Consider the following 223,713-nt stretch of genomic DNA (forward strand, 5'->3'; position numbering starts at 1 on the left):
GCAAATAAAAATAATTTTGGTAAAAAAGGAACTGTTTAGTCTGATTTAACAACAGAAATTAAAAGGGGGAAATTGTTTTGCATCTTTTTGAATGTAAATATCTGGTTTCAACTGTATATTGATTCCAGCTTGGCTGCATCTTGGAACCATCCCAGAACAAGTTGGGACATCAAAGCTGCAAACATTTGTCAGCTCGATCATGCCCTTCACCCACAGAGTGTATTTATAAACAGCAGCCAACCTCCTGAACCCCAATCACCACCCTGAGGATGACTCTCATCCCTGCAAAGGACTCACAGGATATCTGGCTTTCTCTACTGAACATTATGCGTGTGACCCACAAAAAATGTTCCACAAGGGACTTTCCTCAAGCCTGGAGCTTTCCTCTTCACACTCCCAAGTATTGCATTCCAGGGTATGTTCTTTGGCAGTATTTGTTCTTTTTTTGTTTTTCTGAGTAAACAAAGTGTGCATACCTCAACAAGTGCTACCCTTTCATCAGAGTTGTGACTTTTTTTGCAGGAACTTATATTAGTTTGTTTATGTGCTGTATAACTTGCTGCATTGATATTACTACAACAAATAGTCCAGGGACTTGAAATTCCGTCTGAGGCGTTTTCAGATTGTTCGATATCAGAAAAGCACTATTTTGGTTCTTTTGTTTGATATCATGTAATATCAGGAAAACATGCAACAATATGGTGAATGCTGCAATAATGATGTGATTTGCAATGAAAATACAACCATTTGAAATATTACCGTTTTTTGTTCACAACAGTACTAGACCCCCAAATAATGGGTCCATTCAGTCCAGTGGGTTAGGGTCTGATTCTGGGAAAGAAAAGAAAATCTATTTCAAGGTTTGGAAAGGTTTTGGTTTCCAGTGATTTCTGAGTTTTGGCATCAGAATGTATCATGAATTACCTTCCCAACTCATTACCTTTTAAATCATTTTCTGCTGCAACAAATGTCACAAAATACATTACTGGAGTAGGGAGTCTGAATGCATGGTTATTCAATAATTAGCTCAATTTCAAGCAGTTCCTGACAGTATGTGTATTATGTGATATATATTGTTCAGATCGACTAGGTAGGCATTAGGGATGGTATGTAAAAATGCTATGGTTCCATGGTATATACAAAAATGTAAAACAGAAGTATGTAATTTCAACCTTTTGACAAAATAAGCACTCTCTGGTTTTTATATTCTACTAAACTTACTTTCCTACAATACTGGTTAATTTCAGTTTTGGCTTTAATTTACCTCAAAATATGCTAAACTAACTTACTACAGTGAAGAATATGAATTGAAATCATTTTGGTGAGAGATGATGAGGAGACCAAACACACCTAGAAGTGTTCAGGTTGTGTCTGGTCTGATAAGTGAACAGCAACCTCAAAAGAAGGTTTTATTATTTACTTTACACAGCAATATCTTTGTTTATTATTTAGCCATATATTTACCCCATGATGATACAAATGCATGATTTGAATTTTTTGCTTTTATTAATTATTTGTGTCCTGCAAATCACATTAGTTCTCGCAGCTAGCTGTGTTCTTCATCGACGCACGAGCCAAGTGATCCACCGCTAAGATAAAGCCAGACTTACAGTGGGTATGGAAAGTATTCAGACCCCTTTAAATTTTTCACTCTTTCATTGTAGTCATTTTTCATATTATTTCTCATGAATGTGCAAGTAATTCATGAGAATAATTTTTTTTTCCATTTTGACAGAAAAAAACAACAAAAATTTAGAATTTTTTTTTACAAATGTATTAAAAAACAAACAAACTGACATATCACACAGTCATAAGTATTCAGACCCTTTGCTCTTAGACTTATTTAGTAGAAGCACCCTTTGAGCTAGTACAGTCTTGAGTCTCCTTGGGAACAATGCCACAAGCTTTTCACACCTGGATTTGGGAATCCTCTGCCATTCTTCCTTGCAGTTCCTCTCCAGCTCCCTCCGGTTGGATGGTGAACGTTGGTGGAGCCATTTTCAGGTCTCTCCGGAGATGTTTAGTTGGATTTAGGTCAGGGCTCTGGCTGGGCCAGTCAAAAATGGTCTCAGAGTTGTTCTGAAGCCACTCCTTTGTTATTTTGGCTGTATGCTTTGGGTCATTGTCTTGTTGGAAGGTGAACCTTCGGCCAAGTCTGAGGTCCTCAGCAATCTGGAAGAGGTTTTCTTTCAGGATATCTCTGTACTTGGTCGTATTCATCTTTCCTTTAATATTTCCTTCAGTTGCAACCAGTCGTCCTGTCCCTGCAGCGGAAAAGCATCCCATAGCATGATGCTGCCACCACCATGTTTCACTGTTGGGATTGTATTGGGCAGGTGATGAGCAGTGCCTTGTTTACTCCACACATACTGGTTAGAATTAACGCCAGAAAGTTCAATCTTCATCTCATCCAACCAGAGAGTCTTATTTCTCAAAGTCTGGGAGTCTTTCATGTGTTTTTTGGCAAACACTATAAGAGCTTTTGATGTGTCTTGCACTGAGGAGATTCTCCCATTGGGCCACTCTGCCATAAAGCCCTGACTGGTGGAGGGCTGCGGTGATAGTTGACTTTGTGGAACTTTCTCCCATCTCTCTACTGCATCTCTGGAGCTCAGCCACAGTGATCTTTGCCTTCTTCTTTGCCTCTCTCACTAAGGCTCTTTAGCTGGATGGTCAGATTTAGGAAGCGTTCTTCTCATCCCAAGCTTCTTCCATTGAAGGATAATGACAGCCACTGTGCTCTTAAGAATCTTAGGAACAAGGCATAGAATTGTGTCTTTCAGAGCTCACTGGGCAGTTCCTTCCACCTCATGATTCTCGTTTGCTCTGACCTGCACTGTGAGCTGTGAGGTCTTACATGTGCCTTTCCTAATCAAGTCCAATCAGTTTAATTAAACACATCTGGACTCCTTAGAAGGAGCAAAATCTCGAGGAGGATTGGAAGTAATGGACAGCATGCGAGTTAAATATGAGTGTATGAATACTTATGGCCATATGTTATGGCCATAATACCGTAACTGTAAAACAGTTTTTCTTTTTAGATAAATTTGAATTTTTTTTTATCTGTCAAAATGGGATTAGTGTACATTTATGAGAAATAATATCAACTTTTTGATTTTAGCAAATCGCTGCAAAGAAACAGAACATTTTAAAGGGGTCTGAATACTTTCCATAACCATTGTGTATAGCACTTTTCAACCCTCAAAGGGCTCTCAAAGAAGTTTTACAATGAAATCAGTCAATCCCATTCACACAAACATTCACACGCTGATGACAGAAAGCTACTGGATTGTAACCATAGCTGTGCTGAAGCAGTCTGAAGTCAGGGTGCTATTGTGCCATCGGCCCTTCTGATCAGCGCTAGCAGGCAAGGCATTCATTAGAATGGTACAGTTTTTTTATTCTCAACATATGAAGCTTATAATAGAAATTTGGTCACTAATTAGTGACCAGAGTTAGTGGGGTCCACAATTCTCATCTTCCTGTTTGAGTTTCCTGATGCAGGTCCTCAGACATCATAGTGTGTCTTATGAATCAGAAAACACATTGCTGGGCATTTTTACCATCAACACTTGTGAAAGATACTACTGGCTGACTGAGCAATAGATCAGTAAGACCCACCTTTTTGACTAACTGACTGCTGTAAAGGCATCAAGTGTTGAGAGATTTAAGAGATATAACATGGGGAGTAAATTTAAACCTTCACACATTTTGTCAGAAGCCACTTAAAATGTGTCTTAATATTTGTAAAAAAAGATACAGTACTTTAAACCTATTGAGTGGTTTTTGTCCCCAAAGTCATCACAAAGCTGATGTGTTGTAACCAGATTCTGATATGGTAAAAATAGTTAGCTATACATTTATATATTTGCATAGCCATATTATCTTTTGTGGTTAATTTCAGTTTTTGTTGTATTTTGTTTTAAATTATGCTGCTTGCCAGCTGAGCTAACTTATTGACCAGCAGTGAACTAAACTGTATTTTGTACTTGAATGCTCAGTGTTTGCATTTTTTTGTCCTTGCTGATTGTGCTATCTGAGTCCGATGTTCACCTGTACGCAGTTTACAGGAGGAATGTCATTTTGTCCAATACTGAGTGGTATGTTTGAGGTTTCAGGAGGATCGCATCACATTGTGACCTTGAGAACATTATTGAGTCTTTACTGAGACATTCTGCTACGTAGAAACATAAATTGTCTTTTGCAGATTGTGTATCATTTGATCTCAAGTTTTTCTCATGGTCATAATCTGGTATGACAAAAGGATAAAATAAAGGTAAAAATTAACTTATGCATACCATTTATTAAAACTGTGAACTTGCACCTCCAAATTGTTGGAGTTTCAAAACAAAAACTGAAATTAATGTTACATGTTTTATTGTTATTGTTGGTCATAGCTACTAATTACTAATAAACAGAAACATAAAGAGACTAATAGTAACTATCAAGCATTTAAACAGATAACATCTTTTGCTGTATGGCATATGTAGAAATTGTTGAAGAAATTAAATGTTACTGAACATTTTAAATGTCTATAAGATGCTTTGCCATGTTTGCAGTGCTGCCTGTTTATTTTTTAAGTTACTTTAGCACAGCTTCCATAATGAACTCTTCTTCAGTTTTTCCTGTTTATCTGCTGCTTATGCAAAATACAACCAAACAACAAGCTTTTTACCTTTGTACCAGAGAATGTCATAAAGGTTTTTGGACATACTTGCCCTATTACAGAGAGTTTTACATTTTTGACTCCAGCTCACTGTTACAAATGGCAGCCATTATTCTTAAAGTGACGGCTAAAGGGGATGGGCTGAGTCTGTCTGCAGCGTTATTGTGTGAAAGTGTGATGACTTGGGTTGCTTGCTAAGCAGCTTAGTTTATAGTATGATGTGAATAAATATCTTTAAAAAAATTATTTTTAAATATATAAAATGATTTAACAATCACTGAATATTGATTATTTGACAACCCTATGTGTATCTATACATATACAATAGAAGAAAAACAATAGAAGACAAAAGTCTTCTATTGTTTTTCAGCTTATTTCCTAAAAACTATTTATTTGTGTGACCTCAGACCTGCTTTCTTGTAAAAATCCAATATTATCTTTTTATTCTGCTTAAGTTGCGTATTAGTTTGTTTGTTGAAATTAATTTGGTTGTTTGGTAAAATACATCAATGTATGTGTTGTCTGAGAATGAGCTTTCTTGATAGAAAAACAAAATGGTAAACAGTTCTTCCTGGTTACTCCTATATTTAAAAACATAGAAAAAGGCTTGATCATTTTGACTTGATAACACCAAAGAACAATGGTTTGATATTATACTGCTGTTTTTTTAGTTTTCTTGTAGATTTTTTTGACCAACCTGCTTCAGAAAAAAAAACCATTTTAGGGTTAAAGCAAAAATTCCAGTATTTTTAATTTTTCCAGCTATTATGCTAACATTATGTCAGTACCTATAAATATTAGTGCCCTCTGTGTACTACTATCATAATTCTACCATTCTATCATTACTGTGCCATTCTTTCCTTTGTTCCTACATTGTTTTATCATCACAAACCATAATATAAACCATTATATTTGATATAAATATAAAAGTTTGCAGTGCTGCCTGTTTATTTTTCAGTTTCAGTTATATATTTTATTATATAACATATAATAAAATATAATGGTTTTATATTTATGTATTTGTGATTGTTTTTTTTAAGTGGGGGTGTGCTTGTGTGTGTGTGTGTTGTACACACATTCAAGTGTTTTCAGGTGTTGTGTTTACTTCAAATTCTTGCAGACCCTCCACACCATAACAATGACTTTTGGAATCTACTAAAATTTTACTACACTTAAATATCAACACATTCAAAAAAATTGCAATAAGATGACACATGAAGATTAAAAAAACAACAACGTGGTTTTATTTCAAATTCTTTAAAGTACGTTTAATGTACAATGCATACATTTGTATCCTCTGAAGTAGACTTGATCATTTTTTATTTATTCTTTCAAAAATGTTCTTTACAATGGGGATAAAAAAGTTGAGTTGTCTTTTTTAAGATGCATTCTGTGTTTGTATTTGAAGATTGGCTGAAGGTACATGGTTAGAATAGTTAGGTTTACTTTGAAGACATAATTATTTTTTCCTCTGTACAAAATAGAATAAATATTTAAGTTAAAGGAACTTAGGATGTTGTTTAATTTGTGCTGATCTTTGTATTTGTATTTTAACAGGTTTATAGTATTGAAGTTTTTTTTAAATTATAAAATGTAAAAATTCCATCTGAAATGATATATTTTTTCATACAAAATGATTACAAATTTAAGAACAAATTTAAGAGCAATTTGTTTCACTATCTCTCTTCCACAAACATTTTAACCTAAATATTCTCTAAGAACACGCAGACAACCCGTCAACAACAATGGCCTCCCTGAAGAACCAAGAAACATATCAAATAATAGATCAGATTTGTAGCAGGCAGACTATAGACAGATCGTAACTAATTTGAACAATGCAGCAGGACAAAACCCAGCTCCAGATTCTTCAAATGACATGTTGAAATATGTAATCGCTGTGGCAGCTTTTGGAACGTTGTTTCCAGCCCTTAAGAACTGTTGGATAAGATTTAATTTTTCTGGATGGTTTGTTTTGAACATTGGCAAGCTTGCATCTGGTATGACAATATTAGGAATCTTAGCAGGGTTAGTCAGAAGGTAAAATCTGAGAAAACCTACACTTGAAAGACTTAAGCCCAGTTCACACTACACAACAATTTTTCCTTGATTTTAACTCACTCACTCTTCTGGGAGGGAGGGAACCCCTGGCGGTCCGATCCTTGGTTGCAGAAGCTGGCTCTTGGAACATGGAATGTCACCTCTCTGGTGGGGAAGGAGCTAGTGTGTTAGGTTGAGAGGTTCCGGCTAGAAATAGTCGGTCTCACTTCGACGCATGGCTCTGGTTCTGGAACCAGTCTCCTTGAGAGGGCCTGGACATACTTCCACTCTGGAGTTGCCCACAGTGAGAGGCGTCGGGCAGGAGTGGGCATACTTGTTGCTCCCCATCTCAGCGCCTGTACGTTGGGGTTTACCCTGGTGAACGAGAGGGTAGCCTCGCTCCGCCTACGGGTGAAGGGACGGGTTCTGCTTGGCCACAGTTTGATGATAAACGTTGTCATTGTTTTGTCGGATCTGCGGCTGCATGTCTCGGACGATCGGGTGAAGAGAGGTGCGCAGCTGTCCACTGACCACTACCTGGTGGTGAGTTGGCTCCGGTGTTGGGGGAGAATTCTGCGATCCTTCTCCATTGTCGAGGCAGCTTATCGGAGCTGTGGCTGCAACGTTGTCAGTGCCTGTCGCGGCGGCAACCCTCAAACCCATTTATGGACACCTTCAGTGAGAGATTCTGTCAGGCTGTAGAAGGAGTGCTATCACGCCTTTTTGGCCTGTGAGACTCCAGAAGCAGCTGATGGGTACCGGAGAGGGAAGTGGCATGCAGCTTGGGTGGTTGCTGAATCAAAAACTCGGGCATGGGAGGAGTTTGGAGAGGCCATGGACAAAGACTTCCGTACGGCTTCAAGGCAATTCTGGTCCACCATCCGGCGTCTCAGGAGGGTGAAGCAGTGCAGCACCAACAATGTTTATAGTGGGGATGGTGTGCTGCTGACCTCTACTCGGGATGTGGGCAGAATATTTTGAAGACCTCCTCAATCCCATCAACATGCCTTTGCTCCAATTATAGGGGGGGTCACACTCTTAAACCTCCCTGGCAAGGTCTATTCAGGGGTTCTGGAGAGGAGAGTCCGTTGGATAGAAGAACCTCAGATTCAGGAAGAGTTCAAGTATCTTGGGATCTTGTTCACGAATGAGGGAAGAAGGGAGCGGGAGATTGACAGGCGGATTGGCGCAGCGTCTGCTGTCAAGCGGGCGCTGTACCGGTCCGTCGTGGTGAAGAGAGAGCTGAGCCAAAAAGCGAAGCTCTCGATTTACCGGTCGATCTACGTTCCCACCCTCATCTATGGTCATGAGCTTTGGGTCATGACCGAACGAACGAGATCGCGGATACAAGCGGCCGAAATGGGTTTTCTCCGTAGGGTGGCTGGGCTCTCCCTTAGAGATAGGGTGAGAAGCTCAGTCATCTGGGAGGGACTCAGAGTAGAGCCGCTGCTCCTTCACATCGAGAGGAGCCAGTTGAGGTGGCTCGGGCATCTGGTCAGGATGCCTCCTGGACGCCTCCCTGGTGAGGTGTTCCGGGCACGTCCCACCGGGAGGAGGCCCCGGGGAAGACCCAGGACACGCTGGAGGGACTATGTCTCTCGGCTGGCCTGGGAACGCCTCGGGATTCCCCCGGAAGAGCTAGAAGAAGTGGCTGGGGAGAGGGAAGTCTGGGCCTCCCTTCTGAAGCTGCTACCCCCGCGACCCGACCTCGGATAAGCGGAAGAAGATGGATGGATGGATTAAACTGTTTTATTAACCTTCAATATGTAAACACTAATAATAAAGATTTCATGTTTTAGTCTGCTCGATTATTCTATAAATATCTATTCATTCTCTTAAGCACTGTAAAGTTTTTTTTTCTTTTTTCCTAAACTTGCTGTGAAAGGGAAAGGGAGGGGTGATAATGTTGAGCGTTTATTGGAAACTAAAGGCGGAAACAAATCCAGCAGGTGGAAGGAACTAGGAGGTGTCAGTCTCAGATAGGTCATAGGTCAACTGTATGCAGTCCTACTTTCTCCTTACACTGTTAGAATTCACACTGAGCAAACTATAATTTTGGTTGTCAAAGTATCAAAAACTAAAAAGATCTCAAATCATCTCATGCAATATTCCTTTATAAACTTAAGTTTCTGAATCAATCAGTTACTAATTTTCAGTCTAGTAAACCACGCTTATTAAACACATAGACAAACAAACATTCACTCCAACATGAAACAGACACAAACAAACCTTGGGCACCATCAGAATTATGGAGTCAGTCAAAATTTCATCACAGTCAAAAATGTCCAGTCAGTCCTCTTTGTGTTTATTTTTCTTAAATTGCAATTACCAAATTTATTAAAATTGTCATTCTTTTAACAACATATTTTAATGTTTGAATTCAATGGCAATATAAATGATCATGTTTTAAGGGTTATCCATTCAAAAGAGATCTCAATATAATTTAGGTGCACAGCAACAAATTGATTATGTTCCTGCTGAAGCACTTCATTAATTTAAAAAAAACTGATTTTGTTAGTTCCAGGAAAACAAAAGGTCTTTTTAATCGCTCTAAAGTCAAATTTATCACAGCTGTAATTTATAAGAATTTTCTTCTGTTCAATTTAAATGCAACCAAATATATGGTATACCAAAATATTATAATCACTGCAGTATTAATGATCTTTAATTCTTAGTACTAAAAAATATTTTGTTTATTTTGTATTATTTATGTAACTACAGGGTAGATTTTCAAAAATGGAGAAAAACTTTTTTTACCCTCAAATGTTTTCAAAATGTTTAGAAGTCAAGGGACACTGTTATTTTATTTAGGACCACTTAATAATTCTCATCGGTAACATTGTATTCACTGTCTGTGTCTACAACGGTTCAGCTTTTAAATTATTTATTTATTTATTTTAAAGCATTTATTTCAAAACCATTTTTTCCTAGAATGTTCTCTACCTGTTTTACTTGTTATATTTCAATGGCATAATTTTGTTAGTTCATTGCAGAACTAAAGTTATTGCAATTTCCCTTCACAGTTTCTCAATCTATGGCTCATGGACCCTTAAAGGATCTTTAGTATTGGTCCTTCTGTCAGCGTTAACAGTCATTCTTCTTTTTCTCGCTAAAGAATTTCTAATTGTTAACAGGGTAAGTAGCAAGCAGTCTTTGTTGCAGTGGCAGTTGGGGTGTGTGTGTGTCACTGCTGTGTGTGTGTATAACTTACCTTAAACATCTCTTTTCGCTCCTCTCGCTGCCCTCTTGGTGTCGCTGCAGTGAAATCCTCCAAATCTCTCTCCTCTGGCTCCCAGTCAGTCCAACTGGTTCTGGCATTGGATCTTTGGGTTGTCCAGATTGTCCCTCAGTCAATGTCCATGTGGTCCACAGATGAAACAAGCGTCAAACAGTTCAGAGTCTTCTTCTCTCACAGCTCTGAAGCTTTGTTTAGCTTTTCTTACTGGACCTGATACCTGTCCAGTATCAGGTCTGCTGTCCTGATACTGGACAGCAGACCAGCGGAAGTTGTTAAAGCTCAGTCGCACACAGTATTCAGTCCAAATGTCCACCAGGAGACCGACAGTTGTCCCCTGAATGGAAATGTTTCATCAGTTCTCCAGTGGCAAAAAAATTAGGATCAACAGACACTAAAGTGCCCGGAGGTGATGTAGGTTTTCTTAATCTTCTTGATTCTCTGGATCCTCTCTGTCTCTTTCATCGGCTGGTTTTGTAGGAGGGACATCATCTGGTCCATGGGAGGACATGTTTGAGGAGTTGAGGTCAGAGGTCAGATGCACTGCAGTGAGGCTCAGACAGAGGGAAAGAGAAGAAGCAAGTAGAAATTGATTAGGCTTGTTTTATTGGGAGGCTGGGAGTTGCTTTGTTTTTTCTATACATATGTATTTATGACTCTTATTTTAATCTTTTGCAAGTTCATATAGTTTTAGTCATTTATCATCCATTCAGATTATGGCTCCCATTTGTGGAATGTTTTGTCAGAGAATCCTGATGTCATGATCTGTGTTTTTCTGTGTTTATCTCGAGTTTTCTGTGTCTCTGTGTTGTCCTGTTCTCCCCTTGATTACTGCCAGGTGTTTCTCGTTCCCTAATTACCTCCTGTGTATTTAGTGTCACCTGTGTGTCTGTGTCTTTGTTGGGTCCTCGGCTCATTCTGACTTCTAGTCTGTCGTCTTGTCCATTTGTGTAACGGTTGCTACTGGCGTCGAGCCCTGGCTTCCGCTCTGCCGTGCTGCCCGTTGGTTGGACTGTGTTTGCTGGACATTCATTATTAAAATCATTTATTATCGCATCCTGGGTCTACAGCGTCTGCCTCACCACCTCAACGCCACCATTTCTTGACACCTGAGGGCTAATTGTTTTTACAGGTCTTTGAGCTGCTTTTAGTAAGAAAAGGTTCCTTAATTGATTGATCCTTTTAGGGAATGAAATCATTTCTTTATGCAAATACACAAAAAGAACAAACAAATTTTTTTTTCAAACATATTAAGGCCTGTAATTTATCCACAAAAGATTTATGTTCAGTATTTTTATTCTTTATTCGTTTTCTCCTGCTTTTTTTTTTTTCAATATTTCATTATCATATAGTCAAACAATTCACCCTGAGGAGGAGATTGCATTCTGGAGCCATGTAGACCCATTCTTCCTGAATTGGGTGGGATTTCCTCTTTAGACTGCAAACGTCTTAGTAGAATCCAACAAATCAGCTTTTTGGTCACTCTGCCGCTTAATCCTCTAAGAGGGGCCTTTATTTCCGATATAGGTCTTTAGGATTCTCTAAAGGTTTAGTTCCCTCGATTTAGAAAACCAAAACTCAAGAAAATACTTGCCTTATTTACTGATAAGGTCTTTCACTAGGACTCTAACCTAGAAACCCGTGGTTCCTTTAACCCGGTTTAGGACTCGAACCCAAACAATTGGAGGGACTCTAACCCACCATCCTTTATATATATATATATATATATATTCTTTTTTTTTATTATTTTAAAAGATTCCTAGGACTTTAACGCAACTTTTCCTTTAAACACATTCAATCTCTATTCCCCAGGGTGAAAGGTTTATAGGATCCTTTACTATTTTAGATTTTATAATTTAGAATTTGCAAAGTTAATTTGTTAGCCTGAGTGAGTATCCCACCTGATAATTGTGGTTTTGAGTTTGTTGATCTCAACGCTGGAGCCGTGGATCCGACCAACAGCCCTTGTCTCTCTCAAATCCTAATCAAGGTTTGAGGCTGGAGTTTAGTCCAGGTCGGCTCCTTAACACTGTTCGTCAACGTCCTCGGATGTCCAGTCGAGGGATCCGGGTCACTGCACCAAATTGTTGTGGAAAAAACTATTGTAAGAAAGCACTGGTCAGGTGAAATCACTCAATCAAGTTTATTCATATATTATGCACAATACAGAGAGCTTGTAGGACAATCAATAATGAAGCAGGTCTGGATGAAAAGCTCGCCAGGCAGAGACAACACATGAGTTTTATACCAAGGATAAGAATTGAAAACAAGGGGCCAAACAGTCTGGTTCTGATGCAGCTGTAGAAGACAACTTCCAGCCTTGTACATGTAACTCAACTAATTCTTTTGGTGAGAGTTCACAAGCATTTCATATAACATGATCAGCAGATGTTAACTTGTAGTAATTTTCCACCACAACTTCCCTGCTTTTGATTAGAAGTAAATATGCAATATTTATTTCTAATCACCAGGTCAAATTTTATTCCATCCCACTGATTATGTAAAAGGAAATTTATACAATTTTTATGGTGAGAAGTGAAAAGTTATCCCATACATTTTAAGACATTACATATTCATTCAGTCATTGAAACATTATTCTGTACGATGAAACAAAAACATACAAGCAAGATACAAAAAACCTATCGGCATTCATCCCTTTATTATTGTCACTTTGGTTAGGTAGGAAAAGTTATACTGCAACCTCTCCTTGACAGGGAGACAATCCTCTATACGTTTTGTCATCTTTAAGGAAACTTATAAAGGAGAAATGTGAAATAATGTATTTGGAAGTAAAGCACCAGTGGAATACCAAACTGTTTTCTAAGTAATATTTCTAATTGCTTTAATAAATAATTATTTTAATCCCAAATTCTGACCTGCAAAATAAGTGCATGCATTTCAATCATTAGAACTCCCTAACACATGATATTTATGAATTATTTCATTTTATGTTGCTTATGTTAATGAAAATGTAGGTTTTACACAAATTTTAATCCCAAATTTAAATTTAAAGTTTATGTAATAGTAAGTCATCCTCTTATGAAAATCTAATTAAAATGTACAATATCTCATCCACTTTGATTTTAATATAACCCATGTTATAATCTACAAGTAAAATTTTTATGTTGCCCCATCTGATTCTAATGCAGACACTTCAAAATAAAACTAATTCAAATTTAACTTCATCCTCTTTGTTCCTAAATAAACCCAAGTTATAAACAACCAAGCAACATCTGATTTCAACCTCTTTGGTCAAAATTAAACAAAGGAAAAAAAACAAGTAATTTTTGAAGTTGATTTTCTCTTTGAGTGCATACTTAAGGATAAAAAGAAAGGAGAGGGATATATTTTGTGAAACTGTAATGGTAAAAGCAGAATCAGCCAGAACCCAAAACACAGCCACAAGAGGATGGTTAACCAAAAAGTTTTATTACAAAAGTAAATGGTGTAGAAGGGTGTGGTCACACTGGTGGGTCAGGGACGAAGAATCCACAGGGGTCAGGAGTCCAGCCGGGGGAGGGTACGGTGAATGGACAAGGGGAGATGTGTGGGGGTGTCAGAGGACAAACAGACGACAGGGACAAAATCCACCAACCAGAGGCTGAGTCGTGAAACAGTCCAGGGTCATGCACGGGAGGGTCTCAGGCAGTGAAAATCCAGAATCCAGAAGGCAGGAGGCAGGGTCAGAGACAGGCAGGGTTCAGCAACAGGACTTTCAACAGCAGAAGGAATAGGCAAAAATCTGTGGTCAAAAACAGGCAGGATCAGAAACCAGAAAACTCTTTGAAACATGAGACAAGGCTTGAAAGCTGTGACAGTGGCAACAGACGATCTCGCACTGAGCTTCTTCTTCTTCTTGGTATTTATTGGCGGTTGGCAACAAACTTACAGTAGCATTACCGCCACTTACCAGTATGGAGTGTGGTTCGAGATGGTCTATAAACTTTCACTTTCTACCTTTTCCCTCCACTAACTCCTGATTAAACATACCCCCACACATACACACCTGCTTATATTATCCAACTTGCTTATAGCTTTATACTGTATACCCCTCTTTGATATTCTTTACACATTCACACCCAACTTGCTCTACTCATATCCTATGAAATAGCTTTGTTTTTTTAAGATACCGAATAATTATTTGAATATGTCTACTCCCGAAATCTCTCCTCAAAAATTCTATTAAATTAAACCGTTCTTTAATACCTACACACTCTCTCATCATGCATCTTCTCTCTTCTTCATACTTACAACACTCTAAAATAACATGCTCTATTGTTTCAGACTTCTCACAATAATCACACTTTCCAGTTTTATGCTTTTGTATTTTAAAAAGTGAATAACTAAGCCCTGTATGACCGAACCTTAACCTTGTTATTATTCTTTCCTCCTTCCTATTCCTTCTTCCTATTCTTTTCTTTCCTACAGCCACCTGAATTTTATAAAACCACCTTCCTGTTAACCCTTTATCCCACCTTCTCTGCCATATTTTCATCAGCTCTTCTTTGAATTTACTTTTCCCTTCCGATTTACTCATCTTAACTGTAAAACTAATAGGATTATGTATTGCCTTCTTTGCCGTTATATCAGCCTTCTCGTTTCCTACTATCCCTATATGTGCTGGAACCCACACAAATGTAACCACTAATCCCAAATGTTGTATTCTAAATAGATTATGATATATTTCTAATAAAATGTCCATCCTACTGTCCGTATTATTATATTTTATGCTTAGCAAAGCTGAGCTTGAATCGGAGCAAATTATTGCTTGCAAAGGCTTTACTTCCTCAATCCATTGTAAAGCCAAAAGTATTGCTAACATTTCTCCTGTATAAATTGATAGCCCGTCTGTGATTCTCTTCCCAATATACACTTTGAAATCTGGAATTATACATGCTATTCCTATTTTTCCGTCGATTTTTGAAGCATCTGTATAAATTTGGACATGTCTATAGTAATTATTTAAATGTGATTGCACTGCATACCTTTCTACAACATTTGACTTACCTTGTTTTTTTTTACCAATATTGATAAATCAACTATAGCTTCTGGTAAAATCCACGGTGGTATAACTGATATTGGATCTGTTTGACTAATTTCCAGAGTGTCCACTTTAAGTTCCTTTACTTCCTTTTCAATTTTCCATCCATAACTCTTCATCTCTTTCTTTTCCTTTTCCCAAGATGATTTTAAAATTTCCCGAGTTGGATGTCCACATTTATTGCCCATCAAATTTAGCCAATAATTAATTCCTAATGTAGTTCTCCTTAGATCTAGTGGCATTTCTCCCATTTCTACTTCTAATGTTGCTGTTGGTGTTGTTTTGAATGCTCCAGTACATACTCTTAGTGCTTGATGTTGAATCCTGTCTAATCTATCTAAGTGAATTTTAGCTGCTGAACCGTACACTAAGCACCCATAATCAAGATCAGATCTAATTATCCCCGTATAAATCTGCTTTAAGGTTTTTCTCCCTGCTCCCCAATCACTACCCGCCAAACATCTTAATATATTCAATTTTCTCTTACATTTATCAACAATCTTTTGGATGTGAATATTCCACTTTAATTTCTCATCAAACCACAAACCTAAGAATTTTATACTCTTTACCTGTTCAATTTTCTGATTATATAATTTTAATTCTATAACCCTATTTGGTTTTTTTTGGAAAATATAATTACCTTCGTTTTGTCCACTGAGAATTTAAACCCCCATTTCAATGCCCACAACTCTATATCTATAATAACCTTTTGTATTTTTTTTAACTATAAACTCTATATTCTTCCCTCTTTTCCAAATAGCTCCATCATCTGCAAAGAGTGAACAGCCCATGTCCTTTCCAATATTTTCAAATATGTCATTTATCATAACAGAAAACAATAATGGACTAATAATACTACCCTGTGGCTTACCATTTTCCACTACAGATTTATCTGAAACAACCTCACCTATTCTTACCTGTAATTTTCTATTTGTTAAAAAGTCTTTAATCCATTCATATATCTTTCCTTTAATCCCCAATTTGTATAATTTAATTAATAAACCCTCTACCCACATCATATCATATGCTTTTTCAATATCGAAAAACACAGCCACTACACTTTCCTTGTTTACTTGAGCTCTTCTGATTTCATGCTCAAGACATAATGTTGCATCATTAGTGCTCCTCCCTTTCCGAAAACCACTTTGATAATTAGAAATAAATCCCTTTTTATTTAAATAATACACTAACCTATTATTAATCATTTTTTCCATTATTTTGCATAAGTTTGAAGTTAATGCTATTGGCCTGTAACTATCTGTTTTTGAATCATCTTATCCTGGTTTAGCTATTGGTACAATTATAGATTCCTCCCATAACTCTGGTAATTTCCCCTCCTCCCAGATTTTATTAAATAATTTCAATATTATCATTTTTGACTTATCACTTAGTTGATTTATCATTCTATACCAAATTTTATCTTTACCTGACGCTGTATTTTTGGTCTTTTTAAGCATTCAGTTTAATTCCACTTTGGTAAACTCCACATTCAAAAAATTATTTGTATCTTCCTCATTCTCCATTAAATTTTTATACTTAAGAACAATATTTTATCTTCCCTTTCTTCCCTCTTCGCTAATGTTATTTGTACTATGTATCTTACTAAAAACTCTTGCCAATACCTCAGCTTTTTCCTCATCCCTAATTAAATCTACATCCTCAATTTTTAATACAGGATAATCAAACTCTTTTTTAATTCCATTCATTTTTTTAATTACTTTCCAAATCTTCTCAATTTTTGTATCTCTTCCTATTGTACTACAAAAATTTCTCCAATAATCTCTCTTAGCTTTTTTAATAATCTTCCTTACTACTGCTTGCGTTTTAATACTTTTAAGGCTTTATTTCTTAATTTAATTGCTTCCTTACACTCACTTGTCCACCATGGCACCTTTTTCTTATCATTAATACTCCCTGACTTTTTAATAGAATTCTCTGCAGCTTCCATTATTATCTCTGTAATACTTGCATTTACTTCATTTATATGCATATTAAAATCTACCTTATCTAAATACATTTCACTCACATATCTAAACTTACTCCAATCAGCCTTATTAAAGTTAAATCTTTCCCCTCTATTTTTATATTTATTTCCAATTATTCCTACCCTTATAGTTATAGGATAATGATCACTACCTATTGTAGTTTCCTTGTCAACCGACCACTCACAGATACCCGCTATATCGTTCGATACAAATGTTAAATCTATATCTGATTCCTTCCCCGTTTTAACATTGATTCTTGTACCCCTTCTCTCATTAATACATACCAAATTTTTCATTTCTATTACTTCTTCTATAATTTGCCCATTTTTATCATTACTATTACCCCACAGTGTACTTTTTGCATTGAAATCCCCACACCAGATTACTCTCCCCTCTAAATACTCTAATAATTCTACCATTATTTCAGCCATTAACGATTTACATGGATTATAGAAATTTATTATTTTAAATTTACCTCCCTGCTCCCATGTTTCAATTATTATGAATTCTAGTTCTTTCCCTTTTCCTAAGACCCGATATTGTATCCCTCGTTTTATAAATATTCCGCAACCACCTCCTCCTCCCTCTTCTCGATCTCTTCTTATACTAACATATCCCCTAATCACAAAATCTAATGTTGGCTTTAACCAAGTTTCCTGCACACATATTATATCTGGTTGGACTTCAAGCTCGTCAATATAACCTTTAAATTCCTGTCCATTAGCTATCAGGCTCCTAGCGTTCCATTGAAGTATTAGCATAAACTACTTTCACCTGCTGCTCCCGACTTTTTCCCCACCTCTAACTTTTTATTTATTTCTTCCCATGTTCCTTCCTTAAACCCCAAGAATTTTTCGGCTCCTTTCACTATTATTTTAATCTTCTCGGTTTTGTTCTTAGCTTGATCAGTACAGTTGATAACATATGCTATGAATAAAACTAGATTTTCCACTGAGTAAGTGATCTTAACTTCAGGTATTTTAGTTTGCCGTTTTGTTTGGCTTCTCATTTGCTCAATCCCTCTTTTTTCCTGTTCCCTCACACTTTTTACAGCTTCTGCATAGCTAATATTTTTAGTTGTTTTTATCTGCACAACTTCTTTAGCCCTCTTCCTAACCTCGCATCCTCCGTACGTGACCCTATGATTTCCCCCACAATTACAACATTTCTCTTCTACATTTTCCTTACATTCTTCAAATTTATGGTCTTCCCCACATTTTGGACATCTCTGCTTTCCTTTACATGATGCCGCAATGTGCCCGTACCTTTGGCATTTATAGCACCGAAGTGGTGGTGGTGTATAATGTCTGACTTGGAAGCTTATATATCCTATTTTTATGTTCATTGGCAGCTCTTTTTCCTCAAACTCCACCAGAACTGACATACTCCCCACTCTCTCACCATCCACAGTTCTTGACAGCCTTTTCATATTGAACACCTTTGTTCCGACTACATTTTTCTTAAGTCTTTCTAGATCCTCATCTAGTGGGATCCCATATATCACTCCTCTAGTTTTTTTATTTTCTCCCAACATTTTTTTCTCCAGCACCGCTCTTTTACATATGTTTTCCACATTGAACGCCTTACTCTTTTGTTCTATATCTTTACATTCTATCAAAAGACTTCCGTCTCTCAAGATCTTCACCATTTCAACGTCTCCTATTTTCTTTTTAATTTCCCTTGACACCCCAATTGGGCTGAATTTTTCCTGACCTTCCTCACTCTTAAATTTCAGAATTACTTTAAATTTCTCATCCTCAACTTTTCTCCCAACTACCCTCTCTTCCTCCGAACTGCTTTCTTCAAAATCCCGTTTACTTCCTTGACCATCTCTAATTCCCTTACCGTCACCTACTTTGAATCCTCCTCGTCCTCTTCCTCTTTCCACTGGCGTCCACCCTTCGCATTCCCCTTCTTCTTCATTACCTATCTCCATTTCCATCCGAACCAGTCACACACCAGTTTATGCCATTTACCGCCTTTTCCACACTCCAAGTTTGGTGTGACTCTTCTCTTCCTGCAGACAGCAGCCGGCCTCCGCCGCAGCTAGCCTGCCTGTCACGATTTGCTTCCTATCCGCGCTCAACCGGTCCAACACGCTTCCGCCACTTTCGCTCAGCTCCACCTAACCGAGCTTCCTCCCAGCCAAAACCATTTACTGTGACCAACACCCTCGCACTGAGCTGGTGACGAGCAGCTGTTTAAATAGGGCCCAGCTCAGTGCAGGTGAGGGCAATGAGCAATCAGCACAGCTGAAGGGCTGGAATCATGACAGAAACAGGCATTTTTGTTTTAAGTAAAGCATAGTATTAGGAAAGTCATCCTAGTTACAATTCTAAAACAATGCATAAATTCATAAAGCATTCATTGGTCATTTAATTTCTTTAAGTTGGTAGTTCAGCATTAAAAGTTAGAAAATTGAGTTTTAATCTTTATGGAGTTAGTAAAGTTTTTGTCAAATCAGATTTTTATGTTACTTTAGTAAAAATCTCAACATGCATTACATGTTATTTATGTTAACCCCTCACTTTTGATTTTATGCACATTTTAATTTTGGTGTTACAGCCTGACGTTAGTATATTAAGGCATGTAGTTCATTTGTTTAATCTAAATCTTAAGTTCATATTTTAATGTGGTAACAGAGAACATAAATTTGTGTATTTCCTGTGCTTAACTTATAATTAACTAAGGCTAAACATCTAAACTTATCAGCTAAACTTTAATTTTACGCACATTTGAGTTATTTTAAGCTGATTTCTCCTATGCCTAGAATAATTAATTTCTAAATTATTAAACTCTTTTGAAGTGAAACAGCTAAGAATCATCATAATTAAGTTACTAAATTTCATGTGTTTCTAGGAAACCCCTCAAAAACAAAAAGATTACATTAGTGCAGTGATAGATAAGTGTCCGTTCAAAAACCAACAAGAAAACATAGATTTTCCCATCTGGAAAATGTTGTAGAAACAGGACTACTGATAGTCTATCTGCTCATGAGTATTTGTTGCCTCCTATCAGAAAAGTGTTGGTACAAATCTTCACTCTCCGATTCGACCACTCGCCAGTGGACCAGCAATAGTTCTTTGAGTGGAGAGCCTTTCAGAAACTTTTAAACTAGCTGTTGCTCTGGACGTTGTCCTCTTTGGTGTCAGAAGTTGTACTACTTGATATTTGGTAGAGTGAAGTTTTGCTACTCACTCTGTTGTTTCAGATTTAAAGTTGTGATCTAGATGGATATTACAGACAAGTAGTCCTTCACAGTGGTTGGTGTGAATTCAGGTTGTTCCTTCCAGGACTTTAGCAGGTGTGTTGGTCACCAGTTACACCTGGAATAGCCTCTGGAACGGCCTCTGCCAGCGGTTGGAGTTCCAGTCCTTCCTCTGAAAATCCTTCATCACGACCCGTCAGCTGGTCTGATGGCTGCAGCAGCACTTTGGCAGGAAATGGCAGGAAGGTTTTCACTGTCTGTGAGGCTTGACAAAGCATAGTGGACAGGTTTTAGCAATAAGACAGCATAACAAGAATCTTTTATTACTTTTTTCATTTTCAAAATTTTCATGATTTTTTTTAACTTTAGTTGGTGACAATTGAGCAAAATCCAATATTTAATGGTTAAAAGGTGTGTTAGGTTAGGGTTAAGCCAACGTCAGCAAGTGTGAAAGAAGGGGCAGGTTACTGCCAAAGGTGCATCAGCTCTTTCATTGTCATTAGCTACAAAGTCATCATAGGCATCAGAACCAAGCCATCTGCCAAGTAATATGCTTGGATTCAATGGAGATTCCAATTCTAAAGCCAGGTAAAGAGCAGTCAAATCCAGTAAGTTAAACACCTATTGCTTTAAATTCACATATATGTAAAATAATGGAGAGAATGATAAATGAAAAATTGAGCTACTTTGTTGAGAAGAGGGGATATTTACCAAAATTTCAAAGTGGATTTCGAAAAGGTAGAAACACTATGGACCTATTTTATGTTTAGAACATGAAATCAGAAAAGGGCAAGTTCATAAGGAGAGTGTGGTGACTGTTTTCTTTGATATAGAGAAAGCTTATGATATGGTGTGGAAAGAAGGTTTTTTAATTCCATTTTTTTAAAAGGGAATTAGTGGATCAATGTTTTACTGGATAAAAGATTTTTTACAAGATAGATCAATATAAGTAAGTATAGGACAACATTTGTCAGAAAAACCTTTTTGTTGAAAATGGTACACCTCAGGGAACTATAGTGAGTCCTTTGTTTTTTTTCATTATGATTAATGATATGTTTAACAATTTGGAGAGTGGAATGGGGTTTTCTTTATTTGCTGATGATGGAGCAATCTGGAAGAGGGGTAAAAATTTAAATTTTATTGTTAAAAAGATACAAGTAGCAATTAATAATATAGAAGACTGGTCTTTAAATGGGGATTTAAAATTTCTATAAACAAAAGCTTTATTTTCTATGGTTTAGGAAGAAAGTATCTGAAAATTTAATTCTGCAAATATATAATCATGAGTTAGAAAGGGTAAAAGAATTTAAGTTTTTGGGTTTATGGCTGGATGAAAAACTTACTTGGAAAATTTATATTCAAAAAATAATGGATAAATGTAAGAGTTCGAAATGTAATGAAGTATTTGGTGGGGAATGAGTGGGGTGCTGAGAGAAAAGCATTGAAAGCAATATATACTGGTTTAATAAGGTCTGTTGTTTGATTATGGCAGTATAGCTTTTGGATCAGCATCAGCAACACTACACAAAAAATTAGATAATATTCAGTATCAAGCTTTGAGGTTATGTACAGGAGCTGTCAGAACAACTTCATCGTCATCTTTACTAGTAGAAATGGGAGAGATGCCACTTCATCTCAGAAGATTACAGTTAAAGTCAATTTATTGGTGTCATTAAAAGGGCCATAATGGAAATCATCCATGTCAAGAAATTTTAAAACTTAGTTGGGAAAAGGAAAAAAAGAATTTAAATTATTTTGGCTGGGAGATAGAAAACATTATAAAAGACTTTGATTTATCTCATATAAATATCAAACAGTTCCTCTTTCACCAGTTCTTCCGTCTCTATTTCCTAGAAGTGTTGTTGATTTTACTTTGTTGAAGAAAAGGAAAAAAAGAAAACCTTTTAGATCCATATTCAGTACAATCATATTTAGACAATAAGTACTATGGATATGTCTAAGTTTATACAGATGCTTCAAAAAGCTCAAATAGCAATAATGGGGTGTCAGTCATTATTCCAGAATTCAGTATCAAAAATGTAAAAGAATTACTGATGGAGGATCAGTTTATACAAGAGAGATGATGGGAATCATTTTGACTTTAGGATGGATTGAGGAAGTTCGTCCACTAAGAAAAATATGTTCTGATTCAAGTTCATCATTATAGTCATAAAAAAATAATCATTCTATTAGCAGACCAGACCTTTTATTAGAGATTCAGTTATTAATTTATAGAATTCAGGCAATGGGTTTATTAGTTATTTTTACATGGATAAAATCACATGTAGGAATAAAAGGAAATGAGTTGTCAGATAAAAATGCAAAACAAACTACAAAAAAATAGTTATGTTGATATATTGGTACCATTTAGTAAAGAAGAAATTAAATCTATTATTAAACAAAAGGTTAAGGAAAGATGGCAGAAGCAGTGGGAAGAAGATAGAACTGGTAGGTGGCTTTACAGTATTTAAAGAAAAGTTAGTATAATGAGGAGAACAAGACGAATTAGAAAAGAGGAAACCATAATATCCAGATTACGTTTCGGTCATACAGGGTTAAATAGTACATTATTTAAAATGGGAAAGCATCCCACAGGAAATTGTGACTTTTGTTTTCAAGAAGAGACAGTAAAGCATGTTTTGTTCTTTTGTTCTAAATATTCTATTGAGAGACGGGAATTAATGTGTCAATTACAAGAAAATAAATTACAGTTAAATATGCAAGATATTTTGGACAAAAATCCTATTTCTGAATATTTTTGTTCTTTAATGAATTACCTTAAGAAAACTAAATTGATAGAAAGGATATAAGTTTTATTCATTTAATTATTTATTTATTTCATTTGCATTATTTTTTTGTGGGAAAAATATATGTAGCGTCCAGATCCACACTCCATTCCAGTAGATGGCGGTAATGCACATCAGTAAGCTGCTTGCCAACCGCCATAAAAAACGAAGAAGAAATGTTTTACTGCGTCGCGAGATAATTACGTCATACAGCACGCGACACTAATCCATGTTCATCACGCTGAGTGTGTGGAGTCTAGCGTCAGTGTGACATTGTGCTTACTTTGAACGATGAAAGAAAAAAACAAGAGTTCCAGTAGAAAGAAACCAAAAACCGCTCAGATAAGAAGGAGCGCCGATCCAGTAAAATGCTTCGAGAAGTGGAAGAACAAGTACATGAAGGGGAGAGACCGTGTGAAACAAAGGAGAATGCAGAGCAAAAAACCCGAGTGGCAACTAGAAAGGGAGTACATCAAAAGTCTGGTGAGCAGATATGGTGACATAAACACGACGGACGTTTGTAGGTTTTCGGACTTTCCGATCTCGAAGAAGACCTTGTTGGGTCTACAGGAGGCTCAGTATCGCCAGCCCACAGAAATCCAGAGACAGACGATTGGCTCCGCTCTGCGTGGCAGAGATGTCCTTGGTGCTGCGAAGACTGGTTCCGGAAAAACTTTAGCCTTCCTCGTTCCGGTGCTGGAATGTCTGTATCGTCAGCAGTGGAGCTCAATGGACGGCCTCGGTGTCCTCATCATATCACCAACCAGAGAACTCGCCTATCAAACCTTCGAAGTTCTCCGCAAAGTAGGCAAAAATCACGAGTTTTCCGCAGGGCTCGTCATCGGGGGTAAGGACCTTAAGAGCGAGTCAGAGCGGATATCCGGCACCAACATTGTGATATGCACCCCGGGGCGGCTGCTGCAACACATGGACGAGACAGCCTCCTTCCATGCTAGCAGCTTGCACATGCTTGTCCTCGACGAGGCAGACCGCATCCTCGACATGGGCTTTGCAGACACGCTCAATGCCATAGTGGATAACCTGCCCAAGTCACGACAGACCCTGCTGTTTTCCGCCACACAGACCAGGAGTGTGAAAGATCTGGCCCGTCTTAGTCTCAAGGATCCAGAGTTTGTGTGGGTTCACGAGAAAGCCAAGTTCAGCACGCCGGCCACCTTGGAGCAGAGCTACGTGGTGTGTGAGTTGCACCACAAAGTGAACATGCTGTATTCCTTTATTAGAAGCCACCTGAAGAAGAAGATTATTGTGTTCTTTGCCTGTTGCAAAGAGGTTCAGTATCTGTTTCGAGCCTTCTGTCGTCTAAGACCTGGGACTCCCATCCTGGCGCTGCATGGAAAGCAGCAGCAAATGAAGAGGGTGGAGGTCTACAACAATTTTGTCAAAAAGCAGAGTGCAGTCCTATTTGCCACTGATATTGCTGCTAGAGGCCTGGACTTCCCTGCTGTCAATTGGGTGCTGCAGTTTGACTGTCCAGAGGACGCAGACACCTACATCCACAGGGTAGGCCGCACAGCTAGGTACAAGGAGGGTGGAGAAGCTCTGCTGCTCTTGCTCCCCTCTGAAGAGAAAGCCATGCTGGCCCAGCTGCAGGAGAAGAAGGCTCCCATCAATCAGATCCAAGTGAGACACCCTGCATCCACACTCCAGACATAGTCTGGCTCACAGTTTACATTCAACATCAATATTTTGCTTGTATCAACATGAACTGGCTAAAAGGTTTCCATAAAAATGACTGCAGCCATACTGAGCATTTATGGCTGAAGTCCATGCTTAGAAATAAACCAAGTTGAATGAGACAATATCATTTCCAATAAGTTAAATGGTTACATATTCTCTAAGGAGCTTGTTAATAGCAACAATAAGTGTTTAGTTTCTCTGCAATGTGTTGGGGGTGTATGGGTATTTTTATTTAAAGGGTAAAACATTTATTTCAAAAGAGTAAAATTTTTTTATTGTTTTTTTAAAATTTAATTTAAACCTGGTAGCTTGGGAATAGTTTCATTTCAACATGATTTTCTGTCAAATTTATGTTGAGATGTATTTGACAAATTGACATTTTTAGAGTTCCTGTGTAAAAGAGCCCAAATATAAACAATTTTTTTTTTTTTTAATACCATTTGGCAAATTTATTTTGTCACCTATGTTTTCTTCACACTAGTGTACTAGGCTGTAACTGAGTCTGGTTTAAAAACTTTGACTTGGTTAAGTACCAAATACAACACTGACACTCTGAGGTTTTGAACATTTACAAGTGTAAGAAGCAGAGTTTGATATGAGGTGATTTTGTTCTAATTTGGCCATTCTAAATGTTCATAAGTTTTAAGTAGAGCTGTTTTAACCTGACAGAAAATATTGAATATTTTTATTTGGATCCATTAAACTGAAGGATCTGCCAACCTTAACAGTGTGTTTTCATAATTTATAAACTGTATTCTTCATAGTAGAATTACTTAAAATTAAAACAGCATTATTTTTCAAATTTTCTTGAAGCTGTGAATTAGAGTCCATACCCACAACTCAACTGAATCTGTGTGTTGATTTCAGGTGAATCCAGAAAAAGTGCACAGTGTGCAGCAGAAGCTGGAGGCCTTCCTGGCCCAGGAGATGGAGCAGAAAGAAAGAGCCCAGAGGTGTTTTGTTTCTTACCTGCGCTCAGTCTATCTCATGAAAAACAAACAAGTCTTTGACATCTTTCAGCTGCCGATTAGGCAGTATGCTCAGTCTCTGGGCCTTGCTGTTTGCCCTAGGGTGCGCTTCCTCAGTAAAGCCCATGCACAGAAAGCAGAGAATGAGGATGAGGAGCAGTCTGATGAAGAGGAAGAACTCCAGAGCTTTAAGGTTCAGCTGAGTAACAAGATGCCCTGTGAAGTTGTTGAACACGACACAGAAGAAAATGTGGACGAGTCCTCAAAAGCACTTCATGGTGACATTAGTGAAGATGAAGATGATCTTCGGGACTTAGAACTGCTGACTGTCAAAAGAAAGGATGTCTTTGAGCTGTCGGGGCACCCAGAGTGTGTGGAGGACACTTCCCAAGGCCCAAATAACACCAGAAAAGAAACAAAGTTTAAAAAGACCAAAAAGCTCTTAAAGAGAAAATTCCAAATCAATACCAAAATTACTTTTAATGAAGAAGGAGAAGCTGTGCAGCTTTGGCCCCCAGTGCAGCAAACGGTAACTGCTGAGGATGAGGAAGACAATGTTTTAGGCATCAATGTGGCAAAGGCCAGAGACAGGCTTAGACGTGAAGACCAGGAGTTTGACAAGCAAGAGTACAGACGCAAGGTTCAAGCTGAACACAGAAATAAGAGGCTCAAGGCCAAAGAGGCCAGGAGGGAGGCAAGTAAGCGGCAACGGAGGTCTGATGAGGAAAATGTAGCATACTTGGCCTGTCACAGCGGGGGCGAGTTTGACTCCAGCATCTTACCAGATCCCGATCAGTTGCACTCATCAGATGAAGAGGAGGAGGGTTATGCTAAACAAGAACACATCTGCAACGAGGAGCCTTTAGCGGTGACAAGAAAGAAAGGAAAGCAGCTGAATGATGAGCATACTGGCCTGGACACTGGCCTTTCACTGGCTGAAGATGAAGAGCTGGTTTTACATCTGCTGCGTGGACCAAAGTAGAGACTGACTACCAGGGAGTGAAATTCAAACTGATTGAAAACACACTGACTGAATTCAGTTCTGGTTTTAAATATTGTCTGAAAGTATCAAATAAAAGGGCCAGATTCAATGTTTGTTTCTATTTCTGTTAGTCAGACCTTTGGTTAAGCTGTTCAAACTACAGATCATCAGGCTTTCAAGTTTGGGTCACGAAAAGGTCACCTACAGATTAGGTTTATACATTTTTTCTCATATATATATGCCATATAATAAAATAACAAATCAGGTCCAATATTCCTAGTTTTTCCATTTATTCTTGATTGCTCACTTGTTTTTATCGCTGGTTGTTGTTGAGTGCTGGTTTTTGTTTAAAATCAATAAATCTAGATATGAGTCATAACTACTGAGTTTGTGACTAAATATATTCAGTGTAATTTTCCCACCTCTGCTGGTAGTTTCTGGACATTAGGCAAGAAACTACCAGAGTGTGCCTATTTTTAGATGAGAAGTTTTGAAGTTATAAAGTCACACCAACCTACCTTGTTGGCTATGTTACTCTGGCCTGTAGCATAGATGGCTTCATATGTTGATTGTTCAAGTTTAGTTTTACTTTTTCTCCAAGTAAATCTAGAACTTTAGGGTACAGAGCTCCAGTTTATGTCTTGATAACTACCATTGATCAAAAGAACAGCAGAGGTTAAATCTGCTTAAAAAATGGGAAATTAAAAATTCCAATTTGTGTGTTTATTTGCCTTATCTCAGATTAACTAAACTGTCAGATACTATCTACTTTTTTTGCATTGCATTTGTGGAATGTGCTCAGATATACAGTCTCCACTTTCTCTGAAAATAAATCTAAGCTAAATTTACAAAGCTCTTTTCACAGGCACAAAGTAAACCATAAAAACAAGACTATATCACACATCGTATAAAAACAAACATAGAAGACCCTGGGAGAACAAATCTGTTTTTCTAGCTAACAGCAATGGGCTTAAAATAAGCAGAAAAACTATGTCTTAAAAAAAAAACTTCAAGCACAGAAGATAGGTTTACCCTTGCTTTTAAAATACACATGGTGACAGTGTTGTAGCAAAGTCACAAGGTTGTAAAGATATTAGATTTGAATATGTCAAGAATACTTCAAGACAACAAGGTACATTTTATATGTATGTGCAGAGTGCATGTGCCAGCTCTTTGCAGCATGTTGCGGTTACTCCTGCTCATCTTTTTACATTTTATTTTTGTTAAAGACTTGTGGTAAGTAAGTCGTTATTTTTGTTTTGTAAATGACTCAATATTCAAAGAAAAAAAACCGTTATATTTTTAAGCATATTCTATCGTTTATTTTAACGGGCTGCGCTCTTCACTTGTAATGCGTCACTTTTAGTTTCCTCGTCTTGTTTTTCTTTTCATAATTGTTTCTACCGGAAAACAAAACCGGCCACACTTCCGGATCACATGTTATTCGGGTAGAGTGGTGAACGTTGCATTTCAAAACAAAAATACTAAACGCACAGACGATATGACATGTTACATTTCAGGGGTCCATTTTAGTTCGATTATAACAAAGTTATAGTGTAATGGGGTTATAGGCCAAAATCTGCATTTATATTACATTTAGAGGGCGTTAACTGAAGGTTATTGACTACCTTTAATGACCACGACGTTTTATTTTGAACCCCACAGCCGGAAGTCATGTTCGAGGACACGATGCCAGTTGTGAGTGAGCTCTGACACTGAGACGCAGCAGATACACAAGTGTTTGGACTAATTGATCTTAACTGGATTTGGGGACATCATTGATGTCTACATGTCCTACCAAACATGGCAGAGAGAAAGGACAATGAGGTAACATTCGTAACTGACTTCATTTGGAAAAACGAGGTCCATTTTCCCAGAACTTGAAGAACTTCTGTTCTTTTCTACATCATGAACGGAGTTAGAAAAAGCTAAAGTTTTTTTTTTCTATGACGTCCAGAGGAAGAAGTAGCTTTGGTACAAAGGCGAAGTAGTTAAAGGGAGTTGGATAAAAAGCACGGCAATGTTTTAGTACTGCTTCCATCAAGCGTCCACCATGCCCCGCCATATGAACAAAGATATTTCCTGCTCTATGTAAAAATTCTGATTTTAACCGCCAATAGCTGATCATTTTATATCAAACCTTCCTTTTATGAATCTGCATTGAGACCATTGTTTACCCGACTCATATGTGTATGTACCTCTGAAACTGACAGTTTTTTGTGTCGTACCATACTCCACCTATTTTGTGACATGTGACGACAGGGCTCCACTGAAAAAAACAAAACAAACAAACAAACCAAAAAACTCAAATTCAAGCAAATTTGTTGAAATGCTGTAGAAGCCTGAATGCATAAGTCTACGCTGTTCATATTTGCTATTATTCCTAGAGAACTGCAAATACAGATTTGAGATTGTAAGATTTTCTTAACATATGCTAATTTTACATCTTTTAGATAAAGCAATAGTTTGCTGACATGGTGCAAATGAACTAAACGTTCTAACTTTGCAAAGCTATAATTCTGGGGAAGAGCACCACCAAAGAAAAAATGGACTAATAGCATTGGGTCATTGTTGTTGGTAAGTTTTGCTGTTTTATAGCATAATCCAGTAACTATGTTACTTTCAGTAGTCATATATACTGTATTTATAAAACATGACTTATAAAAAATTAAAATAATAAAACCAAAGTGGAAATAAAAACTACATTCAACCAAAAGAGTATAGATTATGAAGTCTGTATACTATATTGTCCTTCAACAATGATTAGATTTAAATAGAGAAGATGGACGCTAAGGAAATGAGGAATGGAGGGTCAGTGGAGAGCACCGGAGTTGAGCCTTTTTTCATCCAGTGTCAATTATAGAAAGAGAAAAATGCAGGAAGAAAAGATGAAGCCGATAAATTAAAATGAGGTTGATAATTTTCATTTGTCATGCGATTAATTGATTTATTGCCTATCGCAACAGGCCTAAGTATAAGTTAGATTTAGAAAATTCAACATGGCTGCCCAGTCCCTAGAAAGCAGCACAGGCTGCCGTTATAAATCTTTCTTACCTGCAGACCTGTCTAGCCACTCTTTGTTCAAATGTGGCTGGATGATGGAAGTGCATGAGATTTGTAGTTGAAGGCCAATATCAGGATGTGTAGTTAATAGCGGTTTGACGGGACACTGACTGAACAAAACTTTTTAAGGGTGCTTTCACACCAGCCCTGTTTAGTACGCTTTAATCAAACTCTTGGTCATTTGTCTGGAAAGTCCTGTTCGTTTGGGGATGTGTGAATGTGCAGTTGAACTCTGATTCGAACCAAAAAAATGGACCCTGGTCTGCCTAAAAACTTAGGTCTTGGTTTGGATGAATGAACTCTGGTGCAGACGCAAGCAGACCAGAGCGGCTCCAAAATCAGGAAGCAAACTGTAGTGCTGGGCATTCTGGGTAATCACAACCTAAACAAATATAAGAGTCTATCACTAGAGGGGGAAATTTCTGTAGTCTTTTGACAAAAATGAAGGAGAAAGCCTACTACTGCTAAACTCTGAAGCTATACCATTTTTTTTTTACATTTTGTGAAGAAGGAAGTTACGCTTGTATCGTTTTCCAACGTTTTCATATTGTTTCCTTCAGTAGTTCTTGGTGCAGTGCCACGACAGGAAAGGTGAACAGATTTTTCAAATGTCTCGGTATAATTGTCATATAATCTTGAGGATTTATCTGGCGTCGAGGCGATCAACATAACTATCTATCTTGTGCTGCAGACCTCATATTGTATGACGAGCCAGATGACAGCTTCTGTAAACCCAAATTCATGCTAGAGTTTTTTGTTAATGTTGAGGCATACTGCATTTCTATAATGTTAGTCAACCATTTGCAGCAATCTCCAGAAACCCAATTGAAAACATGGTTCGTGGCCAGAGAGAGTGGAGAAATAGTCACAGCCCAGGTTAACGATAGAGACCCAGTCTTGGGAATCTACATCACCTGCTGCGCTTAGACAACCTAAAAAATTGTAAAGTAAGATGTAAAATGCAGATAGACTCCTATTACTGCAACCCAGAAAAGGAATTAGAACAAACTTAGAATCCAGAAAAAAATCTTCCAGAACAGGAACATTTAGTTTTTATTATTACTTAGAAACTGTGGAGTACTCATTACTGTTACAAATTTAGCGTATACTAAAAAAGTCCAGAGAATACTTATCTAGCAACCTAGAAGTCAAGCATACTTACAATATCTTTGTAAGTATCCTTGACTTACAAGGTTCTGGGTTGTTAGATAACCCAGAACAACCCAGAACAGGGATTAGAACACACTTAGAATCCAGAAAGCTACCTCAGCAACTACTTTTTTTTACCCCTCCAGGGGGTCTTTTGTGGGCTCTAGTGTCCCTTATATGATAGTAGGCTGACAGGAAACAGGAAAGGAGAGGGGGGAAGACATGTGGCAAATGTCATAGGGTCCGGGAGTCGAACCCGCGACGGCCGCGTCGAGGACTAAAGGCCTCCAAATACGGGTCGTGCTAACCGCTACGCCACCACGGCACGCCCCAGCACGCCCCAGCAACTACTTTTTAGACTCCTATTCTTCCAGCCCAGCAAAGGAATCAGACCAGAGGATATTTACTTGTACTTATCTAGCAACCCTGAACAGAAGCATCTAGTTTACATATGTTGGATCAACATTATTAGATTCTTTTTGGTCTTTTGCTCTTTTCTTTGGTTTATTTTGTTTGTAAGGAGATATTTTGTTTGTATTTCCTTTTAATTCATGTAAAGCACTTTGAATTTCCTTGTTGCTGAAAATGTGCTATATAAATAAAATTACCTTACCTTACCTTCTAAGTAACTGTCCAATAAAATATTAGAAAATACAATTTAAACGGTTTGAGCCTTACCTGTTAGAACGTGGGCGCTGCAAACTCTGGCATTGTTAGTTTCCACACCTCCTGTTTGTAGCTGTAGATTGTTGATCCACTTTTCTTGTCTTTGTTCAGTAAGATTTTTCAAAATTAACTGCCTTGTGACCAACTACCTTTGGAACACAAAAATAAAGTTTATCTTTCTGTCTGTTAGAACAGAAAGATAATAGACAGGCATTTTGTGTCATCAAAATGGCTGACAACACAATCAGGCATTTTGAAAACTGAAACTGAAAAGAATGAGAACATCGATTGTACCAGAGAGATATTCGTGTTAGTATACACCAACAAAAACACCATGTTAGCTTGGTGTTTTTATTGACTTGCAATAGGCTTAGATGCAACATCATGTATTTTGTGCTTCCCATTACAAGGTGGAGGAGGCAGACCAGATCTTCCTGCTCATGAAGGAGGACTATCGGATATCTAGGAATGTGCGTCTAGCATGGTTTCTCAGGAATTTGAATCAGATCATCTGGCCAGCCTCTACATCTGAATTGGTAAGTTAGTTCAGCTTCACAAATAGGTCATGTTTTGTGCCCGAGTTTCTCCCTCATCTGTTTTCACATGTTTTCTGTGCCTGTGTGATAAAATCGCACGCGGGATGGGTGCGATCCACTGGGCCAATCACACAGTAAAAAATTGTGGGGTATAAATGACTCTGTCACAAGGAAATACTTAATCTTTTAACATATCAGAATCAAGTGATCAACCACAGGACTTTGAAACAATGTTTTAAACAATTTTTTATTTTAAAGAAAGAACCAGACTTGCCAAGCTGGTCATGTTACATATCACTATCAAACCTTTTGAATTTAATTACTGTATTTTCCACACTATAAGGCGCACCTAAAAACCTTCAATTTTCTCAAAAGCCGAGAGTGCGCCTTATAATCCGGTGCGCCTTATATATGGACCAATATTGAGCCACAACAGGTCTCGCAACTACAGTAAGCAGCAGCCGACTTCATTTTCCCACGTAGAAGAAGAAGCGCGCAGTGCACACTGGGTTTTGTGTAAAGACCCCAAAATGGCTCCTATGAAGAGACACGCTTACGACACAGAGTTTAAGCTCAAGGCGATCAGTCACGCAGTAGAACACGGGAATAGAGCAGCAGCAAGAGAATTTAACATGAACGAATCGATGGTGCGGAAGTGGATATATATTGTAATTGCACTAACGTTTGATTTGCCGTAACGGTATCAGACTGTTTTTTATGTGTTTATTGAATCGCGGAAAAGTTCCCCTCCACTATATGTTATACCTTGCTGTTGTTAAAAGATAAACTGTCACGAAAATACCATGTCACTTACTTTACCTCGGGGAAAATAATAAAACAGCTGTTTATTCATTTTGGGAATGAACGGAGTTTTCAGAACGCTGGTTTGTAATCTATTAATAAAGTTTTACTGACCTATCTGACTATTTTGTTGACATTGCCTTTAGCGCAGCTCCATCTAATGGACTCATAACGTAACCCCAGCCTCTACTGTAGCGTCTATTCTATGCACCTTATAATGTGGTGCGCCTTATATATGAAAAAAGTTTTAAAATAGGCCATTCATTGAAGGTGCGCCTTATAATGTGGTGCGCCTTATAGTGTGGAAAATACAGTACTCTCTTCCAGCTATATTGCATCTTTATTCTGACACTAAAAAAACTATTCTATGGAGCCTGTAAGGGGACATTGAGAAAAACAAAGCAATCCCAACTCTCAATCTCGGGAAACCTTCTCGAGATCCCAAATTAATTTCTAGAAGTCCCGAGAAACTTTTTTGATGAAAGATACTGAAGGTAGTGGAAAAAATAGGTGGAATCACCCTTTATCCATTTTCTGAATTGGAAGCTTCAATCGGACACAAACTTCATCTTCATATCTCTTGGCATAATATTCTCATCTGAGACATCTCTAGACCGTAGCAAACATGGTGAATGGTCCATCTCAACATGGTGACCTTCTCCATCTCTCCTCTATGACAATAGATATATTTCAAAACATATCCTCCGCTCCGTTTGTTGTTTTTTTCCAAGCTCATTTTTACAACAGTGCTGTGTAGGCTACTTCTACTGGCTTGAACAGGCAGCCTGTTGATTAGTTCGAACACTGCTGCCACCTGGTGACCGGAGGCTGTTGATCAGTTAAGCATAAATACGGACAATTATAAAATACTGCTTCTTGCGCCTCACTATTTGAGAAGTATTGCTGTAGGGGAATGGATAAGAATTGATCCTAGTGAGTTTAGTCAAATTTGACTGAAATCTGTGGAATTTAGGGGCAAATTTATGGCAACAGCGTCACAGGTGACTTCACCCCACCACCAAGCCCACCTCCGCCACAGAAACTGCCAGTGTTGTAAACCAAGTTACACCAACAGAGGGTTCTGATTTCCCCCTGAAAATGTAGTAAGCCCGGTCCACTGTGTTTTTGTATTAAAAGATGTGAAGTTCACAAGAAATGTAGTGGAGAAAACATGGCACAACAGTCACATTACTAAGAACAGGACGTCTGTCCAAAATCGATGAGAAGACAAGAAGAAAACTGGTCAGGGAGGCTGCCGACAGCAACACTGAAGGAGCTGCAAGAATTTCTGACAAATACTGGCTGTGCAGTACATGTGACAACTATCTCCCGTCTTCTTCATATTTCTGGGCTTATGGAAAAAATAGGTGGAAGGCAAAGGTGTGGAATAGGTGTAGGCAAAGAAACACATCAAAGCTCGGCTTAATTTGGCAAAAACACATCTGAAATCTCCTGAACACATGTGGGAAAATGTGTTGTGGTCTGATGAAACCAAGGTTGAACTTTTTGGACATAATTCCAAAAGATATATTTGGCGCAAAAACAACACTGCTTATTACCAAAAGAACACCATATCTACAGTGAAGCATGGTGGTGGCAGCATCATGCTTTGGGGCTTGTTTTCTTCAGCTGAAACTGGGGCCTTAGTCAGGGTGGACGGAATTATGAACAGTACCAAATATCAGTCGGTGTTGGCACAAAACCTTCGGCATTCCGTTAGAAAGCTGAAGATGAAGAGGAACTTCATCTTTCAAGATGACAATGACCCAAAGCACACATCTAAATCAACAAAAGAATGGCTTCACCGGAATAAGATTAAGGCTTTGGAATGGCCCAGCCAGAATCCAGACCTGAATCCCATCGAACATCTGTGGGGTGATCTGAAGAGGGCTGTGTACAGGAGATCCCCTCGCAATCTATTGGATTTGGAGTGGTTTTGCAGAGAAGAGTGGACAAATATTGCCACATCAACATGCGCCACGCTGATAGACTCCTACCCAAAAAGACTGAGTGCTGTAATAAAAGCCAAAGGTGCGGCAACAAATTATTAGTTTAAGGGTGTGGTTAGTTATGCAACCAGGTTATTGTAAGTTTTTTATTTAGTGCTTTCCTCCCTGAAAGATTTCTGTTTGCTTTTCAATTGCATCGAACAGGTTATAGGTCACACACACACACACATATATATATATATATATATATATATATATATATATATATATATATATATATATATATATACAGTATATATACTGTATATAGAGGTTAACGAACCAGCGCTAATCTCATCATGCAGGTTCAGCCCAGTGAGGAGCTTTCGTGCTCGCCTCTTAGTCATGTGTCACGCAGGTTTTATATTTTATTAGTCAAATTTGAAGCACTGTGCATCTCTGAGCAATGCAGCAAATTTGACTCATCCAGGGCTGCTTCAAGGCTGTATGAGGCCTTGAGCAGAATTTGACTTAGGGGCCCCTCTTGTTGCTAAAACCATCAGCACCTCTAACAGCTTCGTAGATTTAGTGAAATCTGGAAGAGGGGGGGTAGTTGGTTTTGTGACTGCAGTGACAGCAAGCTAGACATACAGTAAATAAGTAAAGTACAGCGATATATTTGTTTTCTCCTCTTTTCCTTCAACATGGAAGACTACATTTCTACACTTAAACAGTTTTCTAAAGTGGATTTTCAATTGAAGCAGGAGATAATAACTGAAGGAAGATCAACACCGGAGCTGAAAGGTTTGCTTCGAGACACTTTGTTGATTCTCAAACGGAGTAGTAGTATGCAAGAAAAGACATGCCGAGGATAGACTTGGCTTTGGATGAACGGATATTTTTGTGCAGAATTGGGGGTGCATGGATTTTATTTATAAATAAAGATAAGATGGCAATAAGATGTTTTTGTTTAGCTTTTTAATGAAATGTGCGTTTTAATTTGTATGTCTAAAGAATTCAGTAAAGTAGAAGCCGTAGATAATCTACCACAGCAATCATTTATTAATAAAACATTAAGCCTAAAACATACTACTGCAGCAGACTGAATGTTCTGTTCTGTGTGCAAAATTCTTGAATGTTTTTTTTGGTGTTAAATCCTAAAACATAAAGCAGCATTGTTGTCAGTTGCTATGGCAACGAGTCTGTATGTAGCTTGGCCGATACAGAGTGAGAAAGTGGTTTCGGTTTTTCCCTTTGTTGTGGATAATAGCACGAAATTAATACCTACATTTCCAAGTTTCACTGAGTTAACTCAGCTATCTTTTCATGACAGTCTGAACAACACAGGTTGTATTCTATTCGAATGCGACCCAGGCCACTTGGATATCCGATTCGTATCAGATTCAAATGTGACCTAACGTACAGGTCGCATTCATCCGACCTGAATGTCACTGATACTCGACAAATGTCACTATTCTTGCTACGCGGAAGCGGGAGGAAAAACAACAAATATGACGGACTATAATGAGGATTAAGTTGTTAATATGCTGCTCCCGTCCGGCATCCATGTTTACTTCTGCAAACACTGAGCACTACTTCTTTTTATGGCAGTTGGCAGAACACTGAGAACACTCTCTATGTGTGACATTATTGTGCCCTCTTCTGCGGGACACTTTCAGGTTGTTTGCCTGTTCACATTTTAGAACACATACAGGTTGCTTATATATTTGGAAGTGTGAACCACCACAGCAAAAAAATCCAATCTGACAAAATTGGAATTGAGTCATTTCAGGCTGTAGTGTGAACGCAACCTAAGTGTGAGCGTGAGCGGAAATTTTGAGTACAAGCGCTGAGAAGAAAGACATGAAGTCCTGCTTTCAAAATAAAAATGTAAGCAAAAGGATTTTGCTTATGTCAGGACATAAAATCCTGACATTCCTGAGAAGCTTGTTAATCACTTGCAGAAATTGCAAGCGATTAACCAAACACAGAAGGTTAAGTTTCCTGTCTTCCCAGCACCAGGAAGTCACCTCCTCTGTGCAAAGTGCGACACTCAGTACTGAAGTATTACCTCCAGCTGCTGTTGTTGCACCACCTATTGGGAAGTCAGCTGAGAGCTCGCCGGACTGCCTGGACCGGGTCATCTCTCTGCTCGAACGTGTTCTGGAGCAGCAGCCACAACAGCACAAGTTTCAAAGTAGGTTCAAGGTACACACCCAGAGGGACCAGCCAATGAAAGTAAAACCTTGTCCTGTGAGCAGCAATGGTGGACACACTACTCAGTACCACTGTAGGTCCAATAATCTGTGCTTTAGCTGTTTTGCACCTGACCACAACCGAGCGGAGTGTCCAGGGGCTGTGGTGAGGAAGCCTAGGAGCGATAAGCAGGTGGTGCAGTCTCAGGAAAACTGACTGTCCCGCATGTGGTGGGGGAAAGTGTTGGGCCTAAAGGTGACCCCCTGTTCCAAATGTTGAAGATGACATGGAGTCTATATGTCAAAGTGCATATTTAGTGAGAGATATGGGATATACACCAATATTCCAAAACATTCAGAGACTCAAACAGCATGACAACTTATTTTATGAAGACGTGACACTGGGAGGAGTGGTTACGGTCAGAGCCTTTCTGGATAGTGGGTCGATGGCCTGCACACTGAGCTCTAAAGTAATACTGCAGCTGTTACATAGGGATGTTTTAAGGAGCTCCACCCTTGAGCCGACAGCCACTGTGTTGATTGGGTGTGGGGGGTCCAGGACCTTACCTTCTGGCATGTGCAACCTGGAGATGGGTCTTTATGACTGCAAAGTGATTGTTCCGACATTGATTGTTGAGAACCAGAATGAAGAACTGATTGTTGGCAGTAACCTGTTGAGATACATTATTAGCAGGTTTAAGCTGAGGCAAGATCTCCAGGACCAGGGCCCCACAGCACTCTGTGACAGTAGTGATGCAGAACAGAAAATGCTAGGCTTGTTGGCAAGGGTGGAAGCTGCCGATGAAGACGTCTATGATGCAGTTGTAACTGTCAAAATCAAGCGAGCTGTTACTCTTGAACCTATAACAAAGCATCTGATTTGGGGCAAGTTGCCACAGGTGAATGATCTGTTGGCTGGATGTACTGTTGTACATCCAGCAACAGTACATTTGGTGGAGCCAACAACAGCAAGATCTAAACCGAGAACAGTCTTAGTGGGGAGGTCGGTGTCAATTCCAAGAGGAGATGGGTGGCTCCCATTAAAGGTTATTAATCCATCAGACAGGTCAGTTACGTTGAGATGTAATGCTAAGTTGGCTGATATGTGTACTTGTTCAGTGGAGATGTTTGCTGGTTCCCGACTCGGCATTCATCAACAAATACAAGTGCCGTTAAATAGCAGTGCAAGACACAGCCTTGTCTCAGAGTACCCCACCTTGCCAGATCATCCTCACCTTGCACAGTTGATACCCCTCAGGCAATGGTAAGAGGACTGGGACTGTTGGGTGTAGACATTGAGTCATGTGACGTTGCCCCTGAATATAAGGCTAAACTGGCTGAGCTCATTGTTCAATACCAGTTGATCTTCTCAAGGGACAAAATGGATTGTGGTAAAGCCACTGATTTTCTACATGGCATCAGAGTCATGGATGAGAAACCATTCAGATTACCATGTAGAGGCATACCACCAACCCAGTATGAAAAATTGAGAGAGGCACTGGATGAGATGGAGCGTGAAATCATATGAAAGTCTAGCAGTGAGTTTGCATCTCCCTTAGTAATCGTGTGGAAGAAGTCTGGTGACTTATGGATCTGTAATGATTTCCGATGGCTCAATGCACGCACTGTCAAGGATGCACACCCACTCCCTCATCCAGTTGATGCTAGCAGCCTTGGGGGGCAATGCCTTTTTCTCAACCATGGATTTGACTTCCGGCTATTACAATGTGGAAGTGCATGAGGCTGACCGAAAGTACACTGCCTTTTCATTGCCGTTTGGATTGTATGAGTATAATCGGATGCCTCAGGGACTCTGTAATAGTCCAGCGACATTCATGAGAATGATGCTAGGCATCTTTGGTGACCAGAACTTCATAAGCTTGTTGTGCTATCTGAACGATGTCCTGGTGTTTGCTCTAACAGAAGACCTAGCGCTTGAGCGTCTGCACATGGTCTTTCAGAGACTCCAGAACCATAACCTCAAGCTCGCCCCAAAGTAATGTCACTTTCTGAGGAGGTCAGTGAAGTTCCTTGGTGATTTCATCAGCATAGATGGGATCCAGTCTGATCCTAATAAAGTGACTGCTATCACCACCATTACTGAGTCAGACCTTATGGAGGTTGGCACGAATATTCCCTCACAGAGGAAGATCCGCTCCTTCCTTGGCATGGTAGTCTACTACCAACAGTTTATTGAGGGGTGTTCTGCTACGGCCAAACCATTGTTTCAGCTGATCTCATTCTCTAAAGGTCTGCGTGGAGGTGGAAGAAACGAGCAAACAGCTCCGTGCTGAGGATTGGACTACAAATTGTCAGCAGGCTTTCCGTCAACTGAAGAAGGCTTTGCTAGATCATGTGGTGCTAGCCCACCCAAACTTCAGTGAGCCCTTTCTCCTGTCTGTGGATGCTTCTACCGACGGACTTGGTGCAGTCCTGTCACAAGTGCCTGCTGGTGGTTCAACAGCCAGACCGATTGCTTTTGCCAGTAAATCACTAAGTTGTGCCCAATCTAAATATCCTGCGCACCGACTGGAATTCTTCACCTTAAAATGGCCGGTGTGTGACAAATTCCATCACTGATTGAGAGGTCACCAATTCACCATGTGGACGGACAATAATCCACTAACCTACATCCTGTCCAAGGCTCGGCTGGATGCGTGTGAGCAGAGGTGGATCGCTTGGTTGGCGCCATTCCAGTTCGACATCAAGTACATCCCTGGATCAAAGAATGTGGTGGCTGACGCCCGTAGCAGAGAGCCCTTCGTACAGTCTAGTACGTCTCACTGTTTGACAAGAGTGCCTTATGACGAGCTGCTGGCAGAGGCTTCAGTGGTTGGCGCTAATGGGATCCAGGAGGTGTTTCGCTGGTCAGCCAACCCACCTGAAGTATTTGAGTGCGACCTACAGATATCTCAGGGTGTGGCACTTGTTAAGATGGGAGCAGTATCATCACTGGAGGTTGCTGCTGTACTCCAGGGATGCAGTGAAAGTGGTCCTGTGGTGTGCCCACATGCTCTTCTCCTGCCACAGTTCTCGCAGACTGTTCTGGACTGCTGAGGATTCTTCAAACAGTTCACTGGATGTGCTAGTGGCTACTGACCACTTCACAAAGTTGGCGCATGCTTTCTTGTGACCCAATCAGTCAGCTAAAGCAGTCACACACCAGCTGTGGAAAAACTACTTCATCTATGGGTTTCCCAAGCGACTACATTTCGATCAAGGGTCCAGTTTTGAGAGTTCGCTTATTGCAGAGTTACTGAATGTGGCAGGCGTGCAAATGTCCCACACTACGCCTTATCACCCTATGGGGCACTAAGTGATACAGGGGTGGGCACTCCTGGTCCTCGAGGGCCGGTGTCCTGCAACTTTTAGATGCATCTCTACTTCAACACACCTGAGTCAAATAATGAGGTCGTTAACAGGACTCTGGAGAACTTGACTGCACTTAGGAGGAGATTCAGCTGTTGGATTCAGGTGTGTTGGACCAGGGAGACATCTAAGAGTTGCAGGACACCGGCCCTCGAGGACCAGGAGTGCCCACCCCTGAAGTGATAAGTGATAAGTCCAGTTCATTCTCTCACACGAGTCATTGCTCGTGTGAGAGAATGAACTGGACTCTAGGCAACATGATTCGAGCACTACCACCAAGAGCTAAACATCGTTGGCCTGAGGCCCTGAAATCTCTTGACATACGCCGAGCCTTGTACAGTGCATGAGACGACAGGATATACACCGATCCTGCTCATGTTTAGGAGGGTGCCACATCTTCCGGTGGACGTCATCTTTGGTTCAGTGCTCAGTGATCCGGAGGTGGTGGACTATGATCGCTATGTTGAGTCCCTGCAAAAGGACATGAGAGAAGCTATGACCGAGGCCCAGTCAACAGCAGTAGCTCCAGCGTCACACTGAGCTATACAACCGGAGAGTACATGGTGTACCGGTGGAAGTGAACGACAGAGTGCTGCTGGCCAACAAAGGAGAACGTGGAAAAAGGAAGCTTGCTGACCGCTGGGACAGCACGATGTATGTGGTGGTTGGAAAGGATGATGAGAGCCACACCTTCAGGATCCAGAATCTACAGGTCAAGTAAAAGTGGTCCACCGCAATCTGATAATGTCAATAAACTTTCTGCCTTTACCTCAGGATGACCAGGAGGAGGTTGTTCTATCTCCAACATCAAGTTCACTTTACCTCAGTGTTGAGAGATCAGCAATCAGTGATGTTATTTCCAACTCAGCAGAGTTTAGAACGAGTGTGGATATCTGACCTACCTTTGGGAGCAGGCAACGAGACAGATGCAGATGATGCTGAGCAGGTGGAGGGCACTGTGCTGAAGGGAGCCACAGAACCTACTAATGCCCTATCAGAGGGCAGGGTGTTGCCTCTAGCCCACCCAGTCCTTGATCAGTTACAACCCTCTGATGGAGCTGCTTTGATGGACAGCAGTACAGCAGACTCTGGTTGCTCTGCAGTCCTAATGGCTTGCCCAGAGACCTTTCCGGCTCCTGTTACTGACATTCTCACTGATGTACCTGCTACTAGTACTGCTACAGTGACAGTAGTTGATGGTGCGACTTCCCGTAGATCTACTAGAGCTGGGCGATTGTTGAGACCAGTGACTAGACATATTGAAATGATGCACCAAAGAACAGCATTAATTTGATGAGTTCTTAATTATAAAACTATAATTTTATTTGTTTCAATTTTGACCTTGAAGTTTTGTAACAATTTTGATATTTCATGTTTGTTTTGCTATTTGGGAGGTGAGTTTGCAGTTGCATATTAACAAAATATGTAAATGGGCATTTTTCCCCCGTGTATGTAGGTGATGTAACGTTAACAGCAAAATCAGCCAGAACCCAAAACGCAGCCAAAACAAGAGGACGGTTCACCAAAGGTTTTATTACAAAAATAATGATGTAGAAGGGTGTGGTCACACTGGTGGGTCAGGGATGGGGAATTCACAGGGGTCAGGAGTCCACCCGGGGGAGGGTTGGGTGAGTGGACAATGGGAGGTCCATATTCTGATCAGGAATATGGATTCTGATATGGATCCTGGCCCTTATTCACACAACGCAGAACTGATTTGAACTGAGCTAGTACCCGATCATGATTATCGAGGTTACACTGATCATGCCCTGTTAAAAAAAATAAAAAGACATTTGTGGATTGAGACGTCAGGTTAGTCGCAAAATTCACACATAATCAAATAATGAATTAAATATTTCCAAATGTTGTCTGGTTAGTTTATCCAGCCAACAGGATCTCCTCCCACTGGAATTATGACCTTCAATCTTCCAACGTATTGCCTTCCCTGGCTGCCCACACTGGCTCACTACCTCAGACAGAACCTGCTTATCTTCCTGCATATACCGAAGTACACTGACAACATTTCTGTACACCATTTCAAGGTACACTGCACCATGTAAAATTGTGTGCCCTAACTCCTGTCCTATTTTCTGGACTGTCCATAACAGAAAGAACAAAGAGCATGAAGGTTAGAAAATTAGTAAGGACAGGCAATATGACTTTTCAATGCAAAAAAGTGAATCCTCAAGATGCATAAAGAGGTTATCTTGCAGCACTGCGGCTCTTTTTTAACAAGTCATATTTTTCAAAATATATAGAACTGGACAAAAAAAGGAAATTGTTGTAAAAATTTACAGTGTAAATGACAAATGCCTGTCTTAAAAAATAATTGAATCTACGGTCTCTGGCCACTTTATTAGGTATGCCTGTCCAACTGTCGAATCAGCCAATTACATGGCAGCATGCATTTAGGCATGTAGACATAGCCAAGATGATCTGATGCAGTCCAAACCGAGTATCAGAATGGAGACAAAAGCTGATTTAAGTGACTTTGAACGTGACATGGTTGTTGGTGCCAGACAGGCTGCTCTGAGTATGTCAGAAACCGCTGATCTACTGGGATTTTTACGCACAAACATTTCTAGGGTTTATAGAGAATGGGCCGAAAAAGAGAAAATATCCAGTGAGTGTCAGTTCTGTGGGCCAAATGCCTTGTTGATGCCAGAGGTCAGAGGAGAATGACCAGACTGATTTGAGCTGATAGAACGGCAAAAGTAACTCAAATAACCACAACTGAGGTATACAGAAGAGCTTCTCTGAACACACAACATGCCAAACCTTGAGGCAGATGGGCTACAGCAGCAGAAGACCACACCAGGTGCCACTCCGTTCAGCTAAGAACAGGAAACTGAGGCTACAATTCACACAGGCTCACCAAAATTGGATAATAGAAAATTGGAAAAACGTTGTCTGGTCTGATGAGTCTCAATTTCTGTTGTGACATTTGGATGGTAGAGTCAGAATTTGGTGTCAACAAGATGAAAGCATGGATCCATCCTGCCTTGTATCAACAGTTCAGGCTGCTGCTGGTGGTACAATGATGTGGGGGATATTTTCCTGGCATACTTTGCTGTTAGTACCAGTTGAACAGCTTGCCTTAACTATCACTAGTTACTATGGTTACCTGCTATAGACTTGCTGTTTTTGCATCAAGTCTGACAACGCAAAGCTGTTGCAGTTGCGCTGGGCGAAAAGAGTTGATCTGTGCTGGCTGCAAGTTGTAAATATTTTTATTAGCCTAATTGTAAATAGTTTAAATAGTTGGAGTAGCACATTGTTGTTTTCTTCCTGTAGGCAACATGTACAGTACACTGGGAGGTGATGCAGCGTAATGTCAACTGATAATCCCTCTATACTGCATAAGATTATAGAGATACTATGCTGTTATCAGAAGTAGAAAAATTTTACTCAAAACCTGGAAATAGGAGAAATAGAAAATGCCGGTTACTGAACACCATTCACAGAACATTCATATTTTGGAACACATGCATAACTTAAACCAGTTACATTAAAGTAACTGGATTATTTGAATTAAACCAGAATAAAAGATGAATAACCATCATATGCATAGATTTGTTTATCACTATTTGGAGGTGACTTATGTCCAGCTCCAACCCTTCACAGTTGGACACTTCCTCCCAGGAAATGTGGGATTCATTGTTGCTTTCTGAACAAATACATATTGTTGCAGTCCTTCATTGGAACCAGATCCCTCTTCTTCATCACTCCATCTAGCTATGGCCTCCAAAACTTCAGATAAATCCCTCAAATCTTTGCTGAAATTGCTCACAACTTCCTCTGCTTCCTCCGTTGACATAAACATCAACCTTCTTTATGTTTTGATTTACTCTCATTATGCAATAAGATGATGCTGATATTGACCAAATTACTACAGAGGAAAACTACAACACTCTCCAATGCCATGGAATTTTTAATCTTCTGTGAAAGAGGTTCCGCAGCATTCGGTGCAGGTCCACCAGGTTCCGAAACAGCTTTTTACCACTTGCCATCAGACTGCTGAACTCTTAACTGGACTGCACTCAAAATCTGGTCTCCACTTTATACCTTGCACATGTACAGAGCTAAATAACTTCTATTTTACTATCAGTCCTGCACTTTATATTTTATATTTAGATTTATATTCATATTTTATACTGTATTTTATTTTATTCTGGAGTAACCTCACAACATTGGAAGCTCAAAACACTGTCCTGAGCCGTATGCTACGAAATTTTGTTCTGTATACACCCTGTGCATGCAAAATGACAATAAAGTCAGTCTAAGTCTAAGTCTAAAAATATTTATTATTGAAAGCTTTTGTGTACACAGAATGAAAGCACAGTAGTTCATCTTTTTAAACCATGTAATTGATTTTATCATGTAGGTGTCACTTTAAAGTAGGTATGACCACTGCCTGAGAGTGGTTATTAATTGGCATGCTTGGATGCTCTGCGCAATGCGATTGGAGGACTAGATATAAATGTCGCTCTTGTTCCAAGGTTGACTCATGAAAGTTGACTGTATTGAATGTCATAAAACTTTTGTTGGTACATTACATTTCCTAGGTGAGACTGCTCACTGAGGTTCTATCTTTGCTGTGCCATTTCCTCATTGTTGTGAATTTTTTGTCCCATTTATGATCAAATCTCTTGTGATTCACTTGCACCAAGACTGATTTTAACAAATGTCTCTCATTATTCTCATAATATTTCGGATGGTATCTCATTGATGTTTGGTGGATTTTTGTTTAACAGCAAAACTTTGAAAATGAGTTGGACTTGGCTGCTGTCCACCCGAAGGGATGGCAGTCAGATTCCATCCCAACTACAGCCCCCTGTGTTTTGATGCCATCCACCCGGGCAACCTTTCTGGCCCGCAGGTATCGCTTCATCATTGAGCTGGACCTCAGCCCTTCCACAGGGATTGTGGTAAGAGTTGCAATCAGAAGTTAACAAACACACATCTATAAATGTTGTATATGTCAAATGTCAAAATTGATCTTTTCTAAGGTTGGAATGACTACATGATGGCTAGAGCTGGGTATTGTTTGTTTTCCTTGAGAACTTCACGATTCAATTTGATATTGCTTTAAATACTTTAATATTGAGTATAATTAAGTTTATTTAAATTGGACAGTGCATATTAATGAACATACAATAATGTCGTAAATACACCAAATTTAGCAAGATGCAAATTTCCATCCATTGTCCTATAAAAGAAACGTTTTACACATAAAAATAAGGAATACGGTAAAAAATAAATATGTTCTATATTGGTTGGGAAACCCTATTTTAAGATCCCTTAATATATGAATATATGTATCGCACCTTGAACAGCCATGGTGCTATACATTGCTTTAACAATGTGTACATTAACATTTAAATTAAATTTAATTCACCTTTTCCAATTGTTGTTTTTGTTGTGTCTTGGTGTTTTACTGTACAGTGACCTTGAGTGTCCCGAAATCCAATTTTTTATTATTATTTTTATTATTCAGTGGTGCCTCTGTACATCATAAGGTTATTCTCTGTTTAGACTTTTGTTGCACAAAAAGGTTCTAAAAGTATATAGAATAAAAAACATTTTAAGCATTTCATATTGCATACTGCCCCAACTCAATATCGAGACTTGTGGGGTGGATAATGTATTATTTGATTTGTCCTGGTTTGTACTCTGCAGGATGACAGCACAGGAGAGATGATCTTTGATGAAGTGTTTCATGCATTGTCTAAGTGCCTGGCTGGACTGGCTCAACCATTTAAAGTTCCTGGAACAGATCAGCTTTTCAAGCCCAAGATCTTCATCACCATTTTGGTTTATTCATCAATAATTGGTCTCTCTTCTCACCAGGTTATATGTTATCCTGTATTTCATCCACTTAACTAAAGCAAGTTTTCTTTCTAATGACATGAGAGAGATGGTGTGTTTGTATTTGTGTGCGTGAAAGTAAGTGAAAGTGTGGGAGTGAATATATAGGTAATCATATTCTAAAATCTATCTATTGTCTTAGTTGGCTTGAGTGGAACTGCAGTGAAATTCAACATGTAATGTTCAGTTTTGTATTTTTTGTACCCAGTATTGGTGTTAGGGCAGACTGTGCATACCATTCTAATTTGTAGCTTTTTACAACTGATGGAGCAATTCCTTGCTGAGTGTTGATTTCCCTTGCAGGTTTTGGTACAGGGATGCCAGCTTGATAAAGCAAACCTGAATGAGTTCCTACATCAGATCTATCAACAGCTCAGATCTCTGGAGAGCAACACAGCAGAAGTCCTGCATCAGCAGCAACAACAGGTATGCCTTATCACTAGAATGGCTAGAGTTAGTCCACTTTGACGTATACCTATATCGGCTTCGATAGTCCAACTGGCCTGAAGGATTTTCTCTAGCAGGTGCTTTTGTTCTGTAAATAGGGCCATTACCTTATCAGTACCCTGGTAATGGCCTCAACGCATCTCACAGTTGCACAATTGTTCCTTAGACTTCGACTTCGACTTCGACTGACTTTGTTGTCATTTTCAACAGTATAAAATATGAATATAAATCTAAATATAAAATATAAAGTGCAGGACTGACAGTAAAATAGAAGTTATTTAGCTCTGTACATGTGCAAGGTATAAAGTGGAGACCAGTTTTTGAGTGCAGTCCAGTTAAGAGTTGGTTAGTTTATTTCTAAACTGTCATGTTATACCCTCTTAGCTTTATTTCAAAGAGAAACATTACTAATTTCTTTTAGAAAAACCTTTGCATATTTTTTGAAACAGATTCTATGTTTTGCAAACTCTATGTACATTTGGCAAAATGACCTGGATAATGCAGCACAACATCATGGATCAGCTGCAAAAGGTCACATCTCTCCAAAAACACTTCATGTATGCTTCAAAACTAAACTGAAGAGCATTACCTACAGGAGACCTGATCTCCTGCAGGTATCATAGATACCCACCCCCAACATGGACTATTCACATTCCCACCTTCTGGCCCGACGGTCAACGACCACATTTACAATTGAAGAAGGGATGCTAATTTGAGCCATCAGAGTCGTCAGGGTGGACTCCGGCCTTTTGGCCCTGCTGAGCCGATATGGGAAGGACTCGAAAACTGTACCATCCTAAGCTGTATTGCACGTAGTTTTATTGATGTTATAAAAGTTTGACATTCCATCATTGCATACTGTGATAATCCAACATGTTCACCAAGTCAGGTGTATCAGTGATGGTCAAGAAACAGAGTACAGAGCTGGTTGGCCGCTTGGTGACATGGAGTGGAACTAATAATCCTGTCTTGAATATAAACATAACAAATAAAATGATTATAGATTTCAAGAGAAACTGGGTTAAATCAATCACTATTTCCATCATGGGAGAGGGTTTGAGCAACCTAAATACTTCAGAGTTCACCTGGATAACAGATTAAATTGGAGTTGCAACAGTAACGCTATGACATGACTGGACAGAGCAGGCTTTACTTCTTGAGGAAGCTTTGGTCCTTCATTGTTTGCAGCAAGATACTGCCTATATTCTACACAATATTTTATTGTGGAGAGAACAATCTCTCTCCTGCCATCACCTTGCAGCACCAGAATCAGAGACTTAAAAAGGATTGATGGTGCAAAGAAGGATTCTTCATAAAATGAAGAAAATTGCAAAGAACCCAAAGCACCCTCTTCATGAGATTGAAGAGGAGGATGTTCTTACATCTCATCCTCTTCATTGTTTCAACAACATTTAATTTCCCTATGGGATTAATAATGTGGTTTTGAATTGAATTGAAGCAAATAAGTGTTAACTTTCAAAATCTCAATCTCAACATGCATTAGATCAGTACTTCTTAAATAGTGGGGCTTGTCCCCCTGTGGGCGTGGTGAGGTGTCAGGGGGACCTCGAGAAGCAGGATTTTATAATTGTCTTTATTCATGCTTGCCTGATAAACGAGCCTGCGGTCACTAGGTGACCAGTAGAAATAGCCTACACATCACTGTTGTAAACAGAGCTGAGGATACAAGCAAGGATGTTTCGAAATATATCATAGAGGAGAGACGGAGAAGTTTGACAATGAAAAGAAAAACGGAGGCACTGGTCAGTAAAACAAGTATAACAGAGTTTTATGGTCAGGCTAAGAGATTTATTTATTATGTTTTAATAATATTACGAGAACCAAGTCATATTAGCAGAATAGTTATAGTATTGGCAGAATAAAGATGCAATACAGAAGAAAGTCTTTAAATTGAGTAAAAAGTCATTTTTAATGAGAGTGATCTGTGATGTGACCAGCTCAACATGCCTGGCTCTTTCTTTGAAATAAAAAGTTGTTTCAACAATCGTTTAAAGTCCTGGCGGCTTTCAAATATTTTGCACATTTATATTGAATGGAACCCCTTTGTCTTTGTTCTGGGAGTGCTCCCGAGTAATTTATTAAGTAAAGAAAAACGATACCTGTGAAAATGATTACAGCATGTTGGTATAAACCTTTACCTTCCACTATACATCAATGGAGAGAGAGAGAGTAGTCAGTGTTTATACAATGGAGGAAATAACAGCAAAACTAAACCTATCCATTGATTTATTTAAGAAAAGGTGGAACCCTTTGATATCATATTTGGAACTGATATTGTAGCACGTAAAATTAATGTAAATATACATGTTTGTTCTGTGTGTGTTTGTTTAATATGTGTCTCTGTCAATATGTAGTTTTAAAAAAGAGGATCATTTTAATGCTAGCTTTGGTCAAAACGTTTGGCTCCTTCTTCCTCTTTTAATTTTGCCCGGGATCGGCGAGTGACGTTCTCCGTGGGCGACGTGCAGCGACGGCGTGCTGCTAAAACGAAACAGCAACAAAGCGTGTTGACGTCACAGATCACAGAGTTTAATCTCAGACAAAGCAATCGACAACAAAGCTGCAGAGGAACAGAGATATGCATTTTCTCATAAAAATAAAAAACACACACAAGGGGAAACAGACACACACGAAACACATAAGACAGACAAAGGTGCCCACGTGGAGAAAAGATGGAAAAAACTCTTCGTCCGTTTGCTGACCTGTACTTTTAAATGAAAGAGGTGTTTCCCTATTTAATATATGCAGTCAAGGCGCTCCGTTGTTCGACCAATTAGAAACTCCCTCAGCACTCAGAAAAACTTGAAAGCTCCCCTCATTGTGGCAAAGGTGTCTGTTTTTTGTCCAAGCAAAAGGGCGGACCACCTCGTGTTCATCTCCGCCTGATACGGGCAGATCCCTGGCTCCAAAGAGTCTCTTGCCCCTTCGGACTGTAAATTTTATTGCTGTGTCTGTCAGCGGGGGAGGAAAAAAGGGCCCTGCTTTGTCTGCTTACCGCATCTCAGACGAAACCTGTTCCAAATAAGAGTATTGTATATAACTGTTACACATGTCGTCGATTAACTGTATTAAGCACCAAAAAAATAATCATTTTTCTTAACAGTAGACAAAAACGGCATGAGAAGGATTTTCCCTTTATTTTATGTTTTGTCATTTTTTTTATTTTTATATATACTCCACTGATCAGTAGAGGAAAGATGCATTGGAATTTCAGTTCACTGAGATGTTCAGATGTTCTTGTTCAACTGATTTGATTGTACTGGAAATTGATGCTTGTGAATTAATGTGCTAAATATTGAATTTGAATACAGAATGGTCGCTTGCAAATTTAATGAGTCGCGGATTGTGCTTTTTGGGCAGACATAAACCCCAGAATTTGTCTGACATCCAGTTAGTTTTACTCCATCGTTTCCCAGATGATCCGTCCTGCTGTCTCTTTGTTAATGTCAAGTTAATATATTACCTGTGAATTACGTCGAGCTTTGCGTTGGGCTCCAGAAAACTGCAAACATCAAGACTAATATGAACAGCGCAACAAATGTGAAAACAGTCACGAATGAACATGTCCATAAAGTTGTGCAACTAAACTAAAAGCTGAAGCCTCTCTTGGTCATGACTGAAGCTGCTTCATCGACGTTCTGTAGGTCCAAATAGAAGATTCACAGTCACAGAAGAGGCCCAGAAGATTCTTATGTTGGTGTATGGGATGTGGAATCTGACACCTTTCTGTTTCAATGCTGTCTTTAATGGGCCATATGCTTTACGTTTTTCTATGTCATCAGTAGCATAATTGTTGTTAAAATAAAGCCGTTTGCCTTCCATTTCCATTTTCTGTTCCCAGGCTTTCCTCAGAACCACTTCTTTCATACTACATTGCAAAACATTCACAATTATGGAGGTTCTCTGGGTGCCAGAGCTCAGTGTGCTCACTTCACTTGGAGTTCACTTCCATCTGGCAGCTTCAGTTACTTGGTTAGCAGATCGACAACAAAATCAGTAGCCGATCTACCTTATTTTCCCTCAGGAACTCCGTAAAAATCTTTGGATTGTTTCTCCAGCTCCGGCTCTCCAAATTCACAAGTTTGTCATTCATTGCTTTGTTCCTTTCTTAATGTCTCAAGCAGCGCATCCTTCATTTCCAAGCACGCAGCTTTGAGGTCAGCTATTTGGGTCTGCCTTGAAAAAATGTCTGATCCCTAGGGGGCTACGACAGAAAACAAATGAGAAACACTGCATTAGACAGTTAAAATATTTTTCATTATGTAAGACTTGATTGCAAGTAATATTATTGTTTATTGATAGTTTGTGGAACCAGGACAAAGCTTAAATCACCATAACAACAACTTGGAAGTACAGCCGCATAGGAAGCAGGGAATGTCCATGGTGTCTGCTGATATGGGTCTTGTCAGCATGGTACGCCAGGGAATCCTCGCGCTTCAGCTCCTGCCCTCAAATTCCAGTGCAGGTAGGTTTGAATTAAGAATGCAGAATCAGAAATCCTATCTTTTCTTTATTCTTCTCATACTGAGATGATGAGTTTTCTTAAAAAGAGCAAAACATCTCTTCTGTTCAACATTTAAAAACCCACTGTGAATAAATTATAGAATATCATCATAACTATGTACAGTAAAAAGAAATTAGTTAACCCAACTTAATTTAATTGCTTCAATTGGTAACAAGTAATTCAATTAAGTTTATACAACTTAATTTATTAAGTTTAACCAACTCAAGTTATGTCCATCCAGCTCAATTCATTAAGATCATCCAACTTGGGCGGCTGTCCCAGGTTAAATTCCAGCCTGATGACCTTTGCTAATGTCTTCCCCCTCTTATTTATTAAGTTAAATCAACTTAATAAATTAATTTGAATAAACCTATTTGAATTACTTGTTACCAATTGAAGCAATTCAATTGAGTTGGTCAACTCTTTTCTTTTTTCAGTGTACAAGATGTTTGAAAAACTAAAATAACGTTGAAACATACATTTAAAATAATTTAAATTCAATTTGCATGTTAAGAACGATGTAAGTTATAATATAATTTTAGATATTTTAGTTTTTTGGAACAGCTTAAAAGTTTGAGTTGACTTTCTGTAGAATTTAGTCAGAGATTTGAATTATTTATTTAAAAATAAATAATTTGAGTAAGAGTGGCTTAAATTTGTCATGTTAAACACACTTAATGAATTAAGTTACAAAATCTTGGTAAATTGAATTGGATAAACTTAATGAATTGAGTTAGATGATCATAATATATTGAGTTGGAGAAACAATAAATTGAGTTGGTCAGACATCGGATATGAAACTGGCATTAAACTCAATTGTTTCAAGTTAAGTCGAAGTAAAATGTTTAAGTTGATTTAAGTTAGTTACATTTGTAACTTTTAAGTTAATTGAACACAAAAAAATAAGTTGTCATCACTAAATCAAATGAATTAAGTGAGATTAATGTAAATATGTCCATAAAATCAATTATATCCAAGAACACTTTTTAGAGTGTGAAGTGCCCAGAGATTTTACCAGAACTGTTAAATTGATTTCAGATTGTTGATCTGAAATCAATTTCAGATTGACAAACAGAGATTTACTCTGCTCAAGAGCTACCTGATGAATAACATTATAACTAGGTGTGCACCGATTTATCAGCCAGTGGATTTATCGCTGATGATTTTCTTAATCATTGGGAGATTGGTGATTCGCCGATACTTGCACATGAAGCCGATCTTATCCACCAATCTTTTCTACCTCAGCAAACATCTAAAAATCAGCCACCGTCCTCTTCTGCTCTTCTGTAACAGGTTTGACTGATAGAACGGTCCACCAGGTCATGTCTGCATGTTTGCAGTTAATAATAGTCACCCCACTGCTGCTAATTCAGTGACTTTCTTGCTATATTTAGCAAAATTTCAGACAAAAAAAATTGCTATTGGTCAAAATCCGAAATGGCAGGCCAGGCTTTTTAACGACTGTGAATCAGCCAGAAAACTGCAATCGGTGCATCCCTAATTATAATAATAGTTTATGAATCCTACAAGGCATTCACACTGTTGCGTTCCTGTTTATCATTATTTTTTATTATGTAAATGCTGCACACGCATTTACACCCAATTTTATGAGGATTTTGCATGTGTCACTGGTTATTTCATAGACCATTATTTACAAATTAATTATAAACTGATTATTTGTTTACATCCCTATTTTGCATCAACCTCTCATATACAACACGATATGATAGAATTTGTCCTGTGTGTTTTAGGCATCATCATAATCACTGATGGGGTGACGAGTGTTCCTGATGTGGCTGTGTGTGAAACATTGCTGAACCAGCTCAGAAGTGGAACCATTGCTTGTTCCTTTGTACAGGTATCTTTATTTAAATGTTTTAAAATGTGCTTTCTGTATATTTAAGTTGTCATATAGATATATGTAGCACATATATTACTGTGCATGTATGGCATACACAGTAAATGCAAAATATTTATTTAATTGAAAAATAGTAAGTTGACTTTAATCAGTTTTCATCAAAATACTCACTTTCAGTAAGCTACTTGGAACTCGTGGTTGAAAAGTCTCTCCATGAACTTAATTTTTTTGTTGGTTGTACTACTTGAGTTAGAACTGCTTACTTAAAATAAGTTAGGTTTACTTACTAATCTTAAACTTACTTTTCTTAATTTTCTTGAGTCAATGAGTTTGCATATTTTTTGAAGTAAGGTGAACTAATTAGATTTTACTGCTTACCCACAGGACATACACTCTCAATCTACAGGAAATATAGTCTCCTGTTACAGGAGACTGTAACTAAAATAACAGTCTCCTGTAGGTTTTAGGTTTTGATTGGCTCAAGTGATTGAGTCAATTACTTGAGTCAAGTGATTGAATTACCTCTTCAGCATGCTATCAAGTTTGACTTTCATGCCTGTTCCGTTTCTATCAGAAACAAACCTAATGGTTGAATGAAGGTAATTTTTATTTCTACATCTGCCAGGAGTATGAATACTTTTGAGCTTAGCTGCAAATTAATAATACAGCTTTTGTTTCTACTTTTAAAAGTTATCCTGTAGCAACATTTTAATAATTCCTTTTAACTTGTGGTTGTACCTTTCTAGGTTGGCGGTTCATACTCATATGACTGCAGTTTTGGCTACATCCCAAACGTAGAACTGATGAAGTTCATATCCCTGGCCACCGTTGGGTCCTATTTACCCAATTGCCCTGAAGTTGACCAAAACAGCCAAGAGATGAATGCCTACCACAGGGCCTTCCTAACCTACACTTTCCTCAAGACCCCAGAGTCCATGAACTCTGAGTACTTCTGTGGTGAGATAATTAAACTTTTATGATGGCCACACTATATCTGAGGCCAGATATTTAGTATCTTTTGTTTGTGATGAAGCTGAAGGGAAGCAAGAACATTTTCTGCTTTTGCTATATCTATGTCCAAGGTATCCTCTCATGATTACAAATGTTGCAAAGATTGAACCTTTAAGTTTCTCTTACGTATGAGAACTAGATTAACCTTACAGTCAAAATAGATGTTTGATATCAGGAAGATTTTTCCACAGACACCTAATGACTGTCTTCTCAAGCTTATAAAGGAGTTGTAATGTCAGCAAGATAGCTTCCAGCACTAAGAATGCTGGAAAATGCAGTCTGATCAGCCTGCTTCAGAAAAAGGGATTAAGCATTCCCTCCTTAACTTTGAAGAGTGGGACACTAGTCAATAAATCAATCAAATTTTATTTGTATAGCACATTTCAGCAGCAAGGCATTTCAAAGTGCTTGACATCATATCGAACACAGAAACACAAAGTCATCAAGTGGGGGATTCTTGCATTTGCGTCCATAAAAGGTTTACCGGTTACACTCCTACTGTGTTATATGGAACGAAATACCTATTGGTATATTTATTCCCACTTACGCTCACAATCACGCAGTTTAAAATGACGTAAACAGCCTTTCAAAGGTCTTCCGGCACGAGGCTCCGTACACCTCTTTCACGGAATTTCGAGCTGGGACTCTGTCATCCCTCACGGATTTTTGTGCAATTGTATGCTATGTACCTGTTGGAATTTCTAGAAGACTAGTCACAGTCTTAGGAGCTCTAACTGGTTAGATTTGTCATAAGAACCTTAGGATATCTTTAGCCAATCTAACTATAAGCTTTACCAAAAAAACAAACTATATACAGTATATATTTATATGTATTTCTGCAGTTTGTTGTGGGGACTATCGTCATACCTTGAACTGGATGAAGGAGATTATTTGGATATTTGGAGAATAACTATTTCCAGAAGTAGAGGAAGTACATTGAATTCCAGAAATTGGTGTTAACTTACACACTGGGCTGGAGATGCAATTGTTAAGCTGGGCAAACTGGGCAAAGGTTTTGGAACAACCTTAGGAAGTTCAACAATAGATTATGGCAGGCTATGAGTAGCTATGTAATATCTGATCACAATTGTGAACTAACCTACTAATTCAGATCCAATTACCAAGTGATTTTCATAAAATAATACCCAAAAAGTTCTTATTTTTTGTTATTATTCATCAATACCTGTCTGATAAGGCTAAAGTATCAAAAAGACAATAAATAAGGAAAAATCCATCGCAGGTGTTTTTGAACAGCAAATACATAATAAGCACTTTGCTCCAATATGAATTTATTAGCAAAAAAGTTCAACTTTTCAGTTAAAAAACTTTAAACAAAGTAAAAGATGAAATAATAATGAAAACTAATACATTACCAGAAAGTTAGAGTAAAAATATACAAATAAGAATAGAACCAGTAATTTATAAAACAATGCAATGATATCCCTGTTCAGTATGAACAGTGAGTTATGAAAACCGGGTTTATTTAAGAAGAATTTAGAGATGGTCTGAAATAGTTTCAAATCAGATTGGGTTGCACGAAAATATGTTGTGGATTACTCACACAGCAACACCAAAATATTTAAGAATAAGACATGAAATAACTCCAAATGATAAATAGTAATATCACTGTTCACTCTGAATATGTACAGCCTTGCTCAAAATTATTGGCACCCCTTCATGTTTTGCATAACTGAGTGTTCAGAAATAAATGGAAATGTTCAAAATGTTTATCAGCAGGATCTATCAGTCAGAAGTCCAAAGCAATTCAAAGTAATTAATTTAATTTGCAACATAGATATTTTAATTCTAAAGGACAAAACAGAAAACCAGCATGTGGACTAATATTGATACCCCTCCTTAATATTTGGTTGCACACTCTTTGGCAGCAATGACAGCCTCCAGATGTTTCTTATATCCATCTATAAGCTTCTTCCAATTCTCAGGTGACATTTTCTCCCACACTTCCTTTGCCGTATGCTCAAGCTCTTGTACATTCTCAGGGTTCCTTTCTCCAATGGCAGATTTCAGCTCCACCCAAAGATTTCCAATTGGATTGAGATCAGGACTCATTGCTGGCCATTTTAAAACAGTCCATTTTTTCCCTTTCAAGCACCATGCCTGCATACTTTTGGAGGTGTCCTTTGGGTCGTTATCTTGCTGGAGGACCCAGGATCTTCACCTCCAACCAAGTTTCCTTACACTGGGCAAGACATTTCGCTCTAGAATTGCTTGATAATCTTCTGATTTCATGATGCCTGTAATATTGCCAAGGCCTCCAGTACTAGATGCCGCAAAGCAGCCCCACAGCATTATGGATCCTCCACCATGCTTGACTGTTGGTATGGTGTTCTTTACCTTAAAGACTTCATTGCACCATCTGTAAACATACTATTTGTGTGATTTACCAAAAAGCTCCATGTCCAGAGAGGTTCTTCACAGTCCCATGCCTGGAAAACTCCCCGCCCCCCCCCAGCTTTCTTTATTGAATTTCACAGATTGACATATCAATCATTCATACAATGAAAACACAGTAGTAATAGATAACAAAGAGAGACAGGAGTTCAAGTTGATTTAGCCTGAAACCCAACCCACCCCGAATTCACCCCCATCTAGGTCTTAGCACAAGACAAACAGCCAACAGAGATCCAATCCCTGCAACAACTTCTAGCAACACGACATACTGTACACACACACCCATCCACACAAATTCCAAAGGAGGCAGAGAAAGAAGCAAAGAAAGAACAATAGAAAAAAGAAAGAAAAAATAATAATGATAATAATTAAATGTAGTGTATATATATTTATATGCATATACTAATAAATTAAACAAATTCATAAATAAATAATAGGAAAAAATATAATACGTAGAATACATATTGGTTAAAAACAAAAGAACTGGATATAGATGAGAGGGCCTACAGATAATTTAATTTTCTTCTGAATCAGGTAGCAAAGTCATGGTACCCACTAAGGTCTCCAAGTCACCATAAATTTACTGGTGGAACCCTTAATGAAAATCTTGAGTTATTCCAGCTTCAGGTTGTAAAGAACTTCTCTAACCCAGTGGTCATGAGATGGGGGGACGCCTATTGCAAGAGTCGCTGACTGATGAGTAAATTTTTGCTAATTTTGCATTTGTGTAATGCACTTTATAGAATATTTTGCACTAAATTAAAACATGCCGAGCACAGACCGAGGATTTATGAATTAAATTCTTGGCAGCCTTCCACTACTCCCCCTCCACTTCAGCACCCAGCTTCCCCTCCTGTTAAAGACTGGCAGCTTTAACAAAAGCTGCAAATCTTGAGGTGTTATTATATAAGAATGAAAACATTATTTCCGTTGTGGGTCTAATTGCAGGAGAGTATCCAAAAGTGTTTCAGGGGGTCGATTAGGAAAGTGCAGAAACACCTTTTTAACGTAATCCCTGGCCTGAAAGAACTGAAAGAGATGAGAACTGGGCAGTTGGAATTTAGATGAAAGTTCAGCAAAGGCTGAAAAGGTATTGTTGCTATAAAGATCCTTTACACTCTTGATCCCCCTGTCATCCCACGAGTTAAAAAACTAAATCAATAACTGAAGACATAAAGTTAAAATTTTTGGCTAAAGGAGTTTGTATTGAGGGTCCATGAAGGCCAAACTGTTTCCTGAATTGGCTCCAGATCCTTAATGTGGCCCTGACTATGGGATTGTCCTCTACCAGGGAGAGGGAAAGGGGAGCTGAGAACAAAGCAGAGATGACAACGAATAACGGCTAGATGCCCTTTCAATCTGTACCCAGGCAGGTGACGCATCAGCATCACACCTCCAATATAATAGTTTCTGTACATTAGCTGCCCAGTAGTACTGCATGAAGTTGGGAAGATCAAGTCCACCCTCATAAGTTTTGGACTGTAGCACTGATTTAAAAAGTCTGGCAGGTTTTTTAAGCCATAAGAATTGATATATCTTCCTGTCCAATTTGTCAAAAAAGTCTTTGTAATTAGTATAGGAACATGCTGGAAAAGGTACCAAAATTTGGGGAAAATTACCATTTTAATCAGGTTCACCCATCCCATCAGAGATAATAGTAATTGGGACCACCGGTCAAAATCTTTCTCCGTGCTCTCTAATAACAGTGAAAAGTTCTTATTCAATCATGTTAGACATAGAAGAACAGATAAATATTCCTAAATAACGAAACCCTGCCTCTGCCCATTTAAAGGCTGAGATTGAACATGGAAGTTTCCTTACCAGAGAGTTCAAGGGAAATAATTGGCTTTTCCGGTAGTTGAGCTTGTAACCAGAAAGCTTGCTATATTGTTCTAGAATCTTAAAGAGCACTGGAAGAGATGTATAAGGGTCAGAAATGTATAAAAGCAAGTCATCTGCATAAAGAGACACTTTATGGGTTACACCAGATCTCAGAATACCCTTAAAACCTTCCTCGGCACTCAACCAGATGGCTAGAGGCTTTATTGCGATAGCAAATAACAAGGGAGACAGAGTGCCCCTTCCAAGAAGAAAGGGTGAAGACACCATGTCATTTGTTTTAATTGAGGCCATCAGTGATGAGTGCAACAGCTTAACCCAAAGGATAAAATCATTATCAAAACCAAATTTTTTCATTACTTCATATAAAAACCGACGAACCGATCAAATGCCTTCTCGGCGTCAAGAGATACAATTATTTTGTGTGATAAGGTGCCTGGCGTATTGATAATATTTAGAAGACGCCTGATGTTATGGAATGACTGTCGCCCAGTCATAAAGCCTGTCTCATCTAATGAAATAAGGAGAGGAAGTACTCATTGGAGACAGGCAAGAATTTTAGATAAAATCTTCAAATCTTCTTTTAGGAGGGAAATAGGTCTATAGCTACTACAAAATGAGAGATCTTTATCGTTCTTTGGAATCAGCGATATTGTAGTCTCTGTTAAGGTGCTAGGCAGGCGCCTGTTTGAAAAGGCCTCATTATACACATCTGTCAATACTGGCGCCAGAAGATCCACATTGGCCTTATAATAAGAGAAACCGTCAACACCAGGGGATTTGCCCGAACTTAAGGACTTGATAGATTCTTGCACCTCCATTATAGTGATAGGCCTGCCCAGACCTCTCCCCAATTCATTATCTATCCTTGGAAAGCTGATATCATTAAGTATATCATGTGATGAGGGCGGACCTAGGGAGGCATACAGTTCTGAATAGAATGACACAAATCTATCATTTATCTTTCTGGGATCAGAGAGAATTTCCCCTGTAGCTGATCTGATGAATGGGATTAATTTGGAGGTTGCCTGGGCTCGTGCTTGGAAAGCGAATCTGACTTTGTCGCCAGATTCAAAAAAGCGTTGCCTTTTCTTGGTCAGCTGAAGTAGAGCAGTTGTAGATGTAGTCAAATTGAAGTCGGTTTGGAGTTTTACATGCTCATTATAAAGGTCAGGATCCAGGTTGGCTGCATATCTAGAATCCACCTATATAATCTGATTCAGCAAGCCATTGGGGTGACGTAACCTCTTCCTTGTCAAATTAGAAGTAAAGCTAATGAACTGACCTCTTATATATGCTTTTGAGGCTTCCCAGAGGGTGCTTCTTGATTTATCAGGTGAATCATTAAGATCGAAGTAAAGTGAAAGCTGATTTTTTTAAAAACAGTTTATAGTCCTCTTCGGTAAGCAGTATAGAATTAAATCTCCAAAATTTAAAACAACGGGATTGACAGAGCAATTCGGAATCTAAGGAGACTGGCGAGTGGTCGGATATAGCTATAGTGTAATAATCACAGGCTTTTACTTTAGAGAGCAGTCTGATATCAATAAGCAAGAAATCTATGTGTGTATAGGTACGGTGGGCATGGGAAAAGAAGGAAAACTGCTTAAGTGCCGGGTTCCCATGTCTCCATGGATCCACCAGTCCCAACTCAGTTTTAAAAACCTTAAAACTTTTAGCAGCATTAGATAATGAGACTGGGTTTTTTTGAGGATCTGTCCAAAAGGGCATCCTGGATCATGTTAAAGTCCCCCTAAAATTAAATAATAGTTTTCAATATGAGGCATATATGAAAAGAGTCTAGACACAAAGGTACCATCATCCCAATTTGGACCGTAGATGCAAGCTAGCATCACCAGAGAGTTTTGCAATTTGCCGAACACAATTATGAAACGACCCTCCATGTCCACTATTATTTTGTGTTGTTCAAACATAATATTATTACGAATAAGTATGGGTTTTCCTCGAGCCTTGGCATTGAATCTAGAATGAAATACATGGCTAATCCAACTTCTTTTAAATCACATTATCTTCCTATTACGAAGGTGTGTCTCTTGTAAGAAGAATATGTCCCCTTTAAGTTGCTGCAAATGAGCCATGACCTTAGCAATCTTGGTGGCATTTCCCAAACCTCTCGCGTTCCACGAAACAACCCTCAAATTATTACCTGTGCTGGTCATACCTTACTATTCCCAAAGAGGTATATACATTGCAGTATGGCAGTCCGATTTTGTCTGAAAGGAGACTGGTAGCCTACTTGGCATATTGTTGGCCGGCAACTGTAGAGAGAGAAGAAGAAAGGAAAAAAAAAAGAGACACACTCACGACATACCACGACTAAAAACACACGCATCTGGACCCAGACCTCCTTTAAAGCAAAGACAAAAATTTAAGTGTCCATCGCAGAGCAGGGCATCTTCTATCCCCTGCGAGAATTCCTTCATTATAGACCAACATTTTCCTCCTCCCAAAATCAGAATGGTCACTTGTTGTGGCCGGACGCCACCCGGACGCCTTCATGGTCATCACAGGTGACTTTAACCATGCCTCATTGGACAAAGCGCTACATAACTTCCAGCAGTATGTTGACTTTCCCACCAGGGAAAACAAAATGCTGGATCTTCTGTAGATAGATAGCATTTATTGTCATTGAACAGAATTCAACGAAATTTCCATTGCAGCTCCCGTGCAAAAGGTCAAATATATACAGTAAAAATAAGCAAACACACAATAATAATAATAACAATATATACAACTAAATTAAATTAACTAAAGGCACTCAACCATCCAAAGAAGTAGTAGCAGGTCCAATTATGGCAAAGTACAGATAATGTGACAGTGCAAAATGCAGAACAATATGACTGTGTGGGGGTGGGGGATATATATGTATGACTGCGAGGTTATGATATGTGTGTGTGTGTGGGGGGGGGCGGGGCAGGGAGTAATGGCTCTGACGGCTGTGGGGAAGAAACTGTTTCTCAGTCTGTTTGTTGTAGTCCATATATTCCTGTACCGCTTGCCTGATGGCAGCGGCACAAACAGTCTATGGCCCGGGTGGCTGGGATCCATGGCTATGGATCCAGCTCTCTTCTTGACCCGGCCTGTGTAAATGGAGTCCAGGTCTTGGAGGGGGCATCCCACAATGCCTTGTGCTGTTCTCACCACCCGTGTCAGTTGTTTCCTCTCCAATGCTGTGCAGCTACCATACCACACAGTCATGTTGAGGCAGAGGATGCTCTCGATCATCGCCCTGTAAATGTTCACGAGCAGCCGTGAGGAAAGTCCAGCCCGTCTCAGTTTCCTGAGGAAGAAGAGCCTTTGTTGTGCTTTCTTCACCAAGTGGGAGGTGTTTGTGTTCCAGGAGAGGTCAGACGTGATGTGGAGGCCCAGGAACTTGATGATGTCTACACATTCCACCACTTCTCCATCTATGAGAAGGGGAGTGTGATCCGTCTTCCTGAACCTTCTGTAGTCCACAATGACCTCCTTGGTCTTCCCTGTGTTCAGCACCAAGTTGTTGGCTGAACACCACTGAGTGAGCTGCAGAATCTCCTCTCTGTAGTGGGTCTCGTTGTTGTCTGAAATGAGACCCACTACTGTTGTGTTGTCCGCATACTTCACGACTGTGTTGGTGGGGTGGATGGCCATGCAGTCGTGTGTAAACAGGGTGAAGAGAGCTAGGCTGAGCACACAGCCCTGCGGCATGCCTGTGTTGAGGACCAGTGGGGACGATGTTGAGCCACTTATTCTCACCACCTGAGGCCTGTTGGTGAGGAAGTCTCTGATCCAGTGGCACAGTGAAGCGGGCAGCCCCACCTCGAGTAGCTTCAGCACCAGCTTGTCTGGGATGACGGTGTTAAATGCTGAGCTGAAGTCTACAAATAGCATCCTGACGTAGGTGTTGGGATGCTCCAGATGGGTCAGGGCTGTGTGCAGAGTGATGGAGACAGCATCCTCTGTTGACCGGTTCGCTCTGTAGGCGAACTGAAGGCTGTCCAGGTTTGCGGGGATAAAGTCTCTGATGTACCTCAGAAGAATCCTCTCAAAGCACTTCATGATCACCGGGGTCAGAGCGACAGGCCGGTAATCGTTCAGGCTGGTGATGGACCTCTTCTTCCGTACAGGGATGATGGTGGAAGACTTGAGGCACTCAGGAACCGTGGCGAGCTGCAGGGACAGATTGAAAATGTCCAGAAACACTCCTGCCAGCTGGTCGGCGCAGGTTTTCAGTGTCTGGCCTGACACCTTGTCCGGTCCTGTAGCTTTGTGGGTGTTGATCCTCCTCAAGGTGGACGTCACCTGATGCTTCTGTAGGACGAGGGGCTGGTGCTGCTCTTCCAGTTGGGGTAAATGTACGGCTTCTCTGCTGCCCGCCGTGTCAAAGCGGGCAAAGAAACTGTTTAAGGTGTCAGGCAGGGTGGGTTCGTGGCTGGTCAGCTGAGTGCTGTGTTTGTAGTCCGTCATGGTTCTGATGCCTCTCCACATGCTTCGGGGGTTGTTGTTGATGAAATGTTCCTCAATCTGCTGTTTGTACTGGAGCTTGGCCTGCTTAATACCTTAATACCTGTATGCTAATGATAAAGATGCATACAGCGCCACAGCCCTGCCCCCCCTTGGCAGGTTGGACCACATCTTGGTAAGGATGACTCCCAAGTATGTCCCTTTAGTGAGTAGGCAGCCTGTGCGCAGCAGGACGGTGAGGAGGTGGACACAGGAGGCAGCTGAGGCACTGCAGGACTGCTTTGGGTCGACAGACTGGGATGTGCTCTGTGGGCCTCATGGGGAGGACATCGACAACATGTCTGACTGCATCACGGAATACATCAGATTCTGTGAGGACACTGTCATGCCAGCCCGGACCGTGCGCTGCTTCTCCAACAACAAACCCTGGATTACCAGTGACCTGAAGGCACTTTTAAACAAAAAGAAAATGGCTTTCAGGTCTGGAGATAAGGAGGAGCAGAGGATAGTTCAGCGTGAACTCAGAGAGACACTAAGGACATGCAAGGACAACTACAGGAGGAAGCTTGAGTCCAAACTCGAGCAGAACAGTGTGAAAGATGTGTGGAAAGGAATGAAGCACATCGCTGGGATGAAGGGGAAGGACATACAGACATCTGGGAGCCTGGAGAGAGCAAACCAGTTTAACCAGTTTTTCAACAGGTTTAGCTCACCTCCTGCTACTCCCCTACCACCACCATCTCCCCACACATCCACACTGCAGCATTTTATATTTTATTTTTATTTTTTATTTCATCTACAACTACTACTCAGTGGTAGTTGTTATTGTGTCTTCTCTCTATGCTGTAACTGCGAAGTAATTTCCCTGCTGGGATGAATAAAGTACTTCTATTCTATTCTATTCTATTGTCAGAGGGCAAACCAGACAACCACAAATTCTACCAATGTAGCTGTAGAAGAACTTCTGAAAAACTCCTTAACCGAGTAAAATCAACATAATAGCATAATACACATCAGGATAGATATGCTGGCCCTTTAGTCTATTGGTCATCAGGGCATTCTAGTTCAATCTCTATAAAAGTAATCAAGTCCAGGGCTAATTTTAATTGTACAGGTTAATCGGAAGAATAATAATAAAGTAAAGAAATTCTAGAGACAGCTTTGCATTAAACAAGCTATAAAGAACTGTCTGAGTTCTGCAAGTGGCTAGTATTATACCACAAGTAAACTGCTTGGATCCAACTAATAATTATTCCACTCGTGGGCTAGAGCTGGGCGGATGAAGAGAACCAACATAGCGCTTGACATCCTCAGGTGAAGCCAGGAACCTTCCACTCCCATTCTCGGTCATGATGAATAGTTTGGCTGGGTAGCGCAATGCAGGCTTGAGTCCTCAACCATACAGTTCTCTCATGATCCCGCAGTAAGCTGAGCGCTGCTGTAAGACCTCCGGGCAGTAATCTTCAAAAATGTGAAACGGGGTACCCTTGTACTTCAACTTGCCTCATAAGTTGAAGTATGAGGCAAAGCTCATTGGCTTTGCGTCTAATGAGCTCCCTGATTTGATAGTTGTGGAAACACACGATTACAGCTCTGGATTTCTCACCGGGGCCCGGTCTCGTCGTTAGCATCTGGTGTGCTCGATTCAGCTCCAAAGCCTTTTTCAACGTATCTTCCCTGAAGACCTCCAGAAGTAGTTGAGAGAAAAATGTTGTTGAATACGATCTTTCTATACCTTCAGGAAGTCCCACCAACCTAGTGTTGTTGCAGCGGCTCCTACTTTCCAAGTCAATTAGCTTAGCTTTCAGTCTGTTCTCTCCAGTCACCGTAGCTAGCTCAGCTTGAATTGCCTGTATGTCATCGTTCATGATAGCGGCCACATTCTCCAGTGATGAAATCCATTGGTGGTGGGTAGAAATGGTAGATTCAAAGCGCTCCAGTTTTGTTTCGAGTTTAGTGAACGCCGCAGAGGGATTTCTTGTGGTCAACTAACGTAGCCGTTAGCACAGCCATGATGTTCCCCTCGTCTTTTTTCTGCTCTTCTTTTTTTGTTCTGCTGGTCATCGTCTGACTAACTGGTCGTGGTTCCAGTGCAGCACTATAGTTACTATTGGATTAACAAACACGAAGTGAAATTTAATAGAGTAGTAATGTTCGAGGCGGAGCTTCAGAAAAAGCGTCTACTCCATCTTGCAGTCCACCGGAAGTCCCCCTGGAAAACATCTTAATAACTTTACAGGGATACCAAGGCCTTTAGAGATGGCTTTATACCACAGGTGTCAAACTCCAGTTCTCAAGGGCCGGTGTCCTGCAGTTTTTAGATGTGCCACAGGTACAAAATACTGGAATGAAATGGCTTAATGACGTCCTCCTTGTGTAGAGAAGTTCTCCAGACTCTTAATGACCTAATTATTCTATTCAGGTGTGGTGCAGCAGAATCACATCTAAAAGTGGCAGGGCAGGCTGCTTTATACCCTTTGGAGGTTTTGTGCTTGCAAATAATAGGATTTGTGGTGTCGTTAGACAGCTCTTTTGTCTTTACCGTTGTCACACATGAAGAGGGAATAACAGGTGGCTTATAAAACACCAACATGATCATTCATTGGATAATTTATGTCACATGGGTGGAGGCAGTTCATCACAGGTGATCCTGTTGCAAATCCTTATTTGTGATTTGCAACATCGGTGCCAAATTGGGTTTCCATACTGATTTGCAGCAAAGTTTGCCAATACCATTGACATAATGTTTTTCTGTTTTACTTATAATGTTTATCTTTTTAAATGTTTTTATAATTTGCTGTTTTGCATCAAAACAGCAAATTAAAGCTATCTGCATTACAAAGTTGTTTTACTTGATGAATTTGCTTCAGTTAATATTCTGTACTTAAACTTCATGGGTGCCACTAACAGTGAACAGGTAAGCTTAAGGTTCAAGATTTGCTTTGAAAATTTTTTAAATTAAACCAAATGAGCTCTAAAATTATTAAGATTTAAGACTAAATTAAGAACAATTAGTTGTGTTCAAACTAATTGTTTGATCACAAACAGTTCACAGTTGCATTGTGAACTGTTTTGCAGGTCACAATGCAAAACAGAAGTGCAAGTAAAATTTTGAGAAAGTTTACTTGTGTAACTTTTTTCAGAAAAAGCACTCAAGTGAAATGCTATTGAACCGTTTTTATTGGTAGTTCTTTTTAAATCACACTGTTTATACGATTAGAATAAAATAAAAAATAAAAAAATAAATAATGTAAATAAAAAGAGAAAAAAAATGTTTAGTGTGCAAATGAGCTGACGATGCATATCAACCTGCATTGACACTAATTTGTAGGGTTTCTCAATACTGATGATGAGTAAACCCACAAAATTGTTGATGTTGTAGTTTCCCAGGACAAACTGTTCAATGAGCACCTAGTGTCAGCCAGTGGTAATCCAGCCCTGGTCATGCGGAGGAAGAAGCACACAGAGAAAGAAGTCCATGCAGATTTAATAAGTGTGGTTTCAGTGCGACTGAGAGAAGGCTACACCATCAGAGACATCAGCCTCACCAAAGGTAAATTACTCTTTTCAGTAGTGACATTTAAGAGACCTGAAGTCTCACCAAGATGTTCAGAGTAGATGCTGTTGTTTCCTTTAGGAGGGACACAGCTGGAGGTGAAGTTGGCTCTACTGTGGAAACATAACATGCATATTGAGTACCTAGCGGCTGCCACTTGGCCTTTGGACTCGTCCAACAGAAGCACTAAGGTGGAGGTGACAATGGAAGGCAGCTATGACATCCTGCATGATATCAGCTGCACACAGCGGAAGCCCATCACCAGTCCCTACCGCACTTCTGTCATCCGGCGCTTCTGGAACACACTTCAGAGGTACTGTTGCTCAAGGTTTCTTCTCAGACATTACATAGCACTAAGGCAATGCTTCTCAAACTTTTTCAGGCTGAGGACCACTTAAGCCATTTAACAAATAGTCATGGACCACCTAACCTGAATTTGCCCCCGCGTTGTGATAACACATCTTAATATATGTAGGCCTGTCACGATAACAAATTTTGCTAAGCGATTAATTGTCTCAAAAATGATAATATTGTTTGAAGACCTTTTTACACTGATTTAATGAAAATGACGTAATAATGCATGCGATTTCCTGCCAAAGATAGATACACTTTATTATAAGAACACTTAACATGGAACTGATAAACAAAATAAACAAAACAACCAAAAACAAAAATAAAATGGATTATCAGTCTCCATTAACAAAAAATGTACTTGAATAAAAACTAAACAACATAAAGCCAAAGTGGAAATAAATACTGCATTCAACCAAAAGAGTGCAGATTATGAAGTCTGTATATTATATTGCCCTTCAGTAATAATTAGATTTAACTAGAAAATTTCGGAAGAAATTTAGCCGGGGCCTGCCGAGGCGCGCCCGTGGGGCATGGGCCCGGCGTCGTCGCGCCACAAATCGGCGTCGGCGCCAAAGGACGCCGCGACGTGACCAGTGGCACGCGGAGAACCGCAAGAACGTTAAGCGAGGCGGACGTGCACCATTCGGTACGATTTAAAATGTTGTCAAGGCTTTTATTTTGGAAGTTTCAGTATGCTTCATTTCAAAGGGCCAAACTAATCCCATGCGTAATAGTCCTTGGGTTAAAATAGTTATATAATGCTCAAAACACAAGTAGCTGATGTAAAAATATTCAAGGCTTTTATTTTGAAATTATTATTATGCTCCATTTCAAAGTTCCAAACTAATCCCATGTGTAACAGTGCTTTGGATGAAAAAGTCATATACGGCCAAAAAGAGCAATTACATGACGTAAAAATATTCAAGGCTTTTATTTTGAAATTTTCAGTATGCTTCATTTCAGAGGGCCAAACTATTCCATTGTGTAACAGTGCTTTGGATAAAAAAGTCACATAAAGCCAAAAAGCGCAATTACCTGATGTAAAAATATTCAAGGCTTTTATTTTGAAATTATTATTATGCTCCATTTTAAAGTTCCGAACTAATCCCATGTGTAACATTGCTTTGGATGAAAAAGTCAAATAAAGCCAAAAAGAGCAATTACCTGATGTAAAAATATTCAAGGCTTTTATTTTGAAATTATTATTATGCTCCATTTTAAAGTTCCAAACTAATCCCATGTGTAACAGTGCTTTGGATGAAAAAGTCATATAAAGCCAAAAACAGCAATTACCTGATGTAAAAATATTCAAGGCTTTTATTTTGAAATTATTATTATTCTCCATTTTAAAGTTCCAAAGTAATCCCATGTGTAACAGTGCTTTGGATGAAAAAGTCATATAAAGCCAAAAACAGCAATTACCTGATGTAAAAATATTCAAGGCTTTTATTTTGAAATTATTATTATTCTCCATTTTAAAGTTCCGAACTAATCCCATGTGTAACATTGCTTTGGATGAAAAAGTCATATACGGCCAATAAGAGCAATTACGTCATGTAAAATATTCAAGGCTTTTATTTTGAAATTATTATTATGCTCCATTTTAAAGTTCCAAACTAATCCCATGTGTAACATTGCTTTGGATGAAAAAGTCATATACGGCCAAAAAGAGCAATTACGTCATGTAAAATATTCAAGGCTTTTATTTTGAAATTTTCAGTATGCTTAATTTTAAAGTTCCAAACTAATCCCATGTGTAACAGTTACTGAGTTCAATCAGTTATATACAGCCCATAGCAGCAGGTAGTTCTAAAGGCCAGTTCTCAGTCCTGATCTGTTTCAACTGAGTATTCCACTATAGATAGAACTACAGCGATGCGTATTCGTAGTCCTAACCAGCAGCCAATAGCCTCTTGAGGTCCGTTGCTATGGCAAATAATGGTCTCAGCAGGTGTGAGCTCTGAGCTCTGAGCTCTCAAACACACAAGTGTGTTTGAGCAAACACACTTTACTGAAAAAAAGCATTGGAAACAAATCCTTCTTTTTCGGGAACCGTAATACATATTCGAAAAGCGTTTCGAGCGTATGACAGTTCAATGTGTCTTCTGCGATAGTCCCGAGATTCATATCTGTACCTCACTCAGAGCATTTACAGCGATGAGAGAAAGAAATGTTGTGCCCAGATATGAACCGAGATCGGCTGTCACTGTAATTTCAGCAAAAATGAGAAAGTTTGGGTCGCTTAGAGGCAAATTGTGGACAAACCGTAACTGGTATCGACGAGCCGTCTTCACTTTCGAAGAGATCACAGACGTATCTACAAAATGAAATTTGAATGGCATTTCTAGGTGAATTTGTGACGACACAGCAAATCCTCAAAAATAGGGTATTTCTAGGATTTTTCCCATTGAGTTATAATGGGGTTTTTTTCGTAGTTTTTTGCGAATTATGTCGCCACGTTAAGCCCAAATCCCACCAGAAGTAATAGCTCCAATGGCGTGAATTTTCTGCACATTTTGATACCTCATTTGTAGGTGTGCACGCAGCGGTATGAGCCGCATTAACGGTTACGGAAGAAAAATAAAGAATTATAACTAGAAAAACAAAATTTCTGAAGAAATTTAGCCGGGGCCTGCCAAGGCGCGCCCGTCTGGTTTGTGCCCGGCGTCGTCACGCTACAAATTGGCATCCGCAACGTAATCAAGTTCAGATTTCTTTAGCCGAAATCTCTTTGCTTCCTTGTCTTTCGTTAGGCGATGAAATACGTTCATGTTTGGTTCGGTTCAGTTCTACTCTAGTGGGCAGACTGTACCGCAGCTGCTGCGCTACAGATATTTCTCCGCTGATTTTCAGTAAAACTCTACAACGGAGAACCTGGAGGTTCTGGTTCGGATGAACAAAATAAACCCAGATATTTTATGTTTTATTATTTGAAATTATTGATAGGCCAAACATAATGAAAAAAACTCAGATCATGAAGTTATTTTATGTAATTCAAACAAAAATTATAATTTACATCATACCAAGCTAATATTATGTAGTTCTGCTGTTTTTCACTGTCGGCACAAGACGGCAGCTGAGAGTATCTGTATCCGAAGCAACTGAGTCAGTGAAGTAGCTTAATATGCTAGTTCCGGTTATTTGTGACAATTTCTGCAAGTCACAATAGCTCTATGTTGAGGTAAAACAAAATTGCCTTATTTCAGCTGATCAGATTGATGTTAACAGCGATTTTATAGCCTAACAGGTTTCACGAAAGCCAGTTAGCAAAGTGCTAACATGTGAACAAATTGCGGTTCCATCAAGCTAGCAGCTACGCTATCAGAGCCACAACAAAATATCCCACAGCAGTCAAACTTTTAAAATCGATCACATTTCTTAAAGAACACATTACATTTAACAACTGTAAGCAGTTCTAATAATATAGTAATGAAATTAAATAGTATATTTTATGGACAGAACACAAACACTTCTTACCTTAACCAAGGAGAGTCGGAAGGAGAAAGCTCTTCTTCTTCTTTTTGTTTTTAATGGCGGTTGGCAAGCAACTTAATGGTGTGCATTACCACCACCTACTGGTATGGAGTGTGGATCAGGGCGTGCATTACCGCCACCTACTGGTATGGAGTGTGGATCAGGGCGCAACTTAAAAAAAAAAAAAAAACACTAAATCCTTTCTATCAGTTTAGTTTTCTTAAGAAATTTTATGAAATAACATAAATATTCAGAGGAAGAGGAATATCCCAAAATATCTGGAATTTTTAACTGTAACTTATTCTTTAGAAGCCTATTATTATTATGCTTCATTTTAAAGTTCCAAACTAATTCCATGTGTAACAGTTACTCAGTTAACCGCTCCCCAATCTAAAGTCTTACATATAATCCTGTTACCTTCCAAAATGTAATAACCGCTTTATTTATTTTGTGTTTAATTAATATCTTATTAAGTTTAAATGTCTCTATATCATGTTTCCTTTGATGTTGCTCTTAATAATTCATTATATTTTTTCCAGACTTACAATACTTTATTTCCATAATTCTACTTTGTTTTAAGGACACCTTAGGTAAATGATCTTCCATTTCATTTCCTGCTATATCTTTATGAGCTGGTATCCACATAAACCTAATCTCTATTTTAGAGATGCTGGGTTAGACAATTCTCTTTTTGAGCCAGCTGGGGGAGACAATTCTCCGTTTTAGCCAGTAGGGTATTAGGGTGTAGGATTTGTACCATTGAATTATAATGGGGTTTTTTTCGTAGTTTTTTGCGAATTATGTCGCCATGTTAATCCCGAATCCCACCAAAAGTAATAGCTGGAATGGCGTGAATTTTCTGCACGTTTTGATACCTCTTTTGTAGGTGTGCACGCAGCGGTATGAGCCGCATTAACGGTTACGGATGAAAAATAAAGAATAATAATAATAACTAGAAAATTTCGGAAGAAATTTAGACGGGGCCTGCCAAGGCGCGCCCGTGGGGTTCGGGCCCGGCGTCGTCGCGCCACAAATCGGCGTCGACGCCAAAGAACGCCGCGACGTCACCAGTGGCACGCGGAGAACCGCAAGAACGTTAAGCGAGGCGGACGTGCACCATTCGGTACGATTTAAAATGTTGTCAAGGCTTTTATTTTGGAAGTTTCAGTATGCTTCATTTCAAAGGGCCAAACTAATCCCATGCGTAATAGTCCTTGGGTTAAAATAGTTATATAATGCTCAAAACACAAGTAGCTGATGTAAAAGTATTCAAGGCTTTTATTTTGAAATTTTCAGTATGCTTCATTTTAAAGTTCTGAACTAATACCACGTGTAAGAGTGCTTTGGATGAAAAAGTCAAATAAAGCCAAAAAGAGCAATTACGTCATGTAAAAATATTCAAGGCTTTTATTTTGAAATTTTCAGTATGCTTCATTTCAAAGGGCCAAACTAATACCATGTGTAACAGTGCTTTGGATGAAAAAGTCAAATAAAGCCAAAAAGAGCAATTACGTCATGTAAAACTATTCAAGGCTTTTATTTTGAAATTTTCAGAATGCTTCATTTCAAAGGGCCAAACTAATACCACGTGTAACAGTGCTTTGGATGAAAAAGTCAAATAAAGCCAAAAAGAGCAATTACCTGATGTAAAAATATTCAAGGCTTTTATTTTGAAATTTTCAGTATGCTTCATTTTAAAGTTCTGAACTAATACCATGTGTAACAGTGCTTTGGATGAAAAAGTCAAATAAAGCCAAAAAGAGCAATTACATGATGTAAAAATATTCAAGGCTTTTATTTTGAAATTATTATTATGCTCCATTTTAAAGTTCCAAACTAATCCCATGTGTAATAGTCATTGGGTTAAATCAGTTATTTATTGCTCAAAAGAGCAATTATCTGATGTAAAATATGTCAAGGCTTTTGTTTTGGAATTTTTGTTAAACTTCAATTCAAAGGTCCAAACTAATTCCATGTATAACAGTCATTGGGTTAAATCAGTTATATAATGCTGAAAACGCAAGTAGTTAGCAAAATGCTAATGTTAGCATCATTGCTGTCACTAGCATGTGGGACATCACTAGGATGTTCTCTATAATGGACTTACTCCATTCAGTATACTAAACATGGCTAATAAGTCCAATAAATAGCTAATAGCTTATTTAAGCTAAAATGCTAATGCTAATGAACTGCCTTGCTGTGCAAGGCAGTTCCCTAACCTGAGAGAAACAGATAATGCAGAATAATATTATTGCACTGCCTGCGGCGGTGCACTAACCTCAGGGGCATGTTGAGGCTTTTATTTTGAAATTTTTGTTAAGCTTAATTTCAAAGGTCCAAACTAATCCCATGTGTAATAGTCATTGGGTTAAATCAGTTATTTATTGCTCAAAAGAGCAATTATCTGATCTAAAATATGTCAAGGCTTTTATTTTGAAATTTTCAGTATGCTTCATTTTAAAGTTCTGAACTAATACCACGTGTAAGAGTGCTTTGGATGGAAAAGTCAAATAAAGCCAAAAAGAGCAATTACGTCATGTAAAAATATTCAAGGCTTTTATTTTGAAATTTTTGTTAAGCTTCATTTTAAAGGGCCAAACTAATACCACGTGTAACAGTGCTTTGGATGATAAAGTCATACAAAGCCAAAAAGAGCAATTGCATGATGTAAAAATATTCAAGGCTTTTATTTTGTAATTATTATTATGCTCCATTTTAAAGTTCCGAACTAATACCATGTGTAACAGTGCTTTGGATGAAAAAGTCATACGGCCAAAAAGAGCAATGACGTCATGTAAAATATTCAAGGCTTTTATTTTGAAATTTTTGTTAAGCTTCATTTTAAAGGGCCAAACTAATACCATGTGTAACAGTGCTTTGGATGAAAAAGTCAAATAAAGCCAAAAAAGAGCAATTACGTCATGTAAAAATATTCAGGGCTTTTATTGTGAAATTTTCAATATGCTTAATTTTAAAGTTCCAAACTAATCCCATGTGTAACAGTTACTGAGTTAAATCAGTTATATACAGCCCAAAGCAGCAAGTAGTTGTAAAGGCCAGTTCTCAGTCCTGATCTGTTTCAACTGAGGATAGATAGAACTACAGTGATGCGTTTTTGTAGTCCAAATCACCAGCCAATAGCCTCTTGAGTTCCGTTGCTATGGCAAATAATGGTCTCAGCAGGTGTGAGCTCTGAGCTGTGAGCTCTCAAACACACAAGTGTGTTTGAGCAAACACACTTTACTGAAAAAAAGCATTGGAAACAAATCCTTCTTGTTCGGGAACCGTAATACATATTCGAAAAGCGTTTTAAGCGTATGACAGTTCAATGTGTCTTCTGCGATAGTCCCGAGATTCATATCTGTACCTCACTCAGAGCATTTACAGTGATGAGAGAAAGAAATGTTGTGCCCATATCTGATCCGAGGTCGGCTGTCACTCTAATATGACCAAAAATGAGAAACTTTGGGTCGCTTAGAGGCAAATTGTGGACAAACCGTAACTGGTATCGACGAGCCGTCTTCACTTTCGAAGAGATCACAGACGTATCTACAAAATGAAATTTGAATGGCATTTCTAGGTGAATTTGTGACGACACAGCAAATCCTCAAAAATAGGGTATTTCTAGGATTTTTCCCATTGACTTATAATGGGATTTTTTTCGTAGTTTTTTGCGAATTATGTCGCCACGTTAAGCCCAAATCCCACCAAAAGTAATAGCAATCATGGCGTGAATTTTCTGCACGTTTTGATACCTCATTTGTAGGTGTGCACCCAGCGGTATGAGCCGCATTAACGGTTACGGAAGAAAAATAAATAAAGAGACACTTCTCTCCGACAATAGTAATAGGTTCCTGCCATTTGCATGGCAGGCCCCAATAATAAAGAAACTTTTCTTGGGAGAATAGCAATAGGTTCCTGCCATTGCTTTGCATGGCAGGCCCCAACTAGAAAATTTCGGAAGAAATTTAGCCGGGGCCTGCCAAGGCGCGCCCGTCGGGCATGGGCCCGGCGTCGTCACGCTACAAATCGGCATCGACGCTAAAGAACGCCGCAACGTAATCAGTGGCACGCGGAGAACCACAAGAACGTTAAGTAAGGCGGATGTGCACCATTCAGTATTATAAAGTAAGTATATCAGCTAAAATCAGCAGAAACGCTAATGTTAGCGTCATTGCTTTCATCAGTATGTGGGAAATCACTAGGATATTTTCTGTAATTGATTTACTCCATTCAGTATACTAAACATTGCTAAAAAGTAAAATAAATAGCTAATAGCTTATTGAAGCTAAAATGCTAACGCTAATGAACCTTGCATTGAACTGTTTAGTAACAGTTCAATGCTCATAAACTGCAGGAAGGCAGTTCATTAGCATTTACCTAATGATTGTCACAAATATAAATTTTCAATAACGCACACACACACAACATATTACAGTTTAAAAATATATATTGACCTTATGTTAAAGATTTCTACAAACTTTTTACAGGTAAAGTTTACAATGAACCAAAATTACAACATTTAAAGAATACCATAAATTTAAGAATCTAATGTCTCTGCAATAAAAAGAAATTGCTATCTTTTTTATTTTTAAACAACACCTCATATTGTTAAATAACTGATTTTATGTATTCAAGTTTTAAATATTACATTTGAGTTTGCATGGATGTAAAATTACTGCTCAGTTTAAAAATTGCGTTGTGTTCTGTAAATAAACAAAACACAAGCAAAATCAATAAACTATATGCATATTCCAGTATACTGCGTTTTGGTTTTACATTCATTCTATTTAAATGTAGTTTGTTTGTGCTTACCAATGTTTTCTGGCCGGATGTCTGGCACCGTTTTCCCCTGGTCAGTTCGTCGATGTCTGGTTTTAGTTCTATTCTGTGGCAATCCGCAAAACGGCGTGTAGGTTTTCGTCAGTAATGCGCGATCTGTGCTTGGTCTTGTTTAAAGTCATTATTGAAAACATCTGTTCGCACAGATAGGTGCTTCCAAACGTGGACAAAACACGAGCTGCGTGGAGTCGAAGCTGTGGCATCAAATCAGGGGGCAGTAGACGGTAAAAGTCCTCGATTGAAACATCACGGGACTTCGCTCTTTAGCTTGTCGATCTTTCAGTTTTATTCGCTGGGAAAATTAATGATCAGCTTGAGGTGACTCTGCTGCACTCTAGTGGCGAGAAGCCGTAATGTTGGTTGGTAAGAATCGGAAGGCATTATGGGATATGTAGTTTGTAGTCAATTCGTGCTCAAAAACTATTTTAAGTCAATCAATGGGGCTGTAAAACGGTGGTAGGGGGGAGAGGGCGACATAAAATGACGTAGCCGGCCACATGTGGCCCGCGGGCCTTGCTAAACTTCGCTCTTTAGCTCGTTAGCTTGTCGATGTTTCAGTTTTATTCGCTGGGAAAATTATTCTTTGTCTGCTTTTTAGATAAGCAGACAAATAATAAAAAACAAGTTTTGATATTAACTCTCAACTTCATTCACAAAAGTTTTTCGTTATTTATTACGCAACGAACATGCATTTCACTTAAGAACAAAACAATGAGGTGACGTTGCCTGTCCTTGAACACAACGCTGATCCCTCTTCACCCTGTCACCAACTCACACACATCCTCATTGCGTTGTGTTCTGTAAATAAACACAACACAAGCAAAATCAATAAACTATATGCATATTCCAGTATACTGCGTTTTGGTTTTACATTCATTCTATTTAAATGTAGTTTGTTCGTGCTTACCAATGTTTTTTGGCCGGATGTCTGGCACCGTTTTCCCCTGGTCAGTTCGTCGATGTCTGGTTTTAGTTCTATTCTGTGGCAATCCGCAAAACGGCGTGTAGGTTTTCGTCAGTAATGCGCGATCTGTGCTTGGTCTTGTTTAAAGTCATTATTGAAAACATCTGTTCGCACAGATAGGTGCTTCCAAACGTGGACAAAACACGAGCTGCATGGAGTCGAAGCTGTGGCATCAAATCAGGGGGCAGTAGACGGTAAAAGTCCTCGATTGAAACATCACGGGACTTCGCTCTTTAGCTTGTTAGCTTGTCGATCTTTCAGTTTTATTCGCTGGGAAAATTAATCATCAGCTTGAGGTGACTCTGCTGCACTCTAGTGGCGAGAAGCCGTAATGTTGGCTGGTAAGAATCGGAAGGCATTATGGGATATGTAGTTTGTAGTCAATTCGTGCTCAAAACCTATTTTAAGTCAATCAATGGGGCTGTAAAACGGTGGTAGGGGGGAGAGGGCGACATAAAATGACGTAGCCGGCCACATGTGGCCCGCGGGCCTTGAGTTTGACACATGTGCAATAGAGGATCTATCTGCTGCTCATGCAAAACAGTCTATTTTAATCCCATGTGTAATAGTCATTGGGTTAAATCAGTTATATAATGCTGAAAAAGCAAGTAGTTGATGTAAAAATATTCAAGGCTTTTATTTTGAAATTATTATTATGCTCCATTTTAAAGTTCCAAACTAATCCCATGTGTAACAGTGCTTTGGATGAAAAAGTCATATACGGCCAAAAACAGCAATTACCTGATGTAAAAATATTCAAGGCTTTTATTTTGAAATTTTCATCAAGCTTAATTTTAAATTGCCACACTAATCACATGTGTAACAATTGCTGGGTTAAATCAGTTATATAAAGCTCAAAAGAGCAATTTCCTGATGTAAAAATATTCAAGGCTTTTATTTTGAAATTTTTGTTAAGCTTCATTTCAAAGGGCCAAACTAATACCATGTGTAACAGTGCTTTGGATGAAAAAGTCAAATAAAGCCAAAAAGAGCAATTACATGATGTAAAAATATTCAAGGCTTTTATTGTGAAATTTTTGTTAAGCTTCATTTTAAAGTTCAAAACTAATCCCATGTGTAACAGTTACTGAGTTAAATCAGTTATATACAGCCCATAGCAGCAGGTAGTTCTAAAGGCCAGTTCAGTCCTGATCTGTTTCAACTGAGGATAGATAGAACTACAATGATGCGTATTCGTAGTCCAAATCAGCAGCCAATAGCCTCTTGAGATCCGTTGCTATGTTAAATAAGTTTCACACCAAGGTGTGAAGTGTTAGTGAAAGAGCCTGAGAGCCTCAGAAAATCCTGTCGCATGACTTTGCTCTGAAGCACCGTGACAGAAAACCGTACGGTCTAGATAAATTTCGAAAAGATTTTACCGGAGCAGACAGGCGTATCAATGTCAGGACCGATTTTGATACTAATCGTGCGATATTTGTGGCCGTGATGGCGATTTCAAAAATGATTTGGGCTGAAAAAGTTGTCTTGATCTCTCACTCTAATCAGCACTCTAACTTTAGGAAAAATGAGAAACTTTGGGTCGCTTAGAGGCAAATTGTGGACAAACCATAACTGGTATCGACGAGCCGTCTTCACTTTCGAAGAGATCACAGACGTATCTACAAAATGAAATTTGAATGGCATTTCTAGGTGAATTTGTGACGACACAGAAAATCCTCAAAAATAGGGTATTTCTAGGATTTTTCCCATTGAGTTATAATGGGGTTTTTTTCGTAGTTTTTTGCGAATTATGTCGCCACGTTAAGCCCAAATCCCACCACAAGTAATAGCTCCAATGGCGTGAATTTTCTGCACGTTTTGATACCTCATTTGTAGGTGTGCACCCAGCGGTACGAGCCGCATTAACGGTTACGGAAGAAAAATAAAGAATTATAAAGAGACACTTTGTTGGGTGTAGAGTAATAGGTTCCTGCCATTGCTTTGCATGGCAGGCCCCAATAATACTTAAAGAGACGCTTCTCTCCGACAATAGTAATAGGTTCCTGCCATTGCTTTGCATGGCAGGCCCCAAATAGAGAAGATGGGCACATCGACTATCTGATGCAATAGTTCACACTACATTATTTTTTGCTCTGATTTTCCCCTTACGACAATCTTAGAACATTGGCCGTTCTAAGATTGTCGCCTGTGATTTTGTAACCGATCATCCTGTAGTTTATGGTGTGTTGCGGTAGATCGTCGTGGCCACTCGATCTAAATCAGGGGTTTTCCCCGACTGGGAGAGTTAAGGCAGCCTGTTCAATGTGACAGGTAGCATGGAGGGGACGCAGATTCCCCTCCATGCTTTCTGAGGGAAAATTACGGAGGAAAATCCCAAACAGCTGACACGGCACAACTGTGACAAAGTGGTTCAGTTTCTGTTCACCACTTGTCCCTTATTGGGGCCTGCCATGCAAAGCAATGGCAGGAACCTATTGCTATTGTCGGAGAAAGTGTTTCTTTATTGGGGCCTGCCATGCAAAGCAATGGCAGGAACCTATTACTATTGTCGGAGAGAAGCGTCTCTTTAATTGGGGCCTGCCATGCAAAGCATGGAGACGCCCAACAAGGCGTCTCTTTATTGGGGCCTGCCATGCAAAGCAATGGCAGGAACCTATTGCTATTCTCCCAAGAAAAGTTTCTTTATTGGGGCCTGCCATGCAAAGCAATGGCAGGAACCTATTACTATTGTCGGAGAAAGTGTTTCTTTCTTCTTCTTTATTTTTCTTCCGTAACCGTTAATGCGGCTCGTACCGCTGGGTGCACACCTACAAATGAGGTATCAAAACGTGCAGAAAATTCACGCCATTCCAGCTATTACTTTTGGTGGGATTTGGGCTTAACGTGGCGACATAATTCGCAAAAAACTACGAAAAAAACCCCATTATAAGTCAATGGGAAAAATCCTAGAAATACCCTATTTTTGAGGATTTTCTGTGTCGTCACAATTTCACCTAGAAATGCCATTCAAATTTCATTTTGTAGATACGTCTGTGATCTCTTCGAAAGTGAAGACGGCTCGTCGATACCAGTTACGGTTTGTCCACAATTTGCCTCTAAGCGACCCAAAGTTTCTCATTTTTCCTAAAGTTAGAGTGCGTCTCTCGCTGATTAGAGTGAGAGATCAAGACAACTTTTTCAACCCAAATCATTTTTGAAATCGCCATCACGCCCACAAATATCGCACGATTAGTATCAAAATCGGTCCTGACATTGATACGCCTGTCTGCTCCGGTAAAATGTTTTCGAAATTTATCTAGACCGTACGGTTTTCTGTCACGGTGCTTCAGAGCAAAGTCATGCGACAGGATTTTCTGAGGCTGTCTGAGGCTCTCTCCCATGTATTTGAATAGAATTTCAGATCTGGGCACAACATTTCTTTCTCTCATCACTGTAAATGCTCTGAGTGAGGTACAGATATGAATCTCGGGACTATCGCAGAAGACACATTGCCCTCTCATACGCTCGAAACGCTTTTCGAATATGTATTACGGTTCCCGAACACGAAGGATTTGTTTCCAATGCTTTTTTTCAGTAAAACGTGTAGGCTCAAACACACAATGGTGTGTTTGAGCATGTATGACTCACAGCTCACACCTGCTGAGACCATTATTTACCATGGCAACGGAACTCAAGAGGCTATTGGCTGGTGGTCAGGACTACAAATACGCATCGCTGTAGTTCTATCTATCCTCAGTTGAAACAGATCAGGACTGAACTGGCCTTTAGAACTAATTGCTGCTTTGGGCTGTATATAACTGATTTAACTCAGTAACTGTTACACATGGGATTAGTTTGGAACTTTAAAATTAAGCATATTGAAAATTTCAAAATAAAAGCCCTGAATATTTTTACATGACGTAATTGCTCTTTTTGGCTTTATTTTACTTTTCCATCCAAAGCACTGTTACACATGGGATTAGTTCGGAACTTTAAAATGGAGCATAATAATAATTTCAAAATAAAAGCCTTGAATATTTTTACATCAGCTAATTGCTGTTTTTGGCTTTATGTGACTTTTTCATCCAAAGCACTGTTACACGTGGTATTAGTTTGGCCCTCTGAAATGAAGCATACTGAAAATTTCAAAATAAAAGCCTTGCATATTTTTACATCATGTAATTGCTTTTTTTGGCCGTATATGACTTTTTCATACAAAGCACTGTTACACATGGGATTAGTTTGGAACTTTAAAATGGAGCATAATAATAATTTCAAAATAAAAGCCTTGAATATTTTTACATCATGTAATTGCTCTTTTTGGCTTTATTTGACTTTTTCATCAATTTCAAAATAAAAGCCTTGAATATTTTTACATGACGTAATGAAGCATACTGAAAATTTCAAAATAAAAGCCTTGCATATTTTTACATGACGTAATTGCTCTTTTTGGCTTTATTTGACTTTTTCATCCAAAGCACTCTTACACGTGGTATTAGTTCAGAACTTTAAAATAAAGCATACTGCAAATTTCAAAATAAAAGCCTTTAATATTTTTACATCAGCTACTTGTGTTTTGAGCATTATATAACTATTTTAACCCAAGGACTATTACACATGGGATTAGTTTGGCCCTTTGAAATGAAGTTTAACAAAACTTCCAAAAATAAAAGCCTTGAATATTTTTACATCATGTAATTGCTCTTTTTGGCTTTATTTGACTTTTTCATCAATTTCAAAATAAAAGCCTTGAATATTTTTACATGACGTAATTGCTCTTTTTGGCTTTATTTGACTTTTTCATCCAAAGCACTCTTACACGTGGTATTAGTTCGGAACTTTAAAATGAAGCATACTGAAAATTTCAAAATAAAAGCCTTGAATATTTTTACATCAGCTACTTGTGTTTTGAGCATTATATAACTATTTTCACCCAAGGACTATTACGCATGGGATTAGTTTGTCCCTTTGAAATGAAGTTTAACAAAACTTCCAAAATAAAAGCCTTGACAACATTTTAAATCGTACCGAATGGTGCACGTCCACCTCGCTTAACGTTCTTGCGGTTCTCCGCGTGCCACTGATTACGTCGCGGCGTTCTTTAGCGTCGACGCCAATTTGTAGCGACGACGCCGTGCCCAAACCCCACGGGCGCGCCTCGGCAGGCCCCGGCTAAATTTCTTCCGAAATTTTCTAGTTATTATTATTCTTTATTTTTCATCCGTAACCGTTAATGCGGCTCATACCGCTGCGTGCACACCTACAAAAGAGGTATCAAAACGTGCAGAAAATTCACGCCATTCCAGCTATTACTTTTGGTGGGATTCGGGATTAACATGGCGACATAATTCGCAAAAAACTACGAAAAAAACCCCATTATAACTCAATGGGAAAAATCCTAGAAATACCCTATTTTTGAGGATTTGCTGTGTCGTCACAAATTCACCTAGAAATGCCATTCAAATTTCATTTTGTAGATACGTCTGTGATCTCTTCGAAAGTGAAGACGGCTCGTCGATACCAGTTATGGTTTGTCCACAATTTGCCTCTAAGCGACCCAAAGTTTCTCATTTTTGCTCATATTAGAGTGACAGCCGACCTCGGTTCATATCTGGGCACAACATTTCTTTCTCTCATCACTGTAAATGCTCTGAGTGAGGTACAGATATGAATCTCGGGACTATCGCAGAAGACACATTGAACTGTCATACGCTCGAAACGCTTTTCGAATATGTATTACGGTTCCCGAACAAGAAGGATTTGTTTCCAATGCTTTTTTTCAGTAAAGTGTGTTTGCTCAAACACACTTGTGTGTTTGAGAGCTCACAGCTCAGAGCTCACACCTGCTGAGACCATTATTTGCCATAGCAACGGAACTCAAGAGGCTATTGGCTGCTGGTTAGGACTACGAATACGCATCGTTGTAGTTCTATCTATCCTCAGTTGAAACAGATCAGGACTGAGAACTGGCCTTTACAACTACTTGCTGCTTTGGGCTGTATATAACTGATTTAACTCAGTAACTGTTACACATGGGATTAGTTTTACACTTTAAAATTAAGCATATTGAAAATTTCACAATAAAAGCCCTGAATATTTTTACATGACGTAATTGCTCTTTTTTGGCTTTATTTGACTTTTTCATCCAAAGCACTGTTACACATGGTATTAGTTTGGCCCTTTAAAATGAAGCTTAACAAAAATTTCAAAATAAAAGCCTTGAATATTTTTACATCAGCTACTTGTGTTTTGAGCATTATATAACTATTTTAACCGAAGGACTATTACGCATGGGATTAGTTTGGCCCTTTGAAATGAAGCATCCTGCAAATTTCAAAATAAAAGCCTTGAATATTTTTACATGACGTAATTGCTCTTTTTGGCTTTATTTGACTTTTTCATCCAAAGCACTGTTACACATGGTATTAGTTTGGCCCTTTGAAATGAATATTAACAAAAATTTCAAAATTAAAGCCTTGAATATTTTTACATCATGTAATTGCTCTTTTTGGCTTTATTTGACTTTTTCATCCAAAGCACTGTTACACGTGGTATTAGTTTGGCCCTTTGAAATGAAGCTTAACAAAAGTTTCAAAATAAAAGCCTTGAATATTTTTACATGACGTAATTGCTCTTTTTGGCTTTATTTGACTTTTTCATCCAAAGCACTCTTACACGTGGTATTAGTTCAGAACTTTAAAATGAAGCATACTGAAAATTTCAAAATAAAAGCCTTGAATATTTTACATGAAGTAATTGCTCTTTTTGGCCGTATATGACTTTTTCATCCAAAGCAATGTTACACATGGGATTAGTTCGGAACTTTAAAATGGAGCATAATAATAATTTCAAAATAAAAGCCTTGAATATTTTTACATCAGGTAATTGCTGTTTTTGGCTTTATTTGACGTTTTCATCCAAAGCACTGTTACACATGGGATTACTTTGGAACTTTGAAATGAAGCATACTGAAAATTTCAAAATAAAAGCCTTGAATATTTTTACATCAGGTAATTGCTGTTTTTGGCTTTATATGACTTTTTCATCCAAAGCACTGTTACACATGGGATTAGTTTGGAACTTTAAAATGGAGCATAATAATAATTTCAAAATAAAAGCCTTGAATATTTTTACATCAGGTAATTGCTCTTTTTGGCTTTATTTGACTTTTTCATCCAAAGCACTGTTACACGTGGTATTAGTTTGGCCCTTTGAAATGAAGCATTCTGAAAATTTCAAAATAAAAGCCTTGAATAATTTTACATGACGTAATTGCTCTTTTTGGCTTTATTTGACTTTTTCATCCAAAGCACTGTTACACGTGGTATTAGTTTGGCCCTTTGAAATGAAGCATACTGAAAATTTCAAAATAAAAGCCTTGAATATTTTTACATCAGCTACTTGTGTTTTGAGCATTATATAACTATTTTAACCCAAGGACTATTACGCATGGGATTAGTTTGGCCCTTTGAAATGAAGGTTAACAAAACTTCCAAAATAAAAGCCTTGACAACATTTTAAATCGTACCGAACGGTGCACGTCCGCCTCGCTTAACGTTCTTGCGGTTCTCCGCGTGCCACTGATCACGTCGCGGCGTCCTTTGGCGTCGACGCCGATTTGTGGCGCGACGACGCCGGGCCCATGCCCGACGGGCGCGCCTTGGCAGGCCCCGGCTAAATTTCTTCCGAAATTTTCTAGTTCTTTATTTTTCTTCCGTAACCGTTAATGCGGCTCATACCGCTGGGTGCACACCTACAAATGAGGTATCAAAACGTGCAGAAAATTCACGCCATTGGAGCTATTACTTCTGGTGGGATTTGGGCTTAACGTGGCGACATAATTCGCAAAAAACTACGAAAAAAACCCCATTATAACTCAATGGGAAAAATCCTAGAAATACCCTATTTTTGAGGATTTGCTGTGTCGTCACAAATTCACCTAGAAATGCCATTCAAATTTCATTTTGTAGATACGTCTGTGATCTCTTCGAAAGTGAAGACGGCTCGTCGATACCAGTTACGGTTTGTCCACAATTTGCCTCTAAGCGACCCAAAGTTTCTCATTTTTCTTCAAATTAGAGTGACAGCCCATCTCGGTTCATATCTGGGCACAACATTTCTTTCTCTCATCACTGTAAATGCTCTGAGTGAGGTACAGATATGAATCTCGGGACTATCGCAGAAGACACATTGAACTGTCATACGCTTAAAACGCTTTTCGAATATGTATTACGGTTCCCGAACAAGAAGGATTTGTTTCCAATGCTTTTTTTCAGTAAAGTGTGTTTGCTCAAACACACTTGTGTGTTTGAGAGCTCAGAGCTCACAGCTCACACCTGCTGAGACCATTATTTACCATAGCAACGGAACTCAAGAGGCTATTGGCTGCTCATTAGGACTACAAAAACGCATCACTGTAGTTCTATCTACCCTCAGTTGAAACAGATCAGGACTGAGAACTGGCCTTTAGAACTACCTGCTGCTATCGGCTGTATATAACTGATTTAACTCAGTAACTGTTACACATGGGATTAGTTTTAAACTTTAAAATTAAGCATACTGAAAATTTCAAAATAAAAGCCTTGAATATTTTACATGACGTAATTGCTCTTTTTGGCCGTATATGACTTTTTCATCCAAAGCAATGTTACACATGGGATTAGTTCGGAACTTTAAAATGGAGCATAATAATAATTTCAAAATAAAAGCCTTGAATATTTTTACATCAGGTAATTGCTGTTTTTGGCCGTATATGACTTTTTCATCCAAAGCACTGTTACACATGGGATTAGTTTGGAACTTTAAAATGGAGCATAATAATAATTTCAAAATAAAAGCCCTGAATATTTTTACATCATGTAATTGCTCTTTTTGGCTTTATCTGACTTTTCCATCCAAAGCACTGTTACACATGGGATTACTTTGGAACTTTAAAATTAAGCATACTGAAAATTTCAAAATAAAAGCCTTGAATATTTTACATGACGTAATTGCTCTTTTTGGCCGTATATGACTTTTTCATCCAAAGCACTGTTACACGTGGTATTAGTTTGGCCCTCTGAAATGAAGCATACTGAAAATTTCAAAATAAAAGCCTTGAATATTTTTACATCATGTAATTGCTTTTTTTGGCCGTATATGACTTTTTCATCCAAAGCACTGTTACACATGGGATTAGTTTGGAACTTTAAAATGGAGCATAATAATAATTTCAAAATAAAAGCCTTGAATATTTTTACATGAGGTAATAGCTCTTTTTGGCTTTTTTTGACTTTTTCATCCAAAGCACTCTTACACGTGGTATTAGTTCGGAACTTAAAAATGAAGCATACTGAAAATTTCAAAATAAAAGCCTTGCATTTTTTTACATCAGCTACTTGTGTTTTGAGCATTATATAACTATTTTAACCCAAGGACTATTACGCATGGGATTAGTTTGGCCCTTTGAAATGAAGTTTAACAAAACTTCCAAAATAAAAGCCTTGACAACATTTTAAATCGTACCGAATGGTGCACGTCCGCCTCACTTAACGTTCTTGCGGTTCTCCGCGTGCCACTGATTACGTCACGGCGTTCTTTAGCGTCGACGCCGATTTGTGGCGTGACGACGCCGGGCCCAAACCCCACGGCCGCGCCTTGGCAGGCCCCGGCTAAATTTCTTCCGAAATTTTCTAGTATTCTTTATTTTTCTTCCGTAACCGTTAATGCGGCTCGTACCGCTGGGTGCACACCTACAAATGAGGTATCAAAACATGCAGAAAATTCACGCCATTCCAGCTATTACTTCTGGTGGGATTTGGGCTTAACGTGGCGACATAATTCGCAAAAAACTACGAAAAAAACCCCATTATAAGTCAATGGGAAAAATCCTAGAAATACCCTATTTTTGAGGATTTGCTGTGTCGTCACAAATCCACCTAGAAATGCCATTCAAATTTCATTTTGTAGATACGTCTGTGATCTCTTCGAAAGTGAAGACGGCTCGTCGATACCAGTTACGGTTTGTCCACAATTTGCCTCTAAGCGACCCAAAGTTTCTCACTTTTCCTAAAGTTAGAGTGCGTCTCTGGCTGCTTAGAGTGAGAGATGAAGACAACTTTTTCAGCCCAAATCATTTTTGAAATCGCCATCACGGCCACAAATATCGCACGATTAGTATCAAAATCGGTCCTGACATTGATACGCCTGTCTGCTCCGGTAAAATGTTTTCGAAATTTATCTAGACCGTACGGTTTTCTGTCACGGTGCTTCAGAGCAAAGTCATGCGACAGGATTTTCTGAGGCTGTCTGAGGCTCTCTCCCATGTATTTGAATAGAATTTCAGATCTGGGCACAACATTTCTTTCTCTCATCGCTGTAAATGTTCTGAGTGAGGTACAGATATGAATCTCGGGACTATCGCAGAAGACACATAGGCCTCTCATACGCTCGAAACGCTTTTCGAGTATGTATTACGGTTCCCGAACAGGAGGGATTTGTTTCCAATGCTTTTTTTCAGTAAAACCTGTTGGCTCAAACACACAATTGTGTGTTTGAGCATGTATGACTCACAGCTCACACCTGCTGAGACCATTATTTACCATAGCAACGGAACTCAAGAGGCTATTGGCTGCTGATTAGGACTACAAATACGCATCGCTGTAGTTCTATCTATCCTCAGTTGAAACAGATCAGGACTGAACTGGCCTTTAGAACTAATTGCTGCTATGGGCTGTATATAACTGATTTAACTCAGTAACGGTTACACATGGGATTAGTTTTGAACTTTAAAATTAAGCATATTGAATATTTCACAATAAAAGCCCTGAATATTTTTACATCATGTAATTGCTCTTTTTGGCTTTATTTGACTTTTTCATCCAAAGCACTGTTACACGTGGTATTAGTTTGGCCCTTTGAAATGAAGCATACTGAAAATTTCAAAATAAAAGCCTTTAATATTTTTACATGACTTAATTGCTCTTTTTGGCCGTATATGACTTTTTCATCCAAAGCACTGTTACACAATGGAATAGTTTGGCCCTCTGAAATGAAGCATACTGAACATTTCAAAATAAAAGCCTTGAATATTTTTACATGACGTAATTGCTCTTTTTGGCTTTATTTGACTTTTTCATCCAAAGCACTGTTACACATGGTATTAGTTCGGAACTTTAAAATGAAGCATACTCAAAATTTCAAAATAAAAGCCTTGAATATTTTTACATCAGCCACTTGTGTTTTGAGCATTATATAACTATTTTAACCCAAGGACTATTATGCATGGGATTACTTTGGCCCTTTGAAATGACGTTTAACAAAACTTCCAAAATAAAAGCCTTGACAACATTTTAAATCGTACCGAATGTTGCACGTCCGCCTCGCTTAATGTTCTTGCGGTTCTCCGCGTGCCACTGATTACATTGCGGCATTCTTTAGCGTCGACGCCAATTTGTGGCGTGACCACGCCGGGCCCGAACCCCACGAGCGCGCCTTGGCAGGCCCCGGCTAAATTTCTTCAGAAATTTTGTTTTTCTAGTTCTTATTTCTGATTCATAATGCTTAAATTTAAACATTAGTTTGCAACTTTGCTTCACTTACTATCCCGGGTTTGTTTGTGTTATCATTATGTTGCAGTTTCCATCTATTTATATGTTTAGGTTAAAGCTACTACTTCTGGACTATTGGTTGAACTTGTTTAGTTTGGTTCAAAGTATATTCATGGTATTTGTTTTCCTTTTTACTCACCATTGTTTGTCCCTTGTAGATCTGCAGCAGGGCATGAGCATGTGAAGGGCCGGCCCAGTATTTCCTGCTTAAATGGCTGAATGATGTCATTGATTACTTTGCTGGATTCTACCAATTAGAGGGTTTTCTTTGGAGTATTGCTTTGTTTGTTTTTCTATAAAGTAATATTTTGAGTTACCTTGTATTACATTGTTTATTTTGCCGACCCTTTCATTATGTAGATGAGTTTGTAAATTAGATTAATAATTTTATTCTTGTTTCTCTGTTTAGATTTTTTTTATTATTTTTTACCTGTTTAATTGAGGCTTGATTCACTCAAGTACAGGTGTGTTGCTAATTGGCTATAAAAACAGTGAGTTCTTGGAAGCTAGAGAGGGTTGTCAGAGTCAAAAGTAACAAATAAGTCATCAGAAGAATCTGGAACCGGAGGCTGATGCTGTTTTTTTGTTCATCTTGCTGATCCTTGACCACACTACTTCACAGCAACCCAAAGTCCAGCGGACATTGGAGATGATATGTGGAAACAACATTGTTTATTCAACATTTTGTGCAAAGAATATAGAAATGACAAGGGAAGGAGTTGGAGCGAAATTGCTACTGCAGTTGATAAACCCGGTAACTTTTCAGCTGTTCTTCCTTAACGTGACATAAATAGGTTATAATGATTTTCATTCAGTCAGGACTGACACTAGCCACAAGCATTGCAGGTAGATTGTAGTAAAGCATTGATTAATACCTGGTTTTAAAATTAGTTAACTGGACTTGTAGCCATTATTTTGTGCCCATTGTTGGACACTACACGGCAGGACCGAACCCCATCGAACAGTTATACCTAGGATTTCTGTCTACTAGTTTGTGGTCTCAGGTTTTGAAAATGGGCCGACAATCGGCCGACAGATCTAAGATGGTGTGTGTAGTGTGCGCTGGGCTTTATACTAAGGAAATGAGGAAGGGAGAGGCCAGAGTTGAGCCTTTTTTCATTCAGTGTCATCAACAGAAAGAGAAAAAGGCCGGAAGAAACGATAAAGCTGATAATTAAAATGAGATCAATAGTTTTAATTTAATTGATTGATTAATTGATTTATTGTTTATCGTGACAGACCTAAATATATGATGCAACCTGGAATGAAAATATTAGCCTCTTAACTCATGTATTGCTGTTTTCTTTGTTCGTCCTAATGAGAAGAGTGATGCTGTTTGGTAAATGTGACTGGCCACACAAAGCCATGACCACATCTAGTTGAATATTTTGAGTTACTTACAGATTCTGAAAGTCTAAGCTTTCTAATGATGTCAAACACATAGAAATAAAAAAAGAAATTGTTCTTTACTAGTAAGTGTTATGTGCATTAATAACAATTAGGGCTATTCATGATTTAGAAGCACAATTAAAGAAAAATAGACTTTTTAAGAGAAACAAAAAATCCTTTTCTGCACCATTAAAAATAATTAACCCATTTCTATCAATTGTATTTATTTATTGTACTTTAATTTAATTTAATATTTTTTGATTAAATAAAAGTAACAATTGCTGTTGAACTGAAAGCAGAGCATCATTTATAACCAGCAAAATTGGGTTAGAGTTTTAAGCCAGTTTTCCATCATTTTCTATAACACAATCCTTTGGTAAGCTGGCTATAGCGTCGCACATTGAGCTCACGTCACGGCACATAAATGGTTGTTCACATGTACCTCATGGACCACTAAGGGGCACCCGCGGACCACAGATTGAGAAAGACTGCACTAAGGGCTATTATTTTTTAAATGGGTGACATGTATTTCATTGATATATGTGTCTTTCCCAGCATCAACCAAACTGATCAGATGTTGGTGCATCTGCAGTCATTCAATTCAATCCCCGAGAACTACAGGATTCCAGAGAGCACCAAAAATGGAGTCCCTTTATTCTACATCCCTCCTGGCTCTACAACTCCGGTACGGTGGAATACACTTCCCAGGACACTCCATCCTGCATGTTTTTTTATGTTTCAAAATGCATTTACATTGATGAGTTGGTTACATTCACTTAAAATTTCTGCTGAATTTGATGACAAGCTGCTAAGGCAGTGTATTCTCAGGTGAATAGCACAGAGAAAATTTTACCAGTATGTTAGAGACTGTATTGGTCTAACAAATGTCTTTAATGGAAGTCCACCTGACCAACCTGTTTATGCCAATTTAGGAGATTATGAACATAAAATGTGTGTTTTGTAAAATCTATGGTTCACTGGATTTTAAAAAGACTTGTTTTTAAATCCTGTTTTTAAAGGATTCCTTCCATTAAAAAACTGCTTTGGGATGATAATTAGGTGGCTATACACACATGGACAAAGTTGTTGATACCCCTCTGTTGATGACCGAAAAAGCCACAATGGTCACTGAAATAACTTGAAACTGAAACAAAATTAATAAAAAATAACAATGTATAGCAAATTAACCAATGGAAATCAGACATTGCATTTGAAATGTGTTTTGACAGAAACATTTAAAAAATATATACTAATGGGGAGTGCTGTGGTGGCGCAGGGGCAAAGCACAACCCTGTGCCTTAGTTCTTGTGCCAGTGGTCGCAGGTTCGATTACCGGCCTGGCAACATTTGCCGCATATCTTCCCTCTCTCATTATCCTCTTTCCTGTCGAACCCAAATCTGGGAAAAGCCTAGATTCCCCCCTTGCCAAAGGTAGCAAATATCTTAATTATATTTAGCTCTTTGACTCTTACGTTAATGAGAAGAGTTTGAAACTGGTAGGACTAAGCAATATAACTAGCCAACAGCTCAGTGTGTGGGAGCTGAGACCAGAGAGATAGAGAAAAACAGAAATGTATCCTTTTATTTCTTACCATCTTCAAGATAGATCCTCTAAAAACATACACACAAAAATCTGGATATTTTTCTATAAAAACCTTGGTGTTTTAAGCATTAAGTTATGATACTTCTCAGATCTTCATTATTTCTATCTACTTGTTGGTTCTCAGCCATCCTCAGCCACATGGAAAACCCCAAATAGATTTAAACATAAAGCAACTTAGCAAGTTATAATTTAAATAACCATTTTGAAAAGGTTCAGTATTGAAGACACCTGGTGCCACACACTAATCAGCTAATTAATTCAAAACACTCGCAAAAGCCTTTAAATGGTCCCCGAGTCCATTTCTGTAAGCTAAACAATAATGGGGATGACTGCTGACCTGATAGTGGTCCAAAAGATGACCTTTGACACCTTGCACAAAAGGTCATGGGTGATTGTTCACAGAGCTCTGTGTCCAAACATATTCAGAGGTGAAATGAAGGAAAAGATGTGGTAGGAAAAGGTGTACAAGCAATAGGAAGCAATATGAATACCTGCATCCTGAGAATTTTGAAACAAAACCTAATTAAAAATATGGGGGATTCCCAGGTTTGACCGTTTGCACACCAGTCTGTCAGGGAGGATAGTACTGAATGCAGAGCTGAAATCAATCAAGAGGATGCATAACTCTTCCGGTACTCCAGGTGGGAAAAGACAGCATGCAGGACAGTGGCAGCAGCATCCCAGTCGACCTGTTAGCTCTGTAAGCAAATTGGTGTGTGTCAAAGGTGTGAGGAATGAATGAATGAGTATGACTCTGAACCAGTCTTTCAAAACATTTAATCACCAATGGGGTGAGAGCAGCTGGTTGGTAGTCGTTCAGGCAGGTGATGGGTGATTTTTTTAGGAATGGGAACAATGATGGAGGATTTCTGGTAGGATGAGATTCTGGCTTGAGACAGAGACTGATTAAAAAATTTTGTGAAGACCCCAGCCAACTGCTCTGCTCTGAGGAAATAGTTCCTCTCCACAGGTCCAGGAACACCATCAGGTCTTGCTGCCTTTCTGGGGTTGACAGACTGTAGCTAGTGTCTCCCCTCACATTCTACCACCTTGAAAATAGAGGTGCTAATTGCACTACTGCATTTGGAACAGTTGCCACTGGAGGCTCTGATTCAAAACAAGCGAAAAAGTGGTTCAACCTCTCCACTAGTGAAATGTCACCTTCAGCTGCTCAGTGGCTGATTCTGTAGTTGATGTGCTGGATTCCCACCCAAACCTGCCTGCTGTTGTTATTGTCCAGGTGCTCCTAAATTCTCTTTTTGTAGTTCCTACAAGAGCAACTCTCTCTTTAGGTTGCTCCATGCCAAGCCTTGTCCCCACACTTGAAAGTAGCTTGCCTTGCTCTAAGCAGCCACTGGACTTCGAGTCATCCATGCCTTTTTGTTTGGGAGGACCCAGATACACTTTTTCACTGTGACATTGTCAGTGCAGGTCTTGATGAAACACAGAACACTGTCAGTGAATAATTCCAGGTTTGTAACTCAACATACTAGAGATGACTCACGTGCTACTGACAGCACTTAATCTAACTTTTCCATTTTGGCAAATTTTAGCTTATAATCAAATGTTTGCACATTGACTGCAGTAATTTTATGTTAGTTAACATGCTAGTGATAATCTTCATCCTTCTGGTAGTATCAACATGCTAGTCACTCATTATGACTAGTATATGATGATAATGTTAGGCATACAGTTTGTTTTTACTATAAAGCTAGCATTATCCTTCAGGGTAAAATGAGAATTTTAGCTGATTTTCAAAATGTATTAGTGATGTTTAACATACTGAATGTAGTAAGTCAATGACATGCTGTTGATACTACACATGGTACAGACAACATCTAGGTAAAATTAGCTAAAAACCTTTTTTAAAAAAAAAACAAAAAATGCCGAATATGGGCGAAGCGCTAAACAAACGAAGGCGATTAGCTTAGCGGCAGCGGCGGCGGCTCTTTAAGCTCGCTAAATTAGCTAAATTTTTAGCTAATTTTAGCATGTTTTCATACTGAATGGAGTTAGTCCATGTTAGTCGACATAATAATAATACTCCACATGCTATTGGCTCCATTTTACTTCACCTTAGCATTGTTGCTAATTTTCAGCATCAGAACAGAACACTGGGTTTCAACGAACATGCACGCTGTTGCAGGCCCCTTTCTTCAGAAATTTGTAGTTACTGGTTAGTAACTGGTTACAGGGTGAGAGACGTCGGGCAGGAGTGGGCAGACTTGTTGCTCCCCATCTCGGCGCCTGTACGTTGGGGTTTACCCCGGTGAACGAGAGGGTAGCATCCCTCCGCCTACGGGTGGGGGGACGGGTTCTGACTGTCGTTTGTGCTTACGGGCCGAACGACAATTCAGATTACCCACCCTTTTTGGAGTCCTTAGAGGGGGTACTGGAGAGTGCTCCTCCTGGGGACTCCCTTGTTCTGCTGGGGGACTTCAACGCTCACGTGGGCGACGACAGTGAGACCTGGAGGGGTGTGGTTGGGAGGAACGGCCCGCCCGACCTGAACTCGAGTGGTGTTCTGTTGCTGGACTTCTGTGCTCGCCATGGATTGTCCATAACGAACACCATGTTCAAGCATAAGGGTGTCCATATGTGCACTTGGCACCAGGACACCCTAGGCCGCAGTTCGATGATCGACTTTGTCATCGTTTCATCGGATCTGCGGCCGTATGTCTTGGACACTCGGGTGAAAAGAGGTGCGGAGCTGTCCACTGACCACTACCTGGTGGTGAGTTGGCTCCGGTGGTGGGGGCGAAAGCCGGTCAGACCTGACAGGCCCAAACGTGTTGTGAGGGTCTGCTGGGAACGTCTGGCGGAATCCCCTGTGAGACGGAGCTTTAACTCCCATCTCCGGCAAAACTTCGAACACTGCCCGGGGGAGGTGGGGGACATGGAGTCTGAGTGGACCATGTTCCGTGCCTCCATTGTCGAGGCGGCCGATCGGAGCTGTGGCCGCAAGGTTGTCGGTGCCTGTCGCGGCGGCAACCCTCGAACCCGTTGGTGGGCACCGTCGGTGAGGGATGCCGTCAGGCTGAAGAAGGAGTCCTATCGGGCCTTTTTGGCCTGTGGGACCCCGGAAGCAGCTGATGGGTACCGGCGGGCGAAGCGGCATGCGGCTCGGGCGGTTGCTGAGGCAAAAACTCGGGCGTGGGAGGAGTTTGGAGAGGCCATGGAGAAAGACTTCCGTACGGCTTCGAGGCGATTCTGGTCCACCATCCGGCGTCTCAGGGGGGGGAAGCGGTGCAGCCAGTGGCGCAAAAAGTGGGTATGCAACGCATAGGGGCGCTGCACTAGAGGGGGCGCCAAAACCCCGTCTCGAAAAATGTTTTTTTCTTGTTGGCATTTTCTATAATTAACAGAATGAAATGATCAATAACAGGGGAACAGCACTGATTAGGCGCCCCTCTGCTCCTTCACCTCCCCTCCTGTCGCTCTCCCTTCCCATACAGGTGGCTTTGCACGCGCCCCTAAGAGTACGCAGGCGCGTTTTTTTTTTTTGTTTTTTTTTTAATTTTAGACTACCACTCGTAGTGCACTTGACAAAATGGAGCGGCAGAAAAAAAAAGCTGTCCGGGGTGCAAAACAGAAAAAGGGAGAAGGATAAAGATGTTGGCGGGATGAAAAAAAGCCTTTCAATGTGGTTGAAAGATAGTAGGTAAGTACCGTCAGAGTATTAGCAGGACAGGAGGGTTGTAAATAATCAAGTTAGCTAAAGCTAGCAGCTAGCCTAATACGGAATCGTCCCATATTTGCTGTTAAAAGTTGCCTCCCCTATTAAACCATTAAGGGACGCGATTTGTTTTGTATTTCTATGAATATCTGATACATAAACCTGTCACAGACACATAACCGCGCACTAAGTAAGAATGACCAAAATATTAACACAGGAAAGCTAAAGCTGCTGTGGCGGCAGTGCCCAGCTATGGTCCAACACTTAGCCCTCCTGGGTGCATTTTTTCACTCATATGTATTATGGATTCTTTAATTAAAGATGAGTTGTTCAAGTTCATGTGTGTATCAGACAAATTAGTCATCAGAGTCACTAAAGCCCTTAAACTCAAAAAGGTTGGTGACCTATTTTACCAACCTTTTTGGCAGGGGGACACTTGATTTTAAATGTCTTATTCAATACCACTACAGTGGTGTTGTGATGTATCTGATAAGTCAGATCAGATGTAATGTCCAATCAGTAACTGTTATCCAACAAGGAGTGGCCTTTACCACACAAAATGGGGGACACATTTAGGCAGTACATGGTTGTAAATGGCCCACAGAAAGTTTCTGATGGTCCATATCCAAGATCAGAGAAGAATAAGAAGTGTTTTTCCAAAGCATACTGTTTTCGTTTACTGTCTAATGGAGAGAAAGTTGAACGAGATTGGTTACTGTATTCTAAAAATACTAACAGAGTCTATTGTTTTGCATGTAAGCTTTTTGGTGAAGCTAAAGTTCTTGACACATGCCTTGTGGAGGGGTATAATAACTGGCGATGTCTTTCAAAAACACTGAAGCACCATGAAACCAGTAGTTCTCACATAAATGCTTATCTGACGTGGAAAGAAATGGCATCTTGCTTACGCCTAGGTAAAACTATTGATAGTGAACTGCAGAAAACCATGGCAGCTGAAAAAGCACACTGGAGAAGTGTGTTGACTAGAGTTATCGACTGCATACTTTTCCTTGCAGAGAGAAACTTGCCACTAAGGGGGAAAAATTCTCAGTTAGGAAATCCTAAAAATGGAAATTTTCTGGGAATCCTTGGGCTCATAGCGCGATATGATGTAACACTGGCAGAGCATCTTAGAAAGGCTGCCTCCAAACAAACCACTGGATATCTGACATGGTGCACTCAGAATGAATTTTTAGATTCAATATCAGAGTGTGTTTTGAGTAAAATATCTGCCAAGATCAAGTCCTCTAAGTACTTTGCAGTGGAACTGGACTGCACACCTGATATTTCAAAGCAAGAGCAGGCCTCAGTCATCATTCGATATATGGGGGGGCGCCGAAGATATATTCGCATCCACCTCAAAAATATGGAGTTGCGCCCCTGGGTGCAGCACCAACACTGTTTATAGTGGGGGTGGTGTGCTGCTGACCTCTACTCGGGACGTTGCGGGCCGGTGGGCAGAGTACTTTGAAGACCTCCTCAATCCCACCAACATGCCTTCCACTGAGGAAGCGGATCCTGGGGACTCTGGGTTGGGCTCTCCAATCTCTGGGGACGAGGTCGCCGAGGTGGTTAAAAAGCTCCTCGGTGGCAAGGCCCCGGGGGTGGATGAGATCTGCCCAAAGTTCCTTAAGGCTCTGGATGTTGTAGGGTTGTGTTGGTTGACGCGACTCTGCAATATCGCATGGACATCGGGGGCAGTTCCCCTGGATTGGCAGACTGGGGTGGTGGTCCCCCTGTTCAAAAAGGGGGACCGGAAGGTGTGCTCCAATTATAGAGGGGTCACACTCTTAAGCCTCCCTGGCAAGGTCTATTCGGGGGTACTGGAGAGGAGGGTCCGTCGGATAGTCGAACCTCAGATTCAGGAAGAGCAGTGTGGTTTTCGTCCTGGTCGTGGAACACTGGACCAGCTCTACATCCTCGGCAGGGTCCTGGAGGGTGCATGGGAGTTCGCCCAACCAGTCTACATGTGTTTTGTGGACTTGGAGAAGGCGTTCGACCGTGTCCCTCGGGGAGCCCTGTGGGGGGTTCTCCGGGAGTATGGGGTACCGGGCCCTTTGATACGGGCTGTTAGGTCCCTGTATGACCGGTGTCAGAGTCTGGTCCGCATTGCCAGCAGTAAGTCGGACTCGTTTCCGGTGAGAGTTGGACTCCGCCAGGGCTGCCCTTTGTCACCGATTCTGTTCATCATTTTCATGGACAGAATTTCTAGGCGCAGCCAAGGTGTTGAGGGGATCCGATTTGGTGGCCTTAGGATCTCATCTCTGCTTTTTGCAGACAATGTGGTCCTACTGGCCTCATCAGGTTGGGATCTGCAGCTCTCGCTGGAGCGGTTCGCAGCCGAGTGTGAAGCGGCCGGGATGGGGATCAGTGCCTCCAAATACGAGGCCATGGTCTTGAGCCGGAAAAGGGTAGAGTGCCTTCTATAGGTCAGGGGGGTGTCCTGCCCCAAGTGGAGGAGTTTAAGTATCTCGGGATCTTGTTCACGAATGGGGGAAGAAGGGAGCGGGAGGTCGACAGGCCGATTGGTGCAGCGTCTGCCGTTAAGCGGGCATTGTACCGGTCCGTCGTGGTGAAGAAAGAGCTGAGCCAAAAAGCGAAGCTCTCGATTTACCGGTCGATCTACGTTCCCACCCTCATCTATGGTCATGAGCTTTGGGTCATGACCGAAAGAACGAGATCGCGGATACAAGCGGCCGAAATGGGTTTTCTCCGTAGGGTGGCTGGGCTCTCCCTTAGAGATAGGTTGAGAAGCTCAGTCATCCGGGAGGGACTCAGAGTAGAGCCGCTGCTCCTTCACATCGAGAGGAGCCAGTTGAGGTGGCTCGGGCATCTGGTCAGGATGCCTCCTGGACGCCTCCCTGGTGAGGTGTTCCGTTCACGTCCCAACGGGAGGAGGCCCCAGGGAAGACCCAGGACACGCTGGAGGGACTATGTCTCTCGGCTGGGCTGGGAACGCCTCGGGATTCCCCCGGAAGAGCTGGAAGAAGTGGCCGGGGAGAGGGAAGTCTGGGCCTCCCTTCTGAAGCTGCTACCCCCGCGACCCGACCTCGGATAAGCGGAAGAAGATGGATGGATGGATGGATGGATGGATGGTTAGTTTTTAGTAGATTTGTATGTCTTCTGCCAGTTTCAAGTAATTTCAGTGACCATTGGAAACTATGAGGTCATAAACTGAGGGGTACCAACAACTTTGTCCACATGTGTATATGACTGAATTCCAGAATTTTTTTTCAATCTGTCATCTTTATATAACATTGATTAAAGGTTGCCAGATCTACGTTCTGGCCCCCAGGTCAAAAGTGTAATTGCTAAGAGCCATTTCACACTCCCAATCTGGTTATCTAGTAGCAAAAACAGCCTCTCTTCTCTGTGTTAATCTTTTTTAACTACATTATGTCCTCCTCCTTCAGGTTTTGTCTTTGCAGCACAGTGGATCCAAAGACCCATCTCAGTCCCAGTTTGCATCATACTGGAAACCCATACTCTCTATGGACACAAACTTTTGGCAACGATGGTTACACATGCACCGCATTGCTGTTATCCTTGAACATGACTTGTGAGGAACACATCTCTTTATCTTTATATTCAAATCATTTGGATTTATAAAGGTTCATGTGGCTATAATCATGATAGTGGTGGTAATAATACATAATGGTGGAGTATATGTTTCACATACAGTATGTGAGGGAATTTCAGGGGTAGGGAACAGAGTGACTAAAAGCACTGCAGGATATATAACACAAATCAGTGGAAACTCAATTTGCTGATACATTGTCAACGGGGTGAAAATATATGATATAAAGAAGGAACTGTACGACAGACCTGATGTAACAGGAAGGGCATCTGACCTGAAGGAGTTTGGTTGAATGAACAGAGTAGCCAGAGAGATGCGAGGGCAATCGGTCAAGAGCCTTATGTTTAATAACAAAGGAAGATGACCTATTGAGAAGGATGGTGTAGGGAGCTATATCAGCAGCTGCTCTCAGCTCAAGGAAGATAGAAAGTTTGAGTAAACTGGATTCAGCTGCCATGAAAAAGTCATAGCAGTTCACTTCCTTATGGAAGTCATTAGTAATTTTCAGTTGAGCAGTTGCGCAATGTAGGTTGGCCAATAGAGAGTTTAAAATGGTTCAAAGAGAAGCTATTCAGTTAAATACAAGTGGAATTAATTTGATACCTTCTTAACATATTTTGGAAATAAAAAAAGACGTTTGAGGGAAAAAGTTTATTTGTAGTCGTTGGACATGTCAACCAGAGTTGTTTTTTTTTTCTTTGTTTTTTTTAAAAGATGTTTTTAAGGCTGCTGTGGCTTTTATGTAGCAGTAAATGGACAGTAAATAAGAAAGAGAGAGAAGAGAAAGACATGCCGCAAAGAGCCTTCAGACTTGGAGATTCCCTTGGGGTTTTCATTGAGTTACTCTCTTCATCCTGTCTTAGATAAACCAGTGATCTAAGACTTGCTCAGGGTGTGGGCTCAGGTCAGGAAACAATTTATTCTTTGGGGTTTCTCACGTTATAGCCCTAAATTATCTAACCGCTTACACCCATCTTTCATGTGAGACTGTAATATGCAGTCAATATTATTCTCATTTTCCTTTTGCGGTATATAGATAAATTGAATTGAGCTGGTATGGCAGAAATATCTGCTAAAGTTTGAGATGCTGCTTTTCTGTATTTATCTGGGTATGTTTATGTATTATATAGAGTGTTTTACGTCACTGCATTGTTGGTTTTTATGTGTTTTAATTTTGATCTTTATTTGTTTAATCTTGTGATTGTACAGCACTTTGGTCAGTGGTACTGTTTTAAAGTGCTATATAAATAAACTTGCCTTGCCTTGCCTAAAGTACAAATTTTGCTCTGGTTATCTGCACTTAACCTGATCAGTCAGATTATGGGTTAATGTTGTCCCTCCAGGCCTGTTCCCAAACACCTGCACACAGCTGGAAACAATGGCCGCTATAGCACCATCCAGTGTCGGATCTCACACTCTGCTCTCACATCCTTGTTGAGGGACTGCAGCAGCTTTGTATTGGTGGAAGGTTACTCATATGTCAAACTCATATACAGGTAAAATAAAATAAAAATTACCACTGTTTGTGACCATCACTCTTTCTGTGCTCTTAAAAAACCATATTCACGTTCTTCATTCTTTTGGAGAACATAATACTGAAAAGTTTTTTTTTACTTTGACTCCACAGCTCATCGGATCAAATTCCCACATCCTTTTATCTGGTCCGTCTGATCTCTAAGACACCCTGCATGGTTCTGCGCCTGGGCTTTCCTATTGGAACACCAGCAAACATTAGAAACAAGGTACTTTTGCATTTTGAAGATAAACAATCATCCCAATATCTTAATTTCCTGTGGGATGCAGGAGAACCTGTTATGATTAGATTTATTGTCATTTTACAGTTATACCAATTATGTTAGAATTAAAGTGGAACTACAGCAGAGAATGATAGATTTAAAAAGAAACAAGTGCGACATCCAGGCCTGTTACTTGCCATTTGGGTCGGTTCAGTGGCACAGAAATAATCTCTGGTACACCGTTACAAAAATTTAAGGCTATAAATAAAAACAAGTTCATAAATATTGATTTATTGTAGTGGCTCTCAATACAAGTTTAGTGTAATAAACACAAAAGTTTGTGATGTCCCTATCCTCTGGCTAAACAGGAACTACCAGTAGTTAAGTATTTTTTGTGCATTTCTCCTTATTTGGTGGTGGAGCATTATGGCTCACAAAGAACAGGTTTCTAATAGTTTTAAAATGAGAAAACAAAGTACCATGAATAAACTGGGGAAGCTGAAATGTAACAAAGACTCATTCTAAAATAGTAGGTATTTCTGTGCTGTTTTCACATATTGTATTCACTTGATAGAACTCTTCCAATTCAACTTAAAGGTCAGACAATTATAAGTTGTTTTTTTTACAGCTTACTACAAAACAGGCCTTCTACAGGACTGTTTGAAGTCCTGTGATTACTTTCTTAGATATTTTTCTAACAGGTAACTATCTCTGGACAATAGGTTTGTAATTCAGAGTAGAGAATAATAAGATTGTGATCTGATTTCCCCAGAAGAGGTCTTGGTTTGAAGACATATGAACAGAGGTGGAAATTAGTAGCCACCACCGGCCAAATACGGGTAAAAGTATGAAGTGGCGTGTAAATTGGAGCAACGCACCCGCCACTGTGTCGAGTTGACAATTTCAACAGAAAAAAAAAAAAATGCTGCATTCAGTTTGAACTTCTGTCCAGGGGAGGACTGACCGTCTGGAGTCCAGAATGATGCATTTACTGTCCATATCTGGCGGCCCTACGCTGTCAAATCTAATTTTTATCGCCCACAACAGCCCATTGGTTGATTTTATTGACTGACATTGGGCTTATCCAATGAAATCCCTCAGTCCTCCTTCCCCCGCCCCTCCCCTCTAAGGTTATAAATAGCGCCAGTTCGGCTAACGGTTAGCTGCTAACCGGAGTCCAAGAAAATGAGCGGATACGAGATGGGACAGGTCAGAAAAACTACGACAAAAGCAAAAAGCACATAATAAACCCATTCAGAAAAATGTGTCAAACTAACCGATATGGGAATTACTACACTAACTTTGACCGTTGGAGGAGATTCAGTAGCGGACAAGGAGAGGGAATGAGCGATTCAGGGGCTTTATTATCGTCGGAGGAGGATGATGAGCGAGACGTGACCAGGGACAGATTGAGGAAGAGTTCAGGTTAGCTGCTGCTGCCTGGGAAGAAGGAATGAAAATGTTCATAAAGAAAAAGTTTCATGCAGGCAGGAAGGAAGGTGAGGTGTGAGGGGGAAGCTAACACTAAGCTCAGAAAAACTCTGGAATAACACAGGAATGATGATGATGATGGCCTGTGGAATTAATAATGAACACGATCTGAGATATTTTAGTAATAATTGTAGTAAGTCTAGAAATGACTAGACACATCTTTAATAAATACTATCAGGGAGAGTTATTGCCAAACTTTGGAAATGTTCAACATATGATTGCAAGAATGTTAGGGTTGTGTAGTTAAAGTTTGTTAGTAATTACTTCAAATTAACTTATTGCACAAAACCCTGTTAAGGTGTCCATGCTTTATGTTAAATTAATCTGTATATATACATCTGTATGGTTAACTTATTGTCAGTAAATTGGTTTTCATAGAGTTAAGAATAAATCATACATTTTCTATAATTTTCTTGTACTTGTGGGGTTTGTAATCGAAAGAAAAAAAAACTGTGGCTGGTAGAGAACATTTTTATTTTCCACCCCTGCATATGAATCCTTGGCATTTGAATAAAACAAATCCAATGTCTTGTTTTCTCTGGTAGAGCAGCTGACAAACTGTCAGTTCTGCTACAACTGAATAATTCTCAGAGCCTGCAGAACTTTTAAATAATTATTTTAGGTTAGTACTTTTTAACTGGAGTTGCTGTACCACTATGTCACTGGAGTTGCATAGTGGCACAGTCAGTAGTAACCTTGCAGCAAAAAGGCCCAGGGTTTTTCTGAATGGAGTTTGCATGCGTGGGTTCTCTCCGGGTATTATAGTTTCCTCCCACAGTCCAAAAACATGACTGTTAGATTGATCTCTCTAAACTCTCCCTCGGTCTGTGTGTGCATGATTGTTTATCCTGTCTGTCTCTGTGTTGCCCTGCGATGAACTGGCGACCTGTCCAGGGTGAACACGATCCATAGATCGCTGGAGATAGGCACCAGCACCACTCAGGACACCACTAGGGATAAGTGTGTAAGACAATGGACGGATGGATGGACTTTGTCACTGCTGTTTAAAGTAGCTAAATTTATGAAGCAAGATAGATGGAACATGGGGAACATAGGATCATTTCTTGTGATTTTTTTGTGTTTGTACTTATTATTTTTCATGTTTTTCATTTATTCAAAGCAGTATATTGTTTCAGTAGTGAAAACCTCATGGAATGTTTGTCTTTTTGTATGCAAAACCAAAACAATTTTGGTGATTCATCCTGCTTGTTTGTCTCCCTCTCAGCTGGTACCAAACAGCCCTTGTCTTCATTTCCAGTTCCAAATGCAGGCCATGGCATTTGAAACTGGAAATGCCACCTATTTCTAAATAATAAAACACGGACCCTGCCATCCTGTCCTAACCCCTAGATCATTGCAGATTAGGATTCATATCCTCTACAAGTGTCTGGACACCCTCTTTTGAGGCCTTTCTACCTCAACAGGATTGATTATGATGCCACAAGCCTTGCTCTCCTATCTTTAGGCAGGTTTTCATCCTGGATGTTTCTGTACATTGCTGCATTCATCCTTCCCTCTATCTTGTCTGGCAGTTCATATTGTTGCAAAATATTGTCATAACATGATACCGCTACCACAATTCTTCCCTATTAGCCTGGTGATGAGCTGTGCCTGGTTTCCCTCCAAACATGATGTCTGACATTCACACCAAAGAGTTCAATCTTTGTCTCATCAGACCAGAGAATTTAGTTTCTCTTGGTCTGAGAGTCCTGCAGGTGTCTCTGGAAGGTGGTGAGCTGCATGGCAAATGGGTATATGTGTGTAGAATTTTAAGGACAGAGGTTAAGTTAATACAATTTGGAATAAAGCTGTAACATAGCAAAATGTGAAAAAGTGAAGCACTGAATAATTTCTGAATCCACTTTAAGGCTTGACATATGCAACACCATGTCAAGCCTTCTTTTTTAAAATGATGACCCAAGAATAGAGGTAACTCTTTGGTTTTCTTTCAGGTCTGGGTGTTGGAGGCTGGATATTTTTTCCACTTGTGTGTGTATTTTTTGGGTGGTATTTTTTTCTGGGTTGGGAAAGCTCTTTTCCCTCTTGCTACTTTTAAAGTATCCACTTCACTACATGGGCAGGAATAAGCACACGTACAGTACTATAAATAAGTGAAAGCAGCCAAAGTCTAAGCCAAAGTGTTAAATACGTTCTGAAAGCCTGGACAACTATAGATCAAGACCACTTTATTAAGAATATAATTTTTAATGTTAAAATGACCTAGTTTTTCACTGGCAGGGTAGAAATAAAAATGGATGTGGACTGACATCCACTTTGTAGGTCCTGTGACAAGACAGGTTTTTAAACTCTGCGTCTTGTCATTACTTTATTTTTTTGTTCTTTGTTATTTGGGACCATTTTTCTCACAGTATGTATTTATTTACTCATCTGTTTCACACGTTTTATATTAATTTTTTTCCAGTGGGTTTTTATTTGCACCAAGTAAACCTAAAGTTTTTAATTAGCAGCTTTTGTCCCAATAAACAAGTCAGACTACAGTTGCATGGATTTGGTGATATACATTATGAACCTACAGCATGTACAAGGTGATTTGGTTGTGTTATGTTGGTTGTTTTGTGTAGGAATTGGTTCCAAACACAGAAAGTTTACTCTTTGTTATACTCTTACCCCCTGTGATCCACCTGTCTTTATTTAATCTCTAACTGGACAAAACTATGAGATTGTTACATGTCAAAACACAATAACATTAATCAGAACACTTAGTTAGATCAATCTGTGCTTTACAAACAGACTCAACTGTCACAATGATCTAATAGCTCATTACTCATAGCTCTTTTTTTTTTAAAAATCAGATTGTGGATGAACTGCGAGAGCAAATTCTGAAGCTTCGCTTCCCTCACCGTGTTCAGAGCAAAGAAGCAACACCGAAGGCCAAGAGGAAGACATTGGGCCATGTGTCTCCATCTAAATCTCACTTGGTTCCTGTGGCCAAGCCTGCTCTGTCAGATAGACCCTGCGTAGTGGTCCTCAATAAGCCTCTTGAGAAGTTGCTGATAAGGTTTGTATGGGTCATTTAAGACGTCCTGTTTTTCATCAGAGAATCTGATTTTACCATAAAATGAACTTCTTTACAGGTATGAGAAGCTGCCGCAGGACTTCAGGACTCCCTTTATTTTCAGCATGGAGAATTTCCCAGTGCCCTTGAACAGCACTGTGCCCCTCAGTATGGCAGCCAACCGAACAGCCTCATCAACCCTGGCCTCGCTATCACGTTATTTCTTACACCGGCGGTGGGTGTGGGGAGTACAGAGTAGCCATGGACCTGCTGTGACCATGCAGGCTATCGCTCACATCCTGTCAATGCTCTCTGAGTAAGTTTTCAGTCTTAGGAAATTTTGACATTTTAGTTACTTTTATAAAGTAAATTACAAACACCAAACTTATTAGAAAATTCTAAAGTTTGAGGGCATTAGCTTAGAATGCAGTTTGATAACAGAGGGACATTTCCTCAACTAGCAAAGAATAAAGGTACACTCTCAATCCAGTAGGCATTACAGGCCAAAACACTACGAATTAAAGGAGTAAATGCAGTGGTCACATTATTCTATATACATAATGGAGTAACTAAATATTTAATTAAATATTTGGAAAATATGCATATGATGCTTAATATTGTTTACCATCATAATATTTGATGGTAAACAAGCTAAACCTAAATAATAACTTCAGTGGTTGTTCCCTGGTGATATGAAAATTTTTTTTAACATCCTTGTAGGATTCGCCTATCAGAAGGTTTTCACTTTGCCTCTAGTGGGGAGGGCATCATAAACATGGTGATTGAGCTGCCAATGAAGGTAAAAGACAAGAGCTGAAAGCCAAGTCATGATTAGTCTATAATATCTATGATATTCATGTGTGATTTGTAACCTGATGCCTGTTCTTTTTGTTCTCATCTTTGTCATCAGATCATGTCAGGCAACAGAGAGCAGGAGAGTCACTCTTGTATTGTTCAGTACATTCTGTTTCCACCTCACTCAACCTTTAGCAAGGACAGGTATGACTGCCACTGATGTTCTACAGAATTCTTTTCCGTTGTGTTTTGTTATGGTGGACCAGCAGTGTGACTTTGATATTGGCTCCATGTCATCAGAGCAGCCTTTCGTTGTAAAACATATGAGTTGTTTCCCCATCTATTGCAATCTTCCTGGCACTCTAGCTTTTCTACGGATGATGACAATGACACAGAGGTGGAAGCTGTGGACATGGACACAGAGCTTAACCTGGTGACAGAATGTTGGGTAGAACCACAGAGTGGCTCGGTGATGAACTGCATGGACCAGCATCGACATTTCCAGGGCCTCATATACCAAGACATTCCACAAGCCGTGCGTATCACCTATCCAACAGCATTTGAATAGACTGACTAAATCTTTGTGTGCATATCATTGTTTGTTGTTTTTTTTAATTGTCAGCATGTAAGATGTCAGCATGCTTTGATCAAAAAAATGTTTTTTTTTTAGATTTTCCCAAGGGATCTGGCATGCATGTCCACCATGATGACTTTTGAATATTTAAATCAGCTGTGTCAAAATAAGGACCAGACCTGCTCTCTCCCCACTGCACACAAAGTAGTCCAAGGTAACAAAGAAGCCCCTTAAAATAGACTAACTGTACTTAACGCATCATACAGATTTTTGCTCCTTAGCTGACATTTTACCACCACTTTCACAATTTCATGCTGAAAATGTATCTATTTCCATTAACTTATATCGTTTTCAGAGTAAGTGCTGTTAAGCCTAGTTGTGCTGAGTGAGTTTCTTTTTGTATTGCTAATGTGTGAAGGCTTTTGTGCATTGATCAATGACTGTGCTGTTCTTTACAGGAGATGTAACTTTATCTGAGGACAGCATCCAAATGGTTCCCTTCCAGTTTGATCTTATCCAACTTCTTCCAAGTTGTCAGCAGGTTGAACTCTTCTTCCTCACATTCAATACAGGTACTGTATCTATTCATCTCTCTCTCCTCTGTGCTTAGGACAGACATTAATATAAATTCCTGTGTAAACATGCATTCTACAATATTTGTTTTATTATTATTATTACTCCTTCATTTATACAGGAAAATGTCTTGAGACTCATTGTCTCATTTACAAGAAAGACCTGTTAAATACATCACCAACTGTTTTCCTTGAAATTTTTCTGCTCAGGTGTAGCGAATGAAGATCTTATTCATAGCACCTCCAGTCCCCCCAATGAGCTCCTTCTCAGCCTCTTCCACACCAGCCTGGAGCAGGAACTCAGTGACAGAGAGGTCCCGTTAGCTGCATCTGACTATTCTGCCTTTGTGAATCACCTTTTACAGCGAGAGAGAGATGACCATGTCCCTCCTTTCTTTTTGTCTCTTATTAAAGGTTTGTCTGTGTTTTTCAAGCCTAACTGATATCTTAATCAATGTGGATGGCTTTGTAAATGTTATTCTTTACTCTTCCTGTGAGAAAACAATGAACAAAAGTTACTACTATGAATCCCGGGGTTCTATGAATCCTGGATAACTGCCAGAGGCGGTGCTTCAAGCAATTATTCTTGCACATGCGCAGGTCAAGTACTAATGACAACAAAGTCACCTGTGACCTGCCAGGGACCCACGTGACTCTATATAGTCACATGGCACCCGACTTTCAATCCCTCAACCTTCTCGCGAGAAGCAAGAATTCTGAGGGACCAAGCACTCTGGCGGTCATTCGGGATTCATAGAACCGTAGTTACAGTAGTAACTTTCGTTCTATTACTGACCGCCAGAGGCGGTGCTTCAAGCACTGGATGACTTATGTCAACAAGGTCATGAAAAATCTGCAACATTCAAGGGACAACATTACACGACCCACCCTAATGTGATGTGGAGGTATGCTGCTCCAGAATTCCTTGAAGGGGATGGGGCGCAGCCACATTTTACCCTGTAAAACTGAGTAAAGATACTAGATGATTTCCAGGAGGCCACACGGCATATAACGTCCAACGACACCCCAGTCATAGCAGCAAACGAGGTCAACATGCCCCTTGTAGAGTGTCACTTCACTCCTGCCGGCAGTGGCCGGTCCTGCAAGATATAAACCTTGGAGATCAAATCCACAATCCAGTGTACAAGTTGCTGCTTAGAAAGTGCCTGAACTTTCCGTGAGCCAGCATAGCAAACAAAAAGGCTATTCGCCTTTCAGAAGGATACCGTGGCATCAATATATGCCTCAAGGGCACGAACAGGGCACAGTGGTTCAGAGGAGCATCCGGTGTCAAACCGGGCAAGATGGAGTGGCTGGGTACTGCCTGCTGCCAGTGACACCTTAGGAATAAATGCCACATCAGGCCACAGTGTAACGCCTGAGCCATCAGGATTCCACCAGCAGCAGGGCTTGGCTATCGAGAGAGCCTGCAATTCCCCCACACGCTTTGCAGAAACCATCGCCAAAAGGAACGCCGTCTTCAGTGAGAGCCAATTGAGATCCGCTGCCAGGAGCTCAAATGGGAGGGACCGAAGAGCCTCAAACACTAGAGAAAGGTCCCACGCCGATGCCACAGGGCGGTTAGGTGGGTCCAAACGCCGAGCACCTAACAGTACAACGTCTTTGTCTCAGCCCACCGAATAACCATTCAGCCTGATATGCCAACAGGAAATGGCAGCCACATAAACTTTTAAGGTAGATGGAGACCATCCTCGATCCAGTAATGCCTGCAGGAAGGTCAGTATGTCAGAGATTGAACACTGCACCGGGTCCTGCCCTTTAATACGGCACAAGGTTGCAAAGACCACCCACTTGTTAGCATAGAAAGCTCACGTGGACGGCACCCATGCATTAGCCATTGTACGCCCTACTGACCCAGTGTATCTTGAAGAAGTGGACCCCGGCCTTACAGGGGCCAAACCCAGAGCTGGAGCCAGACCGGTTTGGGGTGCAAAATCCGAACCCCCATCTGGGAAAGAAGATCCCTCCTGGAGGGGAGACGCATTGGCGAGCCGGAGCTGAGCTCGCGCAGTAGAGGAAACCAACTCCTTGCTGGTCAGAAGGAGGCCACCAGCAGAACCCTGTGCCCCTCCTGACGAACCCTCAAGAGACTCTGAAAAAGTAGGCTGAATGGTGGAAAGGCATAAAGGAGGGTCCGGGGCCAGTCGTGTGCCAGCGCATTGTGGCCCAGAGGGCTGCTGTCGTCCGAGGAGAACCAAAGGGAACAGTGAAATACGTCCCTTGAGGCAAGGAGGTCCACGTCCGCCCTGCCAAAGAACTTCCAGATGCACTCTACTACATCTTGGTGAAGTTTCCACTCCACTGGCAGCGGCTTCTGATGGGATAGAAAATCTCCTGGTTCTGTGGTCCCGAGATGTAGGCTGCTCTGAGACTGAGATAGAGATAAATCTTTATTGTCATTGTCACAAGGACAACGAAATTGTTGAGGAGCAGATTGTTCTCCCTGCACCACTGCAACAGCCGCTCCACCTCACCTCTGTAGGCGGACTCGTCGCCTCCTGAGATGAGCCCCACCACTGTGGTGTTATCAGCAAACTTGATGATAGTGTTGCTGTGGTGGGCAGAGGTGCAGTCGTATGTGTACAGACAATAGAGCAGGGGGCTCAGCACACAGCCCTGTGGAGAGCCAGTACTAAGGCTGAGGGCAGTGGATGTATGTTTTCCCACCCTAACTCTCTGCTGTCGGTTGTTCAGTAAGCTCAGAATCCACATGCAGGTGGAGTGAGGGAGGATGGTATTAAAAGCAGAGCTGTAGTCCACAAAGAGCATCTGCACATAGCTCCCCTGCTGCTCCAGATGTGACAGAGCAGCATGGAGGGCCGTGATCACAGCGTCCTCTGTGGATCTGTTGGCTCTGTAGGCGAACTGGTGGTGGTCAAAGCCAGGAGGGAGAAGTGCTGTGATGTGACCCCGGACCAGTTTTTCAAAACACTTCGTCACCACAGGGGTTAGTGCCACTGGCTGGTAGTCGTTGAGGCAAGAGATGTGAGGTTTCTTGGGTATGGGGACTATGGTGGAAGATTTCAGGCAGGATGGGACTGTAGACAGGGCTAGGGACTGGTTGAAGATCCTGGTGAAGACTCCAGCCAGCTGATCGGCGCAGTCTTTCAGGACACGTCCAGGGACGCCATCAGGTCCAGCAGCCTTCCTTGGGTTGACAGCCCGCAGTGTGCGCCTCACCTCGTGCTCCTCTACAACGAGGGGTGTGGTGTTGTGGGTCGCTTGGTGTAGTGTGGCTGCCTCTGTTGGCTTCACCTCAAAGCGGGCAAAGAAGAGGTTCAGCTCCTCTGCCAGCGTGGCGTCGCCTTTCACAGCTGCGAGGTTGGTCCTGTAGTTGGTGAGATGCTGGATTCCCTGCCACACCTGCCTGCCACACTGGCCAAGTATAGAGCTGCCCAGGTCAGAAGCCGTTGAGTCAAGCACAACAGTTTCCTTGGCCTGGTCCCCCCCTGGTGGTTGATGTGAAAAAACGACAGTGGTGTTGTCTGACCTTACCAACACATGTTCCCCTGCAAGCCTGGAAGAAAGCTCCGAAGGGCCAGAAGCACAGCCTGTAATACCAGGACAATGATGTGTTCCCTGTTCTGCCGCTGGGACAATGTCCCCTGTGCCATTTGACCCCGCCAGGTTGCACCCCAGCCCGTGGAGGATGGATCTGTAAACACATCTTCCCAGTGACATGAGAAGGAACCAAGCAAGGACCCCTGTCGTCATGAGCAATCTCACCCTCCATTGGGACAGAGATCGAAGACACTGAGGCCCCACCTGAAGTCTTCTGAGACAATGAGTGTTCCGTGTGGAGTCTAAATTCAAGCTGTTCAACCACATCTGGAGGGGCCGCAATGACAGCAGCCCCAAAGGCACTACGACAGATGCAGCTGTAAGCATGCCCAGAAGTCGAAAATATCGCATAAGAGGCAGTGCCTTGCCGCACCTGAATTCTGGGAGCATGCTCAATATACTATTGACAGGCAAGCAGTCATTGAGATGGAATTCATGGCAATGCCCAGGAAGACAGTCTCCAGTGAGGGAGTCAGACTGCTTTTCTCCATGTTCACCTGCAAGCCCTGCAAGCCCAAGCATCCCACATGATGGGGCACTAACCGAGTGTCTCGAACTGCCTGGTCCCATGTCGCGGCACAAATGAGCCAGTCGTCCAGATACGGGAGGATCCTTAATCCTCGTGCCTGCAGAGGAGAGAGGGCCGCTGCGACACATCGGGTGAACACCCTGGGGGACAGCAAAAGTACGAATGGGAGGACCCTGAACTGGAAGTGCCTCCGCTGAAAAGCAAAACGAAGAAACCGCCAATGGGGTGGAGCGATTGGAACATGAAAATAAGGATCCCTGAGATCTATGGAAGTGAACCAATCGCCCGGGGAAATCGCCTGCAGCACTTCCTTGTTGGTCAGCATATGAAAAGACATGGCCTTCAAGTACACATTCAGGCCCCTGAGGTCCAAAACTGGACGTAGACCCCAGGTCTTCTGCGGAACCAGAAAATATATGGAATAAAAGCCCCCCGGATCCAGCAGGGGGTTCACAGGCACTATAGCTTCCTTGGCCAGCAAGGTACAGATTTCTTGATTCAGTGCCTGTGCTGTCACTGGGTCGCGGATCACAGTCATCCTGACCCGGCCAGGGACGGGTGGCCAGCAGCGGAATTGAAGATGGTACAGGGTGGACAACACCCACAAGTCTGGGGTGTGGGCAGCAAAGAAGCCGAGCTGTCCCGGGGTAAAATAACCAACCGCCAGCCCTAAGACATCATCTACGGGCCCCCCGGCCCTTTGAAGGCCTAGGAGGATGCGGCTTGAAAGGGGTGAGATGACGTCGCCCCAGCTTGATCTTGAGCCCGATTTCCCTGATCTGGAACAGGTCTTTGGACCGATCTCTGACCCGGCACCAGACCCTGGGGCTCAATGAAAGAAGGAGATGGGCACGAGGACCTCCGTGAAGGACTGCCCAAGTGCTGACTGGTTGGCGATCACATCGGTGAAGCCCTGCCAGCTGCTCCCTTATTCGATATGTCTGAGCTGTACGGTCCAAGGCATCCAGTGCTGCAGAGCCAAAAAGTTCCCCCGGAACTACTGGCAGGGCCCGGCAGGTTCTCCAACAAGGCTCAGTAAGTGGCGACTGTGCCAACCGGACCTGGTGGCGAGCATGAACCAGTGTGGAGAGTGTGCGGCCAAGCTCCCTCGTCATGAGGGCAAAGGCCTGCAGAAATGCATCAACCAGGCCTTGCGTGGTTTGATCCAGTGGAACAAACTCCAAAGAGGAAGACAGGGCTAGCATAAGATGGGAGAGAGAGTTCCCAATCCGGCCCATGCGGGCCCCAAGAGTCATAGGCCTTGCAAAGAAGGTCATCAATAATACAGCACTGAGGCCATGGATAACGGGCATTGGGCCGCAAATCCTCATCATGTGGGATAATAAGAGAGGCAATGCCCGGTTCCACCACTGGCATCTGCCCCAAGCCAACCCTGGGTGCCTCCTGCATGGCTGCCAGGACCCTGCCATCCGTTGTCAGACATGAAAGCGCCTTGGTGTCTGACCAGCAAGCATGTAGTTCCCGTATATACTAGAACGAGGGAGGAACCACAAAGGCAGTCTCTGATCTACTGCACCTAAAGAAGGCGCTGGAAGCTGCAGGCTGGGCCTGAGGAACACCAATCTGTAAACGGGCAAGAGCTGTTCGAATGGCGGCTGTCACAGACTCCCCCGTATCCTCCAGGGAGGCAAAGGAGTCAGACCCAGAGGCCTCGGAGCCCAGCTCCGGAAGGTCCTCACAGAAATGGGTGCCAGAGGCCGCCACCGAAATAGCATCGTCATCATTGACTGATGCTCCATCCTGCTCGGGAGGGAGAGCCATGTCGTGATCACTATCAGCCTGAAAGGACTGGAGGAGGGCCTTCATTTGGCCAGCTCAGTAGTGAGGTGATCTACTCTTGTGGACAACCTCCATGAATTGGTCCATCTGGCTCGCTTCACCAGCACCGAAGGCCATTTGCACATTGCCTGTCCCGGCAGCAACGGATTATGCGTCGCAGTGCCTGCCCAGTCAGTAGGCTGCTCCAGCGCATCCAACCGATCCAGCCTGACTGACCGGGGCATGACGCAACAGTTGGGGCAAGCGTTATCTGTCAGCGCCTCCCGGAGATGTTCCACACCAACACAGGAGGGACACAAGTCATGCCCGTCATCAGGCTGAAGCGGAGCCAGACAGGTCGAGCAGCATAAATTATCCAGCATCATACTGCTGAAAAGGCGTGATTAGCCCGCCACCAACAAGAAGTCAACATGAGCAGAAAACGCCACTGGCGACTTCTTTGTAGGAAAACCCCCGTAGAGGTTACAAACTCAGCTTGAGCAGAAATGCCACCAGCGAGTCCTATAATTAACCAAAGATGAACTCAGCATGAGCAGAGATGCCACTGGTGAGTCAGATAATTAACAGCAAAGTAAGATAGACTCAGCACAAGCAGAAATGCCACTGGTGAGTTTAGACAACAAACTATAGAAGAACTCAGCGCGAGCAGAGACGCCACTAGTGAGTCAGATAAACAAACTGAAGACGGACTCAGCGCGAGCAGAAACGCCATCCGGTGTGTCTAAAGAGCCACAAAAATTAATGTGGCAAATCAAAGCGAACAGTAAACTACTACTGAGAAAAGAACAAAACTTACCAGTTGTTGCAGTGGCGACCGCAGATCTGGTAAAGGTGAAAATAGCTTGTGCAGCCCCTGGAGAGCAAGACTTACCCGCAGCTCTGACCAAACCCGGTCACGGGGCTACTAGCAACAAACAACTAGGACAACAGTGGTACATACAGAAGCAACCAGCTTCACACGACCACACACCTGTACTCAACACACCTGCGCACGAGAAGAACAAAGGGATTGAACGCTGGGTGCTATGTGACTATATAGAGTTACGTGGGTCCCTGGCAGGTCACAGGTGACTTTGTTGTCATTAGTACTCGACCTGTGCATGCGCAAGAATGATCATTTAGTGCTGAAAGCACAGTCAGTAGGGATGAAATAGAACATTATGTTATTTTCTGTTTTATCAGATTCGATATAAATTGCTCAAACATCTTATCTGTATAATTGTATCTGTTCTGTTTGTGCTTCAGAAGAATGTGTTAAACCTATAGAGAGAAAAGACACCATTGCTGGCAGCAAGGAGGTCTTAGGATCTACAAGCACTTTACAGGTATGTAATCTCATTCATTTTTATCCATATTCAGTCAGGTTTACCTTGAGGGTATTTTAACTTCTCTATAATACTAAAGCCAAGTTCTTTTAACTTTAAGACTCTGCATTTTGCAAAACCTGATATCTTACACCTTGCCAATATTTATTTACTGAACCAAATTGTAATGTGTATGAAGATCTCTGTTTTACCTTATATTTCTAGGTCTTAATTTATACACAAGTCTTTAAAATTTCACAAATAATTTTTCTCAGGTTTGGGTGTTGACTAGGTCATTGAAGGATAATTTGTTTTGAGGCATTCAGTTGCGTAAAGTAAGCATTTGAAAGATGGTATATTTAACTGTAGAATACTTCATTATCTCGAGAATTTTTATCTGCAAAAAAGCCCATTCCATCAACTCTCTAAATTGAAAGCTTATGTACAAAAAACATATTTACATTATACTCCCTTACTCTATCAAAAACAGGAGAAAATTTATTGGTAGTTGACTTTGACAGCATTCCCTTTCAGTTGCACCATATAAAATTTTCACAGATACTTCCTATCTAGGAATAATACACAAAAATAACAAGTCGTAATATACATTTTAAGAATTTTATGGACGGAAAATGTGATGCTGTCAAAGGAGAATTAGCAATTGACACTTCTTGATGCTGGACTCATTAAAATAACTGACCGCACCTGCACAGTAATTTCCCAAGATTTTATCTCAGAACTAAGGTTTAAAACATCATTTTACATGCAACAAATCAGTATTGCAAGAATCTTTACTTTGGTATAATTTTTCTATAGGAACATGTTCCTGAAGTTGTGTTGCTTCTTTGGACGAATGAAAACTAATTTATTTTGGTCTGTCCTTTGTAACAGTAAAAAGTGTTCTTCTGGTAACTTGAGGAAACTGTTATTTTTCTGTCTATAATTTTATAAAAACTTGACGTGAATATGTACCTCTTTTTTGACCTGATAACATATGAAATTTGCTGCTAAGTGTTGTTTGTCTGTTGTCATTATACAATAATCATTCTACAATGATTACTCTCTATCATTGTAGAATAATAGAGCCAAATAGTTTGGCAACAAATTTGAAGGCTGCTCATTTTTATAATTGTAGAAGCTTTAAGGACAGAATAAGTTTCTTCTTTTCACTTCTTCAGTGATATAGTGTAATATATCCTGTGATTTTGGTTTAACAATTTATTGAACATTATTTTAAAACCTAATAAGTACAAAACAATTTTTACGCTATCTTTATGAAGAAATTTAATGGTTTAATATGATAGGCTTATATTTTAAGTTCCTAAGAATTTTACCATGATTGTTTTGTCATGTTAGAAAGAAATTTCACCCTTTGTTCATGCTTTTCAGACATCAAGATTTGATTAACCCCTTCACTGGCGCCGAAAAACACAGAGTATTTAAACAAACTAGATTTGTCCCATGGATGGGATACCGCCAGTTAAGGGGTTAAAAAATTTTCAGGTATCTACCAGTCTCTATGACTATTTGAATTCTGCAAGTGTAAAAAACATATAAAAAAAGATACTTGTCTTCTATCTTAGATTCCACATGCCTCAGTTAGCATGTTCAGTCTTAAAGTCCATGACAATTCACATAGAATATAATTGAGCAAGAATGGCGTGTTTGGAAAGGTATGTCAGAGGACCTTTTTCCCGTAGACTAGCGTTTCTCAACATGGTGTTCAGAGGACAGCAGGGGGGTGCTGGGATTCCGTCAGGGGGCATTTGCTCGAATTTAAACTTTGCCTCTCATATGCACAACAATACCAGACTAGAATTTGAGCTACTTACTAAAAACTGAGGTGTGTAACATTAAAACATGCTTGGTTGCAACTGTGTCGATGACAGCTCTTCTTCTCTTCAGTGTTTCTGTTGGCATCTTGGCGCAGCTCCTGATACTGGTAGCTTTTTTCAGCGTTACACCAGCTGATGACGTTGCTATGATTCACTTGTCAAATTATAGGTCGCTGGTTTTCAAATATTTTATGTCCTAAAATATTTGAACAGACACTATTTTTAGATAAGAGGTAAGATAATATTGTTGAATGCCATGGGTTTGTTGAGAACACATATAGTACTAAGAAGAAATATATTTTACTGACTATAACAGCAAGGAACTTATTACTTAGTTATGTTTTTTAATTAGATAGCATTTTAATATTTATTTCTTCAATATTATTTTTTATGTCAGTGTTAATGTCATGATGGTGTTAAGTGACTCCATGACACTTTCAATTTGACTCATTAGGATTGGATTAAGAACCAGCTTTGTTCTTTGTAATTTCTGTCCAGTAAAACTATTAATCTATAAATCAATAGACAGGTCTATTGAAAAATATCATCCATGTTTCTGTTCCATTTCTATGGCATTAATAGGATCTGGAACTGTTGTTCTTAAAGCACTGGCTTGCACAGTAAATGCCATGTGAGTGAAAGGCAGCACAGAGCTGCACCACCAGAAACTGACAGAAACACCTAAAAGAAGACAAGTCATGATTGATATGGTTACAGTTCTACCCATGTTTTAATGTTGTAGAGCTCAGTCTTTTTTCAAGTTGTTCAAAGTTTAAACTGGTATTGTTGTACATCTTTTATCTGGTCATTTTGTGCAAGATTTAACAACTAACATCAGAAAATTGCACAGGAATATTTTTTTCCATTGATTAGCTGCTGATGAGCCTACCGATTATAAGTTGAATGCCCATTGCATTTTTCTTAGACACCTTTAAAAATGGTTTCTATTTACATGGCTTTTTTGTTCTTTGGAAACTAATAATTCAGTAATGTGTTTCTCTTTTAAGGATTTTTGATGACAAATACAGAAACAATAAAAATCAAGATGGCAACAATAATGATAGTAATATTAATCATAAAATAATATTCGGTGGATAATAAATAGGGGGCGCTGGCCCAAAAAAGGTTGAGAAACACTGGCTTTGACAAACAATTTTGACTGTATATTTTTATTTGAAAGGTACAACTTAAAGAAACATAAGATTTCTGAACAATGTAATTTGGACAAATGAGTCTAAAGTATGGATGTTTTGACTGTAATGCACATTAGGAGAAAGCCAAATAGAGTATAGCAAATTGTCTCAAACCATCTGTGAAACACAGTGGTGAAGGAGTGATCATTTGTTTTACAGCTTCGGGATCTGGGTGAATTTACAGACTTTATATAGCACGGACTGGTAGGGACGTTGTGTTAAGTTGCTTCAAGTGCCTTGCCCACATCAACATGTGCCTGAAGGAAGTTGGATTCGAATTCACAGTTTTTTTTGAAAGGCGATTTACTCTACCCACTGAGCCACAATGCCCTGGGGACCTCTGCACACCTTAAAGTCTGTGTATTAAAGTTGTTTTAAAATTAGATGGTCTACCATAGAAGTTTGTCTAAAATCGAATGGTCAATATAACAGAGAACCCAAACACAGCAGTAACTGAAAAGGAAAATAATATTCCTAGTATCAAAGAGGGTGTAGTTTCTTTTGTTATTTTATATTACTAATACGTTCATCAATGGATGAACGTATTAGTAAAGGGAAACTTTGTTACTGTTGTAACCAGTCTTTAATGGCATATGGTAGGACCAACATGTACTCTTGCAACGATATAATAAACATGGATTTTCAGAGTTTCAGTAATGCAGACCTTGTTGATGAGGAACCTCTGCTGTTAGAAAGAAGCTCATTCGTACCACAGTGGAGGTGCTATGCCAAGTACGTTAACTCCCAACAGCTCCTCCTCACATTCCTTCCTGCCTCCTTTGCAGGTACTCGTCTACCTTATTTTTGTGTACTGAGACAGAAAACACCAACATTTTTACTTTAAATTAGGGATTAGATGTGTGGATGAGGCATAATGTGCATATTGCATTTACTTGTCAGATGTTCTTATGTTGATGGCATCAACATTGGAGACTGAGCCTAGAAGTACTGTCAGTATGCAAGAGGATGATACCTTGACTCCCAGCAATAAATCTCAGGCAGACTCCCTGTCAGGTTCCACCAGTGGCCCTGATAAGTCAGAGTCTGGCTACAACCTGGTCTCTAAGCTGCACAGAAGCTTCAGCTGTGGCAACTTCTCAGGCAAGTCGTCTCTCCTTACATCTCCATCTGAGAGCCACACTGGACCTATAGACTTGCTGCATGTGGAATCTGAGAGTTTGGACAGTAGACTGTCAGAGAGAGATACTGGGACACCATCCTCAGGTTGGTATTTTGATCAAGCTAGTGGTTGTGATAATATTTCTGTAGATTAGTTCAAAATGAGCCAATTGAAGGAATAACCAATGTCTTAACACACTACAACATGACCATAACAGTACTTAAACTATTCTAGATCCTGGAGGAAAAGAAGGAGTCCAGTTTTCTGAACCACAGAAGGAGGATTTGCGCATCAGTTTCAGCAGGCAGGTTTCCCAACAGAGCACTAGTGACAGTAGTCATTTAAGGTGTCCAGTTTATGTCTACAACTGCTCACTGGAGCACCTGAAAGAGCAACTAATACACCCCAATTCAAGGTGCCAACCTAAGGACATCTTTTTCAGGTAAGGAACTTACTTATTATAGGCCTATTCATCATATAGCAGAGATCAAACTGAATCAGCTCATATCTGATATGAATTTAGTTACTATAAATACTACAAATTCACACACCTATTAATTGAATGAAGACTAGTTTAATTTTAATGCTAAACTTGCTTGGAATCAACTTTGATGTACTTTTTACTGGTTAAAGTTAAGCGCAGTCTAGTAGTCACAAACAGATGCTGACTCCAGTAAACCCCTGGAGTCAACAGTATGGAAACGTGCCAGAAAATCAGAACTGGACAAAACAACAGTGAAAGATTGTTGGCTGATCTCATCAGTTTTTTTCTGCTTATCCGAAGTTGGATCACGGGGGGAGCAATCTAAGTAGGGAGGCCCAGACTTTCCTCTTCCCAGCTCCTCCGGGGGAATCCCAATGCGTTTCTAGGCCAGCTGAGAAATATAGTCCCTCCAGTATGTCCTGGGCCTTGCTCTGGGTCTTCTTCCGGCGGAATGTGCATGGAACACCTCACCAAGTAGGCGTCCTAACCAGATGACCGAGCCACCTCAACTGGCTCCTCTCGACGTGAAAGAGCAGTGGCTCTACTCTGAATTCCTCAGGGATGACCGAGCTTCTCACCCTATGTCTAAGGGAGAGCCCAGACACTCTACGGAGAAATCTCATTTTGGCCGCTTGTATCTGTGACCTCGTTCTTTCGGTCATGACCCAAAGCTCATGTCCATAGATGAGAGTAGGAGAGTTGATCAACCGGTAAATTGAGAGCTTTGCTTTTTGACTCAGCTCTCTCTTCACCATGACAGACTGGTACAGCGCCTGCTTCACTGCAGACGCTGCACCAATCCACCTGTTGATCTCCCACTCCATTTTTCCCTCATTTGTGAACAAGATCCAGAGATATTTAAACTCCTCCACTTGGGGCAGGACATCCTCCCTGACCCGGGGAAGGCACTCTATCCTTTTCTGGCTCAAGACAATGGCGTTGGGTTTGGAGGCACTTATTCTAATTCTGGGCGCTTCACACTCTGCTACGAACCACTCCACCGAAAGCTGTAGACACGACGTGATGAATTAAGTAGGACCACATTGTCTGCAAAAAGCAGAGATTGGGCCCCAACCGAAACCGATCCCCTTTTTTTCCATAAAGATAATGAACAGAATCTGTGATAAAAGGGCAGTCTTTACGGAGTCCAATTGTCACCACAAACGAGCCCAACTCACTGCCGGCAATGCGGACCAGACTCTAACACCGGTCATACAGGAACCTAGTAGCCCATAATCAAAGGGCCCGGTACTTCATACTCGCGGAGCACCCTCTACAGGACTCTGAGGGACACGGTTGAACGCCTTCTCCAAGTACAGAAAACACATGTGGACTGATTGGATGAACTCCCACACACCCTCCAGAACCCTCCAGGGTGTAAAGCTGGTCCAGTGTTCCACGACCAGGGCGAAAACCACACTGCGCTTTCTGAATCCAAGGTTTGACTATTCGACGGACTGTCCAACGATGGTCTCCCTTTTTGAATAGGGAGACCATCACCCTGGTCTGCCAATTCAGGGGAATTGCCCCCGATGCACATGTAATATTGCAGAGCTGTGTCAACCAACACAGCCCTACAATATCCAGAACTTTAAGGAACTCTGGGCGAATCTCATCCACCCCAAGGTCTTTCCACCAAGGAACTTTTTAACCACCTCAGTGCCTGTTTTGATTCATCTTATCTGACAATGACATGTCAGCAGCATGTCTGCCCACTCCACAATTCATTCAGGAAGAGAAATTCCAGATGAATGCTCCAAATGCTCTTTGTGGATGGTAATCTTTCCCTTGCAGGTTTTTTATTTATTTTTTGCTGATGTAATGTTTTTCCCATGTGATATTGAGTGACTATTTTCTTGGTTTTACCCTTAAAGCTTTTTGTTTTTTTCCTTTTGCAGGTCATTATCTCAAGACCGCAACAGTCCATCCCCCTGGGCAGACCTCCTGTCTCAGCCTTACAAACATAAAGAGCTTGCTAATTACTGCAGCCTGCTCCAAGAACATTACCACCAGAGTTATGTTAAAGGTGACTTGACTTTAAATTAGGCATCCTCAACTCCAGACCACAAGGGCCTGTGTCCTGCAGGTTTTAGATGTGTTTCTGTTTCAACACACCTATGTCAAATAATCAGGTCATTAGCCGGACTCTGGGGAAATTGGTCTAGTCCCAATACTTGCACTTCCACCCTTGTGTCCTTCAAATGCATGTTCATGCTGAAGGGTTGAAGTGCGTAATTTGTCCCAAATCTCCATATCTGGCCTTCGTCCTACCCTTTTTGAATCCTATTTCTGCACTTCTGCTAAGCCTGCATCCAGCGGACTTTGTCAAAGTGTATTACTCACAATTCAGGCAGAATTATGGCTATGTTTTTGTCTTTATTTAAAATTCAAAGAAAATAGTATGACAAGGTGCACATCAGCTGTAGCACTGCAAGCCCCAGAATGGAATTTGTCATTTAGCCATGTTCACATGCTCTAGCCATCAGCCAGTGTTGACAGAAGGATTTAGTCTCATGTTGTTCTTTGTCATTAATGCATGTTCAAACAGTTAAGAATTGTAACAGGAAGAGGACCAGGAGGAACATAAGTGACTTCCTTTTCAAAGGGGGCGGGACCTAGGTGTTTTCACCAGTTGACTAAGTGAATGTGATCAGTGCTTGTTGATTATGACAGACATAAAGTTTCAGACAGCCAGACGCTTATGTGTGGAAGTTATTCCACTTTGATGTCTTATGTCAAATGCTCAGACTTGAGGTTTGACCACACCCACATTATTTTATGTAGGAAAACAATTTTGCTAACTATTGACCTTCAATGCGTCAATACTCTGCTGAGTGATTCTGAAGTCGGCATGTGAAAAGCTGTTGGAGTTTGCTCAGATACAATGTATTTAAAAAAGACAAAATGGTTTCTTTGAAGTAAAATTGCTGACTTCCTGTTGGGTTTGGACCATGGCTCCAAGAGACTTTTGTAAGCCCTGTCAAGTGTACCAAATTGTATAATTGTTAAAGGATGGCTTGGAGCTGATTTTTTTAAAAGATTTCAAGAGGGTGCAAGAAATCTTTTTCTAGCAAATTTGGACTGCATCCAATATTTGAATGCAGTCAAATATTGGATTGCAATTTGATTGATCATAATGAGTTTCATGGATCTCAGCTGAAATATGTGTAATTTGGCACCAAATGTATGTCAACGCCGTCACTTCTAACTTCGTCGTGCTACACCTTCCAAAACTCTTTGCACTTTAAAGCAAGTCAGACCAACTTGTCATTTGTCTCCTGACACAAAATCTTGATTTGCTCAAGGGGTTTGGAGATGGAGCTTTCCAAGAAAAAATTGTGTCTTCTAGTTCTGAGGGGGTAGGGATTAGATGATGTCAGTATATGATATATGATATGATTGTTGGGCATCCCACCTGGATCACTCATACCAAGATTGGTGCAACTTGGCCGTTGTATGCGAAAGTTAGTGTTTTGTTTTGCTTTGGCACGTATGCCAAGTTCTGCGCCTGGCCACAGTACTTAAACATTCTCAAAAACTCACCATTATGATTATTTTTAATGTCCTGTCCATTAATTGCATATTGACCAAAAATAAAACTAATAGCTCAGAATCCCTAGGAGAAGTTCGTTAAAGTTTGAGGTGTGTAAATATAAAAAATGGCCAAAATTTTCCCTTTGACCCAAAATAGTCACCCCCTTAAAATGTGCCCTAAAATTAAGGCACATTTTAGGCCCCCAGATTTGCAATTTCTGGTGGAATAGAATAATAATAAGAATTTCTTCAGATACAATATACCAGTGGTTCTCAAAGTGTGGGACACACACCCTAGGTGGGGTGCAGTGCCATTGCAGGGAGGCGCAGGAAGCGGTATGGATGAATGGAAAAAAATTAAAAAACAGTTGCCCAAAAGTGTTTCACTGTAAAGATGGTTTGTTGTGTGTTTTGTTGCAAAATGAAGTTTGAAATACACTTCAGTCGAGTACAATCAGAATAATAAAGCAATAATCTTACATGTGTACATACATAGCTGCTGCAGTTTAAGTCATACTCAAAAAATTGTTCAAATATATAGCAGACTATATATAATCGGTGTGTATTCCTATGACATCTACCACGTCATCATGACTTGGTGCCTTTGTGTCTCAGGTGTGTTTCGTAGCCTGCAGCAATCCTACAGCATAAGCTCCCAGGACATCCTCCTGGCAATGGATTACTGTGAAGAGTCGCTGCAGGAAATCGACGTCACAGCTTTCCTACAAACCCTCTGTGGTCACATGCGGGTTTTTAGGGAGAGTGGCAAGGCCCAGAGACTGGGAGGAGGTCTAAAACTTTTAAGAAGACCTGCCACCTTTTGTGTTGGAGAGGTTCAGGAGGAGCGAGCAGAGGCATGCAGGTGAGTTCACCCAGTTTGAAATTATAAAGAAAAAAAATGGCAAATGTTTTTGAGATGTCACCAACATTTAAAACATTATCTTTCATGTTAAAAGAACAAAAACTAGTATGTGTGGATTGTAAACTGTCAGCTATGTTTAGTCTAATAATAAGAAACTCAAAGGTTTGATTTAGCTCAGATTTGCAAAGTAATGCAAGAAAAATTTGATTGAAGTTGATATGTCTGTATTAGTGTACAGAACCAAAACAAATGTGGCTTATTAGCACAAACACATCATATTTCGCAAACGAAATTTTTTTTTCGGTGGAGGACTGATATACTCCTAACGGAGCACTTGACTCTCAGACTGCAAGTTTATTGGTGGTTTCTAGAATTTAAAAAATTAGAATAAGAGCCAGATTTGTAAGTTATCAAACACTTTTCCAGTGCAACCAGCTTCCAGTTTTAGTCTGAGTCAGACACCTGTCCACTTTTAAGACTAGATTTAAAACTTTCCCTTTTGAAAAGGCTTATAAGTTAAACTAGGTTATTCTGAGCTATTTCTGTAGTTATGTTCACACAGTCCCAGGCTGCTGGAGGACAAACTGACCACTTTTTCACATTTTCTAGGATCCACCAGTAAACCTGCAGTCTGAGAGTGAAGACATTTATGGAGCTCTGTTTTGCTCCATGTCATTTATGTCCAAGCAACTTGAATATTTCTTTTATCATCAAATCTTTTAAAACACCTTATTGGGGCAGCTGTCTGCGCCTTGGCTCTGCTTCCACCTCACGCTTCATTATACACTGTGCATTGAAAGCTCCCAACATTTCCAAAAAGTTCATTTATGATACTGTTCACTATTCCAAGGTTTCCTCGACCTTTGAACAGAAGCAGGCCAACAACGTCATAAAATCTCCACCACTATTAAAAGTGACCATGGGTTGCTCTTCTATCAATTTATTATCTAATTTACAGCAAAGCCATATTGGGGGATTTCATTTGACTGAAGTAAGAAAGTGTCTCATGGGTCCTAAAACTCTCTATTGGCTGATTTTAATTTTGTTTTTTTGTTTTTTACAATGAGTCTTGGAAATTGTTTAAGTCCCTCACCATTTTGTTCACTGAACATAGTGGAAACATAAACTTGTCTTCTGCCCTCAATACCATGTCATAAATATAGGGTTCCACGACTTTGGGACTTAGTAATCAAAAGTTACAACATACTACATAAGTCAAACAAACTAGAAAAATACCTTCATTGTATTATTTTTATAGGAACTGTGGGTGTAAATAAGTGAAGCAGGCTTAATTGGGGCTAGGGTTAGATTTGAAGGATTTCCTGACATGGGTTTTTTCCTTAACTGAATACTTAAAGATATTCAATGTGAGGTTATGCTACTATAATAAAATATTAATTTATATACACTTTTATCATCAGTAGGTCTGAAATGGAGGATTGTTGTGAAGCTGAATCTAAAGGGAAGGCTTCTCAGTGGATCCTGGATGAGTCCAAACTACCGGCATTCCCTCTGACCCTGCTACGAACACAACCCAATTGTGAAGTATATCCAGATTTGCACAAAATCATTCAGGTATATCTTAAAATTTAAGACAACTGATTGATATTTTTTAATTAGACTTTTTCTTTCAGTCAGAACTTTTTACAATTTTTTTTTATGTCCTTGGGTTTTAGTTATTTTTGTACATCTGAAATAAAGCTATATGGGGCATTTTTCTGACATAACTTCTGGCAGTAAAACTTCTGCTCTCTTTCAAATATTCTCTGCTCTCAAATCTTTGTGCTCATGCTCAGATTCTCTCCTAGCGCATAAAACTTCTCTCTGCACGGATTAACTCTCCGCTCACAAATCTCTCTGCTTGTTTGCAAAGTCGTTTCTGCTCTCTCTCAAAACAAAAAAGTACAGATGTCTGGCATTGTATTGTTCCAGCCAATACATTGAAAGTGTTCTAATGGGCAGTGGGAACCTCTTTGAGGAAACAGACCTCGTTTGTTTTTTTCCTGCTGCTCAGGACAGGCAGGCTGCAGCTGTGTTGCAGAGCTCTGTCGCCATTAAAGTCTCCAACCACACAGACTAAGAGTCACTAAATTTATTATCAGTTATTGTTTTGACAAAAAAGAGAGAAGTCACTAGAGGAGCATGAAAAATTAATAAACATAGCAACAAAGTGGATAAGTTGACAACAGTGCTGCTTCCGATCTGATCACACCCTCACCCATCCCATCTGCTCATCTTCACTTAGCCGTGTCTCTTGACTCCCCCAGGTTTGCTGGAATTTTTCCAGCAAACGTGGAAAAATTCATGTAGCATTTGCCATGAGCAGAGTTTAGCTTTTAAAGACTAGTCACATGCTTTCAAAACAATGTTTGTTGATTTGTTTTCATCAGTTTAATGGCTTTCTATTAATAACTACTAATGACCTAGGTTTTTTCAAATATGACCCAGAGACGCATTTGAATTTTAGGCAAAAATGATTTAGCTTAACTTTACTAAACTAAAGTGACAATAAAACCAACTATTAAGTCACCATTATGAACTTTAAAGTTGGAAGACACTTAATAAAATCTAAAGAACATACCCCTCTTTAAATAATGTTTCCAAGGCACAACTGGAAATGTGAATTTACATATAATACACAGTAATATCCAAATGTAACCCAGTAAGTTTGTTACTCACGACGTCAAGGAGAGGGAAAAAGACGTTGGAGGCCTCTTAGAAAAAAATGAGAGCATTGAAATTTCCAAAGGAAAACATTGAGACCATAGCAATTCATTGAAGGAAAACATTACACTTTTTGTTTTGAGACAGAGAGAAAGAGAATTCACAAGTGAGCAGAGAGGTTTGCGAGCAGAGAGGTAGTCCGTGCAGAGAGACGTTTTGCGTGTGAGCAGTAAATTTGAGCATGAGCACAAATATTGGAGAGCAGAAGTTTTGAATGCAAGTATTACACATTTGGAGAATAGAGATAAAATCCTGCTTTCAAACCAAAAATATAAGCACAAGTGGTGTTACAAGTTCTGAGAACAAAGAAATGAAATCCTGCTTGCAAACTGAAAATGTGTGCTCTCAACTTATGACAGTAAAATACCTCCATAGAGCTGAAAGAAATTCAAAAAAGTATGGTATGATAACTAGTGTATGATAACTAGTCCTAGTGTTGACATGTTTTCACTGAAGTCTTATTATTTTGATTAGAAAATGATAGACTTGACTTGTCTTCCTTAAACTAGAACTAGAGCAAAATAAAAAGGCAATCCCTAATCTCCAGCTACTATGTTTAATCTGATTTTACAGACCCATTTTCTCTTCTTTATTGCGAATAATCCACAGTACCCATCATCCTTGAGTTTCTTCCCTTTTCTTATGATTGTGGCAACAGTTGGTCTGTTTGCTAGTTGTCCTCTAGCTAGTAACAGTACATCTGGAGCCAGGCTTCGAAGTGTGAACCGAGTAAAAAGGACAGTATGTCCGATGAAGCCCCACTTTGATGCTTGTGTTGTCTTTCTGAGAACCACACGACTAACAAATGATGCCTCGCATTACACTGTGAAAAAAAAAGTCACTGTAGAATTTACAGTAACTTACTGGCAGCAGGGTTGCCAGCAAGTTAATGTAATTTTTACGGTAAAGAAATTACAGTAACTTTACAGTAACCTTACTGTAATTTTTTTAACAGTAGCCTTGCTGTAATTCTATTACACTTTTACTGTAATTTTATTAGTTTTACTGTAATTTTATTGCAGTTTAACCATAATTTTTATTACTATAGTACTGTAATTTGATTAGTGTTACTGTAATTTCTTTAAAATAGCACAGTAATTATATAAAATGGTTACTGTGATTTCATTGCATTTTTATCATAATAAAATTACAGTAGTCCTGTCGTAGAATTACAAAACGTTGTCATTTTACAGTAGTTCATGAAACTGCATACTTTGCTAGCTTTTAAGTTTAAATGTGAACTTGCAACTTAATTTACCAAACTCTCAAAAAATTATTTAATTTTCTAATTTATAAAAATATATATATATTTTTAAAATTGCTTTATTTTATTGTCAATGTAAATCTGACAAACTGAAGCAAAACAAAAATGTTTATTTACTAATTTATTTTAAAAATAATATGTTGCAGCAGCAATATTTGCTTGTTACATAGAAGTCAAAGTCATTTTACCATTTTAGAAGTTCCACTGGTTCATGAAGGAGGAGAATGGAGACACACAGGTTCACCTTTGTCCTAGTGTTTAGCATAAGTCGTCCTGTTGGTTTTGATATTACTTTTCCGTTTGCAGCTTTTGTTTTGCTTTCTGGGTTGAGGCTTATGAATCGCTTAAAAGCAGATGCACTGTAACAAATGGCTGTAAAAACTACAGCATGAAAATACAGTAAGGTAGCTGGGTTTTGAAAATGCAGCTCTTCGCTGTGATCTGAAATGCGTATGGAAAGTATATGGGACGCGATTGGACCGCTGGATCACTTGCTGAAATTTACATCTGTACTGTAAATTTTTAATATACAGTTGCATTGTGGGATATTTACCGGTTGGAGGCAAACGTTCACAGGCTAGATGGCGTGGCCAACAATGACTTTCACCGGGTAAGTACTTTTTAAAAAACATTGTATTGCAGTTTTGTGTTTGTGTACGAAAATATATTTGGTTATATTGAGCTACTCTCGCTTGTTTGCTAAAGCTAACTTCGGTTATTTCTCAGCTAGCATTATGTGCAACAAAAATGCTTTCTAGTTCAGTTCACCTAGAATATGCAGATGGCTATAATCGGAGGGTTAATTAGTTCACAGCAACACGTTACACACGGGGAGCTACGAACAGCGAAATACTTTTTCTGTGACTGCAGACAGCAACAAGAGTTGAACAGTTTCAACTTTCTTGTGTTGGGTCTTTAGCCAACGTTGTGCACATCTAGTTTATTAGCCCACAATTTCACGTTCACGAATTACACTGGTCTTTGCCGGCTGGATGAGGACAATATAGTGCCACTATCTATCAGTTGGCTCCTGACGGATGGTTAGCTTTAGCAAACAAGCGAGAGTGGCTCAATATAGCCACATAAAATATATTTTCTTACACAAACAAACACAAAACTGCAATACAATGTTTTTTAAAAAGTACTTACCTGGTGAAAGTCATTGTTGGCCCGCCCTCCAGCCTGTGAACGTTCACCTCCAGCAGGTAAAAATCCCACAATGCAACTGTGCATTAAAAATTTACAGTACAGCTGTAAATTTCCGCACAAGATCCAGCGGTTCAATGACGTTCCATATACTTTCCATACGCATTTCAGATCACAGTAAAGAGCTGTATTTTCAAAACCCAGCTACCTTACTGTATTTTCATGCTGTAGTTTTTACAGCCATTTGTTACAGTGTGCATTAGACACGTCACTGCTTCGTTTTGCATGTCGGTTTTCTGAACAAAAGTGAAATGAACTGTGGTTTCTCGTGTGTTTTTTTTTTAGGTAGTTTGGTGGCACATCAGCAGACAAAGTAGTTAGCATTTGAGAAGTATATTTTTGATTAGCAGTACTTAAAATGGAGCCAACAAAAGACAAACCTCTCCTGTCGAAGAGGATCAGAAGCAGAAGTTCCAGAAAGAGATAATTTAGAAGAATTCTTGTTTTTCAGAAAGTCACAAGCACCACATGCCAAAGACTCTAAAACAAAATCTAAATCTATTGTCAAATCAGTCCATGACATAAAAGAAAGCTCAACTTACATACTAGTAGGATTACATTAGGCTCAAATCATTTTAATTACTAAATAATTGAGTAGGTTCAATAGACCCTAATATAAAGTGGGTTTCACAAAACTTTCTTGTGACATTGCATACACTGTTCTAATATTTTGAAGCATGATTTATTTAAGTGAGAAGACTGTCACAGGTTCAGTGAAGAGGGACGTTTCTAAATTAGAGTTTAAAACAAAATGAGTGTAATATTCATTTGACAATGAATATAAAAGACTGGAAAACTGACAATCTTCAGACATGTTTGATTTGAGACAATAAAATGTTTTTTTTTTTTTAAATGTTCTTACAGTGGTGGTTTTTCATATGAGCTTTATGAGCAACTGCCCATGTAGCCCCCCATCAGAAAGGGCTGGGGCACACAAGAACTAGAAAGTTAAACATCCTGTCAGTTGTATCCTGAACAAGTTTGCTACTAATTGTAGGCATGTGTAATGGAGTACGTTTCCTACAGTTGCCTACAGTGTAGACTCACTGAGTACTGTGAGTCTACATTACCTGCTTTGTGCTACAAAAACAAAACAAAAATCAAACAATTGCTTGCGTTTTAATTGGTTAGAGTGCAGCAGGAGGGACTTGTAATAAACTGCATAAATATTTATATTTCAAGCTTAGTAAGCTAGGTACAGCGCCAGAGTGGGATTAATTTGATCAAATCTTTGAATTGATTGACAGCACTAGTTACAATGCAATATCTCTGATGACGAGCAGAGAAGATTTTCTTGTTTTTTCTTGTTTTTGTCAAGTTTTTTCTACTGCTGAAGGATCCTCAGGATGACACTCTTATGAGTTATGTTAGCTGATAGACTTGAGTCATTTCTCATAATTAAGATCTTTATCTACTTGAATCAGTTTCTAATGAGCTTCCAAGAACTTCAAGATAAATTTCACCTAAATAAAAATTAATTCTTTAGATACCTCCAAGTCAACAGCTTTACATCAACAAAACAATTTTGTGAAAAAAACATAATTAAATCAAAAATATGTGAGATAAAATAAGAGATTGTATAAATATTCAGCCCATTTAATGTGATTGACCTTAAACAGAGGCCCAGCCAGCAGAGCTAGTGCTAGTAGTCTCACAATCTCTGGGATGGAGATCACCTGACTGCTGTGAGAGTGTCTCACTTATTTTAAATTAAATTTCACATTTTAAATTGTCATAATTTTGAAGAAATTAATTTTCACTTTGAAATTGTAGGGGTTTCTTTGTCAAAAAGTATAATTTTATTAATTACGATTGATTTGTAAAAGCAGTAGAAATGATGGTGTACTTTTACAGTCACTGTACTGTATCTTCAGTTTTGCAATGTGTAAGGAACAATCAATTGTCATCCAGATTTCAAAATAATCTTTTTAACAGGACAAGTTTCTGATGATCCTGTCACAGTATTTCAAAAGTGTACCATCAAACCCATACTACTACTTCTATTTCCCTCTGTCATCCAAGAAAGAGGTAAGTTTTCTTTTTCATGTCATCATTGAAAATTTAGTCTTGTAAACAGTGAAATGAGAAACTAAGCTGCTTCTGAACGCAACATACTGTTGAAACTAGATATTTACATATAGCTAATAAAATGATGCATACATTTTTTTCTTACTGCCTGAAGTTAAATCAGACCAAACAACTTTTGCTCTAGCTTAATTAAAATTACTAAAATTATTATTTTATTAATTATTTTGCTACACCCAATATCTTGGCGAGAGCAATTTTTACAGATTTATTTGTATTTCTTCTTTGGAAGTTGATATACATTTGGTCAATATCATGTCTTAAAATATATGACTTGGATCAAACCTTTCCGGTTTCCTTCCACAATCTTCTGATAGGTTAACTGGCACATTTGAGTTAATTGTAGTCATACCTGTATTTTAAAACAACACCTGAAGCCCACTACTTTCTTGTTTGACACGATGGGAAGGCCAAAAGAAATTAACCAAGATGTCAAACTGGGGAACAATTTACCAATGCTTGAAGGTGCTGCATTCATATGTTCAAACAATTTTATGCAAGTGTAGACATGATGGGAATTTCCAACCATTATACCGCACAGGAAGGAGATGGGTTAATGTATTTCTGTCCAATCTGTGTAGATTGACCCCAGAACAAAAGCCTAGTGTAGATGTTAGCTGAAGCTGGTAAGGCAGTGTAGTTATTTAGTGAAACGGTCCTGTTCAGATATGGGTGAGGAAAAAATATTTTCTTCAAAAGAAACATAAAAAGCCAGATTGCATTTTGCAAATGCACACAGGAACAAAGGCTTTCATTTGTGGTGACATCTCCTGTGCTCTGATGAAACTACAGTGGAACTGTTTGGGCCATAATGACAATTGATACATTTGGAGGAAAAACAGGGATGGTTGTTACCATCCTTACTGTGAAGTATGGGAGTCCCAGCGCCATCTTGTGTTGCTGTTTTGCCTAAGGAGGATCTGGTAGACTTCATAAAATGCATATCGTTCTAAGGAAAGAACATTAATTATGTAGAAATGTTGAAGCAACATCTAAGGATGTCAGCCAGGAAGTAAAAGCTTGGCTACAGATTGGTCTTCCAAATGGACCATAGCCCTAAGCATACAGTCAATCTGTTTCTAAAGTGGCTTAAGGACAACTTAAGCCACTTTAAGTTAGCCATCACAGGCCACCATAGGGCTTTGTGATGGCCTGATGCTAGGCCATCACAAATATCTGGCAAATATCTGGTTTCAACTGTGATAGATATTATGAATAGAGTTTACGTAGATGAGTAAAACCAATATTTATTAGCAGCTTTATTTGAAATAAAACAAAACAAATCCAGACCTACCATTGGGTACTCCACTGGATCCAACAAGATGACCATTTTTGTTGTGAATTCTATACTCAGGTGGAGTCTGAGGATGATGAGACTGAAAGACAACCTAATGAAGAGCTGGTTTCAGAGACAGAGCCTACAAGTGAAGATGGTGAGGATTCCTTAGGACAGTGTTTAGGAATCATCAGTGTTTTTCAGTGAATTTTTTAAAATGTCTGCATGTTAGGACATTTCATTGTTGTTTTTAAAAATATTTTAGCCTTTTTCATGTAGACAGGCAGTTTCTATTTAGCTGTTCTTGATTCTATGGGGATGGTAGTAATTAGACATTGACATGATTTGTGAAATTGAACTCTACCTTTATAAGCATATGTTTATGACAGTTCATTCGTGTTAAACATTGATCAAGGAACGTCAAATGCTGTGGAAGAAATGGTTACTTTCCCAGAGCACTATCTGTATATTTTTTTGCTTCAGAGAATATGCCGGGTTGTTGTCTGATGGAGAGTGACACAGACCTGGTGGTTGAGTATGAGGACCATGTAGGCACCAGCTCACAGGAAGAGGGTGAAGAATGCTCCCAATCCGACTCCAATACTGTCAACCATGACCAAGACTCCTTCAGCATCCTGGATGGAGAGTCTCTCCTAGAGGCTGAGGGGCCGCAGCTGGACATGCCACCACTGTTTCTTCACGTCACTTGTTCTGTCAACATGAACAGCAGCCATGGTTCTATGCCTATTCAGACTCTTCCCACATGCCTTGGTGAGCATAGATCTGCTATCACAGTCTATTGATATAGGAATAGAGTGATTAGACTTAAGTTTTTAGAAGACACAAAAATGAGGATAAGAGAATATACCCACTTTTTTTAATTATCACTATTAGAATTATTTCTTATTAGGTGAATATGTAACAAGACATGAACATATTACAGTTATTAACTTTAGCTAACCCTAATAAGAGCAGTATTACATGTTTGTAGATTATAGGGTGGACTTATGTTTACAAAACACTCAGCTTCTAATTTTAGTACTGCCAAGGTTAAGTTTTTTTTCACAGGAAAGAAAAAAAGACTGTATTTACTTCTTTTTTTTTTACCAAGACATAATGTGGTTGAATCTTTTAGAGTCATTAGTTTTTTATACACTGAACAAAAATATAAACGCCCCATGTCAAATATAAGAGTTTTACGAACATTTGGGTTACGCAATATATAGAGAAACTCAAGCTATATTTTCAGTAATTACTGATCTTCATATCAGCATTGATAACATTGTGGTTCGGCCATTTGTAGCGGATTGACAGTGCTTTGAACATGATAGGGGTCATGTTGAGGAATTTGATTTTGACCAAGTTGGCTTCCCGTATGCGGCTATGGACAGTCTGAGGTGTGATGCATCTGTTGTGCAGACCAATAGTCTCATCAGCTGTGTGTGTCACTATCCATAGCCGATCCCACAGATGGACGAGCCGGATGCGGCCATCTTGTGCTGGAGTGGTCACACATGGCCGACAAAGATGAGGTTGATTTGTAGTAGTGCCAGTCTGTTGGGACATTGAGCCGTGCAGCTACTGCTCTGGTGGACGTCCCTGCATCCAACATGCCAAAGGCACGCTCCCACATAACTGGCGACATCTGAGGCATTATGACTTGTGGCAAAATTTGACATTTTTGGGTGGCCTTTTATTGTCCCCAGTCCAAGGATTGTCCAGTTGTTGCTCATTTTGTCTGATCACCCAGTGGACATGCCCCAGACATAAACTGAGTAAAAAAACAGCTCACTGAGTAATGCTCACTGACAGCATGTTGGGTTAAAAATTATACACAAGTCAAGAGAAATATTACTTTTGTATAATAAAATGTCAGCAAATGCTCATTTACAGTTGTAAACACATGGCAACAATATTTGACATGGGGCGTTTATATTTTTGTTCAGTATATTTAATGCCCAGATCTGATCATCATTATTTCAGTTTTTAAGATGATAGTACTCAGCTGGAAAGTTTAAAATGTGGCGGCTTTTCTTACACTTCTCAACTTGAATGCTGTCCTTTCAGGTGAGGTTATCTCCTGTCTGGATAACGTGGAGACATTACAGTCTGTTGATCTGACTGAACTTTCAGTAACTCTGGATGTGTTTGTGCTGACTCTGCCCCTGGAAATTGAATTCATGGCTGATTACCATCATAACAGGTCAGTGGAAGAGAGCAAAAGCCTGTATTTTTCAAGAGCTAGGAAACATTTATTACCCATGAAAGCTGGCATATTTTTTTACAGATACCTTCTCTCAATATATATATATATATATATATATATATATATATATATATATATATATATATATATATATATATATATATATATATATATGCTGGCTGGATAGCTCAATAGATAAGGCATCGGTATATCACCCGAGAGGGCGGGGTTCAAATCCAGTCTGGGTCCCTACGCAAGACCCTTCAAGCTACTGCCTACCTCATACCATGAGAGACACAAAAATGCATAACATGCCGGCTCAGACGTCGCCCGGCCAAGCAAGGTCTGCGTCAGGTGTTGGGGAACCAGAGCACCTTGATGACAAATGGGCTACTGGAACAAGACGGAAATGGGCGAGAGATGAAAATGTGGATCTGTTGGAATGCTACTACTCAAGTAACCCTAATCAGAGAGGTTACATGCAAAGACTGGTGAAGGAATGGTTACTTCGACATCCCCAGTCAACACTAAGCGCTAAACAACTAGTAGCTCAGTGTTCCAACATCCGCAAACGGCAACTGCTATCACAACTTGAGATTGACGAGATACAACACAAATGCTACGGCAAAAAGGAGGAACCTGGATGTCAGAACTGTGGGGACTTAACTACAAGTCCCCACCCAGTCAGGGGATACACGGCCCCATTGAGCGAATCAGAGCTGAACGAGACGCTGCTGACCTGACAGAGAAAATCATGACCCGAATGACAACCAGACCTCCTCCCAATTACAACGGCTGAGTGAAGTACCATCAGAGATCATTGAGAATGTGAATGCAGCAATCCCTACCAACACCATAACAGAAACCAATGAGCTGATCTACAACTCAATAGATAAGGCATCGATTAAAGACGATTAGAGGAGGGAAGTGAGCCAATTGTCAGAGCTCCACAAGGGTACAATGAAAAGAGTACTGAAGAGACTGAACAATACTGGAAAGGGAGGCGTCCCACAACAGCAATGCACAGTGGTTCATATGGGAAAGGGAGGCGTCCCACAACAGCAATGCACAGTGGTTGATCTCTCTACGAGAGGACCATAATAACCTCCCTGAGCAAGCCTTGGTAACCATCACTGTGACAGATGTCCAAGAAAGAGTCTCAGGTATGATCCATGCCTACTGGCTAAAGAAACTCACTGCCCTCCATGAGCGACTGGCAGGCCAAATGAACCAGCTGCTACAAAGTGGGACTCACCCTCAATGGACAACTGAAGGGCGGACAATCCTAATCCAGAAGAATCCATCAAAGGGTCCAGTCCCACCCAACTACCGACCAATAACCTGCCTCTCCACAACATGGAAGCTCATGTCAGGCATCATAGCGGCCAGATAAGCAAACACATGGATAAACACATGAGCACGGCACAGAAAGGTATCGGTGTAAATAGAGGAGCCAAACACCAACTCCTCGTAGACCGCACCACAAGCAAATGGCAACCTCGATGAGATCACAAGGAAAGGAGCCACAATGGCAAGAACAAAATCCGTGCGATAAACAGCTATGCCCTGCCAGTAATCAGATACCCTGCTGGAATAATTAGCTGGCCAAAGGAGGAGATAAAAGCCACGGATATTAAGACTAGAAAACTACTAACAATGCATGGAGGGTTCCATCCCAAATCCAGCACCCTGAGACTGTACAGAGGACTAGTGAGTGTGAGAACCACAATCCAGGACGAAACAACTAAGATCCATAAATACATCAGGGACAAAGCCTCAACAGACAATGTGCTCAGTGAATATCTCAGACAACAGGGAACGGAGGTTGAGGTGCCAGAGACCCTAACCCTAACCCTAACCCTTACCCCATGATGGGAGGTTGAGGTGCCAGAGATACCATCATGGGAGGATGTACCACCAGCAAATAACCCAAGTGGCTGATATCAGTAAATCCTACCAATGGCTGGAAAAAGCTGGACTCAAGGACAGCACAGAGGCCCTCATCCTGGCCGCCCAGGAACAGGCCCTAAACACCAGAGCAATAGAGGCCCAGATCTACCACACCAGACAAGACCCAAGGTGTAGGTTGTGCAAGGAGGCCCCTGAGACAGTCCAGCACATAACAGCAGGGTGCAAGATACTGGCAGGGAAAGCGTACATGGAATGACATAACCAAGTTGCAGGCATAGTGTACAGAAACATCTGTGCAGAATATGGACTGGAAACACCGAGATCAAAGTGGGAAACACCCCCAAAGGTGACGGAGAACGCCAGAGCTAAGATCCCGTGGGACTTCCAGATCCAGACAGACAAGATGGTAATGGCAAACCAACCAGACATTGTCATAGTGGATAAACAACAGAGGAAAGCCGTTGTGGTAGATATAGCAATACCAAGCGACTGCAACATCAGGAAAAAGGAGCACGAGAAACTAGAGAAATACCAGGGCCTCAGGGAGGAACTGGAGAGGGCCTGGAAGGTGAAGACCACAGTGGTGCCTGTGGTCATCGGGGCCCTCGGGGCAGTCACCCCCAAACTGGACCAATGGCTACAACAGATCCCAGGAACAACATCAGACATCTCAGTCCAGAAATGTGCAGTCCTTGACACAGCCAAGATACTGCGCAGAACCCTCAAGCTCCCAGGCCTCTGGTAGAGGACCCGAGCTCAGAGGATAAGAACCACCCGCGGTGGGTGAGAAGGGAATTTATATATATATATATATGTATATATAACAATCACTATGACTTCAACGTAAAAATATGTTTGTTCAGAAGGATTTGAAAAAGGAAATAGACTGTTCCCCCATAATTTTCTGTATTCTGTTAAATTCAATTCAAGAATAATTTATCGATTACAAAGGGTGATTAAATGTTTCTGTAACTCATCTAAAATAATAATTAATTCAGGTACACCTCAGAGAGCAGTGTTTCCCTGAATCGTTCACCAGGACAGCCATCTTCCTATCGCTCTGATGAGGAGTTGATGACAGTGTTGGACAATCTCAGGGGAACTGATGATGAAAGGTTCATTTTTTTCTGTTCATTTTTTGTGACACAACATAACATTGCTTTTATATAATTCTGACTTATTCAGAATCTCTTCTGTATATATAATATTTTTGTTTTTTTTCACTTAGGGTTTCTGGCGATCCTTTATCCAAATTTCCGCTTCCTCACAAATTAGCAATTCTGGCTACACTTGATGAGGTGAGCTCTGTTAAAACAAACATTAAATTCTGTGGAAGAATGTAGTAGTTTATACTCATCAACTGAACAAATACCCTGACAGTGTATATCTGCAGTGTGCATTAGGTGTAGTTAGGTGCTCAAGAAGTCAGTGATGCTACGGTTAGAATTATTCAATTGTTCATTTCTTCATTTTGAATATTAGTTCAATAGGCATGATTCCCTATTGACATAGGAAATGGGCGTATTTCCTATGTCCTCTGTGATGGACTTGGTGCTCTATACAGAGTACACGTATATACAGATTACATCACTTTTTTGTTCCCCATGTATTTCAGATCCGCTGGCTGCTGCAGGATGAGATTGTTTCTGCTTTGTGTCACTCTCGGGTCATCAATTCAGCCACACTGCTGAAAGTCGCAGAGCATGTTTTACGCTCCAGTGGACGACCACACTGCCACTGTGAAGATGTTCCACTTCAGTTTGTCTTTGGACCTGAGCAGTCACTGGAAAAATTCAGAGAGGCAAGACCATACCCAGAATCTTATAAGGAATCTTATAATCTTAGGATTCATATTTCTTTAAATGCTCCTGTTAGCCTCTCCTAGTGCTTTCTGCGTTTTGCAATGTCAGTGTTAGTAGCCATATGCTCTGCATGTGAAAAAGCCACAGGTGCTGCTTTTGGCCATAGTTTCTATTCGACAACAGACTGAATAAAAACTGTTCTTCAATGCTTTACCAGAAATATAAGAAGTAACTTCTGTATGTTTCTTCTGTTTTATGTGTGGGACCTTTTCACACACACACCTCTGTTTCCACACTGAAAACATCCATACTAGATAAATAATGCGATTGGTGTTACATGTCCTTGTTTTCTTGAAAAAGCCATCTGCTCATATTGGTTAATATTTTATTTATCCTCAATGAGTTCCCTTTATCTTTTAATAAATAATATTGCAAAGGACGCTTGTACGTTATATAAGCAATCAAACAGTAGACTTCCACGGTTGGTTCGTTATATCAAATGTAGGACCCTCACTTTAGCCATGTAAATCAATTAAGAATACAACATTCCGCCAAAGCACAGATTGATGTAAGCTCTACTTTTAGTGGTACTTTATTCTCTTTTTGTGAAAGTGTAGTTAGTTTTTTCTTCAATACAAGAATTAACTATTTCAGTACAGATGTAGTATGCCATAGCAGAAGTGACTATACATTTTCTTTCATAAAGAATTAACATTGTTTTTCTGGACCTTGGAGTGAGAAATGAATGAGTACAGAAAGATAATGTCTGATGGGATGTTATCTGATTGTACAGGAGTTCTGCAGGTTGTCATTCTCTGGCTACATTTTGAATGTAGTACAGGACAACTTCTACTACATGTCCCTGAGTAGAAGTCACCCACAGAGAATCCAGGCCACAAAGAGGTTATCTGAGACTACCACAACCTCACCACAAGACAACGATAGGACTCGCATAGAACCTTTGATGTTGGAGAGTGAACCGGAGTCTGGAAACAACAAAGAGGTCAGATACTTCATTTCTTTTCTTATCACTATAGGGTTAGGGTTAGACTAACCCTAATTCTTATCACTAATTCTTATCACTGTTTGACAAACCATTGTATGTCCTTTGTATAAACAATTAAATTAGATTGAAAAACAAAGTCTTTAATCATGCTTAAAATCCACTTTCTTACTCTAGGTTGGGGTCAGTTTTAAAATTTTTAAGCTTTTAGTTTTAAGAGGCTTGGGAGTTTTCACAGTTAAAATCTATCCTACATTATTAAAATGGTAATTATCTCTTTATTCTGACTTGACAGATAAAATATTTACTTCATCTTGTTTAATGGCAGTTCTGTTAACTTCAAGATGCTTACCAATCTGTGGATCAGTGTAAGGGTTATGTGGAAGATCAGTCAATTCAATTCAGTTTATTTATACAGCGACCAATTTACAACAAATGTCATCTCAAGGCATTTTACAAAAAAAATCATTTCAATTCAATCACACATACATTCCAAGTTATTCTAGTTATTGAACTGTACAGTATGCTCAATTAATTAGTCAAAATACTGTAAAACATTTCTGTCTAAGGCATTGGTTCTTAATTATTTTCTCTCAAGCCCCCGTAGAAACAACAAATGTTTTCACCCTCCCGTTCCCCTCCGCCCAAAGTGAAACTCTATTGCGAATGTGATATTTAATAACTTATCTGTACTAACCGCTGACTCCAAATTCAATGACCCAATTATCAAAACAGCTGAAATAAGTGGTAGTAGTTCATTTTATTGTTTTGAGTCTCAAAACAATTTCCAAGTTTAGTTTACAGTCAGTAACATTAATCAAGACTGCTCAGTCTGTGGGATTCTCAACAGAATAAATGTGCACATGATCAACTGGTATATAAGTTTTTTGGACGAACAGTAAAACTTTTTCAAATTTGTAAAAAAATATTTGTCAACTGCTTCAGCTTGTTTTTCAAAATGTGTAGTTTTTAAACAAAAATGTTGTGCAAAATTTGAAACAATATTTATATTCCAGCTTGTCAGAGGAGATGAAAAGTGCTTAACACTTTGTATTCACAGTAAATAGGCTTCAACTATTCACTGGTGAGGTTTTTTGTAATATTGAGGGCTTGTAAAGTTATCGTTGGTATTGATTCTACAATACCAACGATGCCCACTAATTGAGAACTACTGATTTAAGGGAACCCAGCAGATTGCAGTCCAATTTTATAAAAGTCTAGTTCATTTATTTTCTGAAAAAACTCATTCTTCATACAAGAATTTACTAATAACTTGTAGCATCTCTAAGAACCACCAGTAACAACAGTTTGGTCTTAATTATTTAGGGTTTTAGAATAGAATAGAATAGAATTCAACTTTATTGTCATTGCACTGTCACAAGTACAAGCAACGAGATGTAGTTTGCATCTATCCAGAAGTGCTCTACGAGATCTAAATATTTATTTACAGATGTACAAGACTGTATGTATGGACTATAAGGGGTTATAGCAAAGAGATATAGATATTGTGTATAAATATAAATATAAATATGGGAGCTACTGTATATGCACAGATTATACAGAATATACAAGAATGTTAGGGAATGGATTATATATGTATATAATATATATATAAACAATATATAATATATTATTATTATACAATTATTATATAATATATTTTATATATATATATATGAGAGGAAGAATCTTATGTTCAACAATCTGTTTGTAAACCTTCAGACCTGGAGACTTGGATTAAACCCATTTATGTGACAAATATTTCACAATCTCCATCCATCTCCAGAGTGAAGACAGGAAGGTCTTCAGTCTTCACACAGATGCTTATGGGGACACAACTACTGCCGAAGCCGGAGAAACAGTCCAAGCCAATAATCTAGACTCTGAAGATATTTCTAGTACAGCAAGGAACCGGAGTCAGCCTAGTCCTCCACAGTCCGATTCCTGCAATCCTGAGTCCAGTTCTCCTCCAAAAACAGTATCCAGTGTCAGCCTGTCTGATTCTGCTCAGTCAGCCTCTCACAGTGAGTCTGACAGACGCATTTCACATGTTTTGCTTTTTTTTAACAGCTTTTAAATAACATCAGTAAATGTTATTACTGATGTTATTTACCAATAACATCAGTAATAACCTGAACCCCTTAAAATTCAGCCATGAAAGTTGGAACGGTGAACCTTCTTTTTCTCTTACCCTTGTCTATTTATTTCTGCTCTCCCACTTCAAACAGATCATCCAGAAATATATTATGAGAAGTTCTAAGATTGAAATCTCAAAACAAATTGGACAGAGTGGTGGTGCTTTTAGCAGCACCCCAGCTGTTGCTAAAAGCATTGAAACAAAAATAATTGTCTACATTTTATGGGAAAGCTTTAAGTCAATTCCTTAGTAACAACTTCCAAACCAAAGAGCTTAAATAAACTTGATCTGTTGGAACTCAGGTATAGTACGTTTACTGATTTGAAAATATGGGGCTTTTGAATTTTGACTGTCTGGTGAAGCTGAAAATTGTCTGTTTAATTTGAGAGTTTGACATAAATAGCCATCTATCAAGCTCCTGTCTTTGACATTTACAGAAAGGAAAGTAAAATGGATCAAATCTTGTTCTCAGGTTGCAGCAGACTGAGGCCAAGTCGTGTCCAGAGTGTTGTCTCCAGCCAGGGCAGTCTGGACTCAGATATGCAGGGTATGCTCCTACCACAGCTGAGTTATGCTTGATACAATAGTAATTGATTTAGTGTGTTGCTGATGGCTAACTGATTGTTTTATATTGTTTTAACTATTTATTGGTGGCAAGTCAATATTATGGCTTTTTTTGTTTATATTTGCTTCTTAAACAGAAACAAGTACAACCCACATAAAAATACATCATATACCAAAATTAAAATTCAGATAAAACTGCTTTCAAAGTTTTCCCAAAAGCTGCTTTGCAACCTGGGATTGATAAGAGAGGCTTTTCATTTATAATACTGTACATTAGCAGGAAGAGGAACAGCATGTGAGGATTCCTGGTGCAAACAACAGCACCATAAGTGTTCAAGCACTCTCAGGACACAGTTAATGTTGAAAGAGCAAAGGAAACCAAAGTCAACCACAAAACTCACTTCCAAGCCTGAAAGCCTTTCAGTTTCATCATCCTCAGAAGATGCCCACGGTTATTGTATGTATTTAAGGGATTCTGTTTGAAATGGAATCAATGTCACTGTGTTGTTTTTGTATTCTAATGAAGGCTATGATGGCGGCAGCAGTGATTCTGAGTCTGAGGGTCCTATCCCTGATGATCAGGAGGGTCAGTCACCGTCAATGCCAGACTTCTGGCTCATTGTTAACATCCATCAGGACAGAGTGACGGTGTACTCTCATGCCAGGTCAGAATAACTGTCAATCATTATCTGTAGATGCTTTGTGTAAATGTTATCATCTAGTTACCTGATCTCAGATCCTGATACCGGGTTCCCCCAGAAAACTAGCTAATCCCAGTGGTGGCAGCATTAGGGGAGTCCACCAGGGGCCCACCGCGTTTTTATGTTAAAACATGTTGAAAGTTGTCAGCACATCTAAAAATATGACTAGGTAACTATTTGTTATTAGAAGACATTGTTGACAATACATTGTCACTAGTCTTGAGACCAGCTGTAGTCTTAAAAACTGAAAAACTCAAAAAATGCAATTCAAATAAATAGTTATTATTTGCATGCCAGTTAAATCCTAATGAAATAATTAGCCAGTTGATCTAAGAACCAACTTTGGTCACACTTAAAAGTAAAATAAATGAATACTACGGTATTTTCCACACTATAAGGCGCACCTAAAAACCTTCAATTTTCTCAAAAGCCGAGAGTGCGCCTTCTAATCTGGTGTGCCTTATACTGTATATGGACCAATATTGATCCACAACAGGTCTCGCAACTACGGTAAGCAGCCGCCGACTTCATTTTCCTCCGTAGAAGAAGAAGCGAGCGGTGCACACTGGGTTTTGTTTAAAAACCCCAAAATGGCTCCTATTAAGAGACACGCTTACGACGCAGAGTTTAAGCTCAAGTCACGCAGTAGAACACGGGAATAGAGCAGCAACAAGAGAATTTAACATGAACGAATCAATGGTGCGGAAGTGGATATATATTGTAATTGCACTAACGTTTGATTTGCCGTAACAGTATCAGACTGTTTTTTATGTGTTTATTGAATCGAGGAAAAGTTCCCCTCCACTATATGTTATACCTTGCTGTTGTTAAAAGATAAACTATGTCACAAAAATACCACGTCACTTACTTTACCTCGAGAAAAATAATAAAACAGCTGTTTATTCATTTTGGGAATGAACGGAATTTTCAGAACGCTGGTTTGTAATCTATTAATAAAGTTTGATTGACCTATCTGACTATTTTGTTGACATTCCCTTTAGCGCAGCTCCATCTAATGGATGCATGTAACCCTAGCCTCTACTGGAGCCTCTATTTTATGTGCCTTATACTGTATATGAAAAATGTTTTAAAATAGGCCATTCATTTACACCTTACAGTGCGGAAAATACGGTACATAAAGTGGACTATGACAAGTATGCTTAGCTAAATGTTCTGAAGGTACAAAATTCAGGTATTTATTGTAAGTTTTCTTGTGTCTTCCTAAATTCTCGTGCGTAGTGCAATGTTTTGTTTTGCTGGTTGGGATTGCTTATTTATCCAATAAATGCACTAATATCACTGTTTCTGGTGCATATATCATAAAACTATTCAATGTAAATAAACAAATGGAGCATGTGTATCCACTGGGGGAATCATTGCTGGTGGTTCTCTAGGTAAGAGGAAAATTTGAGGGCTTTTAAATTTTTTTTTTACTTCAATCAACAAAATGTGATTCATATTTTCCTCTTCTAAAGATGAGATGTTTCTCTGTCATTGTCTAGGTTAATAATGGAATTTAAGCAGATATCTTTGTTGTGGAGAAAACAAAATATTGGTTTTCATTTGGGATATTTGAAGCTACAAATTTTTCTTTGAATTAATTAGATTTTTTTTCCAGATCCTTGAGTGAAGAAAAAGAGATTGATGTCGAGCAGCTAGAAAGGAAAGTCGATGAACACGAGCTTCCTGAATTCTTACAACTGCATCAAACAGTGGTCAGGAGGATTGGTGAAGTTTGCAGGATTGTAAATCAGGTGGTTTAGTTGTTACATCTTCACACTATTTTGGATTAAGATTTGTTGCACGTCATTTTATCATTTTGATCAAATTCCACCATCCTGAGTATGCACAAAATGGTGGATAACAGTCCAGAAAAACACTCCTGGAAGTTGTTGTCATTCAGTTATTAAAATTCCTTGAATGCTTTAAGCTGATTGGTTTAATAGAAACCTACTTTTATTGTTTTTGGTATGTTTTAGCGCATGCTGCTCCAGGACCTGCATGATAGCCATGTATGTAACACACTGTTGGTGGCAGAAAGTGAGGAGGATATCTGGAAGAATGACTCTCTCTTCAGGCAAAGGCAGAACACCACTGACGGTGAGTTGGTAGATAGCTTTAGTTTTTTCAGCCCTTACGGTTTCATTTGTGACTCATTTAAAATATGATGGTTAGGATGTTTCTCTGACTTGACAAACTTATGTAAATCCCCTTGCAGTCATACAAAAACTAAAGTATATGTATTTGTATATATTTTATTCAAACCACTCAGACTACAACACAGAGGAGAGCTACCAGGCCAGAGATTACTTGGCAGCCACCATGCAATTTATCCCTGGGCATTTTGCATGTGACGTTGTGTGGAGTACAGTTATCCACATCCATCCACGCCTTAAGATGGGACCCAACATGGGGGTGTCCAGGGGTGAGTTGGAGATCCCTGTGTATTCTAAAGTAAACAAAATTGTGAGGAACATATATATGTTACAGTTTTACAGTTGGGTTGACATACACAAATGAAAGGCATTTTCATTTTAGAGATGAAAGTAAATGAAAGTTACATATGTAACTACAGTTCTATGAATCCCGAATGAATGCCAGAAGATGGTGCTGAAAGCATTGAATGTTCCCTTTGTGTATTCACCATTCAAGTAATAATATAATCAGAATCACACCTGTGAGGCATCGGATGATTACTCAGAACATATATAGCCTGTCGCCATCCAAAGCTCTATTCCTACAGAATCTCTGGCTTCCTGCAGCTTTGGTTTGACAGATGACATCCACATTCAAATGGGGAAATGCTAGGATCCTGGGTTAGGGTCTACATACACTAAGGGTTAGGGTGCTATGGAGATCCTACCATAGCAGGGGTGGGCACTCCCGGTCCTCGAGGGCCGGTGTCCTGCAACTCTTAGATGTCTCCCTGGTCCAACACACCTGAATCCAACAGCTGAATCTCCTCCTAAGTGCAGTCAAGTTCTCCAGAGTCCTGTTAACGACCTCATTATTTGACTCAGGTGTGTTGAAGTAGAGATGCATCTAAAAGTTGCAGGACACCGGCCCTCGAGGACCAGGAGTGCCCACCCCTGTACCATAGGGTCTCCATAGCACAAGAACAGCTGGTCTAAGCATCTTATAGTGGCAATGTATGCCTCTAGTGTGCTCACTGGGCACAATAACTGACTAATCCCTATCCACTCCTGACATAGGTGGAAACCATGCTAATCTCAATGCATTGTTACAATGTCTTTTCAGAAATCCTCTCGGTATGATGTTTTGATTTGCTGGTTGAGACTTATCCAAGCAAATGTAGTATTTGCAAAGAATACTCAGATTGGATGAAAATTACCTGCAGGCATAAACTGTGTCAAGTTGAAAGAGCAGAGATGGCCGTTGTATGTCTTGAGTAAACGCACAAGCCACGCATTCTTTGTTTACTGCGCGCTCAACACTTTCACAGATTCACATAGAATGTTGTGACGCTTTTATTTTCACGCCTACCTTGGTGCAGTATTCTCCAAAAAGTTGGCCTTCACAGAGGGTATAATATATTCAGGTTATTGTCTTATTTTACATGAAGGAGCGACCCAGACACCCATTTAGATGCTTCAGTTGTTTATTGGTAAGCAAGACAACAGAACTTAACCTCACAACCTTACATTGGGGCATGCACTGGTGGGTATTTGTAACCCCACTAACGAGAACCAGCATCAATACCTAATAAACATCAATACATTACACTCCTCCCCTTTTCATTTAAAACTCCTGCAACTTTTTATTTTTCTTTTAATTAGAACACTAATGCTAACAAGAATCTAACTTAGCATAAATAATTTACCGAACAATATTAAACACCTATTGCTTTGCCATATTTTTTTATTAATTCATTTATTTTTTGCTTTTCTTTTCGGATCAAAATGGCACAATAGCCACACTGAACAGCTTATGTATCTAAATCAGTCTTTTTCAAACTGTGGTCCCTGTACCATTGGTGGTCCACGAGCCTCCCTTAGTGTTCCACAAAGTATTGCATGTAAACGACTTTTTATTTGCCGTTGTTGTGGGGCAATTTCAAGTTAGGTGGCCCACGAGTGTTTGTTAATTTGTTTAAGTGGTCCTTGGCCTGAAAAAGTTTCAGAAACACTTATCAAATTGTATACACCCCAAGAATCAACAATTAGTTTTATCTAACAAGGAAGAAGTCTGACTCCTCTGCCTTCGCAATGGGATTATTCTGCCCTTTTAAGGATTTGTGTCCTATGTTAGAATTTAAAACAAGCAGGTTTCTTGTGCATCCATTGTATATAATGAAGAACTGCAGTATTGTTGGGCTTGGCAGGTGTAGTCAAATGACTAACTGGGTTGGATCTCCAATCTATGACTGCTGGTACAGGAGCCAGTGGTGGTATTCTCCTCTCCATTAAATCTGAGGTGGTGTTTTCAGCCAGCACTGAAGCATGTGTCGACTCCAGGGTAGACTCAATGGCTGTCTTAGCTGCTGTGGCTGCAGAATATATAAACAGTCCTCCAACAGTCCATCTGTGACAAATCCTTGTTCTTGCACTGGGGTGGTGTTTCAGCTTCCCATGAAAACTGAAATGTTAATTTTCATTTGGAAACTAGTGTTTCATGATCGATGAAGTAGGTTACTGGTCCAAGGCATTTCACAAAAGTTGCTCTTAACTATCTCTCCTTTTCCCCGTGGAAATTTCTGACATGCACCTGGTCTCCTAGCAGCAGGTGCCATAATTTTACAGCCATCTTGTCATGGTAAGTCTTTTGTGCGTTTTGTTTTTCTTCCTCAGCTCTCTCTAAACTTGTCTTGAGCCGGGTAAATCTAGTTCTCAACTGACACTTCAAAAACATCTCCACTGGTGCAACTCCAGTCTCTGGATTCTGGAATATTTGTTTTTCTTCTGCTGTTGTGTCTTTATCACTCCTTGGCAGCCTAGATAGTGCATCAGCATTGGCATGATGTGCAGACTTTCAATACTCTGTCATGCAGTAGTTGTAAGTCACCAACATTGGCTTGTGATCAGTGGTGAGTATAAACTTCCTACCAAACAGGTATTTATGGAATTTCCGTACACCAAATATAATAAAAAGGGCCTCTTTTTCACTTTGTCTGTAGTCACACTGTTCTTTTAGTGTACGAGACTCTAATGCTATGAGTTTCTCTTCCCCATATTCCATTATGTGGGATATGACTGCCCCTACACCATAGTGAAATGCATCACATTCTAGCCGAAATGGTTTTGTTGCACCGTAGTGTACCACAACCCTGCTTTGTAGCAGCAGTCTTTTTTCAAAGGTCTCTTCACATTCAGACATCCACTTCCACGGATTCACTTTCTTTAGGAAAGTGTACCTAGGTTGTAACAGCATGGACATATTTCTCATGAACAGATGCTCCTCTCTGGCCTTCAGTGATAAGGACGTCGTCCAAGAAGCATGTTACATGAACTAGTCCTCGTAGGATCTAGTCCATGACACATGGACTTGTGACTCTATAGACCCTGCAGATCTTAATGGACTTGTCTGCTTTTGGAACAACGATGAGTGAAGCTCACTCACTCCGGTCTGTTTTGGATACAATACCCATTGCTCCTAGCCTGTCCAGCTCTTTTTCTACTGGTTTTCTGAGGGCATAAGGTAGTGGTCTAGCCTTCTTAAAGATGGGCTAACTCTTTGATTTCACTCTAATGGTGGCTTTATACTCCCCGATGGTGCTGGGCCCCTCCTCAAACACTGCCTTATGTTTTTTTCAACACAGCCTCCAGCTTAACATAAGCTGCATTTTGAGCCCCCCCCCCTCACTGAGAATATTTCTCTCCAGTTCATCTTGAATGTATCTAGACTGTCTTCTTTTTACAACCACAAGACAAAGCTTTGCTGTTTGTTGTTTATATGTGGCATTTACCATTACGTCTCTCAGAGTGGGAATTTTTTAGTTGGTAAAAGTGAACAGATTTACATAACGTTTCTGCTGTGGTAGATGAGACAGGAACTTTTGATATTATCTCTGAGATCAGTGTTGCCTGGGTGCTTATATCCAGCGATATTTCTACCTTTTTGGCTTCTATTTCAAATGCAATGTGAATGCTACGTCGTTTGCTGGCAGTGTACACTGTACACACCCCCAGCTCATTGTTGTCATCTACATCACTTTTAGTGTCTTTCTGCACATATTGTATCTTTTTATTTCTACATGCCCAAGCTACGTGTCCAAGTTTTTTTTTTTGTTTTTTTTTTTTGAACTTACATTTTTTATTTTTATTTTTACAGAGCAATAATACAGCCGTACATCAATGGTACATAACACAAGTGTTGACAATATGAAGTCTTCCATAAAATAAAATAAACATCTTGGCATGATATCTTACAACCTCAGCATCACATTTGTAGACTCCTCACCATACAACATTAAAATAAAGATACATTTTGGGCAGGATAGCTAAACACCATATGCCAAGAGACAAACTTGTTAGGCTTATTTACATCAACAGAGCTTCTGCTGGCCCCCAGCGGAGGCTAAAAGTGGTTTTTTGAAGTCTTAATGAATAGGTTATCTGTTCCATTTTATACAATTCCCTTACTTTTTGGATCCATAAGTCATAGGAAGGTGGCTCCAACTGCATCCACCTGATTGTAATGCATTTCAGGGCTGCTGTAAAAAGGATATTTAACAAATATACTTTGGTTCGTCCTTGCAAACCATCTGGTATAATACCAAGTAACGCAACTGTAACATCCTTTGGTATAACTTCCGGGAAGATTTGGTTTATAGCCCTGTACACCTCATCCCAAAAGTTTTGAAGTTTGGGGCATGACCAAAAAATGTGTGTATGATTGGGGACCGCTGAGCCACAGTTTCTCCAACACAAGCTTGGTACTTTAGGATCCATCTTGGAAACTACATCTGGGGTCCTGAAATATCTGCTAATAATTTTCCATTTATATTCCCGCCACGTATTTGAGTTTGTAACTCTATGTGCCTCAGTCCAGACTTCCTCCCATGTTTCGTCAGAGATTTTTTTGGCCGTCTCTGCCTCCCATCTTTGTTTTGTCCAAGTGGGTTCGTTAAAGTTCATTGACAGGAATACACTATATAACTTTGTTATCAATTTTTTATCTCCTCCCCCTTTCTGGTAATGGATTAGGAGGTTTTCTATTGGTGTGGGATTTAGTACTCTTTCCCAGTCCCTATGTGCAGACAAAAAAGAGCGCAACTGTAAATATCTAAAGAAATCATTTTTCTGGAGATGAAAATTCCTACATAACTCTTCAAATGACATAAGATTGTTCCTGTCAATCAACTGATGAAGAAATGTAAGCCCCTGTTCAGCCCATTTAGAAAACTTTTTGTCTAAGAAATTGGGTGTGAAGGATTTAATATGTCCAATGCTTGTTAATATTGATAAACCTCTTGGTAGCTTGAAAGAAATTCGCACTTTGTTCCAAATGTTAAGTGTGGTTTTAGTCCACAATGGCAGATCCTTTACTAGGATATCTAAAAATGGCAATACTTTTAATGGTACTGAGCACTTTGCTTGCTCAATGCTCAGCCATCTTGTTTGAGAATCCTGTTGGATCCATGAAATTAAAGGCTTTAACTGAGCTGCCCAGAAATAGTATTTCAAAACAGGAAGATTGAGGCCCCCTTCCGTCTTACTTCTTTGTAGTGTTTTGTATTTTATGCGAGGGCGCTTGCTTTGCCATATGAATTTTGATATAATTTTATCCAATTCAACAAACATGGACTTTGGTATGCCAACTGGTAACATCTGGAATAAATACAATAATCTGGGTAACAGATTCATACGAATGGTTTCAATGCGACCGAGGAGGGACAAAGGCAATGCTGACCATCGCTCTAGGTCATCTTTAATTATATCCAGTGTTTTGCTGTAATTGGCATGATACAAATCATTTAATGAGAGAGGAATATTGATGCCTAGATATTTAATGCCCTCCCTTGGCCACCTGAAGCCGCACTGTTGTTTAACCCCCAGTGGAATATTGCTATTGACATCCATTGCCTCAGTCTTATCAACATTTATTTTATAACCAGAAAAATGTCCATAAACAGAAATCATTTCCCTCAGACGTGGTATTGATGATGTAGGATCAGACAGATACAGAAGTACATCATCTGCGTAAAGAGATATTTTATGTTCCTCTGTGCCAATCAAAATCCCTTTAATTTCATTATTGTCCCTAATAAGCTGAGCTAATGGCTCGATACTAATTGCAAACAAAAGAGGTGACAAAGTATGTGCATAAGTATGTGTACAAATGTCTTCATCCACGCTCCAGTTTGAAACTTGCTGACCTGAAACCATTAACTCTTACAGCCGTTGTGGGGATGAATATAATGTATGTATCCAATCTATAAACTTGGGCCCAAATTTAAATCTCTTTAATGTTTGAGTAAGGTATTTCCATGACACGCGATCAAAAGCCTTTTGGGCATCTAAAGATATTACAGCTGTCATAGCTTTCTTTTCTTTTTGGTGAGACATAATATTCAATAAACGACGCAGATTATTTCCATAGTGCCTCCCGACAATGAATCCAGTTTGATCTGGATGTATGATTTGATTTATTATAACATTTAATCGTCTCGCCAGAATACCAGTTAGAATGCGTACGTCCCCATTAAGCATCGATAATGGTCTATATGACCCACAATCAGTGGGATCCTTACCTTCTTTATGCAAAACAACTATTGTGGCATCAGACCAGGATGGCGCCATTGTTTTTGTTTCTAAAGAAAAGTGGTATGCTTCCAATAAAAGTGGAGTAACGATGTCTATGAAACATTTATAGAATTCATTTATGAAAACGTCGGGACCAGGACTCTTATTATTTTTAAGGGATGAGATAACGTTTTTAATTTCTTCTTCTTGAATTGGCTTATCTAATTGTTTAGCTACAATATCGGATAATTCAGAAATATTTATATTTTGTAAGTAGTCAGCTATCTTACTCTCATCACCGCAAGTGTCAGTGTCTCGGTATAAAGCCTTGTAAAATTCTGCAAATGTTTCAGCAATATCTTTCAGTTTTAAGATGGATTTATTGCCCGATTTCAGCTTTTGAACTACGTTTGAGGACTGTTGTTTTTTAAGTCGAAAGGCCAAAAGTCTACTCGCTCTATTTCCATTTTCATAATACTCTTGCTTGGCAAAACGAAGGTTACCTTCTATCTTTTCTGAAAGTAAATCTTGGAGCTCTCTGCGCGATGTATTCAAATCATTCAGAATCCTGGATGCTCTCTAACCCTAACCCTAACCCCTAACCCTAACCCCCTCTTTTTATGTTGAAGATCCAGTTCCCGAATTCTATCTTCTAAGTATTTCTGTTTGGCTGCCTTTTGTCTTTTTTTTGCTGTCGTGTAGGAGATGATGCTACCTCTTAAATAGGCCTTTGCACAGTCCCACAGCATAATAGGAGATGTTTCAGGGGTATTGTTTATGTCCAAATAATTTTTGAGGTCTAATTTAACAAATTCAACAAATTCTTTGTCATTAAGAAGGGAGGCATTAAGTCTCCATTGCTTAAATGATGGTGTCAATCCCATATTCCACTTGAGAGTAACAGGTGCATGGTCAGAGATTGTGATGGGCAATATTGTGATATCCTCAATTCTGTGTAGCTCGGCCTTGGCAGTAAAAAAGTAATCTATTCGTGAGTAAGATGCGAAATTTCTGTCCTTTGGGAATTTGGATCGCCATACATCCACTAATCCAGCTTCCACAGACATATTTTTAAGAATTTTACCCATCTTAGATATAGCGGTTCGAGAAGCTGGGTGCCTATCTATATTTGACATTACACAATTAAAATCCCCCCCCATAATCAGTAGACCAGAGCTGTATTCTGCAATCATATTGAAAACTGACTTAATAAACCCTGGTACATCTTCATTAGGGGCATAGACATTTACAAAGGACACTGATGTTCCATCAGTTATCCCATTTACCAATATAAATCTACCCTCCTTGTCCTTATGTACTAACGTTTCAGTAAAGTTAATTTGCCTATGTATTAATATAGCAACACCCCTTTTCCTGCCAGAGCAATGTGACGAATAGTAAACTTTATCAGCCCAAGACTTATTTAATTTTGTATGTTCTACATCTGATAGGTGTGTTTCTTGTAGCAGTGCTACTTGACATTTTGATTGTCTAAGTTGCAGCAATACTTTTTTTCTTTTGATTGGACTATGCAAACCCCTCATGTTATAACTTGTTACTGTTAGTGTACTCATAACTGAGTTAATTTAAAAATATATATGTGGTAGTATTGTGTTGGAGGCAGAGACGGCCATTTGACGGATGGAACCAAACTTGAGTAACATGGACGCTGAACACCAAGATGATGCAATAAACTAAAAATAGTAAGGCTTTGCTGTACAATATTGTCAAAACTAAGATTCAAATGCTCTGCTTTTTTTGATGCAAAAGGATCCTTGGGGAACAGAAGGATCAAAACGCAAAAAACACAATTAAAAATGTGCATTGCTAACAAAGTGCAAGGTAGTGGGTTTAAGTCCCTAGCCACTGTAAAAAGCGGCAACAAACACAACCGAAAAAGGGTTGGATGTGTGCAAAAACAACAACAACAAAAAAATAAGAGTGTGGAAGTTCAGGCTCCTGCAGGAGAGCATAAGTATGTGTACTTTAACCACAACGTAAAATCTACTAGTAATATTAATACAACTTAATTATGACTAATTGTGACTTAGTAATTTAACAAGGTTAGAAGTGACAATGTTACGCACCTTTCAAACGTACCAGTTTAGATAAGTGGCACTGCCGAACATAAACACGGTTAGTATTTAAGCAGTTTCAGATCCCGTTATTGTAGCGGGGATGGTATTCCATATGTAGTACATGGCCTTCACGGGATCCCGAAACTCCTTACTGTCCTCTTTGTATGTGATTTTGAGTCTTGCTGGATAAAGTAATCCGAAGCGCACATCGCTCCGTCCCCGTAAAGTTTTCCGTGCATCGGAGAAGGCGGCGCGCGCCTTGGCGACACTGGTGGTGTAATCCGGGAAGATGGCGATCCTTTTACCCTGGTAGGTCAGCGGGGCTTTGTCCCTGGCTCTTCTCAGGATGTCAGCGGCGTCTCCATCATAATGCAGCTTGGCGATGATCACACGGGGTCTTTCTCCGTCTCCTGGTTTCGTCAGAGCTGCTGTTCGGTGTGAACGATCGACTTTTACATCCCGGTCCATCTGCAGCGCTTCTCTGATCATTTTTGAAACCTCTTTAGGTTCGGCGGAGTTCGGCTGTTCCTCAACGCCAACTATGCGGATATTTCCGCGCCTCATCCTCCCCTCCATGTCCTCGCACTTGTCCCGTATCTTAACCAGCTCGCTCTGAAGTTCGGTGACGGTGGTCTGCAGAGTGTTTACCTCATCAGACCATGTAGACAGCCCACCTTTCACGTCTTCAATGTCCGTTTTAATTGAGGTAATTTCTGCATGGATGGCGGTGGCATTGCTGGCTATTTCGGCCCTCACTGCGTTGATGTCAGCCCTGAGAGCGGTGAACTCTTCAGACAGCGCACTCCTCATTTCCTCCCTTATAATTTTGGAGATTTCCCCTCGTATAGAGGTTAGGATATCGGCTCTCAACTCCTCACTCGTACTAGGGCTCTTGGGTTGTGGGTCTTCGCCTTCTGGAGTACGCTGCCTCGTGGCTCTGGTGTTAGCCGTTAGCTTTGCCGTGTTACCGTCGTACTTGAACTTTCGAAGTTTATCCGCCATTTAACAAGTAACGTTCACTGGAACGGAATTCTTTATAGTCCAACACCTTTATCAATCCGATTTAGGTCACAATTAGTGAGCAGTTGTGGTTTTTAAAGCGAAAATATTAATAAGCCTGCAGGAGCTCTGAAATATCCGTCTTTACTCCATCTTGGCTCACTAGCGCCCTCCATGTCCAAGTTTTGAACAGAAATGGCATTTTTCATTTTTAAATTTGCATGTCTGTGCAGTGTGCTTACCCTCACACGGTAATGGGGTTGGCTCCTGGCATTTTCTGCCATCATTTTTCTGTGAGATATGAAAACCCTTCTGCTAATTAATTGCTGCTGATTTAAATCTCCGTTTTCTTTATTTTCCCCTGATGCACTCTATTTACATCTCCAGCTTCTTTGAACTTTCCAGAAGATTCTTGTGCGTTACTTGAGGCAGTTTCCATCACTACTGTGGTCTCACAGGCATCTTGAAATGTCAGATCTTTTTTGGACAAAAATCTGTTTTGCACATCCTTGCTCTTCAGGTCACTCACGAAGTGATCATGGAGAGTCTCGTTAAGATGTCTGCCAAACTCAATGCGTTCAGTGTTGTTTTAAAGACAAAATATAGTCTGCCATTGACTCACCCTAATTTTGGTTCCTTTTTTGAAAACGGAATCTCTCCACATTTGTGATGGGTTTTGGCTTATAGTGATCACTCAGTGTCTTACACAGTTACTTGTAAATGAATTCGATTGGTTTTTCAGGGCTCAGCAAGTTTTATAAAAGTCTGTATGTGTCTGCTCCTATTACAGCAAGGAAAACACTGAGCTATTGTTCATCCGGCACATCATTTGCAATCAACTATAGCTTCAAATTTTTCAAGTAAGATTCAAAATCATGTTGTCCCTCTCTGTACTCTAGTATTTCTCCAATTTGGAATTTTGCCATGGCTACACATAGTCCTGTCCACTTCTCACTTTTTGTTAGCCTCTTCCTGATGAGAGCTACAAGTTCTGGGATTTATTTTTCTCACTCTGTGTTTCTTCCATAGATGATTATACAATAAAGTCATCCCATCCTCATTTCCACTGTAATATATTCGGGTTCTTGTCTAATACCTTACAGTCGAGCTGCCAGCCTTATAATGCCCTGGGAAAAGTATATTTTGATTGCATATTTGAATGCCAAGCTGACTGGATATCGAACTATATCACAGGGCATTCTGGATAAATACAACCAAAACAAATGCACTTGTCTACTGCCAGAGGGAGAAATGACTTGTGGTCTATTGCCAACAACAAAAGAGAGATCCTTCAATATGCTCGGTAAAGTGTGACCTAGCATGTTACGAAGAAAAAATATAGGTAACCCTGTGGTAGATGGTGGCACTGCATTAGAAATAATTATGTTGCTGTGATCATTTGGAATTCCACTTCCTGCATCAGAAATGTTACCTGAAGGTTGTAACTATTTTCTCACAAAATTTGTTCTTTGGTTTTCAGTACATTGTCAGAATTCATGTTTTCTGTTTTTTAAGCTCTAAACAGATCTCTTTGTTTCTCTATTACAGCAATCCAGGCCCTTCGCTCTGTTCTGAACTCCTTCTCTGTAGTTAATAGAAAGAACATGTTTGTCTACCAGGAGCGCACAACTAAATCAGTCTTCTACCTCAGGTGAATTTTGTGATTTTACAGTATTTCCAACTGCATTTTTGTGTCACCTTTGCTTGTAAAGCACATCTTAGATGTGAATGTTATTTTTGTTTACCTGTTAAGAGGAGATCACTGTGTAGGATGACTGAAGGATGACTGTCTCGACATGTCAGCCAGCTGCAGCTGCATTGGCACTATTAAAGCGGTTTCCTTTGTTAACGCTGGGGCCTGTTCCATGTAGAGCTACAAAATGATTACTCTGGGCAATCTGAAGGCTAATAAGCCCCTCATCATTAATAAGTCCCAGCAGATCAGTATGGTCTACCTTTGAATCCACTGACGATAACCTCCAGCAGAGCCAAACCTGACTTCACAGCTACATATATATGTATATACTTGTAAGTTAAAAAGTTTGCAAACCAGGATTGCTGACTTCTTTTAAAAAGGATGGAATGTAAGAACTAACCCGCTCCAAAAGAAACCGCTTATGGTGACCACTTTGTATTTAAATGAATTAGAGATTTAAAACTCTCTAACTCCAGTTGAACCCCTATTGTGTAGCTCAGGCACAACTCCTCTTGTGCCTGAGCACAAAAGGGGGATGGAGGTAATATACATGTCTTTTTGGCGTTAAAGAGATAGAGACATGATTACATTTAGGGAGTATTGTCTTTGAGAAAACCAAAAAAGAACATTCACTCCGTATGGTTCTGGAATATCTCTTAGCTTCCTTTGGCTTCTGCATGTGGCAGGTGGTTAATGTGATTTTTATAGGTTTTAAACTATGAACTAAAATTCTAATAAAAAATGCTGCCAGTATCGTGTTAAGGCAACTCATTATGAAAACTTATGTATGGCTTGTATTTTTCTCCATAGACTCTGTGAAACCTCACTAAAAGGCAAGTACTCAGACCTGGATGGGAACCTTCATCCAACTCGCTCAATGGGACTCATTAGAAGCCAAGAGCCTTTATATCCTGAAGACCTAATGGTAAGAGAACATATAGTACTTTAGTGTCTTTATTATGACACTTTCAAAAGTGCAAATTTTGGTTTTGCATACTGTTTTTATCTAAATCATAACACAGATAATCTTATATCTAAAGATTTATTCAGGAGGAATCTAATTCAATTATCTTTCACAATGTTCCTTAAGACAACATTGTGAAAAATATTTTTGGGGAAAAAAAAGAGTGTCTCAGTTTGCCCTGTGACAGACTGGCGACCTGGCCAGACTGTACCCCACCTCTCGCCCGAAACGTTCACTGGAGATAGGAACCAGCACCCCTGCTGACCCCACTGGATGGATGGATGGATGGATGGATGGATGGATGGATGGATGGATGGATGGATGGATGGATGGATGGATGGATGGATGGATGGATACTGTTGTAGTCAGGGGTGTAAAAACAAAGGCAAGTTTTCATTTCATCCCATTTAAATCTAGACTAAAAAGCCAAGAATTTAATGATGGCATTGACTAAAGGTAATGTTTTGATTGTCAATTCTATGTTGCATGATTTTTGTTTTTGTGTTTTTATGATGTAAAGCACTTTGAAATGCCTCGCTGCTGAAAGATGCTGGACTAATAAGATTTGATTGATTGAATTAATTTGGAAAGTAGTGAAGACATTTTTTGTGATTGTAAAGAAAAAAACTGTATGGAAATGGAAATTAACTCGCTATAGAACCAAAATTAAATACTTTCCTGAAATAATCCAGATCGTTGTTCTTGTTCTTTTTGAAAATCACACTTGAGTAAGGCAGTCTTGTATTTGTTGCATCTTCCTTTAGGCCTCCAGATCTTCTTTGGAAGGCTCTCGGCCAGTAGGACAAGTAGACAAACACATCCTGCTTCTGGTGCATGGAGTGAGAAATGCAGGTACAGTGTTGTAAATGATAAGGTCAGGGTTTCCCTTAGAAAGGTTGCTAAGCCCAGTGGTCAGGGTACCGAGGTGGACCACCATGTTTTTTGTATTAAAATATGTTAGGGAAACAGAAAATGTACAAATATTACTGGGTAATTATGTGCTACAGGAAAACATCTCCAGGGAAACACTATTTAAACCCACAACTAGTCTTAAAAGGAACAAATAAAAAAAATACCATTTAAATGAATATTAAATATTTGCACTTCTGTTTAATCCAAATTAAGTCAGTGGCTCCATCAGGCCCCCCAGGGCTTCAGGAGCCCATAAATGCTAATATTTTAACACAAACCACAGATACATAAATGTAATATTTGTTTATTGAGATGATCAATGCTGCTAAATTTGATTTAATGGTTTCAGCATACATAACTTAAAAGATTTTAAATAGTTTAACATTTAAATGTAAGATTTAAAGGAGCTGGTAAGTTTACTTTGTAAAAGTTCAAAGAACAATATTTATAGTTAGATGTTTTGTTACCATAGCAACAATCTGATGCTGTGAGTTTAATCTTTGAGTTTGAGCTCTGTTTGTTCACAAATACAAATTACTAAGTTGTAATTGTGACTTATTGATTTTTAGGTTCACCAATTAAACTACTCCCTATCTCCCATATTTCACTAAATTTAACACAGAAGCTGTTAGAGGTGCTGATGTTTTTAGCAGCATGAGGGGCCATTAAGTCAAATTCTGCTCAAGGGACCGACCCTGCATGATGAGTTAAATCAACTGCACTGTGCGCAGAGATGCACAACAAATGGGAGATTTAATTTAATGCTGCTAATGTGGCTTTTGTACATCTTCCATTTCGTGTCTGTTGAGGTTTTAATAAGCGCCACAGAAACTGTTTTGGTTGCCAAACTTTAAGGGACGAATTTTTCAGATCCCCACACGGCCACGCTTATTAACTCTGGCTGACTTAGTAGACAAAGATTTTGATATGGTTTGATGCATCGTATAACCAGAAAAATATTAAAAATAATAAAGAAGTAGTATTAAACCAGTGTGATGCGTGACTATGAGGCGAGCGCGAAAGCTGTAGGTGCAGTGGGTTTTAAACTCTTACCTTTAGTGTTCTCCAAAAAAAACATGATTCCTCACAGGGGGTTGATGTAAATAGCCATACAGGTCAGCCTGTGTCTAGTTTGAAGGTAGTCAAGGGAGGCGCGAGCGATGCACACTGAGGTAAACTTCAGCAACGTTCGCTCTCTCAGCTTTAAATGCATCTTCTATAAACCTATCTTCTATAAACATGTCTTTTAGGAATAAATCTGCTCCGCCACTAAAACGCTCAGAGTGACAGAGACACTTGTAATCTGGTTTTATAAAAAAAAAAAACATTTCTGGCTTAGCCTGGTGGGGGGCCTAGTAAAGCATGGCGGGCCGCCAGGCTTATGATACACTGGGGGAAACCCTGTAAGGTAGAGATTGTGTAAAAGATTCCATTGTTTCATCAGACAACTGTTGGAGCCACTTGTCAACTGTGAGGTCTCAAGGTTTATATGGATATATGTTTTCAATTGTAATTCATTCTTTTATCTCTTGTGTAGGTCCAGAAATCACAGATGAACTGGTCAAGGTGCTTCGGAAGCGCCTGGATGAAACCACCTTGGACATCATAACAGTTATGCTTGTTAGGAACTGCAAGCTGACTCCTGCTGATGTGGAGGTAGTCTGGCTTTTCTGTGTCCTAGTATTTCTATTACACAAAAAACATTTCACATTATTTCAAATGCAATGTCTGTTTTGCACAGAGGCAATCAAATAATGAATTAAATATTTCCAAATGTTGTCTGGTTAGTTTATCCAGCCAACAGGATCTCCTCCCACTGGAATTATGACCTTCAATCTTCCAACGTATTGCCTTCCCTGGCTGCCCACACTGGCTCACTACCTCAGACAGAACCTGCTTATCTTCCTGCATATACCGAAGTACACTGACAACATTTCTGTACACCATTTCAAGGTACACTGCACCATGTAAAATTGTGTGCCCTAACTCCTGTCCTATTTTCTGGACTGTCCATAACAGAAAGAATAAAGAGCATGAAGGTTAGAAAATTAGTAAGGACAGGCAATATGACTTTTCAATGCAAAAAAGTGAATCCTCAAGATGCATAAAGAGGTTATCTTGCAGCACTGCGGATCTTTTTTAACAATTCATATTTTTCAAAATATATAGAACTGGACAAAAAAAGGAAATTGTTGTAAAAATTGACAGTGTAAATGACAAATGCCTGTCTTAAAAAATAATTGAATTTACGGTCGCTGGCCACTTTATTAGGTACGCCTGTCCAACTGTCGAATCACCCAATCACATGGCAGCAACTCCATGCATTTAGGCATGTAGACATAGCCAAGACGATCTGCTGCAGTCCAAACCGAGCATCAGAATGGAGACAAAAGCTGATTTAAGTGAGTTTGAATGCGGCATGGTTGTTGGTGCCAGACGTGCTGGTCTGAGTATGTCAGAAACTGCTGATCTTGTCATGATGTCAGTATTTTGAGGGGTTTTTCTTTTGTTTTCTTGTGGACTTCCTGACAGATGTCAGGGTTTATTTTGAACAAAGTAATCTCCAGTGCTCCCTGTTAATTTAGCCCTTGTGTATCACCCGTGTCCGCTAATTAGTTATTCCCCTCACCTGTTCTCCATAGTATTTAAGTTTGAGTTGTGTCCTTGTTTGGCGCGGGATTCTTGTCTGTGTTTACTTTGTGCCTGTGTCTTAACTCGAGTTTGGAACTGCTCGTTGTTGCTGACTGATGAAAAATAAAAGCAAGATGCCACATCGCCGTGTACGTTTTGGTTCATCCTTTACCTCAAAAACTCCATTCCTGACAGATCTACTGGGATTTTCACGCACAACCATCTCCAGGGTTTATAGAGAATGGTCTGAAAAAGAGAAAATATCCAGTGAGCGTCAGTTCTGTGGGTGCAAATGCCTTGTTGACGCCAGAGGTCGGAGGAGAACTGATTTGAGTTGAACGGCAACAGGAACTCAAATAACCACAACTGAGGTATGCAGAAGAGCTTCTCTGAACACACAACATGCCAAACCTTGAGGCAGATGGGCTACAGCAGCAGAAGACCACACCAGGTGCCACTCCGTTCAGCTAAGAACAGGAAACTGAGGCTACAATTCACATAGGCTCTCCAAAACTGGACAATAGAAGATTGGAAAATGTTGTCTGGTCTGATGAGTCTCGATTTCTGCTGCGACATTTATATGGTAGGGTCAGAATTTGGTAACAAGATGAAAGCATGGATCCATCCTGAATGTATCAACGGTTCAGGCTGGTGGTGGTGGTACAATGGTGTGGATGATATTTTCCTGGCACACTTTGGGCCCATTAGTACCAATTGAGCATTGTGTCAACGCCACAGCCTACCTGAGTATTGTTGCTGACCGTGTCCATCCCTTTATGACCAGTCATAAAGGGATGGACACGGTCATCTATGTCCATCCCTTTATCACCATCTGGATGGCTACTTCCAGCAGGATAACGCGCCATGTCATAAAGCGTGAATCGTCTCAGACTGGTTTCTTGAACACGACAATGAGTTCATTGAACTCAAATGGCCTCAACAGTCACCAGATCTCAATCCAACAGAGAACCTTTGGGATGTGATGGAATGAGAGATTCACATCATGGATGTGCAGCTGACAAATCTGCAGCAACTGCAGGATGCTATCATGTCAACATGGACCAGAGTCTCTGAGGAATGTTTCTAGTACCTTGTTGAATCTATGCCATGAAGGATTAAGGCAGTTCTGGAGGCACCTAATAAAGTGGCCAGTGAGTGTATATAGTTGTACTAAGTGTCTGTTTTGGGATTGAGCAATTAACTCAGAAATCTGAGCACATGCATACATGTCTATAAGCTGTCATTGTGTTGGAAAAGCATTTTTGGGTGAAGCCTGAAGGTTGTAATTTCTTTTCCTTTTTTCTGTTATCAGCATTACTTTCATTTGAGCACTGACTTGGCTGACTCTGATATCTACCTCTACAATAAACCTGGAGGGCAGGGAACAGGAGGCAAAGGTAACAACATCCTAAGTCTTAACTTACAGTATCATCATGAGTTTTTGTCTTTCTCTGTAATATCCAAGGTCTAAAAAACTTTGGATAGTAAAAACTAAAATAAACAAATACATAAAAATAAAAAATTATGGTCTAAGAGCATTTACCAGAAGAAACATTATTAACACAGTGTTAATAATATGGTTGGTTAGTATGTGGGGCCTCATTTTATATTTCAAAACTGCAAATAGCAGCAGACCATATTCAGCCTGCTTTTTGCCTAGGGATGTTGGGACCAGATGGCATTTTTGAGATGTGTAATGGGAACAAACATGTGGGACCCTAGCCCTTGAGTGAACTCCAGTGAACATAATTATTTGATTTTTTTCTTCTGCCGTTAATGTCAGACAAGTGCGGTACATATAATCTTGCTTTAATATAAAATTCCATCAGTTTGATGAAATACGTTTCTGCTGGGTTTGTTTCCCCACCCTTGTGAAAAATAGTCTAAGTATATAAAATGTTAGCATACTTGAAGCTAGATTAATTATCAGTATACTGATTATTTAACTTATTTTAAATAAGTTAAGGATTATTTAACTTGAAGCATGTTATTTTTTTAACAACTAATTTTGTGCTTTATGTATTTTAATTGTAATTAAATTGTAGAAATTCACAATTTGAAGTGTGCCAAGTTTACTGTCAGATGCTTTTTTGAAACAACGTAAAGTATATTTTTTATACTTAAAGTGTAAAGCATTTGTGTAATATAAATGTGCTTGGTTAGTGTATCTTAAGTTTATCATTTTTATGAATGAATTACATTTAAAATATATTTAGAATGTCTTCAAAATATATAAGCATTATCCACTCACTGGCTACTTTATTAGGTACACCTGTCCAACTGCTCATTTACGCAAATGTCGAATCAGTATTTCACATGACAGCTACTCCATGCATTTAGGCATGTAGACGTGGCCAAGACGATCTGCTGCAGTTCAAACCGAGCATCAGAATGGAGAAAAAAGGTGATTTAAGTGACTTTGAACGTGGCATGGTGGTTGGTGCCAGACGGACTGGATTGAGTATTTCAGAAACTGCTGATCTACTGGGATTTTCACACACAACCATCTCTAGGGTTTATAGAGATGGTTGTGAAAACTAATCCACAGGACTAGGGATGTCATAGGAGTGGAGCTAGTCTCTGTCAGAGAGAAGGATCCCGTCCAAGATGCAGGTCATTTTGGACAACAAATCTCATCTACTTCATGGCGTGGTGGCTGGATACAGGAGCACCTTCAGCCAGAGACTCATTTTACCAAGTGAACCACAGAGTGACACAGAAAGTCATTTCTGCCTGTAGCCATTAGACTTTACAATAACCAACTATGAGTAACTTAAATCTTTTTTTCTCTGCATTCATTTGTAGGTTGTTTATAGATCAACATATATGCATGGATATTTATTTATATTCAGTCATATTGAATTACTTTCATCACTCTTATGTATTTAATAAATTAGATCTCTTATGGTTATATTTGCATTATTAATATTTAACATATTGGGTGGAGTAGCCTGTCAACTAATAAGCAATTTCCCCTTGGGGATCAATAAAGTAAATTTTATTCTATTCTTATTATATTCCATAAACCAGTGTTTCCCAACCCTGGTCCTCAAGGCCCACTGTCCTCCATGTTTTAGAGGTTTCCCTGCTTTAATCTGCCTGATTCAACTAATTGCAGTTCAACAAACACCTGTTAATCAATCATCAATTGAAATCAGCTGGGCTGAAACAAGGAAATAACTAAAACATGCAGGGCAGTGAGCCATCAGAACCAATGTTGGGAAACACTGCCATAAACAATCCAGCTCTATTCCTGAAATATGTTTTATTGTGCATACATTATGCATACATTATATACAGTATCTTTATTAATAAAGTAATTAATAATGCCATTTTTCTGTCTTGTCTTTCAGGCATTGCCTGCATTGCTCTTTCATTTGTAGATGCTCAAGGTTGCCCCTTTGGGGTTGCATCTCATGACTGTCCCTCTATTCTAAAATATGAGCCCTGCTCCATCCCTCTTCACCCAGAACATTTTGAGGAGCTGACAACTGTAATTAAAGCAGAAGCCATCAACATAAACCAAAGTTCAGGTAATAGACACACAGATTGGCTTATGTTAGGATAGAGCTCTGGGATGTCGTTTTTTATTCCCAAACTTTATTTGGTTTTTAACAAATTGTACATATAACTCTCATTACATTGTACATATAAACAATTTTCATTATAATAGAAAGGCCTTCAAAGGTAATTGGAGAAGTCTGTAGGCTAAATAAAAAGCAGACCCCTCCTTGTGGAATATAACTAGTGATGCAACAATAAGATGCATCTTAATAATACTACAGAGAAAAGAGACCTATTGAGAAAAAAGAAAAATTAAATAAATTACAAATAAATAAATAACACATAAATGAATAAAATGAGATGATTTTTTTAAAAATAAATAAATTGATGGTAATTAAAAAAAAAAAGACAAATAAATAAATGGAAAATAGAAGTCATCGAAGAGTTACCATGTCTTGAAAAAAGTAAATATGGCTACCCCTCTTCTAACATTTTAAAGATGCAGTAGCATTAGGTAGAATCTCTGGGAATACAGATCCAGCCCTAGAAACATTATGGAGACACCACATTTTTCAGATTCTTCTCTGCGAAGTCTTCTTGACTTCGTAGAGAGCACAGGAAGCTGCATTGAACCATTGAACCTGTCCGTTTGGCAAAGTTATCTGTAATACGGCTGGGTAGAAAAGGGCTAACTTAACAGCAGGGCGGGAATGGAACACTTTCTTCACTTTAGTAAAGGCAGCCCGCTTTTTTTGCGACAGCAGTGGAAAAATTTAGATCATTTTCCCATTTGCTGTTTTAAATCTTTACTGCATTTAACTGCATGTTAACTGGCATAAACATCAAAATATACTCTGATTTTAGCTTAAGAATGATCAAAAATAAAATTATAAGACTTACAAATATATCTAAAATTTAACATGGCATTGTTCCAATTTTAACCTCTGAATTCTTACACATCATGAACAAAGAATAGTTTCTCTACCATTAACTTTGACTGGACTCACTTTATTCTCATGCTCTGAGCTACTTTATGAATCAACAAGCAACATGCACTGAATATTATCCAAATAAACGCAAAATAAAACTCCTAACACCTGGAGTTAGTAAGACATCACGGTCTTCTAATCACCTAGCCCCGCAGGACTTCCCCAGCTCAGGAAGGCATCCTGCCAATCTAACTCTTGGGTGTTAGAACTCTCAATTATTAGCAAAATGGTGCATAGAAACGTAACACAGTGGTATCTACTGGTCAAATAAGAGGTTAACATATTACAGAGTAGTTTTGGTGTGCTTTCACTGTGTACTACCCTGTAGAAGAATAAAACAGGATTTAGCAATGACGACCGAAGCGCTGCCATCAGCGTCCAGATTGCGTCTGAGGCAAACAGAAAAGTCCGGCCCAAAACCAACCCGGAAGCAACTCCCCCCAAACAAAGGTTCCGCTACGCAACTACTGCTCCCATCCCAACCTCAAGAATTAATATGAGGTTTAGATTAATATGCCAAAATGCAAACAAAAGATAATTTGTTTGCATTTAATAAAAATAGAATAAAGTGTATATGAAAGTATTTCAAAATTAGAAAACAACCAAAATAATGTAGTGACATTTTTAGGTGCACCACACAGAGCAAGGACCTAACTTGGCAACAGAGCCACTGAACCAGGTTCGAATGACACGCAGAAAGCCACAGGCCTCCTTAAACTTTCTTCTGGAATTTTCTAGTTATTTTTATAATACTCAGATTTTTGCTTTATTTATTTGAAAGTCATTTACCGTATTTCTGTTTGATCTCTTTCAGCAGCCCAACTAAACGTGCGTTTTGATATTTGGGAACAAGGGAACATCAGCCCCATACAGCTGAGTGATAAACTACAAGGGGCGCTGCGCCATGCACTCTGTGATGCTATCATGGAACTTAGAGTCTTGCGAAATCCTCTTTGTCTTGGTGCCACAGAAAGCTCAGACAGAGGTCAGAGAGAAGGAACTAAAGGTAACACTGTCTTGAAAAATATTAGTTAACATTATTCTAAATGCCTACCACAAAATTTAAATCCTGCAAACTTTTCTGCAGTGTGCAGTAATAAGTATTATGTAAAACCATCACATATCCTGAGATTCCTTCTGACTTTTCATAGAGGCATCACAAATTAATATGACACCTTTGCATTTTACAGCTTGCAGAAAGGAATAAATGTTGCTTGCCAGTTTTATCACGGAAAAAACTTGTTTAGAATGAACTGATTTATTGGTTTCTAGGATTAGCAAATGTCCACAAACTTTTGTTTGACTTTGTATTATTGTGAAATCTGTTTTCAGGACAAGGGACATATTTGTCTGAGGTGAAAGAAAAGAAGGACAGCCCCAGGCAACGTAGTGGCTCACGGATCTTTAAAAGCGGCCCTTCTCCAATCACCTTAATCCATTCAGCAGGTGTCAACCCGCTGATGGGGACCAGCACACCAGAATCTACTACTCCTAATAAAATCTCACGCCGGAGCTTTTGGGATATTTTGGTTAGTTTGTCAAACATCAAAGACTTTTATTACAGAGCTGTTCTTTCAATAACTACATGGATTCTTCACTATAAACTTATTTAGTTAGTACTTTCGGGCTCGAAACTACTATACTAATTTGTATAGTCTATCTGTAAACAGAGCTAATCTTTTTCTTACATAAGAGTAAACCCGACTCAGCAGAGCTTGGGAGCCCCAAGACAACTGATGACATTGTTCAAGAAAAGGGAGAAGAGGGCAGAGCAGCACGGCGAAGACACAAGACGGAGAACGTAAAGCAGCAGTGGAGTCAGGAGAGAGCTGTGGCTGTGGAGCTTGAGCAAGCTCAAAGGTGGTGTGGCTGAAACTTCTGATAAAGTCTTCATGTCATATTTTAGGCTTCAACCTTTAGGGCCCACAAAGTAAAGCTTTTGCAAAACAAGGGCTTTGCCTACGGACAGTTAAACCACGATGTGACAGTTTTGTCTTTAGTTCCACAGAAAAATAGCGGTTTCAAAATACTTCTAAAATTAGCTCTGTGCTGTGCCAACTGGATATCTGGTGGTCAGATATGAAGGTACATTTGGTGCAAAGGTATTTGTGTCATGTAACTGAGAAGTTGAAGTTGCAGAGAAAGATCCTATAAGAGTTTTGTAAATGTAATTTTTTTCAGTCTTTCACAAATACAAAATAGCAGCTTCACTTCTTCAAATTCTTAAATACAAAACACAAATTTATGCTTTTAAAAAGATCTTACATTTACATTTCACCCAAATGATCCAAAGCAACAATGCAAGTCCACAGAAAAAAAATCATTGTTGCTTCCTGAACAATATGGCTCAAATAAATTGGGTTGCAGTCCTTTATTAGAACCAGCTCCCTCTCCTTCATCACTCCATCCAGCTTCTTCTGGCAAAACCACAGATAAATCACTCAAGTCTTTGCTGAAATTTCTCACAGTTTCGTCCCGTTCTGTGTACTTAGCCTTAGTTGTTAAAGTTTTGATTTTCCCCTATTATTTAACTAAACTAACTATTTGCCTCAGTTACTAAAGATGAAAATTCAGACACTTCAATCCTGTGGTATTATAACAGTCTGTGAAAAATATTCTATATTAAAAATATTATCATTAAAAGTTTTTTGCACACAGAATGAAATGTTTTATCATGTCACAGACTCTTTCAGTTGTGGTAAATAAACTATTATAATTCTTAGTTACTTTGGAAACATGTAATACAGTTTAAATCAAATGTTTACTTGCTGTAAATAAGACAGAAAAAAAATTTCTGTGATGTAAATATTTTAGTTTAAATTGTTCAAACTCTAAAGTTTACATTAATTTGCCAGTCATGGTATTTTGTTGAATTGTTTTACTCTATGACCTGGCTAAGTTGTTTTGCGGGTTCTTTTACAAACTTCTCACAGCAGTATGTTAAACGTTTTGCCCATTCCTTTTGACAAAACATATGTTTATGCCTTAAAATTCAAAAGTTTCAAATCAAATGTTTACAAAGCCCACATGACATCATCATGTGGGCTTTCCCAGATTATATATAGACATATTAGTTTTAGTGTATTTAAACTTCTGACTTTGAAAAAATAAAACAGATTTAATGTCAGACAGTGAGGAAAGAAAATCTTTGTTTTATTAAAAACATAATATGTAACTACTTGGTCCAATTGAAATTGTCACTTCTGGTTGAATGTGGTTTCCAGTAATCAGCACATGAGCTTGAATCATGTGTAACAAGTAGGTTTGTTAAATTCAATGCATTGATCCTGCATTAATTCACATTCTTTTAATGCCATTAATTTTCAATGCACAATAAATTACACAAGTTTCTGTACACTTTGGATGTCCTCTATTCTGAAGCTTGAACATAATTTCCTTCTCTGTTCCTGCTGTTTATCTATGGGGCTAATATCCCGTTTCTTATCTCTGAAAACAGCTTCACTCTCCACCTCCCTCCTACATGGGGCTGTGGCACTCAGAGCATAGGAAGATCCTTGAAATTATTTTTCCTGCTATTGACACAACAGAAACCTTGTCTTAGTGAGATTAAAATTGTTTATTGTTTGACTGGCCTTGTGGAAACCTTGAAAATATTTTTTTAAATAAACAAGGTCTTGTTCTGTTTGTTTAGGAGGCAGGTGTCTCAGTTGGAGGAGGGAGATGCAGGCACTTTACATCCTGTCTACCAAGATACTTGCCAGTCATGGATCACGTTTATGGCCAGACTTGGTGAGTTTCTGTCTGTGTGCCAGCACTAAATCAAAAGAAATTTCAGACATGTATGTGACAATGACAGTTTTCTGTTCAATGACCCATCATAGCTCTTCCTGTTTCTCTTTTTAAAAATGCATGACAACTGCTGGTGAAAAGGCTGTCCCTCCATCCAACATTGCACAACTGAAATTGCATCCAACTTCCTGCTGCCTTCCATTTTGACAGAGATTGACAATTTGGTCAGTTCTTTGGCCAGTGATACAACAGTGAAATCATTTGAAAGGATGAGGTCAGTAGTTTCCTCCAAACTGTTGCATTCTGAATCAGCATTAGCATAATACTAATGGGATTTGGTGCTCTAGTTTTAAAAGTAGTTTTTGTCATAGACTGTTTTGATTGCTAGAGCTGGGAAGTTTAACACCTTTTGATTAGAAGTTTAAGCTAAAAAAATAACCTTAAGCAGAATTATAAGCTTACTACCTGCCTGGCCCAATGAGGTGACTTTACTGCAGAGCACTGTGAGCCATTTGAAGAAGGATTTGGTGAAATTGAAAGAAAAATGCAAGGATATGGAAGGACAAATGAAAAAGTACCATATCAGAATCCTCGATGTCCCTGAAACACATTTCTCAACTACTAGCCCAATTTCCCCAGCTTGAGAGAAACTGTGATTGACTACTCACAATGGAATTTGAGCAAAAGGGAAAATGAGTGCCAGGTCACGGGTCATGAACGTTAAGCTTAAGGAGTGTGTGGAGATACTGCGCCATGCGTGCAGCCATACCCCTCTTCAATTCAATGGAGAATTGGGAAAATGCTAGAGCATTTTTCCAATTCCACGACGATTATAGCCAGAACCAGAGCAGCATTTACAGAGACCCCTGAATTCCTCCAATTCCCAGCTCCGCTTTGTATTAATCTTAGACTGGTGGGTAAGGAATTTGTAGATTCTGGCAAAGCCATGAATTACATGCTGAAGATCCTCTTAACTTCTGATGAGAGGAAATAACTTTAAAATTAATATGCAAAGATGATGAAAATATGATAAAACATGCTTTTTGGGAAATGGTTGGGCCAAGTTTTTCCGGAACCTTTTTTGGATCTAATGTGTCTTTCTGTTATGTCCAAACCAGGTGTAACCACCAAATTCGATTATGTTTTTTCCGGCTAGGTGAATCTCATTAAGTGAAATAAAGTCTGAATTAAAACTCATCAATATTAACTGTCGGAGCTCCTAGTTCATTTAAGCCCATCCATTTATATTCCAGTGTGGTAGAGTGTATGGAGTATAAAATAAAGTCTAAGCTGGAGAACTTCCCTCCTCAGACAACAATGACCAGTCTCTGTTGTCACTGTCAGCTCTTCCACAGACCTCACCACCTCCAGCCTACCCTTGGTCACTTTGCTATTTCCCGTGATGCAAAACTAATAGCCAAAGGGCAGTTGATCCAATAAAGATTTAAAGTTTAGCTCAATAAACCATTCAGTATGCCTCTTTGTCAAGCGAATGTGAACATGTCCATACTTAACATTGCTTCTAAGAAGCTGTTTTTTCCGTATAAAGCTAATATTTTCCTGGCAGAGCTGAATTCCAGTTTAATCATACTGGGGCATCTTCCTCTATCCTTGATCCTCTTATCTGCAACAACACTGGCACTGCCTCGAAACAGCTCCTATTACAGTCTCACTCATTCACCAGGGCTGGAATATCTTCCCCCTTTGAACAGAGTAATCTGGGGATAATCACGACCAGATCAGGTTCAAATCTGGTACTGGCCTTCTCACAAGCCCAGTCCAGTATAGCCTTCATTTGTTCAATTCTTCTTAACACAATACTTACCTCTAGGTCTATGTTGTCCTGAAGTTGTTTTGCTCTCTGTGAAAATTCAGCCTTTAGACATTCCTTGTTCTTGTTAACCATATTTTGCAAAGAACCACAAAGGGTTAGAGTTCAGCTGCTCCTCAAATGGGATTTTTAGTACATCAGTTTTTGGAGTTTAACAGCCTAAATTCATGCAGTGCACTGCCTAAATGCAAATCAGCATCCTTATAGTCCTTCTGCCTTGTGAAAAAAAAGAAAAGAAATGTTGGCTAATACAAACATTTGACAAGACCTCTATGCTAAATTCTTTTTCTTACTCTTTTGAGGGATTAACACAAATACAAACCTTTTCTGTTATTTTCAATAGAGTTTTAATTTAATTAATTACATCTGAGACAATGAAACATCACAAAAATAAATTTACATTATATTCTGCAGTATTTTATTTTACATGTCACTCAGTTTCAAATATCACATAAATGTTTGTCTCTGTATTTCAACCCTTTTACAGCTGCCCCAGAGGAGATGTGTTTTTTCCATTCCCTCTTGTCCAGCACCGCAGCCACCCTCCTGACGCTAAAAGAAGTTTCATTCTCATTGGGCGAAATTTCTACCAGTGGCACTGTTGCACAGAGCAAGGTACCCACCTGCTGGAATTTATCAGTGTAAAAAACAGACATCTTGTGTGACATATGGAACTGCCGGCACCCTTAGCAATGTGAGGTTTATCACAGGCACTACTTGAACAACTTAACTTCCACTTCAATTCAATAGCCATATGCTGTCTGATGCAGACAATGCATGACAGATTTTCAACATTATAGCAGGCATCTTCAAATCCAGACCTCAAGGTTCAGGAGTTTAGATGTACCCTTAGTTTAACTTACCTTAATCCAATGACTGAATGACCTCCTCAGTTCAATGCAATTCAGCTTATTTATATAGTGTCAATTCACAACAATGTTGTCTCAAGGCACTTTACAAATAATTATTTCAATTCATTCATATATTTTACAATTGATCCTAGTTATGAAACAGTACAGTATTCAAAGTAGTTAAGAAAATGGAGTAGATTGCATCAAGCCACTGACTTGCAGCATTCACTTCTTCTGGACAAGCACATAATGACAATTGCTTGTGTTGTGACTTTACAGCAATTCCTCATACAAATCATGCATGAAGTGACAGTGGAGAAGAAAAACTCCCATTTAACTGGGAGAAACCTCCAGCAGATCCTGGCTCGGTACAAGTGGCCATTTCCACAACCAACTGGGGATTTGAGAAGAGAGAGCAGAAAGCATGTGGGATTATTTTAGATGTTCATAAAATGAAAAAGTTAAGAGCAGGAGAGGCAAAACAATTGGTTGATAGGAGAATTGTCTCAGCCAATCCCCTTCTCCAAGAAGGAATCACGGAAAGCTAACCCAGGTGTAGAGACTACGGAGAGAAAAATAAGTCGAGAGAACAAAAAGCTAACAGTTAAAACGACAGCAAAAAATTCAAATTGAAGAATAGTAGAAGAAAATGAGAAAAAGTGGTCAGTTTGTCCTACAGTAGCCTTATCCTGTTGTAGCATAACTACAGAAAAAGCTCAGGATAACCTAAGGCAGTCTAACTATAACATTAAAAAGAAAGGTTTTGACCCTAGTCCTAAAAGTGTTGGTCTCACAGACTACGACTGGGAGCTGGTTCCATAGGAGAGGAGCCTGATAACTAAACAATCTGCCTACCATTCTACTTTTTGATATTCTAGAAACCAGCAGTAAACCTGCAGTCTGAGAGCAAAGTGATCTGTTAGGAACTTATGGAAGAATCAGATGTGAAAAGGAGAATTCTGGATTTAACAGCCAGCCAAACAGTAAATAAAATAAACCCTTTTGATTTCATGTAATAATTACTGTGTGAAAAAATGTGTTTCCCTAATGAAAATGTCAGACCAAAAAGGAAGTTACCAAATTTCATAAGGAGCTGAGTCTTGTAAATTTCTGCATAAATTTAAATGACTTTCTTTCTGAAGTATATTGTTGTTTTAGCCGTCTGTGTAGTGTGAAAGCGCAAAGCCATGTTTTGTGCCAAAGCTTTTGAATATCCTGTACTTACTCCTGCTCTCTGATGCTGTGTTTTTCTGTCAAAGCCAGCTGTCTAACACTCGTGTGTTATTTTACAAACATTTGCTTACATCATTATATGTTGAGCTGTGTTTCACTGTCCACCTTGCCTTGCTGTTTGTACCATCTGTTTGGCTGCAGAAGACAGTTCAGATGAGGAAAGCTCCACAGGGCTAAATAGGTTCACACGTAAGTTTGGCTCTTAGCTTAATAACAATAATGCTGGTCAATTTTTAAAAGAATATTTTTCTTTAATAAATGGTACAATATATAATCTGTCACAGAATTCAACAACAAATGAGCTGTCTTCAAATTAACCTTTTTGCTTCAGGCATGAAATTTTAGTTTAACCTTTTTCTGTACATAAATCTGCCTAAAAAATTATATATATATTATGTTATATATATATATATAGTGCCATGCGAGAGTATTCGGCCCCCTTAAACTTATCAACCTTTTGTTGCTTTTCAGGCTTCAAACATAAAGATCTAAAATTTTTATTATTTTGTAAAGAATCAACAACAAGTGGGACACAACCATGAGGTGGAACAAAATTTATTGGATATTTTAAACTATTTTAACAAATAAAAAACTGCAAAGTGTGGTGTGCAATATTATTCGGCCCCTTGCGTTACTATTTTGTAGCTCCACCTTTTGCTGCGATTACAGCTACAAGTCACTTGGTTTTCTCTCTATCAATTTTGCACATCAAGAGACTGAAATTCTTGCCCATTCCTCCTTTTAAACCAGCTGGAGCTCAGTGAGGTTGGATGGAGAACGCTTGTGAACAGCAGTTTTCAGCTCTTTCCACAAATTCTCATTTGGATTCAGGTCTGGACTTTGACTTGGCCATTCTAACACCTGGATACGTTTATTTGTGAACCATTTCATTGTAGATTTTGCTTTATGTTTATGACCATTGTCTTGTTGGAAGGTAAATCTCTGTCCCAGTCTCACGTCTTTTGCAGACTGCAACAGGTTTTCTTCCAGTATGGTTCTGTATTCGGCTCCATTTATCTTCCCATCCATTTTTAACCATCTTCTCTTTCCCTGCTGAAGAAAAGCAGGCCCAAACAATGATTCTGCCACCAGCATGTTTGACAGTGGTGATGGTGTGTTCAGGCTGATGAAGTGTGTTGCTTTTACGCCAAATGTATCGCTTTGCATTGTGGCCAAAATGTTTGATTTTTGTTTCATCTGACCAGAGCAACTTCTTCCACATGTTTGCTGTGTCTTCCAGGTGGCTTGTGGCAAACTTTAAATGAGACTTTTTATGGATATCTTTGAGAAATGGCTTTCTTCTTGTTGCTCTTTCATAAAGACCAGATTTGTGCTGTGTACCGCAGATTGTTGTCCTATGGACAGACTCTCCCACCTCAGCTGTAGATCTCTGCAGTTCATCCAGAGTGATCATGGGCCTCTTGGCTGCATCTCTTGATCTTTCTTCTCCTTGTTCAAGATGAAAGTTTAGAGGGACGGCTGGGTCTTGGTGGATTTGGTCCGATACTCCTTCCATTTCAATATGATCGCTTGCTCAGTGCTCCTTGAGATGTTTAAATCTTGGGAAATCTTTTGTTATCCAAATCCAGCTTTAAACTTCTCCACAACAGTATCGGACCTGCCTGGTGTTCCTTGGTCTTCATGATGCTCTCTGCGCTTTAAACACAAACCTGAGACGATCACAGAGCAGGTGCATTTATAGGGGACTTGATTATACACAGGTGGATTCTAATTATCATCATCAGTCATTTAGGACAACATTGGATCATTCAGAGATCCTCACTGAACTTCTGGAAGGAGTTTGCTGCACTGAAAGTAAAGTAATATTGCCCCACTTTCCAGTTTGTTATTTAAAAAAGTTTAAAATGTCCAATAAATTTCGTTCCACCTCACGATTGTATGCCACTTGTGTTGATTCTTCACAAAATAATAAACATTTTAGATATTTATGTTTGAAGCCTGAAAAGTGGCGAAAGGTTAAAAAGTTATTTCACAAGGCACTATATATATATATATATACACAGTACAGACCAAAAGTTTGGACACACCTTTTTATTCAATGAGTTTCCTTCATTTTCATGACTATTGACATTGTAGATTCACACTGAAGGCATCAAAACTATGAATAACACATGTGGAAATATGCACTAAACAAAAAAGTGTAAAACAACTGAAAATACCCTTTATATTCTAGTTTCTTCAAAGTAGCAACCTTTTGCTGTGATTACTGCTTTGCACACACTCTGCATTTTCTTGATGAGCTTCAAGAGGTCGTCACCTGAAATGGTTTTCACTTCATAGGTCAACCTGTCCTGTCAGGTTAATAAGTGGGATTTCTTGCCTTATAAATAGTCATGAAAATAAAGAAAACCCATTGAATTAGAAGGTGTGTCCAAACGTTTGGTCTGTACTGTATATATATATATATATATATATATATATATATATATATATATATATATATATATATATATGTAAACCTCACATTATTGCTGTAATTTGACTGTAGATTCTGTTGACTATCGTTTGAGAATATAAAAATAAGAATATGAAACACTTATTTGAGAGCCCCTATAAAAGGATTGTAATATGTAACTTGAAATGTTTTTGCTGTCCTATTTTTCTAAATTTTCTCTTTTGATTCGCCAGCTCACAAGGGCTTCCAACGATTTGAGGCTCTGGAGCAGAGTGATCTGATAACTCCTGGCCATCCTGAAGCAGGACAAGCTCCCCGACAGAGATTCCTGTTCATCAGCATTGCAGAGAAAAAGGTAAACGTTTTTGTGAAACGGTAATTATGTGACTGCTGCTGGGGCCAAATAAAGAAAACACATTTAGGAGCTTAAAAGCTATTCTTGTTTATTTCAATATTGTGACATTAACTTAATGTGGCAATGTTATGAATGAAATGTTTGTATTTTCCCCGCTTACAACTAGATTACTAGCTATGCAATGTAGCGACAGAGTTGTCATTAGATTGTCTGAACACACAGAGTTTCTCAAGATTCAGTTCTTGGGCCACAGTAAGTCAATATCTGCAGATACAGAAACAATGTTCTGCAGTGGAAATGCAAAACATGTCTGTTCTCAATGTTTTTTGAATATTCATAGTAGGTCTGCTTTTTGTAGGTGACTTTGTACAGTTATAACTGGTCTGTGGACCTGGGTGCATCTCTGAACCGTGAACTGGTACGCCTTGTAAAATGGCAGAATGCGAGGGCTCATGTTGTTCACTGCCTGTTCAACCAAAAGATGGGCCTCTTCCATCACTATTGCTTCTCTGATCCACCTCTTCAGGAACTGGACTCCAAGCTGGTATGTTAAACTCAACAATCAAGTTACTGAAGTGATCTAATCAAGTTGACTGTTATTGATATAACATTATTACAGCAAATATTACCAATTAAAGATAAAATGTATTCATTTTATGGGAAAATGATGAGATATTAAGAAATGTGAATATAGATGCTCAAGACTTATTCCACTCCTAACAAAAGCACAGATTGTGAAGTGTGTCATAAATGTCCTCATTTTAAACATCCACATTTTGTTTACTTTTGATCTGACAACGTTATAATTGCTTCAGACAAAATATTATTCCAGAAAAGGCAATAATATTTTGCCTCTGGAGTCTATGGACATACGTGTCTTTTTTACATGTCTGATTTGCGGCGACGTAGTGGCAAGACTTCGCCTCCCCCAGTCTCACTTTCTACTTGTGCTTAAAGTGCACATTATAAACTACACACCAGTTATTTAATTGTGTTAATAGGCCAAGTAAAACCAGAGTTATGGTAAAATAAGTAAACCATATTTTTCCGAATGTCAGAAATGTTAAAAACTGGCTTTTCTGGGAATGTGACAGGAAATGAGCTTCAAACGCAAAAAACGAAACGCAACATTAGATCCCTTTGTTATTGGAAATCTCACATCTTCAACAAATAATTATGGGCTGTATTTTGTTGATAAGAAACAAAGTAAAGTTGCTCAAGTTACGGTATATATATATATATGAAAGAGAAGCGGAAACAGAGTAGCGGCAAAGGCAGTGAGATCGCGAAATTGATGCGAAGTTTGGATATCGGGGCAATCGGTGGCATCCACTAAGTAATTTCGTTTTAGCTTTAGTGATTTCAGTTCTGTATATAAAGGATTATGTGAAGAATGAACACGCAGCAGGCAGTTGCGCTCTGTTTTGTGCCGGAAGACGAAGAGGGGAAACCTGCAGCCGCAGTCTGGGTGCAGTGAGGATTGCCATGATGACGATGGCGGATCAATCATTCTTATTGGCAATTGACAAAGAGTATTAGAGACTTAGAGATAGATGAGATCCTGGCAGTCTGAGAGGCACCTACTCAGAGATCCAAGCAGGGGAATGGCGGCGCTGCGCAGCTGCAAGGAGTCAATCACTACCGGGTGAGGCAGAGCCACTCCCCCAGCAGCTAGTAGTAAACAGCTTACAGCCACAGCTAACTCCGGGAGCCAAGGTTTTTCCTATAGTCCAAAATACTTTTTTTACCTTGTTCCCACCAAACAATTACACATTTTGTTGTCATCTTGTTTTGACCTATGATGTTTTTTCAAAAATTGCATACAAACGAATGAGGAATTGCCTTCATTTTCATGCTAATAATGTTGTAAAACTGTGTTGTTTGCAATATTTTTACATCAGTTTAAGAAATTTACAATATATATTGTAATTCTAAATTATAAAAAACATTTTTTGTGAATATTTGACATTTCACAGTGACAAAATTTTTATTTTTTTCAAATCGGATTTTGTTTTTCTGTGACTCGAGGTCCAGAATGCAGCCACAGTATGTCCAAAAGTAAAAACTAAGTGTAAATTCAAAAAGTTCAGATTGTCCTGAAAAAAATGATACCACATAAGGCAATATTATATATAATATTAATGGTTTCTATTAGGGTAAAATCAAAATTGGTCAAAAACGACCATATGTACCTGGACCCCAGAGGGATACAATGCTGTTGTTCATCAGAGAAGGACCTGCCATAATAGTATTCATCCAGGCTACAGTAAATGCCTTGTACTGCCTTCACCATATGGAAATGCAACTAAACTCAGTCAGCTAAATTCTTCCTTGATATCATGACTCTGAGGAAAGTTGTTTTCTTGTCCACAGCCTTATTGACACTAATGAAGTATGAAACTAAAAGACACAAAAAGGGTATATTACTCATTAAGCTATTTTCATATAAACATGTACATATACGCTTAATGTAAATAAATGAGATTATATTCCACATGATGTAGCTTCTTGTTCTTAGTTTAACGTTTTGCACAAACTAAAAATCTATCATTTTTAATGATTTTCAATATATATAAACACTAAATAACTTATGTATTGCAGTAGTTTGGTCTAATAATGAATTAACAAAAGTAGTACAAAACTTGCAATAAACATTCATAAATACTTGAGATCAAACTTAACAAACCAGAAATGATGTGAAAATAATGATCTAGAATAATATATTAAACACAATATACTAACAATGTTCAGAGGGAAGGTGTATGCAGACAGCACTGGATTGACTGGACAGATGGACAACAAGTGAAAACTGACTCTCAGTCTGACTTTCTGGTTGAAGTCACATGACACATAGTTGGGCTGTATCTCTTAAAGGGACAGACACCACATATACACTGCCTGGCCAAAAAAAAAAAGTCGCCACCTGGATATAACTAAGCAAATAGGTACAAGCCTCCTATTGGATAAGTACTGCATAGGCGATTATCTTTCAGCTGGCAACAAGTTATTTAACCCCAGCTGATGCAATGAGTAACTCCTCATTTCTTAAACAACCATGGCAAAAGACACATCCTGTGGTCGTGGAAAAGACGTTAGTCTGTTTAAAAAGGGTCAAATCATTGGCATGCATCAAGCAGAGAAAACATCTAAGGAGATTGCAGAAACTACTAGAATTGGGTTAAGAACTGTCCAACGCTTCATTAAAAACTGGAAGGATGGTGGGGAACCATCATCTTCCAGGAAGAAATGTGGTCGGAAAAAAATCTTGAATGATCGTGATCGGCGATTACTTAAATGTTTGGTCAAATCAAATCGAAGAAAAACAACAGCAGAACTCAGGAGTATGTTTAATTGTGAACGCAAAAGCATTTCCACACGCACAATGCGAAGGGAACTCAAGGGGTTGGGATTGAACAGCTGTGTAGCCGTAAGAAAACCTCTAATCAGTAAGGCTAACCAGAAAAAAAGGCTTCAGTTTGCTAGGGAGCATAAAGATTGGACTCTGGAGGAATGGAAGAGGGTCATGTGGTCTGATGAGTCCAGATTTACCCTGTTCCAGAGTGATGGGCACATCAGGGTAAGAAGAGAGGCAGGTGAAGTGATGCACCCATCATGCCTAGTGCCTACTGTACAAGCCTGTGGGGGCAGTGCTATGATCTGGGGTTACTGCAGTTGGTCAGGTCTAGGTTCAGCAACATTGTGTGCCCAAAGAATGAGGTCAGCTGACTACCTGAATATATTGAATGACCAGGTTATTCCATCAATGGATTTTGTCTTCCCAAATGGAATGGGCATATTCCAAGATGACAATGCCAGGATTCATGGGGCTCACATTGTGAAAGAGTGGTTCAGGGAGCATGAGACATCTTTTTCACACATGGATTGGCCACCACAGAGTCCAGACCTTAACCCCATTGAGAATCTTTGGGATGTGCTGGAGAAGGCTTTGTGCAGTGGTCAGACTCTCCCATTATCAATACAAGATCTTGGTGAAAGATTAATGCAACACTGGATGGAAATAAATCTTGTGACACTGCAGAAGCTTATTGAAACAATGCCACAGCGAATACGGGCTGTAATCAAAGCTAAAGGCGGTCCAACAAAATATTAGAGAGTGTGACCATTTTTTGGTGGCGACTTTTTTTTTGGCCAGGCAGTGTAGATACACCCACTAAAACACTCAACAGCACATGGCTGGTTTTATATTTTCATCTTTCACCTTTCTGTGACAAATGTTTTGTCACAGAAATTCTATATATTAAAAAGGTGAGTTGATGCATGTTGGGGAAGAAAACTCCTTCTCCCATGGGTATCAGGATGTTTCCCTTTATGAAAATCTTAAGTCATGCCCTCTACGTTTATCAAATCTTCCAACTTTGTGAAGTGGCCGTGGATTTTCCTCCCCTAGTTAAAAGTAAATTTGGGCATCATAAAGTAATGTTTCAGGATGGTAATTCATCTTCTGACAGTAGAAGTGTTATAATTTTAGCCCAGGAAAGACATACTGAACAAGAGAAAAGGACTCTATTACTAATTAACTGGAACATACTGTACATGCTCTAAATATGGCCATTTGCTGAAAGAACAACACATTTAGGACAGTAATTAAACCAAAACTGTACAAAAAATACACACATTTTGCATTTTAGATGAAAAACCTTATTTGTCTGTAAATACGTTCCACCCAGAACTATGAAGTGGTAATTTAGCTTCACTCAGTTCAAATTCTGTCAAACAAATTAATCTCCTATTAAGTACCTTTTTCTATGCAGTTATTAATTCAAGAAACAATCAACAGATTAGTTGTCAGTATTTTTTTTGCTAGAGACACATCTTTTGCTACAAATAATCAAGCATTCACTGAAGAAATGCATTTTTTCCGCATTTTAGACAATGTTTATTTTCTTATTTAAAAAGGAATTGATTTTTTTTGTTTTATTGTATTTCTAAAATTCTGTAACAGGCTTAAGTGGTTAAATGAAAAATCTGCAGAATGTGCCAGTTTTTTATTTGATTGTCAGAATAATCAGTAGAATCAATAGCTACAACCAACAATTAATAAATTAATTGTTAGTTGCAGCCCTAGTTTTTCTCCTAGTGAGGAGTTCAAGTATCTCAGGATCTTGTTCACGAATGGGAGAAGAAGGGAGCGGGAGACCAACACGCGGATTGGCGCAGCGTCTGCAGTTCTTTCCGTCATGACCGAAAGAACGAGCTCACGAATACAAGCGGCCGAAATGAAATTTCTCCGTAGAGTGTCTTGGCTCTCCCTTAGAGATAGGATGAGAAGCTCAGTCATCCAGGAGGGACTCAGAGTAGAGCTGCTGCTCCTTCACATCGAGAGGAGTCAGTTGAGGTGGCTCGGGCATCTGGTCAGGATGCATCCTGGACGCCTCCCTGGTGAGGTGTTCCAGGCACGTCCCACCGGGAAGAGGCCCCGGGGAAGACCCAAGACATGCTGGAGGGACTATGTTCCCAGGCCAGCCTTGAAATCCCAAGGCTGGCCTGGAAATGCCTTGGGATTCCCCTGGAAGAGTTGAAACAAGTGGCCGGGGAGTCTGAGCCACTCTGACTCGGTCTTTATCATTTCACAAATGTTTCTTGGAGGCTTCAAATTTTTATAGCGCACAGAAATTTTGATCGCTTAGTTCAGATTAGTCTTATGTTCAAACAATGTCTTCCAGGATCCTAACCCATTCCTTAGTCCTTCAATGGAGCCTGATGCCTTGCTGCGTAGTGCAGTTGCCCCTTTGCCCAGCAAGGAGCAGGGGAGGCTAGGAGGTCCAGGCCGAAGTCTTGCTCCACTCCATTTCCCCTCTGAGCTACTTCCCTTCGATGAGGCTCTGAGGGATGTCTGCACTATCCGACCCTTGACAGAAGGAGATGTAGTGGTTCGACATAGTAACCAGCTCTTGGAGATGAAGACCGCTGAGCGCAGAGGTAATTTTAGCACTAACTATCAGAATATCTTGGGCCTGTAGTGGTATTCTGCTCTGAATCAGGTCATATTTTTGTGTATTCCCTGGCAGAAATGGAGAAGCAAATGAAGATTGAAAACTTGTTTGTCACTTGGCAGCAGAGATCAGCACAGTCTAACATGCCCATATCTGTAAGTATCCCAATTGTGATCAGGAACCCATTTGTCAAAACATAATTAATTTTAATTTGGTTATAACCTAGTTCAGAAATTTAGAACTGTTCTGATCATGTTTGTGGCCCATCTGAGACAGAAGTGTTGGCTGCAGAGTTTAAGTAGCCAGGATTTTTCTCCCTGCTTTTCTGAACTGCCCAAAAAAGAAGTACCTGTCAGTCCTTTTTCTTACTTTGTTAAAGTGAACGAAGTTTTACTTTCCTTATAAAGGCTGGTGTCGGACACTGCAACACCTGAAGAGATAACTTCTAAAATTATCCTGATTTCTAACTGTTTGGTACAAACATAGGCACATTCTAAAGAAGTCTGCAGTCTGACTTGGCTCAGTGATATACAGTAGACATTTCCTCTACTGCCAGAAGTTGTGCTAAAATTGTATCACACATTTAGTCACCTTCTCAAAGGTATTGACTACGGCATGACCATCAGGCATATAACTGTATATGTTCTTGTTCTGTCTTTTATAAATGACATCAATGAACCTTGTTAAACTGGTTTTTATTTTTGAAGTTCATGAAATTGCAATGGATCACATTCTTTTCAAATCTTCCAATAATATTTTGCTGCAATAATTGTCCCTACAGGGAACAGATTTGGAGACTCTGAAGCAGTCATCAAGGCTTGTCCACTACTGTGCTACCCCACTTCTCTTTGACCCTGGCTTCCGTAAGCAAATTCAAGAGGAACCAACTCAGACTATTGTAAAGGCATGTATTCTATCTAAAGATTGTCTAAAACATTATTCCCACCTGTATTGTTTAGGGCAGTGGTTCTCAAACTTTTTTCAGTGATGTACCCCCTTAAAAATATATTTTTAGTCAAGTACCCCCTGACACGGGCAAAACATTTTTGGAATAAAAAAGAGGTACAGTGCTGTAAAATCACTGTCTGATTTATTAAAGCCAAACAACTTATATCAGTGAACCTGACAAATACATCCATACTGCAAACATTGCATGGTTAAACAAAAAAGAAAAACAGAAGACGGTGACCACCAGGAAGGTATAAAACCAGACAAAACTGAAATATGCAAAACGCTGCTAATTTATATTGGTCTCTGTAATGGTACAAAATTAAATATATACATAAATAACTAAAATGTGTTCACAGAAATAAATCTATAACTTAATTATAAATAAATTATATTTTGTTTACAAAATAAATTAACTTAATAAATAAAGATTTGCTCACAAAAAAAAATAAACGTTACCTCTTTTAGGACCAAAAAAAAGAAAATTGCACTTTAATCACTTTGCATTGAACATTTGATTTGAACAGTATGTAACATTTTTATTTATTTTATTTATTTTAAAGGATATTGAAACTAAATACTGAATATAAAATTCAGTGCATGAACACACATTTATATTTTATCGAACTTTTTACAAAATAATTTTTCCCAAGACTTATTACGAGGAGCCTACTGATTTTTTAAAGATATTTTGAAAAGCTTCACGTACCCCCTGCAGTACTTCCACGTACCCCCAGGGGTACGCGTACCCCCATTTGAGAACCACTGATTTAGGGAACCATCTGGTCAAAACAAAAATCATATCTTTTGCCAAAAAACAATGCTTCAAGTTATTGTTTAAACTATGTATTTCATCCACTGTCATTTCGATTTTTTTGTCAAATCGGATTTTTTCGCTGTGGTGGTTCACACGTCCAAATATATATATGCAACCTGTTTGTGTTCTCCAGTGTGAACTACAAACAACCTGTAAGTGTCCTGCAGAAGAGGGCGCAGTAATGTCACACATAGAGAGCGTTCTCAGTGTTTGGCCGACTGCCATAAAAAAGAAGTAATGCTCAGTATTTGTGGAAGTATGTGTGGATGCTAATGGTGGAGCATAGCTTATGATTTTGAAGTTGTCGTCCGACCGGAGCCAGCACATAAACAACTCAATCCTTAATGCAGTCCACCATGTTTGTTTTTCTTCCCGCTTGGGCATATCAGGACACAGAATAGTGACATTTGTTAAGTATCAATGACGTAAGTCGGTTGGACGCGACCTGGACGTTGGATCACATTTGAATCGAATACGTATCGGATATCCAAGTGGCCTGGGTCGCATTAGAAAAGAATCCGACCTGTGTTGTTCAGACTGTCATGAAAAGATCAGATACAGGTCGCATTACATCAAAAAAATCAGAATTGGGCGTGCCGTGGTGGCGTAGGGGTTAGCGCGGCCCACGTTTGGAGGCCTCGGGTCCTCGACGCGGCTGTCGCGGGTTCGACTCCCGGACCTGACGATGTTTGCCACATGTCTTCCCCCCTCTCCTTCCCGGAATTGGGTCACTTCAGGCTGCAGGGTGGATTCAGCCTTTATAGAATAGGCTCAAATTGCACAAATTGCTTCAAAAGTTAGGCCCTGTTCACATGATAATGATCCAACAAAAATAGATTTTTTTTCCATTTCTATTAACACATTTACATGAAGACATTCTAATTACAATCTTTGTTTACACAGTAATGGTACACATTGAAAAGGTGTAGTGGCATGTCGCCATGCCACTAGTTGGTGCTAGGTTCATAGAAACCTAGTGCACATTCATAAAAAAAATGTGTGTGGGTGTCTGATGAGAGTGCATTTGCAAAAAGTGAAGAAGTGGGACATCTTTGCTGAAACATGTTCTTTGAACTTTCACTGTGTCTGTAGTTCTCTAGAAAAGAGCGCTGAACAAGCACGAGCGTATTTTGCCGCCTGGGCAGTGCGGAGCGGTGACGAGATGCTGAGGGAACCGTATATGATGGGGAAACACGAATCGTTGTACACCGGCATTGTCAGTAGTTTCTTTTTCTTCTGTGGATTGTAGGAAGCAGCTATGTTTTGTGTCACACTATGCATGAGCTAGGGATTCCCTGACAGAAATGATCCATTTACTGTGTTTACAAGACAACGGACACGGTACGTTTTAGAACCATTGCACTCTAGAACTCGTTCTCAAACTGTGCCGTCATCAGAGAAAATATTTGCTATTTTCATGTAAATGTACAGTACAAACAAAGCAAAACTCTTCCATTTGCACCAGAAATTGTTGTTGTGTAAACAGGGCCTTAAATGCAAACAAGTATAAGTAAAAATAGAATTAGAATTACAGTTAGAATAGTTGGAATTCCTTAATGTACAAGAAAGCGCAACAAAATTTAAAAATAGCAACTCGCGAAAGGAAATAAACAAGTAAAGTTTAATAAATATTTTTAAAATATGTAGTAGAAACAAACAGAAACAGCGGAGATGTAAAGAAATGATGACCAGTTCACCAGTTTGGGTGAATTTGCAGTGTTCAGAGTAACAACATCTCTTGTGTAAAAACTTTTTTAGTCTGTTTTTTCTTGTCTTTATTTCCCTGAAATGCCTAAATAAGAGTAAGAATTTGAAGAGGTGGAAGCCAGGGTCTGCAGGGGTCTCAAACTCCAGTCCTCGAGGGCTGCAGACCTACAGTTTTTAGATGTGCCACAGGTACAAAACACTGGAATGAAATGGCTTAATTACCGTATTTTCCGCACTGTAAGGCACACCTAAAAACCTTCAATTTTCTCAAAAGCCGACAGTGCGCCATATAATCCGGTGCACCTTATATATGGACCAATATTGAGCCACAACAAGTCTCGCAACTATGGTAAACAGCCGCCGACTTCATTTGCCCCCGTAGAAGAAGAAACGGGGGACAGCAGCCGCCGACTTCATTTTCCCCCGTAGAAGAAGAAGCGCGCGGTGCATGCTGGGTTTTGTGTAAAGACCCCAAAATGGCTCCTATTAAGAGACACGCTTACGACGCAGAGTTTAAACTCTGCATCACCTTGAGCTTAAGCTCAAGGTGATCAGTCATACAGTAGAACACGGGAATAGAGCAGCAGCGAGAGAATTTAACATGAACGAATCAATGGTGCGGAAGTGGAGGAAGCAACAGCTGTTTATTCATTTTGGGAGTGAACGGAGTTTTCAGAACGCTGGTTTGTAATCTATTAATAAAGTTTGACTGACCTATCTGACTATTTTGTTGACATTCCCTTTAGCGCAGTTCCATCTAATGGATGCATAACGTAACCCCAGCCTCTACTGGAGCGTCTATTCTATGCGCCTTATATATGAAAAAAGTTTTAAAATAGGCCATTCATTGAAGGTGCGCCTTATAATGTGGTGCGCCTTATAGTGCGGAAAATGCGGTACCTCCTCCTTGTGTAGATCAGTTCTCCCAGCCTCACTAACGACCTAATTATTCTATTCAGGTGTGGTGCAGCAGAGGTACATCTAAATGTTGCAGGACTGCGGCCCTCGAGGACTGGAATTTGAGACCCCTGGTCTAAGGGGTCCCTGATAATTCTGCAGAGGCTCTGCTCTGCCCTCTTCAGGACTGAAGTGGAGTTAGCATTCCAAGTTTGATCTTCACTGATGAAGATGCCCAGGAACCTGAAATTTGGCACCATCTCCACCTGTTCCCATTTATAAAAACAGGTTGAATGTCTGGTTTACATCTCATAAAGTCGGCAGTCAGTTCCTTTCACTTGGAGTTGTTCAAACGTAGGTTGTCTTGGTGTACCAGACAGAGTCATCTCCACTTGGATGCGGTTTCATATCCTCTGGAGATGAAGCCCGTCACTCTGGTATCATCATCAGACTTTATGATGGTATTCTTCGGGTGGGTGGAGGTACAGTCGTGTGTAGAGGAAATACAGTAGGTATCTTGGCGCATAGCCTTGTGGATAGCCAGTTCCAGTCCTCAGTGCTGAGTACAGGTGGGATTCTACTCCAACCCTCTGGGAGCAGTGTGTCAGGAAGTCCATGATCCAGCAGCAGATGTGGGGGAGACCCGGGTCCCCAAGCTTGCTCACCAATCCGCTCGGAATGGTGCTGGGCTGAAGCCCAGGAAGAGCAACCTCACTATTCCATGTCAACATGGTGTGCACAGCAGTAGCGATGGCATCTGGTTGGTTCTGTAGGCAAGTTGGGGGGGTTGAGTGTGGATGGCAGGCATGAAATGATGCGACTCCGAACCAGGAATTTTACCTTCCTGGCTGATGTCTCAAAGCACTTCATTCTATGCAGGTTAGTTCCACTGGTCAGTAGTTTTTGAGACTGCTAATGTTACTTTTTGCCATGTGGGATGATGGTGAAGGGCTTTAAGAATGGTGGAACAGAGCACTGGGTGGGGAACTGATTAAAGATGCTGGTAAAAACCCCAGAACACACGTTCTTTGTAATATCAAGGTTGCAAATTTACTTTGAGAACAGAAGAAATAATTGAGAAGTAACTAGATCAAAAAATAATAATAATACAGGACATGGAGAGCCTTTGCATTTATCACATACATCCAAAGCCCTCGGGTAAATCTCAGAAAGCCTAGCTTTTGAGAAATGAACCCTACATACAACTTTGAATGAGACTAAGATGATTGCAAGAGGAAGAAGATCAAATTTTGTCAATGGTGTCATTCCAGAGCTCTTTGCTCAACTGGATTCCCAACTCTTTATCCCATGCATTTTTAATTTTGACACTAAAGTTTTGTTTTCTAATGATTCATTAAACATAGCCAATAGTAGTGGCACACATTTTTCTATAAATCTTTTATAAAATTCAATGGGAAACTCATTGGGGCCAGGGGCTTTAATTGACTGCATCACTTTTATTGATTTTATTACTTCCGCAAGGCAGTGACCATATTAATAATATGAACCTCGACTATATAAAAGTAAGCGCTCAGTTTCTCTGGTAGAAACTAAATCAATCCCGTACGCTCTTCAGATAATTCTGGTAAGGGATTTGATTTGATCAAGTTTAGCAATGACTGCCAATTCAGTTAGCCTTTAGTTGTGTCTTTTAGAATAGAATAGAATAGAATTCAACTTTATTGTCATTGCACTGTCACAAGTACAAGCAACGAGATGTAGTTTGCATCTATCCAGAAGTGCTCTATGAGATATACATATTTATTTACAGATGTACAAGACTGTATGTATGGACTATAAGGGGTTATAGCAGAGATATACAGTAGATATTGTGTATAAATATAAATATGGGAGCTATATGCACAGATTATACAGAATATACAAGAATGTTAGGGGATGGATTATATACTGTATGTATATAATATAATACAAGATAAATAATGGCAGATAAAATTTACAGGTTGTATGTGTGTGTGAAGAAAACAGTCCGTGATGTGTGTGTGTGTGTGTGAAGATAGTCCATGTGTTATTGTTGTATGAGAGGATAGGGGAGTACAGTCCTTATAGTTTATGCTTTATGTCAGGAGGCGTTCAAAAGCGTGACAGCTGTGGGGAAGAAGCTGTTCCGGTGCCTGGTGGTTCTGGTCCGTAGGCTTCTGTAACGCCTCCCAGAGGGCAGGAGGGAAAAGAGTGTGTGTGCTGGGTGAGTGGAGTCCTTTGTGATTTTCCTGACCCTTTTCAAACACCACTTCCTGTAGACGTCCTTGATGGCAGGGAGCAGTGCCCCGGCGATATACTGGGCAGTTTTCACCACCCTCTGCAGCGCCTGCTGGTCGGAGACAGAGCAGTTCCCGTACCAAGCTGTAATACAGTTGGTGAGGATGCTCTCAATGGTGCAGCGGTAGAAGTTCGTGAGGATCTCTGAGGATAGGTGGTTCTTCCTCAGGGTCCTCAGGAAGAAGAGGCGCTGATGCGCCTTCTTAATGAGTTTGGAGCAGCTGGTCGTCCAAGTCAGGTCCTCGGAGATGTGGACTCCCAGGAACTTAAAGGTGTCCACATGCTCCACCACTGTCCCCTTAATGTGGATGGGTGGATGTAGGTCAGCGTTCCTCCTGAAGTCCACGATAAGCTCTTGGTCTTCTCAGTGTTCAGCTGCAGGTTGTTTTTGTCGCACCACTCAGCCAGACGGTCTACCTCATACCTGTAAGCGGCCTCATCATTATCTCTGATGAGGCCGATCACCGTGCTGTCGTCTACAAACTTGATGATGGCATTAGAGCCATGGACAGGTCTGCAGTCGTAGGTGAAGAGGGAGTAGAGGCCACACAGCCTTGTGGCATTCCGGTGTTTATGATGATGGTGGATGAGAAGTGGTTGTCCAGCCGGACATGTTGAGGTCGACTGGTCAGGAAGTCGAGCAGCCAGTTACACATGAGTGAACTGATGCCGAGGTCTGTGAGTTTGGTAATGAGTTGTGATGGGATGACAGTGTTGAATGCTGAACTAAAATCTAAGAACAGCAGTCTGGCATAAGTGTTCTTACTGTCCAGGTGAGAAAGGACAGCGCTATAGAGACTGTTTCCTCTGTGCTCCTGTTCTGCCTGTATGCAAATTGGTGGGGGTCTAGTGTGGGGAGGAGACAGGATCTGAGGTGTGCTAGGACCAGCCGCTCCAAGCACTTGGTAATGATGGGGGTAAGGGCTACCGGGTGGTAGTCATTGAGTCTGGTTGGGTTGGGATTCTTGGGGATTGGGACGATGGAGGTAGACTTGAAGCAGGTCCGTACCACAGCGCGGGCCAGGGACAGGTTGAAGATGTCCGTCAGCACTCCTGCCAACTCCCCAGAGCACGTTCTGAGGACACGTCCAGGTATTCCATCAGGACCCGCAGCCTTGTGGGATTTAATCCTGCTCAGAGCCGCTCCTACGTCAGTGGGGAGGAAAGTCAGTGGCTGTTGGCCTGGGGTGGTAGCTGCTTTGGTTGCAGTTGTGGTATTCCCTCTCTCAAAACGAGCATAGAAGTTGTTAAGTTCGTTGAGGAAGGAGACAGCAGTAGAAGCGGGGGTGGTATTGGGGTTCTTGTAGTCTGTGAGAATCTGAAGACCTTGCCACATACGTCGGGGGTTGGAGTTAGAAAAATGATCCTCCACCTTCCTTTTGTAGTGGTGTTTGGCCTTCTTGATTCCCTTCTTCAGCTCAGCCCTGGCTGCACTGTAAGTCTGTGCATCCCCTGACCTGAAGGCGATGTTGCGGGCCTTCAGCAGGAGACGAACGTCTCTGTTCATCCAGGGTTTCTGGTTGGGGTACATAGTAATGCGTTTGCAGGTAGTGGCACGTTCTATGGTGGTGGAAATATGGTTCAGTACAGATGAGGCGTACTGATCCAAGTCTGTATGGTGGAAAATAGTCCAATCTGTATTCCTGAACCGGTCCTGGAACACAGCGTCTGAGCCCTCTGGCCACACGTCTGTCCTCACGGTAGGTTTCACACGTTAGATGAGTGGTATGTACCGAGGTTATTAGAAAGAGGTGTAGTAAATTATTTGTCTTATGAGAAAGGACCAGGGTTTAGCATAAGCTGGTACGGTCAGAATCTTTTAGCGCATTGCTAAAAGATTCTGCGCCAGTACGCAGTACAGTGTGAACGGCTGCATTAAAGCCTTCATTCAGAACGGCTGCGCTTTGTGTCAGAATAGATGTTCTAGCAATAGGGAATGATGAACTTTAGAAAAATATTTTTTACTGGTTGGGATCCAGGATCTCCATGGGTCAATAAGACCATTCTGCATCATAAAATCAGAGAGCTTGAGCCATTAAAGATTTTGTTAAATTACGGGGATTGGATTGATCTAATACTGGATCAATGACACAAATTAAGTCACTCCCTAAAATTAGCAAATGAGAATCCAAAAACGGAAGGCTGCTCACTAGTCTATGTGCAAAGTCAGTATCACCAATGTTTGGATATATGGATATACCAGGGGAAACCCTCTCTCCAATTATTGCAGAGAAATTCCCCTATATGCCTCTCCCATTGCTTGGTTTTAAGAATGACCACTAGGTGGTCGATTGGTTCGTTGGCAGGGAAAGACGGGCAGTCAAACCAATAGGCAAAACAGAGCATCCCAGTGGTCTTCCTTCATAAATGAGTAGAAGTTAAACTTGCACAATTTCCTCTCAGAATATAATGAGACACCTAGTAGTTTTAAATAATTTCAAATGATGTTTTATATGTCTGGTAGTTTTATACTCTGTTCTCCTCATGTTTTTCTGTTACCAGGAGCAAATGTCTATCGGTAGAGATCACTTTCATGGATTGAAAATACTTTCTTAAACTGAAGTGTGACACTCAAAATACAAGGACAGGGCTACCAACATCACCAGTAGTGATAGGTTTATTTTATGTCCTAACCTGCAAAGAATCAACCAGAGACACAAATTACTTTTCTGCAGAAGAGGAGAGCTGAGCCCGACGCGGAGAGCCGCCGTCAAACACTGTCTGGGATCAACTCTGCCCAGATCTTTGTCTCCTCTGCTCTTTATTATGTATACAAAAAAGGAGGTGGGCTTTTTCACACAGTCACACAAAAAATTGACCAACGATCTTTACTACAGGATGTTCTGGAACATTCTGTGGACATGCCCTTACAGGGACACGAGGCTAAACAGAATAATAATATGAAAACATAACTGTTAAAATAAACTCATAAGTAAATTAACCTAGATAATAATTATTCTAACAAGTAGCATAGCTCAGCTAGACATTATTAGACATTACTAGAATCAGAAAACAAATCATGCAGGTTTAATTTCTATTTATTTCTGAGGAAAGACCTCAGGGATGCTCCGTCTTGCCTCTTGGTTTGACTACCTGTTTTTCCCTGCCAGTGAAAATGTCCACCACCTAGTGGTCCTTTTAAAAACATCTGTACACCGCAATATCGCTCTAAACAATTTTGGAACATTGAAATGGAGTGCTGAGATATTCCATTTCCCACAGAAATAACGTCTTTGCCACTTCAGCACAAGTACAGTGAAAACGTTCAGAGGATAAAAACACTAGACTCTGAGCAAAAATCAGATGAAACAACTTTCCACCAGCACTTAAACACACCACTTACACACTAATCTGAGGCTATTGGAAGTGTGAAATGAGTCTCAAAAACTCTCATGCACTTGTAAACCGATTTGTGTGTATCAGGCAACTCCTCCATACTTATTTAACAATTTGAGGTTGAAGTTAAAGAATCTGTATTTCACAATTTATTTGTGGAAATTATAACTGCATGTGTATACTTTTTATATTCGTACAGTCTTAACATTTGTATTTCCAAGTACCCAAAGTTATGTACAAAATGTTTTTTCCAGTTTACAAATCATGTTTCATGTTTCAATCAAGTCCAGTATTACATACACACCATTTTCTCACCATAGTTCTATCACTTGAAACTTTAAGATTTACTTCACATGATAATGCATTTCTTTCGTGTTCAGAAGACCTGTGTAATGGAAATTTCATTTATCAAAGAATGAGAATCTGTTTCAAAAAGTAGAGAAAGATTAATCTTTGTCTTTAAGTTTCTTTATTCGAAGGCAAAAGTGTTCGAAGACCCGTCTCACTGAGTGCAGTCAGGAGAAGAGCCCTGAACAACACACATCACATCGTTATATAGTCACAGCAAGGCAAAGACCCACCCAAAGTCTGATCTTATCTCTATTGCCAGATGGACCACAGAGACAATCCCACCTCATGAACCATCCCTGACCTCTTGGAGGGGACAATTTTATGGCAGGAAAGAGAGCCGATAATAATTTCAGGACAAACTTCTCATTTTTCTTTGTCAGTTACTCATGGATGCAGGATACAAACTACATTCTGCACATGTCAGTCCTTTAAGACAATTGCCAGATCAAGCATTTAACCCAAGATGTCTTCAGGTCTCTTATACTATCACAGCTGTTGAAGCATCTAAACATTATCTGGAAACTTCTTTAATGGAAAAACACATGTTGCAGAAATTGCAAAACACAGCAGATATAATCAGTAAATAAATGGTAATAAGTATCATCAGTTCCATCAAAGATAAAATAAGGATAAAAATGAAATGTTCTATTACATTGGCAACAATAATGGCTATTATTTTTTTACTAAAGTCTGTGGAACCCATTTATTTTATCAACATATTTCCAGAAACGGCATCGCTCCAGTGACTCCACATCGTCAGGTCGTGACCGAAGCTACAGCACTGATTCAGCCGATATGCTTCCAAGCCGAATAAAAGAGGAGCCATGGCTGCTTGAGATTTCTAACAACTTCCTTCAGCAGTACATCCAGTACCTGCAGAGCATGGGCTTCATTCTAGTCCAGGTCCGGCCTCCATCCCCCGCTCGCAGGTGTGTGATTGCAAGAATAGTTTCTTCTAGATTCCTTTTTTAATGGATTCTGGCAACCTTTGACCAAGTAATCTTATTGGTTAAAAATGTTGAAGTGGCACTTTCAATTTAAATGCAGGTTTCCAACCTTTGTGCTCTACTCACTAATCTCTCATCTCTCTTAAAGTATTGCCAGAGCACGTGCTGCCATGCTGAGCTCCATGTCGTTGGAAGGAAGGATGTCCTTTTCTTATGTGAAGCAGAAGAGTGAAGACAACCCTAAGGTTAATATTCAATTGGCAAATGCAAAACTTGTTTGTAAACAATCACATACACTGGAAACAAACTTAGAAATTAAGGTTTATTCCTGTGTGCTGCAGCAATCTCACTAACATTAACAACTGTCAATTTTTTTTGAAGTTCCTCAAAAATATGCTATCTCTTTATGTGGTGAGATAAAAATGCTTTTCCTCTCTATATATGAAAAATTATGCCACAAAATGACATACACAGAATACTGAAAAAGTTCACTGTGGAGAGACAAGGCCCTTTAAATAGCTTTTCCAGGAGCACATGGAATTGAACCCACAACTTTCTGCATTATGATGGCAACGGTTATAAGAGTTCATTCCACAATCGGCCGCCTCCTTAGTTGTGTTTTTGAACAAGACACTTCACCTGCCTTGCCTGCTGATGGTGGTAAAGTAAATGCTGGTGGCTAGCAAGGCTATGATGCACTGGGGAAACCCTGGACCTTAAATATTTTAAGGATAATTTAAGAGACAGGTAATTGATGTATTACTCCATCAATTGGGTATTTAAAAAAGTCAACCATTCTGAATTAAGCACATGCATATCATGGAAATATATTCTGGTAGAGAATGTAAGACTGTTTCCTGAATCTAATTTGCAGACCTCGGGATCTGGCACAACTTCATATCACCTCCAGAGGGCGCTGCCAGGCGGGATTGTGTTGATGGAACTGGCTTTTCAGGTGAGACATTGATTATCAGTTCTTTCTTTTAATAATTTAATAATTCAGTACATAAGAATAGAAATATTGTCTCGTAAAGCTGAAATTTGCGAAACAGTAAAGCGTTGCATAATCAATTTAACTATAATCTTTAAGCATTTTTTATGTTGCAGACTTCTAGATGAGTTCAGTATCCACCTGAATGTTCTTCCTGGACTGGGACTCTATTCTCCACTCAAACATTTTGCTAATCACAACTTGTGCTATACTGTTATTTTACCAGGGGTGTTACTTTTGTGTAAAGCAGTATGCACTGGAGTGTTCCCGCATCCCCATGGGCCAAACAGTCAACTCCCAGGTAAATATCACTGCTCCACACATAGCAGAAACCATCATTCCCTGCCTGTTTTACTGTAACTGCGTTCTCATTACAAATGTGCACAAATCTTTGCTTACATTCTGCTAATGTAAAAAAAAACACAGCTTTGCAATTACAGTGTTTCCATTAAATAAGAAATGAAATAAAGATCATTTTTAATGACTTATTGTTTACATGATAAGTCATTAAAAATTATGGCAGCAATGGTTGTAAACAGTTACATGAGATATATTCATAATTCAACCCGGGTGCTAGCGCTTATCTATCAGTCATCAGCGTCTTATTCAGGCTATGGAGCAACAAGTCCCTTATATTTGAGAGCAACTATGCATGCAGCCTTTTGGGGAAATTGTATTTGCTGATTTTACTTAGGAGCTAAGATTAAACATGTTTGAATTACAGATAACTTTTCATGAACTGTGCGATGCTGTGAGAATTCGGGTGGAGCCAGCTGTCTGAAAAAACCAAAAACACACCATCAATCCTCCTTTCATGTCCGTGTATTTTCAGTTAGTTTGTTTATTTTTTGTTTTAAATGTAAAATGAAAAAACAAAATTAGACTTGTTTTTTCATTTCTCATTTATTAAACCAAAATCAAAAATCGGATAACGAGTCGTTATCTGATTTCTGATTAGTGCACAAAATAAAAATGGAAAAAACAGATAATGAGCGGTCAATTTAGATTTTCATGATTTCATTTTTAACAAGTGGTCTGACCTGGAAGTTCCCTCTGCCCTGCACATTATATAGAGACCTGTTTTTGTACACTTGTCTATAGCTGCATGCAATTAATTGATCATGATCACACAGAAAGCCTTACACTCTGACTTTGTTTTGTATACAAAGCTAAAGTTTCTTCTCCACTGTTTGTTCAATGAGAGCATCACTAAATATCAGTAAATTCAAATATCTGTAATCTTGTATGAGAGAAATTAAAATTAAACATTTGTGGTTTAGAGTAAATACTTTTCTCCAAAGGTTTCTCTGAAGTGGAGATACAGGTGAGTCGGTTCTGGCTGAATCTTCAGTGGTTTACCACCTTGCACCTTCCCTCTAACCCTTAGCCTGTCTTCATGTCCTCAAGCAGATTGCTCCCAGGTAAAATATTTCACCTCACCGCATCTATGTACAAAAAAAATGTATAAATGTGCTACGCAATCAGTGTGCTCCCTTAATGCTGTTATGTTGTTGTCAGCATATCTAAGTAAAAATCTTAGAGGAGATTAATTCTGGACTCACAGCATCAGAGTGGGGACACCCACCCCCACTCTAATGGATGAGGTATCTGTGGTGAACAATGTCATCCAAGGTTTCTCTAGAGGTGTGTTACATTGGTCAGGGGCCTCATGCATAAAAGAGTGTGACGTTTTCACAATAAAACTTGGCCTACGGACAAATTTAGAAAAGTGCGGCACAGAAAAAAATTTGGATGTATAAAGCCGTGCACACCTTTTCTTTATAAATCCCAATTTGCAGGAAATAGAGCACAGCTGCTGGTCTGCCCTGGGCAACAAGTCCTGGGTGGTAACCCATAAATACATAATTAATATAATTAATGTCACCAGGTGAAGCAATAACCGTTTGTAGCAGTATAAGTATTTATAATAATAATAATAATAATAATAATAATATATTTTATTTAAAAGGTGCTTTCAGGACACATAAGGTCACCTCACAAAAATAAAAATAATATTTTTTAAAGAAAAAAAAAAAATCCAAATAAAAAAAATAAAGAGATCGTTCAAATGCTTGTTTGACCAGCAGAGTGTTCTGCCTGGATTTAAAGACAGACAGCGTGTCAGAGAGTCTTTGAGTGGGTAAAGTGGGCGTTTATTCTAAATAGTGGAATCATGTGCATAGATGTACATTTACAGAATAGAGATGCTTTCTGTCCATAAGACGCATTCATGAAGTGGGCCTGGCTCGACTGAAAGATGATTGCAGCTGGACCGGTACCACACGGCTCCTTCTTTAAGTTCTGCTCAGAGCTCCAAGATGATCAGTCTAGATTAATCTAAACACTAATAAACCATCATCAACATTTCCCAGCAGATCAATATGATCTCTGATCAATGGCTCCCTCTGAATCCTTCCATTGGTGATGTTCTCCATCAGAGCCAAAGCTCTCCTCATTTACGCGGCTCACTTTGCACAGCTACTTGAATACGTGTGATTGTCTACACACCTGATCACCTTAAAAATAATCAACTCTGTTTGGAGTTAATCTGCTGATCAAACCCTGTTTTCTTTTTCAGTCAGAATGAAATGACCCCATAGATGCATTTTATGCTCTTCGGCACACGGACCAATGCGTTACATCTTTATGAGACAAAAACTGAGAAAAAGTACTATTGACATTCTAGTGAGATTTTCACATCCTTTTATTTTGTGTGCTTGTTAGCTTATTGAATGAGGATAAATGCGGTTCAGTTTCATCGTTTACGTTTAAACAATAAAATATTAAAGTCATGAAATAAACATCGGGTTTGTACCTTCTTGGCCTAAATAACACCGAATGTAGTCAGATTTCAGTGGATTTAGGTGAGTTTTGGCACTTTGTAGTTTGTTGTCCACAGAAAAAGTTTGCCTGGCTGCAACACATTTTCACGGCAGGGGAAAAGTGTGCGTATATTTGTGCAAACTTTGACACAAAGTTCATTTTTATACATGCCGACTTGTGCGTATAATATGTCGCCTCACATTTTTTTTGTGCGTACGCATGCCTTATACATGAGGCCACTGGTCTTGTAAGCAAGGCGTGAGAATGTGAGTGTGAATGGGTGAATGACTGAATGTACTCTAAAGAGCTTTGGGATCCTCTGGATTTGATAAAGCATTATACAAGTACAGGAAATTCACTTGTAATGGGTCTGATGGTCTCAGGGGAAAAAAGTAAACCTGTCACATCTAGGTGACTGCTGAAATTGTGGAGGTGACCTTGTGAACAAATTATTACAGGAATTTAATTATTATACACTGATGGCCTATATGAAATGTCTTGGTTAATGTTGACCATTGTCCTGTTTTTGGCAGAGGCTCCCTGTTTCTGATTTACAGTTCAGAAATGGCTCATGTGAACAGTTTTATTCCAGACTTATTTTGAAGAGATGGCTCTGCAGTGACAAGATTCAGTGATTGTCAAAGTTGGGACAGCAATGCATCTTTTTCTAAGTCATTTATTATTATAAACAATCTGCTATATCTCTAATTTCCACATCAAGCTGTCAGTAGTGGTCCATGTGAAAACACATTGACTTTGAGATTTATAATTTTGGTTACTGAATCATCAAAATATGTAACCTACTGCTTGGCTACATCAAGAGCTCCTGTGTGAATGACCATATTTTCAACTGCTGGATGTTCATTCATAATTTCTTCCCCCATGTGATGGGGAAAGTACTTTGTTTTCTGAATACAAAACAGTTTAATCCTTTTTAATGCCCCATCACTGGCAGTCAGTAACTTAAGGGCATTTTGTCGCTCCTGAGCTACTTTAGGAGGAAACTGTTAGATGTTGCATCACACCTCTTCTTGGTGTTTAAAGTTGAGATTTCCCTCCTAGATTCTTGTTGAAGTTCTTGTTATGGCTGCTGCAGCCTGCTGTTTCTTTCTCCTTGGTAGCGGTGTTGAAGAGACCTTTTGTCCAGAGTGCTGGCTGGACTGTTTGGTCTAAGTGCAGATGTTGTCCTGTTAAAGATCTTCCCAGATCTGAAGGATGGGATTTATTTTTCAACTTTGCACTCTCACACCTCTGAGAGTTCCAGAGGTGTGATGGGACATGTTTTTGTCATGGTGCCGGATAGCAGTTTGTCAGTCCCTTAAATATTTTGAATCAATAATAAGGCTGTCTCATTTCCATATCCAGCATTTGTTTCCACATTTACTTCAAGTCGATGAATCATTGAGTGTGGAGAATATAAAAGTAACTACAAAAACGGGTATCTAAAACAACTTCAAAAGGAAAAAACTATCAAAGGATCAAAAACCAAAACTTTTTGATCCTTTGATAGGATCAAAAGGGTCCTCAAGGATTGTAGTCCTCGAGGACCAGAGTCCTGCAACTTTTAGATGTGTCTCTTGTCCAACAGACTTGAATTTAATGGCAAAACTGCCTCACTAGCATGCATGTATGCAGGAGTTGAGCCGATATCTAGTATTGGAGTCAAGTGTGCTGAAGCAGAGAGACATTTAAAAGGCAGGATACCGAGCCTCAAGGTCTGCATTAGAGACACCACTGCTATAAAATTAAGTCATTGATTAGTTTCAGAGCCAGCCCAAGGCCCTGAAACTGCTTATGCAGGGCACTTTATGAAAAAGATTTGTGGAGCTGCTAATAGAAAACTAGCTTGAAAGGATAGCGACTTTGGCCGGCCCTGCTCTGTTTAGCTAAATAAAATTGTTGCTTTTCTTTATTTCTCAGCCTTTTTTTTTTCCTTTTCACTCTTTTGATGTAGTTTTCTTGCTGATACATTGTTTCTAACCAATGTTGTGAATGGGTTGTGGCAAATCAACTTTTACATGCAGTCAACAGCTGCAGACCTGCAACTTCATGTTGCCTTCAAATTAACTTCAAGAACAGTATGTATAAAGCATCATGAAATAGCTTTTCCAAAGACAAGCATCTGTATCCAAGCCATACCTTACCATGTCTAATGCAAAGCCTCAGATAGTGATGTAAAGTACACTGCTATGGGGCTCTAGAGCAGGGAGATGGGTTTCCTGTATTGATGCATCCAGTTAACAAGTTTGGGTTCAGCAGTTGCCAGGAGAACAGTAACCCCACCTCCATTGTGTCAATACAGTTTGTACTTATTCATTAAAACATCTCACAAGTTCTCACAAGCCTTTGAAACTTCATCAGTCTTCCTCTTCATTCATCTGTCTGTATCTTTATGTGTGCCAAATCCCACCTCATCTCATCTCTCCATCAGGGCACCCACCTCACCAAACTTCGTTGCAAGCCGTTTCCAGATGCCTCACCAATATGTGACTGTGCGGTATGTTCCTGCTACTCTTAAGAAGGGGTGTCTCACTACAATCAGGCTTCACCCCTGTTCGCCAATCTGCTTGCTACCATCAGTCTTGATCTTTTTCTTTGCAAATCTACTGTCTGTCTCTTTATATCTACAAATGGATTAATTTGAGTGTTTTGCCCAGCCAATGTCAGTGACAGTAACCATGATTTTGGACTGTAAATAAGCAAGCATTGTAAACACTTTCAATAACTAGGAAAAGCAAAGTCCTGAAATCTCAATTTTTTTAAATTCAAATGTGAGCCAGATCTCTGTGATTTCATGTTCTTGCTTGACCTTTGACAGGCTTCTGCCTCCATGCTTGTTGGTTTGGCTGTGTTGGGTGTTTCAGCTAATTGTCTGTGCATTCTTCCAATTCTCTCTCATTCCTGTAAAACAAAAAAAACAAAACACTTTTTATACTTTCCTTACATCTTTGTCAGGTTGGAGTTTGATCAAAGGCTTTGGGATCAAGTGGTCAAGTGACCAGAGCTACTTTCTGCTAAAAATCTCTTTATTTTTATTTTTTGGCATAAGGGGTCATTCTGCTGTTGATCTGTCCGTAAAAATGAGCATACCTTGGGACTGTTCCACATCTTCTTTAAATGCTTTCTTTCCATGTGGTAATATGCTTGATTTAAAGCTTTTAAGTGACTGTTGATTCTGTTTTTTATAGTCCCCTTTTAATAAGGTTGGAATCTGATATGATTTTATTAAGTCCTAAAAATGAATTGATGAAAAGATGAGAGGTAGAACCAAAGATCAATTTATTTTCACAAGTTTGGCTATAGAAAAGACATCAACAAGCAGCTTTCACAAATTGGAGTCCCAGCCCCATGACCTTACCCTCTATCACAACCTGCTTTCCTGTCTGACAACTGTCAAATTAAAGGCCTCTCAGGCCATAAATGTATGCCTAGAAATAAAGACATCAACAACTCCCAATGTCTTTAGATACATTCAGCATATTTAGTTTATTGGGATCATCCTAAATGATATTTGCGAAGTCTTAAAATCAAACACATGGACCTCCCCAGGATTCCCTGTCGACTTATTGAAGGTTCACCTCTACATAACATTTCAAACCATTTTTTCAGCAATAAACATTATAGGCATATTTATGTTTCTTTATGTTTTGATCAAAATACATGTCTGACATTTCTGCAATCTCTGTTATAAGGTCTATGTTTACAGGTAGAAGGTATGTAACCTTGTTTATGCTTGCCTACAATTAATGATTAATGTTGTTATTCTGTTTTGATCATATTGCTTTCTGTCTTTTCCTTCTACTGTGACCTCAATGATTACAGCTTCTCTTTATTATGATTGCTAATAAGGATACTTCCACTGTCCACAGCTGACAGGACATGGCCTGTTGCTCCTAATTTAGTTCTGAAAACTTATAGAGTATTTAAAGCCCCGGACAGCATTTTGTGTACATGTATAAGTCATTGTACATACACTATGTTGCCAAAAGTATTTGCTCACCTCCCTTGACTCACATAAGGGTTTAAGTGACATTCCATCCCTAACCCATATGGTTCAATATGATGTTGGTCCACCCTTTGCAGCTAGAACATCTTCAATCTGGGATGAAGGTCAACAAAGTTTAGGATAGTTTATGGAGATTTTTGTCCATTCTTCCAGAAGTGCATTTGTGGGGTCACTACTGATGTTGGACGAGAAGGCCTGGCTCTCAGTCTCTGCTCCAATTCATCCCAAAGGTCTTCTGTTGGGTTGAGGTCAGGACTCTGTGCAGGCCAGTCAAGTTCATCCACACCAGACTCTCTATCCATGTCTTTCTGGACATTTCTTTGTGCACTGGTGCATAGTCATAGTGGAAGAGGAAGAGGCCAGATCCAAACTGTTCCCACAAAGGTGGGAGTATAGAAATGTCCAAAATGTCTTGGTATGCTGAAGCATTCAGAGTTCCTTTCACTGAACTAAGGGACCAAGCCCAGCTCCTGAAAAACAACCCTACACCATAATCCCCCTTCCACTAAACTTTACACTTGGCGATTTGTCACTCCAGAGAACACGCCTTCACCACTCTAAAGTCCAGTGGCAGCATGCTTTGCACCAATGCATCCAATGCTTTGCATTTCACTTGGTGATGTATGGTTTGGATGCAGCTGCTCCACCATGGAACCTCATTCCATGAAGCTCTCTGTGCACTGTTCCTGAGCTAATCTGAAGGCCACATGAAGTTTGGAGGTCTGTAGTGCTGACTCTGCAGAAAGTTGGTGACCTCTTTGCACTATGCCGACCCCGCTCTGTTAATTTATGTGGCCTACCATTTCATGGTTGAGTGGCTGTTGTTACCAAACATATCTGTTTACTTATAACCCAGCTGACGGTTGAAAGGGGAATATTTAGGAGCAAGAAAATTCCACGACTGGATTTGTTGCACAGGTGGCATTATATCACAGTTCCTCGCTAGAATTCACTGAGCTCCTGAGAACGATCCATTGTTTCACAAAAGTTTATAAAAACAGTCTGCATGCCTAGGTGCTTCATTTTATACACCTGTGGCCATGAAAGTGATTGGAACACCTGATCATGATGATTTGGATGAGTGAACAAACACTTTTGGCAATATAGTGTATATCTGTCAATAGAATAGCCAATTTTACTGAAACAAAAGTAGCTGTATATGAAAATAAAATTCCCTTACGCACAAGTAAAAAGTTGTAATTTAAGATAACTTTTGAAATGACAATTTTCTGCCATAATCCAAGAGCACATATTTTCAGCCTGGAAGCAGGATTTCATGTTTTTTGTTCTCAAAACTTTTTATACTTGTGCTTACAAACACCCAGTATAACACTTGCATTCTATTAGCTGAGAGGTTGCCAGGCGACGGTACTTTTCCTTTCCAAGAGCAAGCAGAAAATGGTTTGCAAGCAAGCAGAGAGGTTTGCAAGCAGAGACTTTGATCCAAGTAGAGAAGGTTTGAGAAAGCGCAGTGAATATTTGAAAGAGAGCAGAAGTTTGGAGTTCAAGCCTAACAAGTTTTGAGAAGAAAGACATGAAGTCCTGCTTTCAAACTGAAAATGTGTGCTCTCGAATTATGGCAGAAAGATTCCCCCATAGTAGACTACCAATTTTAGTACAATGCCTGATCTATTTTTTAGAAATGATGTACATACATAAAAATAGAAAATACTGTGTGAATTCTAGGATTTTTGAATAGTTTAGTTAATTTGCATGATTAAAATACAGATCAATAATCTCAAGAAAAAAAAACAATGCAGGAAGAGACAAAAGCTGTGAATAATATACATCTTTTAAAGAAATCAAATGGCACAACAAACATACATTTACAAATCTCAATGTTAATTAACATGCAACATTTGAAACCAGTACCTACAATAAATGTAAATATATTCTTTAACAGTGCCAGCTGCCTCTACTAACATTATACGTGTACTGCAAATTCACTTTGCAGTACAAATGCAGCAGTAAGTTCAACAGATAGACAAAGTGGGTTGTGTGAATATTAAAAAAAATCTAACTTTCTCACAAACCAAGACTGTGTGGTACAGGCACATGCAGAGGGGGTTTTGGTCTCCTGTCCCTTTTATGATTGATGCCTCAAGTGCTCTTTGTTGAGTTTTTTTTTTCTTCCCTCAGTAGTTTTTATTTATTTATTTATTTTACTTTTTTTTATCTGTGCATCAGGAGACATGCCTGTCCCGCTCAATAATAAAATTTAGCTAAAAATAGCAATTTAGCAAAATAAATGAATCTGGCTGTCCTTGATCAAATAATGACTGAACTGGTCTCAGAGCCTCTGCCTCCATGTCATTAAGACACAGCAGGGAAGAGGGGAGGAACTGCACCATCTAACTATCAAATTATAGGCAAGAATATATATCTTTTTAACGTAGATGTGTTTGTGAATAAAGGTTCTAATTTAATCCTAAATGTACAATTTATTTTTTTATTTATCTTTGCTGAAACCATTAAATCAAATTGAATAGCATTGTTATAAATCATAGATGTAAAATTTTAGCATTTGATTATTGAGAATGTTACATTCAAGCATTTATTGGGGACCCTGGTGATCTGGGGGTCCTAAGCAGGTGCTGAGTTTTTTTTGTTGTTTTTTTTTGCCTTGTGCCAGTTTTGTAACATAGACTATATTTGCTTTGCATTGTTCCCACATGATGAGAGTGACATAGAGATTAAATAGTAGATCCTTGATTAATGTGGGTTTCTGCCATGCTGTCTGGTGTTTTAGAATCGTGTTCCCCTTTGTAACTTTCCTGCCCCTCCAATGGTCTCTGCACAACCATGGTGTGGTACATTTTTGGTTAAAATTTTTCCTTCTTCTTCCTTCAGTGAACTAACTACAAGTTGAAAGGGTAGCCAAAACACGTGCATACAATATAGCAAATTGCAATCTTCCAGCACCCAGTCCACTTACATCTAACCACTAGTTACAAATGAATTAGTTTATTTTTACAGTTTCTTGTGTGTTAGTTTTACACAGGAAAGTTGTCTGCCCAGCCCCAGCCTGCAGGTACAGTAGGTTTATCCCATTTTTCTCTCTCTGTAGAGTACTGGCTCCTAGTGTCTTCTGCAAGAAGCATATGGGATGCCTAATGTTACCTGTGACAGACTGCAGGAGTTTCTCATGATTCACTCCTGAGTTTTGATCCTATCTTGTAATGCAGGAGGATGCCTTAGAGATTAAAAACATAATTAGACCAAGTAGAGTCAATATTCTGTGCAACTGAAAAGGCAACTTGTTGCTTATAATTTGATGATCATTCATAGTTCATCGCACTTTGACAACCTAATGTCAGTATCAAAATCCCATTTGATTTTGGAGTGGAAGTACCTCATTTAGCAGGAAACATACTGTAAGTCCTTCTGTGGCCTCCTTTGTCTTAAGCTGTGTTCACCCTTCTGTTGTAGCTGTCCATGCTCTTCACTGAGGAGTGTGATAAGGTGCGGGACCTGATGCACGTCCACTCCTTCAGCTATGACTTTCACCTGCGTGTGGCTCACCAGTACTTGGTTGGATGCCACATGACACTTCGCCAGGGCTACCAGCTTACGGACTTTCTCGATGACTTCATCTGCCATTACCCAGATATTCCCAAGTTTGGCCGCAATCACATCTTTCAAGGTGATTAACATCCACTGTAAATAGTAGGGCTTTCAGAATAAATAAACTGCTTTATCTTTCAATTATATTCACCAAATTTCAGGTAATTTTGATGTGGAATTTTGTGAAGTTCATTACTTAAGGTATAGGTGTAGAAGGAAAGCTATCTTTCCAAAGGACAATTTTATAGTGGACTTGGTTGAGATAATTAAAATTTGTATGTGAGAATTTTTTGATGAAACACTATTTCCATTTTATTTGTCAAAAATATTCTTTGAGTAATAGATCTACATAAAGCTGTTGGTCCTGATCCAACAAATAACAAAGAAATTAAAAGCAAAGACACAAAGCTAATAATTCCAATTAGCTTTGTGTCTAATTGGAATTCAGATGACTGTAAAACATGTAACTGCTTCTTTAGATTTCAACTTACAAAAGTTTGCAACAACATTTTGCAAACGTTGTTGTTGAAACTTAATTATTATCTACAGAACTCATATTTCTGTCGCAATACAAAAAACGCCCACAATTATAATGGTGCAATAATAGTCCATCTATAGTTGATATCAGGAAATTCCATACACTGATCATTTTCTTCACACTGGCCTCTTCAAGACACTGTGTTCTGTCTGCAGGCAGCGTGAAAACAAAACCAGCAAAAACTAGATTCTTAAGAGGTTCATAATGGCCACAGTAAAGTGACTGATGTAAGCCATTTGATTCCTGACCGAATCTACAGTTCTGTCAGAATGATACTGAAATCTAAAATATGAATGACTTCTTTCAATACTTAATAGCCATAACAATTGCAAAAGTTCCTAAATGTTTTTATTGTTATTATTTAAACCCTCCCATTCTCTCGAGTCACTAACCCTTTGTGAAGGTAATGAATATGTTTGCTTCATGTTACATTCCTGAAACATGTTAAGGCTTTGACTAAAATGAAACAGCGTAAATATCTTACATATTTTTTTGATATTTCTATAAAGGAAGCTTTTCAGTCTCCACGGGGATAATAACAGCTCACCAGCTCTACAACTATATCACTGAACACACCAGCACTTACGGCATGAAGCCTCTCCGCATGTCAAAGACTGCAGTTGCTACTGACAACAAAAAAGGGATGGCTGACCTCCATGAATATGCACTGGTGGCTCTGTGGAACAGGTCAAAACACATCCCAGTAAACCCTAAATAAACCACCTCTGTTTATGTTTGACCAATTTTAATGAAACGTTCTGTCTGTTCTTGTGATTTTGCTTCACATTGCAGTTCGGGCTCCTACAAGGACCTGGAGGGCCTCCACCACCATGATGATTTTGACGTGTCTCTGGTAGTGTGCCACAATGCTGTTCCATTTGAGGAGCAGTCAGATGGGGAGAGACATTTGCTAAGGTAATAATGAGCAATAGAACAGCTACATGTATATATATATATGTCATACTGACAGAACTATATAAATTTACGTCACCTCCCCTGACGTGCAGTCAGGGGAGTTGAGGCAGAGCCTCACCTGTCATCATGGAAAAATAATATATAATGATAAAATAATTTATATTGCCATTTTCACCCTGTGGTTTGTACTATAAAGTACCTATTTTTCATTTAGCTTAACCAATTCTGATTATTTTTTCTTGAAAATCGCTGAGTTTTTGCATTTTCCCATTCAAATGCTTGGAAGCGCAGCTGGTGAGGCAGCAGCGAGCCGAGCCTCTCCTTCGATTGCGCAACCTCTCTCTAACTGCACTGGCTGCCATTTCTATGGGAGCATGCTCCTCCTGTCTGCATGTCGTCAACAAAATAGTTAAAAAACATTTAATATATGAACTGATTTTGCATAATTTAGCTTATGTATATAATGTACAGTGTTTTTGTCACCAACTGTGTGTGTTACGTGTTTCGTGTGCTGAGCAGCGATCATAAACGGCAAAGAACAGATTCGAGGTGAGGCAGGCAGTTCTCTTGCCTCATGGCAGGGGGCGCTCATGATCCCAGACATTTTGACTCCACAACTGCAGAGTTAGAGACAGTAACAGTGAACTAGCCATACTATGCCATACAGTAAAGTCTCCTCGTTAGTACAGTGGTGAGTATCCCCGCCTGTCACGCGGGAGACCGGGGTTCGATTCCCCGCCGAGGAGTGAAGTTTGTTTCAGGTCCCTCTTGAAAATGAGATCTAGATCTCAACGGGGTTTACCTGATTAAATAAAGGAAAAAAAAAAAAAAGTCAAGTGCAGCGATATATGTAGAGTTTTCTCCTATTACCACAGCAATCACTTATTAATAATCGCAAAATAAACATTAAGCCTAAAACCATACTACTGCAACAGACTGAATGTTCTGCTCTTTGTGTGGGAAATATTTGAGTGTCTTTTTTTTGTGGCATTGTTGTCAGTTGCTATGGCAACAAGTCTGCGCGTAGCTGCGCTGATTCAGAGGGCGAGAAAGACGTGGTTTCAAGTTGTACTTTAACGGTTTTTCCCTTTGCTGTGGAGCACAGCACGAAATTAATAATACCTACATATCCAAGTTCGATTGAATTAACGAAATTATTCTGCCGCGGCAGTGCGGCTATGGATGACATGTAAAAGAATAGTCTTTTTGCCCTCCAGCTTTGTCCGCATGCGCGAAATTTCCTTATGTAAACAATAACATGCAGGGGCTCTATATTTGTAAATATGATTATGATTAAGTCAGTGCCTCCCCAGCTATGAACCTCACTATGGAGGACCAAAACTGACATAATAAGAAATAAAACCATAAATATATATTTAGTTTTTTCTTGTCCTTACACATGAGTTTCTGTCAAGAAATGCATATATTTTCTTTTTCATTTCCCCTAAGCATGCGTTTTTGTCAAGAAAAGTAGATATTTTGTTTTGTGTTGTCCTTCTTTCGTCATTGCCTCCTCTCCTTTTTCTGCTTGTCCTTTTTCGACTTGTCCTGTTGGCCAATAGTAGAGGAGCTGAACATAGAAGGCAGCTCTCCTCATTAACATAAAGATGCACACGGAGAAGCAGAAAAAAGACAAGTATCTATGTATATAGAGAGATAGACACAGTTGCACATTGCACTTTTCAGTTTTTATTTGTAAAAAAGGTTTTGAATCACGTATAATTTTCTTTGAACTTCACCATTGTATAACACTCTGTGTTGGTCATTCCAATAAAATATATTTATGTTTCTGGTTGTAATGTGACAAAAATAAGCAAATGATCAAGGGGAGTATGAATACTTTTGCAAGCCACTATATATTATTTGCATGTACAGTATGTGTATGCATGTATAATATCCGTTATATTATATCCATGATTTCTGTTGTATATCATGATTAGTTCTGTTGTTTATCATTATTCATAATGATTATCCATATTGGTTATTCTGTAGGTCCATAATTAGGACCTACAGGAATAGGTCCTATTATGGACCTATTCTGTAATAGGTCCATAATCTAACAAACAGATCTATGTTGAAATATCTAAACATAGAATTAACTTCTTATTTTTGCTCAGTCTGCTTAACTGTTTTAAACTACTGGCTATAAACAATAGTAGGGGTGTCTGGCTGGTTTTTTGTAACTGTCAAAGGTTGGACTGAATAATAGAATTTTAATACCTAGTCATAATGTTATGGCTGAATGGTGTATAACGTATTCAATTTTAAGGATTTCAACCTTCTGTTTCAATAACCTGTCCTTTATATGTTTTTCTGTTCAGGTTGCGATTCTATGTAATCATGACAAGTCAAAGGGAGCTCTTCCCCCATCTCACCGCTGATATGCGCCGCTTCAAGAAGCTCCCTCAGATCTACCGTGATCCAAACGAGCAGGGTAGTCGGCTCCCCCGCGATCGAGCAGAGAGCACTGGGTCAAGTGGAGATGGCCATGATCTGTGGGAGGAAAGGTCATCTGAAGCTGCCACTATCTCAGCCCCTAGCGATGGCAATGAATTTTATCCTCTGACGGGGGGTGGGCCAGGGTGTCAGGGGCTGGTCTACAGCTCCCCTCTATTCCCTTTGCTCAACAATGAGGTGGCTCTGGCTCGCAAACAGATCCAAGCCAGTGTGGAGCAGGCCATGGGTCACTGCCGCCGAGATAACCTGTGGAAGAGGCTGGTCCATGGAGATCATGTGTCCGTAGACAAATTAAAGCTGGCCAAGCTGTCATTCACAGAACTGGAGGAGCTGCTGGAGGCTGTTCAGAGCCATTCAGTGGGGGATATTGACCCACAGCTGGTAAGAATATTTACCCTTTAAACAAAGTAATGTCAAGAACTAGAGAAATCCAGTCAGACTAAATCTCCTAAATTAAAGAGACAACATGTCAAGCGTTGTGACGGTTGACACCTCTCCATACCTTATTGTTGTTAGTTTGTGTTTTTGTGTAACCCAAACAGGTCCATTGGGTGAGATTTAATAAACATTTAGAATAAAGACATAGCAACATGATTAGCATGTTTTCTTACAATAACATTCCCTGCCACCTTGTTCATATGTTTATAAAATCAATGCCTTGTTTTGTCTAAGATTAAATCTCTGGTTACTGGTTTTAAGATCTAATAAAGCATAGTGTTGAGGAGGGTTAGAATAAAAAACACATGCATGTTTCTCAAGTTTAACGCGTTGTCCTTTCCCCAAGAGTAGTGAGTCAAAAGATTTTGTCAGGGACTGTAGGGGCTCTGCAGGAGCAGAGTATTGACGGGGTAATAGGAACTGCTGATTTTACCATTGTATGCACAAAATCATCCAGAACATTGTATGACAAGAAAGGTATCATGGAATTACAAGTAATGTGGAGGCCTTTTGCAGAAGAAATCAATGCAACACAAAACTTCCTTTCTGGTTACATTATTTTATAAGTTTGTGTTGCACACAGACTCTTTTTCGGGAGAGATCATCTCGAATAATCAGAAAGCAGAGTTAAAATCAACCATCCAGTTTATTAAAGCAAAAATATTTCATAAGAATATATATAGAGAAATATTCTACCGTTACAGCACTGGACCACAGCTATGTATGAGTCCTTATGGGTCAACACAGAAATGACCTCAAACAACCATGTCCAGTTCCTTTTTACTCCTACACTAGATGACCTAAAAAGGTCATTTCCTTAACTTTATTCGAGTTCGTGAATGTGTGTGTATAGATTAAAACAATAACTTTCAAAATACATTTTAACATGTTATATGAATAAATTGCAGTCCGATTAAAATATCAAAAACTTAAGAAAGTAAAAACGTAAACATGCAAACAGAATCCTATAAAGTCTCCATCCTCCTTACTCTTTTACTGTTTTTACTATCTTTTCAGAAGATTTATTAAAATAACTTCAAAACCTTCTGACTGAATTAACACACTCAGTCAGAATGGTCTATAATGTCACACACATCATGTCACATGGTTGATAGGAAACTGTTGTGTCACTGCAGGATTATTTCCTAACCATGAGTCCAGCATGGTACCAAAGTCTGATTAAAGTTCTACTCAGTCGATTCCCTCAGAGCTGCAGACACTTTGACGATAATGGCATCCAGTATTTGGTGAGTAAAATGACCCGGCATTAACACAATGTTGAGAGATGTTGAGAAATGTTTTTCAAACTGTACTTTTTACTTGTCAGCTGAAGTGTAATTATTCCTGATTTTACAAACTATGACTTTCTTTAAAATTGGCCCAACATTAAGCATAAACTTAGTTCAGTTCAGTTTTATTTGTATAGCGCCAATTCACAACAAATGTCATTTCAAAGCACTTTTCAAAAATCATATCAGTTCAGTCATACATACATTCCCATTGATCCTAGTTATCTAACTGTAAAGTATGCTCAATTCATTTTCAAAGTAGTTTAAAAAGTTTCTCTATAAAGAAACCCAGCATATATTGCATTGAGTCATTGATCTGCAGCATTCACTCCTCCTGGATGAGCACGTAGTGACAGTAACTTGTGACATTGACTTTACAAAAATGCCTCATACCAAGAATGCATGTAGTGACAGTGGAGAGGAAGAAATCCTCTTTAACAGGACAAAACCTCCAGCAGAATCACAACCTGGCTCAGTACAAGTGGCCATCTGACACAACTGACTGGGGGTTTGAGAAGAGAGAGCAAAATGTATAAGAAGAAACAAATGACTTGATGGCAGCATGATGCCCTCCTCCAGGAAAGAATCACAGCCAAACGGAACATCAGACCAGCTATATGAGGAGAAATACAATGGAGAGAAAAGAAAAATAATACAGTTAAAATAACAGCAAATAATGCAAATTGGTGAGTACCAGAAGAAGAAAGTGAGGAAAATTGGTCCATTTATACTCCAGTAGCCTGTGGCAGCATAACTATGGAAATAGTTAAGGATAAACTAAGCCAGTTAAAGTATGACCCTTGTTAAATTTGTGGACGATCCAACTGTAGTGGGTCTCACCTCCTGATTGGATGAGTCTGCCTACAGGAACAGGGTGGAGCAACTGACAACGCTCACAGTCACCATGCTGGTCTTAGTACAGCCAAGACCAAGGAGCTCAAAGTGGATTTTAGAAGCAAAAAAGGTGAAGGTGTCAACCTTCCATTTCTTGGAGGCCACATTATCATGAACAACCTGGCCTGGCAAGTAAACACAGCTAATGTGACAACAAACGCTCAGCAGAGATTCTTATTACCTGAGAGTCCTCAGGAGAAATTACATTTGTCAAAAACTTTTGGTGTCCTTCCATCGATGATCTATTGAAAGTAGATCTATTGAAAGTTCCTCTGTGCTATTGCACAGAGGAAGACTCTCCAGAGAATCATAAAATCTACTCAGAAGACCATCGGTTGCTCTTTGCCTTTTCTTGAAGAACTCCACGGGTTACACTGCCTTCAAAAAAGCAGGAATAATTGAAAAGACTCTTAACACAATGGGTACAATTTGTTCTAACTGCTGAACAGCTGAACATACAAAAGCAAGAACAAACTGACTGAAAAACAGTTTATACCATAACCGCCATCAGGGCATTAATGCCAGCTAGTGTTAGATCTAATGTCATGGTTATGTGCGATGGTTTTGTGTGACTGAATGTTGGTAAGGAAAGTCCATGTATTTTTATTACATGTTTCATAATGACAATTATTTTTTAAAGATAAATATTGTTAATGATTTTAGGCATTGTACCCAAACCAGTGCCACAACAACCATGTAAACATAGTCATTTATGTAAATGGTAAAAGGATGAGGTTGAAGTGTTTGTCTGAGTATAGATTGTCTGGCTAATTTAGATCCATGTCTGTTATCTTTTTAAAGGCCGTCCTTAACCAGAAGTTCACAGATTGTTTTGTTTTGGTTTTTCTGGACGCCCAAGCAGGAAAAACTGTAAGTTATTAAACCAATTAGACTGTTTTGCTGATCATTTTCATGTTCAAAATTGATTCATGTGAAGTGTTTTCTTTTCAATTGCCTTGATCCTACAGAGCTTAAAGGTTGTATTTCGGGAACCACTGCCGTCCCAGCCTCAGGCCAGCAGCAGTCCACCTCCTCAGCTGGTCTCTATGTACCACCATCTGGAATCTGTCATCAACACTGCCTGCTATAACCTCTGGACAGGACTATTATAAAACTAACAGCAAAACTCATGTGCATAAGTACTTTATGACATCATTCATATATTCTATTACACCAAGAAATGCTAGGAAATATCAGAGACATGTGTGTACATAAGTCCTACTGCCATATTGGTGCCATGAAGTGCCTTTATCTGTTTTTCTTCTTCTGTTCTTCTAAATGCCTGGAGGGCAGAATCAATTAGTTTTGCGTAATTAAACCTGATGTAATGAGTAGGTTTACTAATCAGTGAGGTAAGAAAATATCAGTATTAGCTTTAGTGACAGTTTGAGTTATCAGTGATTTTTCTGTAGTCTGTGAGAAGGAATGAGTGTGACCTGGTACTCATCTTACAGTTTCAAGGCTAAGATGAAGCTAGCCATAAGTAAGAAGGCTGTCGGACACACTGACCAGTGGGAAAGCAAACAGACCAAAGGATAACATTCTCTGCTCTGCCTGAGTCTATAAAAATGTACTGTTATCACATTTGTCATGAGAACCTCACTGTATTCTAAGCACTGCACTAACTCATTCATGTACTGTATATTGTGTATATGTGCAACACGTTATGCAGAATTGTAAAAAGGTGAATTTAGCAAGACAGTGAAGTAAGTAGTATCTGAACTGGAGAACATTTTTTAGTTGGTTATTGTTAATTGTTCAAAATAAAATTAAAGATTTAGCTTCTAAAAATGCTTTCCATTTTTTATACACAAGATGAGATTAATGAACATCCTTCATGTTCAGGTACCTACCAATGGATACTTGGGTTGATGAAGGATGACATCTTCACAAAAGTTGATTTGTAGGAACATCTTCAGTATACGTCAGGGTCACTGAGTGTTTTAGCCGTTTCACTGGCCTGTGAAGGGTGATCAATTCTTGCAGTGTTGTTCTCTTTATCCATAGCCACTGACTCCTTTTCTCATGAGACGCTGACATAGCTCTGATAGCTCCCAGCCTCCAGCTGCCAAGTCTTTTTGAAACTTGGTGGTAGGCATTGCTACAAATCCTCAGCACCAAACCTCCATAGGGTGGACTTCAGTGCTGTTGAGCCTCTACTGCAAACTCTGTATAACACAGGTGACAGATAGTTCAATAAGAAAATGTCGAGTCAGAATTCTAGAAACCTAATTCTAGAACCAAATTAATATGGTGGCATCAAAATTGTGGGGAATCAGAAATCAGAACTTGCATCGATATTTGGCTTATGTAATGATTAATAATTATTGCTAATGAAATTATTAACATTACAATTTGTTAGTTTAACTCTTTACACAAGGAATGACCACTGGCAGGCTTATTTCTAATCAAGTCTGAGAATTTATTAACAAAATAGCCCAACTTTACAAAATATTCTGTGCAATACTTTGGCATGCAATCTAGCTACTAATGAAAAGACAACAAGGATATACAGTATATATATAAATAAATAAAATTATAACATGCCATTCAGATCTGATGAATGAATGACCTATGACAAAATAAAACTGAAATACTGAGAAATTAACTTCAAAACTACTTAACTAATTAAACAAGAAAACTAAGGATAATCAAACTTGCCGAACCACAAATGCAGAATAAAGTGTTGTAAAACAAGAGTTATCTCCTCCCTCTGGTGAAGGAGGAGGAAGATCATAGAAACAGGGCAATAGAACTTGGTTTCTCACTAACCAAGTTCTTTATCTTTGTTCTCGGGGTTTAAGCCACACCTAATGAGGGAGGCCAAATCTGAGTGCACAGCCTTGGGAGTGCTGGCAGCCAATCCCTTACACCACAGGTGTCAAACTCAAATCTGACCCATCCTTAGCTTTTTATGTGGCCCTCTAGACTCCAAATTACATCAATAAGACTCCAGTTTTCACACAAAATCAACAGATTCCCACATTTTCCTTTTGATTTTGCTGCAATTTTTTCTCAAAATTGGTCAAAAACATTGAGTTTAAGTGACTGCTGCGTCAGGATTACATGATGTCAAGTTATAGTCTGTGATTGATACGAATAGCAAAAAGTCACATTTAACATTAGCACAAAATTCCTTACAAATGTTTCTAAATTAGTACCACAAAATCTGCTATTTTGATTGGAAAAAATACAAAAACAATCACAAAACCCTGGAGGGACAGATCAGCGATTATTTAATTTTAAGAAACACTTATTGAATGCTGAAACAAACAACTATTTATTGATATTTTAACAGTTTAATTGGTTTTATCAATACATTCTGGCACAACTGGCCCTTTAAGAACATTCAAATTTTTTGATTTGGCCCAAAATGAAAATGAGTTTTACCCTCCTGCTTTACACAAAGCAAAGTCTTTTCAACCCTGGCTGCGGTCCTCTTTGACTTATATACTGTATATACAGTACAGACCAAAAGTTTGGACACACCTTTTAATTCAATGAGTTTCCTTTATTTTCATGACTATTGACATTGTAGATTCACACTGAAGGCATCAAAACTATGAATAACACATGTGGAAATATGTACTAAACACAAAAGTGTAAAACAACTGAAAATACCCTTTATATTCTAGTTTCTTCAAAGTAGCAACCTTTTGCTGTGATTACTGCTTTGCACACACTCTGCATTTTCTTGATGAGCTTCAAGAGGTCGTCACCTGAAATGGTTTTCACTTCATAGGTCAACCTGTCCTGTCAGGTTAATAAGTGGGATTTCTTGCCTTATAAATAGTCATGAAAATAAAGAAAACCCATTGAATTAGAAGGTGTGTCCAAACTTTTGGTCTGTACCATATATATATATTCAGAATGTACGATCATACAAAATCTACAGTGTACAATATTATTCTTAATTAAAAAACTTCAGAGATAAATGAGGGCCGCAGTCCTGCAACTTTTAGATGTGCCTCTGCTGCACCACACCTGAAAAGAATAATTAGGTCATTAGCAAGGCTGGGAGAACTGATCTACACAAGCAGGAGGTAATTAAGCCATTTCATTCCAGTGTTTTGTACTTGTGGCACATCTAAAAACTGTAGGACTGCGGCCCTAGAGGACTGGAGTTTGAGACCCCTGCGATAGAACAACAAGAATTAAAGTCCGTGTCATTAGCAATTATTCCCTTCTTGGGTTCAAAAAAGCAACTCTCTGCAATTACATCAATTTTAGCTACCTACAATGCATGGCTTTAGTACATGCTCTTTTAAACCTAAACATACGATTGTTGGTTAAGGGGACACATTGAAATAAGTAAATAAATTTAGGTAATATAGACATTTTAATTGAGTTAACTTTGCCAACCAAAGATAGTGGGAGATCTATCCATCGTTCCAGCTCTGCTTTAGTTTCATTAATTAATGACGTGTAATTCTTTTGGTAAATTTGGTCATACAAGGAACTAATTTTGATGCCACGGTATGTAAAACCATCATTGCACCATTTGAAAGAGCCCAGCAGTAATTGTGTCTCCTGCTCTGTCATATTAAGTGGAAACACTTCACTCTTGGAATAATTGATTTTGTAGTCCGAAACTGCACTCTATGACCCAAGATGGAAAAGATTTAGATGGCTGAGATGCAAATACTAACAGATCGTCTGCGTACACCACAAGTTTATGTTCGTCTGTTCCAGTGTTGTATAGTAACGAAGTAAAAATACTTCACTACTTTACTTAAGTATATTTTGGAGTACTTCATACTTTCCTGGAGTATGAAAATGTTTGATGACTTTCACTTTTACTTCACTATATTTCCGAACTTAATTGCGTACTTTTACTCCGATACATTTTCAATGTGTGGTTTAGTTACTCGTTACAAAAAAGCGAGAGAGAGAAACAAAGTGTTTTGACCCCACCTACTGATTAGCAAGTAGCAAGCAGGCTACCGAACAAAGTCCGTAGCCTGCTTGCCTGGGCTTGTTCATCACCTCCAATAGGATACACCTGTTTCGCTTCTCCCATTGTTGGGGAAATCAGAAATCAGAACACCTTACACCGGGTGGGTGGGAGGGACGTACGTACAGAGAAGAGTGCTGCCCGCACTGACGCGGCTCAGGGATTACGTGACACGCAGCGCCGTGCCCTATAATGCACTGTAAGCTATGTAATGTGTTTTGAGGCAATTGACCAAAATCCCGGACAATTTTTAAATTCCCCCCGGACATCTTTTTAGGTCTGAAAAGTAGGACATGTCTGGGAAAAAGAGGACGTCTGGTCACCCTAGTTCAATGGGGGACAGAAGCCATAGCGATAGCAATTTAGACTAAATTTAACGAATATAGGAAAGGCATGCAAGTTCAAAACCACAAACCATTAACATGTGCTACTCTTTAAAACTGGAACAATTTATTAGCAGGTTTAATTTTGCCTGCACTTGGTTGGGTACATTATTTTAAGTTTATTTGACAAGTTTACCAAAATATAAGAAATGTCATTCAAACTTGCCTTGTTTTACTTTTTACTTGTACTTTTCATTACATTACTTGAGTACATCCATTTTTACAGTAATTTCCATACTTAAGTACAAGAAGTTTCAGATACTTTAAGACTTTTACTCAAGTAACATTTCAGTCAGTGACTTCGACTTTTACCAAAGTCGTATTTTGGAGAGGTACTTGTACTTTTACTTGACTCTGAGATTTCAGTACTTTATACAACACTGGTCTGTTCCCACTTTCATACCTGTAATAGATAAGTCAGAACGGATAGCAGCCACTAATGGCTCTATCACAATGGAAGATAGGCTAGGAGAACTTGGGCAGCCCCGTCTGCAGCCTCGAGAGAGTGTGAAGGCATCCGACAGAACTCCATTAGTCAAAATCTGGGGCTATTAAAGAGTGTTCTTACATATTCAATAAAGGTTTCACCAAAATTCATAGCTCTGAGTCTCAACTTCAAATACCCAAGTTGAATCACTAGACATGCTAGTGATTCACTAGCATGTCTGATCCAACATATAAGGAATCATATAACTTTAGCGACAGTTTGATTACATACAAGTATGTTTCTGTAAAATAAAAACAAGATTCATTAATTTAACTATGTGTAATCCCAGTTGCTCCCTTCTGTAAGAGAAAATGTTAAAACATGCCTTTTGACCTGCACTATTCAATTACTCAGAGTTACAATACTTTTATGCTTTAATTATGTGCTTTTCAATTATTTTATATATGGAATTGTCTTACCATTTATGATCACTAGAAAAACAAACATAAAATGGACATAAAAACCACCATAAATTACAGAATCATTATTTCCTTCAGGTCCCTCAGGGTTCATGGACCTGAAGGATGATGGTTTCTTCAGCCATCATTACTACATCAGTAACGTCAACATTAGCATCAACATTTGGTTGACCAATTGAGTTGCTGTTGTTTCTGTGCTCTATCCACTTTTTACACTTATTTTTAAAACCTGCTTGTCAAGGTTCAAGCAGATCAGGATTTTAGGCAGAATAATTACCAAGATACAAAATAAATATTCCAAGGTTGATTACATCCCCAAATTTGTCCAAATTGATTGTTTACACATAAGTGTGAATTTTTGATTTTAAAAAAATATACATATTTTACATGTTAGCAAAATAAGGAGGGAAGATCAAATACATTTTTACAAGGTGCTAAATGTGTCAAAATAACACCCACGAATTATCTTGATATGCAGTAAAAATAGAAATGATCATATTTTCACTAGATCTGTAGCAGAATGTAGAATGTGATACAGAAGTCATCCTCATGTTGCAGGAGTTTGGCCCTCCGCTGCACTGGAAGGCTCCAGAAGGTTTTCATAAAGAACACTTCAAAGCTGCAGTATGTAACTTTAGCAAAAATATGTTTTTTTGTTGTTCAAACTGTTACAGTATCATGACAGTTTGAGACAGGTAATCTGATGATCATAGTCTGTGAAAAGATTGAGCACCTCCACCATTTCCTAGCGCTACTACTCCCATTTGCAGAAAAGCACAGCTCTTGGTCAATAACAACCAATCAGAGCCATTGTTGTCAATCAAGCTCATGTATAACAAATGAGTAATAATTACTCATCCATTGTCATACACACTTATCTCTGGTGGTCGGAAAGTGCGCTGGTGCCTATTTCCAGCAGTCACCATCACAAGACTATAAAAAATATATAAAAAAACTTTTTTTCTGAAGTTACATACTACAGCTTTAAAGAAAAATAAAAGGCCACTGGACTTTCAGAAAAGTTCAAGAATATTGGGCCCAGTATTGTTGGATCCACCCCAGACTCTTTTCTGTGGAGTCTGCAGGTAACAGAAACAATTATCCAGTTGACATCCTTGAATTACATCAACAATACTTAAAAAAGACTTACCAAGTGGCTTGTATTCACAGCCAATGTATCCTTGATAACCAAGCTTCTCCAGTGTGTTTAACAAGTATCTGTAACACAACTCTCCATCGCTGTCAGGTTCATTCCTGCCTGGAACCTGTGCAATCTGAACAAGACATTTGATTTTAGATCACTGCCTACCATGCATCTCATGCACTATGCATTCTGTCAAGAAAACCCAAGCTCATGCCACTTCCCCATGCTGGAGATTTAAGTGTAACAGTAATAATAAATAAAGTTGTCTTTAAAATGAATCACTCAAGTGACATCAAGTGACAACAGTAGACTTAAATGTCAATAAAATTAATCTGGTTGTGTGTGTTATTTTTGTCTCCTGCAATCTTTGCTTTAATTCTATTTCTTTTTTCTATCTAATCATAATAAATCACAGTCAGACAGAGAGAGTCATGAAACAGGAAGAGCGGGTTTCCTGGAAAAAGAGGAAGTAAGTTTCCAGCCTGCAGATTTATAAAAATAGCTGAGACTATTTCTTATTTCAAAGCATGAAAGTTTTAAAGGATGAAATCTAAACATTTTGGGTAATTTGATAAGATTCAAAGTAAAATACTTATATTAATATTGGTTTACTTATAATAATACTTGCACTTACATTTGTGGGAACACTTACAAGAAAAACAAATAACAGTAACTTTGGTATCAAATAATTAGAATCTTAGACTTAGACTGACTTTATTGTCATTTTGCATGCACAGGGTGTATACAGAACGAAATTTCGTTGCATACGGCTCAGGACAGTGTTTTGAGGTTCCAATGTTATGAGGTTACTCCAGAATAAAATAAAATATGAATATAAATATGAATATAAAATATAAAGTGCAGGAATGACAGTAAAATAGAAGTTATTTAGCTATGTATATATGCAAGGTATGAAGTGGAGACCAGTTTTTGAGTGCAGTCCAGTTAAGAGTTCAGCAGTCTGATGGCAAGTGGGAAAAAGCTGTTTCGGAACCTGGTGGACCTGCACCGGATGCTGCGGAACCTCTTTCCAGAGGGCAGCAGGGAGAACAGTCTGTGAGGGGTCACTGACGATGTTTCGGCCTCGGGACACTCAGCGCTGGGATGAAATGTCCTGAATGGAGGGAAGGGGGGCCCCAATGATCCTCTCTGCTGTCTGCACCACTCTCCTCACGTTCTTCCAGTCGGAGGCGCTGCAGCCTCCACACCACACAGAGAGGCAGCTGGTCAGAATGCTCTCTATGGTGCTTCTGTAAAACGTCTTGAGGATGGGCGGGGGCAGGTGTGCTCTTCTCTTCCTCCGCAGGAAATACAAACGTTTCTGTGCCCTCTTGACCAGAGACGTGGTGTTCACAGTCCAGGTGAGGTCGTTTGTGATGTGCACCCCCAGGAATTTGGTGCTGCTGACCACCTCCACAGCCGAGCTGTTGATGAGCAGTGGAGCGTGGCTGGGCCGGTTCTTCCTGAAGTCGACGATCATCTCCTTCGTCTTGTCAACGTTCAGGATCAGGCTGTTGACTCTGCACCAGTCCACCAGCTGCTCCACCTCCTCTCTGTAGTCCAGGTCGTTGTCGTCTCTGATGAGGCCCACCACTGTTGTGTCGTCCGCGAACTTCACGATGTGGTTGGTGGCGAACCTGGGGACGCAGTCGTGTGTCATCAGAGTGAACAGCAGAGGGCTCAGGACGCAGCCCTGAGGGGAGCCTGTGCTGAGGGTGATGACGTCGGAGGTGTGTTGTCCGATCCGGACTGACTGAGGTCTGTTGGTGAGGAAGTCTAGCAGCCAGTTGCGCAGGGGGGTGCTGAAGCCCAGGTGAAGGACCATCTCGTTCATGCCAAACTCAGATCACAGACTGAGCCGAGCACAATTGGACAGGGATGGTGTTTCAGACACCAGAAATGGTTGCTGAACCACCATACCCACAAAGTTTATTTTGTCCCGCTTAGCGGGGGCCCACAAACACAAAATTGTGTTTATTTAATAAGATGCCGGGTTTGCAGAACCAGATTTGTGGGTCATACGGCAAATACAATGCTGGCCCGACTGGTTTTGCATGAGCGAGATGTAGCCCGACGGTTGAGGAGGAAGCCATTTTCCCTGCTTAATGCACATTTCGTGCAGCATGGATGGAGCTCCGTGAGGCTCATGGTACTGGAGCATGATCCGACCTGGACTTTAGGCCAAAGGAAAAAAGCAGCCTTGATTTGGGCTGCTAAATTGAACACCTACTCACCCTCGGGCTTAAACAAGAGGTGATCGCCGCGGCGTTGGGGGTCCTCGGGACAGTATGGCCTGCGCATCGCGCCCCCTATAGCCTCCAGCGAGGGGGATGCAGATGGTCTTTGGACCGTTTTCAACTTTTCTACTTTTCCAGCCCGTGCCTGCTGTTCCGGGGCTTCTGGTGGTGCGGCGGCTCGCCTTGAGTTCCAGGGGTGTCTATTGTTGTTACTGCACATTTTTTAACTTACCTAAAGGTTGTCCTGGCTTCCTCCCTGTTTCTGGTTGTAGTTTTCTCCCACCTGTTTGTAGGTACTTGTTTGTGTTTCTGTTCCTCATGCCTGAGCCATTTTTTTGAGGGTCTTTCCGGGCCGCCGACCTTTGACCTTTGATCCTGATGCCCTATCCAAGGGACTTGCCCATACCCTAACCACTTAGGAGGGGCATGCCTAAACCTAACCACTGTGGGGCCCCTAACGGGCTTATACCCTGGCTAGGTTTAGCCCTGGCATGTTAAAATAGCCAGACTCATTTTAGTCTTTTTAGTTGGACTTTGTAGGATAGCTTCCTACAAAGGAGATGACCCTGTTGGGCTACTGTTCATTATTTAACCTGCACGTGGTTGTCTCTGTCTCTACCTGTGGGGGAGAGAGAGAGATTTTTAAAGGGATACAGGTGTGTTGTCCCTCTCTTTCTGTTTAATATTTTATTCTGGCTCTATCACACCTGAGTAGCCATTATACAGGGAGCTCGGCATGGAGGACCGGAACTAATGTATGAGAACATATACAAATATGTAGATGTATTGGGGTATGTGTTAAACAGACTCAAAACTGGTTGTTGGAATGCTTTTATTCAATTTTTATTCAAGTTCAGAACTGTTTGTGGGTCGAAGGTCAGTTCACATACCTATGTTGGTGGTTTCCTCTGTTGGAAGAAATAAAATGCACACCACAATACAAAGAGAACAACTGTGTTAAAAGAAACATACTTACTGGTGATGAGGTGCTCTTCTTCACAGAAAAGAAGATGGGACTTCAAAACCTGGACCGGGTTGGATTCCTGTAAATAAAATTGCACTTACCTGGGTTGTCATGCTGTTTTCCTACAGCGGAGGATATTTGTTTGAACTGGGATGTTTTCCAGGGAAGTTAAGAGGTAAACAATTATCTGAACACTTACCTGTTTACTTACCTGCCTACCTGAATGTTTACCTACTTACCTGTTACTTACCTGCCTATCTGACTTTGTACCTACCTATCGGAATGTTTACCTAATTACCTGTATACTTACCTGATGATTTACCTGTTTACCTGAATGTTTACCTACCTGCCTGAATACTTACCTGCCTACCTGCATACTCACAAGAAAGGACTGAAGAAGGCGTACTCTCAACCTGGAACTTACCTGATTGGGGGTGATTTTGTATAACAGACTCAGTTGAAATACTGACCTGTTGAGTTCCTTGAAACATGGTTTTTAGAAAAATACTCTTTGTAAGCTGTAACCGAATGGACGGTTTTCCTGAGATTTTTATATATATATATATTTTTATGTGTTCTTTTGTGTTTCATATGTTGTTTCATTAGATTGGAACTGTGGTAACGGATGGCCAGTTTGAAGAGCTTGCCTGCTACTCGAAATGTGAAAAATTAATACTTAAAAATGATTATCTTACACTACTTTCCACAAAAAATAACTGAATCCAGTTTCAAACAGAATTCATGGACTAAAACCTGACGTGTAAGTAAAAATACAACAGTTTCTTAAAAAACAATACTATTAACTGGATTCACAGTTCATGATTTGTATAACTATTTATAAAAAGTTGTCTTAATTCATGATTTTTACAGAATGCTGTAAAAAAAACTGAAAACGTGTATGTAGTAATTTTTACAACATTTTTTTCTCAAAAAACGTCTTAATTAAAAGTTTTAAATACCAGCTAAAAAATAGATTTATATTACATGGGATGTTTAAAATCAAAAAAGTTTCTTAAAAAAGGTTGAGCAATTTATTGTCAAAAGTAACTTTTTTATGAGTTTTTTCTTTGACCCGCAGCGCACTCCAATGGCCATCTGACTTGCCGTAGTTTTTGTCTCTGTTTATAATATGTGCATAGTTGATAGAAACGTAATTCTTTTGTACAATTATCCACAATGGACTGTCTGTAAAACATATGTGACTTAGTTCATTAATTGTTTTTTAATTGTTATTTAATTTATTTGTTCCGCCACGGTTTGTCACCTGTTTCCGGCCTAGCCGGTTGTTTGGCCAACTGTGATTGGCCTGAAGTTTGAATCCTCGTCTCGGCGGTTGGGATTGGTCCACGGGAGGCCCGGGCGGGAACTTCCTCCTACCTGGTGCCTTTCTGAACGATCTAACGAGCGGATCAGATGCAAACGCATTCAAACACCTGATGAAGGATGATCGTTGTCCGAAACGTTGTGTAAGTTTGTTTGCTAACTGTGACTACCTTTAAAAATTAAAGTTCTCCGGAACGACGATTGGGTTGTCTCAGTCTTTTGCGTCACGGAAGTGTTTCTTTTATGTTATAGTTTAGTCTCGTTTTTGTCCAAACCGGACTTAGATTTTCTTTTTAGGCTACCAATCAGTGTTAGCTAGTGTTATTTTTTATCTTTTCTACTTCCGAATCCGCACAGGGCACACAAAAATGCCCATTTATTATATCGAAGATCGAGAGGACCCGGGGTGGATGAAAGTGGTCCGCGGGCCGCGAGCCCGTCCACCCCCCCACCGCCATGAACTTGATGACCCACGAAGGGTCTTTGAGCAACGGAACCCACGTCGACGACCGCCCACATATGCAGATGTGGCCCAGGGCCGTTGGATTGTGGATCCTGCTCCTCCGAGATGGAGATCGCCTTACCGTGGGCCACGAGAGGACCGTGGTCCGTGCGGGATTCCGCGGACCCCGACTACGAGGTGGCCGCAGACGGCTTCAGACTCTACCGGAGCCGGACTTTGGCTCTCGTTCGTGGAGGCGTACAAGAAACAGGCAGCCGCGCTATGACTTTGAAGCGCAGCTGCACAATGCCGCTACGCGCAGGCACCGCGCGAGGGACCGCGCTGGGAACCGGTGCGGCGCAATCCGCCAAGCTGGGCGCAGACAGAACGTGAGGTACCATGTTGGCAACCTCCACCACGTCCGGCTCCGAGGTACGTCCCTGCACCGCGCTTCTTGCTGCGCCAGGATCCGTCGCCACGCAGAGTACAAATGCAGCGCACTGGACCGCGCAGAGCGACACAGCGCGGAGGACGCATGCCCTATAAAGAACCGGCATCGCGCGCGAACCAGCATAGGGACCCTGCACCACAACATCTACTGGCACCGCATAGAGCGCAGGGACCGCGCCAGAACGCTGCGGAGGGACCGGTGTTTCCAAATGCGGGGGGAGAGGGCTGATCACGGCCCGCCCCTCCAAGAGCGGACGAACACCGGCAAGATGATCCGGTCTTCACCGGTAAGGTGAGGATCCTGCACCGGATCATCAAAGCCGTGCATCACCTGGTCAACGTGGAGGCTGATGACACTGAACAATACCCACCCTCGCTCCATCGGCTGATGGAGCATTTGGCAGGGGTTATTGTGCCGGCCTTCCCGACCCAAGATACGGCCCTCAAGATCAGGGGAAACGCTAAGGAGTGGACCTGGACCACTCTTCTGATCCTGAGGGACCACTACAAGTCATCCTGGGGGACCACTACAAGTCCTGCAGAGACAGGGACCTGGTGCTCCTGATAGAATCTGGGCTGGAGGACTGGGAGGCCCCCTTTGAAATAGCCATCAAATGGGCCCGGCGGAACCTGGGACGCCGTCTGCAGGATGCGACGGTGCTCCGGGCCCGCATGTGGCTCCAGGAGCAATTGCAGGCTCACAGACCGGAGTTGGAAGGGTTAGGGGTTAGTGTCCCATCCACCGACCGAACTTCGGGGCGGTTTACCCAGAACGAAAGTCACTCCGGGCTATGGCCCAGACAGGCACCTCGCCGGTGTGGCGAGATTTTTATAAGTCCCACTGCCATACCAGGGGAACAGAGCTGAAAAATGTCTAAGTGCTGGCCACTCTTAGTGCAATGTTTTGATTCAATAAAAGCCGCCATACCAGGGGCACGAGCCTCCGGGCCGTGCATGCTGGTGGGTCCAGTCCGTGTAGGGGTGCTTAAGAGTGGGTACCCCGGTTTGAATGGAGCGTGGGGTTCTCTGGATGTCCAGGCTGGTGGTTCTGGAGCCGGCATTTGGGGCACAATATCCGGCTGGCTAGAGCCGGCTTTTGTGGCCCCATATCCGGCTAGGGTGATTTTTGACTTCCATAAAAATCTTTAAAAATGCATTTCCCCGGGGAAAGCCATATATTGCCAGAAAGGCCAGAGTCTGGAGAATACTCTGGTGTGGTTCTCCGGCTTCTGGGATGTCCGTAGGCGGAATTAAAATAAAAAACCATAACTGGTCAAAGGGTTCGAAAAGGCACTTTCCCGGGGGCCAGGGGGTTCAAAACTAGGATCACTAAGCCCAGAATAATGCCCTGATCACGGCTATGTGACCCCCGTATTCCTGGGATAAAGTTGAATTTTCGGACTTCCAGGGCAGGGGGGCACCTGCACAGGCGGCCGTATCCGCAGCCCCTCACTGTCCTTGGACTCGGGGCTCCGGAGGCCCCGGTGATTTTTGACTTCCATAAAAATCTTTAAAAATGCATTTCCCCGGGGAAAGCCATATATTGCCGGAAAGGCCAGAGTCTGGAGAGTAGGCTGGTGTGGTGGAATCATCTTTAAATTGTTCACAGAAGCCGTGATAAAAGTTCAAAATTTTCCCTACCCTCCAAAGCATTGCCCATCCCCGCTAAAATCGGGGCTTCACCAAGGCTCCAGCGATAGGTAGGATTGCGGGACCTTACGGAGAAAAATCCCACCGGCGGGATTACAGGAGAGAGTTGGAAAAGAGGGCTTGGAGCAGGAAATGACGAAATTTTTCGATCCAGGGCCCTTGTTCCTAAGCCTAGATAAGGCTCCATATTGGACTAT

At 39.7% G+C, this 223,713-nt stretch overlaps 2 protein-coding genes across 9 annotated transcripts; both read left to right on the top strand.

Annotated features, from left to right (window-relative positions):
* Window positions 1-22,973: 22,973 nt before the first annotated feature.
* On the top strand, window positions 22,974-26,985 carry ddx10 (DEAD-box helicase 10). The gene is made up of 2 exons (XM_005814740.2): window positions 22,974-24,599; window positions 25,524-26,985. The coding sequence occupies exons 1-2, from the start codon at window positions 23,250-23,252 to the stop codon at window positions 26,604-26,606; spliced, it is 2,433 nt and encodes an 810-aa protein (XP_005814797.1). The 5' UTR covers window positions 22,974-23,249; the 3' UTR covers window positions 26,607-26,985.
* A 1,299-nt stretch (window positions 26,986-28,284) lies between these two features.
* Window positions 28,285-210,854, top strand: szt2 (SZT2, KICSTOR complex subunit). Of its 8 annotated transcripts, none has more exons than XM_023339641.1 (74): window positions 28,285-28,433; window positions 31,895-32,020; window positions 45,068-45,241; window positions 45,993-46,163; window positions 46,485-46,607; window positions 50,952-51,114; window positions 52,905-53,011; window positions 53,758-53,968; window positions 66,117-66,287; window positions 66,372-66,603; window positions 89,397-89,526; window positions 97,534-97,679; window positions 99,041-99,193; window positions 99,325-99,439; window positions 103,738-103,943; window positions 104,020-104,256; window positions 104,661-104,739; window positions 104,851-104,939; window positions 105,102-105,270; window positions 105,406-105,523; window positions 105,768-105,881; window positions 106,092-106,295; window positions 113,038-113,117; window positions 116,771-116,909; window positions 117,025-117,348; window positions 117,479-117,686; window positions 119,627-119,754; window positions 121,878-122,124; window positions 123,546-123,699; window positions 129,254-129,346; window positions 130,758-130,836; window positions 131,163-131,450; window positions 132,747-132,882; window positions 135,795-135,911; window positions 136,025-136,094; window positions 136,412-136,597; window positions 137,392-137,601; window positions 139,388-139,625; window positions 140,211-140,285; window positions 140,829-140,967; window positions 142,622-142,757; window positions 142,983-143,103; window positions 143,276-143,428; window positions 154,331-154,433; window positions 155,289-155,403; window positions 156,207-156,294; window positions 157,892-158,010; window positions 158,143-158,307; window positions 160,298-160,382; window positions 162,339-162,518; window positions 164,293-164,484; window positions 164,811-165,007; window positions 165,172-165,338; window positions 167,131-167,228; window positions 167,370-167,502; window positions 169,547-169,674; window positions 171,285-171,332; window positions 173,793-173,914; window positions 174,273-174,458; window positions 179,599-179,854; window positions 179,944-180,023; window positions 180,650-180,772; window positions 190,928-191,130; window positions 191,297-191,393; window positions 192,023-192,103; window positions 192,366-192,440; window positions 197,394-197,459; window positions 202,398-202,611; window positions 203,580-203,757; window positions 203,863-203,985; window positions 206,307-206,823; window positions 208,017-208,127; window positions 209,865-209,933; window positions 210,032-210,854. In XM_023339641.1, exons 1-74 carry the CDS (start codon window positions 28,410-28,412, stop codon window positions 210,173-210,175), a joined length of 11,046 nt encoding a protein of 3,681 aa, XP_023195409.1. In that variant the 5' UTR covers window positions 28,285-28,409; the 3' UTR covers window positions 210,176-210,854. The 8 variants fall into 8 exon arrangements, with proteins under 8 accessions (XP_023195409.1, XP_023195412.1, XP_023195411.1 ...); XM_023339644.1 differs by having other exon boundaries at window positions 171,288-171,332; XM_023339643.1 differs by having other exon boundaries at window positions 164,296-164,484.
* The last annotated feature ends 12,859 nt before the right edge of the window (window positions 210,855-223,713 follow it).

Source organism: Xiphophorus maculatus, chromosome 9, assembly GCF_002775205.1.
Source record: "Xiphophorus maculatus strain JP 163 A chromosome 9, X_maculatus-5.0-male, whole genome shotgun sequence".
Taxonomy (NCBI): domain Eukaryota; kingdom Metazoa; phylum Chordata; class Actinopteri; order Cyprinodontiformes; family Poeciliidae; genus Xiphophorus; species Xiphophorus maculatus.

What these genes read in the sequence shown, in the direction of transcription:
- szt2 (XM_023339641.1), top strand. Translation starts at nt 28,410, where the DNA reads ATGGCAGAGAGAAAGGACAATGAG. An exon ending in GTTATCCTTGAACATGACTT is followed by an intron (nt 97,680 to 99,040) that starts GTGAGGAACACA and finishes TTGTCCCTCCAG; the next exon opens with GCCTGTTCCCAAACACCTGC. An exon ending in GCATGGAGTGAGAAATGCAG is followed by an intron (nt 156,295 to 157,891) that starts GTACAGTGTTGT and finishes TCTCTTGTGTAG; the next exon opens with GTCCAGAAATCACAGATGAA.
- ddx10 (XM_005814740.2), top strand. Translation starts at nt 23,250, where the DNA reads ATGAAAGAAAAAAACAAGAGTTCCAGTAGAAAGAAACCAAAAACCGCT. An exon ending in CTCCCATCAATCAGATCCAA is followed by an intron (nt 24,600 to 25,523) that starts GTGAGACACCCT and finishes TGTTGATTTCAG; the next exon opens with GTGAATCCAGAAAAAGTGCA.